Source organism: Papio anubis, chromosome 4 (assembly GCF_008728515.1).
Source record: "Papio anubis isolate 15944 chromosome 4, Panubis1.0, whole genome shotgun sequence".
Taxonomy (NCBI): Eukaryota; Metazoa; Chordata; class Mammalia; order Primates; family Cercopithecidae; genus Papio; species Papio anubis.
This window is the reverse complement of record NC_044979.1, coordinates 94,126,797-94,415,154: the sequence shown is the minus strand read 5'-3', so window position 1 is coordinate 94,415,154 and position 288,358 is coordinate 94,126,797. Positions and strand designations below refer to the sequence as shown.

At 40.2% G+C, this 288,358-nt stretch overlaps 1 protein-coding gene, 2 long non-coding RNA genes and 1 other non-coding gene across 4 annotated transcripts; 2 read left to right on the top strand and 2 right to left on the bottom strand.

Moving 5' to 3' along the window:
• The first annotated feature begins 77,035 nt into the window (after positions 1-77,035).
• Positions 77,036-80,769, top strand: LOC108585047. Its single transcript, XR_002521014.1, has 2 exons — positions 77,036-78,454; positions 79,485-80,769. It is a non-coding gene; the product is annotated as an uncharacterized LOC108585047 (long non-coding RNA).
• Positions 80,770-94,742: 13,973 nt separating this feature from the next.
• NPY (neuropeptide Y) lies at positions 94,743-102,444 on the bottom strand. Its single transcript, XM_003896193.2, has 4 exons — positions 102,337-102,444; positions 101,179-101,366; positions 97,037-97,117; positions 94,743-94,940 (listed from the first exon to the last, which is right to left on the bottom strand). The coding sequence occupies exons 2-4, from the start codon at positions 101,364-101,366 to the stop codon at positions 94,916-94,918; spliced, it is 294 nt and encodes a 97-aa protein (XP_003896242.1). The 5' UTR covers positions 102,337-102,444; the 3' UTR covers positions 94,743-94,915.
• Positions 102,445-124,856: 22,412 nt separating this feature from the next.
• LOC116274808 lies at positions 124,857-124,962 on the top strand. The gene has a single exon (XR_004183582.1). It is a non-coding gene; the product is annotated as a small nucleolar RNA U13 (small nucleolar RNA).
• Positions 124,963-154,776: 29,814 nt separating this feature from the next.
• Positions 154,777-285,143, bottom strand: LOC108585049. Its single transcript, XR_002521015.2, has 5 exons — positions 284,760-285,143; positions 271,586-271,876; positions 269,897-270,072; positions 187,959-188,167; positions 154,777-154,914 (listed from the first exon to the last, which is right to left on the bottom strand). It is a non-coding gene; the product is annotated as an uncharacterized LOC108585049 (long non-coding RNA).
• Positions 285,144-288,358: the final 3,215 nt, after the last annotated feature.

Sequence of the window (288,358 nt, the reverse complement as noted above, 5' to 3'; positions counted from 1 at the left end):
TTTTCTATTGAACCCCGGGTGTGTGGCTTATTAATTGTAGGAATACCTTCTAGATTAAGGACTTTATCCCTTTGTACTATCTGTTGCGTTTTTCCCATTGTATGCTATTTGTCTTTTGATTTTGTTCATGGCATTGTTTTTGGCCATGTGGAAATGCTTTGTTTTTACGTGTTAAACTTTCTCAGTGGTTTTTAAAATGACTTATGATTTGGGGTTACATTTGGCAAGGCATTTCCTACTTCAACATAATCTTCACTCCTTTTCTCAAATTCTTTTATGTTTCAGTTTGGAATTTATTTAGTGTATGAAAGTTGAGTCATACTTCAAAGTTATTCTCTTCCCAATGGCAATCCAATTGTCCTGATAGTGAATAATCTATCTTCTCTCCCCACTCCTTGATTTGAAATGGAGACGGACAGCTTCTTACCCCGAAAGGAACCCATGGTAATCTGTAAAATACAGCCCAACACTGCTCTTTTACACCTCAGGCAACAGGGGAATCTAGGCCTCTATGTGAGGCCTCAAGAAAGGCCAGTTCAGCTCATGTCCCCTCCTCACCCAGCAGGACCAGGTGGATGCCAGGCTGGCCTGTGCCCCTGTACATGAATACACTACAGACTTGTGCTCTTATATCTCATCATGGATGCTCTGGGCAGATAAGATTTCTGAATACCTTGCTTTTTTTTTTTTTTTTTTTTTCCTCCAAGGGTGAGTTTCTCCAGAGTGAGACCTTCTCTAGGTGTTCCACTAGAGGGTGCTTCAACTATACATATTTACATAGATGTAAACATGACCTATGTTGTTTGTGTGGGCTGCACACACACACGCCAAGCAGCTGCTTTTTCCTGAACCATCTATGACATGGGCATGCAATCTGATTTTTAATTCCCTCAACTCCTTCCACACATGATCAGATGACCTTCCCAAAGATCCCTCCTCTCCCAGGGAGCTGCCAGAACCCACGGGTGTGGGAAATGGAGATCTACTGGATGGAACCTCTTAGCAGTGGTAGGAAAGGAGGCTCACGGGTTCGGTTTCTGTTTTTGCTCTTTTTCTCTGGAGGAGACTTTTAGTGATGATTTGGGCCTTCAGGGATTCCTTTGAAATACAGGAGAGGGCCACAGCTCAATTAAAAGTCACCGGTAAGTGTCCAAAATTCGGGAGCCACATAGACAGTGGGATGGAGCTGTTATTAGGTTGATACTCCCAGAAGATGAATCAGGGTCCGTGGGGGCCATGGAGAGATGGGGTAAAGGGGTGAGAGTTGCTGAGTGAGTCAAGCAGGTGGGCACTAGCAATCATCTGGGAGAAGCTAAAGGATGTAGATTTTTCAGAGATTTCCCTTTTAGGAAGGGAATTGCAGTAGTAGTTTAGATGATTACTTTTTTCTAGAAACTCAAAGTGGAATAAACAAGAAACGTGGACTTGGGGGTATTGGTGAGAAGAGCATGATATATCACAGAAAATGATGAAAGGAGCCCAATAACTTCTCGGGGCTGAAGATAATAAGGTAGGCATCTTTAAGAGACAGTGAGCAGCAACTTTTGAACTTTGCTGCATATTAGAATCATCTGGAAGGGCTTTTTAAAGAAATCTTGATTGCTGGGACTCTGACTCATGCATAAGCATTCTTTTTTTAAGTTTCCCAGGTGATTCCAATGTGCAGTCAAGTTCAAGAAACAATAGCCTAGATCAGTGGTTCTCAAGCTCAAGTGAATATGAGAATCACCTGGAGAGCTTACTCGACCACAGCTTACTGGGCCACACCCAGAGTTTATGATCCAATAGGTCTTGGGTGGGTGCCCAAAACTGAGTGCTTGAAATATGGTTAGTCTGAATTGAGATGTGTGATAAGTTTGAAATACACACCAGATTTCAAAGACTTAGTACCAAAAAAATACACAAATTCTCTCAATATTTTTATATTGATTACATGTTAAAATGATAACATTGGGTTTAATGGGTTGAATAAGATATATTATGAAAGCTCATTTCACCTGTTTCTTTTAACTTTTTAAAATGTGGCCACTGGAATATTTAAAATAACATATGGGCTTGCATCATATTTCCATTGATCTGTGCTGATTTAGATTAACATTGCACAAAAGACAATTTTTAAATCACCTGCATAGGAGTTACCTGGAGTGCATGTTAAAAAGTTTTCCTAGTGATGGCCTACAGATTCAGAATGTCGTGGGGGCAGCAGGGGGACAGGGACAGTGTCAGGGAATCTGCATATTGAACAGCTCCTTGAGCTTGACCTGCTAAAGTTTCACATGCTGGCTTAGGTGAACAAAGAAAAGGAGGGGACAAATAAAATTTTTTCATTTAGGATTTGGTGCATTCATGACATGGTTCAAGGCCAATGAAGAATTCAGAATGAGATGACTGAGGATGCTACATCTTCATAAATGATGCCTAAGTGAGGGAGTAACTTGTCTGGGGTTAGTGGAATTGGAGAAGTAGGAATTTGGGACATCTTTCTCCTCGCTACTCAAAACGTGGTCTCTGGATCAACAGCATCAGCATCACCTTGGAGTTTACTAGAAATGCAAATCTTAGGCCTTGCCCCAAACCTACTGTCTTAGTCCATTTGCTTTGTTAGAAAAGAATACCTGATGCTGGGCAATTTGTAAAGAAAAGAGGTGTATTCGAGTCACAGTTTTGCAGGCTGTATAAGAAGCATGGCACTGGCACCTGCTTGGCTTCTGGTAGGGCCTCAGGCTGCTTCCACTCATGGCAGAAGGTGAAGAGGGGCTGCGTGCAGAGAGCACATGGGGAGTGGACCAAGAAAAGAGGAGGAGAGGCCAGGCTCTTTTCAACACCAATTCTCTCAGGAACCAAAGGTGAAAACTCAGTGCCTTCCTTGAGAATGGCACCAAGGCATTCACAAAAGATCTGCCATAAGACTCCAACAATAGGGATAGAATTTCAACATGAGACCTGGGGGGCCGAAAAATCCCATATTCAAACCATAGCACCTACTGACTCAGTTTGCATTTTAACAAGATACTAAGATGATTCAATTACACCTTACAAATTGTTTTACAACTGTATTTGGGCATATTTTACGTATGTAACTTACCCATTTCAAGTGTACAATTCAATAATTTTTGGTGAAATTACCAAACTGTACAACCATCACTATAAATCAGTTTTAAAACACTTTTATAAGATTACCCCAATAAGATCCCTCATACCCTTTACTGTCAATCTGGTTCCTTCCCATCTCTTTCCCAGGCAACCACTGATCCACTGTCTCTATAAATTTGCCTTTTTTTAGACAATTCGTATAAATGGAGCTATGCAATATGTGATCCCTGTGTCTTGCCTCTTTCATTTAATGTAATGCTTTTTGTGGTTTGTCCATGCTGTACAGATACCAGTACTTCATTTCTTTTTATTGCCAAATAACATTCCATTGTTATGATTATATCCCATTCTGAAGCAGGAAATCTCCCTGACTCCTTTGTGATGGGAACTGGAGTGCACAGGTGCTAGAACTAGCCACAGCTTGGGTGCCAACAGGGGCAGACTCCATTTGCTTGTTCTCGCTGTGTTGTTCCACCCCTGCAGGAGGGGGATTGCGGGTGAGTGGGTGCAGGAGTTGGGGTGAGCGCTTTTGGGCACCGGTGGGAACAAAACTCTGTGCAGCCCCTGGTAACACCTGGGGGGTGCCCGCAACCTCTGAAGCCCCAGAAAGAGTGTTACAGTCAGTGCTCTTTTAGCTTTGCTGTCCACAGATGGCTTCAGTGTTAACAGCTCAGTGGAGGGTCAGTCTGACAGCCTTTTGCACCTGCACCCTAGTTCTTTTCTGGCATCCAGGAGGAGTGAGGTTGCATGAACAAATTGGAGATGGTAAATGCCATGGATTTTATTGCTGACGAAAGTGGCTCTCAGCTGGAAGGGGAGCTGAAAAAGGGATGGAGTGAGAAGATAATCTTCCCCTGGAGTCCGGCTGTCCCCAGACTCCTAAGCAACGCCATCAAGCTGTCCCTCTGAAATCAAGCTGCTGCTCTTTGACATCCAACCATAGTCTGTGATGTTCTGCTGCTTTTCCTCTTCTCTTCTTTTCCTCTGCCAGTGGAGCCTGGGGTTTTTATGGGCACAGGATGGAGCAGGTTGGGCCATGGGTGGTTTTGGAAAAGGCAACATTCGAGTGGAAAAACTGGAATGTATGTTCCCACTTTGGGCCAAGGTTCCAGGTTTGAGGATGGCACCCTAGCCAGGGACCACCCTCTTCTGCCCAGAATTTCCCTGCCTTCTGTCCGTATCCATTCTGTTTATGTGTTCCTTAGTTGATTTGTGGTTTTTTCCCCCCAATTTTAGGACCATTGTGGGTAACACCTCAAAGAACATTTGTGTACAAGTCTTTTTGTGGCATATGTTTTTATTTCACTTGGGTAGATAAGAGTAGAATCACTGGGTCAAATGGTACCGCACACTAAGACCTGAGAAGCACTGTTCCAGACGTTTTCTGTGTGTGCCAGGATGTGATAACCCCTTGGGTAATGGAATGCTCATGGGCTTGTCCAGGTCTGAGTGAGGCTTGAGTCTGTTACTAGTAATTGTGTGATGTTGAACAAATAACTTTGTTTAGTTGGTGAAGTAGATTTATCGTCCCTACTGCATAAGGTTACTGTGAGATATAAAGCCATATGTAGACTTTGGAGCAAAAAGAATCTAGGTTGAAGGCTAATCTGGCTAACTTTTTATGGTTGGAGAAGTTACCAAACCCCCAAGGCCAGTTTCTTTGTCTATAAATGGGGATAATAATACATTTCTTGCTTGGCTTAAATAAAATAATGTGTTCACTATTTTAACAAAATAATCAATAAACATTGGCAACTATTACATAAAACACCTAGCTCAGATTGGGTGCTCAGGAAATGCTGGGTCAGTACCAGATGGTTTCTACATCTTGGATCTTTCCTGGGGAAAGAGATCAACTAAGTGGACACACACACACACACACACACACACACACACACACACACAGCCCGAGTTATTTTGCTTTGTGTGGTAGAATCAGGAGCTTCTCCTAAACAAAGTTAAACCTTCTTGATGAACTCACTTGTGATTTGTAAGCATTCAACTCCAAGTCCAGGATACATGTCTGTGATGCTGAGGTTTCAGTTCTGGAACATGTAAATGTACACTACTTGGTTACAGGCTCAGATTAGCTCAGGAGCTTCTTGAGCACCATGGCTTAAGGAAGGATTTACCAGGGAGTCCTGGGCTATATTAGCTTGACTTAGCAGAGCAGAAAAACAACCTGCTGCAGCCAGGGGGGTCACGGGTCAGTGAGCTTGACTGACCAGTTTTTCAGATAATTCTAGGACCAGCTTTCAAGGGGAAAGTGAATATTGTCAACACTTCAGTTAGCCCCTGTTATAACCTAGACATACACCACGCTGACATGCCCTCTTCCTCATTCTAATACAAAGACCTCTTGCAAAAAGACAGACATTTACACATGGGCACAGGATGCCTAATTATAAGAGCTTTTGTGCATAACCCTGTCCTTAGATGAGGTCTGATGCCCTTGACTCTCCTCATCCATTCCCTTTGCCCAGGTGGCTGCAGGCTAACATGACTACGTCCCTCTCTGTAGCAGGAAATGTCCTGCATCTCTGCTGGCCAACTGTGTCCACAGTCTGTTGTGTCTGTGAGGACCTGCTCAGTGAAGAAGTGAGGAGATCTCTTTCTTGCTGTCTCTAGAAGGCCACTGTATTAGCTTACTCAGGCTGCCACAACAAAATATCTCTGATTGCTTGGCTTAAATACCAGAAAGTTATTTTCTCCCTGTGGTGGAGGCTGGAAAGTCCAGGATTGAGGTCTGGTAGGGTTCAGTTTCTGGTGAAGGCACTCTTTCGGGTTTGCAGGGGCTGCATTCTTTCTTTGGCACGGCAGACACATCGCAGAGAGAGGAGTTTTCTGGTGCCTCTCCTTATAAGAACACTCATCCTATTAAATCACGGCCCCACTCTTATGACCTCATTTAATCTTAATTACCTCCTTATAGGCACTATCTCCAAATACAGTCACATCATGGGTTAGGGCTTCAACATAAGTGTTTTGGGGGAACACAATTTAGTTCACAGCAGCCACTTACCAGAAGGATGGTTTAGGAAGATCCCACTGTTTGGTGAATACAACTGTCTTCCCCGTTGGTGGAGGTGGGAAGATGTGAGAGCTGGAATGGGAAACATCTGCTATAAAGCTAATGCCAGCCAGTCTTGCGTTAGGCTTGAGAAACTAAGTCCTAAATCAATTGTGTTCACAGGGATAAAATGATTATCATTGCAAAAACGGAGGCTAAGAGTTGAAAAGTGGATATCATCTCACCTTAAGCATTAAAAATGGGGGAAAAAAGAAAAAGCCTTCTGACTCAGGCACCAATTGCTTAGCTTTAATTGTCTATGTGACTGCGATTGCAAAGCTGTCTCCCAGCATTTAGTAGAAGTATTAAAGCGTATTAGATCACTGCTGGGGCTTAATGACAACAGGAATCATCCCAATTCAGAAGGCAATTATTTATCTGGTGACCTTTTACAATGTGGCAAGTTTTCCTTCAGGATTTTTTACAGTGACAGATATTTCCAATAAACGTGGGTCTCTCCCCTCCCCCCAATCAATTGTTGGTATTTGAATGTCACGAAACTAAAAGCTGTGAAATTAAACCTGCTGTGCAAGTTACGAAAATGGGGAGACTGAAATGAGACTGTAGGTCCCTTTTATATAATATCAGTGCAACATTATGGTACAAATGCAGGGAAAATAGACTGTTGTGTTGATGGGAATATGTAGCATTCGGCATGGAGTCTTTGTCTGGAGGGGTTAATGTCAATTTCTTTAATTCAACACTGCCATGATTGCTGGGTCTCGCCAGAGGACTTTGTATTTGCTTTCCCAATTTCTATCCCAATCAGCTGTGACACTGCAGACAATTTCTTTTGTGATCTGCACAGCTCTAAGGTCAAGGGAACAGGGGCCTGGATCAACCCATCACAATACATGGACTTCTAAAGGTGCTTTTATGTATTGATCTGAAATGTCTCTGTGATTTCCAAGCACATGTGATTTAGTGGACTGTATTTATGTCACTGTGATCATTGATTGCTCTCAAAATCACTGGAAGGGAGGTTGCCATTCCCATCTTTGATTTACAATGGAGAATGCTGTGTTCATAGTGTTTTAAATATAGGTTTAATTTCTCGGGTGTGTTAATGGCCAACAGATCAGAAGACAACCGCTATTGAAAAGATAATTGTTACTCACAGTTCCCAAAAGGAGGAGGCATGCTGCACCACACAGGGTCACACGGGGAAGCACCAGGGTGGATCAGGAGGCAGAGGGGGTTAGGGGAAGACTTGGGCAAGAGGCTTTAGCATGACTTCCCTGGAAAAGGAATGGGCGAGGCAGGGTAAGCAGGCTGAGGATCGACCATTTCAGCATTTCAGCAGGCTCTGGGGCACACAGGCTGTCCCCAGCCATCTGGTACCTGACCCTGGGGTGATGAGAGCTGGTGGATGATGGTCCAGAAGGTGACAGCCTGATAAAGCAGGTGGTTGGGGTGTGAGGTCTGGAATGGTTTGTTTGCATATCAAAAGTGCACTGGCAGATAAGTTCTTTATTATCTCTAGAAATTGGCTGTCTCCGGGAAGGGCAGTTTCTCCAGGGTCAGCAAGGCCCCAGGTGTCAAAGCATCAGAAACACATTGTTACTACACAGAGGAATGAGGTGCTGTGCATTAGGACTCAGGGCTAGTCTTGGGCTGAATGATACTTAGAAAGCAAAATATAGAGGTTTCTGGAACCTAACCACAGAATCATAGTTTCAAGCTGAAGAAGAGACCTCCAGATCATCCTGCCTTCTTATATGAATGAGGAAATTGGAGCTCAGAGAGGTCATGTGGCCTGACCAAGGTCACCAAGCATCATGACTTCTTTCTCCTCTGTCCAGTCCCTTTCCATACCATCCTGATTTGCCCACTACTTTTCAGTGTTATGACCCTGGTCCTGTCTCTCCCACATCCCTCCAATATACAGGCACACAGGGGAGGATTTCTCTTTTTTACCCAGTTTCCTAGACGTGAGCAGTGATTGTGTAACTGGCCCATTTTGGTTTGGGGCAGTGTCAGAGCAAAAGAAAGTGGTGTATTGGAAGAGGTCTCCATCAAACCAAGCTGGGAAGCTCTGCTTGAAAGAAAGGAGCCCTCTATTCTATTCATAAACAGACCATCCTTCTGATGAGAGAGTCTCAGTGTTCCCTTTTTGATAAATTTACCCTCAAGACCTTACATCTTTTTCATAACATGTCCTCAGGTCTGATATATTTCCTTTGGTTCTGTTACCGTAACCAGCCCCCGGTGTCTAGACATTTCTTTTTCTACCAAGGTAGGAGGGTATATTGACTTTTGCAATTTGTACTAAGTTTAGTTTTCAACAGAGTTTCAGATCTGCAGTATGAACAACTTTCCCTAGTTTGAGTTGTGTGGTCAGCGAGCAACTTGCTGTGATCCTCGACCTTGGATGCACATTAGAATTATCTAGGGACCCTTTAAAAATCCAATGCCAGGCCAGGCGCGGTGACTCACACCTATAATCCCAGCACTTCGGGAGGCCGTGGCAGGTGGATCACCTGAGGTCAGGAGTTTGAGACCAGCCTGACGAACAAGGTCAAACCCTGTCTCTACTAAAAATACAAAAATGAGCTGGGTGTGGTGGCAGGCGCCTGTAGTCCCAGCTACTCAGGAGGCTGAGGCAGGAGAATTGCTTGAATCTGGGAGGCTGAAGTTGCAGTGATCTGAGCTGAGATTGCGCTACTGCACTACAGGCCTGGGTGATGGAGCAAGACTCTGAAAAAAAAAAAAAAAAAAAAGAAAAATCCAATGCCAGATCCCCCTCCTCAGACATTCATACTTGATTGAGCTAGGGTGGGGCCCAGGAAGTGGGATATTTTTGATGTTCCCAAGTGATCCTACTGTGGAACCAGGAATACAAATCACTGAGCTAGAGGGAAACTGGCCAGCAGCGACAGGAAGGTGATGCCCTGGATTCATCTAAGAGGATCCACAGGCCTGAGATACAGAAACCACTGGCCAGATGGTCTTCTCATTTCACACAGGACACCCCTGTTCCTGCCCCCAGTCTGAACACACAACCTGATGACAGCACACTCTGCCTGAAAATCCTTCAATGCTTCTCTACTAACTGAAACTAAAGTAAAAAAATCTGCGGTGTCGGTGTTGTGGTTACTATTACTTATGTAGCAAACCACTCCCAAATGTCAGCCATTTTATCACGCTCATGGATTCTGTGAGTCAGGATTCAGACAGGACACAATGAGGACGGCTTGCCTGTGCTCCACACAGTCTGGAGTCTCTGCTGGAACCTGCCAAGTTGGGGGCAGCTTAATAGCTGGGAGCTGGAATCATCTGGAAGTGTCATCACTCACGTCTGGAGTTGATGCTGGCTGTCGGCTGGGATCTCAGCTGGGGCTGTTGACCTGAGCACCCACCTGCGGCCTCTCCTTGTAGCCTGGTGGCCTGAGTATCGGCACGGTGGCCTCAGGCTAGCTGGACTTCTCAGCTGGTGGTTCAGTGTTCCAAGAGTCAGAAAAGTGCCTTGTTGGACCCAGCCTCAGAAGTCACAAAGCATCACTTCCTTCTGCTGCATTTGTAAAGCAGTCATAAACCTGCTCAGATTCAAGTGGAGGGGATGTAACCCTGCCTCTAGATGGGGGAGGGTGGCAAGCTCCCACTGTGGAAGAGCACGTGGGATGGGAGCTATTATTGGAGACATCTTTAGGATTTTGCTTCGCTGCAATGGCTGTATCTCATTGTCTTATTCTTCACTCCAGTCCAGCTAATATGTTTACAGTTCCCAGAAGACACAATTCTCTTCCTTCTCAGGGAAGGTATTCATGCGGTGCTGGGTGCTCCCCGGTGCAGCTGGGCCTCTCTCTGTGTCTCTCAGATGGGCCTTCATCCCACTGCAGGCTGTTGGGGGATTCAGGGCTCCCTCTCCCTCACTATTCTGTAAGTTTCTTCAGGATAGAAGCTGTTTTCTTTTAATGTTCCCAACACTTAGCAGTGTTTGGCCTAAAGTGGGTGTTCAAAAAATAGTAACAAATGTAGTTCTATTATGGTGCACACACGCCTTTTAAAACTAAGATTTAAAAATTAGACTTGCCTCCTAGGCTTGCAACACTTCCGCAGTATTGAAGAGCTTAGGGAATCCCATGGGAACTGAGACTCACCAGTTTCTCCTGCTTTGCACTTGTCCCTCAGCCCTAGGTGGCCATTTACATCCCTTTCGGCTTCTCATTCCCATTACGAAAAGGCCTCCCTTGAGTATCAATAATAAATTTGTTAATGTTGCCGAAGTGCTCAGAAGATGGAAAGAGCTGTATGTAAGCTAAATATTATTATTAATAATGGTATGAGATTGATTATTCATTTCCGCAGCACTTCTCCTATTTGGTCTGTGCAAAATTGGAAATTGGTTGTGTTAAATTGGCTTACCTGCTCCATTTGGCCCTGTCAAGAAAATCAATGATACACACATGAATATTCTTCCATGTACATAGCCATTTTCAAAGTTAGATGATCATCAATATTTATTGTAAGCAGTTATGGAAAAAAATGGATGAATATTTAACACATGAGAGCATTTAGGTATTATTAAATGTGCCTGGCCAAGCAAATTTTGAAGCTATATTTGGGCTTTAACTTACAACAGAAAATCCATATTATTAATTAGATACATGGTCATGTTTGAAAGGCCATCTCTGGAAAGGTCTTGGAATCTGAAGGCAGAGAACAACTTCTGAATGGCAAAAGCTACTCTATGCCCTTATGCCTAACCAAGATTTCCAGACAATTGCAGGATCGTGCCTTTAGACATTTCCTGGTTTTACTGGTGAGACAACATCCTAATGTGAGGTATGAGAAATTCCCAATTTGGAGACACATGTGCTTCATGGGTCCTGGATTCCCGTATCACAAGTGATAGCGAACTTTGCAAGAAGGGACGTTGCTCGCTGAATGGTTTGAAGGAATAGGCTCTGATTCCAGAAGCATCAGAAAGACGATGGAGCAGGTGCTGTGGGAAGAGCATGGGAGTATTAGTAGGAAGTGAGAAAAATGTGGGTTCTAATCCAGTCTCAGCTGTGTGGCCTTGGGAAATGACTTTTTCTCTATGGACCTTGGTTTTCCTCATAAGTAAAATGAACTACGAGATCTTTAAAGTCCTTTCTGGAGCTAACTCTTAAAAACTTTATAGACGTTGTATTGAACTCAGTGTATGAAGCACCCGCATTTGTTTTGCCCTACCCGATAACCCTCCCCCAAAACCCACACAGTGAAGAACCCCAGACATTGAGCTCTGATTTGGTCTTTAGACAGGAGTCAGAGTGGCTGTAGCTTCCAGGCCTGACCCAACGGGGCCCAGAGACTTTGGCTCCTGACAATACTTCTGGACTCAGATGGAGCCCCATGACACAGGGTAAAAGTTAGAAAAATTTTTCTGTGAAGAGCCAGCTAGTAACTATTTTAGATGGTCCTTGTTGCAACTACTCCACTATGCCCATGAAAGCAGTAACAGAGACTACCTAAGCAAATAGCTGTGGCTGTGTTCCAATAAAACTCTATGGAAACAAGTTTGAATTGCATACAATTTTCCCATGTCACAAAATATTGTACGTCTTTTTATTTTTTCCCAATTGTTTGAAAATATACAGGCATTCTTAGTTCAAGGACACACAAAATCAGGAGGACTGCCCATGGTATAACTGGGGAAGGGTCCACCTGTGGTCTTCAGGGTGAGGGAGGTGAGATGACACATCCTATAGGGGTGCATAATCCATGAAGTGAAAGCAGCGCCCACCTCTGCCAGCTCATTAATTCCACACTAGAGGTGGCAGCACAGAGGAGCACACTCTACTAGGGGGTGGAGAGTGTTCTGAGTTCTTCAGTTTCCTGCCCCGTAGGAGTCCACCCACAGCATATCCCCTACGAGGCAGCAGAGACAGGATGAGCCATGTGAGGGTTCTCTGCATTAGGGTTCTCCAGAGAAATAGAATCAATAAGAGATATATAATACATACTCCTGTGTGTGTGTGTGTATCAATATCTGTGTAGGTGTGTGTGTATATATATAGATCTGTGTGTGTATATATATATAAAGATCTCTCTCTCTCTCTAAATATATAGAGACATATATAGATATACATATCCCTGCTTGTGTCTCTCAGCTAATGAATGGCATTGCTTCCTATTCCACTGAGAAAATGGAAGCACTCTGAGAGAACTTGTAAACATTCCCAGCACCACATCTACCTGCCTAACAAAAAAATTATATATATACAAAATTATATATATATATATATTTAGAGAAAGAGAGAGAGAGGAGAGATTTATTATAAGGACTGGCTCACATAATTATGGAAGCTGAGAAGTTCCAAGATCGCTGTTGGCAAGCTGAAGACGCAGGAGAGCTGACTGTGTAAGTTCCAGGTGGAGGGCAGGAGAACACCAATGTCTCAGCTCAAAAGTCAGGCAGGTGGAATTCCTTCTTACTAAGATTTTTTGTTCTATTCAGGTGTTCGGTTGATTGGATGAGGCCCACCTAAGTTAGGGAGGGTAATCTACCTTTCTCAGTCTATGGATTCAAATGTTAATCTCATTTTCTCATCCAGAAACACTTTCATGCACACACCTAGAACAATGTTTGACCAAATGTCTGGGCAACCCATGACCCAGTCAAGTTGACACATGAATTGATCATCCCACCCTCCTGATAGCACTTGGCTCCTCCACGTGGATCTGCTAACTTTTGGTCAGGCCTAGCACAAACCTGACCAAAATGGGCTCCCTGGCAACCACACTACGTTCTCCTAGGGCAATCACTTTCCCTCTCTCCTAAATGACCATTGCACTTATTTTCATCTCTCCTAAAACCTCCAAGCCTTGCTCCCTGCTTCTCTCTCTCAGTTAATGACATTGCTTTCTACTCCACTGAGAACATGGAAGTGCGTCTGAGAGAACTTGTAAAAGTTCCCAGCACCACATCTGCCTGCTTACCAAAATCTGCCCTGTGTGCGCTGCCTTCCTTTCCATTCCTGTAGAGGAATCCCCTTCTTTCTTTTTTTGAGGCAGGGTCTTGTTCTGCCACCCGGGCTGGAGTGCAGGGGTACAATCATGGTTCACTGCAGCCTCGACCTCCTGGGCTCAAGCGATCCTCCCAAATCAGTCTCCCTACAAACGCACACCGCTATACCTTGCTAATTTTTTGTATTTTTCTGTAGAGACAGGGTTTTGCCATGTTGCCCAGGCTATTCTTGAATTCCTGGGCTCAAGGGGCCCTCCTAAAGTGCTGGAATTATAGTCATGAGTCACTGCATCTAGCCTCCCCTTACTCCATGGAAGCAAGGAAATCAGTAGAAAACTGGTGCAGCTATGAAGCAGGGAGACAAGGGCTGCTCAAACCAGGTGATGGCCGGGAAATTGGTGAGAAATGGTCAGATTCTGGATATAATTTAAAGGCAGGGCCAATAGGGTTTGCTGATATATTAGGTGTGGAGATTTAAAAGACAGGATGCAATGATGATTCCAACGTTGTCGGCCTAAACAACTGGAAGGGTGGAGTTGCCATCAACTGAGATAGGAAAAACTGTCTGGAGAGTGTATGGATTTGTGTCCCCCCATATTCACATGTTGAAGTCCTAATCGTCAGGACCTCAGAATGTGTTCTTATTTGGAAATAAGATCATTGCAGATGTAATTAGTTAAGTTTTGAGGTCATACTGGAGTAGAGTGGGTCATTAATCCAATATGACTAGTGTCCTTTTAAAAGGGTGACATTTAGACACAGGAACACACAGGGAGAATGTCATGTATGTGAAGATGATGGCAGAGATTTACCAGCCAAGGAATTCCCAAATTGCCAGCAAACCACCAAGAGCTAGGAGGTGGAATCGATTCTTTCTCACAGCCGTCAGAAGGAGTCAACTCTGCTGACACCCTGATCTTGGACTTCTAGTCTCCAGAACCGTGAAACAAAAAGTTTCTGTAGTTTAGCCTACCCAGTTTGTGAAACTTTGTTACAGCAGCCCTAAGACACTACTATTGAGAGGTTTACGGGGAATGGAGGATAGGGTTTTGGTTTCAGCCCCATTAAATATGAGATGCTGATTGAATATCTGATGTCAAGTAGGCAGCTGGAGGTTAAAGTCAGAAGTTCAGGGGAGAGGCTCAGACTACACGTTTATTTTGTTGTTACCATACCCCTGGTATGTAAAGCCACGTGATGAATGAGATCTAGAGACCTAGATAGTGAAAGTAAACAAAAACGCTAAGAGGTCCAAAGACAAGTGCAATGTTAAGGCTGAAAAACCAAGAAAGACCCAGAAAATGAGACCGAGAAGGACCGGCCTGAGCAGGTAGGAAATGAGGAGTATGTGGTGTCCCAGAAGCTGTAGGAAGAAGGGTTTTAAGAAGGATGGAGAGAGAGGCTGTGTCCAGTGCTGCTGGAGAAGAAGAGGATAACTGAGAATTAACCACTGGAGTTAGCAACGCAGATGACCTAGTGATTTTAGTGGAGTGGTGGTGGTGAGGTCCTGATTGGAGTGGGTTTAAGAGAGGTTGGGAGGCAAGAAATTGGAGAGAATTATTTTCTATGAAAGGAAGCAAAGAAGGGCTGGGTGTGGTGGCTCATACCTGTAACCCCAGTACTCTGGGAGGTCAAGGCAGGGGGATGGAGCCCGGGAGCTGGAGACCAGTCCGGGCAATGTAGTGAAAGCGCATCTCTACAAAATGTACAAAGGAATTAGCCAGGCATGGTTGTCTGTGCCTGTGGTACCAGCTACTCAGGAAGCTGAGGTGAGAGGATTGCTTGAGCCTGGGAGGTTGAAGCTGCAGTGAGCCCTGGTCACACCACTACACTAAGCATAGGCAACAGAGCGAGACTTTATCTCAAAAAAAAAAAAAAAAAAAAAAAAATTTAAAAAAAATCAAGCAAACAAAAAGCAAAGAAATGGAGCAGTAGCTGGGGGCACAAGTGGGTTGAGAGGGAATGTGTATGTATGTGTGTATGTGTGTTCATATGTTTAATATTGGTGATATAGTTTGGATATTTTTCTTCGCCCAAATCTCATGTTGAATTGTAATCCCTGATGTTTGGAGGTGGGGCCTGGTGGGAGGTGTTAGGGTCATGGGTGTGGATCCTTCCTGGTGTGGTGCTGTCCTTGTGATAGTGAGTTCTCATGAGATCTGGTCATTTAAAAGTATGTGACACTTCCCCTCCCCACACTCGCTCTCTCATTCCTGCTTCTGCCATATGACATACCTGCTCCCCCTTCACCTTCCATCATGATCTTAAGCTTCCTGAGGCATCCCTAGAAGCCAAGCAGATGCCAGCGCCATACTTCTTATAAAGCTTGCAGAACTCTGAGCCAACTAATCCTCTTTTCTTTACAACCAGTGTCAGGTATTTCTTTATAGCAATGCAAGAAGAGCCCAATGCCACAGAGCAACAATCCTATATGTGAAGGGGAATAATCTAGAATAGAAAAGGAAAGTCATAATGCAAGTAAAAGAAGATAGAATTGCTGAGGTGATGTGCTTGAATAGATGAGAGGGATTGGGAATGAGGGCACAAGTGGAGTGTTGGCCATGGGCAGCCCTCGTCTCCCTCCTTCATTGCTGCAGCAATTTTTTACTGATTTCCTTGCTTCCATAGGAGTAAGGGGAGGCTGGGTGCGGTGGCTTATGCCTGTAATCCCAGCACTTTGGGATGTTCAGGAGGGTCCCTGGGGCCCAGGAATTCAAGAACAGCCTGGGCAACGTGGTGAAACCCTGTCTCTACAGAAAAATACAAACAATTGGCCTGATTTTCTTGCTTTTAACCTTGCCACCCACAGTCTAATCAGTAACTCTCACAAATACAGTAGCAAGAGTGATTCATTTAAAACATTAGTCAGATTATGTCATTCTTCTCAAAACCCTCCAAATGGTGTCACAACCACTTAAAGTAAGAGCCTGAATCCTTACAAGGCCCCACTGCCCGGCTCCCCATGGTCTCTCTGACCTGTGATCACTCTGCTCCAGTCACATTGATTACCTGGCTGTTCCTTTAAGGCATCAGGAATTCTCTTGTCTGGAATGTTTCTTCCTCATGGCTCACTCCTTCACCTCCTTCCTATGTCTTCCCAAATGCTCCCCTTCAGTGAAGCTTTCCCAAAACACCCTAAATAAAGTTGCAACTCTTCCCATATATATATATTTTTTTAATGGAGCTTGTGGCAAAAGTGAGGCAAGGAAAGTTTGTGCCTAAGATATCCTACTTTCAAGTGTAATTAATAATGCAAATTATTCCCCAACAGCACCAACCTGGTTTGTCTACGAACAACCAGAGGCAAGCAGGCACTTAGATCAGATAAATTTTTTAATGTCATAATTTTTCTTCCTTCTGGAGGAAGCAAGCTCGAAACTGCCAGAATGAGTGACCATGAGTTGACAGTGGCCAGTGTTGCAAGAGATTATAACTCTTGGTCAAGGGCAATGTAGATGGCTTTGCAAACTCATTCAACACTCACGGAATCCCAGACATTTTCAGTCTGGATAGTTTTGTAGCCAGGAAACTTGATACTTGGACTCAAAGGAAATTAAATTAATGTTTTTACACCCTGATTTCATAAATGTCCAAATTTTTATATGAATTTAACTGAGAAATTTGGAATGTTTCTTGCAACATGCATTTCATATACCCCTTAGCACTGTGAGGTTCCTTGAGACTCTAAATGTCCTGCCAACCAAGGAGAAAAAGAGGGCATCCCTTGCTCAAATTCTGCAGAACTTCTTACCCTGGATCCCTTGCACTCAGCCTTATTGCAGTCACTTCCCATTGTAGCTGCTCTTCTCCAATTGGTCTGCTGTGCTTTCCAGTGGGTGTCTCCTATTCTCAAGTCTGTCAGACACACTGATATTTCCTTCTTTCCCTCCTCCCCATGGCCTCCGCCCCACCTCCGACAGGCTGCAGTGTTTGTGACTGATGGAGGTTGGTCTTCACCCACTTGTGTTTTGGGGTTTGTGGTGGACTTTTCACTGGCTTTGTTGTACATGTTGTCCCCCTAGGCAACCAGCCTCTATCCCAAACCTCCCTCTTATAAATCTTATGGTAGGATTTATTATCCAAAGGATAATAATTTAAACCCAAAGAGGGTAAGGAGCTTGCCTGGGGCCTCACAGCTTGTGAGCAGTGGATCTGGGGTTGAATCCCAGTCTGTTTGACTCTGAAGTTTTTCTCATTACATTATTCAAAAATGACATCTCTTAATAGTGTGATTATTAACATACGCCATTTACTCTTCCGGGACAATTATCCTCCCTTCGGTTTTTCCCCCGAATCCCTAACTGTTCAGTGTCTTCTGTTGTGCTCCACCTACATTTGCTTTTTGGGAGAAACATACTCATTCCTGTGGTTTCATCAGTCACTTCTGTACAATGTTTCTATTTTCCCACTCTCCAAATATCTTTCCTTTAACACCGTATCCCAGCTGTTACACTGAATTCGGGACATGTTCATAGGGATGTGAATAGGACCCACCTTAGATTCAAGTCTAAAAAAACACAAAAACAAAAACAAGTGGTGCCTCTCCTGACCAGAACCTCCTCCCCAGGCTCTTCCGCTACATTTCGGCTCGCCTGCTTGATTTCACGCCATCTGCTCCATGAAGAGGGGCTTCTCAGTAGAGTTGTCACAAGCATTATGAAGTGTTAGCAGCAGCTGGTTAAGCATATTTATGCTACAGTAGAAACATGAGGGTTGGATACAACAGCACAACATGGACTATTTTGGCAAGGAAGAGTAATGGGCGACAGATGTGGTACATGATGTTTCTGTGGTAGAGACCAGCATGACCTGAGCATATCTCAAAGGCAGGATAAACCCAGCTCCTGTCATGTGGAAATGAACAGTAGAGCCTGGACAAAAGCAACTCTGGGAAATCTGGCTGGATAATCAACTCTGGGATGTGGGTAAAACCATTACTTTAGATGTGAGACACTCAGAAAGTCATTGAATTTCTGTGCCCCGGTTTTCTTATCTGCAATGCTGCAAATCCTAGCAAGTACCTCATAGCGTTGTAATGAGGATTAATTGAGATAACAGAAGGAAATCTTCTAGTTCAGTGACTAACACATAGTAAAAGAGCTCAATAAATATTAGGAATTATTATTATCATCTTCCTCACCATTATCTGTATGTTACGTAAAGTTGAACATGCCCACTGAAGTGTGGTATTTTAAAGGAAAGCTATGAAGCAACATAAAAGAAAAATAGATTTTATTCATTTATCCATTTACCCAAAAAATATTTATCAAGTGCTTCCCATGTGCTGGACATAGTCCCAGCATTAAAGATATCACAGTAAACCAAACAGAAGTGGTCCCTCATGGACACTTTGTTCTAGTGAAGGAAGACAGAAAATAAGCCAAGAAAAAAATAAATGACATATGCAAACAAAACCAAAAATATTAGAACGTGATATGCATTCTGCAAATAATTAAAACATATTTCTGGGACAATGACTGAGTGGATACTTTAATTCAGATGGTCTTGAATGATAAGCAAGAGACCGTCATGGGAAGGTCAGAGATACAGCATGCCAGACACAAGGCATAGCAGTGCAAAAGCTCTAAAGTGGGAAGTATTTTGGTATATCTGGGGAGGGGAAAGGAGGCCAGGGCAATCTCAGAGAAGTAGGCAGGCCAGGTAATATACGGCCTTATAAACAACAGCAAGGAGTTTGGAATTTATTCTGGGGCAACTCGAGTCATTGGTACTGGATTAGTTCTCTTACAGTAAACAACTGTATAACTCGAAAAATGTATGAAACAATGGCTTTCAGACATTGGATAAAAGGCAGAGCAAAACTGTGATCCTTGAGAGAAGAGAAGCACCTTGGCTTTCTGTGTGGATGCACTTTCTGGAACACAGTGTAGGGAAGTAGGGCACAGGCACAGCATAGCAGTCTCACTGAGATGAGTAGGCAGAGATCCATGTTTGGGGGTGCTAAGGCAGCTGCAATTTCATAAGGCAGAATGCCAGAAAGGAAGGAGTTATACACAGAAGAAATTCCAAAAATCTGCATAGGAGTTTTCCTCAGTCTTCGGCCAAATATTAAGATACACATGCAAAGGGTAAGGCTGATGGCTGGGCTGAGAGTAGCTTCTGGGGAGCTGTAAGCTGAACAGAGATTTCAAAGGTCAAACAGTGCTCTTTAGGACAGATTGAACACTGCACAAGAAAAAAAAATATAGAAACTGGCTAAACTAAACACACAAGAGAGAGGTAAACCAGAAAAAATGGAAGAGAACCTTACTGACTTGTAGGACATTGCCAAGCGGTCTCACATGTGTAATTGGAATTCCAGAAGGAGAAGAGAGATATTTGAATAAAAGATGCTCTAAAACTTTCCAGATTTAAAGAAACATATTAACTTGCACATTCAAACAGCTCAAAAAAAAAAAAAAAACTACAAGCAAGATAAATACAAAGAAAATCATACCTAAGCACATTACAGTCAAATTGCCATAAATAAAAAAGAGAAAATAGTAAAAGTACCAAAAAAAGACACATTGCATTTGAAGGAACAATGATAAGATTAACACATCTTCTTAATAAGAAACAAGGCAAGTTAGAAGATGGAACAACATCTTTGAAATACTGTAGGAAAAAAAAAAGTCAACCTAAGTTTTATATCCAGCAGATCTATCCTGCAAAAAATTAAGGCAAAATAAAGCAATTTTCTGATAAATAAAAGCTGAGAGAATTTGTCACTCTGGGAATTGTACTATGAGAAATGTTAAAGAACTTGGAAAGATGGAGGACTAGAAGAGGTGGGAGGGAGCTCAAAGGATATGAGATGAGACAGGAGATAGGAGGAAGAAAAGGGAATCATGATGTAGATGGTCTGAAACTTACCCTGGGGTTGCATCCTAATAAACCCATCCTAAGTTGAACATATTGCAAAACTAAATGCGTTTAATATACCTAACCTGCTGAACATGATAGCTTGGCCTAATCTACCTTAAACACGCTCAGAAAATAACATTAACCTACAACTGGGCAACATCATCTGCAACACAGCACACTGTGAAGTATCGGTTGTTGAGCTTTATGATTGTGTGACTGACTGGGAGCTGCAGCTCACTGCCACTGCCCAGAAACCAGAGAGAATATTCTACTGCATATTGCTATCCCAGGAAAAGTCCAAAATTCAAAATTTGAATATGGTTTCTGTTCAACATATTGCTTTTGCACCAGCATTAAGTCGAATAAATTGTAAGTTGAACCATTGTAAATTGAGGACCATCTGTAATGCCTTCATCAGATTGCTAAATCAAAATGTCCTTCAGGAAAACAAAGGAAAATGATACCAGACGGACACTCATACCTAGACAGAGAAATGAAGAGTACTGTTAATTATTAATATGTGAATAAGTATAAAAGACTTCTCTCTGGCCAGGTGCAGTGGCTCATACCTATAATCCCAACACTTTGGGAGGCTGAGGTGGGTGGATTGCTTGGGCTCAGGAGTTTGAGAGCAGCCTGGGCAACCTGGCAAAACCCTATCTCTACAAAAAATTCAAAAATTAGCTGGGTGTGGTGGCACGCACCTGTAGTCCCAGTTATTCGGGAGGCTGGGTGGAAGGATGGCTTGAACCTGGGAGGTGGAGGTTTCAGTGAGCTGAGATTGCACTACTGTGCTCCAGCCTGGGTGACAGAGCCAGATCCTTTCTCAAAAAAGGAAAAAGAAAAGACTTCTTTCCCTCACTTCTTAATCTCTTTAAGAAATAATTGTTTAAAGCAAAATGATAAAAATGTATCATGGAGTTTGTAACATGTAGGAGTAAAATGTATGTCAGTAACTGTACCAGGGACAGAAGAGGGCAAGTGAAAGTATACTGTTGTAGGTTTCTTATACATGAAGTAGTCTAATATTTTTTCAAGGTAGACTGCATTAAGTTAATAGAGCTTATTGTAATCTCAGAGGACCCAATAAAAAATTTTAAATGAAGCACAACTAAAATGTTAATAGAGGAAATAAAATAAAATAATAAAAAATAACACACAAAAAAAAGGCAGTAAAAAAGGATAAAAGGGACAAAACCCAGATATCATAAATGGAGAAAAAAATAAAAGAAGGTAGTCTTAATTCAATTGTATTACTAATTACATGAAGGCAGACATCTTCAGACTAGATAAAAGGGCAAAAGCCAGACACAAGCTATTTACAACACATATGCTTTAAATAAAAAGACACAAGTAAGTTAAACATATAAGAACTTAAGAAACATAAAACTAGTTGTAAGGAAGCAGAAACAGCTATATTAATATCAGACAAAGAGATTTTAAAGCAAAAGGTATCATTAGGGATAAAGGAGATATTTCATAATGATAGAAGAATGAACCCATTAAGAAGACATAATAATCCTAAACATGTATGCAACTCATAACAGAGTTTCAAAATACATGAAGCAAAAACTGACAGAAATAAAGGAAGAAATAAATGTACAATCACAACAGAAAATTTTTAAGATCCCTTTTTAGTAATTGATAGAACAAGTAGATAGGCATGATAAGAAGCCATTGGCAGGTTTTGGGCCAGGGCAAGCACAATCTTATTTGATTTATAAAGACCACTCTGTCTTCAAAGTGGAAAATGGATTGTACAGAAAACCAGGAAAAAGTTAAGAGGCTAATACAATAGACCAAGCAAGAATGTTACTGTCCTGAACTAAGGTGGCAGTGATGGCTCTGGGGAAAGTGGACAGATTTGAATATCCCCTGTTGAGATATCCACAACCAGCCAAATATAAGAGCCTTCTAGGCATATATTTGCTCAATCTTTGACTCTACTTCTCATGCAGTAAGTAAAGTTGGAATAAAGAACTAACTCTATTAGCCAGGTATGGGGATGTGTAGTCCCAGCTACTCAAGGCTGAGGCAGGAGAATCACTTGAGTCCAGGCGTTCGAGGCTGCAGTGAGGCATGATCGCGCCATGACACTCCAGCCTGGGTGACAGAGCAAGACCTTGCCTCCAAGAACAAACCAACCAACCAATCAACCAACCAACCAACCAACCAACCAACAAACTATAGTTACTCTGCAAACCCAAAGGCTAACATATTCCCAGTTACCCTAGGATAGTAAGTAAAAAGCAATCTAGTTTGAGGCAGATCTGGAGTGGAGTGGATACATTTGCTGATGATAAGATTGTCAAACCCTCATAGGAAAGAATTTATTCAATGTGAACACAGAGTCAAGATTATATTTGTAAGCTTGGTGCTTTCGAGAACATTTGAACTCTTGCTTGACCGGCTATTGGCGTATATATTTGTGGCAGAACGTTTCAGTGGGTACCCTTCCTGTAATTATTTGTGCTGAATCCAGCTGCCCATTTTGTCTTCATCGTGCTTTCAGGAAAGCAAGTGAGTGGGAAATGGACCCTCCAGTGTGGACAGCTGTGGACGTATTTGTTGGGTAGAGGTCCTTACTATTTCTGGTCATCAGCAGGTGCTCACAAAGGATTCCACTGTGCCTAAAATCCATTCCTGTTTACATAGGGAAAAAAAGCAGCCCTCCCAGACTGGGACCTGAATACAACCCTACTGTAATTTAACAGATATTTTCAAAACATTTTTCTGTAAATTGGGCTGTTATGTGTACTATGCTATGGTGATGAAATGGTGAAAAGCCAGAAAATTTCCCTGTTCTCATGTCTACTGTTGAATGAGAGGAAACAGACATTAAGTAGATCATCAGGTGAATAAGTGACAAGAATTGTGCTATGTGTGATGAGGGAAGGGTACTTGACAACATATAACACTACTGTGGGGATTGAGGGGGAAGAGTCCTTGAGGAAGTGACCTCTAATCAGAAGTTAGAGAAGAGAAGCTGGATGAGGATGGGAGGAAGAGCAATCCAAACAGAGAAAAGGCAAAGACCCACAGAGGGAAAAGGAGTAGGACATTTGAATGGTTTCAAGGAAGCCCATGAAGCTAGAGAGAAGAAACAGAGAGACAGAGAGAGAGAGAGTGAGAGAGAGAAAGGTTAAAGAGGCTGCAGAACTGGGTGGGGGCCAGATTACTAAGGGATTTTTTTCCTATGAGCAGTGGAGCAATGGGAATTCAATATAAGGCTTTATGCTTTAAGTAACACAGTGCAAGAAAGTCTCAAAGACTGATTTCTGGGAGCTTAGTTTATTGTTGCAGGACAGATTTTGAAATGCATTCATCCTGGGCTTTAAGATTCATGAAGAATCACCAGAGCACTGAAGTCCCAGGGTTACACTTGCTGAGGCTGAAGTCCAGGGGTGGGCTGTCATTGAAGCTTCAAGCTAGGAATGGTTTAGGGAAGGCCCAGACCTTGTATCTCGGAAGCAGAAGGAGCCACCTGGAAAATAGGCTGTACTGCCCATTAACAACAGCATCTCTTTCTTTGATCCAATTACTGAATTAGAAATGGGGGTGTTAAAGATGAATGGAAGTTTTTAACATTAATCACCATCTAATGATGGCAAAGCCTGGGAGATGTCAGATTTTATTCGATAAATTTATCCTAAAAGTTATATGTACACTGACAGTTGAGGAAATTAATGGTTTGACTTTATGGAGGACTGACAGGATAAACTGACTCTGACAGGCTAAATTAACACAAGGCTGTTACAGAATGTAAAATGCCAACTTCATATTTTGAATGTAATGCTTTAGAGGCTTTTAATACTGATTTCTAAGCCTTGCAGATATGTTTAAATAGATGAAAATTCAGGAGAGGACACTGTCTTGAAGAGACTACGCCACAGCAGAGTGATGAATAAATAATTTACAAGTGGCATCTTCAAGCATGCACATGTTTAAAATTCACAGATTTATTAATATAATCAAATATGGTAAAGCAAAATGAATCAATTTCAGGTTTGTGTTTGCAATTTTAGTGCATATGTAAATTCCTTGAGGGCAGAAATCTGTCTCATGCATCTCTGTATTCCCAGTACCTAGACAGTGAAGGCACACAGCTGCCACTCAACAAATGTTCGTTGCAAAACTGTGTGGCATATCAATCAGTATTAGTACTTGATACCAGGTAATTGGTAAACATTTATCATTTTCTAATTTATATAACATACAAATTATGTTTATGAACAAAAATGAATTGCAGGATTTCATGGAAAATATATTTTATTAAACTTCTTAATCTCTAGAATGATTTGGAAAAAGTGTTTTAATCAGAATGATGGAGTATCTTCCTGAGTCAACTACATTGAGCTAATTTAATTATTTTTATCAGTTTTTCTATATAAAAGAGATATATTATTTACATTTTTCCCTTTTTATTTTTTTCTAAATTATTTTCAGTGTGATCGATTCCTTTCTAAAGAGAAACTATCATAGCACAAATGTGATTCATTGATTGAGTTTATGTTCCTACCAAATTTTACTCTGTAATCGTTGCCATGCATTTCCTTTTGAGGCCGTTATTTCTTGGCCAATCCACCTGGCTTAAATTGGACAAGATAGGAACTTTGACAAAAGTAAGATTTTGACCACTATTTGGTCATAAATTTTACAATATGTGGCTTTAACTACTGTCAATTTTATTTTGTGTTGATTTTTCCTTCCAATAATTAATTATGTATTGAAGAAAATTCCATCGAAAAATTGTGAGAAATGTTGTGAAACGTAGAGATGTAGAAAGATCAGGCTTGGTGGGAGATGGGCATGGTTTGGATGAACAGGAGATAAGACAGGGAGATGGGAGAGAGAGACAGAGAAAGAGGTAAAGGGGCAGAAGACACGGAAATAATGCCTTCGTGAAATTAAGTCAAAAATATTTACCTTCATTAAAAGAAATGTTTATTATTAATGAGTTCTTGCTCTTGGCACCCTCAAATTTAATTTAGAATAAAGTTAAATGCACATTTTCACTAAGTACAGAATGACATTAATCTGCTAAGAAATTTTAGAAATGCTGAATTGCAACCTTCTTGCAAAATCTCATAATAGTTCTCTGTCTTGAATAAGGGACCTCTCTGAAGCTCATTTTCCAAACATAATACCTCAAGCACATTTCCGAGGTGAAAGATCCAGCCCTGAAATGCAGGAACCACTTCCTAAGCTTGGAGACACAGCCTGCGAGTGCTCATGCACCATTTTCTAATCTTATTCATTAAAATACTCGTTCCCTGAGAGACTGCTACGAAGCAGTACTTTTCCCATAGATTTTTGACCACAGACGCCTATGTATTAATAAAATGTTTATTTAAGTCACTTGTCCATTTTCAGAATGTATTATGTCTCTTTTTAATTAGCGTGTAAGTGTTCTTTATATTTGTGGATTTTAGTCTTTTGTTTATTACATGTGTTGCAAACATCTCTCAAGCTGTGATTCTCTTTTCACCCTCTTTATGGTATCCGTGGATGAATAGAATGTCTTAATTTTAATGTACTCAAATGTAGCCATTTTCTTTCATAGATTCTTGTTTAAAAAATACTTTCTAACCCTGAAGCTATATTCCTATAATATATTCTAAAAGCTTTATTGTTTTGCCTTTCACATTTAGGATTTTAATCTACGTAGAATCAATTTTGCATATATGTTATTTGGCAGAGGTCCAGTTTCATTTTTCTTCATAACCCAATTTTCCCAGGTCCATTTATTGAAAAGACCATCTTTTCTTTGCTGATTCTTACCAGTTTGTCATGCATGGTGTTCGTATTTAAGTCACACTTTTGTGTTCTTCATTCCTCTTGCATCTCAGACCTGTCATCTGTCCCTATCTTTCTGCCTGAGTAAATTTTTTATAATTTCTGTTGATGGAAAACAATGTTCGCTTTCGTTTGTCTAAAAATGTGTTTATCCCCACTATTCTAAGGTGGCAATTATTTTCTGTTAGGATATCATTCCAATGTATTTTGGCTTCCACTGTTGCTATTGAAAAAAAAACAACAACAGTGAGTCTAATTGTTGCTGCTTCTTTTTTTATTTTTTTCTTTTTTGAGACAGAGTCTCCTGTTGCCCAGGCTGGAGTGCAGTGGTGTAATCTCGGCTCACCGGAAGCTCCACCTCCCAGGTTCAGGCCATTCTCCTGCCTCAGCCTCCCGCGTAGCTGGGACGACAGGCATCTGCCACTATGCCCGGCTAATTTTTTGTATTTTTAGTAGAGACGGAGTGTCACTGTGTTAGCCAGGATGGTCTCGATCTCCTGACCTCGTGATCCACCCGCCTCGGCCACCGAAAGTGCTGGGATTACAGGCCTGAGCCACTGCGCCGGGCCCAATCCTTGCTTCTTTATAGATGACCTGTCCTGCCCCTTCCTCCTCGTACGGTGGCTGCTTTTTAAATATCTTCTCTTTGTTCCTGGGGATTCTTCAACAAAAAGTACATTTTTTTAAAGAGAAGTGGAGAGTTTTTATTCCCTCTTTCTTCCTCTTCTTTCTAGAGTGGAAAAGACAGCATATGTGCATATATGCTGGAGGAAAGGATCAGAGATGTTGAAGATATAGAAAAGAAGTTAATCATTGATGAAATGAGGTTCTTGAGGAAGAGGCAAAATATAGGGCCCAGAGCTCAGGTAGGAAGCAAAGATGCCGGCCGGGCACGGTGGCTCACGCCTGTAATCCCAGCACTTTGGGGAGGCCGAGGTGGGTGGATCACCCGAGGTCAGGAGTTTGAGACCAGCCTGGCCAATATGGCGAAACCCTGTCTCTACTAAAAATACAAAAATTAGCCAGGCGTGCTGGTGGGCGCCTGTAATCCCAGCTACTCCGGAGGCTGACGCAGGAGAATCACTTGAACCCGGGAGGTGGAGGGGGCAGTGAGCTGAGATTGGGCCATTGCACTCCAGCCTGGGTGACAAGAGAGAAACACCATCTCAAAAAGAAGAAGAGGAAAAAAGCAAAGATGCCTTTTGTATTCTTTGTATTCTTAATACTTGTTGCTGAGCAGTGAACAGAAAGTTATGGTGTTTTGCATGATGGATTCCAGCTTGTCTGTGAAGAAGAGGATGGATCTTTCATTATTTAATAACTGCATTAAGTGCCAGGAACACAGTTGTGAGAAAAGAAGCACATTCTTTGCCTTCATGAAGCTTATATTCCAAAGAGGGAAACTTACCCTGTATAAGCAAAAATAAATAAATTAATTAATTAAATTATCAATTGTGACAACGTGCTATGAAGGAAATATACAGTGTACTGTAATAAGGAACAGGATGACAGTATCTCTTTAAATAGGGTAGTTAAGGTTAATATCTCTGGATAGTGAGACCTAGAACTCAAGAAGCCAGGAATCTTGGAAGAACTTCCCATGAATAAGGAAGGGCAGGTACAAAAGCCTGAGCTGGGAAAGAACTTTGTACTTCTGGGCCTTTCAGAAGATCAGGGTGCTTAGGGTACAGTAAGCAAGAAAAAGAATGGGTAGGGCGAGGTTAAAGAGCTACCTGGAGAGAAAATCATGCCTGACTTTGTAGGCCATGATGAGAGGTTTCTGTCTGTGTCCAAGTTAAATGAATAATCATTAAAGGTTTTCTCAAGCACAAAAGTGATTTGATATGACTGTCCTTCCCCAAACTGCATCATTTCCTTACTGCCCTCATTCCACTCTGTCTCTGATAACCATAGTTATTAATCTAGTACATAAGCTTTCCTATACATACGCACACATATATATATACACACACACGTATATACACACATGTACACACATGTTTGTATATATTTGCTGCACTTTGATTTTTTTTTCATTCAATAGTACCTCATGGAAACTTCTCTATGTCAATTAGCATAGGTTATCATTCTTTCATTTTTAGCATATTATTTCATTTTTAGTATATGTGCTGCTGAAGCTAGCACACTCAATCTTTTTCTTGATGACTTCCATATATTGGGCATTCCACTTATGTTGTGATTATTGCTTCTAGTTTTGGCCGCTAAAAACAATGCTGGCACAGACAATCCTGTATGTATATCCTTACATATTCATGCTGATATTTCTGAAAGATATGTTCTCAGGAGCAGAATTGCTTGATCAACTTATGTACATATTTTTTACATTAAGATGTTTCCAGATTCTTTTTAAAAGTTCTTATTTGTTGAGATTGGTACCAAAAATATATGTGAGTATCCTTCCCCCATATCCCTCTATGTTGCTTTATCTTTTTCCTTTGTGATGAATGCAAGTATATGTATATACAGAGGCATATATACATACATATGTGTGCATATATATAAAGTTTAGTACTTTATAGTGAGTTAGCTTTTTTTTTTTTTTAACTAATCAAAAGAGCAGATCCACAGACAGTAGTAATATGAGATTTGGGTCAGAGGGGAGTCTAAAGGATTTTGCTGCCATTTAGGGAGTATCTCTTAAATAACATTTAGTTTCAACACCTAAAAAGTGGGTAGGAACTTGAATGAATAGTTGCTTCATAATGTCAATAAAGAATTGATGGCAGTAAAAGTACCTGCTAGATATGTGCTATTCAATACAGTAACCATTAGTCACATATGGCTGTTTAAATCTTAATTTTAATTGAAATTCAGTAAAATTAAAAATTCAATTCCTCAGTTACGCTAGCTTCATTTCAAATGTTCAGTGGACACATACACTTAGTGGTCACCATATTAAGCAGCACAGATGATTTCCATCATTGCAGAACGTTCTAGTGAAATGTGTTGTGCAATAAAGAACTATGAAATCATGTTACAGTGATACAACTATATATATATGTACATATAGCGTGTGTGTGTGTGTATATATATACACATACACATACTTTCAGTTCTGGGATACATGTGCAGAACATGCAGGTTTGTTACATAAGTGTACACGTGCCATGGTGACTTGCTACACTCATTAACCCATCATCTACGTTAGGTATTTGTCCTAACACTATTCCTCCCCTAGCCCTCCACCACCTGAAAGGCTCCAGTGTGTAATGTTCTCCTCCCTGTGTCCACGTGTTCTCATTGTCCAACTCCCACTTATGAGTGAGAACATGCAGTATTTGGTTTTCTGTTCCTGTGTTAGTTTGCTGAGAATGATGGTTTCCAGCTTCATCCATGTCCCTGCAAAGGACATGAACTCATTCTTTTTTATGGCTGCATAGTATTCCATGGTGTATATATGCCACATTTTCTTTATCCAGTCTATCATTGATGGGCATTTGGGTTGGTTCCAAGTCTTTGCTACTGTGAACAGTGACTCAATAAACATACATGTGCATGTGTCTTTATAGTAGAATGATTTATAATCCTTTGGGTATATAACCAGTTGGGATTGCTAGATCAAATGGTATTTCTAGTTCTAGATCCTCGAGGAATCACCACACTGTCTTCCACAATGGTTGAACTAATTTACACTCCCACCAACAGTGTAAAAGCATTGCTATTTCTCCACATCCTCTCCAGCATCTGTTGTTTCCTGACTTTTTAATGATTGCCATTCTAACCGGTATGAGATGGTATCTCATTGTGGTTTTGATTTGCATTTCTCTAATGATCAGTGATGATGAGCTTTTTTCATGTGTTTGTTGGCCGCATATGTCTTCTTTGCACACTTTTTGATGGGGTTGTTTTTTCTTGTATATTTGTGGAAGTTTTTTGTAGATTCTGGATATTAGCCCTTTGTCAGATGGATATAAGGCAAAAACATGCTTCCATTTTGCAGGTTTCCTGTTCACTCAGATGATAGTTTCTTTTGCTGTGCAGAAGCTCTTTAGTTTAATTAGATCCCATTTGTCAATTTTGGCTTTTGTTGCCATTGCTTTTGGTGTTTTAGTCATGAAGTCTTTGCCTATGCCAATGTCCTGAGTAGTATTGCCTAGGTTTTCTTCTAGGGTTTTTATGGTTTTGGGTCTTACATTTAAGTCTTTAATCCATCTTGAGTTAATTTTTGTATAAGGTGTAAGGAAGGGGTCCGGTTTCAGTTTTCCACATATGGCTAGCCAGTTTTCCCAACACCATTTATTGAATAGAGAATCCTTTCCCATTGCTGGTTTTTGTCAGGTTTGTCAAAGATCATATGGTTGTAGATGTATGGCATTATTTCTGAGGCCTCTATTCTGTTCCATTAGTCTATATATCTGTTTTGGTACCAGTACCATGCTGTTTTGGTTACTATAGCCTCATAGTGTAGTTTGAAGTCAGGTAGTGTGATGCCTCCAACTTTGTTCTTTTTGCCTAGAATTGTCTTGGCTATACAGGCTCTTTTTTGGTTCCATATGAAATTTAAAGCAGTTTTTTTCTAACTCTGTCAAGAAAGTAAATGGTAGCTTGATGGGGATAGCATCAAATCTATCAATTACTTTGGGCAGTATGGCCATTTTCATGATATTTATTCTTCCTATCCATGAGCATGGAATGTTTTTCCATTTGTTTGGGTCCTCTCTTATTTCCTTGAGCAGTGGTTTGTAGCTCTCTTTGAAGAGGTCCTTCACATCCCTTGTAAATTGTATTCCTAAGTATTTTATTCTCTTTATAGCAATTGTGAATGGGAGTTCACACATGATTTGGTTCTTTTTTTTGTCTGTTATTGGTGTGTAGGAATGCTTGTGATTTTTGCACATTGATTTTGTATCCCGAGACTTTGCTGAAGTTGCTTATCAACTTGAGGAGATTTTGGGCTGAGATAATGGGGTTTTGTAAATATGCAATCATGTCATCTGCAAAAAGACAATTTGACTTCCTCTCTTCCTATGTGAATAGCCTTTATTTCTTTCTCTTGCCTGATTGCCCCGGCCAGAACTTCTAATACTAGGTTGAATACGAGTGGTGAGAGAGGGCATCCTTGTCTTGTGCTGGTTTTCAAAGGGAATGCTTCCAGCTTTTGCCCATTCAGTATGATATTGGCTGTGGGTCTGTCATAAATAGCTCTTATTATTTTGAGATATGTTCCATTAATACCTAGTTTATTGAGTTTTTAGCATGAAGGGCTGTTGAATTTTGTTGAAGGCCTTTTCTGCATCTATTGAGATAATCATGTGGTTTTTGTCATTGTTTCTCTTTATGTGATGGATTACATTTATTGATTTACATATGTTGAAGCAGCCTTGCATCCCAGAGGTGAAGCTGACTTGATCGCGGTGGATAAGCTTTTTGACGTGCTGCTGGATTCAGTTTGCCAGTATTTTATTGAGAATATTTGCATCCATGTTCATCATGGATATTGGCCTGAAATTTTCTCTTTTTGTTGTGTCTCTGCCAGATTTTGTTATCAGGATGATGCTGGCTTCATAAAATGAGTTAGGGAGGAATCCCTCTTTTTCTATTGTTTGGAATAGTTTCAGAAGGAATGATACCAGCTCCTCTTTGTACCTCTGGTAGAATTCAGCTGTGAATCTGTCTGGTCCTGGGTTTTTTTGGTTGGTAGGCTATTAATTACTGCCTCAATTTCAGAATTTGTTACTGGTCTATTTAGGGATTCAGCTTCTTCCTGATATAGTCTTGGGAGGGTGTATGTGTCCAGGAATTTATCCATTTCTTCTAGATTTTCTAGTTTATTTATGTAGAGGTGTTTATAGTATTCTCTGATGGTAGTTTGTATTTCTGTGGGATCGGTGGTGATATACATCCCCTTTATCATTTTTTATTGTGTCTATTTGATTTCTTCTCTCTTTTCTTCTTTATTAGTCTGGCTAGTGGTCTGTCTATTTTGTTAATCTTTTCAAAAAAACCAGCTCCTGGATTCATTGATTTTTTAAATCAATGAATTTTAAAAATCTAGCTCCTTCAGTTCTGCACTGATCTTAGTTATTTCTTATCTTCTGCTAGCTTTTGAATTTGTTTGTTCTTGCTTCTCTAGTTCTTTTAATTGTGATGTTAGGATGCCAATTTTATATCTTTCCTGCTTTCTTCTGTGGGCATTTAGTGCTATAAATTTCCCTCTAAACACTGCTTTAGCTGTGTCCCACAGATTCTGGTATGTTGTGTCTATGTTCTCATTGTTTCAAAGAACTTATTTATTTCTGCCTTCATTTTGTTATTTATCCAGTAGTCATTCAGGAGCAGGTTGTTTAGTTTTCATGTAGTTGTGCAGTTTTGAATGAGTTTCTTAATCCTGAGTTCTAATTTGATTGCACTGTGGTCTGAGAGACTGTTTATTATGATTTCCGCTCTTTTGTGTTTGCTGAGGAGTGTTTTACTTCCAATTATGTGGTCAATTTTAGAATAAGTGTGATGTGGTGCTGAGAAGAATGTATATTCTGTTGATTTGGAGTGGAGAGTTCTGTAGATGTCTATTAGGTCCACTTGGTCCAGAGCTAAGTTCAAGTCCTGAATACCCTTGTTAATTTTCTGTCTTGTTGATCTGTCTAATATTAACACAGGGGTGTTAAAGGCTCCCACAATATTGTGTGGGAGTCTAAGTCTCTTTGTAGGTCTCTAAGAACTTGCTTTATGAATCTGGGTGCTCCTGTATTGGGTACATATATATTCAAGATAGGTAGCTCTTCTTGTTGCATTGATCTCTTTGCCATTGTGTAATGCCCTTTTTTTGTCTTTTTTAATCTTTGTTGGTTTAAAGTCTGTTTTATCAGACACTAGGATTTCAACCCCTGCTTTCCATTTGCTTGGTAAATATTCTTTCATCCCTTTATTTTGAGCCTACTGTGTCTTTGCATGTGAGATGGATCTCCTGAATATACCACACCAATGGGTCTTGACTCTTTATCTGTTGGGAGCCAAAAAGGCCAAAGGGATCGTGACCAACTCAGTATTCCACTGGAGGCTATATGATCAAACAGCAAACTGTTTATCATGAATGCAGGATGTGGGCAAACTTACACTGTGCCTGCCACCAGAAGGTTTGCTGAGGGTGGTCAGTCCCTGGCAGTGGACTCCTTGAGGTTATCTACTGGGATATCTAGAGCCTATTGTTCGAGGAATACCATCTTGCAAGCCTACTCTGGCCTGGGCAGCTGACCTCTTCTTCCACCTCTCTTCTCACTATCTCTTTTACCAATAAATTCGAAGGGCTGTGGAAAGTCTGGGCCCTTGTCCACTAGAGGCAAGGTGCCCCCTGACCCCTTCTTCCAGATATAGTCTTTTGTCTTTGTCTTTATTCCCACATTCACCCCCCTTTGTTCAGTCTCCCAGGGTCCATGCAGGTAACATTTATCCAATTTGTCAGTCTGTGTCTTTTAATTGGGGCATTTAGCCCATTTACATTTAAGGTTAATATTGTTATATGTGAATTTGATCCTGTCATTATGATGCTAGCTAGTTATTTTGCCCATTAGTTGATGCAGTTTCTTCATAGTGTCAATAGTCTTTACATTTTGGTATGTTTTTGCAGTGATTGGTACTGGTTTTTCCTTTCCATATTTAGTGCTTCCTTCAGGAACTGTTGTAAGGCCATCCTGGTGGTGACAAAATCTCTCAGCAGTTGCTTGTCTGTAAAGGATTTTATTTCTCCTTCACTTATGAAGCTTAGTTTGGCTGGATATGAAATTCTGGTTTGAAAATTATTTTCTTTAAGAATGTTGAATATTGGCCCCTACTCTCTTCTGGCTTGTAGGGTTTCTTCAGAGAGCTCCGCTGCTAGTTTGATGGGCTCCCCTTTGTGGGTAACCCATCCTTTCTCTCTGGCTGCCCTTGACGTTTTTTCCTTCATTTCAACCTTGGTGAATCTGACAATTATGTCTTTGGGCTGCTCTTCTCAAGGAGTATTTTTGTGGTGTTCTCTGTATTTCCTAAATTTGAATGTTGGCCTGTCTTGCTAGGTTGGGGAAATTCTCCTGGATAATATCCTGAAGAGTGTTTTCCAACTTGGTTCCTTTCTCCCTGTCACTTTCAGGTACACCAATGAAACATGGGTTCGGTCTCTTCATATTGTCCATATTTCTTGGAGGCTTTGTTTGTTCTTTTTCATTCTTTTTTCTCTAATCTTGTTTTCATGCTTTATTTCATTGAATTGATCTTCAATCTCTGATATCCTTTCTTCCACTTGATCGATTTGGCTATTGATACTTGTGTGCGCTTCACGAAGTTCTCACGCTGTGGTTTTCAGCTCCATCAGGTCATTTATGTTCTTCTCTAAACAGGTTATTCTAGTTAGCAATTCCTGTAACCATTTATCAAGGTTCTTAGTTTCCTTGCATTGGATTAGAACAGTATCCTTTAGCTCAGAGAAGTTTGTTATTACCCACCTTCCGAAGCCTACTTCTGTCAATTTGTCAAACTCATTCTCCATCCAGTTTTATTCCCTTGCTGGTGAGGAGTTGTGATCCTTTGGAAGAGAAGAGGCATTCTGGTTTTTGAAATTTTCAGCCTTTTAATGCTGGTTTTTCCTCATCTTTGTGGATTTATCTAGCTTTGGTCTTTGATGTCGGTGACTTTTGAATGGGGTTTTGGTGTGGACGTCCTTTTTGTTGATGTTGATGCTATTCCTTTCTGTTTGTTAGTTTTCCTTCTAACAGTCAGGCCTCTCAGCTGCTGGTCTGCTGGAGTTTGCTGGAGGTCCACTCCAGACCCTGTTTGCCTGGGTATCACCAGCGGAGGCTGCAGAACAGCAAAGACTGCTGCCTGTTCCTTCCTCTGGAAGCTTTGTCCCGGTGGGGCACCTGCCATGTGCCAGCAGAGTTCTTTTGTATGAGGTGTTTGTCAACCCCTGCTGGGAAGTGTCTCCTATGTCAGGAGGCATGGGGGTCAGCAACTCACTTAGCAGATCTTGAGCACTGTGCTTGGAGATCCGCTGTTCTCTTCAGAGCTGGCAGGCAGGAATGCTTAAGTATGCTGAAGCTTTGCCCACAACCACCCCTTCCCCCAGATGCTCTGTCCCAGAAAGTTGGGAGCTTTATCTATAAGCCCCTGACTGGGGCTGCTGCCTTTCTTTCAGAGATGCCCTGCTGGGACAGCGAGTTAGCTTTTTCACTGATTTGCTTACTCTTTGGTCTTTCTCTTCTATGAATTGTTTCTTCCTTCATTTTATTAACACATTATTTGCCTCCTTGTCATTTTGAAAGATCTCTCTACATGATAAGGTGTCAACTGATCTCTACATTGTAAATAAAGATTTTTCCAAGTTTTTAGTTTTGGTGATATTATGATATCTTTCACTGTAGTAAAATATTATTTTTATATAGTCAAACACAGTTGTTTCTAGCTTCTAGATTTTAGTCTGAGTTAAGAAGTCTTCTCTCAATCCATAAATTTTACATGAAGTATTTTTTATGTATTTACTTTGAAAGACCATTATTAATTTTTTAAAAGCATTTGTTATTAAATCACTTGTAAATTTTTTTAAAGAGATGCAGTCTCACTATGTTCTCCAGGCTAGAGTGTAGTGTAGTGGCTATTGATTGTCACAGTGCACTGCAGCCTGAAACTCCTGGGTGCCAATGATCCTCCTGCCTCAGCCTCCTGAGTAGCTGGGATTACAGGAGTGCACCACCACATCTGGCTTTGTTTTGTGTGTGTGTGTGTGTTTTGCTATTTTTAATACTTTTTTTTCCTGATCAGTAATTAGTTGTGCCAATAATTAGTTATTAATTAATACCCCTTTCCCTCTTACTGGATACATCATCTTTGTCATATGCTACATTTCCAAATATGCTGACATCCATTTCTGGATTCTTTATTGTGTTATGCTCATTTTTTTCCATCATGTTGCATTGATCTATTCGTATATTGATTTGATTTTGTCTCTACATTCTAAAATATCTTGTTCTGTTTTAAAGCATGTTCACATATCTACTGAGGCAAGTGCCCCCTTGGTACTGTTGTTATTCATACTCTTCATGACTATTCTTGGGCATTTTTCTTTCCATTCAAACTTGAAACCTCCTTCTTTTCTACTCCCAGCCCACCTCCCATCAAATAAAGGACACAATCCAACCAAACCAAAAAAGCCCACAAATAGCCCTCAAAACAAACAAAAAGAACCTGTTTGCATTCTAATTGAAATATTAGATTTATAAATTGATTTGGGAAAAAAAATGGCATTTTTAAAAACATCAATTTTCTTATCTTAGAACATGGCATATTTTCACTTTTATTTAGATCTTATTTTGTATTCTTCAATAAGCTTTTATAGTTTTAATCATCTAAGTCCTGGGCCTTTTTTAAAATTTATTTTAAAATGTTTAATGGTTTTTGTCATCCTGGTGAAATTATTCTCTTCCCTGTTTCCATTTCCAGGAGCTTATTGCTATGATTGAGACAATTTTGGAATATTTATGTTATTAGGCACTTTAACAAATGGTACTATGAACTCTGCTAAACTTTTCTTAAAGTTGCTTAGGAATGTGTTTAGAGCAAGCTGTGTTTGCCTGTGGAGGTGAGAGAATAATGGGTATGATGTTTGTTCAGTCCTGATTATACTGTGTACTGTCCTAAGCGATTATTTTGAGAAGTTTAAAACCCCAAGATGACTGGTGTGCTCCTGACCCAGGTCTGCTGGTTCCCCCATCTGTGCAGTCCCAGTAACAGGCTGAGCGCTTGACTTGTGCTTGTAAGGCTGGGCCTGCAAGGGGATGGTTCCACTTCCCAAGAGTCTTAGACGTCCTCACACCTACTGATGCTTCATTTGCAGCCGCACACTGGCTGGTGAAGGTTTGAGGGTGAGGAACCTTGTGCCTCCATTGCAGGATGTCACTGCTGCTGCTGCGGATCCTAGCGCCTCACTCTGTCACCAGGTTGGAGTGCAGTGGTGCCATGACAGCTCACTGCAACTTCGACCTCCCAGGCTCAACCAAACCTCCTGTCTCAGCCTCCCGAGTAGCTGGAAATACAGGCATGTGTCACCATGCCTGGCTAGTTTTAAAAAGAATTATTTTTGGTAGAGACGGTCTATTAGTCTGTTTTCATTCTGCTGAAAAAGACATACCTGAGATTGGGTAATTTATAAAGGAAAAGAGATTTAATGGACTCACAGTTTCAAGTGGTGGGGGAGGCCTCACAATCATAATGGAAGGCAAAAGACATGCCTTACATGGCAGCAGACAAGAGAGAAATGAGAGGGAAGTGAAAGTGGCAACCCCTCATAAAACTGTCAGATCTCATGAGACTTATTCACTACCACGAGAACAGTATGGGGAAAACTGCCCCCACGATGCAATTATCTCCCACTGGGTCCCTCCTACAACATGTGGGAATTACGGGAGCTACAATTCAAGATGAGATTTGGGTGGGGACACAGAGCCAAACCGTATCAGACCGTTTTCCCTATATTGCACAGGCTGGTGTCCAACTCCTGGGCTCAGGTGATTCTCCCGCCTTGGCCTTCCAAAGCGTAGGAATTACAGGCGTGAGCCACCCTTCAGTAACCTTGATTGCATTACCCACGTGTTGGTAGTCTCTGTTAATCTGTGCTTGCTTTAACCACTTGTCAGTACATGGCTGCACTAGATCACATAAGTTTTTCTTAAATACTGAGTTTTTTCATTACCTAGTCCTTTTTATCCCATTTAGTATTTTAAATCTTAAGTTACACATTGTGCAATTTTAACATTGCTACTTCTGCTTTCTCTTTGCTTCTGCCTGGCATCTCTACACCTGAGACTTTATTTTCAACCATTCCTTATAAATTGCTAAATATTTGTTGCCTATAATTTTATCCACTTTGTAATCAAATCTCATCATGTGTCTCCTAAATGAAATTTGAATCTGTTCACCTCTCTCCGTCTGCACCATTGCCACCCTAGCCTAATCTATCATCAGCACTTACTTAGACTACTGCAATGCAGCAGCCTCTTAACCGGCCCACTCTGTCCTTTTGGCCCCCACCTCTGCCACCAAATATCTCCTCCACAACGCAGAAAGAATGGCCACTTCAAAATGCAAACTTGATCACATTTTGACTCCTACCTTCTCTCCCCCAAGTCCTCACATTTTCAATGACTCCTCGCTGTATGAAACTCCTCCTCACGGCCCTGCCTGCCTCAGGCCCTGTTCACCTCCACAGCTCACTCTTACCCTCTGCTCCGGACACATTAACCTCCCTTAGGCTCTTGTCTGGCCCTGTCCACTCCCACCCAGGGCATTTGCACGGCTCATTCGTTCTGCCTGGAAAGCTCTTCCCTCCCCTCTGAGTAAATCCCTCCTCAGACATTGTGCCTTCAGGGAAGTCTGTGCAGACCCTCTAGTCAGAGCCCATCCTGGCCTGGGGCCCTCTCCCTGTAGCACATCACACAGCTGCCAAGTTCCAAATTTGGTATGAGTGTTAGAGGTCTGTCTTCCCCACTGGACTCTGCATCCTCCCAGGAGGACAGGGAGCATATGGGCTTCTGCTCACCCTTTGTCCCCTGCTGGTAGCATATTGCCCAGTAGAGGGTAGGTATTCCAAAACGATGTGTTGAGCAGGTACATGAATGATTAGCAGTCGCAGTAAACTTTTAATAACGCACATGGGATAGCTGAGAATCCTGGAACAATGACCACCTATCCATAGCTAGCTGGGGCTTCCCTCCTACACCAACTTACCTGCCTTTCCTAAACCAGGCAGCTGCAGGGGTGCTCAACAGGTGGGTGTATTCGAGCCTCGGGCTCTGGGGATCCTGAGGAGGAGAACCAGTGCAGGGGTTCCTCTTTCATGAGTTAGTCGAGAGCCTGGAGAGTAGCACCGGAGAGCCCCAAGATCGGGATCAGGATCAGGAATAGGTGGTTTCTGGAAAGAGCCTGACACACAGAATTCCATGCGTCACAGGCTCTGTGTGGGTGTGCCTGGACTGGCTGGCCACCAATACGTAGAGCAGGAGCTGAAAGGGTGGCAGAATCCTACCTGTTCGGGGCCTGGGTGTGAGGGGGGCCCTTCAGCCAGAGTGCCTTCCACGTCATGCCTCGTCAGGGGCCTTGGAGCCCTCTGTGGGCTGCACCATGACCCACAGAGACGAGAACACTTCTCTTACTGTACCATTTCAGAAATGCCACCATTGGAGAATTTCAACAACTTCAGTGAGCCCCAGTGAGCTGATAGAGAAAAAGAATTCATCCGAGAGACCCAGTAGCCAAAAAGAGCGTATTGATAAGCACAAAGACAGCCCATGCCCAGCAAACAGAGCTGAAGAAGGGGGACAGGACAATGTGAAGAAAAGCAACAATGAAAGTGTCAAGGAGGATTAAAGTGTAGCACTTTGTGGAGCTAATAGATAATGTTTTCCCCAATAAACAGTGGAGTAGATGCATTAAATGAGAGAGCAATCAATCTTGGGATAGAAACTAATGTCTAAGGTCACATAGAAGAAATATTTCACATCACAGAGCAAAAATATAAAGAAGTGGGAACCCTTTGGGAAAAAGAGAGTTAGAGAATTGACCCAGAAAATCTAGTGTCTTGGTAACAAAAGGAGATAAATAGATAGGAAAATGTAACGAACAAATACAGCTGAATTCTGCTACTATAGGTTAAGTTGACTCCAAAAAGTCAATTGTAAAAACTGTGAGGTGTGCATTACTGTGCGGTCAAGCAGTGTCCTGGGTGGACCTGTATGGCTTGCCAGCCTGGAATCTCTGGATGTCCAGCTGTGTGATCCAAAGTCATCCTGGGCCAGCTGTGGTTTGTACTCCCTGCTGACAGCTATGTGCCCCAGCTTAAATATCAACAGAGACATATCTGGGTGCTGTGGTTGGCTGGGGCCTCTAGATCAACAGAAGCATCTCAGAAATCATCCAGTTAGTTGGTGCTCATTTCATCAATCTGATGTGAGATTGGACCAGAGGAAAAATGATCCCACGTTCCAAGGCAAGGTTGCCTGCAGTTTTACTACCCGGCTGCCATGTCATCATCTACTCCATGCCTCTCCTCCTTTCTACCACATAGAGCATAAGCATTTTAGACCACTCCTGTTTGTGATGGGAGCTGGACAGATGACAGCAGCAATATGGATCTGCATTTTCATGGGTTTGTGCCATAATAAAAGAAGCATCCCTTGGCTGAAGAAAAATGTGCAGATTGAAAGCACTTACCAAGTTTCAAGCAAGGTCAGAGAAAAATGCCACTGATATAGGATAGTTTTGTAAAGCTCCTGAACTATATGATTTGAACAAAAGCTAACAAGCTCCTAAGCAAAAGTAATAAATAAATAACAAAAGAAAAATAATCAGATGGGCATTTGCAACACAAGAAGCTAGAAGATGTTAAATAATATCAACATTATGTAAAGTCAAAAGGACTAGGCTGGGCAAAGTAGCTCACACCTGTAATCCCAGCATTTTGGGAGGCCGAGGCAGGTGGATCACCTGAGGTCAGGAGTTCGAGACCAGCCTGACCAATGTGGTGAACTCTCCGTCTCTACTAAAAATACAAAAATTAGCTGGGTATGGTGGCGAGCGCCTGTAATCCCAGCTACTCAGGATGCTGAGGCAGGAGAATTGCTTGAAACCAGGAGGTGGAGGTTGCAGTGAGCCGAGATCGCGCCACTGCACTCCAGCCTGGGTGTCAGAGGGAGACCCTGTCTCAAAAAATAAAAAATAAGAACAATAAAGAAGACTAAAACTCAGAAATTATATTTGTAGCACAACAGCATTCTTTTTTCAGGGTTAAAGAAAGCTATTTTAAAGGGAGTAAAATTTAGATGTATCATCCACATATCACCTAATAAAAATACTCAAGAAAGGTTTTTAGCCTAAAACAAATGAGTAAGAAGAAACCTTAGGATAGAGGATGATGAAAAGAAGGGAAACAGTGGTTAGCCGCAGAAACTGTCAATTAGATTAAAAGTGGATTAAAAAAAGAAGCCTGACTTCTGTTCCACATAATATGGTAGATTAGATCTCTTGAAATCTTGTTATAAAACACCTGGAAATAGTGGATAAAATCTTTAAAACACCCTTTTAAATATGGTCTAAGTAGCAACAAAGTACAGGAACTCCTTCAATGGCTGGAATGAAATGAGTTCATAAATCCAGAACCAAGTGGACCCTGAAACCATCAGCTCCTCTGGGAGTTTCTGCCAAACCCTAAAGGCCTAGAGCTTCTTGTCTCCCCACATGCAGGGGAGGCAGGAGACCAAGCCCCTAGGTCTATGCAAGATGCAGAATGTGAGCAGAGATCCCTCATAAAATCCTGACCACAGAAGCCCAATGAAAGGGTAAACTGGAAAAATTCCACAGCTCAAAGGCAGAGAGGAGAGAAAAAACTCTGTCTCAGCGTTGACGCTGCGTAGAGGAAGAATACAAAGCTCCTTTGAGAACCGGGGACTCGAGGCTGACCAGCAAGTGGTTTCCTGCTTCAAATGCACACTCTTGGCATGGTTGAAAAAACTGCACAGTAAAAACTTCAAGCGGACTCATAGCACCAGGCGTTTGACAAAAGCAAACAGAAATACTTTAAGGAGAAACGCACCCTCAACAACTCCTCAGAGAATTCCCCCAGATTAAATTCCAATGAAGATAAATTTACAGTAGAAATACAAGCAAACAAGGCTCTGTGAGCCAAGTCAGCAGAAGCAATCCATAATGGAATCAAACCTAGACAATAAATATGTTGGAATTGCTGGAAATTTACCTGGATAACTCTCACAGATACAGCACAAAATAAAAAGAACAAGTTACGGAACATATGCAGTTTGATAGTCTATTTAAAGTTAAAGTAAAAAATGAGGAAAACTAAACTATACAACAAACATGTTTAATACGTTTGAAAACATAAGGAATATTTAAAAAATTAAAAATAAAACCCACATAAATAGAAGCTATTGAACAATTAAGAAAACATCAGGTCTAACTAGGTTTATAGATTAAAACTAGATTACAAAAATATGTATGAATAGATCATTTTCAATCTTATACACATGCTTTATGATAAAAGAAAAAGAGGGAATCTCCCCCACCAATTCATTCTAAGAGACTAGCACAACTTTGCTAATGAAAACTAGACAAGGACAAAGTGAGAAAGGAAAATTACAGTCCAATCTCTCTCCTGAACATAGATGCAATAATCTTTAGAAAAATATTAGCAAAGCAAACTCAGTCGTGTATGAAAAAGTAATCCATCTTGATCAAGTGAAGTTTATTCTGGAAATGCAAGGGTAATTTTACATTATAAAGCCTATTACTGCTCTTCATCATATTAACAAAATAAAAAAAAGTGATTATTCCAGTAGATAGTTGGTAACTGTTAAGTACAGAGTGTCACTCATAGCCTCTGCTATATGTATTTGTTAAGTAAAATTAATAGTCACAGAACAAATATTCAATAAAAATAATTTATAATTTTTTAAAAAACAAAACTTTAATAACTAGGACTATTATATAGAGTATCTATCAGAAATTTGTTTTCCATTTGACATTATTTAGTAAAACTGAGGACATATTTATCCTAACATCCAGAAATTCTACTCTCACATATATAATTCAGTATATATGTCAGGAGTATGTACGAGAATGCTCAAAGCAGCATTCTTGAAAACAAAAAGCTGGAAACAATTCAGGTGCTTAACAAATGAATTAATAAAGACATTTTGGTTCAGTCATACAACAAAATATTACATAGCAGTAAAAAATAAGTAAGCCATGTGTATCTGGACAACCGTCATAGACATAACACAAATGGATAGAAAAGTGTTGTGGACTGAATCGTGTTTCCCAAAACTTTACAGGAAATTTTAACCTCCAATACCTCAGAAGGTGACTGTATTTGGAGACATGGCCTTTAAAGAGCTGATAAAGGTGAAATGAGTTCATCTGTATTAGCCCTGAGCCCATATGCATATGATTACTGTCCTTTTTTTTTTTTTTTTTTGAGACAGTCTCGCTCTGTTGCCCAGGCTGGAGTGTAGTGGCACGATCTCGGCTCACTGCAACCTCCACCTCTGGGGTTCAAGCAATTCTCTTGCCTCCGCCTCCCAAATAGCTAGGATTACAGGCGCCTGCCACCGTGCCTGGCTGATTTTTGCATTTTTAGTAGAGACAGGGTTTCACCATGTTAGCCAGGCTGGTCTTGAACTCCCGACCTCAGGTGATCCACACACCTCGGCCTCCCAAAGTACTGGGATTACAGGCATGAGCCTCTGTGCCCAGTCGATTGCTGTGCTCATAAGAGGAGATGAGGACACAGACAACACACAGACCAAGGGGCAACCATGTGAGGGCACAGCGGGAAAACAGCCACCTGCAGGCCAAGGAGCGAGGCCTCAGAAGAAACAAACCTGCTGACACCTGAATCTTGAACTTCCAGCTTTCAGGCTGTGAGAAAATAAATTTTGGTTGTCCTTTCTATGACAAAACTCTTAAGAAAAGTAAGGGAACGAGAGAAGAATTCTGCCATCTCTTGAGCTCCATACATTGAAATATTCCTTTAATGAGTGTCTGGATGTTAGTTACTATCCCAAAACTGACTGCTCTCGCATTTAATGCATCTACTCTACTCTGTTGGGAAATCCTTATCTATTAGCTCCAGGAAGAGCTGCACTTTAATCTTCCTTGACACTCCCATTGTTACTTTTGTTCACATTGTTCTCGCCCTCCTTCTTCAGCTCTATTTGCTGGGCATGGGCTGTCTTTGTGACAATCAATATGCCCTTTTCGGCTACTGAGTCTCTCAGATGAATTCTTTTTATCAGCTCACTGGGGCTCATCAAAATTGTCGAAATTCTTTAATGGTGGCATTTCTGCAAGTGGTACTGTAAAAGAAAAAGACACAGTTTTGCAGTGCCTACTTTCTGCTGGGCAATATGCTACAAGCAGGGGACAAAGGGTGAGCAGAAGCCCATGTGCTCCCTGTCCTGGGAGGATACAGAGTCCACTGGGGAAGACAGACCTCTAACACCCACACCAATAATTGGAACTTGGCAGCTGTGTGATGTGCTACAGGGAGAGGGCCCCAAGCCAGGATGGGCTCTGACTAGGGGGTCTGCACAGACTTCCCTGAAGGCACAATGTCCGAGCAGGGATTTACTGGATGAGGTGGAGCCTTAATTAGTAGAAGAGGGGAGGGAAGAGCTTTCCAGGCAGAACGATTGAGCCGTGCAAATGCCCTGGGTGGGAGGGGACAGGGCCAGACAAGAGCCTAAGGGAGGTTAATGTGTCCGGAGCAGAAGGTGAGAGTGAGCTGCGGAGGTGAACAGGGCCTGAGGCAGGCAGGGCCATGTGGAGGAGTTTCATATTTGTCCTAAAACTAGCTTGGAGTCATTGAAAAATGTGAGGACTTTGGGGAGAGGAGGTAGAAGGTAAGATGCGATCAGGTTTACATTTTGAAGAGGCCATTCCATCTGCATTGTGGAGGAGATATTTTGTGGCAGAGGTGGGGGCCAAAGGGAGAAAGCGGGCTAGTTAAGAGTCTACTGCATTGCAGTAGTCCAAGTAAGTGGTGATGATAGATTGGGCTAGGGTGGCAAAGGTGCCCGAGGAAAAAGATGAACCGTTTAAAATTTATTTAAAAGCACTATTGGCAGAATTTCATTATGCATTGGATAATAATAATATTTAGCAGGTGCTGAATGCCTTTTTAAAAATAATGTGCTAGGTACCATTCTAAATACCTTACGTATATTATCTCATTGACTCTTCATAGTAGCCTTGTGAGGTAGGTTTTTTTATAAGACCAGTTTCACAGGTGTGAAAACCAAGGCAAGAGACTTTAAGACATTTACCCAGGCTGGAAAGTGGCTACCACATTTGCCATCAAATTGGATATAGGGACATGGTCCTGAGGGACGAGGGAGAGGCAGGTGTTAAGGGCGACTCTTGGTTCTGGTTTATGCAAACTGCGTGGACTCTAGGGCCATGTGCTGGGCTAAGAAGCCTTGGAAGAGGGCCAGTTTTGGGGAAGGAATTCAATTTTAGCTTAATTTTTGCCATGATGAATTTAAGATACATTTGAGATATTCAAGAGATGTCAAGGAGGCAGCTGAATATATAGGTCTGGAGCTCAAAGAAGAGATGCAGGCTAGGCATCTAAATATGTTAGTCATCAGCGTAGTCATTAGCATAATTGATGTTGTGGGCACTAATGAGATCATGGAGAATACAGAGTAAGAGGAAGAGAGTCTAGGATAGAGCTTGGAGGATCTTTAATATTTAACAGCTAGATGACAAGGACAAATCTAAAAAACAGAAGGCCCACACAGTTGGAGGAAAGCCAGAAGACTGATATGTCTGGACACCAAGGGACAAAAAATTCAAACAGGAGGAAATGGCTAATAGTGTTAAACGCTGCTAAGAGGTGAATTGAGATGAAGATGAATACATGGAGATGTCTGGATGTGTGGGAAATGGAGGGAGAATGGCAGAGAGCTAACAAAGAGACCAGCTAGGAGACTGTGGGTGTGGTCCAGGCACGGAGTGATGGTGGCTTGGTTAAGGGGTTATTGTTGTCACGGAGAGGAAAGCGTGTGTGTGTGTATATATGTAAAATATTTTTTACTATATATATGTATATGGTAGGCCAAACTTGCTGATGGATTGGAATCAAGGATAGTGCTATGATGCCATAGTTTCAATGTTTGTTCTCCTGAAGCTCATGTCTAAATCTGATCCAAATTCTGGAGTTGGAGCCTAATGGAAGGTGTTTGGATCATGGGGGTGAATCCCTCTTGAATGACTTGGTGCCCTTCTCATGCTAATGAGTCCTCACTCTATTAGTTCCTGTGAGAGCTGGTTTAGAAAGAGCCTGGACCTCCCCAACTCTTGCTTCAGCACTCACCATGTGATCTCCACACATACCCGTTCCCCTTCTCCTGCCATGACTGGAACCAGCCTGAGAGCATCCCAGACGCAGAGCCCAATCTTGAACTTTTCCAGACATCAGAATCGTGAGCCAAATGAACCTTTTTTACTTTATAAATTACCCAGCCTCAGATATCTCTTTATAGCAACACTAAAGGGAATAAGATAGTTTCTAGCTGTGAAGCTACTGCCTCTGGGTAAATGGTGTTGCCATTGACTATGATAGAAAAAGAGATGAGGAGGAATAGATTTAAGGGTAGAAATCAAGTCTGTTTAGGCCAGGCTGTGTTTGAGGTGTCTGTGGAAAATTCAATAGACAGATAAGTAGTTTTGGACGCAGAGAAGAGATCACAGGAAGAGTTACAGATTGTGGAAGCTTCACCCCTGAGAGAGCATTTAAAACATTGGGCTGGAATTCATCAATCCCAGAGAGAAGGAACATGGCTGTCTGCTGACAATCAGAGGCAAAGTAGTAGAGTAGGGGCTCGAGGAGAGTAGTAACAGTTTGTCAAGTGGGTAGAAGAATAAATTGATGAAGGACACCTAGGAAGACTTCAAGTCCTCTAACAACGCAAAGACTTCACTTTAGTAGCACCCGTATGCAGAGCTGTGTGACTTTCTCCCACCAGGCTCAGCAGTTTGACTTTGGGAGCTGAACTGGGGACTTTAGCCTTTTGAGCTCTAAGATTTTCCCTGGATTTTGGATTTGTTTACTTGATTTCCCATACTCCAAAGTGATGACTTCATCCTGCAGTGAATATAGTCGACCTGGATGAACCACGTGAACATCTGTAAGACCTATAACACTCCTGGATGCTCATATCTTCCTAACTCAGGGATACTGGCACAGGCGTGAGTCAACCTGAGCTCCTGGTGCCCACTGGACACCTTACCACCTAAGTCAGCTTCCCCAACCCTACCACCTAATCCAGTCATTCTCCCTCATAGTCATTTTCCCATGTTACCAGAGTCCTAATTCATGAATTTGTGGTTCATAGGGAAGCCTGCCTAAGTTGTGCCTTTCATTACCTCTCATCTAGACAGTGGCAAGAGTACCATGATTGGTTTTCCCGCTTCTAGTGCTTTCCCTCTCTGATTTGTCTTTTGGTTGCAGGATTAATCTTTTTGAAACATAGCTCTAATCCAGTTTCTCCCCAGCCCAAACACCTCTAATAGCTCTCTATTTATAGAACAGTAGTTTTTAGATTCTGAGCAGCGGTCCCAAGGAGTTCATAGAAAGGAGAGTGGGTGTGTGGTCCAGGAGGCCTGTGTCCCCCTTCTCCTACCTGGCTGGCTCTGAATTTGTATCTGTTTTACACATCAGCCTCTGGGGTATAATTATAGACTTTACAGAATTACAATTCATTAATTTTCAGAGAATAGAGAGCAAGGCCCTTCAAAATCTAAGCTCATTACCTTTTAGACTGTCTTTTCTGTACTCCTCTGTTCTAGCTAAAAGAAGCTGTTCTTAATACCTCCATGCATTTGCTCATGTTATGTCCTTCACTGAAACTTCCCTCCCATTCCCAAGTGTCCAAATCCAATCCATCTTTTAAGAATCAAAGGGTCCCTTCTCCATGAACTGTTCCTTGATTTCTTTCTGTTGGAATTCTCTCTCCTTCTTCTAGATTCTGAGAGCATTTTATTTGGTTCACTCTTATGGCTCTATCTTATGTTAGTATTTATTTGTTACACGTGTGAATGTAATCCCCACAACTGGTGCACAAATAGACTCACATCTCCTTCAACTACTAATGTTTATTAAGCACCTATTATGGGCCAAACACAATTTTGAGAGCTAATGAAACAGCAAGAAATAAAATAAAGCCTCTGCCCTTGTGAAACTTATATTCAAATAGGGGTAAGGGGTGATAAGCTGGTAAACATGTAATATGAGAGGGTGATTCGTTCTGTGGGTAAAAGCAAAGGAGGATGGAAAGAGAGAATGCTGGCAGGAGGGAGTGCTATGAGGTTGCGAGGGAAGACCACCAACAAGGTAATGTCTGAGCAGAGTCCCAACAGGTGAAACACTCGGGAAGAGCATTTCAGGCTCAGGGATCAGAGAGTGCAAAGGCCCTGAGGTGAGAGCATGTTTGAGAAACAGGAAAGAGGCCGCCTTGCCCGGTGCTGAGCGAGCAAGGTTAAGCTGATCAGAAATGAGGTCAGAGAGAGGGCAGTATACAAGGGATCCTGTAGACCAGTGAAAGGATTTTGGCTTTTACTCTTTTATTTATCCGATTAACTGAGCACTCACGTGTTTAAATTAGCAGAAAGTCAATTATCTCACCTTTGAGACCTCTTTTCCACCCCAAATGGTTAACACTTGAAGATTTATTTAAAAGAGGTTAGTTTTACTTCTGTGTGCCAGGAGAAAGGCAATTCTGGTCAGTCCATTACCATTGTGGCTTTAGTTGTTCCCACGTGGGATCATTATGGTACCCTTGTCATGCACAGCCAGGTGGATGCTTTTTTGCTGTTATGGCCACGCCTCAGCTGGTTCAAATCTCTGCCCGGGCCATAGTGGGCCCCTAAACTGGAGCTAAAGGATCACAGGTTTTGTATGTCATCTGCTCAGCCCTTGTAAGTAAGCCCTTGTTAGTAAGGCCTTGTTAGTAAAGCTTGGCTACCTTACCAACGGGCTGGACTTGGAGTGGCCTCTCACCATAGCTGCACACTGCAGTAGCTGCTACACTGCCCACACTAGCCGTAACCCTGGCAGAAGCTCAGCAGAACTTCTATCCAGTGCTGTAGCACCAAACACCTTTATGAGCCAAATTCAGCCATACGTGTTTAGCACAGAGGCGCACCGCTGTGAATGTTAAACTATATCTTCGGGTGACTTCACCTCTAGACGCAGAAGAAGAGGCTGGCATACTATTTAGATTCCATCTCACCAGGCATCTCCGGCTTATTCCTTCCATGTGACGCAGGAATTGTCTGCTTGACAATTGTGTAATTGACAGGAGGAATCTGTCTGATTTACCTAAGAAACCTCCCCAGCACCCAGTTCAGTAAATGGCACTAAGAAGGCATTTGTGGAATGAAATCTGCTATCTTTTAAATGACCAATTCAATCTTCTTCATTCATTATGAAGTGTTTAAAAATGGGCTACCAGTGAGGAAATGATTTTCCTGTTCCATTCCCACCAGCTGGTATTTGTGCACTGACTGGCGTACAACTGTGCTTTCACATTTTATTCAAACGGACTCTGCTATACCAGATGCTCTTGCATTTCTGCTGGCTGGTCAAGAGATGGCCTTGCAGATGGGCCAGGAGGCCAGGGAGGAAGAAGACCAAGGGGAGGCAGTGATGAACTTGTATTTTGCTAGGGGAAGAGCTATGAGTGAGAAGGGAGGGGAGGCAGCACACAGCAGGGTAGTGGAGCCATCTTCCCAAAAATGGCTCCTTCCAAGAACCTGCCCCCTAGAGACAAAGAGGCAGGGTGAGATAAGGGCTGGGAAAATCATCGTCACCTTTTGAGGATTTTGTTGTGCCATTTCATCTCTCTCTCTCTCTCTCTCTTTTTCTTTCTTTTTTACTGATACAAAATGTTATATGTTTATGGGGTACATGTGAGTATTTGTTACATGCATAGAATGTGTGATGATCAAGTCAGAGCATTTGGGGTGTCCATCACCTTGAGTATGTATCGTTTTTATGTGTTGGGAACATTTCAGGCCCTCTCTTCTCGCTACTTGGTAACATGTATTACATCGTTGCTCACTATAGTTATCCTACTCTGCTATCAAATATTGGGTTATTTCTTCTATCTAACTGTACATTTGTACCCACTAACCAACCTCTCTTTATCCTCCGCCCGCCCACTCACACACCCTTCCTAGCCTCTAGTATTTATCATTGTATTCTCCATCTCCATGCGATCATTTTTTTAAAGTTGCACGTAGTGAGAATTTGCAGTATTTGTCCTTCTGTGCCTGGTTTATTTCTCTTGACATAACAACCACCATTTCCATCCATGTTGCTGCAGATTGTATTTCATTCTTTTTTATGGTCAAATAGTATTCCATTGTGCATATATACCACCTTTTCTTTATCCATTTGTCCGTAGATGGACTTCTTGAATTCAATTAGCTGGAAAGTTTCCTAAATGGCCCCTTTTCCACCTCCCTCCAAAGAGTCAGGGAAAAGTGACTGTCAGAATTCAAAAGGAGACAGATCTCCAAGGAGAAAGCATTCTCTTCCACAGTCCTCTTGGGGCTGCAATTATTTCTTTTGAGAGCCCTGAAAACTTAGCTTTATCTACTGTGTGACCTTCTCTTTAAGCTGTACCTGGCGCTCCATTAATTAGCAAGTCTCAGAGTTAAACGCGACTCCGTCTTCATGCTCAGGCTTGTGATCCACAGTGAAGTCACAATGCTGAATCCAGTGCCTTCTCGCTATTTCCATGGCAACCAGTCACAGTCACCCTGGTGGAAGTTTGTGCCTTCATTCTAGACTCCTGGGAGAGAGAAGCAGGGTGAGGAGAGAGACAAGCTCTATTCAAATACAAATATCCTGAACAATAGCTCCACAAATGACTCTGTGAAGTAAATTGATTTGCAGAACACTTACTTAGATCTGACACAACTGCCTTCCTTCGTCACTCCCTGCCCGCTCATATTTCCGTACATCATTTACAGGGATCTTCTTTATTTGTGTCTTTAGATTAAGTCTCATTGTAGAAGTCTGCTTCTGGTAAAGAAGTCAGAGTTATGCTCATCTTCTTGACATTCAGCTTAATTTAAAATTAATCTCTTTTCTTAATTGTTCATGTCTTTTCACTATCAGCCCCTTCCTCCCCCTAGTAAAGCACACTGACTACACCAATTATTTGGCTCCTAGGACAGTAGTCAAGCAGAGACCACACCAGGGAGTGTGCATGTGATTCTAGTCTAACTTCCCAAGTTAGAGCCAGTCCAGAATCTGAGGATGGTTCTTGTCATCCCAGATACTGCAGGAAAATTGCCCTTTGGACATTTTCTGAGGTGCTGTTGTTGAATGTGAAGACCCCGGGGCACTCTGAATGAACTTTCTAAAATGTTTGGGTGGCTAAGTACGTGACTCCTGCTGTACAAATCTTTCTTGCTCTTAGCAATCAAGTTTTGACTCATGGCAATTGAGATGGAGCTTTCCGGGAAGTGGACACCTGATAGGAAAAACAAACCAACACTTGCCTTGTCATTCCATCATCAAGTTCAGATTGCTGCCTCCCTCCACTGAGTCATTGTGTGAGAAGGAGGAGTGTTTGAATTGGCATTTAGGGGATAGTTTCAGGATCATATTTCTCAGCCATTAGCTCCAATCTGTCACGGGGAGTGCAAAGCCCAGTTCCCAGTTGGCAGTGCTGAGACATCCCATACTCTCTTCTGTTTGTCATCCTTGTCTTTCTTCAACTCCTCTCCACACTATTTCTTTTTTCTTTTTCTTTTTTTTTTTTTTTTGAGACAGAGTCTCACTCTGTCGTTCAGGCTGGAGTGCAGTGGTGCAATCTCAGCTCACTGCACCCTCTGCCTCCCAGGTTCAAGCGATTCTCATGCCTTAGCCCCGCCAAGTAGCTGGGATTACAGGCGTGTACCACCACACCTGGCTAATTTTTATATTTTTAGTACAGATGGGGTTTCACCATGTTGGCCAGGCTGGTCTTGAACTCCTGAACTCCAGTGATCTGCTCGCCTCGGCCTCCACACTGTTTTTGTATGACTATGCATAAGTGATGAAGACACAGCTGTAGGGGTAGGACAATTGCTATGTCATTGATGAATGTAACCTCCATCCAGACAGGAAGATATCATATATGGTTAATGTCACTTTTGGCCACCATGACACACTGGGACTCGTTATCGGATTGTAATGATCAGAATTTCAGAATGTAGAAGAAGTGGCCTCGCCTTACTGTTAGTTCTTGCTGGTTCCTGAACTGATGAAATATATTGCCTTGATACAAGTTTGTCCAGAGCTGACTTATCCATTTGGTGCAATACACAGAGTGTCCAAGGCCCACAAAGTTATTAGGGGTCCATGAAGAGGTTTTAATTTGTTTTAAAGTCAGAAGAAAAAAAAATTCAATCCACCTTGAATTATGCTCATCTTTAAGCCTGTGTAGTCATGAAATACCATTTAAAATATTTTTTATGGGAGAAGGGGCCCATGATGGCAAAAGTGGCTAGAGTCCCCAAAAGTCATAGTGCAGCCCCTGTGTCTGTTATTTCTAGTTGTTAATCTATTTGAACAAATGACACGCATGATGATGACAGTTTAAGATGTTAGGCCGAGGCAGGCGGATCACCTGAGGTCAGAAGTTCAAGACCAGCCTGACCAACATAATGAAACCCCGTCTCCACTAAATACAAAAAAACCCCCGTCTCCACTAAATACAAAAAAAAACTCCGTCTCCACTAAATACAAAAAAAAAAAATTAGCCAGGCATGGTGGCACATGCCTGTAATCCCAGCTACTTGGGAGGCTGAGGCAGGAAAACAGCTTAAACCCAGGAGGTGGAGCTTGCAGTGAGCTGAGATCGTACCATTGCACGCCAGCCTGGGCAACAAGAGTGAAGCTCCATCTCAAAAAAAAAAAAAAAAAAAGTTAATGACACAGCATGCAACAGGAGTTTTTAGAACTAGCAGTCAGGATTGGGTGTTAAGCTACTTGTCCTTTTAAATGGTGTAGTGTAGTGTGTGTGTGTGTGTGTGTGTGTGTGTTTGATTCACTGAAGATTTTCTGTAAGTCTGCCTTCTCTTATCCCTGTCCCTGGTCAAGTATCTTTCTTCTAAAATCTTTCTGAAAATTTAAGAATTGTCCTTTATTGCTTGAGGCACTCAGGAAACTAACTCGGTCACTTCTCATTATGAAACAGTTCATGTTCCCAGTTCCTTGGAAAGGCTGGAAGGATGCTTCTGAAAGCTGGCTATTTTAGCCAGGAGCGTTAATCATGCTGATTCTGCTGTCAGCTGAGGTTATACCATCTGATCTTCCATTTCCCTTGTCACAATCATTTATGCTCTACCTCTTGACATGACACATAAGTCCTTTTTTATTCTATTACATATTAAATACTCCAGAATACATGAACAACTCTTTGTTATCTAGTAAAATAGAATATAACGTGGGTCCATCTTGATATCTTAAAAGCATCTAGCTACTGAAGTGCCTAAAAGACCTGCCAGGTACTTTTACCCGTAGGGCAATGAGGAAGCACAAATTCCACAGTGGCTATATAATAAGGTTGCAAGAACTTAAAACGTTAAATTGTGGGGTTTTGTTGTTGCTGTTGTTGTTTTGTTTTTTTGCCAGGGGAAGATTCTTGAAGATTGAGTTCACCCTGTATATGGAAGAAAGGAAACCAGTCTTCATTGACTACTTCTGTGTGCCAGCTTCTATGCTGAGTTCTTCGAGAGATTATCTTTGAGCCTCATAATCTACCTGTTGTCTTTATATTACAGGTAGGGGAGCCAGGAGACAGTTAACTACCCCGCTGTAAATCACACAGCTGATATTTAGTAGAAATAGGATTCAGACCCAGGTTCGTGTGATGCTCCTCCCTCTCTATACCCTGGATCAGCAAACTTGTTCAGTAAAGGGCCCAACAGCAGCTGCTTACACTGCCATTATAGCATGACAGCAGCCATAGACATGTTGTGAACAAACGGACAGGGGTGTGCGCTTGTAAAAGTTTATTTACAAATGTAGGTAAGAGCTAGACTTGGCCCATGGTGGCTACTTTGCCATGCTCTGCTTTTTGCTATAGGATTTCAACCCTTGCTGCCATTGGAATCACTGAGAAGCTTTGAAAACTCTTGGTACACAGGTCTCATCCCATATCAATTAAATTAGAATAATTTTTAAAGAAAGCTTCCTGGGTGATTCCTACAAGCAGCCACAGTTGAGAACCCCTGCTCTACAGCTCATTTATGAATCAAGGCAGCCAAGTTAGATGTACACACAGAGACGCACACACATAAAACCAATGAAATTTACAGCTAACCCTCTCCATGTATCCAAATCTTGTTCCATCAATAGCCAACCAAAATCCTACCTTCTTAATTACACCTTGCTTGTCTTGACCAGAAAAATTGAGACTTCCCTTATCTGATTTTTAATGACATTGTGTTGCAGACTTAGCCCTATTGCAACATATTTTGTATAGTTGAACGGTTATTCAAATCTTCTACTACTATTTAAATCTTCTACCATTATTTAGACATGTGGGCAAAACTTGTTGTCTCAAACAGTCTGCAAACTGTGGGTGTATAGCTTACTACACAAGATCTAGCTTAAGGCCAGCAACAAGGTAGTGCTTGTCGGCACAAGGAGCTTTCTTGAGAAGGACAGAAATGAAAATCTTGGGAGTTTGAAAATAGATTTGAATGTAGTTTGTTAGAATTCAGTAACTTTTGTGATCTCTCCCTTCTTACCCAATTTGCTCCCCCTTCCATCTTCCCCAACTTAGTTAATATCAACTCCATCCTTAAAGATCTTAGCATTGAGCCTGACCTTTCTCCTTTCTCTTACATCTATATCAAAATCAGAGAGCATAAATCAGCAGTTTTATCTTTACCATATTCACAAAATGTGATCATTATTTAACGTTTGCCCTGCTACTATCCTGGTCGAAATCATCATTTCTCACCTGGATTATTGCAAAACCTTCTAAAATGCTCTCCCTACTTCTGCCCTGGCACCCTATTTTCCCTATTCTCAGCACAGCATCCAGAATGATCTTGTTCAATAAAGTTTACTCTGCTCTTAATGTTCCAATGGCTTTTTATTTCACTCAAAGTGAAAACCAAAGTCCTGAAAAAATATGCCATTATTTATCTGACCTCATCTCCTACTACTCTCCCCGTTGCAGCTCTCCCAGTGTCAACACCGGTGGACTCCTTGCTAATCTTTGAACATGCCAGACATATTCCCACCCCAGGACCTTTGCACATGTTGTTTCTGATTGTCTGATTGCTCAACTCCTTGGTATCTATATGGTCACCTCCCTCACTTACTTCAAGTCTTTGTTCAAAGTCACCCAGTGGAGCCTTCATGACCTCTAACACTGAATCTCCTTTTCTCCTCGGATATACCCTACTTCTCTTTTGTGCTTTGTATCTCTCCATAATGCTTCTCGCCTTCTGACTTACTGTATAACTTACTCACTTGTTTTGTTGACTATCTCCCCTACTTTGAAGGTAAGCTCCATGAAGGCAGGATGCTTGCTTTTTTAAAACCTGGATCTAGTGCCTAGGGAAATGCCTAGCACATTACAAAGGGCATCTGTCATTGAGTAAAGGATAAGTTTTCAGCCTGCCAGGCAGTTTCCTTAGAACACATATGTTGGTGACATGGCTTTGCTGTGTCCCCACCCACATCTCACCTTGCACTGTAATAATCCCCATGTGTCAAGGGTGGGGCCAGGTGAAGATAATTGAATCATGGAAGTGGTTTCCCCCATGCTGTTCCCATGGTAGTGAATAAGCCTCATGAGATATGGTGGTTTTATAAATAGGAGTTCCCTGCCACAAGCTCTCTTGCCTGCTGCCGTATAAGATGTGCCTTTGCTTCTGCTTTGCCTTCCACCATAATTGTGAGGCCTCCCCAGCCATGTAGAACTGTGAGTCCATTAAATCTCTTTACTTTATAAACTACTCAGTCTCAGGTATGTCTTTATTAGCAGTGCGAGAACAGACTAATACAGTTACTATGATGGGCATCTCTGGTTCTGGTCCATCAGGCACCCATTCACTTCTCTTATGGTGATAGGATACTTTTATTCCATAAGAGACCCTGGTATTTGAATCAAGCAGTTTCCTCCCCAATTCCAGCTCCAAGCATGGGCCTGCATGATTCTGGCTTTGAATGCTCTGTCTCCTTGGCTATAGTTATTAGAGTTGTTGGCTTTGAATTGAGAATGTCCAACCTAGGCGAATCCAAATATTGCTTGTGACCTCTCTGAGAGAGATTTTAAAACATTATTTTCCCATTGGGGTTGCTAAATTGGTAGAATGAGGGGCTGGCGTCATTTTCACCATGTAGCAAGAGCCCATTCAAAAGACAGAGATAAATAGAATTTAAACACTATTGTTTGGACTTGACTCACACGTTTCTAAAACTAAATCTTCCCTGGATATTTCATCCGTGTTAACTCAATACATTGCGTTATTATTGAAGCTTGGATTTCTGTTACTTGAAACTAAAAGAGTCCTGGGGAAAAAAATCTGGTATGAAAAGACTAAATTTCATTGCTAAAAAACTTTTTATTTTTACTTTTTCCAAAGACTGATTACTCTAAGAAACTGAGACAATACAATAAAAATGGAATACATATGCAATTTATGAAGAGATGTTACAGAGGCTGCTTTTAATTGTTTGGTAGAAAATGGGTCTAATTTTTTATAATTAACTCAGTCAACATATTTAGTACTGTTAAATTTTTATTGAGCCTTAAATTAGCAAATTAATGCATGATATGAGTTAGATTCCAGAGTCCTAAATAAGGAAAGACATCAGGGACCTCCTTACGCTAGGTTAATTACAAAATAAATGGCAGAAAGGGCTTCAACTTTAATGCAGTCTCTCATCTTAGTATCTCTCTTGCATAGTGCCTGCCACATGGTTGATATTCAGTAAATTGTTGATGAGCAAATCAAAGAATAATTGAGTGATTGAAATAGCAAGTTGTTCTTAGCATTTTATTGGGTCATAGACCTGGATGAAAGTTCTTCCCAGAAAAATGTATACCTTCATGCACATCACACACACACACACACACACACACACATTTGCATGAAATGTCTGGATTTTGCAGTGTCCTTGAAGCACTCATAAACTTGGAAGGTGTCGCTAGATCCCAGGTTAAGAAGTGCTTTGAATGATCCCACTGCAATATATGGCCTAGGCAGTATTTCCATCTAGAATTTTATTACTGAGAAGGCGAAAAACCTTATTAAACATGGACTGTTGAAGCAGGTTATTGCATTGGTGATTCAATGGCTAAGTGGCTTTGGAATTAAATGTGGATTGCCTTGGCCAATACATGTATGTACAACCTCGGGTAACTTAGTTAACCTCTTTAGGTTTGCATCAATTTCCAAATATATAAAATGAAATTAATAAGCCAATCTCCTTCATGTGGCTAAATTAAATACTGCACATAGAACAATTAGCACAGTTCCTGTTATTCAATAAATGTTAGCTGCTGATGGTGTTAAAGCCATTTATAAAAGGCAATATTTTAAATAGAGTGAACTCATTTTGTCTAGCTCAGGTGGGAATATAGCCATCCAACAGGGAGATAACTATGGGCTCTTTCATGGCTTCTTTGGGTTTAATTATTTGTGACATGAAGTTATATTTTCTAATCATTATAAAAAGTTGATTTTATTGCCTATAGGATAAAAATGATAATCCCTCTGTCTAGTCATCAAGACCTTTATGTAAGTACCTTTATGTAAGTAGAAACCCATGGACCAGCTAAGGCTTAAAATTTAAAAATAAAGTTAGCTAAAAGTTGATAGAATTGGCCAGGTGCAGTGGCTCATGCCTGTAATCCCAGCACTTTGGGAGGCAGAAGCAAGCTGATCGCCTGAGGTAAGGAGTTCAAGACCAGCCTGGCCAACATGGTGAAACCACCTCTCTACTACAAATACAAAAATTAACCAGGTGTGCCGGCAGGCACCTGTAATCCCAGCTACTTGGGAGGCTGAAGAAGGAGATTCACATGAACCTGGGAGGCGGAGGTTGCAGTGAGCTGAGATCAGCTTGTGAAAGACCCAGCCAGGGTTACCATCACTCAATTTCTAGGCTTTCGCTTTCATGACTGTTGAGAGATTATATATTGATAATAAACTGGTTATGTTAATTGTTCAAAGCACAAGAACTTCTTCATCCTCTTGGACAAGTTTCCTAATTAAAAAAAAAGAGATGCTTTTACATCATTAAAAGGAGTATGTAAAACTTCATGATTAAACAATGAGGTAATTTCAACATACTCATTGGTCAGTTAGAAAACATCATTAATTATTTGCTCTTTGCTGCCCTTCTTTTCCATTATTGATTCATTCCCCATAATATTTGTAGAGAATCTGTTATGTGCCAGGAGCTCTTCCAGGTTTGGAGGGTCAAGAGATACTTGTACCTGGGGTCAAAAGAGTGTTATAATAGACTCGACTCTCCATTACTACTTCCATTCTATAAGCCAATCAGTACCTAATGATTTTCTTACAGGAGTGTTAATGATGGTAAAGAAGAAATGTCCCAATGTTAGGGCTCAGCACTGAAGCTAAGTGAGAATGACCTGCTCCTCATTCTCTCCACCTTATGTGGCCTTGCTCTAAATCAGGACTGTCAAACTCAAATGCCTTCAGAAGCCACAGAGTAGCTTAATGGAAGTGCTGGGTTTAGAAAGACAGAGTAAGCTGCACTTGGAGGGCTATGAGCATCGTCTAGAGACATTGATTCTGTTTTTAAAAACATGATGCTTGGTTGAGCAAACTCATTCAATTTCTAGATGCTCCTCTCGATGAAACCCCAAAGGGAGAGGCACTGAAACAGGCATGGGCAAAATTTTTCTGTCAAGGGCCAGGTCACAAAGATTTTTGGCTTTCCAGGCCATACAGTCTCTGTCACAACTACTCAACTCTGCTGTTGCAGCTCAAATGCAGCCCTAAGCATACATACACAAATGTGCATGGCTGCACTCCCATGAGATTTAGCCACCCATAGCTGGCCAACTTAGCATTCTGAGAGCCAAGCAGTTCTTTGCACATAGCAGGTGCACAGGAAACGTTGGTAGATTCCATGTAGCAGAAGGTGTATTCCTCATGACCAAGCTGGTGCTCAGAGCTCAACCCTCCTCTCCCCAGAAAAGGGCTGAAGATGAACATCTCTCACTTAGAAGAATTTCATTCTCTAGGCAAAATCCAGGGTTGGACCAGATGAGACCTGAAGTTCCTTCTATGTTTGAAAAACTTGAGGAAAAGACAGAAGGCAGAAAATAAAGTTCCTTGAAGGTATCCTCTGTCCCAGCTCCCAACTGCAAATTTAAGCAGATTCAGAAACTCCACATATCTGTGTTTTGCACAACATGTAAGACATAGTTATTTTACTGACTTGGAGGCTAGAGATGATTTTGCCTCCTGTGAAGACACCATCAAGCCACCTTGGGTTAAAAAGTGCAGGCACGGTGACTCATGCCTATAATCCCAGCACTTTGGGAGGCTGAGGTGGGTGGATCACCTGAGGTCAGGAGTTTGAGACCAGCCTGGCCAACATTGGTGAAACCCCATCTCTACCAAAATACAAAAATTAGCTGGGCATGGTGGTGGGCGCCTGTAATCCCAGTTACTTGGGAGGCTAAGGTACGAGAATCACTTGAACCCGGGAGGCAGAGGTTGCAATGAGCCGAGATTGCGCCACTGCACTCTGGCCTGGGTGACAGAGTGAGACTTTGCCTCAAAAAAAAAAAAGTACTGTGCCATGCCCTGTGTAATAGCTTAAACCACTTGAACTGTCAGCTGCTTCCCAAATATAATGTAAAATGATTCCCTGAGCAAATCACTCATCGTTACTTCTGACTTCCATCAAATAAAGTAAGTAGTTGTTACACCATCTAGACTCGTTCCTATTGCCAAATATCCACAACACAGCCTGATTATGGCTTTTTTTAGAGAGTTTAGATTTGTACAGAATAGAGAAATTGCCTCGTGTCCTTCTTAGGGAGAAAAAGACAACAGAGAAAAGCCAAATGAAAAGGCCCCAGAATCCTCTGATTACAGAAGCCAAAATAACTGAAAGGGGATTCATAGCAACTGTTATTACAAATAAGAGTCTGGGTCTGTTTTAGAAAGATGTTAAAAACAGAGAAGGTGGCCTAAGTGCTTTTTACACATTATGCTTCCTGTTTATTTTACTACATATAACACTCATGGAAATAAAAAAAAAAATCTCATAAGCAGGAGCAGCCTGGTCTGTTTGCTTGGCCAAGGACTCTTCAAAACTTATAGAAGGAGAAGGAATAGGAACAGCATTTGAGAGGGAAATGAGGTAGGAAGACTTGAAAGTACACTATTTTCATCCAGTCCATTCTCTGGGTTTTATAGTTGCTGGGTGAAAGGGTTAGGTGAGGATCTTCCTATTTTACGGGTGGGTTGTTCAGAGGAAATATGGTAGAAACAAGTGCTGCAATCATACTGCCTGGACTGAAAACCAATCCTTCACCCATATCCTTGGGCAAGGTACTGATGGGGTCTATGCCTCAGTCTCCTCATCTGTAAACTTGAAAGCAATGATAAAACATGTCACATAGAGTTCGTGTATGGATTAAATGATATACTATTCAGCAATCATGGAGCCTGGCATATGTAATAAGTGTTTAGTAAATGTCAACTGTGGTCCCGTGGCTGGAATTTTGTTGGTGAATAAGATGCATAATCGTTTCAAGAGACTTTTATTAATGTACATCTTGCTTTCCCACTTCTGGGGACAAAGATCCTTTAAAATTTTATACTTTAATTTGTGATACACATAAGGTTAATTTTTCTTTTTGGTCAACCAATAAGAAAACCCAGTAATACAAATTTATATTCTATTTCAAATTCTCATGACGCTACCAGGGTCAGAAATGTCATGTTTCAACAAGGTGGCTTAGACAGGAGATGACAATTTGATTAAAACTTTCACTAGAAAAATTGCCCTATAACTTTGGATCCCTAAAGCACAGGCAGAATAAGGCAGATGGTGACCGCCCTATAACGAATATAAATGACACAATTGTTTACTTGGTACAATTTAAATTCAGCCATTAAGCTTCATACAGTCGATTTTGGTAACTGATCCCCTTTAATCAAAGAGTAAGTGCCTTGAGGCCAAAAAAAACATTGTCTTGACATTGTGAGATCAATAAGCGCTGGGAGCCGCTAAACTGGAAGCTAGTGACAAGGCCCTGAGTATATTTTACAATGTAGATTTAAATTTCAGTACAAAGTCTATCACCATGGTTTAAAATATATGAAAGAAGTTAATATCAGCTTGTGAGAAATCATAAGTGTGATTTCATTTTATTCTTTTGTCTGGTTTCAGGATAAAATTTATCTGCTACATAATTCTTCTAAAAAGGTCAAATTGAATTAAGAGTAAGGTTTTAAAAATGCTTTGCTGAAACATCGGTCATTTAATTGTATCATTTCTACTAAAAGCTCTTGAATATGAGCACTCACTCAATTCTGTAAATTACTGAACCCAAGTGCTTTCGGCCCACGTGCGTCTTAAGTTTTTCATTTAGAGATGGGCATTGATTTTCAATATTGCACATCCCTCTCCAGGCACCTCGCCTGTGCAGGGGTGTGAGCACTGTTACTATTTCATACAACCATATGTGGCTTAGGCCCTGCCTAAGAGATTTCTGAATTTAAAATACTATTCTTTTCTTGTGGTGATGAGTGTGTTGAGAGACCAACCATCTTTACCTTCCTTCCGGGTCAAGGATAATGAATGGCAGGTCTTCTAACCTCCCCAAAATTAGATCATTAGGTTCTCAACTTTCCACTCTCGTGGCTGCTACAGTTACTCACATCTCTTTCAAAGAAGTTTTACCAAGCGCAGTAAGCAAGCACACCTAGAAGGCATTCCTCAGTACATCCCTGGTTTTAATTTTGTAGCTTCCTGTAATGGAGGACAAGCCCACTAACTCCTTACTTAAGGGTAGTTCTCTTCCTATCTAAGAGTTGCTGTCCAGGAGAGGCAATGGAGGAGCATTGATTTCTCCTTAGCATTTTTAAATATTAGGGCACTATAAAATCCCAGCTTCCTGTTGACCTTGTCTTCTCAGAACCTCATCAGGCACAAATGTAATGACGCATAGTACCTACAAATAATAGGTCCAGGCACCCGGTAATTCCCCAAGGTAGACATGTAGTTAAACTAACCTACCTGCCTGGATTGTAATAGACCCTCCATTGCTGAAATGGACTACTCTGAATCCCCCAAGATAACAGATTGTAATCAACCTCCTTTTGAAGAATTGTCCCCCTCTAAACATCTTAACTTTCTGATCTCAGGAATCAGAAATGTGCATATTTTTTTCCTTTTTTTTTTTTTTTTTTTTTTTGTCGGGGGCTGCGGGGTGGTTGGGTGGGGGATAGAGTCTTGCTCTGTCACCCAGTCTGGAGTACAGTGGCAGGATCTCAGCTCACTGCAACCTCTGCCTCCTGGATTCAAGCGATTTTCCTGCCTCAGCCTCCTGAGTAGCTGGGATTACAGACACACCATGCCCAGCTAATTTTTGTAGTTTTAGTAGAGACAGCATTTCACCATGTTGGTCAGGCTGATCTCAAACTCCTGACCTTGTAATCTGCCCGCCTAGGCCTCCCACGACTCTTTTGTAAAAAAAAAAAAAAAAAAAATGTGGTACCACTAAACAGACGTCATACCCATGTTTAAACAAATTCTGTTCTGAGGAACTGGAGAGAGAGTGAGAGAGAGAGAGAGAGAGACTAATATTTCCAGCGATTCCACTTACTGAGTGGAAGCCCTGGAGTCAGAAGGAGAGAGGAATGCCTACTATTCACTCAGTATTTTTGCTTTGTTCTCTAACAGTGGGAGCATCTTGCCACACTAAGCATGATTTTAGTATGTACAAGATGCATATTTTTCTTTTAACACGGCTACTAAAATTAAGCCAACCACTTCATTGATGATCTACTAAAGAGACTGCAATGTGTTCCACCACTGTAAGAAAAGCTAGTGTTGGGGATCTTACTGAGAGACTGAGATGGCTTCCAATGCAACTCTTTGCTAAAGGGTTTTAAAGGGTAATGATGACTGAGAGAATGTTCACTTTATACTGTCTTTAGAATGGAACTATTGGCTGGGTGTGGTGGCTCACGCCTGTAAACCTAGCACTTTGGGAGGCTGAGGCGAGTGGATTGCCTAAGCTCAGGAGTTCAAGACCAGCCTGGGCAACATGGTGAAACCCCATCTCTACGAAAATACAAAAAATTAGCTAGGTATGGTGGCATGCTCCTGTAGTCCCAGCTACTCGGGAGGCTGAGGCAGGAGAATTGCTTGAACCCGGGAGGTGGAGGTTGCAGTGAGCCTCGGTCTCGCCACCACTGCACTCTAGCCTGGGCGACAGAGCAAGACTCTGTCTCCAAAAAAAAAGAAAGGAAATAGAATGGAACTATTGTACAAGATGCTTCGCTCTCATGTTTTTCTCTGTAGCTAGTTTTCATAAGCTGAGCCTGAATGTATGCACTACTCACCTTATTCAAAGGATTTGTTTATTTACTTGGGCTCCAAATGGCACACTTCTCAGGAGTTGCGTTAGAGACGGAGAAACCAGATACTCCATATTAATAACATTATAATTTTTTTTTGTCTACAGATCTGGTTTTATCTTTAGGAGCATTTCCCTTGAGAGTTGAGGAAATTCATAACTGGTTGAACAGCTGTTGGCATTGATCAATGTACTCCTGGATGAACACGGCCCTGGTTTGTTTGGCATTCATATCCATGCCTTGGCTAAAAGTTTAGAGGGCACATTGATTTAATTTGTGGATGACAAGAGCCTGGAAAGGATAGCAAATTCATTGACAGATAGAATTAAGACCAAAAAGACTGACAGGCTGCAGCAATGGGACAAATCTAACAAGATGAATTTTATCAGCGATAGAGAGAAAATCCTGCACTTAGGTAAAATAAGCCAGGACTCAGGGCATATTCCAAGGAAATTATTCATATAAATCTTGAAGTCTGGGATAATTGAGTGCAGGTACCTAGTGTGCATGTGGTGGTGGTAGTGGTGAGATACGGTTTAGCAGAAGCAGGTGTGCAGAAGATTTGAGGGTTGATATGGCTGCCAAAATCCAGTGGGATCTTAGGTTGTAGAATTAGAAATAACAACAACAATTACCACGGTAATGGTGGGGATTGGGGCAGTGAAAAGAAAAGGTGGGAAGGGGGAGTTCAGGAATATCTTTCATTTTAGGAATATCCATCATTTAGTGTAATATGTCCTCTAGTACCTTCCTGAGAATAAATGGAAGGAAAATTCAAGACATTTGATTTCTGAAAAATGTCATTATTCAACCTTCACATTTGATTAGTAGGCTGAGTAGAAAATTTTAGGTTGGAAATACTTTCTTTTAGAATCTTAAAACTATTCTAGCCACTATTTTCTGGCTTCCATAATTGCTGTTGAGAAGCTCAATGGCATCCTTGATCCTTCGTACTGTGAAAGTTGTCAGAATCAAAATGGAGTCACTGGTGCTGAAAAAGCTTGACAAATAGAGCCAGGCTCATTTTCCTTTAAAACACTTTGTCTTCTTTTACTTCCCTAAATACACATAGAGCTGACTACAGCACACATATTCCCATTGCAGTGCTCTACTCCTAAATATCTTTTTCTTTTAGAGGTCTTCTCTCTGTTTCTTATTTAGGTTGATAGTACAAAACCTGTTTTTCTCTCTGGAAGTTTCTTCTCTTTGTTCTAAGAGTTTTGAAAACACAGTGGTGTGCTTCGTTCATTGTATTGGGCTCTCTAATGATTTCTGCAATATTGATACTCACATCCTTCAATTCGGAACATTTTTCTTGAATTATTTATTTGGAAATTTCTTTCCCCTCATTTTATCTTTCCATAATTACCAGAAAGCCTTCTAACCATGGAACAAATACTAACTCTTCTAATCTTCCTTGCAACCCTAATTTCTATTTCTTTAACTTTTTGCTCTATTTTGGGGAGAGATTCCAAGCCTTATTTTTCATATTTCACTTTCTAGGAGCTTCTTTTTTGTGTTCTCTGATCTTTTTATTTTAAATATTCTGTTATTATTTTATGAGTGCAATATCTGTTCTGTACCTGAGGATAGGTTTTGTTTTCAACTTTTTAAAAACTCTGCCTAATATCTGTTTCATCCCAGTTGCTTTTGATCACTTTCTCATATTAGAGATTTTCCTCAAATAGCTAATGATTTTGGGCTATTAGCTCATATGGAACATTGAGATATTGAGAAGCTAATTCAAAGCTCTCTTTATCTGACCTTACTATTGTGGTCTTCTTAGTAGGATGGTATAGCAGGGCTATTTCATTTGGGAAACAATTGATATCAGAATCTTTAGGTCTTGTCTTCAGGCTGATTATATTCCCCAGAGAGGACACTTCTAGTTGCTTCACTAATAAGAATACATTTGGCTTCCAGCATTATCCAAACTTAGAGGAGAAACAGAGTATTTAGTATGTAAACTTTTTCGTATATTGAATTCTTTTGTTTTCAATCTATACCTCTGCCCTCAATTGTTTCATTTCTCTCAGTCTAGAGAACCTCTGATTTACCCACTCCAGAAAATAAACTGTGAAACTTCATGGCTGGGGTTGGCAGTCACCTAGCTGCATCAAATTGGCGAGGGGGTCCAGGAGTCTAACTGCTTCTCAAACAGAAACTAAATCAATTCTGTTCTTTTCAGTTCCACTTTTCCTCCCATTCCCAGAGGCAGTTGACAACCCCAGCTCCTGAGCTTCCTGGGGTTCTGCAATGTATACCAGACGGCGTCTTGGCTTTCCTGCAACTTTCCGAAGTCTGCTAAGTTAGATGCCGTTTCACTGTGTCGCTGCTGTTTCTTCTCCTAGTCTCTTTGTGGGTTTATACCTGTCCATTTACTGTAATTTAGTGGAGTTTGGCAAGAAAACCGAAGTTAAATCTGTCTGTTTAAGAAGATCTGTGTACAGTTTTTATTGCAGCACTTTGTAAAGACAAAAAACTAAATACCACAAGAAGGCACTTCAGTTAAATAAATTTTGGAATTCACTGTGGTTCATCCCCTACCTTGGAGTACTAGACAGTCACTAGAATGAAGGTGTTATATCTATAACAGTTTATTTGAACGATTTCCATCATATGTTGTTAAGCTGAAAGCAAGGCCCAGATAAATGTATAAAATAGGATTCTACTTTTTATTTATTCATTTTTTTTGAGACAGAATATCTCTCTGTCACCCAGGCTGGAGTGCAGGGGTACAATCTCAGCTTACTGCAGCCTCTGACTCCTGGGTTCAAGTGACTCTCCTGCCTCAGCCTCCTGAGTAGCTGGGACCACAGGCACATGCCACCACACCCAGCTAATTTTTGTATTTTTAGTAGAGATGGGGTTTCACCATGTTGGCCAGGATGGTCTCGATCTTCTGACCTCGTGATCTGCCCACCTCAATCTCCCAAAATGCTGGGATTACAGGTGTCAGCCACAGCGCCCAGCCAGGAATCTACTTTTTAAAAACAAATGACAAAATTTCTATAAATGTTAATATATATTTATAATTTTAGGTTAAAATTGATTTCCCCGTTTGGGGCAGGTGGGGCTGGGGAGAGGCTGATGGAGTGAACACAGAAGAAAAATAAAAGAGTAGAAGAAAACAAACATGTTTATAATAAAAATATATGTACCATATCCTATTAATATAGTTTTGTCTATATATTTGCATAATATGTATAGAAAGATGTATAAATGCACAGTTACTGAAATAGTAACAGTGATTTACTCTGGATAATAGAATTATTTTTGCATTTTTCCTTACATATTTTTGTACTTATTTCTCTCTTTTTTTTTTTTTTTTTGCGGTGAACCCATGTTATCTTAATAACGTAGAAAAAGATCTTTAAAAATATAAGTTCAAAGTGACCAGAAGAGGCTGGGTGTGGTGGCTCACTCCTGTAATCTCAGCAGTTTGGGAAGCTGAGGCGGGCAGATCACCTGAGGTCAGGAGTTTGAGACCATCCTGACCAACATAGCGAAACCCTATCTCTACTAAAAACACAAAAATTCGTTGGGTATGGTGGTGCATGCCTGTAATCCCAGCTACTCAGGAAGCTGAGGTGGGAGAATCGTTTGAACCCGGGAGGCAGAGGTTGCAGTGAGCCGAGATCGTGCCACTGCACTTCAGCCTGGGCACAGAGTGAGAGTCCATCTCAAAAAATAAATAAATAAAAATTTTTAAAAAATAATAAACCAAAGTGACTAGAAGATACAATGATTTACAAATTGAAGTGGCAGAGTTTATTCCTGACATAGTGGATAAGGGCACAGCAACTGGAGTCAGAGTGATTTTATTTGAAATTCTGGCTGTAACATTAACAAGGCTATTTAGTGTGAGGCTTAAGAGCAAGGGTTGCCTGGAATTTGAATCCCAGCTCCACCGTTTACTGGGTGTGTGACTTTGGGCCAGCCGCTTAACCTTCTATACCTTAGTTTCCTCACCCAGAAAAATGAGGATAATGATACTACTTGCCTCATAAGATTGCAACAAAGATTAAAAGAGTTAACATTAGTTTAATGGTTAGAACAGTGCTATACACATGCTTGCTTTCCCCCTCTTTCTTTGCCTTGTTTAGTTTTCATTTATATTTTTTTTTGATATTTTGTATTATTTTACCTCTTCTTTTAGCATTTCAACTATATACATTTTTAAAAAACTTTTTCAGTGGTTGCCCTAGGGTTTATAATATAAACTTTTAATTCATCTAAGTCTACTTGCAAATAATACCATTGTGCCTTTTCACATATAGTGCCAGTATCTTATTTAAAATATTTTCAATTCCTTCCTCCCATCCACTGTGACATTTGTTCTGCTTATCAATATGCTCTAATCACTTAGTACATTATTACTACTATTGCTTTAAACAAAAAGTTATCTTTTAGATCAACCAATTCTCTGATGCTCTTCTTTTGTAGATCCAAGTTTTTGACCTATATCCTTTTCCTTCTGCATGAAGAACTTTTAATATTTCTTGCAGAACAAGTCTGCTGGTGAGAAATTCCCTCAGACTGTTTTTCCAAGAGAGTCTATTTCTCCTTCACTTTTGAAGGATAATTTCTCTGGATTTAGAATTCTAAATTGGCAGTTATCTTTTTTTCAGTGATTCAAAGATTTCACCCCATTTGACTTTCGCGTGGTTTCTGACAAGAATTCTGCTATAATTCTTACCCTTGTTTCCAGTGGCTCTTAAAACTGTGGCCCGAGCAGTTTCTCACTCTCCAGCTAGTCCACCGGCAATTTCCAACAAGTTGTCAAAGTTACCTCTTGCATGCTTTTGCCAGTCTGTGGCTCCCGTTGCTTCTGTTCCAGGTAAGCAGACCTCTGCTATACTCTCTGTCTCTCTAGATTTTATGGTGATAATTTGTCCTGTACAAGTGCAAGTCATTGATTTTCAGTTTATCCAGCTTTTTCTTGTTGTTAGGCTAGAAGTGGTGACTCCCAAGTTCTTATGTGTTGGAACTGAAACCAGAAGTCTACATACTTGTTTCTAAAACTGGGTTTCTTAAAAACTCTCTGGACCTCAGTTTCAACATTTGTAAACTGGATGTAACAATATCTGCCTTCTATGGTGATTGTGGGGAATAAAGGAGAAAATGTGAAGTGCTTAGCACATAATACCCAGCAATGACTGGATAATGGTACCCATCCTCTCCTCTCCCCTGTAATAAAATCACTAGAAGTGTGCAGACCAAAGTAGAAAGACCCCCAGGTAAGAACAAGGTAGAGAAGATTTAGTATCAGAAGGGTATATTTGGGGGAAAAAGGTCTTTACAATCTTTCCTGTCTCTGATTTTCCATAGTTTTCTCACTCCCATTTTCCAAACCTGGTCACTCTTAAGGAGACAGTTAATTAACAGAATATGCAAATTAAAGAGCAGTTATAACACTAATTAACATTTTCATCATAATAGCTAGTCCAGTTCTGTACATGTGTAAATCAAAACATCAGTGTCTCTGCTGCCTACAGAGCTTCACACTGGAAAATTGCAATTACTTTGCTATCAAAGCACAACTGAGAAGCGTGGAAATGGTGGCTTCTGAAAGCCACCTTCATCTAACACAGTGTCCAAATAGGCCGATACCATGCTCTGATAGATGAGCAATGACTTTGAGCTTCATCGTGGCCCATTCTTTTGTTGGCAAGCGCTGGATGGAATGATGACACAATAGCATCCCCTGCAGGACTGAGGTGACAACCCCAGAACTTGAGCGGCGACTTCTTTACCTCTTCCCCCTCCCTCTTTCAGTCCCAGGAAACTAAAGCTGTACCTTTTCAAAGTGTGGACAAATTGGATTTTGCTGTGCTTTGCTGGTTCATAGTCACAACTTGTTGAACAACTCCCCTGAGGACAAAGCAATTGGGTGGCTCCGAATGCTCAGGGAAAGAAGTTGTGTTGGCAAAGAAATTGCTGGCCGGGTGCAGTGGCTCACACCTGCAATCCCAGCATTTTAGGAGGCCGAGGTGGGTGGATCACGAGGTCAGGAGATTGGAACCATCCTGGCCAACATGGTGAAACCCTGTGTTTACTAAAAATACAAAAATTAGTCAGGTGTGGTGGTGCATGCCTGTAGTCTCAGCTACTTGGGAGGCTGAGGCAGGAGAATTGCTTGAACCAGGGAGGCAGAGGTTACAGTGAGCTGAGATCGCACCACTGCACTCCAGCCTGGCAACAGAGTGAGACTTCATCTAAAAAAAAAAAAAAAGAAATTACTGTGCCACCCGTAGGAGTTTCTATGCAGCAACATAAGCCATCTTCTCATGCATGCTTTGTGCAGCATTAGCTGAAGATGCACACTTGAATTTATGGGGCTTAGGATGGCTCTCTGTCCCTTTATTATAGATTACATACTGGAAAATCAGGATAGAGCTAGATACTCTAAAAAAAAAAAAAAACAAACCTACAAAATTTTGCCACTATTACCATTTCTTTGCAGGCTGTGATAGACTTGCTTTCTAAACGCTTCCTCCATCTATGCTTTCCAACATTCACTGAAGTTTTCACTCTCCTATGTTTATGTAAATGGGACAAAACTCTTGATTTTTCAGTTAATATAAGAAATCACACTAATGTATGGACTTCAAGTTCTTTTCCATTTACTTTCTGGTTTGACAGAGTGATACTTCCATTAATTATGCTAATTAAGAATTGTGAACCCCCAAAATATGAGACAGGTCTCAGTTAATTGAAAAAGTTTATTTGCCAAGGTTGAGGACATGCCCATGACACAGCCTCAGGAAGTTCTGATGACATGTGCCCAAGGTGGTTAGGACACAGCTTGGTTTTCTACATTTTAGGGAGACATGAGACATCAATCAATATACATAAGAAGTGCATCGGTTCAGTCTGGAAAGGTAGGACAACTTGAAGCAAAGTGGGGAAGACTGGAAGCTGAGGGGGGCTTCCAGGTCACAGATAGGTGAGAGAGGAACGGTTGCATCCTTTTGAGTTTCTGATTACCCTTTCCAAAGGAGGCAATCAGATTTGCATCTATCTCAGTGAGCAGAGGGGTGACCTTGAATAGAATGGGAGGCAGATTTGCCCTACAGAGTTTCCAGCTTGACTTTTCCCCTTAGCTTAGTGATTTGAGGGCCCCAAGATTTATTTTCCTTTCACAGAATACTGAGCTATCCATCACATTATTACCAGAACAATAAACTATCAAGTAAGATCAACACTCAGAATTACCTTTATTTAAAGATTATTGGTTCTTGTGAGAAATAACTTCCAACTCAGATGGTTCAAGGAATTACTCATAAAGGTATGAGTAGGGTTAAGGGAAGCTGGGGTACCCAGAGACCAATAACAGTAGGAAACCATCTCTATCTGTAGGGCTGGAGGGGTAAGGGGAGCCCAAGGAGAAGTGGATCCCTGAAGAAGGCTCCCATGTCACCTCTAGCCCTTTCCAGGGCAGGGGGCTGGTGCCATAATTAGAAACACAATTCCCATAATTCCCAAGTGAGGAAGGAAGTTGCTCATTCTCAGGCTCATGCTGCCCAGGGTGGAACCTGAGAGTTGCCCAGGGTGGAACCTGAGAGTGAAGACCTCCTTAGATTTTGCAAGAGTATTTTGTTTGCTTCCCCCCAAGTCTCAGCCCTCCTATTGGTCAAAGCCAGCCAGGCCCATGCACACAGGGCAGGGTGGGGTGGCAGTGGGGTGCTGGGTGATGCGTTCTGTGCAGTACAAGGCTTAGAAAAGAAGAGAATACATCTCAGGAGCAGGGAAAAATAATGGAAAATAACAAGCACTGTTATTTTGCACGCCATGGCAACAATTTCTAGTCTTAGGGCTTTTACAAGATTGCTTTGTTCATATTAGTTTTCAAGGACAGATTTTTGATAAAGGAAGAAAATAAGTTGGTAACAGTCATTCACACACAAAAGCAAGACTGATACTCGTCTGACTACTCTCAATTTCGTATTTTATCAAATTAGATTACTGGAACTAATTTTATGGGAAAAAGGTTCCTCTCCCTCTGTAGAAGGGGAGAAGACGGCATCTCTTTCATGTCTTTCTGAGGTTCCTTTTGTTAATTATGAAGGCGTGCATTTTTAGGGCTGGGCTCTGAAATTCCATTAGTTAGTAGTATAAACAAAACCAGCTAGCTGGTAGGGCTCTGTTTTATTGACAGAAATTGGCAAAAGGGCAAATGAAATTTTACTAATAATAGTGAAATAAGAGCATATAACCTTATTCTTCCATACACACTTGATACACACCTTTTTCTTCCTTCCTTTCTTTCTTTTCTTTCTTTCTTTCTTCTTTCTTTTCTTTCTTTCTTTTTTTTTTTTTTCAGAAAAACAACACTTTTAACATTTCATAGGAGTCACTCTATGTGTAATGACGAGGAAAGGGCAGCCCAGCACATTCAGGAGCAGAAGCCCGGTGGTGAGCTAAGTGTCCTCTCCACTGGACCACTCAGCCCGCAGACCCTCCTTGCTGTCTGAGGAGCCCATTCACAAGGACAGACTGCCATGGCCCCTGGGAGTCCTACCAGGCTGATTGAACGTCAAGTGATAAATCAGAGAATACCAAGCATCTACTGTGCAACTATTCTATGCATTTCATTGGACACAATTTTGAAATACAGAGATAACTCAAAAGGAAATGCTTTTAGAGCAAAGCTCTTTTGTATAAAATCAGCCTTGGTTCAGACATTGCTGCCGAGAATTTTAGTCTCTTCAGTTAGGGTGGCAAGAGCTAAGAAAAAAAAAAATCTGGAAGGTATTGAGTAGTTATCTATGTCAGGCACTGTTAGGTCTATTTTAAGTATTAGCTCACTTAAGGTTATCACAGCCCTGTAAAGCAGTCCCAACTTTTAGTCTTTTTTTTTTTTGAGAGGGTGACTTGCTCTGTTGCCCAAAGTGAAGTGCAGTGGTGCGACCTCCACTTCCCAGGTTCAAGTGATTCTCCTGCTTCAGCCTCTCCAGTAGGTGAGATTATGGGCACCTGCCACCACGCCCAGCTGATTTTTGTATTTTTGATGGAGATGGGGTTTCACCATGTTGGCCAGGCTGGTCTCAAATCCCTGACCTTAAATGCTCTGTCTGCCTTGGCCTCCCAAACCACTGCACCTGGCCTAATCTTTTTTTTTTTTTTTAAGATGTAGAAAAGAGGATCCCAGAGCTCCTGAGGGTAAAGCTGGAATAGGAATCCAGCCTCTCTGCCTCCAGTGCCCCTGGTCTTAACCAAGCCACAAGCCTCTTGGAGAAGATGAGGCTGCTCATCTGCCATCCAAAACCCATTTCGTTTGGGTTTTGTTTTGTTTTTGTTTTTGTCTGTTAGTTTGAGACAGGGTCTCACTTTGTCAGCCAAGCTGGAGTGCAGTGATGCCATCATAGTTCACTGTAGCCTGGAATTCAGGGGCTCAAGTGGTCTTCCTGCTTCAGCCTCCTGAGCAGCTGGGACTACCAGCACATGACACAGCACCTGCCTTTTTTTTTTTTTTTTTTTTTTTAAGAGACAGAGTCTCACTGTATTGACCAGGCTGGTCTCAAACTCCTGGCCTTGAACAGTCATCCCACCTTGGCCTCCCAAAGTGCTGCGATTACAGCCATGAGCTTTTTTTTTTTTTCTTAATTTAAAAAAGTATTTAGGAAAAGATATTTGTACACATAAATGTAAAGACCATTATTAAGGGATGTTGGGACAATGAAAAGCTTCTGTGCAAACTGTAAAGTTTCCCTCATTTTACTTCTAGTGGAAGTCAAACATACAACCTTTCCCATTTTGTCTGTGAAGCATCTGTTAAAAACAGAGAGAGAGAGAGACTGGAGGGAATAACTGTTGATGGAGGAACTCCTTTCAGGTGCTAGGGATTCAATTCAGGAATGAGCAGGATAGACATGATTCATCCACATGCAGCGTCTCTGAAAGTAGGAAGATGTTTCCAAAATACTAATGAAAAAAAGGCAGGTCACACAATGGTATGTACAGTATAAGCATGCTGGGATTTTAAAAAAGAAAAAACTGGGTGTTGGTTAATGGAGGCTTATTTATCAAGATGTTCTCTTTATGTGGTAAAATGGAGAGGATTTTAGCTTTATTCAAGTTGCTTATACATAATATCTAAATTCCCTAGAATATATTGATGATTATGAACTCTCAAGACAAGAACTGGGTCTCATTCTTCTTTGTAATTGCAGTGCCCAGACTGGTGCCAGGTACAAATGGGCACTCACTCAGAAGTGGTTATTGACCCAGAGAATGGTCTGCAATATTCAATGACCACAGGCTCAAATGGCACATTCCTCAGTCCCGTTTGATTGCAGCCAAGTTTTAGACAATATCAACTGCGTTTATCTTACTGACTGATTCTAGTGTGCTGGGAGGGTTAATTGTCACACCCAAGTAGAAACATAAGAGCAAATTCCTATCAGTACATGAGGCCCCCGATTGGGTTGAATCTTGATATGACTCAGGTTGGTAGCTAGAGTTTGGGGATCTTTGCCCTTCACACTGCAGTGACTGTTAAATTCTGCTGAGATGTGCTAGATATCCTGAAGAAGTGGAGATTGTGTTGGACTAATAGAAATGTTAATAGATTTTGTTGCATTGTTGAGTTCCTCAAATTATGCTATTAGGTATAAAACATTATTTAGAAATTGTTAAAATGCATAATTTTGGTCCATTGCTTTTCTATTATCCATACCCATAATTTGTATTATGGATTTGTTTTGTTCATGTGCAGGCTCTTTAGACCTTGGGAACAGGAAAGAACAAAGTGTTATGTATGCATTTGCTGGTATGTGAAGGGCTGTGAAATGTAGTGCTGGCTTCGACAGATAAGCCAGTCAATTTAAGTTATATTAAATGAACTCACTTTAAAATAGAGCTATAATTTCAGCCTGGTTGGAAATGGGCAGGGATGATAGGGTGAAATTTAAAGTCTATAACAATTTCTTTTTAGGGCATGATTTTCCAGATTTGGGTTGGGAGGCAACACATGATGATCTATTATAGTCAGTGCTTAGGGGGGTTAAAATAGAATCTCAGTCATTTACATCCATCCCAGACTTTCTCTTTCCCAAATCAGGTCTTACCTCATGTTCTTTTATATCTAATTCTTACAAGCTTTTATAAAGCTCTTTGTTTTTAAATTTTTTATTAACTTGTGATCTGCAAACAGAAAAAAAATGTACAAACAATAAGTGTACAGTTCAATTAATTAACTCAAAGCAAACACACGTATGTAACTACCACCCGGGTCAAAACATAGAACGTTACTGGTACTGCATGAGCCCCTCCGACCTCCTCACAATCACTGGCCCCTTTATTTCTCCCCAAAGATAACGACTCTTCTGACTTCTATACCACAGAATACTTTTGCCTCATTTTGAATATAAATTTATTCATCATGTGGTTATGTGTGGCTGTAGATCATTCATTTAATTGCTGAATAGTATGCTCCTATTGATGGGCATTTGACTTATTTTCAGTTTGGGGGCATTATGATCCTTCTGCTTTGAACAATTCTATTCTGATTTACATATGCACACTTTTCTGTTGGATATATATCTAGAAATAAAAGTGCAGGATCATATTGTATGTTTGTATTCAACATAACAGTGTGATACTAACCAGTTTTCCAAAGTGGTTAAGCTCTTTATACTTTGTCAGTAGTATATAAACATTCCCATAGTGCTACATTCCTACTAATACTTGGTCTTGTCCATATTTTTAATTTTAACTATTCTGGTGCGTTTGTTCTAGTATTTTGTTGTCAGTTGAATTTGCATTTTCTGGATAATTAAGGAGGTTGAACACCATTTAATATGTATATTGGCTACTTCTTGGAGTCTCCTGCCCATTTCTTCTGTTGGGTGATTTGCCTGGTTTATTGTTTTGTAGGATTCTTCATGTTCTGTATATGTTATTTGTGTTGCGTATAAGTCCTCTTACTATGTGGTTCCTCTTCACTCCTCATAGTCCTTTTTGATAAACCAAAGTTCTTAATTTTAATGTAGTTCCATTTATCAATATTTTCATTTGTTGTTATTGTTCTTTATGTCCTGTTAAAGACATCTTTGATTGCCCCAAATCAAGAAAGTATTTTTCAACATCAGCTTCTAAAAGCTGTATCAGTTCACCTTTTACATTTAGTTCTATGTGCTACTTGGAATTGATTTGAGAGTATGATGTGAGGTTGGATTTTGGAAGCTTTACCAGGCTTTGGAGCTCCCACAGTTAAACAGAACTTTGCTTTCTATCATTTACAATTTTCATTTTAAGCAGAACTTTGCTATCATTTAGAATTTTCATTTTATACCTGATAAATGAGAATTTTAGATGTATTTACAAAGATTTTTGAATCATATATGACTCTTATGTATTCATAAAAAGAAAAATATAAGCAATTAATTGGTTAGAGTGTGGATATCCACTGCCTGACCCTGTAATTCCCCTTCCATGCTTTTCAGTCCTGCTCTGTGCTCCAGGAGGCTGACCTGCATGGACCCTATGAAAAGGCTTCTGGCCTTTTGGTTTCTGGTTGGTTCAACCAGTGGAGAGCAACAGAGGGCAATCAGAGGATGGAAAGTCTGTAAAGGTGGGGTATTTATTCTCCCAGCTTCCTCCCTTCCAGGTCTTTTCCTTCTACCAAAGGCTACAGCTACCCCTCTATACAGTTACCTTCTTGCGGGTCTAATAAGTATTCCTTCTCCTTGACCCGTGAAGTGAAGGAGTAGTAACTGCTCCCTGCTCTGCTGGCCCAAAGGTACTCCACTCTCCTTTTCTGATTGTCTTAAACCCTTCACCCAGTGGCTGGATGGATCCAGCACGCTGCCGCCTTCCAGCATGTCCACAGTATTTCCATCTTCAATAACAGCAAAGCCTTATTTCAAGCAGCCAGCAGGGAAGCAACTGCCTACCATAAGAATATGGCGGGAAAGATACAGCAAGGCTCAGAATATTGACAACTAACAACAGCCCCACACTCATAATGTCCTTGAACATGTAGGACAACTTCTGATCCCAGAGTCACAGGGCAGATTCTGAGGAGTTGGTAAGTGCCATTAAACAGAATGAGTACATTTTCCCCATCACTAACAGTTCTCAAGCACCACACTTGAAAATTGCTCTAATCTCAGTCCAGAGACTGGCCCAGCTATATGGGTTTTAACAAACCTCCATGTGATCCTTATACATACTCAAGTTTATAAAGCACAGATATACACTATTTTGGAAGTTGGAGGATCTATGGTGATCTCCATATTTGCCACTGGATTATATTACTGGATATTAAAAATACATATTCATTTTTACACATCAGATGTTACAAAGATGTGTAAAGTTCATCATTTTCTCCTCTCCATTCCCACTCTTTGAAGGGAAGCAAATTTAATAGTGTGACATGAATTCATTCACACCAATCTATGTTTATTCACACATATACAAACATATATACTCCTAGCTGTGTTTTTTCCTTTTCATTCCTTCCATTTTTGTTGTTGATGTTTAAAAAATGAGATCACATCCCAATACACAATATTGCTTTGCAATCTGTCTTTTTCACTTAATGTATCATGGATATCCCTTCAGGTCAGCACATGTAGTTCTAACTTCTTTTCTTTAGAAGTTGTAGGATGTTCCAGAAAACGAATGCTACATGTTTTATCCAATCATTTTTCTATTAATTGACATTCAGTATGTTTTCTGTTTTTCACAGAGGCTAAATTAGAGGGCTCCCACTGTGAAAATAATTTTTTTGGCCTTGAATGTGAATCATAGACTGAATTTAAAACTAAAAAGCCTGATATTTGAGAGTATTTTTGTGCATAAACAAGGGCCTCGAAAGATACATAGCTCAGATTGCCTGAACTATTCAAGCAAGGCTTCTCTGTTTTCTTTTCTTTTCTTTTTCTTTTCTTTTCTTTTCTTTTTTTTTTTTGAGACAGAGTCTCGCTCTGTCACCCAGGCTGGAGTGCAATGATGCGATCTTGGCTCACTGCAACTTTGCCCCCCGGGTTCCAGTAATTCTCCTGCCTCAGCCTCCCAGGTAGCTGGGATTACAGGCACACACCACCATGCCTGGCTAATTTTTGTATTTTTAGTTGAGACAGGGTTTCACCATGTTGGCCAGGCTGGTCTGGAACTCCTGACCTCAAGTGATGTGCCCACCTTGGCTTCCCAAAGTGCTGGGATTACAGGCATCAGCCGCCACACCCAGCCCATCTATGTTTCAAGCATTCAGCAAACACTTGTCAGCTGTTTTCTAGGTGCAGGCTTTGTGCCAGTTGCTGGGGATGAGATCGTGAACAAGACAAACATGATCTTGATCCTCATGGAACTTGCTTCCTGTTGGAGTGACATGTAGGCACAAAAGGCAGCTGTAATGCAGTGTGATTGATGTCAACAGAGGTGCCAGGGAAGGTGCTATAGAGAAGGGGCACCTAACCAGCTCTAGGAGTATCCCAAAAGGTTTCCTGGAAGAGAAACCAAGTAAGCTATGACATGTCAATTGAATAGAAGTTAGTCGGATGAAGGAGGAGTGGTGTTCAAAATTGAGCATGGTGAATTTGGAGAATTTGTGAGTCGCATGAAGGAAGGAGAGATAAAGCTGGAGGAATAAAGAGGATCCTAGTCATGAAGCCACCACTTGAAGATTTCAACTTTTTCTTTTATTCACCACATCCCATGGGAATATGATTCTCACAGGAAATGCAGACTTGGCTGAAGACAGATTACGTGTTTCAAGGACCTGTGCACAGTTGTCAAGTGTAAGTTAAATTGTTTGGGGAAAGACAAAGAAAATGTGGGAACCATGTGTCTGTGAAGGGACTACATGAATGAGACAGAGGCTGTAGCAGCTGCCATCAGTAAAAGATGATGAAAGAGCTTTCTGGGAAGTCTTTTTTGTTTGTTTGTTTTGTAAAACCCTTAAGCCACCACTTTATGGACAACCACAGTAAAAGGGCTCTGGTGTTTCTCAAGACTTCTTAATTAGATCACTGTTTGTTGAATGAGACACTGCATTGAGCATGGGCCAGGAGGGTGACAGTTATATTTGAGTTACACGTCTGCTATATCATTAACCCTGATCACAAATCTTTTCAGTAGCCCGAAGGCCAAGTGCCAGGGCAGGAAGCCATGAAGTAACAAGGACTACACCTATAATCCAAGGAGTGTTCTTCCCATTTCATCCTCACTATCTCCTGTCCATGAGATAACATACCTCATGTGGGTATCTGCCCTCCTTCCACTCCCAGATGTCTATGACATGGCTGTATGCATGTCATACAGTGTGACTGTTTCCATGACAACACGTAGGACAGTTACACCCTCTCCCTCTTCTCATGTGTATCTCTAAAAAATTGGCCGGAGTCGTCTAATTCCATGCTGCACTTCTCAGAATTCTGAGTGCAGCCTCTTAAAAGGTCTTTCTTTCCTATTTTTAGCTAATATGTGTTCACAATAATGCATTCAAGCCTTATAGAAGGATGTACAGTATACTGTAGGAGGTCCAGTGCTCACTCCACCCCACCCTACTCTCAGAGGTAACCAATTTGATGTATATCTTTCTAGATTTTTTTCTACACATGTATACAATATACATCATGTATAACAAAACTGAGATTTTACTATACACTTCATAAGGTAATTGCTTTTCTTAAAACAGCATATCAAGGATATCTTTCCGTATCAGTACATGTATAACTTTTTCTTTTTAACTACTAGATCTAGTATACACGGACCATAATTTAATCCATCCTCTGTTAATGTACATGTGGTTTATTTTCAACTTTTTCTGTACACAGGTTTATGGAGATGTAGATATATCAATGTGTATGGATGTGATCTATTCTACAGGATAAGTTCCTTGTAATGAAATTAATGCCCCAAAGGAATACATTTTAAAACCTTTCCATACATTCTTGCCCAAACTACATATTTCCAGTAAATTTCTTTTATTTGTGTCTTGTGAGGACTTCCTCACGCCAATGTTATAGCAGATTTTCCCAAATTTTGTATTATAGTTTGCTTTTATAATGCTGATAATTTTTATGCAGGGATCAGCAAGTATCCTATCTTTGTAAATAAAGTGTTATTGGAAATAGCTATACCTATTGGTTTACATATTGTTGATAACTGCTTTTGTGCTACAACAGCCGAGGTAAATACTTGACAGAAATTATATTGCCCCCAAAGCTGAAAAGATTTACCATCTGATCCCTTCTAGAAGATGTTGTCCAACTAATGCTTAGAATTTATTTTATTGTTTATTTGTTTTTGTGAGGCAGGAACTTAACTTCATCTTCTCAGTTGACATAAAACCAATGTCATAAAATGACATAAAACCAATGAAAGGTTCCTCTTTTTCCTACTGATATAAAATAAGTCATCTAACAAATTCTGCTTCAGGCTGTATTCTGATTCAATGATTAATTGGTCTTTTTGTCAATCAGTGCCACGCATGTCATTTCTTCAGTTTTATAGTTTTTTCTCCAATAGTTTTATAGTTTAAGTGTTTATGTTTGGTAGATTAAGTCCTTAAAGACTTTTGTGTTTTTTCATTCTCTCTTTCAGATGAATTTTAGAATCTGCTTGTAAAGATCTCAATGGGGTTTGTAATCAGTATTTTATTTACTTTAATTTGAGAGAGAATTGAAATCTTTACAATATTTTATGACACTGACTGTATCCTCATGGCCTCACCCATACTAGATATTATTTTTTTCACCTTTGCCAATGGGCAGATAATAAGGGTTTTAATCTGATAATCTACATTGGATAAAGTAGGTATTTTTAGCTTAATGTTGATTTTTTTCTCAGCTTTTTCTTACTATATGTTAAAATGACATAACACTGCAATTAATAAAATATGTAAAACAAGAATTTTGCCACATTGCCAGTCATGCAGTTTCCTATCCTGCAAAAAGCAGTTTTAAGGATTGGTCAATTGAAGGACATCGATCCCTAAAACAAGATCTTTAGCAAACATCCTCCCTATTGACTCAACATTGCTGCTCCAAAAGGCTCCATCATTATTTCTGTTGCCTACATTAATTTTTAATCAGCAACATGTTGAGTGAACAAGTACAAATAATCCTCTCCTTATACAAGCAAGCCCCACGAAGGACAGCAGAGAGTGGCTTCATTCCCAACTTCTCTCTATCTCACTTGGAATAACTAGCCCTTCTTCCCTGCTCTCTTGAGCTTCCATCAGCCTCAGCATGGGGAGTGTCTCTGATTGGATTCCCCAATAAACAGCTTCTGGATGGAGATTTGAGGTCAGGAAGTTCCCTGGGGAGTGCTCTTGTGATTGGAGAGAGAAAAATTGAACTACTATACAATCACAGAAAAGGCCGCCACAGTCCTGTCTCACATTCTGGAGAATTGTCCCAAATTAGGACAAGGGGTCCAAATTAGGACTTGGTCTTTATACCTCTGCACTGAGGAGACTTGGGTGGGGGCTGCCACTAGAGAGGGGATTGACCTTGAGTGAACCAGCTGTCCTCAGCTGAGGGTAATTCCCAGAGGGAGACTCAGCCCCAGGACTTAGGGAAGTGAGTGCCTCACACCTGAAGAGGAAATCTGGACAGCACACCACAGCATCCACTACAGGGAGCTCTTCACCTTTCCTCCTGCTACTTAGCTTACCTGTGAGCTGAAAACTCAACAACTTTTGGGTGCATTGATTAGCTTTGGTACTTAGCCTTTCATGTAAATCTCTCGTGTCACATGCAGGTAACATTTTATTTCTCCTATAAGCCAAACAGCAAGGAAAAAAGGCTGCAGAATTATGTTTTTACCAAAATCTCAAAATATGTTATTAAAATAAATGGGGAAAATATAATCACTTTTTTTTTTTTTTTAAAGAAAACCTTATATAGTCAGTGAACTAGCATATTCTTTTGTCACTTTTTTTAAACATACAGCAAATGAAAACGTTTACAGATTACAAGGACATTTTGCAATAAATCAAATAATATATTGTAAAATGATTCCTGTGGTCTTCAGTAATAATAACAACATCAATAGCCATAATGGCTATCATTTGTATGGTGCTTTAGTGCTTACAGAATACTTTCAGATCACCAACTTGCTTGAGTCTTAAGAGAGGCAGAAATGATTATGAAGAATTGAGGCTTACAGAGGCCAGGTAACCCATGCCTCAGTCCAGCACCAGCAATAGCTCATGGCCGCAGCAGGTCTGGTTTGTCTCTGGAGTCCTCCTACCTCCCCTTCCTCAATCTTCTCCCCAGCTCCACTCTGCCCTCGCCCATGCTCATTCTCCGTTGTCCGACCTCAAACACCCAGACTCCCTAGCCAAGATCCCTCCCTGGGAAGGACCCATGTCCTGCTTTATCTGTGTCTATGCATTAAAATCTGCTCTCAGATGGCTGTCCCTGGGAAAGGGACTCATAAACTATTCACACCAAGCTATTAATGTTCAACAATGATGAATAAACTGCCCTCTATCCCCACCCAGGTATATGTTATCTGCATTTTAACAGGACCACACGGTGTTGAAGTATGAAGCAGGTGAATTAGAAAGATATTTTGGAGAGGGCCTTCCCACTTGCCCCCTCCTCACCCCATTCATGTTATTTTACTGCTCTACCTGTGAAGCATTAATCATACAGAGCACCGGACTTGGAGTCAAAAGAATTGAATTTGAGTCCCTGCTCTTGGACAGGTACTTAACTTTGCTGTCCTCAGCCTCCTTACCTCTGAAATATGAAGATTGGATTAATGTTTCACTTTGCAAGGTGACTGGAGTGATCAATGACACAAAAATCTCAGCATTACCTAAAACAGAAATTTTGTCAAAGCTCCGGGACTAGAGGAACTTGTACTGGAGATGGTGCAAGAATGAGACCAAGATCTCACTGCCCCATGGACCTCACACCACCAGCCACTGGGGTCCCAGGAGGCTCTCCTGAAACACGTGAGCTGCAAGGCTGAGCTGAGCTCTGCCATTAGCTGCTACTAGACACGTTGTCTTCCCTGTACTACCGCTGTTTTTACATGTTTTACTTTGGCTTGTCCTTGAGTATGTAACAGAGATGATGTCATTGAAATACCTCGTTAGGCATATCTCGTCTCAGCAATTTAGTTTTGAACGCCCCCTCCACCATTAATGCTGTTTTATGGTTCTAGGAAAGGAGAAGGTGATTACTGCCCAGAACAAAGAAGGTTGGAAAAAAGAGGAGATATGGTATAGAGGTATCAGGTGGAAAGGACAAGTAGAGGCCCTTTTGCCAGACAGAAAACAAAATATAGACATGATAAGACTATGGTTCAAATGCTGCTACTCTTTGGGGTTAGCTCAGTGTGTATGGGGAATGGAGGAGAAGTGAGAATATAGAAAACCCAGAAAAGGGGAAGGGATTTGTAGGATGCTGTTCTCCAACACAGGGGTCCAGAGTAGAAAAGAAATGGCACTATAGAATATTTGGCTGGATAGAAGGATAAGACAATTCCCTCTGCTTTCCTGTGTGTATGGAAGGGTAGGTAGCTCAGAGTGCTGGCTGGGACACATGTGCTCAGTTGAAGGGCACACTGTCCCTCTAGCTGAGGATTGAGAGTAGGTGTTCAACCTCTTAGATGGATGTGATTCACAGTCAGAGATCAGTGGACCAACAGCATAATGAGAGGCAACGTGAAGGCCCAGTTAGACAGGACACATTGTGTTTGGACCACCCTGAGAGAAGGGATCACAGTCAAGAGCACTTCAACAGTGGGTAGAGTGAGGGCAGAGGCTACTGCTGCCCAGACACGAGTGGCAATAAATTGCTGCTTCTTTGGGGGTAAGAAGTCCCTGGAGGGCAACGCTTAGGTCAAAAGTCCTTCCCCCAGCACCAGAATCTAAGTGCTTCTCCTTGCGCTTAGATTATATGTTGGAAAAAGGAAGGGAAACTTTTGAAGGAGAGAAACAATCCAGACATAGAGTTTGAAATTTAAATTGATTATATACCTAAAATGAGTCAGAGGAGATTGAGTTACATTTAATTGGTAAGTTTAACTCTTCTCACCACCAATGTGAAAGGTACCTTGCAAGAAAATTCAGTTCCACAAGGTTGGAATAAAAAAAGTTACTTTTTTCAATACATATAATAGATAGTGATCAAATCAGGGTAATTAGCATATCCATCATCTCAAACATTTATCATTCCTTTGTGTTAAGAACATTCGATATCCTCCTTCTAGCAATTTGAAACTCTATATTATTGTTAACTCTAGTCATCCTGCAGTGCTATAGACCATGACAACTTAATCCCAAGGAAAGTTGCTTTCAAAAAAATTTTTTTGAGATATGGTATGAACCACAAATAAATGTCTGTACTATAAATGAAATAAATGTCCACCTTTAACATTCCGGCAAATCCCAATCTTAGAAAATGTCATGTTAACAATGTAGAAGACAATTTTTAGTTCTCTAGTATAAGTTGTTCCTCTAGAGCAACTGCATTGTAATCTTTCAGGATGTAATTATTATTCATCATTCTATTATGAAAAACTATCCACCAAGGCTGCTAGGGACTGATACCAGAGACAAGGTTTGACAATTTCCAACAAGTTAATGATTTTTAAAGTTCCTTCTATCTCTTGATCCTTGTGGAACACTGACATCGATTTTGGCATTATGAAGAAGTGGCCTGGGAAGTGGCTGTCTTTCCCACTTACTGCCTCCCCTCACCCTTTAGTAGCTGAGATGTGGGAGGATGAATGCTACGTCAATGGGGAAACATTCTACAGTTATGCGTAGGTAAACAGTTACACCGAAGTCATTTCTCCTTGATAAGAACAGATGCAACAGGAATTTAAAGCCATGACCCCATTGAGATCTTTCAAAGATATTAATTGCCAACTTTGTTAGAGAGATCCCGTAATCTGGAACTCAGAGGCTGTAGGTCATCAATGTGGTAGGTGCTGTGAGTGACGGACAAGTCAGCGTTTTCATCTTTACTGGCCCTTTCTTTCCCTGTTGAATCCGTAGGACTCTAGATTTCTAAAGGCCAGGTTGATGCTGTAACTAAATTAGCTATTGAAATCCCTTTTTGTAAAACCATCCCTAATTAATGGCATGACAACATACTCACCTATTTGCTATGTCTTAGTGGAGGGAGAGAACAACAATTTAGTGAGCACTCACTATATGCCAGGTATTTTGTCAAGTATCTTATTCATTTCCTCATTTAATTCTAGCAGTTGTACAAGGTTGTATTCTTCATGTTTTCAGAAGCTGAAACTAAGGGAGAGAGAGAATGTGACTTGGCTGAGATCATCCGAGTAGTAAGTGATGGAGCAAGAATATAACTCCTGTTATAAGAAAGTTCCTATTCTTTCTTCTATTCCATACTTCTTTGATAGGAGCTGATTTTCTCACTATTCTGTGGTTTCCTTAACTGTTTATGGTATAAATTTATGTGCATCTTCCTTTCTCTTTGATGGCAGCCTTACTGATACATTTGCCTGAGTACAGTTGTGTAACTGTCTCGTGTACATGCAGGAGACACAAGGAACGACTGCCATTTTGTGGACACACAGGATAGTAATGAGTGGAGAATCCGTGACTGTGAGATCCAGTTGAGTAAAATTCAAGAACTAAGATGATGCAAACAAATTAGAAATGCTGAATAAAATATGCAATGTTGAAAGTGTAAAATAGAGCTCACAAAAATAATAACAGTACCAGAAATTAAAATTAAAACTAAAAACTCAAAGATCTAAGCAACTGTGCTCATGCTTCAGCCTGTCTAAGATAGTACCAGGAATAAGTTCAAGTAAACTAGAAACTTAGATTTTAATGCTTACATGAGGGTGATAAATTAGGCCTCCAGCCCAAGCGAAGTGGGAAGGTGGAACTGATCTTTCAGCATAAGTACAAATAGCCCTCAAATGGCGGTTTATTACACATATAACAAATAATGAAAGGATGGACTAGAAAAAACTATGTCCATGGCTTAGCTTGCCTGTCCATGCCTGTGCTGTAAAAGTGGGCAGGGTGTCTTCATAGGGAACTAAAACCCTAGTTGTACATCATGGTGGTTTGGGAGTTAGATTCTATTACCCCTATAATCCAAAAGTCACCAAGCCAAGAAATTAATATGAGACAGTTGGTGATTCCCCTGGCACACTTGGCAAATATAAACACAAAGCTGCTCTGAAGGAACACTCCCACAATCCAAGTTATATGGAGTTTCCACAGGGAAGCAGAACAAGCAAGATAGGTGGGTACACTTACTATACTGAGGTAGAAAGGGCTCAAGGACCTTCTGAAGAGAAATTCAGAAACTAGAAGAAAGATTCAAATAAATTATTCAATATGCAGCATAGATTTTAAAAAATAGATGGGAAATAGAGGTTAAAAGATTTGGAACATAGAATAAGAAAGTTTACTCAATAGAATTTAAAGAACAAAAGAATATGGAAAGTAAGGGAGAGACAACATTTAAAGAGGTGGCTGTGAGTAGATAAAAGGCATACATTCATATATTTAAAACCACAATAAATCCCTACAAGGATAGTAAAAAGAAATCCCACATCTGAACACATCATCATTCTGAAATTCAGGCCACCAAGACAAAAATAAATTCTTAAAATCAACCATAGAGGAAAAGATGAAAAGCAACCATAGTGGAAAGATAAAAAAGATAGAAAACCAGTTATGAATGACGATAGACTTCTCAAGATCAACAATGGAGGCTGGGAGTCATTGAAATACTAGCTTCAGCGTGTTAACAGAAAATTGGAGGTGTAGAACACTGTATGCAGCTAAAGTGTCATTCAAGAGTCAGGGTGAAAAACATATATTTGCAGAAATGACTAAAAAAGTTTAGCATTTAAAGACCTTATCTTGAAGACCTACTGGAGAATGTACTCCAGGAAGAAGGAATTTGAACCCAGAAAGAAGGAATACATTGAAAGAAGTAATAATGAACAACAAACAACAAAACATTGGTAAACATGTGTAAATATAAATAAACATTGACTATACATTCAAAAAATAATGCCCTTCTAGCTTGGGACGGCAAACAAACAAAATGTCTAGGATGGGTCATTGTTGTTGAACAGATTTTAATGTCCTTACTTTGTTTAGGTAGAAAATATAGTATCCAAACTAGCAGAGATATGAAGAGGAATTAGGAAATTTGATTTATTCAATAGAAGGCAAGAAAAAGAAAAAAAGAAGAAGAAAAAGCATGGCAAAGAGAAAGAACAAAATAAGGTGTAGAAATAGATCTATAGCTATTCAGTAATCATAATAAATGTAAATAGTCTAAATTTATTAGTTAAGAGAACTTTTTGTTTACATTTTTCAAATAGCTATATTGTTTTACACAAGATACAACTAGAACTTAGTGGCTCCTAAAGGTTGAAGGTGAATAGATAAAAGAAATAGGTAAATATCAATTTTTTTAAAGCTAGCATAGCTGTTATGAGTATTAGACACGCTAGACTTCTAGACTCATTTTTGAGACTAAGAAGGGTTGGTACATGATGATAAGGATCCCAGGTCTTTCTGACACCAAAGGCTACATCTTAGCAATTCTCGGTGCTGCCTCTCTCCCTTGTGACCGTAGTGCATGATGTCACACAATTATTTAAAATACCTGTGGGTAAAAAGATATAACTCAAGGAACACTGGTATATAGTCAGAGTGGACTGGGTTAAAGTTCCAGCCTCAGCAACCATCATGTTTGTTGTCTTGTTTCACTTCAGCTTTCTGTGCCTCAGTTTCCTCATCTGTAAAATGTGGCCAGTGTATCTCCCTCTCATGGTTTGAGTGATAATTAAAATAATTAAATAAAGGGCCAATTTATACTAGTTTCTAAATAAATGTTAGTTCCCTTAAACCCTATTTCTTATCACCAAAAAAAACCTGCAAAACTTACTTGTAACTTCAGAAGGCAAATAGCTATTTAGGATTTCAAGCAGAAAACATTTTTCTTATGAAGAGTTAATTATCCTTGAAATTAAATATTTATGCTTTCATAGAACCAATGTATTTATAATGTTACAATATGAAAGTGGCTGGTCTAGAAATTATAAGACGTTCTTAATGTCTTCACAGCTGATGTTTCTCCAACATGGGAATATTTTTACATTACCTTTTACAATTATCTAACTGGAATAATGTACTGTAAGGTCACTTAGGAAAATAGCATGCAGTTGAAAATTTATATTCAGGTGTGTAAATGCTGACTGCTGGTTGAGATGCTCACTTGCAAGCAGCTTGACACTCAAGCATGTTTTCCCTTAAAACAAGATCATAAAGGGCAGTTTGTTTCCCAAGTTGGGTGACCAACTTGTCCAGGTTTGCCTGAAACAGAGAGATTTCTCAGGATGTAAGACTTACAATGCTAAGCCTAGGACAGTCCTGGGACAACCAAAATGGTTGGTCACCTCACCAGGCCAACACCCCAAAACTGATCTGCCTGCCTCAGCCACTGCTGCTTCATCAGAACCCTGCTCTGCCAGGAACCAAAGTTCCTCCTGTTGTACAGCCGGGCACAAACTTGATCTCTGACAGTCACCTGAGCCCCTGGGGATAAATAGCTCTGGGGTCTGTGTGGGGAGAGAAAATAAGCATTTCCTCTCTGTTACATTTTATTCCTTAGACCCCAATGTGCCATATCCTATGCCTAGAAAACACAGCTTTCAAAAACATGTTATTTTTAGCTCTTATCATGTGCTCTCCTTTTACTGTTGCCCAAAATGAACCCCCCATGTTCAAGGTGGAGGTATACGCAGCAAAAGAGGATCAGATGCTGTCATATCCCCTCCACGGTCCTTATTCTCTCATTCCACCACCCACACATATCAACTCAGACAACAGATGCTCACTCTGAGATGCATGGTCCATCACCACTTCCCCAGACAGTCATTTCAGAATCCCAGTTGGAGCTTGATTAAGCACCGCACAGCCATTTTTCTAGTAATATGATGTTGTTAATAATAACCTTGACATCCACAAAAGTAAAGAGCAGGCTATTGAACAACTGCCATCCACCAAGGTCCAATTCAAATGACACTTCCCATTCCTCACATACACTGGTGGAAATTATTTCAGCCTCCCCTGTTCTCCCATAGCACTTACTTTATGCTTCTATTTAAACATTGATCATGATCTGCCTCGCATTACAGTTCCTTAAGCATGTGTCTATCTCCTTTATAAATTGTTAGGTCTTTAAGAGCGGGGAAGCTGTCTCACTCATCTTATATTACCCCTAGAACCCAGCAGAGTACCAGTCACAGAGAGACTATTCAATGAATATTTCAGAAATTGATAACATCCTTGGGACTCTAGAAACCCATTAGAGATCAGCTGGTTGCATTTTAACCTGATCAATAATCCAGTCTGTTAGAAAGAGTGACTATATTAAATATGTTCTGCCAACATTGCTTATTCTTGCGTTAAATTTCACAGACCAGTTAATTCAGTAGGCCGTTCTGGTTTGAAAAGACTTGGCAGTGACAGAAAAGACACAGGTATTAGAATAAATAAAATTCAAATTATTCTAGGCAACCTTTAATTGAAAACTTGTTTGAATGATGTTATTCTCTCTAATAGATAATTCCCAAATAGTAAGGTGTTATTTAGTGAGAAGAAAGGGTAAAATGTGACTTTTATATTCTATAGAAAGATTCTCATTTCAACTTAAATTGCTTCATAATACCATAGCAAAGCGGCCAAAATAATGAGTGAAGTCAAATTTCAGATAAATACACTGAACAAATCAAGTTTAAAATTCAATTAACTTCTGGAAAAGTAAAGAATTCTGAAATTAGGAATACATTGGGAATCAAAGGAATCCATGTCTTATAGATAAAACAGTTTGGAAAAAAAAAAACAAATTCTTTATGTTTAAATATCAAAATAGTTTACCCAAGGACATAAACAGTTATAAAATATATCCCCCAAATACAGCCAATACATTAGTATGCAATATAAGTGGTAACAATTGGTGAAAACTCCAAAATCATCACCAAATTCAAAGCCACAAAAAAATTATCAGTGACCCAAAAAACATTTCACAGAATTTTGGTACTTCAATATTCAAGACTTTTTGGAAAAAAAAATTTTTTAAGAACTTGATATTAAAGGTAATGCCAGGTAAATCAAACTTCTAAGATGACAGAAAAGAACTGTGTATTCAACCAGTAACTTTCAGAGATCCATGAAGCTATGGTTAAATAAACTCTCGTATTTTTATCAAGACCCTGCATAAATGCTACCTGTACCTCCTGAAAGAACCACAAAAAACCTTTGTGAGGCTGTTCAACAAACACTGCACTTGTTCTGGCTCCTCTGGGATCATTCTCAGTCTTTACAATCAACTTCAGACTGAACTAGCTCTCGTTGAGAACCTCCTATGTGTCAGGCAACAAGGGCAGTATCAACATATCCATACCACCCTTCCCATAATTGCAAAGCATTTGAATACTGCAGCATTAGAATGAGTTTAAATTGATAGCTATTACTTAGAACATTAAAAAAGAATGAGCCCCGATGACACATATGATTAATTATATGTTATTCCATTCTGATTTTAAAAAGAGAAAAAGATTCTGTGTGATTTCACACTGTGCTAATTTTTCTAATAGGCAGAAGAAAAGGCAATAATTTAGTTGTGACAATATTACACTCCTCCTACCCAGAACCATGATAAAAGAATATCCCACTGAAACACCTCATTCAAAAGGCTGTTTTCCTTTATGATGATAGAAAAGGTATTTGTTTAGTTTTGATGACATTGTAAATGATTCCAATGTATTGCATGGAGGAGAAAGGAACAATTTTCTCTTGTATACATATTAATATGTAACCATATAAGCATAATGTTTGTGTATTAGAAAGAGAGGAGATAATTAACTGCCATCATGTTTACCTTCCTGTCATCAGTAGCACATATGGGACCTGCACATAGCTGTGTTAAGTTGGTGCAAAAGAAATTGGTTTTGCTATTACTTTCAATGGCAAAAACCACAGTTACTTTTGCCCCCATCTACCAATATTGAGCAGTTGCATCTGCCATCTTTACTTCACCTAATGGGAAGCATCACATGATGGTGTGCAAACTCCAAGCCAGTGCTGTTTTTTCCTTCTCTCTAAATCTGTTTTTCTGTTCTGACCCTTGTCTAGGCAGGAGAAAGAGGGTGGAAGATAAAATATTCCAAAGAAATAGAGCGTCCTTGCCTTCCTGACCCTCGGTGTGGAACCACCCCTACAACGTTTATTCTCTGAATTTGTCAATTTGTCCGTAAGATTGTGGTTAAGAGATCTCAGGCTGAGAAGTCTAATCCTAATTTGGCTGAAAGAAAAATATTGGTAGAGAGGCCTCAGTATGCCCTGAAGTCAAGTCTGTAGAAAGAGCAGATGGGATGGTTTTCTGTTTTGTTTTGTTTTGTTTAATAAAAAAAAGAAAGAAAATAAGGAATGCCTGGGAAAAAAGAGTTCGGGATGACTGTGAGACTTGATTTTATCCCTTATGAGATTTTCCCCTTAGAACATAACCCAGTTGTCCAGGCCTACCACTATCAAATTCAAAGCATGGGAATCACAAATAATTAAAAAGTAATCAAAATATGCATTACTGTGTCATATCTGCATGTTCTCTACCTCCTATCTGGCATTCTTCATTGAGCAATTGCTGCTCATCCTTCAAACCTCAGCTCAACCATCAGTCAGTTGCCCCAGGAAGTCTGTTCTACTCCCGCACTCTCCCCAGCCTGGGGTGAGTGCCCTTCACTACCCCAGTAAAACCACAGTCCACTTCTTGTTCGGGAGGGAGATATTGCTACCCCTGAAATAGGAAATATCAATTTTGGACATACTGAATTTGTTTGTTTGTTTTCGAGACAGGGTCTCACTCTGTCACCCAGGCTGGGGTGCAATGGCGTGATCTTGGCTCACTGCAACCTTCGCCTCCTGGGTTCAAGCGATTCTGTTTCAGCCTCCTGAGTACCTGGGACTACAGGCACGTGCCACCATGCCCAGGTAATTTTTGTATTTTTAGTAGAGAGAGGGTTTCATCATGTTGGCCAGGCTGGTCTCGAACACCTGACCTCAGGTGATCTGCCTGCCTCAGCCTCCCACAGTGCTGGGATTACAGCCGTGAGCCACTGTGCCCTGCCAACATATTGAATTTGAAGGGTCTGTGGGATGTCCACATTTTAGCCTTAACCCATAGAGACCTCTGGCCTCTGTTCTTTCTCTTTTCCTGTCTCCCTCTGCATAGGAGACAGCTGCTATTCTGACTGATTCATTAGACCACATTGCCTTAACAGGCAGGGACACAGTTGAAAGGTAACGAGCAGTCACAAGTGGCCCTTCTCTTCTTCCATCTGCTGCTAGATGTGACAGGCTGGCCCTTCTGATCTATGTGGCTATTTGGGTAAGTGGATTTGGGAATCTTCCCCAGAAACCTTACTTTTCCTGTCACTCTTCACTAGGCTGCTGAGATTTGGTTTGGAAACACAGGTGCTCTAGAGGCTTCAGCTGCAGCCAGGCACCCTGACTCAGCTTACCAGGCAGCCTTACATTTGGGCCTCATTGGATGCTTGTTCACCTGGCTCTGTTTCCTAGTTGGCAATTGACTCTTCTATGTACAGCTCCTTGTCAGGAAACTGCAAACGGAAGCATGATGAATGGGAAGGTTCTAGCACTTAACTACTTCTCAAAGCTCTGACACATCTCTGCACTTCCAACAATGCACTGTAATTATTTGCCTACCTCATTAGATAGTAAATTCCCTGAGAAACTAATCTTTGTATCCTCAGTGCTTAGTACAAAGTCCAATAGATATTAGGTGATGAAAGTGAATGAATGAGTTTGGCCATTCTTAGACCTAGTTCTTCAGTCTAGCATCTGCCACTCTCAATCTGTTCCTGTCAAGTAGAGCTCTGAAGGTTCCCTTCACAAGCTGTGCTAATCCACACAGTTTAGCCCAGACCCAAAACCTCCTATTCTCAGCTCAATCCACATTCACTAGTAAGCATTTTTCAACTAGTCGGCCCACACTGATTTCCTTTTCTCAATACTTCTCACACAATTTGTATAGTATTTCATTACTCTCTAATTTGTCTTCAGGGTGGTACACCAGAGTTATGCTCTTAACTAGACCATGCACAACCTGGTCTCCACTTGCACTCACTTCTGGAAGACATTGTCAAGCAGGGCAAATTTTTTGAAAACTTTTTGCAAAGGTTTTGCAAAGTTTTTGAAAATAAAGAGGAGCTGCTCTCTAGTCCCAGTAACTTGAATGAGGTAGGATAAGTCACTTACTTCCTATAGGCCTTTCTGTGAAAACTGAGGCACTAACCATCTGCTTGACTATGTCTTGGGCGTTGCAGGAATCAGAATAAAAACATGATGACACCTGCAAAAACTTATGCACAAGTGATACCCATAGATGATGGATTAGAGCTAGGGTCAGAGGAGGCCTTAATAAGTGCCGATGGATTTACTTGATAATGATTATGTTGCTCATAGGGATCTCATTAATGAAGGCTAAATTGTTCTTACTATAACTCTAGTAAGCATTATTATTATTCTTATTTGCAATGACAGCTGAGTGATCCGGTGCCTTTAAACATTTTCTAAAACCTATTTAAACCTATTTCAAACCTACTCCCACCCTAAAATTGAAAATGTTTGAGAAATATTACTATAATCTCTTGAAATGCAGTTTTGCAACTTTTTAAAAGTTTGTTATCATTTTATTTCTGAAAGCTAATTCTGGTTCATTAGGGATTTAGAATTCAATACAGGAGTCATCAAATACTCCATTTTTGCCCACCTCTTTTCTATTACTTGTAACATTATCTTAACCTGAATTTTGATTCCCATAAAGGTATACGTGGAAATTTAGGCAGGAATAATTATCCCCATCTCATGGGTGAGAACTCAGCGGTGTAGTGAACTTGAAGCTCAGAGAGCTTGAAAGTCACTGAGTCAGGTTCATGGGGCCCACATGGTGTGAAGGTTAAGTCCTCCTTCTAATAAGATGAAGTGAAGAAGCAAAGGGATCAAGGTCTGGGTTAAGTGTAAGTAAAATGCGGGTTGTTTAATGCTAAATCTTCTAAGTATTTCGGTTTGATGAGGTAAGAGGTTAAAATTTTTGTTTAAAATAAAATTCCTGGATTCTCTCTGAATGGTTCATATGCATTATTCCTGTTTGTTCCACTCCATGTAATGAAGAGTTCTACAGTCATGCATCCACTATCGATAGGGGTACTTTCTGAGAAATGCATTGTTAGGTGATCTTGTTGTTGGGCAAACATCATAGAATGAATGTACTTACACAGACCTGGATGGTGTGGCTTTCTGTACTCCTAGGCTGTATGACATGGCCTATTGCCCCTAGGCTAAAAACCTATACAGCAAGTGACTGTACTGAATACTGTAGGCAATAGTGACATAATGGTAGGTGTGTGTCTATCTAAACATAGAAAAGTTACAGTAAAAATTCAGTATTGTAATCTTATGGGACACTACTATATGTGTGGGCCATCACTGACTAAAATGTTGTGAAGTGTATATGACTATATGCGTGGTAATGCGTACTCAGCCTATCTCTGCTGAAAGATGAATTTTTGAGTAACTTTCTCTGTGTATTACTAATTTGAATAAAGAAAATTCCCAGATACGCTAGGTTAATAATTTTGATGTTGTGTAATAAATTATTACTTATCTTTTTTTAGATTTTAAAAATGTTTCACAAATTGGTATTTAGTTCCAATAATAAAGAAATAAAAATAAAGAAAATTTTAGGGAAATTGTGGAACAGTTTTATCTTAGTTTCATTAAAGGAAATTACATTTTGTAGCAACACTGACTCCATTGCCTGAAAAAAGTTATAATTTTTTATGTGCAGAGAATATTGTATATTCTACAAGATTCCCTAGGTCATGATGAATATTGTTATTAATGCATTTTTTTGTAAAGTTTTAAGATGTCACATAAACGTATTTGTGCATATTTTTTACAGTGTGGTATGAAGTACCAGTATGGGATGAGACTCATTTTCTTTGATTTAGAAATGACATGTAAAAATATAATAACATTAATTTTAAAGTAAGCCTATGCAAATAGGTACTTGAAGGAGGAAGTTTAATAAGTTTCAGTTAAATTAATTGACATGCCCCATGTTGTATGAAAAGATAATCATCCCACTCATTGTATTTCTGACTCAAATTCTAAGAGTAGTGACCAAAATAGATGTGTAGACCTCAACGGTCTGATATGGTAGCCACTAGAGACTTAATGGCCATTTAAGTTAAAATTCATTAAAATTAAATAAAATTTAAAACTCATCTCTTTATTTGCACTAACTTACATTCAGGGGCTCAAAAGCCACATGTGGCTAGTGGCTGCCATATTAGACAGAGGGATAAAGGACATTTCACAGAAAGCTCTAGTTAGTCAGAAAGTCCTTCTGCTGACAGCACTGCTAACAAGGTTAGCAAGGGTTCCATGTGACTGGGGGGGAAAGCTCAGAAAAGTTTCTCAAATTAGCATTCCTTTGATCAATATCTTCAAATGCATCTATATGTTTTACACACATACACACACATACACACCCACACAGCTGATCTTGGTTATCATGAATAATCATATCATCATACCTTTCACAGCTGCTGTTTTAATATTAGTGAAACAAACTCTGAATCTGCTAGTTGAGGGAGACTATAATGACTAATTATTTTCATTAAACTTATTATTACAAAATAAAATTATTATAGTGATAGATATTAATATCTATCACTATAGATATAATAATATTATTAATATCTATCACTATTGTAATAGCTTTTTCATTGAGGAGGATACACTTTTGAATGCATGATACTTTATTTAAATGCACATATATACAATGATGACAAAGGAAAACTGCAGAATTCAGCACAATGGCTGCATGCATTGGTAGGATGGGTGGACTCTCATTTTACACGATGAAATATGGGCTGAAAATAGGAAAAGGCCAAAGAGCAAGTTTCATTTCCCATCACCACATTGAAGGGTCTTCAAGCCTGTAAAACATAAGAAGCAAAGCATGTAAGGGAAGCTGCCCAACTTCCTGAGTATTAGCAACGGTGAGACATTTAGCTCAGAAGTGAAAGATGACGGGAACTGTAGAAGTCTCCTGCTGGCATTCTAAACCAGAAGCCACGTGGAATATCAGAACGCGAGGCAGAGGCACAATGTGCACAGCCCCAGCTGAGCAGTTTTCCATGATGTTGACAGGAGTCTTGGGCAAACCTCAGAGGGAGCGTTTTAAAGGCTCTGTATGTATCAAAGGAGCCGAAGAACACAATCTTTTGAAAATCAAAATTACAGAAATCACATGAAGCTATAAGAGGAAAGTTATTGTTCTTCAACTCTAAATATGCTTCCTTTTCCTGCCAGCTTTATTATGTAATAAGATGCTACTTATTAGACTATGAGATCTTTTTAATAAAATAGCACTCATAGGCAACTTCAAGACTGTCAAATTTTGTCTTCTTCTAACTGCACATGATGGAGTCTGTCAATCAGGGTGCAATTAATTTTACTTCATGCACTAACTGGGCCACAAAACAAAGACAAAAACCAAGTAGGTCTGGGTTGTTATTTTTCTAACAGTAAGTAGATATAGCCTACCCTAAACATTTTACTGTGGCAAACATCATATGCATGTCAGTGAAACATAGAAAGACATTTACTGCTTAGTATTAAAAACAACCCTGGCCAGGCACTGTGGCTCACAACTGCAATCCTAGCACTCCAGCAGGCTGAGGAGGGAGGATCTCTTGAGGCCAGGAGCTCGAGGCTGCAGTGAGCTATGATTGCACCACTGCACTCCGGCCTGAGTGACAGAAGGAGACCTTGTCTCTGAATCATAATAATAATAATTTTTAATTAAAGAAGACAACGCTTACACATTTTCTACCTGTTTCCCTTGCATTCGCTATTTAAGTCTGGGCTGGTTCCTCCAGGGACAGGAGCACTGGAGTTTTATCTCAGTTCAAATCATTGTTCCCTTTAGAGAAACCAAATCTCACAACTCTGTATTAACACCCTTCGTTCTGGCTGGCCATTTCACAAGAGAACTGAGGGAGGTTAGAAGGGAAGGTGGGTGGCCCAGCGGGTCACCCTGCTGAGTCTCTAGGGAGAACTTGGAGAGCCACATGTCAGTCACACTCACTGAGTAAGTGTTCTAGTGACCTCTTCTGGGGAACTTTGTTCTTGACGTTGTAGAACTCTGGGTTTAAGGCAGCCAAGCTGCCGCAGACATGGGTGGACCCTGTGCACTATGATCTTACCATGGAAGCTGCCGCAGACATGGGTGGACCCTGTGCACTATGATCTTACCATGGTTAGAGACAGGAAGCAAGGACTGAAGAGCCAGGAGGTTATGAAGATGGAAGAGGACCCGGCTCCTCTTCAGCAGCACTCCTTGTCCAGGAGGCACCAGAAAATCTTAGCTCAATGTTTAACACTTAGACATTGGTGGGCACCTCTTTCCAAGACAGACCCAAACTGCAAGAAAGTCCTGAGACTACAGATAAACTCCTAAGAATACTGTCATTCAACGTGCATTCATTGAATGTAATAAATCACTACGTGACACAAGTTGAACTCAAATATGTCAAAAAGTAATCCGGAGCATCTAATTTACCTACAGCTTCATGTAAAACTGGGAAAGTTGGAGTAAAAACCATGGGGGACATTTTCTAGGACATCTGGATGCTCCACATATATAAAAACTACAGATCTTCCCAGCCAGAGATGGACAGTTGGTCATTTCAATTTAGAGCCAGGGACTCACTCTATGCTCCCCTGATTCCAACAATGTTAGAAATTCTATATAATTTCGAAGTTAAAAGTCAATTATTTTTAAAATTGTCAAAGGAGCACCAAATAACCTGGGCTAGAAAATATTATTCCACAGACGTTTAAAGATTTGACAGTGAGTACATGAAAAGAGAGGTCTCCTCTGCCTGCTTCTTCATCCTCATTTCTGCCGAAATCTCCCCTAGTGTAGAAGCCCCTGTCCCAATGCCTCCCACCAGGCGCCGTCTCTGACTTCCCTCCCCTGGACACCTTGAGCTCTGCAACAATGTCCCCATCACAAGCCTTGTCATACCGAGTTCTGGGAACATTTTCTGTGCTTTCTCTCATCAAGAGGTCTGAAATCAGTGTCTCTGGGCTAGATCGTTTGCCATACCTGGAAAAAAAAAAAGCCTTTTAAAGCAAGTTTGGAATAGGCATAAAAACCTTTAGGAAAAAGGAAGATAGTGTACTATTTGGGATATGAAAACTAAATATTATTGTCAGTTGTTCATCTGTAACAAGCAATCTAGGTGTATGAAGCATATATTATCAGAAACATTATCATAAATATTATTTGAAATTATTTATATATATATATATTTTTTTAAACTTTGCTCAAATACTCAATAAATAATCTAGGAGGTTATTTAAACCAAACCAAAATTCCTAGTCAAATTCCTGCCTTTTTAAACAACCATAAATAATATGTATAGAGATACATACTTTTATAACTAGGTGACAGGAAATTTGAAAACATGGAAGCATGATTGTAAATGTTTCCACAATTAGTTAATTGGCTATTGTTCTGATGATACACAGCAGTTTAAATCTTAACAAGGAGACCAGATGATATTTCAAAGACAGTGCTAGAAAAAAAATCAGCAGATTGCCGTGTAAGACCCACCTGTGTCTTTGAAGCTCGATTTTCTCGTTTGTAAAATACTCCCTGCTTAAATCAGAGTCTTTGTGAACATCCAGTGTGAAACGTGAGTCCCAGTGCTTTCAAAGTGACAAAGTGATACACACATGCAAATTACTGCTGTTGAAATGTATCCATTCTTCTGGTTACCAACAGACCCTGGGTCTCATATTTCTTATATTCATTCAAGGTGCCAAATGCTAAAGCCTCTCCTGATGTTGTGATTTTAGCCTCCCTGTAAGTCTAAAGGAATCTAACTGGTTCATGGAAATGTTCTTGTTTGTTTGTTTGTTTTCTCCTATAGCAGGATATGGGTGAGACAATACACGCAGGTAAGGTTTCGTTTATCTGCGAGGGTAGTATATGCTCCCCACTCCAGGACACTACAAAAGAGTCCGACAAGTCTATACCAAATTGCATCTTTTGAAGAGGCCATTTTTCCCTTTCTCAGAAAAGGTGTTGGACACCAGTCGCCACTTTGTTTAGAAATAAATTAGCCTGGTGTGGATTGGTTAATAGGTCTAACAGCTGAACATAGCTGACAGAGGATATATTCTAATTGCCAAGCAAAATTATATCTCAATTTTTTGGAAAGATTTTCTATTACTGTTCTTTTGCTGAGACTCAAGGGAAGCAAAAACAAAACAAGTCCCTGTCCCACTCCCATCATGTGTAAGATTTCCTCGAAGATTTTCTGGAGCTGCGATATTAGACTACAGGCATCTGCTTATACTATTTATTCTATCCATCCATTGGTTTTACTAATCGTAAAACTCTAGGGCAACTGTAACTCATTTATCTTCATCATGCTCCAGTGAGTAAAAGAACTGCCAACTGTTCTCTCCAATTTACCAGTAAAGAACCTAAATCTGAAATAGGAGGATTTGCACAGTCATAGTCTTGCATCCAGTTCAGCATTGTTCACTCTTCTTCCTTCTTTAATTAATTCTGGATCATCCTTCCTCTCTACAATGCTGTAACTTTCAAAGATTGAGTCCTTAAAGATTCTCAAACCTGGCTGCACATTAGAATCACCTGGGGAGTGTTAAAAACATACTCTAAAGCCCAGGCCCTATGCTAGAGGGTCTGATTTAATTGGTCAGGGGTGGATCCCAGCATCAGTGTACTTTAAAAGCTCCCCTGATGATTTTAATATGCAGCCAGAAAGGAGAAACACTAATCTAAGGCTGAGTTTCTCCGGGACTGGCTAGTCTTTGTAATGGGGGCTGTCCTGGGCATGGTAGGATATTTAGCAGCCTCCTTGGCATCTATACATCTAGATACCAGCAGCACCCACCTCCCGTTGTGAAAACCAAAAATGTCTCCAGACACTGCCAAATCACACCTGGGGAGCATAAAATCACCCTCAGGTGAGAACCACTGATTTAGGGGGCCATATAAGTAAATTGTAGGAGACCCACACTCTAGAATAAGTAATGCAGCTTCCAGAAGCAATGAGCCAGGGGTATATATACAGCAACAAGAATATAAGCACAAATTGAGTGTAGGGGGAACAGGGGTCAGGGCGGGGAGAAGAAAGATAATGATATCAGATTACATCTATAGTAAATTAAAGCACATCCACAAATGACCCTGTAATTTTCAGAAACACACATAGGAGTGGGTGTCTGTGGTGGGAAGGAGAAGATGGATGTATGTTAAGAGCCTCTGCTGGTTTCTAAGAAGGAGTTTACATGAAGGTGAGACAGGAAACTCTGCCTCAGAGACCAGCTCATTCCCATCTAAGCTGAATCTCTTGCCATGAAACCTAAGTCCCTTTCCTTTATGTTTTTTTTTTTCTCATCAAACATGTTGGAGATAACACCGCCTGTTGATGGTGGTGACAACATCCAAAGAAACTCAAAGGAGGCCCCCAATTCCATAATTCCTATAAAAATAGCTTTCATGAAATGTCCTTAGCTTCATGATTTGTGAAATGGAGATAATTATACTCCCTTCAAAGCTTTGAGGTAAAGACTGAATGAGATAATGCCTAGGAAAATATTTTAAAATGCTAGAGCTTTGTAAAATTGTAAAGCTTTAGAGCAATCATCTTTGGAAAACTGAGTTCTACTGTATATTATGCTATAACTAAATAACTAACAAAGGTTTTTCTAGAAAAAACAGTTAACATATTTTTGTTTGTACAAGTTCTCTTTGATCTGAATGACAGCATAGCATAGCAAGAATTTGAATCAATTAACTTTCTGGGAAGTATGGAATATAAAATATTATTGCTTTTTGCTAATTAAAATGATCAGATTTCAAGGGATCACAAACCAATACTATTTAATTCTGGCATTTTCATGTTTTTCAGATTCTATATAAATTGGAGCTTTTTCAAAAGTTTTAGGATGTTGAATACCTTTTTGATGAAACAGGAAAAAGCAAACTTGATTTTAGAAGTACAGATTCTCCCCCTTTTGGATCCTTTCCAACTACTCCCTGACTTGTAAACAGTAAAAATATGGACTAAATAAATAAATAAACCCCACAATACTTTAAACATATAATTTAAACATGTTAACTAACATTCATGCTTCTAAAGGGCTTATCCTTTAGATATGGTCAAATGATTAAAATAATTTAATCTTAGTAATTAAAATAAGATGTTAAATGATTTAGAGCTAAGATCAACTAATTTTGAAAACGAAATTTAAATCCTATGTAATTTGTAAAATAGTTTGGATTTGATTTTTCCCTTAATTGTCAATGTTGAGAGTGAAAATGTGGCATTTCATTTTGACTTTCTGAATGTCCAGAATAAAGTTTACAACTTCTCAGATTCCATGTAATCCGTGGATTCATCCTAAAGTTACTGGACCAATGTAAGTTTCTTCTTAATGAAATACCAAGTGGGCACTTTCTTTTCAGAATTCACCAGCTATAAAATAGGGAGAGTCTCTGCATTTTAGATAAACTGTTTTGAGGCTAAATCTCTAATTACTAGGACTAGGATTTTCAAGTATGAGACTGAGACTGCAAAAAAACACAGTACAGAAGAAAAGAAAATAGCTCTATTTGTCTTTTTCTAAATACTGTCATTCAATTAGCCCTAGGCAGGCTGGAAAGTCTAACAATGTCTGGGGCAACCCTGCAGTTTACTCCTTGGTTTGGTTTTCTTTGGTGGTCGTTCTGTTTTTCCTAGACACCTTGCTAGCCTTTCTCCCTACAGCATTTCTCTGGCGCATTCTTGCCCCTTTCACTGGGTACTTTCGAGATTTCTGGACAGGCCCCCACTGCTGTAAGAACCACAACAAACCACAAGAGGTGAGTGAGAGGAGATTGCCAGCCTACCAGCCTGGGGAACCTGAATCTGGGGATCACGACTCTGTGACTGTAGTTGCACAAAATGGAAGGTATCCATTTTGTGCGCAGTGTGCCCCGCACAAACATTTACCTAGAGCTGACTAAGAGCCTGATACTGTCCTGCCCTGGGATAGAGCGAAGGAAAAGAAACAATCCCTTCCCCTAACCAGGATCTCCTGGTGTGCAGGTACTGGCGCTCCTGGAGTCGGTCCCGCGGGCCCACCCACCTCTGCCTGGTGATGAGGTTGATGTAGTGTCGCAGCGCCGAGTAGTATCTGGCCATGTCCTCCGCTGGCGCGTCCTCGCCCGGGTTGTCCGGTTTGGAAGGGTACGCCTCGGCCAGCGCACCCAGGCACACGAGCAGGGACAGGGCGAGGGTCAGTCCGGACAGCCCCAGTCGCTTGCTACCTAGCATCTGCGGGCACAGAAGGCTCAACGGACGGGCTTGGGGATTCAGAGGACCCACGCGCAGCACCTCCCTCCTCTGCCTCCCGCGCTCCTCCTTCTGCTACCACCCGCGACCCCCAATCCGCTCTCGTCCCAGTCCCGCAGAGAGAACCCAGGCGTGGCTAGCACCACCTTGCGGACTCTGGGTGCCGTCTGGCCCGGACCTGCCCCTCTGCTCCACCTGAAAACTTCGCGCAACTTCGTTCCAAGTCTCGGGGACCAAGAAGCGTGCGGCGAGAGGTGCAAGGTGGGGGCCCCGCCAGTTTAGACACTTTCAAAATCAAATTGGAAGTTCCTCCTGCTGGATCACTTTTCTCCCCTCTTGCCCAAACTCTTGTCTGGGAGGAAAACTTTCTTCTCTGTTACTTTCGGTCTGCCTAGCTTCAGGGGATCAACGCTGACGGTAGAGATCACCTCAGGGTGATGACTGCGGTGGGGAAGGGGGAAAAGAATTGCTCCCTGGGCCAGAATTGCTCCCAAGAGATTTGGAGCCCAGGAATCCAGGCAGATGGCAGGGCGCGGGGCTCCCGAGCGCCAGGGATTCCTCACTCGATGGCGCTGCCAGGGAAACCTTCCTACCGCGCATCTCTTTCTGGGCCTCAAGTCAGCGACCCGCAGGGAGACCGCCAGCTGCCTTGGGATAGGGGTCCCGGGTTCTCCCTCCATATCTGCCAAAAGGTAACTCAGAAGAACCGCCCAGCGGGAAGGGCCCGGGAGAAGGGCGGTGGACAATCAGAGGGGAGCAGAGGGACAAGTGGAATTTAGCCGCCAAGAGGGCTGGTCCGCGTCGGGGCGCCGAGCCGGCATAGTCCCGGCTGGGGAACGGGGTGCGACCCTCCCGGCGCCCTAGAGCTCCACAGAGCCGGAGGCTGCGCCTCTAGCAAGTTCATGGGCGCCCCTTCGCTCCCACCCCTAGACAAACGGGTCGTAGCACTCACGGTGGCTGGCGCGCGGGCGTGGCTGGGCGGCAAGTTCTCTGCTGTCTGGCGCGCGTCTCCGAGGGGTGAGAGCCAGCGGATGGGGTGCAGAAAGCGGGTCGCAACCGGGCTTTTATGGAGCTTCCTCGCCGCAGCAGGAGGGGCCTCGGGCAATCACGTTTGGGTGACTCCTACCCGCCACTTCCCGCCCCCGAGTGGCGGGGGGAGGGGGCTGAAACCGCAGCCGCACGAGTGTTGGCTTAGGGAGCCACCCACACCCCAACCCTCCCGCCCCAGGCACTGCCCGAAGAAGCGGGGCCCGGGACAGCACGAGCGAGGCAGAGCGCTCCGAGCGCGCTGGACAACACCAAAGCCCAAGTGTCTGCCCTCGGGCAGTGCCCGATCCCTGCTTTTCTTCTTTCCTTCACGCCCCGTCTAGTCCTGCCAGAGATAGGAGCAGCCCAGACAATTCTTGTCGCCTGCCAACAGGACTTACCAAGCCACTGGGCGCCGGAGTAGGAAGCATCTGAATGCTCTTTGCGGTGGGACATCTCCAGGACCAGCGCGGCATCCTCACTGGGCACAGCTGCGCGCTTTTGGAGAGAGGCAACTGGGCGCACCGATTTTTCCTGCACTTAGAACAAGTCGGAGGCAGCTGCGGGAAGTCTCCAGCTAGAGGGTCGCAAAGCTGCGCCCCTCCCCCGACCCCTCGGCGCGGAGCTGAGAAGTGGTTTCATGGGCTTCAGCCCCTTCCCTCAGTTGGTTTTTCTAGGACATCAGCCTTCCTCAAGTACTCTCCCAGACGCAGTGAGCCAGGTTCGGTCTTGACATGAGTGTGGCGACTCAAAATTCCCCAAAGGGGGAACACGGTAAACCTTTTCCCCTAGTTTACTGAAAAAGAGCCACGCTTCCAGCTTCTAGAGACTCTTTTAAGCGCAATTTTTTAAATTTTTTTTTTTTTTTTTTTTTTGGTCCAAAGTGACAGTAGTTAAATGAGCAACAGTTTCTCTCTTATTTGCTAACCCTTGTATAGTCCTATGTACATTCAATTAACGTTAATTGAGAATGTGGGTTCTGATTAAGTTGAAACATGTTAAAAACGATGAACATTAATTTGCTCATCGCGTTAAACCTGTTGAATGAATATGCAAGATACAGAAATTGTTATTACAAAATCAAGATTTTATGCAGTGGACTGAGATCTTAAAGTTCCGTGAATGAATGCTCCTGGATCTTTCTAAATAAAATGGCATTTTATTTCTAAATAAAATGAAAGTCTGAATCTTTCTAAATAAAATGGCATGTTGGGAAATTAAAGCATTAAGTTACATGTTACTTTAATGCTAAAAGGACAAGTGATTCTGTTAAGCTGACACTTAGTTTTGTGCTGTTCCAACAGCATTGAATTAAATATCAAAAACTGTGAAGCAAACAATCCTTTGTGTGTATGTGTTTGTGGGATCAAACTATAATTTTGGAGACCAACATCATTTCACTTGACAACTGCTTCTCTTTCTGTATTACACAAACACATGCTGGAAACACAAATATCAAGGCTTTCAGAGTTGCTCCGGGTGCTTACATGACAGAGCCTTTGGTAAAAGTGCAAAACATCTTCTAACTTAGAACCCTTCCTAGATAAAAGGAAAGTTACAGTCCACTTTTCAATAAAATAATCTTATTTTAGAGTGTATCACAGATTCATATCAATTAAAATCTGAACTTAAAAGGTATCATTGAATTTGGGAGAAATTACTTCTAGGGAGGCCCACACCACTGTTGAGAGAACACTGTGGAGGCTTGATTAATTTAGCTTAAGATAATGTCGTTGATACTCAAGAATAAGAACTTATTCTCAGGGTTAAGGATTTAGAGAATAAAAAATAGGGGGTGGTATGCCCTACATGTGTGTTTACATCCTTATCTCCTTTCTCTCCAGTCCTCATCCCCTGCCCAAAATACAAACAAAATCAACTGTTTGCAACTCAACCCTGCATATTCTCCTAGCTCCTGAGCCATTTCTCTCCTTTGTTTCAAAGTCATTTATTTGTAACAGCTTTGTTAAGATATCATTGAGATACTATGGAGCTTGTTGAGATTCAAAAGGAGGTGAATCAGTGGAGACTAGAAAAGGTAATGATCAAGAGAAGTCAAATAACTTGTAAAGGTCCATGTGGTTTGCAATTAGGAGGTCTTACTGATAGCAAGTTCATAGCTTGATTCCGGTAGAACCCGGACCACATGAAACCCAGTGGTTTCATGACCAAACCTAAGGTAAAGAAGCAGAGGCAATAAATAGATATCACTGAATATATACAAAGCTACAAATGTGTAAAATATTCAATTGGATATATTCTTACACATATGCATACATGTTATATGCTCAGGAAGCCATCATTGCAACCAAGAAAATGAAGATATACATCACTTCCCCAAATTTCCACACGTACCTTTATAATTCCTTCCTTTTGCCTCTTCCTCACCCCTCCTCCATTGATCTGCTTTCTATCACTAGAGATTTGTTTGCATTTTCTAGAATTGCACATAAATATAATTCCACAGTAGGTACTCTTTGTCTGACTTCTTTCACTTAGCATCATTATTTTTGAATCCACTCATATTGTTACATGTAGCAATAGTTTCTTCTTTTTTATTGCTGGGCAGTATTTCATTATATGATATACTTCAAAATTTTTAATCAATTCTACTGCTCATGGATTTTTGGTTATTTTCACTTGAAACTTTTATGAATAAAGCTGCCTTGACATTCATATTCAAGTCTTTTTATGAACATAAACCTTTAATTCTCTTGGAAAATACTTAAAACCAGAATGGCTGAGTGAGATGGTGAGTGTATATTGGTCCATAGTTTGTTGGTGATCTGTTTTTGCTTCTGTTTTGCTCAGTTTTTCCTTAATATTTTATTTTGGATACTCTCTATTGCAATGTCTTTGAGTTCACTAATCTTTTTTTCTGTAATATCTGATTCCTGCCAATGCTATCCAGTGTATTTTGCACCTTTACCTGGTAGCTTTCATCTCTAGAATTTCAACTTGAATCTTTTTTTTTTAATTACAGGACAATATAAAGCAATGAATCTTTTTTATATCTTCCATATCTAAACATGTCCACTCTTCTCTCTAGCTTCTTGAATATACATTAATAATAACTTTTGTACTACTAACATCTGTGTCATTTTTGTGTACTTTGGGTTGATTGATTTTTCTCCACATTATGGCTTATATTTTTCTTCTTCTTTGTATGCCTGATAATTTTTGATAGGATGTCAGATATTGTGGATTTTACCTTGTTATTTGTTTTTTTGTATTCCTATGACTGTTCTTGAGCTTGTTCTAAGACAATTAAAAATTTAGAGACAGTTTATCCATTCAGTTCTTGCATGTGAGTTTTGTTAGGTGGGACTATAGCTGGTTTTAAACTAGGTTTACCCTTTCCACACTTTGAGGCAAAAATCCTTCTTTTTACTTTAACTGGTAACTGACTTCCCCTCAACATATACACCTCAAATTTCACAGCTCTCCCCTCTGGCTGTTGAGAGAGACACTATTCCCAGCCCTTGGTCAGCATCAGACCTTTTTGTGTTGTTCTTTTCCTGGTCTCAGGTGGTTTGTTCCTGTGTATAATCTGATCAAAAATCAACTAAATCTTCAAGGGGGACACGCTTCAGACTTCCAGAGTATTCTTTCTCTTACCTGATACTCTTCCTGTGGATACTAGCTGCCCTGGCTCCCTACACTTCCATCTCCAGCTCCATCTCCAGCTCCTTGGCCAGGATGATTCAATTCCTTCCTTCTGCACTGTAGCCTGGATGACTCCTTCAGGTAGTGTATTAGTCCATTCTCATGCTGCTATAAAGAAATACCCAAGACTGGGTAATTTATAAAGGAAAGAGGTTTAATTGACTCACAGTTCTGTATGGCTGGAGAGCCCCCAGGAAACTTACAATTATGGTGGAAGGGGAATCTAACATGTCCTTCTTCATATGGCAGCTGGAGAGAGAAGTGGCGAGCAAAGGGGAAAAAACATCTTATAAAACCATAAGATCTTATGAGAATTCACTCACTATCATGAGAACAGCAGCCTGTAGGTAACCGCCCCCATGATTCAATTGTCTCCCACTAGGTCCCTCCCACAACACATGGGGATTATGGAAACTACAATTCAAGATGGGATTTGGGTGGGAACACAGCCAAACCATATCAGGCAGTGATCTGGGACCATTGTATGGCTCCTATCATTTGTTTTTTGTCTCTAAGATATTACTGTCCTTTACTGATATCCAATGTTTTAAGTGTTGTTTCCTATACTTTTGTCTAGTGTTTTAGTTGTTTAAGCAGGGAGGGTAAATCCAGTTCCCGTTTCTTCATCTTGGCCAGAAGAGCAAGTCTCATAGCAAGGCTTCTTTAAAAAGATGTTTCTATTCATTGTCTCTAGTTCTTCACCTTAGGTGTAGTCATGAAACCACTGTGATCTAGGTTCTATCTGAATCAAGTTATAAACCTGCTATCAGTAAGACCTCCTAATTGCAAACCACATGGATATTTATCAGATATTTGACATCTCTTGACCATTACTTTCTCTTGTCTCCTCTGATTCACCTCCTTTTTCTCTGAATGTACCACCATCTCCTTTGCTGACTCACCCTTCTGTACCCCTAGTCTTAGCCCTAACCTTTCCACTCCACTCATACTGACCAATCAAGCTCATCTACTCCTACAGCTTATGATCCTGAAATCTCTCCCTCCAACTCAGATTTCATACTTGGAAACTAGGGTGATATGTCTAGCTCAGAAAAACTCCATCAAGGGCCTCAAATTTAGATTATCAAAGTGGAGCTTCCACTAACATGAATGTCTAATTAAATATCACATGAAGTCTAAAATGTTGTCAAAATTCTTCCATTGAACTATAAAGCCCCACATATTTTGGGCCCTACATACCTCCTAGGCTCATCTAACATAATTTTCTCCTTCATTCCCTGTATTTCTGTCCATTGGCCTCCTTTCTGCTCCTTAAATATGCCAATCAGCATTCCTATTTGGACCTTCATTGTGCTGTGTCTGCTCTCTGAGATATTCTCTCTCCCTACTCTTTACCTGGCCAACACCTACACATCCTTCTGGGTTTACCTTGCAATACTACTTTTCTGAGTGTTCTTTAGGTCCGTTCCAAGATGGCCGAATAGGAACAGTTCCGGTCTGCAGCTCCAAGCTGATCGACACAAAAGTCAGGTGATTTCTGCATTTCCAACTGAGGTACCTGGTTCATCTCACTGGGACTGGTCGGACCGGACAGTGGGTGCAGCCCACAGAGGGCAAGTCAAAGCAGGGCAGGGCATCCGCTCACCCGGGAAGTGCAAGGGGTCGGAGATTTCCCTTTCTTAGCCAAGGGAAGCCGTGACAGACTGTACCGGGAAAATCGGGACACTGCCACCTAAATACTATGCTGTTCCAATGGTCTTAGCAAACAGCACACCAGGAGATTATATCCTATGCCTGGTTTGGTGGGTCCCATGCCCATGAAGCCTTGCTCACTGCTAGCACAGCAGTCTGACATCAAACTGCAAGGCAGCAAGCCTGGCTGGGGAGGGGCATCTGCCATTGCTGAGGCTTGAGTAGGTAAACAAAGCTACCAGGAAGTTCAAACTGGGTGGAGCCCACCACAGCTCAATGAGGCCCACCTGCCTGGGGGCAGGGCATAGCTGAACAAAAGGCAGCAGAAATTTCTGCAGACTTAAATGTACCTGTCTGTCAGCTCAGAAGAGAGCAGTGGTTCTCCCAGCATGGTGTTTGAGCTCTGAGAATGGACAGACTGCCTCCTCAAGTGGGTCCCTGACCCCCATGTAGCCTAACTTGGAGACACCTCCCAGTAGGGAACGACTGACACCTCATACAGCTGGGTGCCCCTCTGAGACGAAGCTTCCAGAGGAAGGATCAGGCAGCAATATTTGCTGTTCTGCAATATTTGCTGTTCTGCAGCCTCTGCTGGTGAAACTCAGGCAAACAGGGTCTGGAGTGAACCTCCAGCTAACTCCAACAGACCTGCAGCTGAGGGACCTGACTGTTAGAAGGAAAACTAACAAATAGAAAGGAAGAGCATCAACATCAACAAAAAGGACATCCACACCAAAACCTCATCTGTAGGTCACCACCACCAAAGACCAAAGGTAGATAAAACCACAAAGATGAGGAGAAACTAGAGCAGAAGAGCTAAAAATTCTAAATATCAGTGCACCCCTTCTCCTCCAAAGGATTGAAGCTCCTCACCAGCAATGGAACAAAGCTGGACAGAGAATGAATTTGACAAGCTGACAGAAGTAGGCTTCAGAAGGTCGGTAATAATAAATTTTTCTGAGCTAAAGGAGAATGTTCAAACCCATCGCAAGGAAGCTAAAAACCTTGAAAAAAGATTAGATGAATGGCTAAATAAAATAAACAGTGTAGGGAAGACCTTAAATGACCTGATGGAGCTGAGAACCATGGCAAGAGGACTATGTGATGCATGCACAAGCTTCAGTAGCTGATTTGATCAAGTCGAAGAAAGGGTATCTGTGACTGAAGATCAAATTAATGAAATGAAGCAAGAAGAGAAGTTTAGAGAAAACAGAATAAAAAGAAATGAACAAAGCCTCCAATAAATACGGGACTATGTGAAAAGACCAAATCTACATTTGATTGGTGTACCTGAAAGTGACAGGGAGAATGGAGCCAAGCTGGAAAACACTCTGCAGGATATTATCCAGGAGAACTTCCCCAACCAAGCAAGGCAGGCCAACATTCAAATTCAGTAAATACAGAGAACGCCACAAAGATACTCCTCGAGAAGAGCAACACCAAGACACATAATTGTCAGATTCATCAAGGTTGAAATGAAGAAAAAAATGTTAAGGGCAGTCAGAGAGAAAGGTCAGGTTACCCACAAAGGGAAGCCCATCAGACTAACAGCAGAACTCTCGGCAGAAACTCTACAAGCCAGAAGAGAGTGAGGACCAATATTCAACATTCTTAAAGAAAAGAATTTTCAACCCAGAATTTCACAATCAGCCAAACTAAGCTTCATAAATGAAGGGGAAATAAAATCCTTTACAGACAAGTAAATGCTGAGAGATTTTGTAACCACCAGGCCTGTCTCCTAAAGAAAGCACTAAACATGGAAAGGAACAACCGGTACCAGCCACTGCAAAGACATGGCAAATTGTAAAGACCATTGATGCTAGGAAGAAACCGCATCAACTAACAGGCAAAATAACCAGCTAAAATCATAATGACAGGATCAAAGTCACGTGTAACAATATCAAGCTTAAATGTAAATGGGCTAAATGCCCCAATTAAAAGACACAGACTGGTAAATTGGATAAAGAATTAAGACCCATCAGTGTGCTGTATTCAGGAGACCCATCTCACATGTAGAGACACACATAGGCTCAAAATAAAGGGATGGAGGAAGGTCTACCAAGCAAATGGAAAGGAAAAAAAAAAAAAAAAAAAAGCAAGGGTTGCAATCCTAATCTCTGATAAAACAGACTTTAAACCAACAAAGATCAAAAGACACAAAGAATGGCATTACATAATGGTAAAGGGATCAATTCAACAAAAAGAGCTAACTATCCTAAATATATATGCACCCAATTCATGAGAACCCAGATTCATAAAGCAAGTCCTTAGAGGCCTACAAAGAGACTTAAACTCCCACACAATAATAATGGGAGACTTTAATACCCCACTGTCAATATTAGACAAATCAACAAGACAAGTTAACAAGGATATCCAGAACTTGAACTCAGCTCTGCACCAAGCAGACCTAATAGACATCTACAGAACTCTCCACCCCAAATCAATAGAATATACACTCTTCTCAGCACCACACCACACTTATTCCAAAACTGACCACATAGTTGGAAGTAAAGCACTCCTCAGCAAATGTAAAAGAACAGAAATCACAACAAACTATCTCTCAGACCACAGTGCAATCAAATTTGAACTCAAGATTAAGAAACTCACTCAAAATGGCACACCTACATGGAAACTAAACAACCTGCTTCTGAATGACTACTGGGTAAATAACGAAATGAAGGCAGAAATAAAGCTGTTCTTAGAAACCAATGAGAACAAAGACACAATGTACCAGAATCTCTGGGACACATTTAAAGCAGTGTGTAGAGGGGAATTTATAGCACTAAATGCCCACAAGAGAAAGCAGGAAAGATCTAAAATCGACGCCGTAACATCACAATTAAAAGAACTAGAGAAGCAAGAGCAAACAAATTCGAATGCTAGCAGAAGGCAAGAAATAACTAAGATCAGAGCAGAACAGAAGGAGATAAAGACATAGGAAAGTCTTCAAAAAATCAATGAATCCAGGAGCTGGTTTTTTGAAAAGATCAACAAAATTGATAGACCACTAGCAAGATTAATAAAGAAGAAAAGAGAGAAGAATCAAATAGACACAATAAAAAATGATAAAGGGGATATCACCACTGATCCCACAGAAATACAAACTGCCATCAGAGGATACTATAAACACCTCTATGCAAATAAACTAGAAAATCTAGAAGAAATGGATAAATTCCTGGACACATACACCCTCCTAAGACTACACCAGGAAGAAGTTGAATCCCTGAATAGACCAATAACAAGTTCTGAAATTGAGGCAGTAATTAATAGCTTACCAACCCAAAAAAGCCCAGGACCAGACAGATTCACACTGGAATTCTACCAGAGGTAAAAAGAGGAGCTGGTACCATTCCTTCTGAAACTATTCCAATCAATAGAAAAAGATGGAATCCTCCCTAACTCATTTTATGAGGCGAGCATCATCCTGATACCAAAGCCTGACAGAGACACAACAAAAAAAGAGAATTTTAGACCAATATCCCTGATAAACATCGATGAGAAAATCCTCAATAAAATACTGGCAAACCAAATCCAGCAGCACATCAAAAAGCTTATCCACCAAGATCAAGTTGGCTCCAACCCTGGGATGCAAGGCTAGTTCAGCATATGCAAATCAATAAACATAATCCATCACATAAACAGAGCCAACAATGAAAACCACATAACTATCTCAGTAGATGCAGGAAAGGCCTTCAACAAAATTCAACAGCCCTTCATACTAAAAACTCTCAATAAACCAGGTATTGATGGAATGTATCTTAAAATAATAAGAGCTATTTATGATAAACCCACAGCCAGTATCATACTGAATGGGTGAAAACTGGAAACATTCCCTTTGAAAAGTGGCACAAGACAGGGATGCCCTCTCTCACCACTTCTATTCAACATAGTGTTGGAAGTTCTGGCCAGGGCAATTAGGCAAGAGAAAGAAATAAAGGGTATTCAATTAAGAAATGAAGAAGTCAAATTGTCCCTGTTTGCAGATGACATGATTGTACATTTAGAAAGCCCCATTGTCTCAGCACAAAATCTCCTTAAGCTGATAAGCAACTTCAGCAAAGTCTCAGGATACAAAATCAATGTGCAAAAATCACAAGCATTCTTATACACCAATAACAGACAAACAGACAGCCAAATCATGAGTGAACTCCCATTCACAATTGCTACAAAGAGAATAAAATACCTAGGAATCCAACTGACAAGGGATGTGAAGGATCTCTTCAAGGAGAACTACAAACTGCTGCTCAACTAAATAAAAGAGGACACAAACAAATGGAAGAACATTCCATGCTCATGGGTAGGAAGAATCAATATCGTGAATAGATATTGATTTATAACAATCAATATCATTATAAAGTTAATTTATAGATTTAATGCCAACCCCATCAAGCCACCAATGATTTTCTTCACAGAACTGGGAAAAACTACTTTAAAGTTCATATGGAACCAAAAAAGAGCACGCATTGCCAAGACAATCCTAAACAAAAAGAACAAAGCTGGAGGCATCACACTACCTGACTTCAAACTATACTACAAGGCTATAGTAACCAAAACAGCATGGTACTGGTACCAAAACAGAGAGATAGACCAATGGAACAGAACAGAGCCCTCAGCAATAATACCACACATCTACAACCATCTGATCTTTGACAAACCTGACAAAAACAAGAAATGGGGAAAGGACTCCCTATTTAATAAATGGTGCTGGGAAAACTGGCCAGCTATATGTAGAAAGCTGAAACTAGATCCCTTCCTTACACCTTATACAAAAATTAATTCAAGATGGATTACAGACTTAAATGTTAGACCTAAAGCCATAAAAACCCTAGAAGAATACCTAGGCAATACCATGCAGGACGTAGGCATGGGCAAGGACTTCATGACTAAAACACCAAAAGCAATGGCAACAAAAGTCAAAATTGACAAATGGGATGTAATTAAACTAAAGAGCTTCTATACAGCAAAAGAAACTACCATCAAAGTGAACAGGCAACCTACAGAATGGGAGAAAATTTTTGCAATCTACCCGTCTGACAAAGGGCTAATATCCAGAACCTACAAAGAACTCAAACAAATTTACAGGAAAAAAACAAACAACCGCATTAAAAAGTGGGCAAAGGATATGAACAGACACTTCTCAAAAGAAGACATTTATGCAGCCAACAGACACATGAAGAAATGCTTGTCATCACTGGCCATCAGAGAAATGCAAATCAAAACCACAATGAGATACCATCTCATGCCAGTTAGAATGGCAATCATTAAAAAGTCAGGAAACTACAGGTGCTGGAGAGGATGTGGAGAAATAGGAACACTTTTACACTGTTGGTGGGACTGTAAACTAGTTCAACCATTGTGGAAGACAGTGTGGCAATTCCTCAGGGATCTAGAACTAGAAATACTATTTGACCCAGCCATCCCATTACTGGGTATATACCCAAAGGATTATAAATCATGCTACTGTAAAGACACATGCATACATATGTTTATTGAGGCACTATTCACAATAGCAGACTTGGAACCAACTGAAATGTCCATCAATAATAGACTGGATAAAGAAAATATAGCACATATACACCATGGAATACTATCCAGCCATAAAAAAAAAAAATGAGTTCATGTCCTTTGTAGGGACATGGATGAAGCTGGAAAACATCATTCTGAGCAAACTATCGCAAGGACAGAAAACGAAACACCACGTGTTCTCACTCATAGGTGGGAATTGAACAATGAGAACACTTGGATACGGGGCAGAGAATATTACACACCGAGGCCTGTCGTGGAATGGGGGTTTGGGGGAGGGATAACATTAGGAGAAATACCTCATGTAAATGATGAGTTAATGGGTGCAGCAAACCAGCATGGCACATGTATATATATGTAACAAACCTGCACATTGTGCACATGTACCCTAGAACTTAAAGTATAATAAAAAAAAAAAAAAAGAAAGAAAGAAATATCACTTTTCTATGGAGGATTTTCCTGGTCTTCCAGCCTGGATTAGTTCCTCTATTATATGCTCTTACAGGACCTAAATTTCTTATTAGTTACATATACCTACAGTTCAATCTTATATGGACTCTTTATTTATTGTATTACTATTTGTTTAATATCTATAAATTTTGTTATCTTAACTTAATAGAAGGGACGATGCATCTCTATTCTGATTCCCAGCACTCAATAGATACTATAGTTTGGTTTGTTTGACCCCTCCAATCTTATATTGAAATTTGATCCCCAATGTTGGAGATGAGGCCTAATGGGAAGTGATTGGGTCACAGGGGTTTGAATGGCTTTGTGTTGTCTTTGTAGTAATGGATGAGTTCTTGCTTTATTAGTTCCTGTGAGAGCTGGTTGTTTAAAAGAGCCTAGTACCTCCCTCCTCTCTCTCTTGCTTGCTCTCTCTTGCCATGTGATTTCTGCACACACCAGCTCCCCTTCACCTTCTGCCATGAGTGGAAGCAGCCTGAGGCTCTCATCAGAAACAGGTACTAGTGCCATGCTTCTTGCACAGCCCGCAGAACCATGAGCCAAATAAACCTCTTTTCTTTATAAATTACCTTGTATTCTTTTATAGCAACACAAATAAATTGACAATAGATTTCCCATAAATATGTATTGATCAAAATAAATATCTTTATGCAACTGAAGTTTATAACTGAGTTTTAGAAAGGCCTGATGTAACTCAGAACAGGGATTGGCAAACTGTAACCTATGGGCCACTTCCCTACCACCTGTTTTTGTAAACAACGTTTTGTGAGAACACAGCCATACCTATTCATTTACATATTGCTTATGGCTGCTTTCTTGGTGCAATGACAAACTTGAGAAGTTACAACAGACACTGTATGACTCACAACATCTAAAGTATTTACTCTCTGGCTCTTTATAGAAACTATGCAGAACATTGATTTAGAATTTAAATATTTTACATAAACCATAGGTTAGTGAACATAATAGACAACTTGAGGGTCCTGAGCATGTTAAACTACTTCCTGCCCGGGGCCCTTCCTCATTTTATTTTCTCTGCCAGCAAACTCCCACTTATCCTTCACATTTACTTTATATGTCATTTCTCCATGATCCCTCAATTTAGGTTAGGTTCCTCTCCAACTCCCTCATTGTATGATCCCACAATATCTTATACTTTACCTTTAAAGATCCTTTAAAGAACTTTATCTTTAAAGATAGCTCTATTTAGGTATATAGTCAAAGTGTTATTTTTAGTTTGATGTGTCTAACATTTCATAATTGTAAGCTTCCTGAGAGCAAGGATACACGTTTTATTTTGCTAACCATTAAAATCCCCATATTTGGAATAACAGACTTGTATACTTGGAAGATACTTGACTCTTAGTAGGTGCTCAATAAAAACGTGTTAAATGACCCTGAGACTTGGCGTGTCATTATATGTATAACTTGTAGCTGAAGTTTGTTAGGATTTTAGGGGTCCAATAAACAACAACTACCCACCACCCCCACCACCACCATGGCACCATGGAAACTGATCAATAGTCAGAAGTCAGTTATAGAGATCAATATATGAGGTTTGTCACTAGTAAACTATATATTGCAAGATATACCTTTAGCTCTGCTTGCTTTTTAAGAAACAAACTTAGTTTTTCAACATTTATTTTACTTCTAGCAAGCCACATAAGGCAATTTTGCATGCTTTGTTTCCTTTCTAGAGTTATTTTTCATTTTAATGGTGTCCTTTAACATATGCATGTGTTCAAACACTGCTTATTGCTTATCTCACATATCAATATTTTCTTTCAGGTGTTTGTCTCAAAAGAATTTAAAAGAATAGCCACTCTGTAAAGTTAGAAAGGAGTAATAACATTAATATGCTTCTCTTCTTTAATACCTTTTTTTTCCCCGTGGATCACACAGATGGCAAATAACAAGAAATCAAACAGCATCCTCTTGAGATGGGAACTTTCTTAGTGGAACTGGAATTATGAAAATAAGACAGAGAAAAGGCACAATTAGTTTAGATGTGAGAGAAGCAAGGGATGATAAGGACGCAACATTTATATTTTCTAGTAACCTAGAAGACCACATATTATCCATTATATAAAAATTAAATTTAAGAATGATAAAGGATTATAATCTAATAGTTTAATTTTAAGAAATAATCTGAGGATTATTTTCTCTTAGAGAGTTTATGCTATGTACATTTATATCATGTAGTTTTTAAAATTATTTTAAAATTTGTTAATGCATACACATAATTTCTTTTGATTAATTTTTTGAATTTTCATTTGAAATTTTTTTTTTTTGAGACGGAGTCTTGCTCTGTTGCCCAGGCTAGAGTGCAGTGATCCTGTGGCATGATCTCAGCTCACTGCAACTTCCGCCTCCCGGGTTCAGGCCATTCTCCTGCCTCAGCCTCCCGAGTAGCTGAGACTACAGGTGCCCACCACCATGCCCGGCTAATTTTTGTATTTTTAGTAGAGATGGGGTTTCACCGTGTTAGCCAGGATGGTCTCAAACTCCTGACCTCGTGATCCGCTGGCCTCGGCCTCCCAGAGTGCTGGGATTACAGGCGTGAGCCACCACGCCCGGCCGAAATGTTTTTTAAAGATGCAACTTGAAAAGTCTTGCTCCTATTCCTGTCAGCGTTTCTCTCATTTTCCTGCCTCCCACTGGGGTAATTTTTTAATTAACTTTTTGCATGTCTTTCCCAACTTTCTTTATGCAAATAAAAGCAAAAATGAATATATGTTCTTATATTTCTCCTCTTCTTATAAACAAATGCAACATGCTATACACATTGCTTGGCATCTTGATTTTATTATTTAATACTCTATCTTGGACATCTTTCCATTTTAGAACTGAAAGCCATCTTTGATCTTTATTAAAAACAATTTTTGACAGAAACTATTTCTTTGTATAGATGTATTGTAATTTTTTTTACCAGTCCTCTATAATGTGCACTTTGTTTCCAGTCTTTTGTTATTAAAAATAATGAAACTAATAACTTCATAAATTTGTCATTTTTTAGATGTACAGGTATAGTTGCAGGAAAGTTTCTCCAAAGTGGGATTGTGAGGCTGGATACCATGGCTCACATCTGTAATCCCAGCACTTTGAGAGGCTGAAGCAGGAGGATCACTTGAGCTCAGGAGTTCAAGACCAATCTGAGCTCGCGAACATGGCAAAACCCTGCCTCTACTAAAAATACAAAAAAATTAGCTGGGTATAGTGTCACAAGCCTGTAGTCTCAGCTAGTTGGGGGGCTGAAGTGGGAGGATCGCTTTAGTCTGGGAGGTTGAGCTCCCAGTGAGCCATCTTCACTCCATTTCACTCCAGCCCAGGTAAGTGGGAAAGAAAAAAAACAAAGTGGGATTCTGGGTTCAACAGACATTTGTAAATCTTATACATAGTTGCCAAATTGCTGTACATAGGGGATTTAAAAAGTCCCACACTCACTAACAATCTAAAAGATGTCATTTTCCCACAGCCTGAACCAAGTATAGTCACATTTTGGATTCTGACAATATGACAATTAAAAAAGGGGGAAGGGGAAAAGGTATTTTGAATTACCTTAAGCTTCATTTCTTTTATTATAAATGAGATTAAGCATTTTTTCATGTATTTACAAGCCATTTTTTACCTTTCTGTAAAATTTTTCTATTATATATATTATTAGATATTATATAAGAATATCTAAAATATTCTTTGACCTTTTTTCTGGGTTGTTGATCTTTTTAAAATCAATTATATTCATTCTTTTAATAAATATTTTGAGAGCTTACTGTGGCCAGGAACTGTTCCAAGTACTTGGAATATATTTAAAAACAAAATACATACTAGGTTTAGAGTTTAAACAGAAAATGAATAATAGACAGAATTTTACAAGTAAATGACTTGGTTTGTGAGACAGTGATGAGTGCTATGCAGAAAGTCACAAAGACCTGAAGAAGGTGAAGGAGTGAGCCACATAAATCACTGGGGCAGAGCATCTGAGACCATATAAAACCTGACATGATGACTCTAAGGAGGGCATGACCAGAGTGGTAGCAGGGAAGGGGTGAAAAATGGCTGGATTCCAGATATATTTTAAAAGTAGAGCAAACAACGTGCAAGAAAGAAGGAAGAGAGCCAAGGATGACTGCAGATTTTTTGGCCAGAGTAACTGAAAGAATGGGGTTGCGTCCAACAGTAATGGGGAGTAGGTTTGGGGTTGGCATTGGGAGCTCAGTTGAAGATATGTCAAGATTTGGATGTCTATTAGACCCTGAGATGTCAGTTGTATGTCTGAATCTGGAGTTAAGGAGAGAGATCAGGCCTTGATAAATAAATTCAGGAGTTGTTTGCCTTTTGATGACATTTAAAGGTGTGACAATAGATAAGATAACCAAGGAATTGAGTGCAGAAAGAAGCAAGAAGGCGTCCACATCAAGTCCTGCAGTGAGCTGACACTGAGAGGTCACTAGGTGAGAAAGGAAGAGCAAAGTAGCCTGAGAATGAGAGACCGGAGAGGTAGAGGAAAATCAAAATAGTTTGAAGTTTGGTATTCTAGACGTCATGTGCAAACATTTTTTCAAGAAAGAGGAAATGAACTCCTGCATCAATTGCTGAAAAGTAAAATCAAATTGACCACTGGCTAAAATTGACCTCCGGCTTGAGCAATGTGGGAGTCTTGACAAAAAACAGTTTCAGTAGAGTGGCAGAAGGAAAGACACTAGATAGGATTTAAGAGAGAAAAAGAAGATATTGGAGACAATTCAGGGCGTTTCACCGCAAAGGAAAGCAGTAAAAGGGACAGTAACTGGTGAGGGAAATGACATCAAGAGATGTGTCTTTTAAGATGGGGAAAAAGGGAGCATGTTGGTCTGCTGGATGGAATGATCAGGAAGAAAGAAAAAGTGGCACTGAGGGATACAGCTTCTAGAAGGTTTTATATATTTGAGAGTTTATCCTTTTGTGAAACGAGTTGCAAAAATTAATTTGTGGTTTGTCACTCATCTTTTGACTTTGTTTAATGTGTTGTTTTTGCCTTAGAGAAGTTTTAAATTTAAAGTTGAATGTGTCAATCTTTTCTTGTGTGCTTCTGAATTTTAGTTCTTAGTTTATTTAAAGGGCCTTCCACACTCTACAGCAGAGGTTTGTGAAATAGGGCTAAGGACCAAATCTAGTCTCTCACCTGTTTTTGCAAATAAAGTTTTTTTGGAACACAGCCACACTCATTTGTTATGGTTGCTTTTGCACTACAATGGCATAATTGAGTAGTTGTGACTTTAAAATTGTGGTAAATACATACTACATAAAGTTTTCAGTATAACAATGAATGATGAGAAAATACTATATTTTGGGTGGAACTATGTATAACCACTAAATAGAATAGTAGACAACATTTCTTATTTAATACTATATATTTTCGAGCAGTTTATGTTGTGGCGAAAGATGTTTGGAGAGGGTGGTAGCCCACAAATTTAAAATATTTACAACATTTGACACTTTATGAAAAATATTTGCCAATCCCTGCTCTATGGTAAAACGTAAATTTGTTCATGTTTTTTTCTTGTGCTTATTTTATGTTTAATTTATTTTTTCTTTCCTTTTTTCTTTTGCTTTCTTTTTCTTTTTTTTTTTTACATAAAAACTTAGATTCTGTCCTGATATAGTGAATAAATTAAGGTTTCAAGGTTTTTTCCTCTATATTGGCAATTAGTTTTCAATGCCGTTTACTGAGAAGTCTATAATTCCTCTGTCCCCCATCCCCGCCTGCCCACGACTGCCAGCTTTGGGATGCCGCCTTTAGCATATACAGTAATAAATTCCTATGTGTGTTGATTTCTGGATTTTCTGTTTTATTCCATTGGTCTTTCTGCCTATACAGGTATAAGAACCACACTACTTTAGTAATATGGGTTAATATGTAGTTAAGGCTTGTTCCACATCTGCCATCACTGCTCTCTCTTTTTTTTTCCTGTGTTTTTGATTTTCTAGTAATTTTTCATTAAGCTGAATATATTTTTAATATTTCATCATCTTCTTTTATGTTACTTTTTTGGTTTGTTTTTAGTAGTCTTGTGTTTCCTTTGTTTTCTATCCTTTAAGATCTAGGATCATTTTTTTATTTCTTATTTTGGCAATTGGAAAACATATAATCTGTTTTATTTCCTCTAGTATTTCTCTTAACAAATTTGAGTAAGTTTAACTGAACAGTGGTTATTTTGTCTGTCCACCTAGTCGCTACTCCTGCCTTTTTTTTTTTTTTTCTTTTTTTTTGAGACAGAGTCTCACTCTGTTGCCCAGGCTTGAGTGCTTGGCTTGGCCCATTGCAAACTCAGCCTCCTGAGTAAGCGGGATTACAGGCACCCACCACCAAACCAAGTTGATTTTTGTATTTTTAGTAGAGACAGGGTTTCACCATGTTGGCCAGGCTGGTCTCGAACTCCTGACCTCAAGTGATCCACCCACCTCAGCCTCCCAAAGTGCTGGGATTACAGGTGTGGGCTACTGCACCTGGCCCCTGCCTTCTTCTTTGTCAATAGATCCCTGACATCTGTATTTCCAGCCAAGGGGCTGAATTATGGTAACTCTCTCACCTTTGCCAACGATTGGTTTACGGTTGAATTTCTGACCTGTTTCTGGCCATTGAAATATTAGGGTAAGTCAGCTGGGGGCTTCTAAAAAAGGGTTTTCTCTCTGTCAAGGAAGAGGCATGTCCTTTGCCATAATTCCCTCTCTTCCTACTTTGGAGATGATACTTAGGAGGTGATGCTCAGAGCTGTGGTAGCCATCCTGTGGTCATGAGGAGCAAGATTGAAAGTACGCTGTGGCTGGCAGAATGCAAAGACCAAAAGGGCTTAGGTGCCTGACAAAATCTGAGCTGCCTAACCAGTCTTGGGACTTACAGCCTTTAGATGTCTCATTAAGTAATAAATGACCATATGGTTTAAACCACTGGTAGCTGGGTTTTCTGCTACTTGCAGCCAAAAGCTTTCCTAATTAACAAGCTACTTCTCATTCTTGACTTTTTTCCTCTATTACTTTCGTTATTTTTTTAATTTTCAAGTTATTTATTTTTTAATAAAAGAAATCTCTACTTGGGCCTTACTTTTACCTTTCTGTTTATAATAGATTTTCCTTTGTTTTCTTACCATGCTATCTGGGCTCCCACTGACTCTTTATCTCAGAGATAAGAGCTAACTTAGGCCTTCCGTATTCAAGAGTTGTGTTATATTTGCTTTTCTGTTGTCTGAGATGGTAGCAAGGATGGGACTGAGTGAGGTCTGGTAGAAAGTGTGGAACCAGGGCTATAGGTATCACAGTTGGGGAATTTTTACTCTGCTTTCCCTATAAGTTAGTTAAAAATCCTGTACTGAGGTTTACTCTGCAGAGTTGGAGCTATTTCTAATCCTGTGATAAAAGCCGGTGGCTTTCAGGTTGTTCACCAGGTCCCACGTGAACTCAGAGCCTTTTCTTATCTCAAAGACAAGCTGCCTTCAGTGATTCTTTTCCCCTCTCCTCTCCCTACTTGCTTCTCCTGCTCCCTTCTGGGATTTAGGTAGGAAAATTATGAAAAAAAAAGGATGAATAAAGAGTTTGTCCCTATTGTCCCTTTTCTGCTTGCATATTGTGTTTCATTTTCCCAGCTAGTGAAACAAACCAATCCTAATTCTTCGTAGTTCTTCTTGTCTCTAATAAATGAATATCTACTTTTCCCTCTTGGTATAGAGAGGCAATCATTTAAAGGGATTCTGAATCTTTTCTTTTCAGCTTCTTCTCCAACTACCATTCCTCACAGTTAGCCTACTTCCTTCCAAATTAAAGGGTATCAGTGAGCTTTTTCAGTCATTGTTTCTTCATATTTTTGTCCATTGTACTGCTTCCAGAGGAGTCCAGCATAAGCTACAGTCAATTTCCAGAATCTTCTTTCTGTAGGTGATATTTTTAAACCCTTATAGTATGATGATACTCCTTCCTTAGTTTGAAAGCTCCTAACATTTTTCCCCCTTTGGCTATCCTTACTTATTTTGTGCGTTTTGTTAGATTTGGAAGCAGGGAAATTTCTTGATTCTGTATTTTCTTTCCCAGAGAACCTGTGAAATTGAAAGAGTTTATTGATAGCACTGCTTCTATTGCTATGTATTTTTAGCAGTATCTAGAAGTACAAGAGAACTGTGGCAATTACCAAGATTATTTGGACCAAAATTACCTCAAAATCTACCTGATACATCCATATAATTGCAGGAAACAATATATTTTTTAGATTTGAATGTATTCTGATAGTAGCTGCAATTCTCTCCTCCACTTTGCATGTGCAGGCACAAACTGAGGATTCTGAAATAGCACCCATCGTGCTGAGATGAGACTGGCTTTGTGTTATTCTGACCAGTTACAGTTTGTCTTCCATTATTATTAGCACGTGTCCCATACTTCTAGTTTCACCAACCCATGCAACAGCAGAATCCTTATTTTACTGAGAATAAAACATTAAAGGTGACTGTGGGAATGACAAGTTCATTTTGCCACATTGAAGGCAGACTTTCTAGGAAGATATTGACTTCCTATTGTGTAGATGACACAAATGCTGCAGAGAGCAACCTGCACCTCAGGTGATAGAACTGACGAGCCTGTAGGCTTATTAAAGAGTCTTGTCTTCTCTTCTGGTAAGTTGGATTTGAAGAAGGGTCAGGCTCTGATATGAGGATGTATCATTTCAATTTTAAAGACTGGTGTGGATAGTGTGGACTGGATGTCCTTCAAGATCTACTGGAAGGCCTTTCTAGACTCCTAGGACTCCAGACACCATCACTTTCCCAACCTCACTTGCTGATAGAATTCAGATGTGATTTAGATCAGATCCAGTTGCTTGAGACTTTGATTCAAAATTGAATTATAACACTAATGAAATGTCCCATTTTTTTCATGTATACTATTAAGCGTTAATAAAAAGTTTTTAACAACTCTGAGTTATGAAGGGCGTAAGTTATATAAGGAGAGAAACAGGCTGTGAGCATCCTCTTCCTAGACCAAACTGAGGCAGAGGCAGTGTGGCCTGGAGCTGGTGGCCCTGGTGGAAGGTTCCAGATTCTGTGACTTCCTGACTGAGGGAGGAGCGGCAGTGTTCTTGGCAGCCTGGTTCTGTGGTGAGGTTTCCAGAGTTGTTTCTGGAAGCTCAACCTAAAGCCTGCATCTTTGCCACCCACTCCTGCAGACTCTACCCTTTAATAAGTCTCTTTCTGCTTCAAGTAACTAGAATAGATTTTTGAGGCCAGAAACTAAGATCTCCGAGCAACAACAGGACCATGGGAGAAACACTGTTAGGTTGGTTCTCTTGAGTCTCAGAGATGGAAAACACAGGCCTGTATGAGGCATTACCCCTCATCCAACTGCTTTCAGGGGCCCATTTTAACTGCCGGAGCGAGGAAAATGGTCCTGTGGAGATCTAGGGCATTATTCTCAGAGATGTGTGCTGTTGGAAGGACAGCTGGCACCTGGAAGCATGAAGGAGAGTGCAGAGTCCAAGCACTCCCACTAAATCTTCCTTCTCCAAGGCTGCTCACTTCACAGCAAGAGTGTCACGACAGTTAGGATGGCTTGGCTGGAAGTAATAGAAAACTCTCTCCCCACATAAGAAGCCCAAAGATAGGGCATCTCTATCATAAGTTAATTCAGCTGTTCAATTATGTCATCAAGGCAGAGGTTCTCTCCACCATTCTGCTCTGTCATCAAGACATGATGGCTTTGACTCAGAGATTAGCTCCCTGAGGGATTGTTAAATGTTTGTCCCTAGATTTGGTTTCATTCAGATACACCAACATTTGTTTGAAGAAAGGTTTGCATTTTTTATTGATATATAATAGTTATACAGACTTTGGGGGCACATGTGATATTCTGATACCTGTATATGATGTACAGTGGTAAAATTTGAGTAATTTGGATATCCATCACCTCAAATATATATCTTTTCCCTGTGTTGGAAACATTACAAATCTTTTCCTCTAGCCATTTTGGTGTATACAATAAATTATTAACTATAGTTTCCCTTCCTACTATTGAACACTAGAACTAACTCCTTCTAACTGTATTTTTGTACCAAAATGTGCAGTTTTCTGTGTGATTGTTCTTTTCTTTTTTTTTTTTAAACAAATGCTAGAATTTTGTGTGGATGCTCTTAGTGCCCACTTCCTCCTTCCTTCCTGGTTTTGAGCTTCTGCCTAACCCGTTCTCTAACAAGGGGAATGGGGGGAGATCAGGAGTTGAATTCAATCAGGCAGAATTTATCCTGGATTGCGAGATGGATTCGCTTCTCCCTGAGAGTAAACCCAAATAAAAAAATTTGCTGTGACAGCAAAGAAGAATAGGAGGATGGCTGTTAGGCAACCAACAGGGTTACTTCCCAGGATATAGTTTGTGTGGGTTTCGTTTTGTGTTTTAAACTTAATATTTTTTCCTTTTCTTTTTTTTTTTTTTAGTGAAAAAGTAACATGCTCATAAATAGAAACAAAGTAACCAGTACAAAAGGCTTACAGTAAAAAAAAAAAAAGACTCTACTCACCCTTATGCCATAACTTACACAAAAATTATGAAATATCACTAAGAGAAAATTTTAAAATGCTAAGCAAAGGAAGGGAAATAACATATTTATGGGTTGAAAGTACTGATATTGAAAAGATTCTACCCAAATTGATTATAGATTCAACACAATGCCAGTTAAGACCCAGCAAAGTTTTTCTAAGAAGTCAACAATTTGTTTCTAGCATTTGTGTGAAAATGCAAAGGGCATAATATCCAAGATAACCTTAAGAAGAAAAAAACTGGAGACTATACATACAGGACACTGTGGCTTATTATAAAGTTCCAGTCATTAAGACAGTGTAGAGTGCATAGTAGGAAATATAAAAACATATCCATTCATATCCAATGACTCAAATACGACTTAGTTTCTGTATAGAGTGGGGAAGAATGGTCTTTAAAAATAAATGATACTAATTCAATTGGATATCTGCATAGAAGGTATAGGTAGTATTTTTCTCCATTTGCTTAGAACTTCTAAATTTTATTTTAACCATATTTCATATTTTTTGTATATACTTTTTTCCAGATTAATAAAATTCTTTTCTATTTCTAATTTGCTAAGACATTTTATCACAAATAGATTTTGAAATCCTTTTGTAGTTCATAAGTGTGACGATTGGGTTTTTTCACGCTCATGTGTGAGATATGCCTTCTTTAAATGTTCTTACACCATCAGCACATTATCCATCTGACAAGAAAAAAAATAGATTTTTGACTCACATCAAATACTTTTTTGCATCTATTGACATAATCATGTGATTTTCTATTTCACTTTGTTAATGTGTCTAATTACATTGCTTTGTTCTCAGACTTTAACACTTTAGCATTCCTGGAATAAAAGCCACGTAGTCATGATGTAGTAACCATTTTATATATCACTGGATTTAATTTACTGTTTTTACAAAAATTCTTATATATATTTCATGAAAGAACTTGGCAAGTAATTTCCTTTTGAGTAATGTTCTTTCCAGAATTTAATATCAAAGTTTTGCTGGCATCATAAAATATGTTGGGAAGTGTTTCTTCTTTTTCTTTTATCTTAAAGAATTTTAGGAAGAATCCGTTAGTGAAGTCATCTGGGCTGAGGAAATTGTTTCGTGGAAAAGTATTAATTTATAGGTTCAATTACTTTACTAGATAAAGAGCGATTTAAGTTTTGGATTTCTGTTCATCAATTTTGGTGAGGTCTATTTTTATAGGAACTTTCTTATTTTCCCTACATTTCCAAATTTATTGGCATAAAGTAGTTCCTCATATCTTTTTTTTTTTTTTTTTTGAGATGGGGTCTGGCTGTGTTGCCCAGGCTGGAGTGCAGTGGTGTGATTTCAGCTCCCTGTAACCTCCACCTCCTAGGCTCAAGCAATCCTCCCACCGCAGCCTCCTGAGTAGCTAGTTCCACAGGCACACACCACTACATCCAGCTAATTATTTATTTATTTATTTTTTTGTATTTTTAGTAGAGGCGAGGTTTCACCATGTTGCCTAGGCTGATCTCAAACTCCTGAGCTCAAGAAATTCTCCTGCCTCAGCCTCCCAAACTGCTGGGATTACACGTGTGAGCCACTGCACCTAGCCTCACTCTTATTTTTTAATATCTCTATTGTCTGTAGTGATGTACACCTTTTCATTCTGACATTGATAATTTGTGACTTGTCTCTTTTTTATCTGTCCTTGTAGATGTCCATTAATCTTACTAATCTTTTCAAATGATAAACTTTTAGCTTTTTATATTTCTGTATTTCATGCTCATTTTCTATTCATTAATTTCTTCTCATTTTTAAAATTGACTTTCATCTACTTTGGGTTTAATTTGCTGTTCTTTTTCTAATTTCTTGATAATACTTAGCTAATTGCCATTTCAACTTTTCTTCTTTCTAAAATATGCATTTACTGCATAAATCCCCTCCCCAAATGCAACTTTAGCTACATCCCATGAGTTTCAATATAATGAATTTTCATTATTAGTCAAGTGAAAATATTTTCTAATTTTTATTGGAATTTCTCATTTAACCTATTCACTATTATTATTATTGTATAATTTCCAAATAGTATTTTCTAGTTTTTTTTTAAGTTTAATTGTATCCTGATCATAAAACATACTGTGTATGATTTCAGTCCTTTGAGATTTTCTGAAAGTTGCTTTATGGTCCAACATAATATCAGTGTTAGTAAACGGTCCATGCACTTAGGAAGAATGTGTATTCAATTGTTAATTGTGTTGTTCAAATCTACATACATATTTCCTTTTTTCCCCCCTACCTGTTCTATTAGGTATTCAGAGAAGTGTCTTATCAACTTGCATTTTGGTAATAGATTTGCTTTTTGGTAATAGATTTGATTTTGGTAATAGATTCATTTCCTTTTTTTTTTTGTTTCCATCAATTTTTGCTTTTATGTATTTTAAAGCCATAATATCAAGTGCATGTATTTTTAAGTTATTATATCTTGTTGGTGGATTAGCCATTTTATATATAAGAAACACCCCTCTTACTCTCTAGTGACGCTTCTTGCCTTAGATTCTACTTTGTATATTGATGTAATCATACTAGTTTTAGGGGGCTAAAGTTTGTGTGGTGTATTAAGCTGGTGTCCCTGAGAAGCAGACTTTGAATACAGAAGGTGAGAAGTAAACCTAGGAACACTGGTAATGTCACCTGAGTAGACACGGAAGGGAAGGAAGCTGACACTGGATGCACTAGTGAGCTGTTGGCTGTGGACAGCTGGGGCTCGCTTCCCCTCTTGGAAGTCTCCTCTAGGCTCCTCAGTGGCTTTGCTGGCAGACTGCATGGAAACGCCTTGGAATTTCTCCACCTGAAGGTGAGCAAGCTGGAGTATTTACTGCCAGCTCACATCCTCACTAGACAAAGGCTGCTCCTAAGGGCATCAGCTCCTCAGAATTTCTACTCTGTCCCATTTTCCACCAGCCTGTATTCCCCATCAGCCTGCTTCCAGGGTTAAAGAATGTCCTCAGGTGAGACCCAGTGCTACATGCCACTGAAAGACATCTGGAAAGTCATAGCGAATGCCAAGGGCATTCACAGTGTCTTCTACTCATGGAATCTATTTCCCCGTTCTTTCACTTTCAAACTTTTTTGTGTCCTTATATTAAAAATGTGTCTCTCATAAGCAGCCTACAACTGTTTCACCCCCACCCAGAGTGACCATCTTTGTCTTTAAATTTAGCCAATTTGTCCATTTACATGTAATGTGATTACTAACGAATTTGGTTTTATAATTGTCATGTTCCGTTTGTTTTCTATTTCTCATCATGTTTTATGTTCATTTTTTAAAATTTCTTGCCTTTGTTTGGATAATTCAATTTTAAAATTATGTTATTCTCTTCTTCTGCTGTTACTATATTCTTTTCCTATTGGTTTGGTTTTTTTCCCTAGAGATTCTTTACTAAATACAGTCAAATACAAATTATACTTTTACCATCTCCTCCTGGATAATACATGAACCTCAGAACTGAGATCTGGAGCATTTACTAGGTTGGCAAATGGACATCTTTGGCAGGTCCTGGACTCCATTTTTTTTTATTTTCTAAGGACTGTGAGGCAGTCTTCCAAACACCCTCTGCTCTGCTTCTCAGTGGCTTTCCATTTAGCTTCTTCATCTCTTGCCCTCTGCAGCAAAATATTTGCCAATTCATTCATAGGGAAACCAGTTGGTTTTGGGCTATTCTCCTGCATCTCCTCTTTCACCAGAATCTTAACCACTCAAATCCTTGGCAACCCCCAGCTCCAAATTTTTTATTATTTTTTATTTTTTATTTTATTTTTTTGAGACAAGGTCTTGCTCTATCACCTAGGCTGGAGTGCAGTGGTAGGATCTCAGCTCACTGCAACTTCTACCTCCCAGGTTCAAGTAATTCTTGTGCCTCAGCCTCCTAAGTAGCTGGGCTACTCAGCCACCATGCGTGGCCACCATGTCTGGCTAATTTTTGTATTTTTAGTAGAGATGGGGTTTCACCATGTTGACCAAGCTGGACTCGAACTTCTGACCTCAGATGATCTGTCCACTTCAGCCTTCCAAAGTGCTGGGATTACAGGCGTGAGCCACTGCACCAGGCCCCCAAATCCAACGTTTGTCTCCTCAGTTCTTGAGAGTCCCCAAAGTTCTGCAGGTTTCTCTGTTCCTTAACAGCTGCCTTCTGCATTGACTTTCACTATCTTGCCAGCACTAAGAATCAGCAAGTGCCCCAGAAGCGAAAGCAACTTCCAGGATATCTGCCTACTTGGGCTGTCCCCTTTCCCTTGCTTGCCTTAGCAGCTATTCAAATGCCTTCAACAATGTTTTATGTGTATCATCCAGCTTTTCTGGTTGTTTTGATGGTGGGGACAGTCTGTTAGAAGCTACTCTAGCATAACCAGAAGTGAAAATTCTTCTAAAATGTATTTACTCTGTCATTTTTTTGATGGACAGTTAGTTTTTTCCCTAGTCTCCACCTATTACAAAAATTGTAGCAAGAAATAAGTTTGGACATCTGTCTTTGCTGATGTGTGCATGTGGCTGTTGAATTCCTGCAAAAGGAGTTTCTTGGTCAAAGAAAAGCATGAGTATGAAATGTTGATAGCTCTTACCAAATTTTCCTCCCAAGAGATGCATCAAAATGTGTGAGAGAGTGTGTTTCCCCAAAGAGGGTGTGTGCTTTTATAGAAGAGGTACAGGAGTTTCTTCAGAGGTACCTGAAGATAGGAGGATGAATGTGTCTGCTTAAATTCTTGGTCCCCCCATCTGGCCTCAGGACAAAATGGAAGGGATCCCCTTTCCAAAGAGAAAAATCCATGTCTGTGCTCAAAGTATCTTTGCTCCATAATAGAACCCAAGGGAAGTAAAAACTAACTGAGCCACAAGGAAGATCAAGTTAATACATGGACCCGTAATGAGGATGGAGAATTCCTACTGTTTCTATCAAACTCATAGGGGTTATGGGAAGCCTCTTTTATAGACCTTTAAAATGCTGATGAGCTCACCAGAAGTTCTTTTCCAAATATCCATGGTTTTGTTTCAGTGTTAGTTCAAGAAAGTTATTTTCATTTTGAAACAACTTTAAAGTTCAAATTTTGAAATACAGAATTTCCCCTTACATGTCTAATGGTTTTGCACTATTGAGAAGTAATGACTTAGGTTTTTATAAATGTATTTGGGTATCTTAAGGATGGGTCAATTTGTTAGCTTTCTGGGAATGTCAAAGCATAATATTGATAACTCTTTATTACCCTTATTCTTATTTGATAAGTTAAGGTAGTACATGATTTTGCATTTGGAAGCATTTATTTCATTGTTCAAAGACTCGTTTTATTTTCTTCTTCTTTTTTTTTATTTTTTATTTTTATTTATTTATTTATTTTTTGAGATGGAGTCTCGCTCTTGTCACCCAGGCTGGAGTGCAATAGCATAATCTTGGCTCACTGCAACCTCCACCTCCTGAGTTCAAGCTATTCTCCCTCAGCCTCCTGAGTAGCTGGGATTACAGGCACCCACCACCATGCCCGGCTAATTTTTGTACTTTTAGTAGAGACGGGGTTTTGCAGTGTTGGCCAGGCTGGTCTTGAACTCCTGACCTCAGGGGATCCACCCGCCTCAGCCTCCCAAAGTGCTGGGATTACAGGCATGAGCCCACCGTGCGCGGTGCAAAGACTCTTTTTCAATTCAAATTCTTTTTTTTTTTTTTCTCCCTCTCTCATTGGGTCCTGGGGGAGTTAATTTAAAACCACCTACATGAGATGGCGTTCAGGAATAATTACATCAAGCACATACTGTGTGCACCTTCAGCTATTTTTACCAAATCTTCAGAGCATCCTCTCTGACTGGGAAACACACTGCAGTCTACTCATGAGAATATTATTCTTTAAATTTCAATGCTACAGCAGTACTGTCTGGTAAGCTAATCGTCTCCAGCGGGATGAAATAAGGCCAAGAAACCAAAGCTCTCCAGCCTCTTCTAAGTTTGCTTCTGATGCATGCCTCTCATCCTTGCTTCCTCCAGCAGGCCCCAAGCTGCCTCCAGGTTCCACTGTGCCAATATTCTTAGAGCAGTCTGGTTTGCTGACATGTTTTTGCCTTAGTATTCCATTTCTCACATCCTCTTATGGCCATTTTATTTTACTCTTAAGAGGGGAACTAAGATAGGTGGCCTGAAGTACAGTAGTAACTTCCTTGAATCACGCTGTCCTGTCTAATGTCAATGAGATAACTAAGGCACATCCAGAGATCGCATTCTGGGCCTTTAAAAGCACTGCATATAAACTCAGTATTTCGTCTAGACAGTTTTCTTATCTTTTTCAACTGGCCTTCTTTGCTGACTCATGTCAGCTTTGAGCTCAGATTAGCCTGTGAACTTTACCTGGCTGAAATTCAGTTTGGCCTGACTTTGCTATTCTTGATTCCACTTTTGATTCAGACTGAAATATAAGATAAGGCTATGTTCAATACAAGCACCTTACAATCTGATGAACATGGACTTACTCAAGGAAGAGATTGATCTGCCTCATGTGAGAAGAAGTCTGGGTTGAAGTAGATTAGGGCTGGAACAGTAGCTCAAGGATGCTATCTGGGAACTGAGCATTTTTTCTTCCTGCTCTACCACCCTGAGGATGACTGATGTACCTCCAGCATCAAGCTCAAATTCTAGTCAAGATGAAAGAAGCAGCAGAAGACGCCCAGCCAACTTGAGATTGTTTCATTCATCAGATCTACCATTGTCTCTCCTAGCTGCAAAAAAATCTGGGAAGGTAAGTTTTAGCTTTCTAGTGTCTACAGCAGAAGAAAGCACGGAATGGGATGTGAGTGGATTTTAAATGATCGCGTTTACAGTGTCTATCTAGTAGGTTTGGGTTCTTTTGGCATCTTGTCCTACTCATTCCAGGTTTCATCTTCAAGATTCATCATTGGGAAACCACACCTACCACTTCCCCTTCTGCTGTAAAGACAGGGCAATGAAAGCCAAGATATAAATAGTCTGTCATTTACTTAGAATTTTTTTTCTTTAATGTTGGGAAAGCACAATGGCCAGATGTCAGAAAACCTGCATTTTAGAATTAGATTATTTATCCAAAACTGTCTTGTTTTGAGCAAATCACTTAAAGTCTCCGAGTCATCGTTTTCATAAAATGGAAGAGTTGGACCAGAATCTTCTGTCCTTCCCTCTTGCCTAGGATCTCAAATGTCTATCATTATAACACTCCCTTGTTACCACAGGGACTCAAAGAGGCCAGGCCCAGAGAAGAGGTCCCACCCTGCTGCCCATCATGCTCATCTCCCCCTATCTTCTAGTCATCTCTTAGAACCTCCCAGAACTTGGACAGAGAGAACTAAGGGGACTAATATGAATTTAAAACTATGTTTTTCATTGTCCTTATTGACTTTTGGCTTTAAAATATGAACTATTTTCAACTTTGTTGGTAGAACCACAGTTCCCCCTTCAGGTAGTGGTGGCTTCTCTGGAATCATAGGAGTGACTTAGAGATCAAGCCATTGAAATGGTGTCATCTACCAGCTTTTATTCACTGCTTGGCCTAACATGGCCCAGGGAGCTGCCTTAGAACCAGTCTCCCATCTTGTTGATATAGCAAGTTTTCTCCAGGCCTGTGCCTATAACCTTAGCACCTACTGAGTCTGTGAAATACTTCCAAAACTTGCTTAACTGTCTAGAATCCTGGAATATTGCTGAAGATGGAAGGAAGTATCTGAGTATGCAAATGTATGCAACTACTATAAATCCTCTAAATAACTTAGAACACATTTGGGGGCTAGGATTTGTGATTAATTTTCAGATATTTTCTACAACTATTGTCATTGGTTTCTTCTCTCAACTTCTTTTCAACTCAGACATCTTTTGCTTGGCAACTGGTTTACCTTATCGTGGGTATAAAGTAGTTAGATATGTACATTGTGTTTAGTGCAACATTAGTCAAAGGCTTGGACTCTCTCTTCATGTCATGATTATCCTATAAAATGTTCGAACTCTCTCTTCTAGTGGGTTCTCCATGGGAGAAGGGGGAAGGGGTGCAAGGGAGATTGTTGGGGGATTGACCAGAGAGTATGTCTCCAAACTGTATGCTCAGTGGGCAACAAGCTGACCATGGATACTGCAGCCAGGGAGCGGGGTGTCCTCCACAGCCATGTCTCTGGGGTAAGATTGGAGCTTAGTCAGCTCTCTGGGTCTCTTGGAATCACCTTTAATGTTCTTCCAATCTCCTCAAAATGGGGTAGTTCTACCTCTTCCTCACGGGAACATTATTCTTCACCTAGAATCTTCTGAGGCATAAAGGGAGAAGCTGGATATCTCTGAAACTGTACATCTGAGAATTTTAGTCTCATGCTGCCTTTATTTCTGTTTCAGATGGAGAAAGGATGAGATCCTAGCAGAGGTTCTTAAGGAGTTTGTGGATAGAATTTGGGATGTCTATAAACTTGAATTTTAAAAATACATCTTTCTTTTCACTATCCTTTAACTAAAATTTAATATTTAATCATGAAAGTGGGCAACAACCACAGCACTGTTAGCAGTACCTGTGATTTTGATACCAATAGGAATCATAGTAAGTTTATGTCATGTTAAAGTTATTGCAGAAACTAGAAAATAGCAGTATATCCACAAGTTTAAAAATGTGGTGATTAGTGGCCCCCACCACTAGATTTTATTTATTGCATTAATGAAGGAGTATATATTTTATAATGGCACATTAAATATAGTCTGATAATATTAAAAATATTTTAATATTACTGTTTTTCTTTGATTTTTGTTATGCATTTTACAATTTTTTTTGAGGAGGGATTTTAGCAGATTACCAAAGAGGGTCATGGCACAAAAAGTTTTCAGGACACCCACCATAGGGACACAAATTTATAGAATACACAAAGGACAGAGACGGAGGGAAAACATACTTTAAAATGTAAACAGATTATCCTGCTAACTACAGTACAAAAGAACTAAATGTAAGCCCATGTGCAAAAGTTATTTCAATCTAATGTATATTTCTCCTAACTTGATTAGCCTCTGGGTACAAATGGGGCAATGTTAATGGTGAAAGCCACATTTCCCTTGTATCTACCACCTACTCTAGTATCTCCTACTTTTACCCAAATCTCAATTTTTATGAGAATTTCTGAAAGTGTTTTTCTTTCTTCCTTTCTTACTGTCTTTCTTTGTGGTTTGATGGTTTTCTGTAGCGGTATGCTTTAAATCCTTTCTAATTTTGTTTTGTACTTCTAAAGATTTTTGTAGGCCAGGCACTGTGACTCATGCCTGTAATTCCAGCACTTTGGGATAACCAGGCGGGTGGATCGCCTGAGGTCAGGAGTTCAAGACCAGCTTGGCCAACATGGTGAAACCCATCTCTACTAAAAATACAAAAATTAGTCAGGCATCATAGTGGGTGCCTGTAATCCCAGCTACCCAGGAGACTGAGGCAGAAGGATCGCTTGAACCCAGGAGGTGGAGGTTGCAGTGAACTGAGATCATGCCACTGCACTCCAGCCTGGGTGACAGAGCAAGACTCTGTCTAAAAAATAAAAATACTAAGATTTTTGCTTTGTGATTACCATGAAGCTTACATAGAACACCTTATATTTAGTCTATTTCAAACTGATGACAGCTTAACTTTGATTGCATACAACAACTCTATACTTTTACTCCTCTATCTCACATTTTGTTTTTGATGTCAGCTTACTATCAACTTAACAATAACATAGTCACTTAACACATATTTCATATGTTACATGTATTATATACTGTATTCTTACCAATAAAGTAAGGTAGAGAAAAGAAAATGTCATTAAGAAAATCATAAAGAGGAAAAAATATATTTACTATTTATTAAGTGGAAGTGGATCATCATAAAGGTCTTCATCCTTTTTGTCTTCCTGTTGAGTAGTGCAAAGAGAAGGAGGAAGAGAATACGTGGGTCTTGCTGTCTCAGGAGTGGCAGAAGTGGAAGAAGTGGAAGTGAAAAGTGGAGCAGGAGAGGCAGGCAAACTGGGTAACTTTTACTGAAAAAATTCATGTATAAGTGGACCTGATCAGTTTAAACCCATGCTATTCATGGGTCAATTGTGTTATTTATCTTCTGGCCTGAAGAATTTCTGCTGAGAAATCTGCTGATAATCATATTGGCACTACTTTCTATGTGGTGTATTTCTTATCTTTTGATACTCTTAGAATTTTTCTTTGTCTTTGAATCACAATAGTTTGATTATTATTAATATGTGTTTTGGTGAATTCCTCTTTTGGTTGAATTTGATTGTAGACTTCTAAGCTTCCTGAACCTAAATGTTGGCATCTATCTCTAAATAAGGAAAGTTTCGACCATTATTTCTTTAAATATACTTCCTGGCCCTTTTCCTCTTTCTTCTCCTTTTGCAACTACATTATGCAAAGGTTTGGTCTCTTGTTGGTGTTCCATAATTCCCACAAGATTTCTTTATTTTTTTTCATTCCTTTGTCTTACTGCTTCTCTGACTGGATAATTTCAAAAGTTTTGTCTTCCAGCTCACTAATTCTTTTTTCTGCTTGATCAAGTCTGCATGTAAAGCTTTCTATCAAATTTTTCAGTTCAGTCATTATATTCTTTATCTCTAGATTTCTATTTTTTTATTATTTCTACTTCTTTGTTAAACTTCTCACTTTGTTTATGTATTGTTTTCCAAATTTTATTTAATTTTCTATCCATATGTTTTTGTAGTTCACTGAGCATCTTTAAGAGGAGTATTCTGAATTCCTTGTCAGTTATTTCATAGATCTCCATTTCTTTAGGGTATATTAGTGGAATGTTACTAGTTTATTCTGGAGGTGTCACAATTCCCTGATCATTCATGATCTTGTGTACCTGCATTTTTGCATTTAAGAAGATGGTCCCCTGTTCTGACCTTTGCAGATGTTCTTTAGTAGAGATAGAGCTTCACTATTTAATCTGCGATTTTGAAGGAGCAACTAGTGATGACCCTAAGCAGGTAGAGCTTGTCGTAGGTGTTGGCTGGGCCACTGCCTTTGCTCTGATGTGAAATGGAGCTTTTGGATGGGCTCTACTGTCTGGCAAAACCACTGGCTGGGCCTGCTATGAGGTGGAGCTATTGGTAATGGCAATGGCTTCTAATCAGGTCACAAGATGTAGTCCCTACTGGGTAATTCAACTATTTGGGATTTCTAGTTGGGCAGGGATGCTGACTGGGCTCTGAGGTTAGGTGGAGTCACTGGTTGGGATGAAGAGGACCAGAGGCTAGGCTCCTTAGAAATGCACAATTGAGGATTGCCTCTCTGTCAGAGTGGAACCAAGGCGTGGGCTTTCAGCTGAGTGGAACTGTTGCTTGACTTCCCATGTCAAGCAGGTTGAACCGTTATGCTTTGTCCAAAATAGGCAAAGACCAGCATCTCCCTACTTGGTACGGGTTGGTAGTGTGGGCTCTGAGGTTGGCAGTGGAGACTAGCTATCTACGGACTCAAGTTAGGTTGAACTTTCCACCATGCTTCTGAAGGCAACCAACTCAGCTTTGCAGGTGGGTTGTGAAGTTGGCTGATATCTCCAATAGGGTGCTACAGCTAGCAGAACATAGAAGTACCACCAAGATCTGCATGCTGGTCACTACAACCTCTGCCTCATTTCTTTGTTTCTATGTGACCCCAGGTGGTCTAGCCATGCCATTACCCTCAGTGTTCCCTGTGAAGTGAGGTGAGATTGGAGTGGGCTTCCTGGAATGCTAGGGAAGCTGGATAACTGTCTCTGAGTCTCTTTTCTTCCAGTAGAAACTGTGGGCCCAGGGAAATCCTCTCTGTCTAGCATTGGGCTGAATTGAGGGAGAGGTAGCACAGCTGTAATGAGGCTGTTCTCCTTACCCTTTTAATTTAACTCCATTCAGTTCTGTGGACCACATTGGTGTCTCAGGTTTGTTCCTTGCATTGGGGTTTTCAAAAAGTTGTTCTGGTCTTTGGATAGTTGTTAGTTGAATTTTCTGTGGGGAGAAGTGGAGCCTACAAATTCCTATTCCACCATCTTGCAGCTATCTCTGAGCATGCACTGTGGAGCCCCACGCAGAGGCTGACTCTTTGCTGTGAAACCCAATGACAAATATGCAAGGTTTTCTTTATCATTGTCTCCCACTCTGTGTTGATTTTTCACCATAGAAAGAACAGAGCAAGGCCTCTAACAACTCAACTGCATGAGACCACAAAGAGGAAAGTAGAAAGAAGCAAAAATATAAACTATATGATTACCAAAAAAGGAGGCATTAGGACAGGAGGCGACCTGCTCAGTATTATGGGGACAACTTTACTGGAACCTAAGACTTTGAAGAAGAGATCTTTTCTGCTTGAGCATTAAAATATGTGTACCTGAGTGAATCCCAGCAAAGGGTCATGCTGCTCAGATAATCTCTTCTCTGGTAGCCACATTGCTTGAATCATTTACCTTCCAGGAATCTAATTGCAAAAGTGATCATTCTCATTCTCATTTATTATTGATACCCCAACTGTGGGAAAGACATTGTGATTGGTGCTTCTACAGGAGTAGGGCCATTTAAGAAAAAACGGTAATGTTTAAAGCACAGTAGGAAGAAAGAGGTACCCAGAATAAACATTTTCTTAAAGCAGTAATCCAGCTGGTGGTATAATACCTGTTGCAGATATTTCTCTGCCTGTTTACAATCCCACCATCTACACATTGATTAGCATTATGGGCAATACACAAAGGAATAATAACAATTACTTGAGGCCTGCTGTGAATTAAGCATTGTACTTGAACTCATCTAATTCTAACAATAGCACTATGAGGTAGACATTATTACTCCCTATTTTACTGAAAAGGAAACAGAGACTCTAGAAGTTGTCCAAGTTCACATAGTAAGGGATAGGGCAAGAGCTCAATCTGAGAGCCTTAAGCAGAAGTGACCGATTGGACCTTCTGGTTATAATTTGTGAAAATAGGACTACGTATCTACACCCATATATACATATACAGAGTGGTGTACTCAATATAAAATTATTAAGTCAATACAAGGTCCAAATGGATAGTGAAGAAAATATATGCAAGACTACTGAGAGAGAGAATGTGTGTGTGCGTGTTCTTGTTTCTGAGGCAGTCACCAGGAATGGGAGATTTAAACTCGGCTTTGAATAGTAAAGAAGTTTGGGATGGATGGGGCGAATAGTGTGGGTCAAATCACAGGAGTGGAAAAGTACCAGTTTTGAGCAAGACTAGCAATTTGGTTGGGGCAAGGGTTCATACAGCAAGTAATGGGAAATTAAGCTGGAAAAGGAGACCAGCTGTGAGAGAAATGGCTATCAGTCCGCAGTGATTAGACTTTATACTGCTAGAAAGGAGATATGAAATGATTAAGCAATGTTTCAGAAAGATTGACCACACAGTCACACGACAGAGTATGGGAAAGGAAACAGATTAGATTTATGGAGCCCAGGAAGAGGGTGACAACAGTCATCCAGGTGTGGAGTGAAAGAGGATTCAGGTGGTGGCTGGGCCACAAAAAGATGAAATGGATGAAGAGGCATTTGGAAGGAAAAATCAAGAAGATAGGGCAACTGCTCATAATAATATTTTTAAAATAGCTAATGCATTCATTCATTTCCACAAATATTACTTAAGTGTCTTCTTTGTGCCAGGCACAGTTATGGGCCCTGGGTGTATTGCAATGAACATAACAGGCAAGACTATTTCCCTTATGGAATTTATATTACGATCGAGGAGGAACATGATAAACAAACATGTGAAATACAACTTCAGGTGGATAATTTATGCAATGAAAATACATAAAACAGGATTAAGGGGCAAGATAGCAAGACACCCTCTGGGTGTCTCTGAAGATGCAATATTGGAACAGAAATCTAAATGAAGTGGGTGAGTAGACCATGTGAATATCTCTGAGGAAAGTATTCCAGGCAGAGAAGTCAGGAAGTGCAAAGACCCCCAGGCAGCTACATTCAGCCTGTGATCAGAACAGCATGCCACTGCAACCAGTGCAGAGTAAGGTGGAAGTGAAAGTGAGGTTGAGGAGGCAACAGGGGTGGAATGCTGATGGGCTTTAATGGCCATGGAGAGGACGTTGCAGTCTATTCCAAACGAAATAGAAACAGAAGGGTTTTGAAAAGGGGCATGGCATGATCTGATTTACAATTTTAAAGGCTCACTCTGGTGACTTCATGGAGACCCGATGATGGTGGAATGAGAGTAGATGCAGAGACCACTTAGAAGGTTATTACAATAATCCAAGTGAAAGTTGCTAGTGGCTTGGATTAGTGAAAGACAAGGCAGTAGGAAGCATGGGATTTGGGATGTGTTTTGAAGGCAGAATGAGCAGAGCTTGCTGATGGACTGTATACAGCACATGGAATAAAGAACCAGAGAAACCAAGAAGGTACTTCTGTGAGGCTTTGTGCTCTCAGATTCTTAAAGTCTACCTTGGAGTAGAGTTAATCTTGGTTATTTGATTCTTTGCTTTTTCTATATTCCATTCATCCATCAATAAGTATAGTAGACTCTACCTCAAAACACATCCTGGATCTGTTGAGTTGTCATCACATTCCCCACAAGCACACTGCTCCATACACCATTGCAATGCCCCTTAGCTAGCCTCCCTGCTTCTCCTCTTGCCCCTCCCCTGACAAACAATTCTCCACATCTGCCCAATTTGATTGGCCTCTGCTAAAACCCTGTTAGTGAATTATTGGAATGAGTATTTAGAATAAAACCCAAAAAATTCAGCCTCAGATTACAAAATCTTACATAATTGGTGCCTGAGGACTTAGCTGACTTCATCTCATTCCTCTCCTCCCCTTGCCTTTTCACTGTGGTCACTTTCAGTTTCTTAAGCACACCAAGCCTTTGCTCTCCACAGTCCTCGTATCTTCAAAGCCTAATTCTGCATATTACTCAGCTCTCATCTTTAATATTATCCCCTTGGACAACCTTCTGGATCACTTAAGTTATTGTTTGACTTCTGAAGAGTCTAATTCCCTTCCTCTTGAATTTGAGCTGGCCTTAGTGCCTTGCTTGACCCATAGGATGCAGCGGAAGTGACATTCTGAGATTTCTGAAGCTAGGTTCCTTGCAACTTCTGCTTGAGCTTGGAACACTCCCACGGGGAGTCCTGAGCTGCCATCTAAGAAGTCTGACTAACCTGACAGTGCTGTGCTGGAGAGACTGTGGGTGGGCACTCCAGTCAACAACCCCAGCCACCCACGCAGGTACCAGACACCCAGAAAAGACCAGCCATCAGCCAAATACCACTCAGATTAACACCACGTGGAGCAGAAGAATTGCCTGGCTGAGTCTTCACCAAATTCCTCATGCACAGAATTATGAGAGAATAAAATGACTGTTGTTTTAATCCATTAAGTTTTGGGAGTTTGTTATATAGCAATAGATAAATAGAACACTGTCTATCACAATATTTTCCTTATTTGCCTAAGATTGATCATTATTTGATATTTTTCTTGTTCATCTAGTTACTCTATGAGTCAGCTATCTATCTAATCTGATCTATCTATCTATCTATCTATCTATCTATCTATCTATCTATCTATCATCTATTTACCTCCACTAGAGCTGTCTACCATCTATTTACCTCCATCTCTTTACCCTCCTCTAACTATATCTATCTATCTATCTATCTATCTATCTATCTATCTATCTATCTATCTATCCTCTATCATCTATTACCTATTTATCTATCCTCTATCATCTATTATCTATCTATCATCTCTATCTATCTATCTATCTATCTATCTATCTATCTATCTATCTATCATCTATTTACCTCCCACTGTTTGTCTGCCATCTATTTTACCTCCCGTCTCTTTGCCTCACTCTATCCTAGCTCTATCTATCTGTCTATCCTCTTTATCATCTGTATCTATCTATCCTCTATCTATCATCTATTTATTATCTATCTATCTATCTATCTATCTAATCTATCATCTATTTACCTCCACTAGAGCTATCTACCATCCTAATTTGCCTCCATCTCTTTGTCCTCTATCTGTCTATCTGTCTATCTATCTATCTGTCTGTCTATCTGTCTATCGTCTGGTATCTGTCTGCCTGTCTATCCAGTCGTGTTGCACTCACTGGAATATCGGCTTCTTGAGGCAGAGCTGGCTCCTGTCTTGTTTGTTGTTTTAAAAATCTTAACACCTAAATCAGCACTTGTACACAGTTATGTGCTCCATAAGCCCTGTCAAACAAAAGATTTTCTGCATTTCTGAATATCCTAAGGGCAATGAGTACAACACACACACAAATGCAGAGAAGAAAACCTGGGTAATCTCAAAATACAATCCTTCGGGTTCACAGATTATACAATATAAGGATAGTACTATATTAATAAATCAATCAATAATTCATTAACTAGCAAATTAAAGGGAAAAAGTCCGACATGATTAGACACCAAAAAGACATTTAATTAATTTCAGAAACCATTCTTGGTTTTTAAAAAAACAGTAAAATAATAAGAAGAAAACTATAGTACTTAAAATTGATGAAGATCATTTACCAAAAAGACGTAGTAAACATCATATTGAGGCAGTGCAAGGCTTAGTGCATAGATAATGTTGAGACAATGTCTGCTGTCCCCTATTAGTGGGTCTGGCATTTCTCATCCAAAGTGTCAACAATCTGATCCTGCGTCATAAAGTTGTGTTTTTCCAGTTGTGACCAGTATGTAATTTGTTACATTCTATTCTGGCAACATGTAAATATCCAATTCTCCATTCATCTTTCCCCTATTTGCTTTAGCATCTGCAGATGATCTTAACCTGAGTCTTCTTTTTAAATGGGTTGAAAAATGGCAATTTTCTAATTTTATCATTTTCCCACATTTATTGGCTGCCATTCTTCTCTACAAAGAGCTATCCCTTACCAACGGGCTACTCGGTTATCCTAATGTAGACTTTTTCTGGAAAAGCAGGATAAATACTTAATTCTTGCTGCTTAATAACCAGTTTTGAAATGAAGAAATGGGTTTAATAACCACCTCCAGTGGTGACCCATGAGGCTTCTTTTCTCTTTCTTGCATTTGTCTTTTTCTTTTCAATGTGGCGTTCTCTGTTTGGTTCCATCTATCTACCTACCTATCATTACCTATATAGGAAAAGCAGGTCTCTGAGCTGATCTGACACTCCCAGGTGAGTCTCAACGTTCTTACTGACTGATCTAACACAGGTAAGTCATGTTGCTCTCCTGTTGGACATGAACAATCTCACAGAACATCCACTACAGACAGTCACGGTGCAACCCACAAAATACCAATGTTCCCCTGTCTTGGCTAATATGAGTGACTGCTCCTTACCAATTATGGCTTTATCCTCACTCTAATCTGACATGCCTGTAGATAAGATTTATTATGATATTCAATCATAGAATTGCTTCTGCTTTCTGACAACACCCAATTTAGAACAAACCTTCCTTAGGCCCCCTCCTCCAAAAAATACCCAGCCAAAGCCTGAATTCCCAGGTTCTTCCTAACACCTTCTTACCGAGATGTTTCCTTCTCCCCTCCTCCAATCTCCATGCCCCCATCAGCCCCAGTTCCCTGTGATATGCATTCTCCTTTGCTGCAATAAATAAGAAGTCATCTAACTTGTTCAAGTACAGCTGTTTCTGGTGGTCTTTTGCTGAAAAGAATTAAGAATTTTATATTATATGATATATATACCTTCATATATATGATACAAATGAAGGCCTGTGTGTGTGTGTGTATGCTCAAATCCATTATAATAATTATTATTATTATTGGCGCTTATATTCTTCCAAGTTTATCAGTGGGAGACCCCCTTCAAACTTGCTTATGTGACTCCTTGGCACAGCACCATTAGTCTCTGAAAGCATCTTTGGGTTTTGGCATGCAAAGATGTCCCAGGCTCATCTTATGTATTCCTTGCCCCAGACCTGGACAAAATGTAAAACAGCCAATGATTTCAGATGTGGAAAGTCAAAATACTTCATAGCTTGTTGGTTGAAGTTGAATTTTTGTAGTTCAATGTTTTGGGAAAATAGTTTAAAAGTGTTTTTAAATATTTAAAGTATTCATACTTATTGACTCAGCAATTCCATTTTGGGGGAATCCAACAGGAAGAAATACAAATGGGAAAATGGAAAATATAGTAATGTGTCCATAAGGATGTTAACTGCAACACTGATTATGTTGACGGAAGAGTAGAAACTGAATATCCACCCAAGGCAAATGAGGGAATAAGTTACAGAATATCCAGAGTGTGGAATATTATGCACTCTTTTATAAGAATGAATTAGAACTACAGCTGGAAAATAGCTATGAAATACTGATAAACAAAAGAAACATGTTACAGTGTGGTATATATAGCATGGTCTAATTTGGAGGATAAAGCCTATACTTATATTTTATTTAATCATGAAGGAAGAATTTTAACACCCTGTTAACTAAAAGGAGTAGAAATGAATACAAACCATATCTGATTTTAGTGTAAAGTGTATTTTTTTTAAATGAAATAATAAGGAAGGGCTGGGCACAGTGGCTCACGCATGTAATCCCAGCACTTTGGGAGGCTAAGGCGAGTGGATCCCGAGGTCAGGAGATCAAGATCATCCTGGTTAACATGGTGAAAACCCGTCTCTACTAAAAATACAAAAAATTAGCTGGGCATGGTGGCACATGCCTGTAGTCCCAGCTACTTGGGAGGCTGAAGCAGGAGAATCGCTTGAACCAGGAGGCGGAGGTTGCAGTGAGCCGAGATCACGCCACCGCACTCCAGCCTGAGCAAGAGAGTGAGATTCCGATTCAAAAAAAAAAAAAGGAAAAATAAGTAAGATAAGTAAGCAACAACCCAACTAAAAAATGGAATTTGATTTAAACAGTTTTTAATTTATAGGCAAACCATAAGACAAAAGATAGACATTTTAGGGAGAGAGTTAGCCAGTGCTTATACACAACAGTTTCTTTACAAGTGCCTAGATTTCTCCCAGGAGAATGCCATCCAAACCCCCCTTGTAAAATATCCTGTCTGCCATATGGAGTTCCAGGTCCTATATATTAAGAACAGAAGTGACGATTTGGATGCAGCTCCTTATACTTCTTTATCCACTGTTACAAAGATAAAAGCACTCAACTACTTAATTGATGGGGAGAGAAAGTTCACCTTGAAGCATCATGGACTGTCCTGTAACTAAAGTTTGCATTTGGCATATACATACATACGGAAATTTTATGAGACTGGGGACAAAACAACTCTGGGAAAAGTACCTGAAGTCATTATATTTTGGTGATTTAAAAATAAATTAACAGAGCTTTTCAAAGATATGGGCATTAAAGCCAAATGGAAAATAAAGCTGAAATGAGAAAAAAGTTCATCCCTACCACCACAGAAGGACTTTCTGCCAAAGTAATTTCCGTTTTCCGGGTGAGTGGGTTTGCATTCTAGCTACACTAATGCAATAGTTCTATGTATGAGTAATTTTAGAGCTCCACTCAGCAATTCCAACTCCACTGATAAAGCCTTCTTGTGGCTGAAATAGTATGTTTACCCTTATCAAAAATGCATTTCCATATGAGAGTAAATTGTGACAAACATAATAAAACATTGCTACTAACAATGCTGTAAACAAACCCTGATTCTGCTCATGACCATGAGAGCTTTCAGTAATCACACACATAGTACATGGTTTAAGTATAATTTTCTGATGGCACAATAGCCCCAAGCAATTTTTTTGTTTGTTGTTTTTAAGGCATGGGATATTATCTAAAAAGTACCCATTGTCTGCAAGCCTAATGTTATAGGAACAGGAAGGCTAATAATTCTCCTCTTTCTTTGAATACATTTCTCATTTATCTTACTGGGGTTTCAAAAGAGCCCAGAAGAGGCGACCCTCCCCTGTGTAATCACATAACTTGGTTTTAAGGTCTGGTGCTTTGGGCACCAATTTGTCACTAGCTCCTGCTTAAATGCCCTGAATAATTTAGATACCTGGGGGTGATGGGAGAGATGGTAAGTGCTGAATCTTGTTCCCAAGCAAAAATACCCAAGTTTTAAGTTTTAGCTGAGAGCAGAACTATAATGTCTTCTTTTAGTGACTATGGAGTTGGTTGTGCTACTTGCCTTCCCTTACATTAACCTAAATTTTGACTCTTTGAGAGTATCCTTGAGTCAAATGAGTTTTATCTTCTAGCAAAAAAAAAAAAAAAAAGAGGTTATTTCACTTTCTTTAATATTTAGAGAGGGCACACTGCTCTCCCTTCTCTTGTTACCCATTTTTTCTCTAGGAAGGGTTGATGATATCAGTGGTCTATGTACTCCAGTTCCCTTCTCTGCTTAATGTAAACCTCCCTCTCTTGCTTCCATTCATTGGAGGAAACCTCTATGTCTCGGTGTATAGCTGGTCAACACTTCATACTACATTTTCTATTGAACCTACCAAATGAGACTTACCATTCTAGGTTAAAAAAAAATCTTCTTTTCCATTTAAAATGATTTTTAATATAACCACACTTCATATGAAAAACCTCACAGACTAGCACAATGTCAAGCACTTAGTAGATCATTAATATTTGTTAAATGAAATATTCTTAATCATGAATTTGTCTCATACGTTGAAAGTTTGGGGTGATGTTGCCAGCTGTGAATAAAGATGTGATAGTGTGATAAAGATTTACAAGGAGTCGAAGGAACATGCCAATGCCACCATCAATGGGCAACTTATCAGCACCTGAATCACTTTCCTATTGGACAGAGATCTATTCTATGCAGAAATTGGTCCTTACAGTTTCCAACTAAAGGCAATGGAAAGAAATGTGCATTTAAGATAATATCTCCCACTAGATTTTAGGATTGACTCTATGACATGAACTCATTTGAGTATCGAGAAAATAATCAGGCAATAACTGTTCACCTCTAGGAGTGGCTAAAAATATATTCAGTTCATATAGAAAAGAGCATTAATTTCATTTATTTTATTGTGAGAATACTTCTATAGATCATGACTGGCTGATAAAGTATTTTTGCTGATTAAATCTTGTAATTAGTTACATATGTGCTTGCAAATAGTAACAGGAACAGCAAATAACATTATTTGCATTTACATACATGCTTGCAAATAATAACAGGAACAGCAAGTAATATTGTTTGTACTTACCTATATGCTTGCAGATAATCACAGGAACAGCAAGCAACATTATTTGTAAAGGTCCAAGCATGTTACATAATTCAGTGTGAATATCATATTTGATACAATATGAACAAGATAAGTTAGAACAAAATCCAGATGTTTTAACTAAAAATGCAAATTGCTGCAGTATTCAAGTTCAAATTTTCAAAATGCTCCAGGAGTTGGACAAACTCTCAGAGTCTTGATTCCTAAATCATAAAAAGAAACTCATGAACTTCCACCGAGCACAGGTTGAACTTTCCTCTTAATATCCTTCCCAATTTAGTCAGACCTTCCTGCACTTCCCAGATGTGCCCGATAGTGGGATTATATGGATTGCCCTTTCTATCTGTCCTTAAAACATGGAGATTTCTGCTTCCTTTATTTGTTACTTTTTATTTGAAATAATTTGTCACTGAAAATTGCAAAAATATTACAAAGAATGCTGCAATCCTTTGTAATAGTTTTACAATTTTCAATGATTCTTGAAATTGATTCTTCAACACAGATTCTCCAAGTGTTGACAATTTTCAAATTTGCTTTTGTTTCCCTCTCTCTCTTTCTTTCTCTCTCTCTATATAATTATATTTATATGCACATATTTGTATATTTTGTATACATACACTTTTAATAAACATTTGAAACTAAGTTACAGGCATGCTTTCCCTTTACTTGTAAATACTTCAAAGTATATTTTTCTAAAGACAAGAACATTCTTTTATACAATCACAGTATAAATTATCAGCATCAGGAAATTATCATTGATTCTACATTATTCTTTCACCTACAATACTTATTTAAATTTAGCCATTTTCCCCCCACTAATATCCTTTATAGAAAAAGGTGGGAAAATCCAGTTCAAGATCAAACATTGCTTTGATGTCATGTCTCTTTAGACTGCTTTAATCCTTCATGAACTGAATGTTTTTGATGTGCACCTGTCAGTCTTTTGCGGAATGTCTCTTAATTTGAGTTTGTCTGCTGTTTCCTTGTGGTTAGATTTAGACTGTGCATTTTTGGTAGGAAAGCCACAGTAACAATATTGTGTCCTAAGGGCATTCAAGCAGGAGGTACATGAGGTGTCTTTGCCCCATTACTGATGTTAACTTTAATTACCTCTTGCTGGGTGAGGTGTCAGAGCCCTGGCATCAGAAAGTGGTCCCCTCGCAGGTTGGTAAGAAGAATTTACAGACAACAGTATAGGTTTGAAAAAGAAAAGTTTTATTAGAAAGGAAGAACGCTGCAGAAGAGTGCAGTGAGGTGCTTCAGCGAGACAGGACTGAGTGCGCTACAGCGGATTTTCCTTAGGGGTATTTATGAACCCTAAAGCGGTAGCTTAAGGGTAATTTGGACCATGTTAGCCACATAGGTCATAATAAATGATGACATTTGTAGACATTGGTGCCTTAATGTCAGCCAGGGATGCACAAGGAATTTCTATATGCTTGCATTCCAGAGATATATAGAAATTCTAGTTACTTATAAATTTTTGGGAAAGAAACCTGGAACCAGATGCTTGCTTTAGATAGTAGGAAAGTCCAATTACTTCTGAATTCCTCCGATAAAGAGTTTTGCCTCTGGATGTTCTGCTGGATGGCCACCAGGTGATCTTTGCTCTCCTCATTTTCTCCCTGACAAATATCTTGGTTGAATCTTTCCCGCTTTATATTCCCCCATGCTCATGCCTACCTGCTGCCTATTGCGGTCTCAAGGAAGGGAAAATGACACAGTGAAGAGGGGCATCGGGTCTGTCTGGCTACTTCCTGCTGAAAGGGGGCATAGAGAGGATAAGTTGTTTTTTTCCCTTTCTTGCTCTCTGTCATGAAGGGAATGAAAGATCATGAAAAACTTGCTCATGGGGAAAGACTGGATTCCAGCAAGAGTCCCCACGTAAATGGGAGTTGCTGTTGCAGGCCGGTATTGGGATTGCCTAGTCATCTGTAGGTGGAATCCTTGTAATCTGGGAGATATAAACTTAATGAGAGTGTTAAAGAGGCAGGACCAAATATTAAAAGAATAATAATGAAGAATAAAGGTCTAAGGAATGGGAGAAGCCAAGTGATTTCTGGAAACCAATCAGTAAAGGCTTTGGCACAGTTTTGGTTGCTTTGGGAAAGTGTGTGTAGCCATTTGGCTTATTTGAACATTTATGTTCAAATTAGTGATACAGGAGCTAGAAAGAAATTATTTAGGCAGATAGTGAGAGCAACAGAGTCCTCCGCAGAATTTCTCTTTTAACAAAAGGCAGCCCCCAGAATCATTTCTTTTCTAACAAAGAGCAGCCTGAAAACTCGAGCTGCAGACATAGATAAGCAAGCTGGAAGCTTGCACGGGTGAATGCCAGCAGCTGTGCCAATAGAAAAGGGCTACCTGAGAGTCAGGCATGTTCGACATGGGGGCTCCATCTTCCCTTTCCTTTGTCACCACGTGTACAGTAAAGCAGCAGGCAACATGGCACCAGCCAGGTAGAGAATCCATCTGCATATTACAAGATTGGGGTGGGGGTGGCCAGATTCTTGAATGCTATGCAAATGGCATGCCCGGTCCAACCAATCTTTTACACCCTACGTAAATCAGACACTACCTCCTCAAGCTCATCTGTAAAACTTTCTGCATTTCACCACGGAAGTGGCAACCCACTTCTCCAGGACCCTTCTCTCTGCAGGAGATAACTTTTCTCTTTCTTTCACTTATTAAACCTCCACTTTTAACTTTACTCTTTGTGTGTCCACATCCTTGATTTCCTCGGCATGAGTCAACAAACCTTGGGTATTACCCCAGACAAATGACGCTACTTTAGTTTCCACTTTTCCAGACACGTTAATGTAGGTGCAACAGGTTTTGTTGACAACAGCACAGACTCCTCCTTGTTCAGCTAAGAAGTATTCCAGAGCTGGTCTATTATCAAAAGCCATTCCTGCTAGTGAGTCCAAAGGCTTTTCTAGCACCAATAGACTTGCACCAGTTTTTGCTAAGGCTATTTCAAGGGAGGTGGTAAGTTCCCATAGTATGATTTCATAGTAGCTAAAACCTCCCTAAGGGTTGAGAGTTGTGATATCTCCTTTAGGTATCGTCTGCCAGGTTTTTCTACAGAAAAGCAGTGGCTTTTTCTCTTAGAATTAATAAGTAATTTGTGGGAAGTTATTCTGAGACCACATAAACATCCAGTATATCATCAAATTACCACTCATTGATGATTTTTTTCTTCTTAAGCTTTTTCTTGCATCTCACAGTTTTCTCAAGGTAAACTGACAATATCCTTCTTTTCTTTATATAAAACATTTTGTAATGGTTTGGGCAATTCTATTGCAATTGAATTTTTAAATTTTTATTCATCAAGTGTCCACTTGTGAGAATTTGTTAGAAAAATTTTAAACTCTCTATTCCTCTCTTTATGTGTAGAATTACAGCAGATAATTTTAATGCAATAAAGCTAGTTCTGTAATTCAGCAAAACTGTTTAAAGACTCATTGATTAAAACGCACTGCCAGTAAATACATAAGAAGGCATCAATTTGATAAATCTCAAAATGGGCTTCCAGGGAAGAGGTGAAAGTGAGAAAACTTGGCATATTTAAATTAAGATGCACTTTTAAGTTAAGATACATGTTCCTCCAGCAAAACAGCTAGCCAAAGCTCTCAATTTGAAATTAAATGTTGATGACTAATTGCTTTCCACATTCTATTTCCTCAAAGTTGCTAGAGTGAATGTTTCTTTGTTTCACAAATACTTATTTGAATAATAGAGATTTGTATTTTATTCTGCATAATCTTTCCATCTCTCAGGATGTTCTTTCCCTGCCTTTAACTCTGGGAATGTAAAATTCATTCACGGGTGGCAAATAGAGAAGAGCTGTAGAAGAAATTATGGAACTCCTACTGGGATGAAGCATGAAATTATTCACCCGAACCAGAAATACATTAATTCAGCTCTGTCGGGATTACCTAAAACTACTTGTGGCTGTACGTTCGCTAAGGATCCCAGTAGGGTGTCGCTTTAAGAGCCTTTAGCAGTCAAGAAAATATATCATCTCAATGACTTCAGCAGAAGGTCTTTAATAAGGTGGTCCATTCTTGTATAGCTCCACTAGATCAGCAAAAAGCACTATATACCTGTAGCACACTAGCCCCCAACCTTGATCTACATTGTAACCACATGACTCCCATTCTGAGAATCTACTGGTATTGATCTGAGTCTAATGGCCTGGCATTCAAGGCTTTTAAAAGCTCCCCAGGACATTCTAGTGGGCAGCCAAGGCTGGGAATCACTTCTGTAGAAGGTTTTTATTTCCCCCTTAAGGCCTAAGGAATAAAATTCTAGTCTCCCTATTTATGCAGATTTCTGTGAATTACTATACTTTCCAGATCCCCCACTAGTGTATTTCTATACAGAGGGTGAATAAAAAAAACAATTTTTATAAGCTGTTTTGTACACTGGGGGTTGCTAAAAACTTCACAGACTAATGGACTAAAAAATATCTTACTTGGCTTAAGTTTCACCTAACAGAGTAATGAATTAGAAATATCTTATTCTCCTCATTCAGTTCCACCATACCTGTCACATCATTACCTTCTCTTCACGTTTGTTTCTATCACTATGATGCTTTCAGATATTGGCAGCTAAATGAGCTGGTTCTGGGGTTGTTATAATTATTTTAGTAGTGTTTATCGAGTGCCTCCTAGCTACCAAATGCTTTATGCATAACTTCTAAAATTTTATTTTAAGCAGAAATTTATCAGCTTGAAATAAGAGAAAGCCAGGATTAGAACCTGGGTCTGAAAGGTTCCAACATCATTGCTGTGTCTACTGATGAAGACCCTGTAGAAGAAATTTCCCCTCTGTTGATTAGTCCAACACACAGCCCATTCCTTCTCTTGGCAATTGTTATTGGCTTAGAGGTTATCATATATTATAGGATCTCCTGGGAAAAAAACTCCGCTATATTCCACGGTTGAAAGACAGGTTAATGCTGTCTTTCTCCTGAAAAACATGGTAAGGAAGCATGGAGCCTTGATTTCTGCTGGCTGCCATTTTATGACATGTGGGGAAAACAAAAACAAAAACAAAATCAAGAAAACCCCGAATTTAAAGGCAATGCTGAGAACAATGTAAGTCTCCAAAAAGTCAGCAGCGGGGTCAACATTATCCACGGGCAGCTGCTTACATAAGTGATTTCATGGGCACTGGAAGGATTTCCCAAAACAACTCCTTTCTGCTCTTAGGTGCCTGGAATTCCCTTAAAGGAGAGACTCTGATTAGGTATTTAAAATGAAGACTTAATATGCAGACAGCTTGGAACAAGGTAACTCACTGACTCATATCCAGTGGTTGACACAATAATATTTTCTGGGAGCAGATTTGGAGGTGAACACACAGAGATGCAGATGGCAGAAAGGAAATCTGAAGGAGGTAGAGAAAGGGATGCTGAAAAGGAAGGTGGTGGTTGGCAGGAGGCTGGATGGTTCTAGGACTAGCGCCAGGAGAGGTCATGGAATTTCTTTCCCCAGCAATATATTCTGGCTGAAATGTCTTCCATATCCTCCTGTTTGAACAAATGCAGGTAGCTTAAAGGATTGCTCAGGGATGTTTTTTCTTTTTTGGTGTACATTTCTATGAATTTTAACACATGTATAGATTCATGTGAACACTGCCATAATCAGGATAAAGAACAGCTCCACCACCTCAATAAAGCATCTCATGCTACATTTTCTGGTCATCACCTTCCCCACCTATAATACCTGGAAACCTCTGATATGTCTTCCAGCACTTTATTTTGAGACCATCAAATAAATAGAATAATACAATCGTAAATTTTTGAGACTAGCTTCCTTTTACTAAGCATAGTGTTATACAGGCTGTCGTGTATCAATAGTTTGTTCCTTTTTACTGCTGAGTACCATTTCATTGTACGTATCTACCATGACCTGTTTATTCATCCATTAGTTGAAGAACATTTGGATGCTGGAAGTGGATATCTTTGTCTTGTTCCTAATTTAGGGGCATTCAGTCTTTCAGCATGGAGTAGGATGTTAGCTGTAGGGTTTTTGTAGACACACTTTAGAGTTGAGGAAGTTCTCTTTTATTCTTAGTTTGCTGAAAGTTTTTGCCATGAATACATGTTCAAGTTTGCCAAATGCTTTTTCTGCTTAAATTAATATGATCATGTGTTTTTTTTCTTCTTCATACTGATAGTTTGACAGATTCCATTGATTCATTTTTGATGAACAAACCTTATATCCTTGAGAAAAATTGCCCTTGCCATGGTGTATTGTTCCTTTTAATGTTCCTGGATTTGAATTTGTTGATGAATGTTGCTGAAATATTTTGTTGATGATGTTCGTGTCTATGTTCATGAGGGATACTGGTCTGAGCTTTTATTGTACTATCTTTGCCCAGTTTTGGTACCAAGGTAATGCTGGCTTCATAAAATGAGTTGTGAAATGTTCTCTCTTCTTTTGTTTTCTGGAAGAAAATGTGCAGAATTAATGTTATTTCTTCTTTAAATGTTTGATAGAATTTGCCCACCAAACCATCTGGGCCTGGAAATTACTTTTTCAGGAGGCCTTTTTCTAAAAATTTATTTGTAGATAAATTATTTTTTATTTTATGTTATCTATTTTTAGATAAAAGTACAGATATAGTACTATTTAGGTTATCTATTTCATCAAAGATGAGTTTTGATAGTTTGTAGTGTTTGAGGAAATACCTCATTAAATCTAAGTTGCCAGATTTGTGTGTGTGGAGTTGCCTGTCGTATTGCTTGCTATCTTTTCTTTTTTTTGAGACGGAGTCTCGCTCTGTCGCCCAGGCTGGAGAGCAGTGGCCCGATCTCAGCTCACTGCAAGCTCCGCCTCCCGGGTTTACGCCATTCTCCTGCCTCAGCCTCCCGAGTAGCTGGGACTACAGGCGCCCGCCTCCTCGCTCGGCTAGTTTTTTGTATTTTTTAGTAGAGACGGGGTTTCACCGCGTTAGCCAGGGTAGTCTCCATCTCCTGACCTCGTGATCCACCCCTCTCGGCCTCCCAAAGTGCTGGGATTACAGGCTTGAGCCACCGCGATCGGCCGCTTGCTATCCTTTTAATGTCCCTGGGGCTTGTCGTGATTTCCTCTCTTTCATTTACGATCATGGTAATTTGTTTCTTTATTGTCTCTTTTCTCTTTCTTTCTCTCTTTTTTCTTTCAGTCTTGCTAAAAACTTACCATTTTTATTGCTGTTTCCAAAAAACTAAGCTTTTGTCTCACTAGTTTTGCTTTTCTGTTTTCAACTTAATTTACTTCTGCTATTTATTTTTTCTTCTGTTTGCTTAGTTTTATTTTGATTTATTTTCTACTTTCTTAAGGAGAAATTTCCATTGTTGATTTGAGACTTTTTTCTTTTCTAATGTAAGCATTTAATGGCTTACATTTTCTGCTAAGCACTTATTTCCCAGAGTCCTCAGATTACTCCTCATTGCCTTCTTTCCAAGCTTTGTCGCTGCATTCAGCAGGAGACACAAGGTGTGGTATGCTTCCTCTGTCTGACCCAGAACTGGCTAATCTTTGAAAATACAATTTTTCTAGGAATTTTATGCCAAAGAAAATTCCTCTATTTCCAAGCACACACAGCGGCAAGATAAAGGTATGGCATTTTTCTGGTGGTTTGCCAGAAGGGCATGCTTAAAGCTAATGGCTACCATGAGAAACTTTTTTTTCATGATTAGTGCTTAGTTTTTGAACAATTTATTATTAATTATTCCTCCAAACTTCTGTTACAGAGGATATATTATTAACCTCTCTTTAGAGAAGAAAGCCAATGCCCTCACAAGAGACATCTTTTGGCCGAAGTGTCTAAAGGCTCAGTCAAGCCCCCAATTCAGATGGCACAGGAGAAAAAAAAATTGATCCTCTGTAGACATTCCTATGGCCTACCTAGTTTGTTCTCTAATCCATTTGGCTTGACCTAGAAGTAGCAAGTCAATTCCAATGAATTGAGTTAGGGAATCTCATTGCACTATTTGTTTTCCAGTGTTTGCAAAGGAAAAAAGTCAGGGAATGAGCCAGGATTATGCTTTGGAATCCTGAGGCCACAGGCTACTGCTCTTTATTCTCCTTTGTCAATGATACAAGGATACCTTGTTATCACTCTTTCTCCACCCCAGCCACATATATTTTAATATTTAGTATTTGCATTGGCTAGGAAAGCATCATTTCTGCTGCTAATCTATCTGTGTAGTCATGGTCAAGATTTTCTTTATTAATTCATATAGAAATCAATATAGGCTGGTGCACTGGCTCAGGCTTGTAATCCCAGAACTTTGGGAGGTGGAGGCAGGTGGATCACTTGAGCTCAGGAGTTTGAGACCAGCCTGGGCAACATGGTGAAGCCCTGTCTCTACTAAAAATATAAAAATTAGCTGGGCATGGTGGCTCATGCCTGTGGTCCCAGTTACTCGGGAGGCTGAGGCGGGAGAATCTCTTGAGCCAAGGAGGTAGAAGCTGCAGTAAGCTGTGATCATGCCACTGCACTGCAGCCTGGGCAACAGAATGAGACCCCGTCTCAAAACAAAATCATTATAAACAGTGCACAATCACTCAGGTGAATGTGGGAGGCCCCAGCCTATATACAATGGCCCCTGAAATCCCACATTTTGTCACAATGGTATAGGCTGAGCCTTTCCATTAGTGAAGGCAGACTAAAGAACCCCCTTCAAAAGCAGAAATCAAGATATTTTCCATTCATTATTGCAACTCCATAATTTGATCTTTGGTTGTAATAATAAGAGTCGAGCTTTGAGGCTGGTTTCTGAACATTTGGATAAGCAAATTAAAATAAACCTAGCAACTGAACAGCTCTTTTCTGCCACTGAGCAGCTTATAGAGGATCACCATATGTGTTTTATACCTAGAATACCAATTTTTAAAAAATTTAACCCAGAAAAAAATTTGAACCCAGAAAAAATGAATTAAGCCCTAAAATAATTCTCAACCTCATCCAAATTTTCTTTGGTGATTTATAAGAATCCCCTGAAATCCTACAGCATCTTCACCACAACCGCCAATCATATCTGGGCAACAGATGTGCAGAAGTGACAGTTAGCAGAGAATTCTGGTTAACAGAATGTCAGCTATTCAAGAGTTCACTTAGGTACCAGGAAGAATTTATTTAAATATTGATGTGGATGACAACCTCTTCCTCTGAAAGACACATGCACTCACTGACCTGCCTGAAACTCCTCTCCTGTGCCTGTAGTCAGCTTCCGGCAGCATCTTGGCCACAGATTGTCACCATCTGGATCATAATACAGGAAAAACATGATGCTTAGTAAAACTGAGATGAAGGTGATATCAGGAGCTGTCAGCATCATAATATATACATACTGGGAAGAAACTTGAACTTGCCTTTTGCAAAGAAGCTCTGATTTCCTCAGCGATGAGTCCAGGCTTCCTGTACCAGTTGCTCAGACAGCATCACGTTTTCTTGTTTTCTTGTCATCCAGACGTGACTTGCTGAGGGCCTGAGGTATCTTGAATTTTATTTATCTCCTAAATGATAGAAGGAAGTAGAGAAGTGTGTAATTACTAGTTGCTCATACTCACCGGAATCCTTGTGAGAGGATCCCACCATGCCTATTCATTGGCCACAGCATTCCCTGCTTAGATGTTTTCCAGCCTTTTCTTTTCCTGTGACCATAGGTTTTTCTGTTACAGCATGATACACTAGATCTGACTGGGCTGCTTCTAGTCCCACAGACAAGCCAAAGGTTCTTCTCTTCCTGTTGGAGGTTCTAATTCTACAGACTCTGTCCTCTCTGGCTCCCTTCATCTTGGGAAAAAACACACACATGAACCAAGACAGCTTCCACATCATTAAGTTTTATGTGATTGGTAACCAAAAATTTACCAGTCACAGACAGATAGACTAATTAGTTTATGGAAACACAAGGAGAGTCAAGACAGGCCATATGTAATTTTCTATGTAGATGTGTGTAGTTATTCCTTGTATCTTTTCCTAAGCACCCTCTTCCTGCTTGGGATGTTAGATCCAGCCTATGCTGCTGTTACAGATCTTTCAGCCAAAATTCCTTGGCACAGGTTTTGATGGTCAGTTTTATTGATTCAGAAACTTTTTTTTTTTTTAACTTCAGTGTATATTCATGTCTGGAAGAGGGACTCACTTAAGCTAAACTAACAACAGATTTATAAACTAGGTTATCTATGTATTATTAATTTACAGGCAGATTCAGACGTAGCTAAAAAGCCACATCTGATAACCAGTAAGTGGCAATCCCTTAACTAAGGTTTAGACTTGTTGGAGAAAAGTTGAGATGGAGCAGAAGGTTATTTGGTGACGTGCTATCTGAATAATCAAAATTAGATGACCCTAAGACAGTGGTTTCTACCAGGGGTGGTTTTGGCTCCAAGGAGGCATTTGGCAATGTCTGCAAACATCTTTGATTGTCATAATTGGAAAGGAGGGTGCTATTGGCATCTGCTGGGTAGAGGCCAGGGACGCTGCTCAGCATCCTCTGATACACAGCACAGGCCCCTGCAAAAAAGAATTATTCACCCACAACTATGAATCGTGCTGAGGTTGAGAAAGCCTGCCGTAAAAGAGAGCTCTACCTGGGTCTCACACTCCTTTTGTCATCTTCTCCTTCTCTGCATGGAGGCGAAACACAGCAAAGCATAACAAACAAAACTCCTCAATAAATCAAATCAAATCATTAACTTCCCTATGGAGCCAACAAAATGCTAGCTATTAAATGTCCCAGTCGTTCCACAGAATTAGCTGTGAATGCTTTCTGGCACATTTATTCCTCCTCTGAGTGAGAGGTGACGGCATCATTTAAGAATACGTATTTCTTTTCAGGCATCATATGCATGAGAGGAGGAAAGCGTGCTGGGAGGAAACATCTTAGGGTTCTGATCAAGTCACAAAAGGGCAAAAAGCACACACTCCAGGCTGGGTGAATGCAGAGAGAACTGTCCACAAGGAAAGATTAAATAATTACTGTTAAATAGCTCATCAAAGCTTTGGGGGTGGGGGTAAAAAGATAAGCTTCTTTAAGGAGAGCCCTGCTGCAAACAAGAAATGCAAGCTTCTCCTGAAAGCTTTTGGATTGGGGTGAGTAGGGAGGGATTAGGATAGAGGTCAGGGCCTGGGGAGTCAGAGCTGCAGGTTGTGGAGACAGCCAGAGAGCCACGGTGAGAACAGGAGGAGGATTTTTGGGATTTGGGGTGGTAGAGGAGCTGGAGCTAACATAGGCCCCTGCCCTTTGGCGATTACTGTGGTCCTGCCAGTGACCTCCCCCAACAGGGCTCCGTACCCCAAAGTTTCAGGTCCTTTATAAGAGTCAGGCAAGTTGATCCCAAATGATACAACGCAGCAAAGCAGCACTGGCTCCCCAGGCATAGTGACCAGACCCAGAGGAGACACACGGAGAAACAGGGGTTGCCCCAGGGCAGGCAATACTGACGTTAGTGGAAAGCTGGAGGTCTGGGGCTGCAGGCAGGCGTAGAGCTGGGTGGCTTCCGATGAGACTCGGGCCTGCCAGGGGGAGGCTGTGGGACTCTGAGCTCCATCTCCATTTCCATAAAATGAGGAAGTTAGATTAAACCATAGATCAGATTTTTCCCCACTCTGAAGTGTCTGGTTTTATCATTCATATCTACTGCATACTGTTCATCAGCTGGTGCCTACAGTTTTAACCTCAACTTCCTTTCACTAGCTTTGCTCTGTCCTCAAGTTAATGGTTAAATCTGAAAAACATTTTTTTTTATTAAAAGGTAATTGTTTTGAAAAAATAATAATGCAGTTTTGAGGGAGCCTTTGTCTGAGTTTGGCCTCCCCTAGAACCCAAGCTAGAGATAAGGATTGAATATAAGCACTTCTTGTGACATGATCCTAGGAAACACCACTAGGCATAGGGAAGTGAGACAGGGGAGGGACAGGAAGAAAATGAAGCGTGTTTTGTGGAGTCAGTCAGGCCATACTGGAGCTTATCTGCTTTGAGGCCACTAACTTCTTTTTACAGGCTGAAATGTCCTTGGGCGGAGAGTCACAAGTGTTCATGGTTAGCAGCCTTTGGTGTACAGAGGTGAGTGCCACATGATATGGATGACTCACTCAGAGCATCTGCTGCAAGACCTGCAGGCAGGAGTGAGTTGGGAGCCCAGTGGCTCTGTTCTCATGGACAGTGTAGCTTGGTCCTGAGACTGAAATGAAAGGCAGGTTATCTCAGAGCTACAGGCTGCTCTTGGGGTCATGGAGATCAGGACTGAGAAAGCTAACCCCAAAAGAAGGCAAGGAAGAGCAAGAGCTCCCAGGGAAAGGAGGCCAGAGGGTGTGAGGCCCTCTCTATGTGCAGGTGGCAGGGGGATATAGGGTGAGCAAAAGCAGCAGAAGCTTCACTTCTAGAGTTCCCTGAAGCAGTAGGAGGGTAATCTCCACCTAGGAGAAATTTCTCATTGATGTGTCCTGGCCACAAGATGGGAAGTGAAGGTCTTTCTCTTACAAAGAGCAATGCAAGTAAACAATTCAAAGGTGTTCAAGGCAGTTACCTTTAGTCTGCAGCTCCCAAAGCCTTGAGGGCATTGGATTATTGAATGAGGTCTGAGAATTCACACAGACCCTAAGCATTGCCCTATCTATTGAATAAATGTAATGCCTGGCACTTATATGTACTATAATGTTTCAAATACAAATTCTTTTAAAAGTATGACTGATTATACAATAGTCTTTAGTCATGTATTTTTTTAAATTAATCAATAACAATACATGCATACATGGGGTTATAAAATTACTATGACTTTTAGAAGAAACTGCAGTTATGGAACTTTACACACATATCATTTCATCTGACCCTCACAAAAACCCTCTGAGGCAAGCATTATAGTATCTCCATTTTGCAGAGGTTAACTAAGGCTCAGAGAAGTTAGGTGACTTACTTGAAGTCACGAAGCTAGAAATTGGAGGATCCAACTTAAGACCTGTTGTGCTGCCTCTGCACTGCACACTTCCAGTGTAAATTCATGTACAAATAAGTACACATGTACAAAATAATCTAAAAGAAAAAGATAATCAAAATAACCAAAAAACTGAGAGTTGAACTACCATTTGGCCCAGCAATCCAATTATTGGATATACACTCTCAGGAAAATGAATCATTCTACCAAAAGGACACATGAACCCGTATGTTCACTGCAATGCTATTCACAATAGCAAAAACATGGAATCAACCCAGGTGGCCATCAACAGTGGCCTCGGTATTTACAATGTGGTACGTGTATACCATGGAATACTACATAGCCATAAAGAAGAATGAAATCACATCTTATGCAGCAACATGGATGCAGCTGGATGCCCTTTTCCTAAGTAAACTTATAAACACAAAACCAAATACCATATGTTCTCACTTATAAGTGAGAGCTAAACATTGGGTACACATGTACATAAAGAGGGGAACAATAGACAAGGGGGACTGCTCTAGAAAGGTGGGGCAAAGGCTGAAAAACTGCCTGTTGGGTACCGTGCTCACTATGTTGATTATGGGCTCAATCATACCCTGAACCTTAGCATCACACAATATACCTTCGTAACAAACCTGCACATGTGCCCCCGAATTCTAAAATAAGAGTTGAAAAAGAAAAAAAAACCACAAAGTTTTAAATGTGTCTTTAAAGGATTTTAAAGGAATCTCTTAAGTGAATCAGGAAAACGGAATTAATGCAGTGATTCTCAACTGGGGGCAATTTTGTTTCCAGGGGACATTTGGCCATGTGTGGAGACATTTTTATTGTTGTCACAACTGAGGGATGCTACTGGCGTTCAGTGAATAGAGATCAGGGATGCTGCTAAATGTCCCACGAGGCACAGGACAGCCCCCCACGACAAAGAATTCTCTGGCCAAAATATCAATAGCACCAATTTTGGTTTGATTCTTTAAGCGGAACTCCTAAAGGCCAGGCCAGGGCACCTGAGCCTTTCTGTTACTCTGACTCCCTTATTTGGGTAAAACCAAAATAAGGCCCCGATGCCGTGGCTGTGCTCATGGAGCGCATCAGGCACTCTCCCTGTGTGCTGTCTGCCGGCCCTGGAGGTGGCTTCTACACCAAGAACAAGCTGCTTTCATCAGTGGCCTTTTGGGTAATATATTTTTTAAATGTTTACCAAGTAACTGGAAGGTAAAAAATTAGAGAATAATTGAGAAAATATCCGTCCATGTCCATTTGTTCTTGGAAATCATGACCAGTATTAGAGTCACAAAGAGCAAGGTTGGCGTTCCAAGTACCGGTATATAATGAGGGACAGGAAGCACCTGCCTCACTGGCCACCGCATGTTGTTCTGTACATTGTGCTTGCCAAGACCAGGTCTGTCATCAATATCCTTTTAGGTACTGTGGCATGGGTCTTGCCCCTAAAAGTTGTAGTCTCACCATTTCATCTCCTTAAAATCACCTTATCGACATATATTTTAATGCCCACTTCACTTATGGCATCATATTAGAGGGTTTGGTTTTTTCTCTAATTGATCCTTATTAATTTTCAAAGTTCTGGCAGGAAATATATAAGAACTGAGACAAATCTATTACCTTGAAAATCATTCATCTATTCACTCATTAATTCATTCCCTATTCATTGAGCCCTTTACTACACTAAGTAGGATTGCTGGGTCCTATAGTATACACACATCAGGTTCTGTGTAAGCTTACAGTTACAAAAACAAAGACAGCAGCTCACTATCTAGGTAGCTGAGATAGAATTACTTTTAACACTGCTAACTGGGAGTGTTGGCTCATGCCTGTAATCCCAGCACTTTGGGAGGCTGAGGTGGGCAGATCACCTGAGGTCAAGAGTTCAAGACCAGCCTGGCCAACACTGTGAAACCCCGTCTCTACCAAAAATGCAAAAAATTAGCAGGGCATGGTGGCAGCTGCCTGTAATCCCAGCTACTCAGGAGGCCGAGGCAGGAGAATAGCTTGAACCCAGGAGGTGGAGGTTGCCATGAGCCAAGTTCACACCATTGCACTGCAGCCTGGGTGAAAAACAACAACAACAACAACAACAACAAAACAAAAGAAAAAAGAAAAAACTGCCACATAACTTATGATTTAACAATTGCATTTTGCTAGCTAAAGAAATGTGCACACATATGTGGAAAGATGCAGCTACAAATGTTTACTGTAGTATGATTGGGCTAAAAAAAATTGGAAACAACCCAAATATTCATCAATATAATAATTGCTAAATAAAATGTGGTATATGCACACTGTGGAATTTTATATAGCTGTTAATAGAAAGGATCTACTTCCATAGATAACAATACAGACAGGCCTCTAAGACACAGAGTCTTGGAGAGAAGGACCCTAGAGATACACACCAAACTCAGAGCAGTGGTTAACCCTGGACACGTGGGAGGGGAAGGAACATGAATGAAGAACTGTGGTCAAAAAAGAGTTTAACCTATTTTTTTTCCCAATGTCATTTATTGAAGAGCTATCCTTTCTCCATTGTGTGTTCCTGGCACCCTTGTTGAAGATCAGTTGGCTGTAAATGTGTGGGTTTATTTCTGGTCTCTTTATTCTGTTCCATTGGTCCATATGTCTGTTTTTATGCCAGTACCATACTGTTTTGATTACTGTAGCTTTGCAATATATTTTGAAATCAGGGTGTGTGATGCCTCTAGCTTTGTTCTTCTTGCTGAAGATTATTTTGGCTACTTGGGGACTTCTGTGGTTCCACATGAATTTTAGGATTACTTTTTCTATTTCTATGAAAAATCCCATTTGAATTTTGATAGGAATTACATTGAAACTGTAGATTGATTTGGGTAGTGATATAGTTTGGATATATGTCCCCTCCAAATTTCAAATTTCATGTTGAAATTGGATCTGTAATGGAGGTAGGGCCCGGTGAGAGGTGTTTACGTCATGGGGGTGGATCCCTCATGACTAGCCTGGTGCTATCCTTGGGGTAATGAGTGACTTCTCACTCCATTAGTTCCTGTGAGATCTTGTTAAAAAGACACTGGCACTTCCTTCTCTCTCACTGCCTCTCTTGTCACGTCATATGCTGACTCCCCTTCCCTTTCTGCTATGATTGGAAGCTTCTTGAGGTCCTCACCAGGAGCAGATGTTGATGCCATGCTTCTAGTATAGCCTGCAGAACGATGAGCCAAATAAATCTCTTTTCTTTATAAATTAACCAGCCTCAGGTATTTATTTATAGGAATTCAAGCAGACTAAGGCAGGTAGTTTGATACTTTAAAAATACTAATTCTGGCAATCCATAAATATGGGACATCTTTCAATTTATTTGGTCTTCTTCAATTTCTCTCATCAATGTTTTACAGGTTTCAGTGTACAGATCTTTCACGTCCTTGGTTAAGTTTACTCTAGGTATTTTTTTTTCTTTTTGATGCTACTATAAATGAGATTGTTTACTTAATCTTTTTTGGATAGTTCATTGTTAGTGTATAGAAATGCAACTGGTTACAAAAATTACATTTGTGTTGATTTTGTGTCCTGCAGCCTTACGAATACTTTCATTTTTAAAGAGGATAGTATGTATTGCATATGCATTTTGCATTTAAAACTAGTAAAAGCCAAAAATCATTGCAAATATAAGGCAAAGCAGTAGTATAAAGAATGGAAAGCTCTGCTGTACTTGGGTGCATTAAGGAAGACTTCAGAGAAAAAGAGGTCTATGAATTGGGATTTTAAAAGGCTAGCAGGAGTCTGACAGGCTGAGGTGGAAGAGAGGGGCATTATTACATACTAGGGCAGCAGCAAAGATACAGAGATGTAACCATGCTTAGGGCATTTCCACATAACTGGCCCATTCAGTGGAGAGGAATGGATTGGGGCAAAGGAATGTGACCCTGAGGGAAAAATATACATCTGGGAGTAAGACTGCACTGGAAACAGTGATTTTATCTATATCTTGCTGAGGAGTTTTTGAGCTTACTCCTGTAAGCAATGGAAAGCCTGCAAATGAGAGGTGACATAACCAGATGTTGAATTTGGAAAGAACGAGTGATTTTTCTGTCCTGAGGCTGCAGAGGACAGATGTGCTCATTACCCAGCCAATTTATAGCATCACATCAGACTATCACATGTCTATATTGGTGTTCCTTACATTGCTTAGCATATATGGATTATTATTTTTATAAAGATTTCCAAGCATAAAGGAAAATGTGAAGTATTTTTGCTATTAAAAGTAACGGCAAAAGCCACAGTTGCTTTTGCACCAACCTAATATAATAATAAAACATATGCCTAATATACAGATTTCAGTAATTTTTAATTAAAAGGATACCATACATATGGAAGAGTGCACAAATCTAAAGAGTGAGCTTGATGTGCATTCACAAAGCAAACACACCAAATAAACCACAATAGAAATCACGATGTGAAACATTACCAGCATTACAGAAGGCTCTTTCATGACCCTCCTAGAAATCGCACTCCCAAAAAGTAACCACTATTCCAACTTCCTCTGGAATTGATTTTTGAGTATAATATGAGGTAAGAATTAAGGTTTTTTCACGGATATTGCTATCGAATTGGTCCAGCTCCGGTTATTGAAAAGACTGTCACCACTCCCAACCCCTGCATGTCAGTGTCACCTGTGTTGTCGAGCAGGTGACTCTGTGTGTGTAAGTCAGTTTCCGGACTCTACTTGGTTCCACTGTCCATTTGTATATCCTTGTGCCAATGCTTTACTGTTGTAATACGCATAACTTTATAGTAATTCTTGATAGCATTGTGAGTTATTCAACTCTGTTTTTCAAGATCAGCAGTGCTTAGCAAGAGAAACAAGTTTGACCAGTAAATAAATAAATAAATAAAAATTATCAGTGCTATTCTTAACCTATTGCATTTCTGTGTAAATTGTAAAATCAGATTGTGAGCTGCCCCAAAGGCTACTTGAAGTTTTATTTGAATTGCATTGAATTTATGGATCAATTTGGAGGGCAATTGGTATCTTTATAATTTAAAGTCTTCTAATCCATGAACTTTGTATATGACCACAACTATTTTAGGACTTCTTAAACTTCTCTCAGTAAACATTTGGTAGCTTCCTGTTCAAGAGATCCTTTGTTAGATGTGTTTCTATGTCTTATTTTTTATGCTAATGTAAATGCTATTATATTTCCATTTTTATTTTATAATTGTTTGCTGCTAGTATATAGAAATGTAGTTGATTTTTAAATATTTACCTTTAAGCCATTTTAGCTAAATATGTGTATTAATCCTAATAGATTATCTGAACATAATCAGGTTGTATGCAAATAATGACAGACATTTATTATTTTCAATTTTTATATCCTTTATTTTTTCATGCTTTATTATACTGCATAATACCGCTAATACAATGTTAAATAGAAGTGATAATAACGGACATCCTTGCTCTGTTCTGATCTCATAGTGAAAATCTTCAATATTTCAACATTTAGTATATTGGCTGTAGGATTTCTGTATCATACTAAGGAAGTTTCTATTTCACTTTAGTTTAATGTTTTTATTTTATTAGTGAATGTTGAGTATTATAAAATACTTTTGGGGCATCTATTGAAGTGATCATATGATTTTTCTCTTTCATTCTACTAATAGTAGAATTGGCTTGTCTAGGTCTCAGTTTCTCCATCTGTAAGATGAGTAGATTGGGTCAGATGATCTGAGTTCTTCCTCTAATATTTCAGGGTGCATGAATTTTCGCTGTCATTAAAACATTCCTTGGTACCACCAGGGTTCTTCTTGTACTGGCCTTCAGAGAAGGCTCCCCAGAGTGTTCTAGAGTGACCTCCAGGAGGTCAGAGACTTGAAGCACTATCAACTTCCCAGCACCTGCAGATATGTTATGAGCAAATCTCTACCCAACTTATTGGCCCACTTTGACCCTTTCAATAGAGAAGAGAAATGACCAACTAGAAGGTCCAATCCAAGTCCCCTAGTGTGGGTACTTCCAATCAATCTTATTCCATCTTAACTCAAGGCTGGAGGGATGAGGATTCCTGAAGTGGGAGCTCAACACCTTGTTCTGTGAGGAGAAAAGAAGAAACTCTTTTTTGTTGTTTTTTTGTGTGTGTGTGGTGGTTGTTTTTTTAATTTAAATTTGTATTTTAGGTTCCGGGGTACATGTGCAGGATGTGCAGGTTGGTTCCATAAGTTACTGTGCCATGGTGGTTTGCTGCATCTATCAACTCATTACCTAAGTATTCAGGCCTGCATGCATTAACTGTTTTTCCTAATGCTCTCCCTCCCCACACCCCACCCCTCGACAGGCCCCTGTGTGTGATATTCCCCTCCCTGTGTCCATGTATTCTCATTGTTCAGCTCCCACTTAGAAGTGAGTACATGCGATGTTTGGTTATCTGTTCCTGTGTTAGTCTGCTGAGGATGATGACTTCGAGCTCCATCCATGTCCCTGCAAAGGACGTGATCTCATTCCTTTTTATGGCTGCATAGTGCTCCATGGTGTATATGTACCACATTTTCTTTATCCAGTCTATCATTGATGGGCATTTGAGTTGATTCCATGGCTTTCCTATTGTGAATAGAGCTGCAGTGAACATACATGTGCATGTATCTTTGTAACAGAATGATTTATATTCCTTTGAGTGTATACCCAGTAATGGGATTGCTGGGTTAAATGGTATTTCTGGGTCTAGATCTTTGAGGAATCATCACCCTGTCTTCCACAATGATTGAACTAATTTACATTCTCGCCAACAGTGTAAAAGCATTCCTGTCTCTCCACAATCTTGCCAACATCTGTTGTTTCTTGACAAAAAGAAGAAACTCTTAAAGATGAGAACCTTAATGAAGAAAACTTGAGAGAAGGGTAAGTTTAAGAGTCCATGTATTGGAACTAGGTAGAGGTAGCAATTGTACAGCACTGTAAATACACTAATGACCATTATAACTATTATAAAGTGTGGATTATACACTTTGTAATAGTTACAATGGTGGTGGGGTGATGGGGAAGTCTAGTACACAGCACTTAAATGCTGTCTGTACAAAATAATGTTAATTCTGATGTTCTCCATTCATGCTCCACTAAACTTTTGAAAAAAGAGTTTAGACTTGGGCTGATAGAATAAAATTAAGTCCAAAGTGTGAAAACTTTAAGTAAACAGTTTGGGATCAACACAAGGAACACTGTTTCACCAGTCTGAAATGTCCAAAGATGAAACAGGCTCTCCTGTGGTCAGTGAGTTGCATGTTGGTGGATTCAAACTCAATGCACTTGGAATTGAAAATTGGCTGGTGGGCTGAGGTGACTCTAAGGCTTTGCTAACTCCAACTCTGACTCATGCTCCTTCTCATTTGAAAATCATCCAGGCCTTTCACCTTCCTCATAAATAATTTCTTTAAGGCCAGGTGTGGTGGCTCATGCCTGTAATCCCAGCACTTTGGGAGGCCGAGGCGGGTGGATCACGAGGTCAGGAGATTGAGACCATCCTCGCTAACACAGTGAAAGCCTGTCTCTACTAAAAATACAAAAAATTAGCCCAGCATGGTGGTGGGCGCCTGTAGCCACAGCTGCTTGGGAGGCTGAGGCAGGAGAATGGCGTGAACCTGGGAGGCGGAGCTTGCAGTGAGCTGAGATTGGGCCACTGCACTCCAGCCTGGGTGACAGAGCGAGACTCCATCTCAAATAAAAACAAAAAGTTTCTTTAAATTGGTAAGAGTTCATTGCAGAGTCAGGAAATCTAACTATTCAAAGGGTATTGCCATTAGATGACAGTGAGTCCAACTTCCCAAGGGTTAGAAGGTTTTGGGTCATTTCTCTGTTGTGAGAGTATTATAAGTCTAGGTTTGAAAATAGTATCAGAAATAGCAAACGGAACAATTATTTTCAATAAGAATGATGATTGCTATGTATTCCAGTTGTTTTTGCTGCAAACAGCCCCAAATTTAGTATAAAATGGCAACCATGGATTCTGTGGGTCAGGAATTCAGGAAAGGCATGACAGATGGTTTGTTCCTGCTCCATGATGTCTGGGGCCTCAGCTAAAGTCTTGGTGGTCTGGGGGTGACTCCAAGGCCAGGGGCTGGACTCACCCGGAGGCTTCTTTATCCACATGTCTGGGGCCTGGGCAGGGGCTTGGCAGGAGTGCCTACAGATGGGCTCTCCATGTGGCCTGGGCTTCCTCACCCAGTGGGATCTTCAGGGTAATTGGGCTCCAAAAGTCAGTGTCACAGCAGAAAGGGAGGAAGCTACATCTCTTCTTGTGACAGGTCTCAGATGTCACACAGCACCACTCGGGCTGCGTTCTACTGGTTATGTGTGAGTCGCAAGCTCACTCAGATTCAAGGGGGAGGAGACCTGAACCTCTTCCCCTCTAGGAGCATGTGGGATGGGAGAGATTTTCACAACCACCCCTGGAAGCTAGAATCGGCCACACTGTTGACATCTTTCTATAATATCACCAACAAGTCCTTCATATCGCCCAAAGCTCTACCTTCTCTTCTTCCCACCATTCTGAAACCTCGTGCCTTCCTGCCCTCCTTATTACAGACAGAAGGGGTTTGCAAGTTATTTCCCTTTTCTCTTTTTTATCTATTATCCCTTTAACTAATTTCACCACAAGGCACCTTACTATTTTACCTTCTTTTGTATTACTTCCATTTCTCCTCCTTTCTCTTTTTTTGTTCCATTAACGAGTGAAGGGGAAAAACTCTCAAGTCTTAAATGGAATGATAAAGATCTGCTAGAGACACATGAAGGAAAAGAAAGTTGGATGTTTTGACATTTGCTTAGACAGAATGAGGAACCAGAGCCATGAGTCCTTCAAAGTGATAAGGAGGCCTTTTTTAGAATCCCTCAAGTCCTTCTCTGCCTTTCTAGGTATGCCAGATTTCCCTCAAGAGTAAGGTTTTAAGATACATGAAAAACTTGATTTTATCATATTTTATTTCAGTTGTATTACAGCTTAAATAAGCTTTTGTGGTTTGGCCTGGGAATGTAGTACGTATTCCAAGTTTTTAACTAGCGACTAACAAGTGAGCTTAAAAACCCAAGACCTTGCAAGCTGGGAGTGGCCTGTGTAATGGTTCTGAGGCTCCTAGCCTTAGATAGCAATTTACTACTCCCTCAAGCACCTTGGCCAGCTGGAATCCAGGACAAGGGAGGCAATCCTGAGATCAGACAAGCCAGCTGCACTCTGCTAACTGCTGTGCGCAGCCACGGTCTCAGAACTGTCTTCTGCCTCCACAGCCCCTGTGCTTTCTAGTCCACTGACTGCCCTTGTGGCCTGGGGCTGCAGGGGAAACTGAAAAGGTAGATGTTCCATCTTGTCGCCCTGCCCTAATGAAATTTCACTTTTCAAAGCCCGTTCTGGAACAAACTACAAACCCCATCAGAATTCTAAGCATTCATGTTCTGATTAGGGGCTAAAGAGGGTAGACCTCTATTACTAAATCCAAAGGAAACTCTGCACTTCAACCAGGGTTCATCCAGAAGCAGCGAAATGATTGACTTGGGGCAAGGTTAAAGTGTGGAATAAATCCCACGATAGGAACTTGCAAATACTTGCTCGGTTAAACATAGTGCTTATCGGACCTAACCTGAAGGCAACTCTGACTCTCACTGTCAAGATTACCCATTCATGCAAAAGTGGCTCTTGTAAGAAGAAAACAATTGTTCCTGGCATATTACCACAGGAAACTATCTTTCATTTGCCAGTGCAATGAAAGTATGGAATAATCAGATACATTTCTTCAAGAAATACACAGGGTCTTGAACTTTTCCTTGTAGGGGTACAAGGAAAAATAGAATATTAAAATCTTCTTTAACAGAGCTCCCACTTACGGCCACTCTGATCACTAGGTTAGTGCTGGCTCGGCCTCTAGTCCCAGAGAAGCCAAGAATTAGTGCATCGATATTTCTCATCTTCATACTGCACAGTGAAGTCAGTAATTGATCTTGTCTGCTTCTTCATTAGTAAATCGCCCCCATCCCCTCATTCTGTGTGTCCATTGCACATCCTTGTTCTCCCGGGACCACACATTTCCGTGTGTTGCAGGTACTTCCAAAAACAGTCTCCTATAGAGACCTACTGCTCCGGTAGTTTCTTATCAAAGGCCCATTTGTACAGGGGAATAATTTTCTAGTTGGAAAGCAGTAGACACAACTTGCATTTATTTTTAAAGAAAAAAATTTGTCAGCGCTAACGGGCTAGAGTCTCCTGCTGGGATGTTAGGCTACTGAATTATTCTCCTCCAAGCGATTTGTAGACTAAAAATTGAGAAATTAGAGAAATAAGGGCACATACGCCTATGTAATTAAACTGCCCATTTTGCCTTTCTTCAGTAAAGCAGTTTCCAAGGATGTTAATTGGCCGGTGAGTTTCCCTGTGCCTGGTAAATCTTGATAAGTTGTACATTTAAAAAGAACTGTTTCCACCTTTAAACTGTCAGGGGGCTTTTTTTTTTCTTTAAGCAGATTTAGCACTTTGAAGAGTTAATTACAAATCTAAGAAACATTTCTGTAAGATGTGCCTCTTGGCATATTGGATGCTAATGGCCCCTTCCTGTCATTAAATGATAAAAATTTTCTGTTAGATATATATATATTTTTTTCTCTCTCTTTTTTTTTTTTTTTGCTTTGCCTATGGCTGTGGGGAGGGAGCTTTCCTGAGAGCAGCCACCAGATTGCTGCTTTGTTTCTGGCGAGACATTCATTTCCTCGGCATTTTGCTTTATGAGGAAACTCTATTTGATTCCTGTGTCTGCAGTTCTCCCAGTCTAGTGTCTGCCATTCATCACTCCAGTTAGCCTGATGTCACCACAGATACATTGTCCTTTTTATGATGATTGTGGGAGAAATGAACATTTGTGTCCTTGGCTTCTCTGTGTCTTTATCGGCCCTGACACATTCCTTTTGATAGTTAATTGTCCCTTTTCTCCCTACTTTTATTTCCAAGAAAGAAAATACACGTATACTTTACTTTAGAAAAAAAAAAAGAGACATGGCAAACTGGAAGAGAGAAATTGTGTTTTGTGCAGTTTTTAAACAAGCAGCAATGGTAACTGGCAACAGTCCTTTTAATATTTTTTACATTGACAGTTGACAGCAATCATTTATCTGTCCCAGATTTTCTGGGACAGTCTCAATTGCAAATATTTTGGCCGCTATTATCTCTTCAGACAAATGCATTTAAATAAGAAAGATTAAAAAAAAAAAAAAAAACTCCTTTGTTGATGAATATATCCTGAAGTTTAAGTTCAAGAAACATAATCACGATGAGCATCTGAGTAAGCACAGATAGAGTTTACTGTTAAAATTAAATGGCGCACACGCAAATCTAACATATTTTAAAGGGGTGTGTGTGTGTGTGTGTGTGTGTGTGTGTGTGTGTGATTTCACTGCCGATAGAGGCAAATAATAAGCAGGTCAATAAATAAGTATAATTAAATGCATTGTCAAATTAAAAAAGGAAAAATGCAAGGCTTTGGAACAAACCAGATGTGGGTAGGAGTCCTGGGAGCCTCGGTTGGAATCTTGACTCTATCATCTAGAAACAAATTCCCACCAAACATGTCTGAACCTCAGCCATATTAAATGAAAACAATAATATTCATCTGAAAGGGTGGTTGTTAGGGCCAAAAGAGCAAAGGTTTATAAAGTTCTTCGTGCAGTGCCTAGCGTATAGAATTGCCCAAAATAAAAAGAGGCACATTCATAATAGAATTTTTAGGAGTAAAATAGCTATGTTATAGTTAAAACAAGACTTTCTGGAGGGGGCAGGAAGGAGGAAGCAGTGAGGAAGGAGAATCTGCAGCGTTCTGGCAGGAAAGTACTTCTTTCTTCACTGCGCCTTGTCTTAAATCAAGTGAACCCAGGCTCCCGTCTCTGCCCAGAGCTGCAGCCTAATAGCCTAGGAGTGGATGAGCTGGGCACTAGAGTGGCCCCAGGACTTCCCTTGGATGTCCCTTGTCAAAGAAGCCATGTTGTCTGTGTCCCTCTGGGACATAAATCCATCATTAGAGCATCTTTGAGAAACTCCGTGCTCTTCCAGCCCATTTTTCCTGTTGAGCCAGGGCTAGGGCAGGACAGGCTGCCTACCGAGTCTTCTTTCCTCCTCTTCATTCCAGGGCCCCCTGCATGAGTGAGGAGCAACTCACTGCTCACCACCCCATCACAGCTGCTTGAAACTGCCACTTCCAGAGTCATTTGAGTGCACTTGGAAACCTGGCAGCAGTTGTTGGTCAATTGCTCTTTAGAGTAGATTCCAGAAGTGGGTTCTGAGCCAGCTGTAAGTGGAAATGGATCTGGTAACCAGTGGCTCTCAAAACCCAGGTGCATTAGTCTCATCAGGTGGGTTTGTTAGAAATGCAGCTTCTTGGACCCTCTCCTTGGTGATTCTGAGGCAGCAGCTATTTCTATAACGTCAAGGAATGAGCTTCTTAATGCATCTATTATGTCTTTAGTGTGTACCCAACCCAGTGCTAAGTGCTTCGCATACATGATCCATTTTTGTTTCTCCTCAGTCCTGTGAGGTAGCTATCATTGACACCAGCTAGGCAGCTCAGGAAATCGAGGTTTGGAGAGGTTAAGTTACCTACTTAAGGTCACTCAGTTGGCCAAACTCTGTAGGCCAGCGATGCTGAAGCCCCGTGTCACAGGTCACTCTTGTCCACTGGCTCCCCACCAGCTCCCCAAATCTTCTCCATGTGAACTCCACTGAATTTATTTTGGATCTGAATGGACCAAATGTATGGTTCTAACTTTATGAAACAAAAAACCAAAAACTTAAACATCACTTTCTAACGGTCCTTCTAGGTAATCCAGGGCCCTAAAAGGTCCCATGTTATCTTGTAAAAGAATCATTACTAGGCATAAAAGAAGATCCACTTCTCCAATGTTCTTTCCACTCTCCAGTAAAAGAGTTTATTGAGGATTTCTTTGTACTGTCTTTTGTCTCTGAAATAAAGATGTAACAGGCCATCATTTCTGTAATCCTTTTAGGTGTTTATTTTTCTACATTTTGATGGCAGCAATATTTCTTCAATATGCTTTTTCACCCTGTTTGTCTAAAGTGGATGTGAAACAGTTTGAAGTGATCAGCTTTATTATTATTCTGATGTTTCCATTGTTTTCCATTTAATAAGAAACATGTAACCACAGGCTCACAGGCTACTCTTTGATTTCTACAACTTTTCCAAAAGTATTATCATTTTGCTTTCAGATAGCACTCCAAAAACTAAATATTATTGTATCAACCATTCTACTTAGCATGGTTTTTGGGTATTAGAATTGAGCCCCAAGATTGAAGTCCCTTGTTAATTTCACTAGCAACACATATGTGCATTCGCTTAGTATAACACAACTAGAGGGACTCAGCATGGAGAAGAGATTGCGGTTTTCAGTTACGAAGACCATGGGGAGGGTAAGAATAATTTTGAGGAGCTGTTAGGAGAATCTTTTGGATGTTTTGTTTTCTAAAATCAAGAAGATGTGGAAGCAGCAGACTCCCCCTCCTCTTATCTAGAAGCTGTGCCTGTAATTTAAAAAAATATTAAATTGGGAAGCAGTTGATGAGCTATTTTCTAGTCTAGATAAGCAGCAAATATATGCTAATCCTAAAAGAGAGGCCATTTTTGGTGGGGAGCAGACTGGAGCTTTGTTCTAGAAACTATTTCTCAGTTATTAAAGCCAGAATGGCCTTGTTGAACCTCAGTTTCAACAAATTATATCTCATTCTGCCTAAGCAGAGCCACTACATATGACTGTGTTGGGCGCTCAGGGCCTTGGGGTACCTGGCTGAGGCTGAGTGAGGTTGAGTCATCCCACAGCCTGTCCTCTACAGGTTGAACCCACCCAAAGGTGCCATATGCCACCAAGGCGTGCATCTGTGGGCTTGGCCACCCAGGTAGAGCCTGGGTAACCTAAGGTGTACCTTCTCCTCTTTCCTGCTTACCTCACATGGTAAATGTGTCTGTTGTTACTAACAATAAAAAGGAATCAGGAACAGGGATTGTCTCCAGGAATGAGCCAAAGTATGGAGTTTCTTATAGAAAATATTATTCATCTTTAATTTGTGTAGTTGATTTTCAGATCGTCATAAATAAATATTAAATGTTTATAAAAATGCAAATAATTCCTCATGGTTTAAAAATTGAACTTCAAACTTCTCACAAATTAAATATAAACAATTAATAGAGTGGTGTCTTGGGGTAAGGGTAAAGCAGAGTCTTTTGGGCTTTTTTAATAAAAAAATAGAATGTAAAATTTTAAAAAGAGGCAAGAGTGATGACAAGGGAAAATACATAGTGATAATGAAAAACAGTGCTTAGCTTGTAAATGCTACAGAAAAACCCAAAAATTCAAGGCAGAGTGTTACAGAAAGCAAACTTGAAGCTGCACTGTAGAGATGCAGTGATAGATATGAACAGAATCTCTGTCCACTCAAATGGATAACTGCACAGATAGATTTACACATCCACACCTTTGGAGGTTCTGCTACAGTCTCTCAAGCAGTGCAGTTTTTCTGGGGACATCTGGCAATGTCTAGAGACATTTTTGGTTGTCACTACCTGGGGGTGGCTACTGGCATTGAGTGGGGTGGAGTTCAGGGGATGCTGCAAAACATCCTACATTGTTCAATACACCACAACACCCCCACTCGTGACAAAGAATATCCAGTCCAAAATGTCAACAGTGCTGAGGTCATCGGGAAACCCTGCTCCTTTAGGATTGCATCCAATCCCGAGCAACAGAAAAGTCCTATTGCTGCAGTGACTTAAATAATTAAGAAGTGTGTCTCAATAAGTAGTATAGTGTATGCTAGGTCAGAGCTTATGATGCAGTCAGCGATGTCGTCAAAGGCCCAGGAGCCCTGGAAGAACTCTTAGAAGATGCACATTTCAACTGGGCACATTACCAAAATCAAACTGAGCTCGCTAGTAGGAAAAGAGAGTCATATGGATATTGTATAGGCCAATGGCAGGGTTAGTCACAGATACGCTTTCCCTTTGCTATGATGCCTTTGCCTCTAGCCTGCCTTAACTGCCCAGCAAAGCTCTATCCAGCCACTTTCTACCCAAATTAGGCTCTTCATTGGAGTCTTCCAGGCTATTCCCAGGCCACACTGATTTCCCTGAGCCAGATTTCAGTCTTTGGGGACAAGGAGAACCTCAGGGCCAGAAAGGAGGCCCTAAGGGAGAGAAATAGAGCTTTCACCACAGGAGCAGTAGCCAATAAATTGGACTTGTTTCTCTGCAGGGAGATGGAAAGGTTACAGTAAGATGGCATGGACATCTGTGAACAGAATAAAGAGATGCCAGTGAGGAAAAGTAAATTCAGATTTTTTTTTTAGTTGGGCAAGGTTAATTACTAAAAGTAAAACCTCAAGTAAAATCAATAGCAAATTCAAAAATATAATGTAAGGATTTTATAAAGGGTTTCTGGCAACCATTACATAACAAATGGTGGGAAAGAAAACAAAAAGTAAAGTCAAACAGCTTGCCTATTATTACTAATAGGCAATGATATTAATAAATAGCTTGCTTATTATTATTACAATACTGCTAACAATAAAGGTGGCAAAAATCATAACCATAAGGTGAAGCCTTTGAGTCAGTCTCCAGTCCACCGGAGCCCATTGCAAAGAAGTATGCCGAGATGTCATCTGAGCTTGGGAGGAGGGTACGGTGATATTTTACTGATTAGTAATTGGTAGAATCTTCCAAGGATGTGGAAGGGGAAATGGTGCTGAGTGAGACATATACCTTCCTAGCCAGGACCTTGTCCATAAATCCAGATAAACAGGTTGGCCACGGAGACATTGGTCATGAAAAAGTGGGTCATACAGTGGCCTCCTTATGACAATGTGTGGACTCTCCCTGAAATTACCACAGAAGTTCCCAAGACTTGGCTTTTCCTGACAGTCCAGAGAAAGTTGATGAGATTTTTATCTTAAGGTTTCTTTACATCATCCTTGCACTGATCGTTCATACATTTGTTGGTGGCTTCCAGCAACAGCTGCTTCCAAAGGACCCCATCATCCTAAAAGGGCTCATTATGCCAGCCTAATGAACCAGTCCTCTAAATCAGAAGCCCTTTGATCTGTTTAAAAATGAAACCTTGGCAGTCCCAAATAAAAAACAAAAAAAACAAAAAACCTTCCACTAAGCAATTCTTAGAAGACTGCTTAGTAGGGGATAGATCAGGATTTATCGAACTCTAAAATGATCTCCCTAATAATTTGGTACTGTTTTATTTCTTTTTCTTTTACACTTCTGTTCTGATTTCCCTTGAAACAATATCTCTCAGAAAACCCTATAAGACTGAAAGATTTATCCTATTTTTAAACACTTGGTCTCTCCCTGAGAACTGCACTCTGTTGGTAAGGAATGCTGCTTAATTCTATGTTCTAAAGAGCCCCTCAATAACAGTGGAAGCTCTCAGTAAATACTTAGTAATCAATTTCAGTTACATTTGCTCAGAATGATCAAAATGGCATGGCTGTACTATTGCACATGCATTAAGTGAGATTAGAGTGATATGTTTTAAACCTATTTTCAAACCTATTTAGAGTTTCCTTGCCAGTGTGTTTGATATAACAGGGCATGTATTTTGAAAGAGGCTGAAGGAGAAAAAGGGATCTGTGCATAATGACCATAAGCATATCCTCTGGTTGCTTTCCTGTCTCAGGGGCATGTAGGATGTACTTGAAAGGTCACTGATTAGTCCAGTTCCATATCAGTAAACAGTGTTTTGAAACAGACACAGGAAAATAATAGCCAATGGAGTTTTACCAATATAATAAAGTAAAAAGCAGGGAAACATGGTTTATAGATTATTTTCTCCAGCAGGATGCTTTCAAATATGACAGAATGGCACCTTAATAGCACACTGTGGGCATATTTCACCGGTCTTTGATCAGATTTGATATCTAGATTGGATTTTTATTCCGCATTAAAATGTAGATTGATCTGGTAAAATCTGATACAAAATTGCCTAGAACGAACAGCACAGGAAAGCATGTTAAGCTGAAGACAGTGTAAAGAGTCTTGCTCAATGGGTTTGGGAAATCCAGCCCATAGACTTGCCTATCATTCATGACTGCCTTGGTAGCTCATCTAAATTTGGATGTGTCTATGCACCGCTACCCCTACTTTTTTGCTCTTTTTTCCATCTTGCACCCAACTGACATGAGTCAAAGGCCTTCAGTGTATCCCTTGGCAAATTCAGGTGGTTTTCCACCCAATAGCCACTCTATCCTGCTAACCAAACTGTGATGTTGTTAGGTGTCAGCTGACCATGTGTCTCAGAGACACCTGGATTTCACCCACCATCCCCTCCTCCTCTCACCCAGAGGAAGATTCTTGACAGGTATAAGCCCATCACGGGTAGCTGCAGTCTCCTTCACTTTGGTTGGTTTAAGTATGAGCATGCGGCACAATTCTGGTAAGTGAAATATGAGATGAAGCCTGTGGGGAGTGCCTAAAAATATTCCCCTTGCTTTTAAAAAGTTCACAAAACCCATCCTTGTCTTTTTTGGACATTGATGTCTATATCAATGGGAGCATCCATCTTGGAGCCATGAGAGCTGCCGGCCGATGGAGGAAAGCCAACACACTGAGGTAGCAGAGCAGAAGGAAGAAAAGAAATGGAATCCTTTATTACACCATTGAGATGCTGAGTTCACCCAACCTGCCCACTAAAGGTAACCACTATCCTGATGTAGTAGACACTGTGATGTACCACAGATCCCTTCTTCAGGACAAAGGCATTCATTTCCTCAGCTACCAGAAATATTCATTCTCCAGAAATCACCATTGGGTGTTGCTTTACTCCAAACAGGTCCTCTCCTTAGGGGAAACCTGTATCCAGTAATTGATTTGTATGGGGTACGAAGGCCTAACCACTTTGCTTCAACAGGGGAATAACTCTAAAGACCATCCCTCCTCTAGAGTTTTTTGTGGAACATCTAAGGCCTTGTGATTGCATTGCAGTTTAACTTTCTCTTCTGTCCGGTACTGCTTCTCTTATGTCTTTACATGTTGTCAATAAATCTTCGGCATGCAGAACTCCATCTGAGTCAATTTCCAGTCTAAACCAGCATAAGAGAGTTAATTTTTAAAGTAATCACTCCTTTGCTTTTTAAAAATGACTTTGCCACCTAAAATCACATGCATCCTTAAACGCTATGTATTATAACATGTGCCTGGTCGCTTCCCCGAGAGGACTTTACAAAAATAGAGTCATACACCATGCGTATTTTTGGTGTTTGCCTTTTCCACTCAACATTATGTTTGTGAGATCTCATGATTTACTGTATATACTTACATTTTATTTTATTGTGTTATAATACTGTAGAAATTTACCATAAACTATTTTTACCTTACACTATTGATGGGCATTTGGGCTGTTTACAGTTTGGGAGCTATGATAAACAATGTTGCTATGAAGATTCCAGTACATTTCTCCAATACACATTTGCATTCATTTTTGTGGGGTATATATCTAAGAGTGGAATTGCTGGATCAAAGAGTTTGCATAGGTGCCGTTGTAGAATTCTGTCAACATTTTTAAAAAGTGGTTGTGTGTACCAATTTTTTCTCTAATAAAGTGTGAGGGTTGTTGCTCCATATTCCAGCCAATACTTGGTTTTGAGGGCTCCAATTTTAATCTTTATAATGGATATGTAGAGACATCTGTGGTCTAATTTGATTTTCCTTATTGCTAATGGGGTTGAGACATTTTCACATCTTTACTGACCATTTGGATATCTTCTTTAGAGAAGTATCTGTTCACATCTCTTGTGTATATCTTCACTAAGCTGTTTGTCTTTTTCTTATTGAGCTTTAGTGTTCTTTACATATTCTGGATATAAATCATTTGTTGGTTATAGATGTTACAAAAGTCACAGGTTTCAGTGGCTTCATTTTTCACTCTCTTAATCACGTACTGTATTTTAATGAAAAGAAGTTCTTAATTTCAGTGTAGTCAAAATTATTAATCTATTCCTTATAGTTTGTAGTGCTCTTTGGGTTCTGATTAAGAAATATTTGTCTCTCCAATATCATGAAGCTGTTTTTCTATGTTACTTTATAGTTGTTTTATTGCTTTATCTTTTATACATAAATATGTCTGTAGCATACTGATAATTGTTTCTTGTGTACAATCTGAAATTATTTTTTTTCCACACAGATATTTAAATATCCCAGCACCATTCCCTTAAAAGGCCATCTGTTTCCACTGATCTCAGCAACACTTTTCTGAGAAATCAAGTGTCCATATACGCACAGGTCTGATTCTGGGCTTTTTATTCTGTCCTAATTAATCTATTTATTTATCCTTTCATTGGCACAAAATTGTGTTAACTATTATAACTCTGTAATATTGATACCTCCAATTTCCTACCATCCATGCATCTTTGGGAGTTATGGTTTTATCCCCAGTCCTCCACCAAAACCTCTCCATCAAAAACACTCTGCAAAATCTCTCTGCTCAAGTCTCTGATGACTTCTGTGATGCCAAAACAAATGGCCCATTCTTGGTCCTCATCTTATTCCACCTCTCAAAAGCACTTCACACATTTTCTTCACTAGGATTCAAGGAAATCACACTCATGATTTTCTTCCTAAATACCTGGCCATGTCTTCTGAGTCCCCTTTGCTGAATCATTCTCCTCACCCTAATCTCTAAATGTTCGAATCTCCTAGAGCTCAATCTTGAACTTCTCTATTTACACTCCCCCTTAGGTCATCTCTTCCCATCCCATGGCTTCAATTCCATCTATGAAATTGATATGGAATGATAGCATGCACATTTATATCACTAGCCCCAACCTTTCTTTCAACTTCCTCATTGATATCTCCATTTGGATGCCAAGTAAATGCCTCAAACTTAAAATGTCCAAGACAAAATTACTGCCTTCCATCTTCTTCCTCAATCTAATCCTTCCTAGTGTTCCTCATCTCAGTAAATGGCACCATTCAACTAGTTTGTCAATTCAAGCCCCAAACTTTATTGTCATCCTTGATAGCAGATACATTCTGAATTTAATCACCTTTGCCACCTCCATGAGTGTCACTCTGGTTTACATGAATCACTTAAGAATGGCCAGAGTTGGAGAAATCTTAAGCTTAAACCAAGGATCAGAAAACTAGGGTCCCCAGACTAAATCTGGCCTCCATCTAGTTTGGAAAATAAAATTTTATTGAATCACAGCCATTCTCATTCTTTTGTGTATGGTCTATGGCTGCTTTTGTGCTACAACAGCAAAGTCATCATTGTGATAGAGACTATCGGGCCCATCAAGCCTAAAATATTTGCTACCTAGCCATTCACAGAAAAATTTTCCTGACCCCCAACTTTAGGGGGTCATTACTAGGCTCATGTAAGGATATCCAGAGACATGTGGTCAAAGATTGATGCAGGGGCCAAATGATATCATGAAGGAGAAAAGATCTTTCTAGTTTTCTATTCTGCCATTCTTGTCTTATTGCCTTACAGTAACAAACTGACTACTGCACCTCCAGGTATTATGTTCAAATTCCATATAAGAATAAGGGGATAGGCTAAGGAGAAAAGGGAGGAAAAAAAAATAGTGTCAACCATATCTGTCACCTTTCTTACCAAAAAAGCAGAGCTCTCCCTAAAGCTTTCTCAGCAGATTATCTCTTATATCTCACTGGCAGGAGCCATGTTACATGGCCACCTACAGCTGCAAGGGGAATCAGGAAACCAAGCACCTGACTTTTCAGCTTGTCTAGTAGATGAAGGAAAGGGAGAGGAAATGGAGAATTGGTGCTGGGTGAGCCATGGCGCAGTGTGTGCATATGAACCCATTGTTATTTCTCTCCTTGTCTACCTAACTGGTCTCCCTGTTTACATGCCCGTCCTTCGCTTACAGGCCTGCCCTTCACAGTCTATTAATCACACCAAAACCAGGCTGACGGTTCTCAAAAACAAATCACATTTTGTCACTTTTTCCTCAGAATCCTCCAGTTGCTCCTATCACACTTAGAGTAAAATCCAAAACTTTCCAGGATCCGAACTCTGATGGTTCTCCAGTCTTCTTCCTGCCTCTCCCTCCCTGTTTCACTCTTATCCAGCCACACTGGCCTTTAGAGCGTTTTTTAAACATACAAACCGTCCTGCCTCAGGGGCCCTGCTTGGGCATATGTTGCACCCACATTGTCACATGACTTTCTCTGTCACTATGTCCTAGTTTCTGATCAAATGCCACCTCCTTGGAGAGGGCTTTCTTGCCATCTAAAACAGCACCCATATCACTTTTCTCTCCTTGCTTGCTTTATTTTTGTTCTTAGCACTAATAAGAACCTAACATTATAATTGATGTTTATTTGCTTAGTTGCATATAGAATATAAGTAATTACTGTATTTATTTCATTACTGTATTCCCAGACCCTAGGAGTAGGCCTTGGCACAGAGTAGGATAAATAATCATTAAATGAATGAGTGGATTCCCATTACTACCAGTTGGTCTGTGTTTAAAGCTCATTTTTCCTGATGTTCACAAGGAAATAGTATGATCTGAAAGCCTGGAATCTTATTTTATTCCTTCTTTTCTCTGGGTAATCCTGAGGATGTCCATCAGTCTCTCAGAGTCTCAGTTACATCATCTGAAAACCAGGGTTGGGGACAAAAGTTGCTCTTCAAGTAAGTGCCAGTCATCCTCAATTCATCAAAAGGATCCCTGTCCAAACAGCAAAAGGGTCCCTATCAAACCAGAATGTCGGCAAAAAGATCTCGATCTAATCAGAGACAGGGCAAAGAGTCTCTTCCATAAGATCCATCCAAAAGATGCCAGATACCTCCTTCTACCCAAGAGCTTGGCTTTCCTCTGCTCTCTCTTTTGAGGCTTGTCTCTTTCACAGAGATTTTAATATATGGCACAGAAACAAGGTAATGAATCCTTGCTCTTTCAAAGCACCTTTCATTCACCCATCAGTATAAACAGCCAGAGCATGATCGATTGTAAGCAATGGAATTATCCTCTCCTTTCATGGTTGAGCTTTTGTTGCTGCATTGTGTCTTGGCTATTGTACAGTCTACGTTCTATGTCCTATGTGCTATATAACCTGAATTTCTGAATCTTCTTATAAATACAAAGCCATGCTGTGATTCTGGGAAAGGTTAAGGAAGAATAGGCAGCCCACTGAAATATGGCAAGTCAACACTGTGAGACCTTTGGAGGTGATCAGGTAGGGAGAGATCTCTGGGGACTATGTCTGACTGTCACCTGCCCTGAGAGGAGGAAAAGGCCAGAACATGGCATGGTCCCCTCCACTTAGGTCAGCGAGAGTGGGCAAAGCCCAAACCCTGCAGGAAGACTGAGGTTCAAACAGCCAGAAAAGGAAGAAAAAACTGACTGGTGTGGGGAACTAGGGCCACTTCCTCTAACTTCTTTTGTGTAAACCTCCTGGAAAATGATGCTGCCATGAGTGGCCAGTTAGAACTGACTCAATTCAAATGAGTAAGTGAAAAACTTCCTAAATTTCTGATTCATACTATTGATGGTTAATAGATAGATTATGGGAGGTGGTTTCTCCCTCCCTCCACCAGAAACTGGCCAGAAAACTTGCTTCTCATCAATGTGTGAGCAGTGGTCAAGGTATTTGTCATGGTGTAATGCATCACAGAATGGCTTTTATGGCATTACAACAAATGGAGGCAGAGATCAGCAAGGCTCAAGAGATTTGTTGTCACATTAGAGTTGACCTGAAAACCTTCGAAGTCATGTATTTGTGATACAATTCACCCTAGCACTTTTCAAGGCACAATATTCACAGTATATCCTATTAAAACACACACTCAGAGACCCACTGTTATAACTATATGCTTCATTCATTCATTCATTCATTCAATATGTACTGATCACTGTCATCAATACTTTCTACAGTGAGTTCTAACATCTCCCAGACTTTAATATCATCTTTGAAAACGTTGCTTTTTCCGTAACAAGAAGTGTATTCACTTAACATACAAGTAGATTCCTTATTCTGTTATACAATTCACACATTGTCACACAAGAATAATATATTATCCTGGAGCTGAACCTGACTTTATCTGTATCAAGGGTGATTGGTCAGCCATTTGTCTTGTTATTTCCAAGTCAAAATTAATATTTGTGTGCCAATGGAATTCCTTATCCTTGCGATATTTTTCAATATGTGACTAGCAAATAGATGCTAAACGTACCCAGAGCAGGCATCTTATATTCTGCTTTATGCAAAGCACTGAGATTCAATTCACAAAATGTTTGAAGTTGAAAGGAACCTTAGAGTCATGACCTTTCATTCTACAGATGATTGACAGCCAGGTAGAGTGGCTGGTTCAAGGTCACCAGCCAATAAGTGGTTAGATTAGGACCCTTTCACCTTTACACCCAATTTTCTGGTGTTTTACACCACATTGCCTTTGGATTTGATGTAGAAGAAACACTTTTTCCAAGTCTGGATGGATAAAAATGTGACATTAAAAATATTACCTTAAACTTTAAGTGGGGGAACTCCATAACCTAATGTATTTGAATTCTCATTAGGAAGAGATTTTATTCAAAACCATCCAGCAATGGTCTATTACTTTATGGGCATTCTATATTTCTCTGTGTTCTATAAATTATTCCCAAAAGTTAAAATGATCAAAAACTAATTACCAGAGGTTCAAGCTGCTTATTCACATAAAGTTATCAAGTATTTAAATGTCAAAAATGTAAATTAGAAAGACAGTGTTCTTTTTATGTGGTTTGTAGTTTATAAATATTTGATAGACATTTCCATATCTGCAAATAATCTAAAGTTATCTGTAAACCTTGCAGTTGAGAAGAAAGAAAATAGCACCTCTTGGAAATGGCTCAGGAATGTAGCCTCAAAGTCCACAGATATGCATCTGGGTGCAAGAAAAAGAGCATGAACATAGAGGAAAAGTCTCCACCAGATCCAAATTTGAGTTTTAGAAGATTTCTACCTTTTCATTGAATGTGGACATAAATGAATATTAGTAATGTGAAAGCTTTTGAAAGAAGAAGATGCTATGGGAAGCTCTCTTCAAGGGGTGCCTCATCCCTGCAATGGGCAAATGCCAAAAATTTATAATGTGCAAGTGGAACCCGTATGAAGTCCACAGATATCTGGGTTGAGCTACAAAGCATGAGACTTTCAAAACCCAGAGCTTCTATTACTGGACAAGTGAGAAAAACCAGCTGCACTTTTGCATTCTAGGGGTAGACGGAGGAAGAGAAGCACTGAGTGTCTTTCATCACACTCGCACACGGTATCTTCTCCCTTTGACAGCTTGGCAGACAAGTTCACCAATTTGGATGCACCAGATTCGAGCAACTCAAATCTAAAGTCAATCAGCCTTGTTTTGTTAGTCTCTGAAATAAGCTTTTAAAAAGTGTCCTTTCTGTAACTCCTGAACACAAAACTGTTCTCATTCTCCTGTGTAAATTGCTCTCTATGACAACACCCCTCCTATGCACAGCTCTTTAGGCTCAGACAAGCTTCTTTTTCACTTGCACTCAAATCCAGAACTTTTAAAACAGGTTTCTCCCGCCCTGGTTCATAAGGCTTTCCTCATTTTACACAACTGTCAAAAGCAACAGAGGCCAGAGTGGTGGGAGGCAGCCACGGTAGGTGTATTGATAAAAGATGCCAGCGTCCTAGCTCCAACTGTGACACCCCTTTTCAATACGTAAACTTCTCACCACGCTGAAATGTTCATTATGCCATTCAGAAGTAGAGGTCTAGTGGGACAATTTGCTGTAAAGCGCCTCCGTGATTATAAAGAGAAAATCAGTCACTTATTCTGCGGGGATTGTTCATAAGACTGACAGACATGCTCAGTGTAGAGCCGGGAGTCTGCACCTGGTCAGGAAACTGCAAGATGGGACAACGGTTTCTCTGTTGCTAATAATTATGCCTTGGGTTTAATCACCAACTTCATGCCTGACAAAATGGAAGCCAAAGACGGGGGAAATGATGAAGCAATAGGTATTTAAATCATGGAACATTTTTCATTCAATTAGTATGGTGATGAGGCACGCCGTTTGTTAGGGATTCTAGCTGATGCTGACAGTATTCAATTTAAGGTTAGTTGAAATGACGGCAGCAGAGTTGGAGAAGTGACATACAACAATGAATATGTCAGTTCCCTATAGGCTGGAGATAGACTTTTGATGGCTTGAATCATAGCTCAGAAAGCTAAAATTGAAAAAGAGAAAGTAATTTGCTGCCTGATATTCACAGTACTTTCTCTTCATTTTAGTGAAAGCAAAGAATGGGGTTACAAAAAGACAGCCTAGAGGAAGGAAACAGATGACTCTAGTCTGTAAATTCCATTTGCATATCATTAATCAATTTAGGCAGCTGGATGGTCTGGGCCTATTACTTAGAATACTATGTTAACCCAGCCCACTTTGTGCTAGTCTAATTGCTCCATTGTACAGATAATGCCACAGGAAGTGATAACGTCGCTGCTCTGGCTTTGAAGCTGTCAACTTGACTTTTTTTTTTTCTTTGACAAATTTCACAATGATACTCAATCACTTCTCTCCCTGGGAGGTTGCTTCTTGATGTCATACTTTTAAAATCAAAATTGCTTATGATGTGATCTTCTACTTTTTCCTTCTCTCCTTTCCACGATTGGAAAACCCCATCCATTCCGAGAATCACTAATCTTCATTAATTGCATAAATGGCATGTGAAATCTCTGCCAGGAGGTCTACTTTGATGCCCACCCTGCCATGAATACTAATGTATAGGCTTTTCCCAATGACTCAGGAAAAACTCAAGAGGCAAAGTCTATTGAGACACCATGTTTATTGCCACAAAGTGGCAATAGAAAAAAAATAATTAATTGAACAATTGGGAGTTTAGCTATTCAGTTCATTATCTCAAAGTGAAAGAGATGATAAAGATAGGATTAACTCTAGCAGGATGGGGATAAAAGGACCAACTTCAGTCACCTCTTAGCCACAAATATGTAATCCATGCTGTGGAGTTTTCTGGGGCAAAATTTTAAATGCAAGTGTTTCTCTTAGCTAAGGGTACATAGATATCCTCTGCTATTATGTATCTATTGGTGTGTGCTCTGAGAATACTAAAGAGTAATTTTAGTATTAGCCCAGGTACTTGATGACTGTGTATTATACATGCCTCTGTTCTCATTCCTATGCCTGATGGATGGGATGGACAAGGAGCTGGTTTTGAGGACCGAGGTTCTGCCATAACTAGTCATGTGATCTTGGGCAACCATCTGTGGGCTTCAGTTTTCTTGTGGGTAAAATTAAATAAAAACGTGAATCACTCAAGTTCCTTCTTGTTCTTATATTGCATGTTTTTATCCTTTTAAGTCAACGTGTCTTGAACTACTGATGGGCCAGATACTGTGCCATGTGCCTCCCAGGCATTCTCTCGTTTGCTGAATCTTCTCAGCAAATCTTCTCAAATGCTGAATCTTCTTCCAGCAGCCCTCAGAAGCAGGTACAATTATTCATCCCATTCACAGGTGAGAACACCGAGGCCTAGAGAGAGAAAAGCCAAGCTCTGCATCTCATGCCCAGACATATGCCTGCCATGTGCCTCCCTGTAACAGGTCTCAGGTGTTACTTTTTCCTTCCTCCTTTCTTTCTCTGCCTTTTTTCTTTAGTATTAAAATTATTGTTTTTATGGAAATACTATTTGCTAATTGTTAAAAAAAATCAATAAATACACAACAGCATGAATAACAAAACAAAACTAATCCACATCACCACCATCCAGGAAAAGCGTACTAATATTAGGTAAGCATCATTCCAGATACCTTGCGATGTACATGCACACCCAGCTGGAGCTGGCTAGACACACAGACACAATGGGCCAATTATTTCTAGAAATAAAGTGTGTAAAATCTTTTACTTGATTCTAAGAATGAAAAAGAGGAAACTGAAGAATCTGAGTCTCTGCAGGAGATATTATTTTCTTAAGAAGCTCTTTAGGGTTAAGAAAATAAGTTTATGAAAAACAGTTACAGATGGACAAGGTCTCACTCTCTCACCTAGGCTGGAGTGCAGTGGCACAATCAAGACTCAGTACAGCCTCAACCTCCCTGGCTCAAGTGATCTCCCCACCTCACCCTGCCAAGTAGCTGGGACTACGGGCACGTGCCACCATGCCCAGCTAATTTTTTTTTTTTTGTATTTTAGTGGAGACAGGGTTTGGCCACATTGCCCAGGCTGGTCTTGAACTTCTGGGCTCAAGCAATCCACCCACCTTGGCCTCCCAAAGTGCTGGGATTACAGGTGTGAACCACTGTGTCTGGCCTATATACTTCATATTTCAATTTCAGACACCATTAACTAATTCTCTGCTATGAAAGGTGAGGAAAGTAGCCCTAGTTCCCATGTTCTGACACCTTCTGATTTTCATTAGTTATATTACTTTTTTTTTTTTTTACTCAATAATAATAAGATTTTTAACATTTACATTCTATGCTATACTCATAATTCTCAGGATTTGGAAGTAACTTCATAACTCCAGGATTTGTAGCTTGCGTTCTCAGTTTTAATGGATTTATTGCTTACTTGTCTTTTTATCACACAGCTTCTTCATTCCTGAGTACTTTCCTTCTGATTCATGTCTTAGTTGACTGGAGTCTGTCAAGTGGATTTTTCAAGGAGGACTCAGAAACACTGAATCTCTAAATTCTCATGTGCTTGGGAATATCTGCTTGATGCTCTTATGTATGTACAAACACTTGCCTAGATTTATTATTCCTGGGTCATTGTTTTCCCTTGGAATTTTGTAGACATTGCTACATCGTCCCCAGATATTGGGACTATGGGGAAGTGTGAGGCCAGCACCATTTTTCCCCCTTATGGGCAACTTATTATTTTCCTTAGGCCTGATATCTAAAGAATTTTTCCTTTATCCTTGACGGTAATAACTTAACGCCATAATGCCTCCATGTCGAATAATTTTCATCAATTTGTCCTGGGGGAAATGTAGGGATTGTTTTATTCTGCAGATCTAGTTCTTTGAGGCAGGGTAAGCGTATGCGTCCATGACATGATTTGGAGGATAATAGATAGGTTCCCCCCATATGAAAGTGTCCTCCCATAGCCTTCTTACTAGCAAACCACTCTGTCTAAAACTTATATCTTGTTCACCGTCATTTCCCTAGTGCTTGGCCGTATCTGGCACACAATGGACACGCAAAAAATATCTGGTGAAATAGAACACAGGATAAATGGAAACAAGGAAGGTGGGGGAGAGGCTAGAATGAGGAAGGGCACTGGAAGGAGGGGCGAAAATTTCACTCTCTTGCCTTGCTGTGTCAAAGCAGTAATCCTTTAAACAGTCCTACTCGATTTTAATCCACTCAGGAAAATCATGGGTGGGGCGAACCACTGTTGACGAGGTGTTGTGTCTACCCATTAGTGTGGGGGTGATGGTAAAAAAGTTTAAACCCACTGGTTGGGGTAAGAAGCACTTGAACCCTTTCATCTTGGACACTGATCTCCCAACTGCACTCCTGCTTGAGTGTTTTCCTGATCCAATTCATCTTTCCCACTGCCTTAACAGTAATTTTTCTAAAACAAACAAGTAAAAATAAGTATTCACACAGACAATCTGTAGTCTTAGATTCTTGAATATTTCCCTACTGATTTTTCTCCAGGAAGAAGCAAAGTAGTCCAAGTTCTTTGGAGTAAGACGCTCTCAAATGCCTGGGAACACTGATCTCCTAATTTGTCTTCCTGCTTTGAGTGTCCTCTGAGGCTAAAGTTCCTGGCTCAGTCTCCAACAATGGTAAGTACAAAATCAACGTTACTTCCTGACCTCTCTCCCTCTCTGTGTATTGGTCAATCACTACCTGATCATATTGTACTGAAATTAATTCTCGGAATGTCTGTCTTCCCCTAGACTATGAGCCTCTCTGGGCAAGATCCATGTCTTACTTATTTTTGTGTCTGCAGTTTAGTTCCTGGTTCATGGTAGGTTCTCAATAAATGTTTGTTGGAATGAGTTGATCTCTTGGAGCCAGTGCCCCAGAAAGATATATAAGTACTACTTTTATCCTTTCCATTGTGTGTCCACCTTCTCTCCAATCCTAGATCACCGAAAGTGAAGTGGAAGTGATGAGAGTAGCAATTCGTAGTATCAAAACAACTTCTTGTAGGGCACAGAAAGCCCAGCACTGTCTTGTATGGGAGACTCGTGGTTCTGCCACTATCTTGCTGGGTGACCTGAGATAACTTATTTTCTCTCTGGGTCTGATTCCTCACAGGTCATTTCCACTCCTGACCCTGAGGAATGCCACTGGAGATGATCTCACAACTAAGAGAGGGGGAGAGGTCAGGAACTAACATTTATTTTGTAGTTACCATTATGGTATGGTTTGCAACATGGCTCTGTAACCCTCAGGGTCCCTGCCAGATATCTTCATCTATTCCCTTATTCTCCTCAGGTCCCTGGCCCTCCCCTTTCCTCTGTGCTCTCAGCAGTTGACCTTGTCTTTTCCTTTACTGAGAGTAGAGGCACCTCTTACAAATACTCTGGCCTCTGCCTGGACTGACTGGGCTAAATTGTCTCCAAAGATGGCCACCAACCATTCCTCCCACCTGTCTGCATGCAGGCTGCTCCTCCTGTCAGAAGATGGAGACTGCTTCCTTGCCCTTGAATCCAAGCTGGCTCATGACTTCCCTCAACCAACAGGAAATGGCAGAAGTGATGCTCTGAGGCTTCTGGGTCTAGACTTCAAGAGGTGCTGCAACTTTCCTTTTTCCCTCTTGGGATCCATCCTACCACATAGAGAAGTTTGGGTTGACAACTAAATGTGAGAGAGAGACAGACAGAGAGAAGAGGGAGAGTTAATTCAGCTAGACCTTAGTCATTCCAGCCTTCCTAGCTGAAGCACTAGCATATGAGAGAAGCCACCTTCTAACCTATCAGAGCCCCCAATTTTACTGACCTCAGTCAACACCATGTGGAATAGAACTACCCCAGGGAGCCCAATCAACCCATACAATCATGAGAAATTAAAAACTGATGTTTTAGCCTCCTGAGTTTTAAGGTAGTTTGGTATATAAAAACACTGGAATTTTGACCCACCTTCACCTCCAATGCCAACCTGGTAAACCTGAATACATCTTTCAAAATTTGGCTCAAGTGTCAACTCTTTCATGAACACTCTGTATCCTTTTCTTGCTCATTCCAGCCTTATTTTCTCTTCTCCTTCCCCAAATTCCGTAGTACTTTGTATTACAAACTATGTGCTTATAACCCCCAAAGGGTCTGGGCATCTAGAAGGCATAGGTTTGGTTTAATTCATTTTTGCCTCTGCCTAGCCTGACACCTGGCACATTTAGATATTTAGTCACTGTTTGCTGAATTAATGGATGGATGAAGAGGAAAATTTAACAAATGATATCTACAGGCACATCTGGCTCCAAAATTGAATCATGTCATCTAGCAATGCTCAGGACAGTTAAGATAAGCAATTTCTCATACCACGCTAAAGTGGAAGGATGACAGACAGCATACTACACAGAAGAGTTGAGGTGTCCAGGAGATTAAATCCCCTGCTTGAACTTATTGTTTGAATAAAGACAAATTAATTAATATCCATGCATTGAGTCCAGTCTACAAAAATGTATGACTTAATTGCCCCTTCAAAGAGTCACAAGCAGCCAAAACTTATTAAAAGCACTGCACTAGGCACCACTGTTTCATTTTACAGATGAGGTAAGTTAGGCCAGAAAGGCCTCAAGTCTCACAGTTGAAAGAAGGTGGAGATGAGACTCCACCACAGGCTTGTCTGACACTCAAGCCAAGCACAGTTTTGCCTAGTCCAGGACAAAAACGCAAAAGTGGGAGGGAGCCAGAATGATCCTTCAGTCATAGAACCAGGCAGGTGATAATGAAGGCTATGTCTTTTGGCAAACCTCATTATCGAATAACAGCAAAGACCTAAACACAACCTCAGCTATGGTCTAGAACACATCATCTTCACCGAGAGCACTGCAATGCTTTCTTAGTGTCGATGTACTCCTAGGCCTTCTTTCATTTCCATGCTACTTTCAGAATTAACTTCCCCAATACAAATATGATCCAGTTATGCCGCTACCATAAATCCACAGCATAATGTTGCTTCCAACCACACCTGGACATTCTTTTCTTGTGTTATCTCCAATCATTCATAAACACAGGTGATAGAGTTTGAATATTTGTCCCCTCCAAATTTCTTATTGAAACATGATCCCCAAGGTTGGAGGTGGGGCCCAGTAGAAGATGTTTGGATCATGGGAGGATCCTTCATGAATGGCTTTGTGCCCTCCCCTGTGGTAATGAGTGAGTTCTCACTCCATTCATTCAAGAGCTGTTTTTTTAAAAGAAGGTGGCACCCCTCCTTCTCTTGCTTGCTCCTTCTCTCACTATGTGACCCATCAGTTACCCTTGGCAAAAGCTTCCTGAGGCCCTTACCAAAAGCAGATGCTGGTGCCATGCTTCATATATACAGCCTGCAGAACCATGAGCCAAACAAATGTCTTTTCTATATAAATTACTCAGCCTCAGGTATTCCATTATAGCAACACAAATGGACTGACACAATAAATGAATGGATGACCTACTGTCTCTGGCACGGGTGTGGGTTATTCTCAAGGCTCCATGCATTTTTACATGCTGTGGCCTCTTCCCAGACTGCCCTTCTCTCCCCATAGACATTTAAGCATCCTTTTAGGCTCAGTTCAAACCTCGCCTCCTCTGCAAAACCTTCTTATTCTCCCAAGCAATATTGCCTGCTCTCTGCACCCATACTTCATTTGCTACTTAGTTGTCACCTATGCATGTTTATGTATCTCTCCTCAAATCTCAAGGTCATTTTTGTATTTTTCTTAATCTGGCTTTCACCCTGAGCACCTAGCACAGTTTCTAACACAGCCTAGACCTGGTATAAATTCTTTCTGAATACAGGAGTACATTTTCTTTCTTCACTCACATTCCTGGCTTGCTGGAAGAATACAGAATCTACAAATCTTCTTGCTTGTCTTCTCCTTGCAGTGGAAAGTGCAGTCAAGTTTTTAATAATAATCTTTCTCAAAAACTTTCGTTTCCTTGGAAAGAGATGTTTCAAATCCCAAGGCCATTCCCTACTGCAAATGTCTAACACGCCGTTTGTGAAGCTGGAACAAATGGATTATATCCCTTTGATTTTCTGGCATAAATTCCACCATGTGGTACAGACTTCCTGTTTCTGCCATTTGTTGTCATGACAGCTCCAGTAGGAAACAGCCTTGTGCCTTTGGGCTTGTATAAGTTTCCATCTTTGTCTGCAAGGCGATACCTGCTCAATGTAGTTCACAGCAGGGACTTAAGAAATTTGAGGGTTTTCAGCATCTTCCATTTTTCCCTTCCTCTGAAAGGTGCATTTGGTTAATTAAATCATGAAATTCAAAGATTTGAACACATTCAGAATTCAGTAATGAGGTACATGACACACTATGCCATTGTACAACCTGTTTCAAAAGGGATTTCTGCCTTTAAGCTTCATGGATAATTCTTGTGTCACATTACCAGCCTCAGGTAGGCACATTTAAGGATTACCAAATAAATGTTTGATGACATGAAATTAGAAATTCCTGCTACAACCTTGTGCAGCTCCACTGGCAGGGGGGACAGGACAACAGAGGATGCCTCCTAACAGGGTAAACTACCCTATGATTATAATAGTCATAAAGAGTGTGCAGGGGGCAGCCAAGAGAACTTCCCAGAGCCCAGGCTCCTTGTGACCTTCACCCCTAGCAGAGGTCGGGCACCAGGTGCAGACTGTAAATGCTCAGCAATGTAAGCACAGAGCCTTCTTACAACATGTTTGTTTGCTCTTCGGTATCACGAGTCCTGTGCTAGGCTCTAGAGCAAGGACGATAGATAATCAGGATGAGTCTTCAAGTAATGAACAGATTATTAAAACTCAGAGGGTGATTTCTACTGACACCCAGGGTTTGCTTTCTATACCAAGAGAGATAAAATGATATCTTTAAATAAGTTATTATTATAATCCATTCTCTCCCAAACCAATAGGCTCATTTCCCCAGGCACTTTGTCATTAAACTATTCACAGTATGCTCATAGTTACTAATATCATAGCTTACTCTGCTAATATTAAATTATTTGACAACATAAGCCAGAGTTTACTCTGGATTAGCTCCACAGAAAATGAATGTAGAGGCCAGTAAGCCAACCAAATCACTGATCCTTCAATCCAAAGGAGGAAATGTCCTATTAACTTAACAAACACATGAATTAGCCTACCTAGAGTATAGCATATTAGCTGTAAGCTGATGGTTTGAAATCATTCAAGATGTGGGACAGTATCGTATACACAAAGCACAGGCTTTAGAGAAAGACTTGGATGTCAGCCCTGATATGTAACCTTGGGTCAGGGAAGGGGGTAATTCAAAGCTCTATGACTCAGTTCTCTTTTATGTAAACAAAGCATGTTAATAATAGCTACCTCCTTGGGTCATTGCAAGTATTCAAGGAGGAAACTATGCAAACCACATAGTCTAGGGCCTGGCATGTCATAAACACTTGATAAATGAAATGTCTGATTATGGTCATAGAAAGAGAGGAAATATATAGAATAAGACCTTGTTTAAAACATCAGGATGAATAGAAAGTACAACATGAAATGGCAGAAAAATTTCCAAATCCATCATTAATCAACAAGGAAATGAGTTTCAATTGCAGCTAAGATGGAATAGCAGGGACCAGATTTACCAACGCATCTGAAACAACCAAAAACCTTGACAAAATAAAAGAAACAATGTTTTTTAAGACACAGGATACTGCTAATGAAAGTAATCCCCAGGAGATGGGAAACAAATGAAGAGAGCCCTAAGATTACCTCAGCTTACCACCTTCAGCCAAGCAGAGCCTGACAGACTCCTTGAATTTAGGAGAACAAGTTGGGAGTCAGGGGAAATAAAGGCAGCTAGAGTTTGCAGGGCAGAGTACTAGAGATAAGTGAGCTGTACAAAATGAGAATTCCAGGGATCTACAGAGGGTCCTTCTTGAATATTCAGGAGAACACTGATCAGTATGTACATATGAGGAAATGACTCAAAGCTAGGGAGATAAAATTACCCTAAAGGATTAGAAAGAACATTACCTATGGCTCACACTAGGCCAAGAATAGTGTTTGTTTCTACCAGCCAATTGGAAAAGCTCATAATCCACAGGGCACTGAATGTAGTACGCTGAACAGCCAGGACCATGTCTCAGTCATGAGAAAAATCAGTCCTGAATTAAATGCTGCCTCACCTAAAAATTTTTAAAGCAAGACTAAAAAGGATCAAGCTGTTTTCAAGTAACTGAACTGCATGCGAAAACAAAGCTCAATAATATTTATATGAATGCAAAAATATACCAGCATCCAACAAAGTAAAATTCATGATATCTGGCATCCAATCAAAAATGTTCAGATATGTGAAGAAGCAGAAAAATATTATTTATAAGATGAAAAATATATCAAAATGGACCCGTAACTGACACAGATATTAGAATTAGCAATGAATTAGCAAAAAACATTTATTATAACTATATTCAATATATAAAAAGTACTTCATAGAGACATGGAAAATATAAGAAAACTCCAAAAAGAATTTCTAGTGATGAAAACTACAATATCTGAGATTTTTAAATATGCTGGATTAGCTTAACATTAGATTAAACATTTCAACAGAAAGATTCATGAACTTTAAGACATAGCAACAGAAATTATTCCAAATAAAACAGAAAAAAAAGTTGAGTTTTTAATTTGTTTGTTCATTTTTTAAGAAACGAGAAGAGCACCAGTGATCTAAGGGACAATTTCAAGAAGCCAAATATAAGTGCAATTAGATTCCCCAATGGAGAAGAGCAAGGAGGGCAATAAAGAAAATATATTTAAAGAAATAAAAGCAGAATTTTTTCAAGTTCATAAAAACTATAAAACCTTAGATTCAAGGCTACCAATGAACCCCAAGCATAAGAAACAAAGAAAATTTCAAGTAACATCATAACCAAATTGCTCAAAACCAGAGATAAAGAGAAATTTTAGAATTAGCCAGAGGAAAAAAGACACATTAAGAACAGAGAAACAAAACTGAAGATGATATCACATTTCTCGTTGGAAACAATATAAATGAGAAGTTATTGAGGCAACATCTTGAAACTACTGACAGTACAAAACAAACAAAACAAACTCCCAACATGTCTGTACTTAGCAAGAATGTCTTTTTTAAATGAAGGCAAATAAGACTTTTTCAGACATACAAAGTCTGAAAGAATTAATCTCCAGCAGCCCTGCACTACAAGAAATGTTAAAGAAAGTCCTGTAGCAGAAAGAAAATGATACAAGATGGATCTATAGATCTATGCAAAGAAATAAAGAACCTTAAAAATGGTTAATACATGGGTAAGTATGTATCTTTTATTATTTAAAATTCTTTAAAAGATAATTTATTATTCAAATAAAAATAACTACAATATGTTGTGGAATTTATGTCATGTGCAAAATAAATATATAGTAACTGCACAAAAACTAGAAAGTGTGGGCAGGCACAGTGGCTCACGCCTGTAATCCCAGCACTTTGGGAGTCCAAGGTGGGCAGATCACCTGAGGTTGGGAGTTCAAGACCAGCCTGACCAACATGGATAAACCCCGTCTCTACTAAAAATACAAAATTAACCGGGCGTGGTGGTGCATGCCTGTAATCCCAGCTACTTGGGAGGCTGAAGCAGGAGAATCACTTGAACTCAGGAAGTGGAGGTTGCGGTGAGCCAAGATTGCGCCATTGCACTCCAGCCTGGGCAATAAGAGTGAAACTCCATCTAAACAAAAAAAAAAAAAAAAGAAAAAGAAAAGAAAAAAGGAAAAACTAGAAGGGGTAAAACCTAATTACAGAAGTATACTATTATAGCATTCTTCCACTCTATATGAAGTAGTGTAATAATTTGAAGATTGACTGTGATAAGCTAATGATGAACAGCATAAACCCTAAAGCAACCTAAGAGTTATAACTAATAAGCCAACAAAGTAGACGAAAAAAAATTAATAAAAGGTACTCAATTCAAAGGAAGTCATAAGGAGGAGAAAGAAAACAAAGGACAAATGGGACAAATAGAAAACAATAGCAAAGTGATAGATTTAAGTCTAACTATATCAATATCTACATTACATATAAATTATCAAAATACTCCAAATAAAAGACACAGATTGTTGAACTAGATAACAAAGCAAGACTACTATATGCTGCCTACAAGAAATGCACTTTAAATGTGAAGATACAAAATAGATTTAAAAATGCAAGGTTGGGAAAATGTGCTATACTAGTCAAAAGAAATGTGAAGTGACTATTAATATTAGACAAGGTAGACTTCAGAGCAAAGCATATTACCAGAGACAAGGTAGGTCATTTTATCATCATAAACAGGCTAATTCATCAAAAGAACATAACAATTCTTAACATCTATGTACTTAATAATGGATCTTCAAAATGCATGGAGTAAACTGATGGAAACACAATGAGCAACAGAAAAATCCACAGTTAAAGCTAAATAAATTTCAGTACTTAATTGACATGTATAGGATGTTCTACCCCAAAACAACAAAACACACATTCTTTTCCATTGTACAAGGCACATTATCAAGATATACTATAAAACAACTATCAATAAATTTAAAGGCATTAAATTTATATGCAGTATGTTCTCTGACCAAATAAAGTTAAACTGTAACTTAATAACAACAAGTATAAATCAATTAATCTTTCCAATTAAAACGTAAGTATTGTCATATTTGATATGTGTTGCATGCACATACACACACAAATATGGCTATATACTGTTGCAAGTGACAAACCTAAAACATAAAGGCTCAGAAAAGTTGAAAATCAAAAAATTGAAAGTATATATGAGGTTAAAAAGATCTTATGGCTCCTTACAAAAATAATAGATACTTTGATGTAAACATTAGCGGGATAAATAAATTCACTACATAAGGAAATGATTTTTAGTTCACCAAAAAGATAACACAGTTTTAAACTTCATGCAACCAAAAAGAAAATATAGAAACATAATACCATTTACATCAATACCAAAAAATAAAATATTTAGGAATAAATCTAACAAAATGTATATAATTTCTGTATGAGGATAGTTTTAAAACTCTAAGATATACAAAGATGGAGAGATATTTCACACTCATAGATAGGAAGATTCAGTATTAAGATTCAGTTATTTCCAACTTAATCTAACATTCAATGTAATTTAAGTCAAAATCCTAACAAGTTGTTTTGTGAATACTGAAAAACTGATTCTAAAGATTATATGGAAAGGCAAAAGACCCAGAATAGTCAATACAATACTGAAGGAGAAGAACAAAGTTCCCCTGACTGGAGAACTGACACCACTAATTTCAAGACTTACCATAAAGCTATATCAATTAAAAGAGTGTGATATTGGTGAAAGAATAGACAAACAGATCAATGGAACAGAACTGAGAGTTCAGAAATAGAACCACACAAATACATGAAACAGATCTTAACCAAGGAGTAAAGGCAATTCAATGGAGGAAGATAGTCTTTTCGACAAATGGTGCCAGAATAACTGGATAGTCATATGTTAAAAAAAATTACTCTAGACACTGACCTTCCATCTTTCACAAAAGGTAATTGAAAATGGACTACAGACCTGAATTTAAAATGCAAAATTTAAAAACTTCTAAAAAATAACATAGGAAAAGAATCTTGGATTTGGTGGTAGGTTTTTAGATACAGTGCCACAAGCAAAATCCATGAAAGAAAAAATTGTTAAGTTAGACTCCCTTAAAATTAAAACTGCTCTGCAAAAGACACTGTTAAGAAAATGAAAAGATATACTGCAGAGTTGGAAAAAATATTTACCAAATACCTATCTGATAAAGGATTTGTATCCAAAACATACACAGAATGCTTAAAACTCAACAATAAGAAAATGAACAACCCAATTTTTAAAAGGGCAAAAGATCTATACAGATACCTTATCAAAGAAGATATACACATGACAATTAGCATATGAAAAGATGCTCAAAATCATATAGTTATTAGGAATTGCAAATGTAAGCAACAAGATACCATTACACATTTATTAGAATGGATAAAATTCAAAACATACTGACATACCATATGCTCTCAAGAATGTGGAGCAACAGAAATTCTCATTTATTGCTGGTGGAATATAAAATGATACAATCACTTTGAAAGACAGTTTGGTAGTTTCTTATAATACTAAACATAGTGTTACAGTATGACCCAGTAATTATACTCCTAGGTGTTTACCCAAATAAGCTGAAAAGTTATGCCCACATGAAAACCTGCACACAAATATTTTTTGCAGCTTTGTTCATAAATACCAAAACTGGAAGCAACCAAGCTCTCTTTGTAGGTAAACGAATAAAAAAGATGTGGTACATCCATAAAATGGAATACTATTCAGCGATAAAAAGAAATGTGCATCAAGCCACAAAAAAAGACATGAAGAAATCTGAATGCGTTCTTTCTGGTAGAAGGAGCCAGTCTAAAAGGCTACATGCTCTGTGATTCAAACTATATAATAACATTCTGTTAAAAACAAAACAATAGACTTTGCCAAAAGAAAAGAAAAAAAAAAAAGCAGTTGCTAGCTAGGGATTTGGAGGAAGAAAGTATGAGTAGTGGAGCCCAGGGAATTTTTAGGACAGTGAAATTATTGTGTATGATACTGTAATGGTGGATATATGACATTCCACATTTGTCAAAAACCCATAGAGCATTACAAGGCAAAGAGTGAATCCTAATGTAATCTATAGACTTCAGTCAATATAATGTATCAATATTAGTTCATCAATTGTAACAAATGCAAAATGTTAGTAATAGGAAGAGTTGTGAGCATGGGAGACAGAGGCCATATGAAAACTGTCTGTGTTACCTGCTCAACTTTCAGTAAACCTAAAACTTCTCTTAAAAATAAGGTCCATTAATTTAGAAAATACAGCTTCAACTTACAGAAATAAAAATTTCCATATATATAAATAAAATAGATAAATCAACAAATATACTGAAGAATTCTAGCATATTTCTGACAATAATTGATAGATTATGTTGACAAAAATAAGTATATCCTATATTTGACCTACACAATTAACATTTGTTTTGTGGGACATATATCAAACATAACACTTAACAATAGGAGAATTCACACTCTTTTTAAACACTGACACATTTATAAAAATTGATCTCACAGTAATCCATAAAGCAAATCTCAATTTCAAGATATTGATATCGTTAGGGTCATTTTAAGCTGGAAATCAATAATCAAAATATATCTTTAAAAGCCCATGCACTTGGAAATTTGAAAGCATATTTCTAAGCAAATCTTAGGTCAAAGAAAAAATAAAAATGGAAATTATAATGTCAAAACTTACCGGATACAACTAAAGCATCAGTTAGAAGATAAATTATGGTATTAAACATTTACATTAGAAAAGATTAAAGGCCGGAAATTAAAGAACTAAGTATCCAACTTAAACATGTTAAAAAGAGAAGAAGTACTAAAGAAGCAAGAAGAGGGAAATAAGGACAGAAGTACTCAACTGGAAAAGAAAGATAACATAGAGAATAAAGTTAAAAGTTAGTACTTTCTAAAAGGCTAATTAAATTAGCACCCCCCTGCCAATATAGATTAAGAAAAAAAAAATGACAGAAGCAAAAGAAGAAATGAAAGGACATTATAGACACTTACGATTTATTAGAGAAAATTATAAACACCTTTATGGCAATAAAATTGAAAACACATGAAATAAACAAGTTCCTAGAAAGTGTCTTGCTAAATTTGACCAAAGAAAAAAGAGAAAATCTAAATAATCTGATACCTATTAAAGTAATTAAACCAATAGTTTGAAATCTTCCTACAAATATCAGGATAGTGATTATATTCAGGGATGGGAAGTGAGAAATGCATGAAGGATAGAATATAGAGGATTTCACAGGTAAAGGAAGACAAGAAATAACCAAACTCAGAGCTGAACTGAAGGAAATTGAGATACAAAAAACCATACAAATGATCAACAAATCCTGAAGTTGGGTATTTGAAAGTATAAAGTAGAGAGACTGCTAATTAATTAAAAAAGAAAGAAGATTCAAATAAACGCAATCGGAAATGACAAAGGAGACATTACCATCAACCACACAGAAATACAAAAACAAACAAAAAAACCCTCAAAGACTGCTACAAACAACCCTATGCACACAAGCCAGAAAACCTAGAGGAAATGGATAAATTCCTGGAAACATGCAACCTCCCAAGATTGAACCAGGAAGAAATTGAATCCCTAAACAGACCAACAAAGAGTTCCAAAATCAAATCAGTAATAAAAAGCCTACCAACCAGACAAAGCCCAGAATCTGATGAATTCATAGCTGAATTATACCAGATGCAAAAGAAGAGCTGGTACTATTTCTACTGAAGCTATTCCAAAAAATTGAGGAGGAGGAACTCCTCCTTAACTCATTCTATGGGGCCAGCATCATACTGACACACATACTCTTTAATATAGTTTGCCATCTTTGCTTTGGTATTGTTTGTATTTTCTTTTCTTTTTTTTTTTCTTTTTTGAGACAGAGTCTCACTCTGTCGCCCAGGCTGGAGTGCAGTGGCATGATCTTGGCTCACTGCAACCTCCTCCTCTTGCGTTCAAGCAATTCGCTGCCTCAGCCTCCTGAATAGCTGGGATTGCAGGCGCCCACCACCACGCCCGGCTAATTTTTTTGTATTTTTAGTAGAGACAGGGTTTCACCATCTTGGCCAGGTTGGTACTGAACTCCTGACCTCGTGATCCACCCACTTCGGCCTCCCAAAGTGCTGGGGTTACAGGCGTGAGCCTGGCATTTGTATTTTCTATGTACAAGTTTTTTTTAAACCTGTTAGATTTGGGTTAGGATTGCATTGAATCTATGGATTTACTTAGGGGTAACTGACAGCTTAACAACATTGAGTCTTGGGACCTATGAACAGATTATTTGTCCTTTGAGTTGGTTCTACTTTAACTCGGTGATATCTTGTAGTTCTCCTTTTATAGATCTTTCACATCTTTTAAAAAATGTACCCCTAAGTATTTGATATTTTTGATGATACTGTAAATGGTATTTTTTATTTGAATTTCAAGTTGTTTATTGCTAGTATATAGATGTAGAATTGATTTTTGTATATTGACCTTGTATCCTGGAACTTGACTAACTTATTATTTCTATAATAGTTCTAGAAGTGTTTTTACAGATCCCATTGCATTTCTATATTAGCAATTACACTGTCTGTGAATAACAACAGGCTTACTTTTCTTTCCATAATAGATGACTTTCCTTTTTCTTTGTTGCACCAGAAAGAACCTTCAATATAATGCTGAATAGAAGTGGTAAGAATAGACAGATATATTTGTATTAGTCTTGATCTTCAAGGGAAAGTATTCAGTCTTCCATCATTAGGTATAATGTTGCTGTACATTGCTTGTAGATGCCCTTTCTTAGGTTGAGGGAGTTCCCTCTATTCCAAGTTGGCTGAGAGATTTTATAAGTAATATATGCTGGATTTTGTTAAGTGTTTTCTTTGTATCTCTTGAGATAATCATGTGTGTTTTATTTTTTATTTGGTTAATATGGTGAAAAAGTTGATTTTCAAATGTTGAATGAGCATGGCATTCCTGAGATAAATCTCCCTTAATCATGATGTATATTATACCTTTCTTAGATTGTTGAATTCACTTTGCTAAATTTGCTTATCATTTTCAGTCCTACGTTTACTACATTACATTACTGTAATTTATCTGTATTTGCTGTCAGCTTAAAGCTGGATCTACACAATTATTTTGGAAGTATATCTAAGTCTTTCATTTTCTGAATTGTTCTTTTTTTCTCCCTTAAATATGTAGCAGAATTCACCAGTAAAGCAGAATTCACCAGTAAAGGCCTGGAGTCTTCTTTGTGAGAATATTTTAAACTACAAATTCAATTGTAATGGACACAAGCTAATCAGTTTATCTATTTTTTCTTAAGAAGTCTCTAGTAATATGAGTCTTTCAGGATATTTATCCATTTCATCTAAATTATTAAATTTGCTAGCATAAAATTGTTTATAATACTCCCATATTATCCTTTTAGTATCTATAGAATCTGGAGTCATGTCACCTCTTTTATGCCCTATATTAGTAATTTGTGTCTTCTCCATTCTTCCTGATTAGTAGAACTAAAGGTTTCCTAATTTTATTAATCTTGTTCATTTTTGGTTTCTTGGATTTTCTCTCCTCTATCTTACTGATTTCTTTCTTACTCTTTATTATTTTCTTTTTCTTTCTTACTCTAGGCTGAATTTCCCCTTCTTTTCTAATTTCTTAAAGTTGCAGTTGAAGTCATTGATTTTAAGATCTTTCTTCTTTTCTAATAAAGATGTTTAGTGCTATAAATTTTCTTTCTGCTACAGCTTCAGTGTTATCCCACAACTTTTATGTATGTTTTTTCACTTTTATTCAGCTTAAAGTAGCTTCTAATTTTCTTTTAGATTTCTTTTTAAATCTACAGGTTATCTAGAAGCATGCTACTTAGTTCTAAATATTTGCAGATTTTATCTTTTTTTCTATTATTGATTTCTGATTTAATTCCATTGTGGTTCAGAAAACATATTTTCTGTGATTTAAATCCTTTTAAATGTAGTGAGACTTGTTTTTAATAAACTTGTGGATGCTTTATTATATGATTGAGAGGGACATTAACTCGATGTTTTAAATATTTATTGGGGAAGCTTTTTAATTATGTTGTTTAAATCTTCTATATTTTTACTAAATATTTTTTGTCTGATTGCTTTATTTTTTTTATTTTATTTATTTATTTATTTTTTGAGACAGGGTCTTCCTCTGTCACCCAGGCTGGAGTGCAGTAGTGGTGCTATCTCCCAGGCTCAATTGCTCAATTGATCCTTCCACCTCATCCTCTCATGTAGCTGGGACTATAGGCATGTACCAAAACACCCTGGTAATTTTTTTTTTTTTTTTTTTTTTTGGCGGGGACAGGGTCTCACCATGTTCACCATGTTGCCCCGACTGGTTTCGAACTCATGGGCTCAAGCAATTTGCCTGCCTTGGCCTCCCAAAGCGCTGGGATTACAGGCATGAGCCACCGCGCCCAGTCTGATGGCTTTATTTTTGATAGGGTTATGTTAAATTATCCACTATGATTGTGAATTTGTCTGCATATTTTTATAATTCTGTTAGTTTTTCTTTATATGTATTAAAGCCTTGTTAATGCATACAAATTCACAGTTGTTATATCTTCTAAGAAAAACTATCTCATAATGCAGTGTGCTTCTTTATCACTAGTGATGATTTTGCTTTTAATTCTGCTTTATATGATATTAATATTGCTATACCAATTTCTCTATTTGTTAGTAGTTGCCTGTTACATCTTTTTCAGTTGCTCCAGGTAGTTTTGTTTATGGTATGTCTTCGATAAACAGCATTCGTTTGTTTGTTTTAATCAAATATGACCATCTTCTTCTTTAGCTAGCCTGAAGTTGACCCATATACAATTATTGTGACAATTGATAGAGTTGGGTTAATTTATCCACTTTTGTGCTGCGTTTTCATTGTATAATCTTCCTGTCACCACCTCCCCCAACCTCATTTTTGCTTCTTTTTTTCTCCCTTACATTCTTTCTCTTGGATTGATAAAATTATCTTTATTCTTTGTATTTCTCTTCTAATGGTTTGGAAGCTATAGATTACATTTCTATTATCTTGGTGGTTACTTTCAACATAAATATAAAATGATATATTTCCTGACAAAGTCTAAAGAAATTTAATATCCTCATCTTTCTAAACAAAGTGATGATCTTAGTTGCCATTGGCCCATTGAATTCCATCTCTTCTATCCTCCTTGTATTTACTGTCTAAATTTTATTCCCAACTCTTTTAAGCAAACAAAAATGTTAATCTTGAATTGTCAGTAATTAATTTAACAACATCTTTTTATCTATTACTTTGTTCATTAATGCTTCTTACATCCCATATCATTCTGGTTTTTTTGGACGGAGTCTCGCTCTGTCGCCAGGCTGCGTGCGGTGGCCGGATCTCAGATCACTGCAAGCTCCGCCTCCCCAGGGTTCCAGCCATTCTCCTGCCTCCAGCCTCCCCGATGGCTACAGGTTTTACGGAAGAGCCAGCCACCGCGTCCGGCCTAATTTTCATGTATTTTAGTAGGAGGCAGAGTTTCACCCGTGTTAGCCGTGGTCTCCATCTCTGACCTCGTGATCGGCCCACCTCGGCCCCCGCAAAGTGCTGCAATTACAGGCAGGAGCCACCGGGCCCAGCCGGTTTTCTTTTTTTTGAAAGAACCACTGAAGAACATTCTGACCCAGAACATTTTTTAGTAGTGCTTTCAATAGGAGTTTGTAGGTGGGTTGAATTTTGGAAGTGGGAAGAACAATATGGAGTCTCTCAATCCATCTGTTATTTCACTTAACGTCTTCTTAATATTTTTCCCTCTTTATTTCTTTATGCTTCTTGTTTGGTAAATTCTTAAACACTATTTTCGAATTCAGTACTTCTCTGATTTTTTCAGTCAGATTTTATCCCATTTATTGAGTTTTCATCTCTATTATTATACACATTTTTTAGTTTCAGGTTTTAGAATTAGTTCTTTATATCCATTTATCTTTGACTCCTTTCTACCCACTTTTAAATTTCACAAACATTTTAATGGTTATTCTTTTTTCTTTTATTTCTGAATACATTACACATACTTATTTTAAATTCATTTTGAGAATGTTTAATTTTTATTTTTTCAAGAATTAATTCTCCACACTTTATTGACTTGCTTTCTTAAAGTGGGTTTTCTTTATGTGCTTTATTATTTCCCCTCTCTCATCATGCACTCTTTTCTCGTGGCTTTGCAGCACCTCCACCCAACTCCTGGCACTCCAATGATAGAACAGGCCTTATGTCAATAGCCAAAGGCTTCCATTCTTGAGGCAATTTCACAAATTCAGCTATTGAATCAGCAGGTGCCCTGACATAGTTTCTGTCTCCAGGGCCTTCTCTGCTTCTTCTGGCAACATTGGCTACACAGCTACTTAGCTTCACTTGTATTGACTCTTTTAAACAAACAAAAAGCTTTCTTTTAATTGCCAGTATTAAATTAGATATATACAAGCTATAGCCCAGTCGTGTCTTCTTTTCAGTTTCTTTTCATGGTAAGAAAGCCCACCTCCTTGCTTCCGTCACTCTTACTATCTAGTAGGGCTTAAGGTGCTGTTGGTCCTGTCTACCCCATAGAAATCCAAGTTCCAGCCAACTCTGAGCATTTCTAGATTCAAAATCCAGTGGGTTGGTGGCCTTAGCCTACACTTAAGGCTAGAAGCTTCTGTTTTGACCTGTGTTTACACAGATGTTTGTTTTTGAGCATGGCTATCTTTGGAGTATGTGCATGTGTATGCGCACATGCACGTGCACTGTATTTGGAGCAGTTTAAAACTTGAACTCATATTACCATCTTGAAAAGAAGCAAAGAGCAGAGTCTCTCAATTAAAATGGCTTCATTCTGTTTTGACATTTATAAAAGTCTTAGGTATCTCATTTTTGTACATAAATCCTTTGATACTATTTGAAATTTCAAAATACTATAAATGAAACTATGACTGCCTTGACAGGGAGGTTAAATTCTTTCCACAGATTTTTTAAAACTGCACATCCCACGCCACCCCTACTCTTCCCACTTCCTAGGTATACTTTCCCAGGTTCAAAATCACTGTCCTAAAAGGAAACGTGCCGTCTAATCAGATAAGCTTCAGAAAACTAAGAGAGTAGGAGAGCTAACAATCAGGGAGCCCATGTGACTACGGGCAGACAGGGGTGCCTGGAGAAAACAACCTGACCTGCCCACACAGGTCAGGTCAGAAACCAGGAGAGGCAGCTGATGGGCCTGCACAGTCTATAACTAGGTCTCGCTTACTCTGGTCAATTTGTTCTCAAATTCTAACCATGGGAATAAACATTACTTTCGGTGAAAACACTCTTTTTATTTCACAAAAAAAATTCATGACAACATTTACAGAAATCAAAATAAAAGAACATCAAAAGTCATTTATTTACCTAGTAGGTAAATAGATGAAGAATAAGAACAGGCGGTTCTCATAAGAGGAAATAAAAATTGATCTAACATACACACATGTGTTATCCTTTATCTTAATCAAAGAAATAAAAATTAATGTACCATTTTGTATCTGGGAACAATTTTTAAAAACAATACTGAAGTATAAGGTTGCTATTAAACTTGTGTATTCATACTTACTGCTACACTGGAAATTGGCACAATTCTTTGGAAAAATAATATAGCAATATGTATTGGGAGCTATAAAAACGGTTTTTATCTTTTAGCCAGTAATCCGAACTGCTAGGAATTTATCTTAAGAAAACATCAAAAGGAAAAATTGTTCACACAGCATTATTTACAAAAGTGTAATAAATGTTGAAGAGGACAAACAGGCAGTAAGTTCCCCCAACAGTTTTAACAGCTTTATTAATTATGCTTTATTAAAGCATAATTGATGGGCAATAAAGTGCACATAAAGTGTTTAATATGTTAAGTTTTGACCTATGTGTACATCCAAGAAAATGTCACCACAATCAAATGAACATAATCATCCTCCCACATTTTTAATTGAGCAGAAAACAGAGCCAGATACTTGCTAAATGAGGCTACCCCAGCCATCACCCACACCCACTGCCAGGCACCAGCAGACCACCCAGGGACAGGAACTGGAATCACGGGGAGTACAGTGCTCCTGCTGAGGAGGTTTGCCCTCCCCTCTTTCTTATGGTTTGCAAGAAACTGGGACTCCAAAAAACAGAGATTAAAGGTGCCTTTAGGCAAGAGGAGCCCAGCATCCACCAGCTGACTGGGTAGGTACCAGGCTTCAGTCTCTGCAGGCCCACTTTGAGGATGGCTACCTGGCTGAAGATTTCCGAGCGTGGGAACTTGCTAGGGCAGCTCACACCAGCAGCAAGAAGGGATCATGGTGTAACTGTTCTTGGGTAAAAGATGGCACTCCAGCCTGCAGCCCCCTGTGGCCCTTGCAGGGTATGGAGGAGAAACTAGTGGCTTTCTCGGCTCACATGAGGGAGCTGAGGAGTAAAGAGGCAGGCAGAAACTATGGTGCCCCTGGCCAAGGGAAGTTATGTCCTACGGAGATAGAGAGTTGAGGGTGTGTGTCAGCAGCATGGCTTAAAAGGGATGCCACTGTTCCTTTCTGAGAAGGTCCTCAGTGACAAAGGGACCAGAAACACATGCCCAGAAATCACATGAGACAAAGACAATGTCAGCAGAACACAACGACAGCCAACCAGAGTGACCAGTAGGAAGCTCACGGCCACTGCCCACCACTGACAGGTGACAGTAGGTAGCTCAACCGTCCCCATTCGTTTTTTTAATTTTTATTTTTTTTTTGTTTTAAGACACAGAATCTTGCCCAGGCTGGAGCGCAGTGGTGTGATCATAGCTCACTGCAGCCTCAAACTCCTGGGCTCAAGTAATCCTCCCACCTCAGCATTCTAAGTGGCTGGGACTATAGGTGTGTGCTACTATATCTGGCTAATTTTTATTTTTTTTATTTTTCAGAGATAGGGGTCTCACTGTGTTGCCCAGGCTGGTCTATAATTTCTGCCCTCAAGCAGTCCTCCTGCTGTAGCTTCCTAAAGCACTGGGATTATAGGTGTGACCCACAGCTTCCCTTTTTACTCCAATTTCTCCTCCTCCCTACCCAATTCCCTGGTGATAGAGGAGTAAAAGTCAAAACATATTCCCTCCCAACTACAGGTTTCAAAGACCATGATTCAGCTAGAGAGAGAAGGGAAAAGAGAAGATGAGATTGAATCTGAAACTGGACCAGATAGAACTTTTAATAATAAGATATGACTTTAAAGCTATGGGATCAGCCCAAGATGTCACTGAAGGACAAGCAAGGGAGGTGGTAATTGGAAGAAAATAGATTGCTTATGCCTGTACTTCACTGAGTTTAGGAAAATCATTATACCAGAGACAATCACAAAATTAAAAAGAAAGTGTAGCATATCAACTCAATCCATTATACGACATGTAAAAATATAATTATCAAGCACTATGTAGAAAAATGGAGTGTATTTACATACTATCATCCTAAATAATAACAATAACTTCAAAACAGACCAAAATGTGTAACAATGCACAACTATTAAAACAGGTATGTATTGGGAGGCTGAGACAGGCAGATCACGAGGTCAGGAGATCGAGACCATCCTGACTAACACGGTGAAATCCCATCTCTACTAAAAAATATAAAAAATTAGCCAGGATGGTGGCGGGCACCTGTAATCCCAGCTACTCGGGAGGCTGAGTGAGGCAGGAGAATGGCGTAAAAACCCGGGAGGCGGAGCTTGCAGTGAGCTGAGACAGTGCCACTGCACTCCAGCCTGGGCAACAGAGCCAGACTCCATCTCAAAAAAAAAAAAAAAAAACCAGGTATGTATGGACAAAATCTTAAAGAGGGTAAGAAAAATAAAGGTGATTTTGTTAATGTGGTATGATTATTGTTTTTAAATTACTTGTAAGTTTTCACATTTTTTTATAATACAGAAAAGTGGAAAAGTCTACCACCCTCCTGTCTTACTATTAAGAAAAGTATTTTTATTTTCCATGTTCTTTTCTTTTTTTGTTTTAATCCAGTACCATTTATGGAAACATCGCCCTTTCCCCACTGCACTGTGAACTTCATCATAAATTAAATGACTGTTTAAGTGTTGGGTTTGTTTCTGGACTTGCCAACAGATTCCACTGGACGATTTCTCATTTCTTGTGAGAATAGCAAGCTGTTTTAAATTATTATATCCTTATAATAATTCTGGACATTAGGGGCTCAAGTTTCATTGTTATTGTTTTTTTTCTTCCTCTTCTTTCACCTCCTTTTCCTTCTTCTTCAGTTGCCACATCTATTTTGTTATTTAGACTTCACATCATTTCTAGAATCAGCTTGTGAATTGCAACAAACAACTACTGTTATTTAGGTTGGATTTCAACAAATCTGTGCATCAATTTGGAGAGAACTGACATCTTTCCAATATTAACTCTTCTAATATATGATTTCCCATATTATTTTCTCTTTGATGCCCTGACAAATAGTATTGAGCACTTATCTGCCAAGTTGAGGCTGTGCCAGATGTTGTGGACACAGCCCGGAGCAGAGCTGGTGGCCTCGCTGCCCTAACATGTACAAACCTGCAGGGATGCAAGGTGCCCAGGCTGTGCAAAGCCATGGCAGCTACATGGAGTCCAGAGAGAGCACCTGGAGGCCTGGAGCTTCCAAAAGAAAATGGTAAGCATGGGGAGACAGAAAGGATGCCTGGAGGGTGGTCCAGGGAGGAGATTGAGGGAAGAATGCTCCAGGCAGGGGCAGAGCTTATAAGATAAGTTTGCAAGGGCTGGAGCATGTAGTAGGAGTTGAAGCTGCAGGCTGGGGGAGCAGGGATGCAGACACAGAAGCCGGGTCAGGCCTTACAAATCTTGGTGAGAAACACTGATTTTAAGATAAAAGCATTTTAAGATAAAATATAGATTTTAAGATAAAAGCTAAATATAGATTTTAAGATAAAATTTTAAGCTACATATTATTTTAAGATAATATATAAAAGCATATATATACACAGATACAATGCACACACATGTATAACACTCATAATGCTTTTGCAGCTGAATTTCTTAATTTCTATAAACTAGGACACATGTTTGAATTTGGAACTCTCCAGTCTTCTATAATATTTCCAATTCTACATGCTTATGTTCTTAGAGTTTGCACTACTCTGAGACACAAGACAAGTATTTGGAAGATGCAGAATTTTACTGGAGGTCTCATGGCAGGCTTTGGGCCCACTGGTCCCATCCATGGCATTTTGTCCCCTCCACATTCCAGCTGAGGGCTGGACTTCCCTGGGGCCATTCTCAGGGGTCACATAACCTGCCCGTACATTAAAGGTTGGTACAGAAACTTGGGACACCTCCAGTTATTAATTCAGATTCATCTGAATTTCAACGGATTCCCATCCATCCACAGACTACTCAGGGCCACCCAGAGGCCTGGGTTTCCACCAGTTTCTCACAAGAGAGAAAGATGAAGGAAAAGGTATGAATGCGGATTTCACTGTTGACAGGTTGTCTTTCATGTGTGGGTCCTGGCGTTTATGAGGCAATGATGAGACACCTAGAAAGAAACACACCTCTGAAACATGACAGTTCAGTCCCAAAGGCCATTAATAGAGGGCCAGCTCATGAACACAGCTGCAGAAACGGAGCAGAGCCAGCCTCGCAGCCCCGTGCGCCGAAGCCCCCGCTGCAGTATTCCATCTACTCTAGCGCCCGTGCAAATTGAAAACCTAAAATATTCACTCCCCACAGCCACTGGCTTTGAAGAATCTCTTTTGTCTCCATGAAATAGCTCCAGGAGACAGAACCCAGAGGAAAACTTTTTGAAGTGAATTTTTTCCTTATAATTGTATTTAAATTTGAATATTTTTTGTAGAAATAATAAAGTTATCCACTAATTGTTCACGTGACACAAAACAATCTCATTTTAATTATGGCTAGTTGTTATGTAGTTTAAATACAATTACAAAGTTACTGAGTTTAGACTGTTCCTCCGGGTTTTCTGACACAATCACATCTCTGTCTTTTTTAAATTTATTTTTATTTTTATTTATTTTATTTTTTTAAGGGACAGGGTCTTGCCCTGTCTCCCAGGCTGGAGTATGGTACCATGATCGTAGCTCACTACAGCCTCAAACTCCTGCACTTAAGCAATCCTCTCAAGTAGCTGGGACTACAGGCACATGCCCCTACGCCTGGCTATTTTTAAAATTTTTTGTAGAGATGGGGTCTCATTATGTTGCCCAGGCCAGCCTTGAACTCCTGGCCTCAAACAATCCTCTTTTCTCAACCTCCCAAAGTGCTGGGATTACAGGCATGAGCCAGCATGTCCGGCCTGTGTCTTTTTTTTTTTTTAATTTATAAAAATAACGCATGTTCATTGCAAGTTATTTATGTATTGTGCATATATGCATATATACACACAAGCACATATATAAGTATATATGTATATACATCCATATTTATGCACGCATAAATATATACATCTATATGTGTGTGTGTGTGTGTATATATATATATATATAATCTGAGGAATCAACTAAGCACCAGAAAGACTCAGTTTTACTCCCTGCTGGGCCTGCCTGGAAGCCAGCTATCCCCACTGGTAGGGAGCAGAGCCAGCCATCAGCATCAGCTCATGAAGCTCCCAATCCTCGTGAGAACTCTCCTGCACCTGTGCCCTTCAGCTCTTCTGCTACTTCTGCCTAGTGGGCTCAGAAACATCAGATCACCCCAAGAGCAAGTGCTGGAAAGAAGCGGCTCGGGGTGTCCTATTGGCCCTAGTTTGCCTGGGATTTTCCAGTTTTAGAAAGTCTTGCATCCTGGGCCTCCCAATAGAGGGCAGAGAGACCACACCCCACCTTCCCTTCCCAGCACCAGATCTGAGTTCCAGGAGGTGCGAACATTCAAGGCTAAATCAGGTGGGAAGTTTGCCCATCACAAAGGATTGATGTTCTGTTTTTGTACTGAATGAAAACTGTTTGCAACTTAACGTAATTGTTACCAGTTACCTAAAATGAGCAGAGAAACCAGAGTCCTGATATCATTTTTATACACAGGAAGTGATGGTGGGGACAAAAAATTGTATTTTAATTTTATATATATATATACACACACACACACACACACACACAATTTTATAACAGAATTTTTAAAAATCTTTTAGAAACAAAGTTTCGTTCTGTTGCCTAGGCTGGACTACAGTGGTGCTATCATAGTTCACCATAACCTCGAACTCCTGGGCTTAAGTGATCCTCCCATCTCAGCCTTCCAGGTAGCTAGGTCTACGTGTGTACCACCATAGCTGGATAATTTTTCTCTTTTTGTAGAGATAGGGTCTCGTTATGTTGCCAGGCTGGTCTTGAACTCCTGGCCTCTAGCAATCCTCTTGCCTTGGACTCCTGAAGTGCTGGGATTGCAGGCATGAGCCACCATGCCCGGCCAACAGTATATTTTAAACAGTACTGGCTGATGCTTGCTTTCCTTACAGCACATCTATCTCTAAATTTAGATATCCTGTATATTTTAAAAATTATAATGTATTCATTTAATTTGATATCCTGCACTTTAAGATAAATCCACATGTAAGAATGTGCAGAGATCCTATACAAGTTTGTGTCGATGAGTACACATTTAGTGGAATATTCCACTAAATTCTAAGGTCCAACAGCATCAGCATCACCTGGTAATTTGTTAAAAGTGCAGGACCTGAAGCCCACCCAGACCTACTGAACTGGAATCTTCATTTTAATAAGCTCCCCAAGTGACTGATTTGCACAGTAAGGAATGAAAAGCCCAGATCAGCAACATTGTTTTTAATTGTTGACAATGACACCATTGTATGATAGGGCCACGAGGCTAGAGTTTAGTCATTTGATTCTAACTAGTGTTAGGAGAATTTATCCATCTAGATGGCCAGGAGCCATTTACTAGGAAACCTTGTTGCAGTCAATCTCATTGTCTTGGGTGATAGAGACAATTCCTGCTGGGCTGAGGTTGTAGGAAAATTGAAGTCTGGGTGTAAGGCTACACTGGAGAAGCATCTCACAAATAACTGTTCTCAGAATGGTTTTTAAAAAAATGTTTACTATGTTGTGATAACAGATGCTTCCAAACAAAGGGAACAGGAAGTTGGTGCCTTGTCTGTCTGCCATTCAAGAGGACTGAATACGTTCCATTAAATTCGCCTGCAAACTTTCCTGAAGAGCCCAGCAAGCAGCGATGAAAATTACAGAGTGGCTCCCAGGCACTTTAGTGGGTAATCAGCTGAAATTGAGCTGTTTTCCATATTCTTTGCTGATAAAGCAAAAGGAACCTTTAAAACAAACAACTCCAAGTCACCACACATCCTACAAGCTGAAAGGGCCCATGTGGTCCACACAGATGCTCCAGCCACACACCAAGCCCTGATGCAGAGTAATTGGTTCCCACAGCTATCAGAGGTGAGAGCCAGCCGACTGCCTGTGCCTTCACAAATGGCCAGGCTGAGCTAGAGGGTTTATGGGTCCAGGGCCAATCATTGGGATGAATTAGCTGTCAGGAAGTAAAAGCAGCTCTAGGGAAATGGCTAGGTCTGTCTAAAATATCTCTGATTTTTTCACACCAGGTGCAGTTTATCCTTGAATGTTGCTCGCTCATGCTGTCCAGGAGAAAAGGACTCTGGGTTAAAGTATAGGATTCAGGACTCTAGGTCTAAATTGGCCCAGATGTTAAATGCCCAAGATTATCGACCAAAGTAGAAAAGAGATGTAGGGATTAGTGATTCAGGAAAAGCTATTTCCTCTAAGATTTTCATGGTTCTGAATGGAGCATCTGGGGAGAAAATTCATTTGGGGGTTGCAAAGAGGCCAAGAGAAGGGAAAATGGAAAGGAAGCTCATGTGACACATGGTGGGACATGCAGGGAGGGGCGATGGACCCAGGCTTGATTCAGATGCCAATTTGCCATGCCCTGGCTATGTGTAAGCCAAAAATGTACCTGAGACAGGCTTCAATCAATTTATTTTGCAAGGTTAAGGATCATGACCCATGGCCTTAGGAGGTCCCGAGAACATGTGCCCAAAGTGGTTGGGTTACAGCTTGGTTTTGTATTTTTAGGGAGACATAAGACATCAATCAATATGTGTGAGGTGTACATTGGTTTGACCTGGAAAGGTGAGACAACTTGCAGCACGGGCTTACAGGTCATAGGTGAATTCAAAGATTTTCTGATTGGCAATTGGCTGAAAGAGTTAAGTTATTATCTAAAAGCTGGAATCAATAGAAAGGAGTGTCTGGGTTAAGATAAGGGGTTGTGGAGATCAAAGTTCTTATTATGTAGATAAGGCTCACAGAAGGCCGCCCTTAGAAGCAATAGATGGCAAATGTTTCCTATTCAGACCTTTAAAAGGTCCTAGACTCAGCCAGGTGAGGTGGCTCACGCCTGTAATCCCAGCACTTTGGGAGACCGAGGCGGGCGGATCACCTGAGGTCGGGAGTTCGAGACCAGCCTGACCAACATAGAGAAACCCCATCTCTACTAAAAATACAAAATTAGCTGGGTGTGGCGGTACATGCCTGTAATCCCAGCTAGGCAGAGGTTGCAGTGAGCCAAGATGGCACCACTGCACTCCAGCCTGGGCAATAAGAGTGAAACTCTGTCTCAAAACAAAACAAAACAAAACAAAACACGGTGCTAGACTCTCAGCTAATCTCTTCAGGATCAGAAAAGGACCTTGAAAGAATGTAAATTCCGCCCCCTGCCTTCCCACAAGAGACAGCTTTGCAGCGCCATTTCAAAATACGTCAGTGAGATATATTTTGGGGTAAAATATTTCCATTTCCTTCAGGGCCTGCTATCGGTCATATGATGTTATACCAGACTCAGGTTGAAATTGTTATTGTATTACTACAAAGAGTCTGTTTTGTCAGTTTTAAGCTCTCTGTTTTAATGTTAATGCTGGTTTGTTGTATCTAAACTCCAAAAGGGAGCGAGTATAATGAAGCATGTCTGACCCCTACTTGCCATATAGCCTGGACTAGTTTTTTAGGTTTCTTTGGAATCCCGTTGTCTGAGAAGGGGGCCCATTCAATTACTTAGGGGGCTTGGAATTTTCTTTGTGGTTGACATTCATAACTTTCATTGTGGCTTAAACTCTCTGACCCTTAATTTCTATGAAATAATATAAAATCTCACAGGTAAGATACTGTAGATGAAATCACCTGGGACATAGTAGTTATTTGATACATTTTCTTTTCCTTCTTTCATCCCCTGAAAATGAACCAAATCTCACACCCTTTCTTCTCTTTACTCAACCCAAACATCATGTGAAATGAATGTGAAGGTTCACAAAGAGCACATGTCACTTTTAGAAAAGCTAAACTCAATATTTTTAGTACCACTTATAAACGATAAATTTTTATTCAAAATATTTACTTGCTATATAAACAGCTACCAGTTTAATTTCAATGGGAAAAACTATTCTTAGCATATATTTGATGAGCAAAATGTGGACAAAAAGAAAGTCCTATTGACTAGGTCCTGGAGAAAATGAACACTCTTGTATACATTCAATGGGTGTGTAAGTTAATAGGAATGTTTCTTTTTTCTATTAAGTATGATGTTTGCTATAGGTTTCTATTAACATTTTTTAAATTAAGGAAGCTTTATTCTATTCCTAGTTTGTCAAGAACTGTTGTTGGTAGCAGGTGTTAAAATTTTATCAGTACTCTTTCAGTATCTATGGAAATGATCATATGACTTCTATATTTTAACACAGCAATGTAATGAATTATAATATCAGATCCTTGATATTAAAATATCCTTGCATTTCAAGGATAATACATGCTTTGTCATAATGTATTATCATTTCATTTTATTGCTAGTTTCTACTTTAAAATATGATTTATTATCTTTTGTGTCTTTGTTCATAAATGTTTCATATTCTTTTAAAAAATGTATATAAATAGTAATTATTTGCAACTTGTGTTTCAATATAATTTATTTTAAAAATGATTTCTTGTCTTCTTTAGGAATAGGGCTTATATTTTCAGCTTCCTCTATGGTTATTAGTCTGTAGTTTTTCTATTTCTTTGAATCTATTTTAATTATCTATGTTTTCATAGAAAATCATGTATATCTTATTGAAACATAGTGGTATAAACTTGCACGTAGTTTTGTCATTTTTAAAAGGTCTTTTTGGTGTTCATATTCATTTTTAATGCTATTTATTTGTGTCATCCATCTTAATCTGTTTTATCTGATCATTTCAAAGTATCAGATTTTGGTTCTGTTGTTCAAATACACTTTTTATGTTCTGTTTTATTTATTTTATGTTTTATCTTTAAGCTGAAGACTTAGGTTATTTACTTTCAGTTTTTATTAGTTTCTGATAAATACTTTCATGCCTATAAATTTTGCATGGGATGCCATTTTTCCCACACACCACAGCTTTTAATATGTAGTGATGTCAGTGCTGTTTATTTTTTAAATGTTATAATTATTAAATGTATGCTATATCCAAAATATAAAAGATGTTTAAAGGTTTCAAGATAGACTATTTTTGACCACTCTTCTCAAATTGTTTTATTGATTATTTGGCAACCTATTTTGTATTTATTTTAAGTTTGTTTGTTTTTTTTTTTTTTTTTTTGACTGAGTCTCGCTCTGTTGCCCAGGCTGGAGTACAATGGCATGATCTCAGCTCACTGCAACCTCTGCCTCCCAGGTTCAAGCTATTCTCCAGCCTCAGCCTCCTGAGTAGCTGGGACTACAGGCGCACGCCACCATGCTCAGCTAATTTTTGTATTTTTGGTAGAGATGGGGTTTCACCGTGTTGGCCAGGATGGTCTCTCTCTTGACCTCCTGATCCGCCCACCTCGGCCTCCCAAAGTGGTGGGATTAAAGGCGTGAGCCACTGCACCTGGCCTAATAAGTATTCTTTTTAAAGCACAAATCTGATCCTGTTTCTCTCATGCTTTGGTGGCCTCACTACCCTCAGGATAAAATTTAAATTCTCTCGCAGGGCATCTTCACAGTCCTTCACTCTCTCAGCCTCACTCACACCTCAGTATCCTTGTTTATTATTCCTGCTGACTCCTCCCAGTCCCACCCATTCAACTTTACCCTCCAACCCTTCCACCACTGATTTCATTGAATCACAACTGCATACACTTCAGCTACTTAGAATTCTATGTTATTTCATAAATGGGCTGTGATGTTCTCTCTTGCTTCAGGAATGTAGCTTGTTTGTTTTCTCTGTGGAAAACATTTTTCTCATTTGTACTCCATTACTGAATAGTTCCTACTTATCCTTCAGGTCTGAAAATGCATGTCAATTTCTCCAGAAAGTTCCCTGCCAAGGTTAAGGAGCCTCTGTGTATTACTCTGTTCTCCCACTGCTGTAAAGATACTACCTGAGGCTGGGTAATTTATAAAGGAAAAAGGTTTAACTGATTCACAGTTCTGCATGGATCAGGAAACTTACAATCATGCCGGAAGGCAAAGGAGAAGCAAGCACCTTCTTCACAAGGTGGCAGGAGAGAGCAAAAGTGCAGGGGAAATGCCAGACACTACCAAACAACCAGATCTCATGAGAACTCCCTCACTATCACAAGAACAGCATTAGGGAACCACCTCTATAATCCAGTTACCTTCCACCAGGTCCTTCCTGATAGCAGCAGGAGGCAGACAAATTCCTAGGCAGATAGGGGAAGGTCCCTCGGGAAAACCAACCTTCAAGCCAAAGACAACCTGAAGCCTGAAAACCAGGCTTCAAGTTCCGGGTAGAATCCACAACCTGGAGTGAGAACTTCATTGATGCCTTTCAGCCAATCAAATGGTGTTTTTTCCAAGCTCACCCATGGACCAATCAGCACATACTTCCTCCCACCCATGGACCAATCAGCATGCACTAGCTCCATTCTGAGCCCATAAAAACCCTGGGACTCAGTCACACATAGGGACTACTGCCTGCTAATAGGAGCCACCCACTTTGGGTCTTCTCTCCATTGAGAGCTGTTCTGTCACTCAGTAAAACTCTTCTCTGCCTTGCTCACCCTCCAGTTTTCCACCTAAATTCTTACTGGATGCAGGACAAGAACTCGGAACCTGCTGAATGGTGGGTGCAAAAAGGGCTGTAACACTTTTCTGGCTGGCTCACTGAGCTGCGAGTAGGAGCCAAAAGGGCTGTAACACATTTCTAGCTGGCTCACCAAGATGTGGGTGGTGACACACTCCTGTTTCCCAGACTGTGGATGTGAAGAGCAGTGACCTTTCTGGAGGCCCAGACCTCAGGATTCCCCTAGACTCAGCTGTAACACTATAGCCCTCCCACCTTCTGTTGCCATTGGGTGGCCACCCCATGTGACAAGAAGGGGCAGTGGCGCTGGGTCAGCCCAGGAGCCACAGGCCAGAGCAAGGTGGTGGGACTGAACAAACGGAAAACATTCCGCCACCATTTGCCCAGCTGTGGGCAGCAGGAATGAGAGCTGTAGCACACTGCCGTCCACCCCTTGGGGCTCCACAGTTGCTGGCATCTCTGAGTTTTTGGGTGCCATTGCATCCACCATCCAGAAGTGGGTGCCTGCAGCAGAAGCCACTTGTGGTATGCCTGGTCCAGCCACAGCCACCTGTGCCGGCTTCTAGAGCTGCCCACCCTGCCACAGCAGCCACCATGCCTGGCTGTGCATAGTGGCTGGACCCCACACTTTCTTGCTCATACATCCCTTACCACTGCATCCCTGGCTCACCCTTGGCGGGTGTGGAATCTGGGCCAGTAGCACGAGCCAGGCATAGCCTGCTGGGCCAAGTAAGTGGAACCAGCCACAGAGGTTGCTGGCTGGTGAGGCAACACCCAAAGGATCCTGTGACACTCCCTTGACACATGGGGATTACAATCTGAGATAAGATTTTGGTGGGGATATACAGCCAAATCATATAATTTCACATCTGGACCCTCCCAAATCTCATATTCTTTTCACATTTCAAACCCATTCATGCCTTCCAAACATCCCCTCAAAGTTTTAACTCATTCCAGCATTTACTCAAAAGTCCGAGTCCAAAGTCTCATCTGAGACAAGGCAAGTCCCTTCAGCCTATGAGCCTGTAAAATCAAAAGCTAGTTAGTTACTTACAAGATACAATGGGGGTACAGGCATTGGGTAAATGTTCCTGTTCCAAATGGGAGAAACTGGCCAAAATGAAGGGGCCACAGGCCCCGTGCAAGTCTAAAATCCAACAGGGCAGCCATTAAATCTTAAATCTCCAAAATGATTTCCTTTGACTTCATGTCTCACATCCAGGGCATACTGATGCAAGAGGTGGGCTCCCAAGGCCTTGGACAGCTCTCCCCTTGTGGCTTTGCAGGGTACAGCACCTGCAGCTGCTTTCACAGGCTGGCATTGGGTGCCTGTGGCTTTTCCTGGCATATGGTCCAAACTGTTGGTGGATCTTCCGTTCTGGGGTCTGGAGGATGGTGGCCCTATTCTCACAGATCCCTAGGCAGTGCCCCAATGGGGACTCTCTGTTGGGGTTCCAATCCCACATTTCCCCTCTGCATTGCCCTAGTAGAGGCTCTCCATGACGGCTCCACCCTTGCATCACACTTCTGCCTGGACATTCAGGAGTTACTATACATCCTCTGAAATCTAGGTTGAGGCTCCCAAAACTCAGCTCTTGTCTTCTGTGCACCCACAGGCCCAACACCACATGAAAGTCACCAAGGTCTGGAGCTTGCACTCTCTGAAGCAATGGCCTGAGCCGTACATTGGCCCCTTTTAGCAGTGGATGAAGTCGGAGCAGCTGGAATGCAGGGTGCCATATCCTGAGGCTGCACAGAGCAACAGGACCCTGGGCCTGGCCCACCAATTTTCCCTTCTAGGCCTCTGGGCCTTTAATGGGAGGGGCTGCTGTGAAGGTCTCTGATATGCCCTGGAGACATTTTCTCCATTGTCTTGGCTATTAACTTTCAGCTCCTTATTATTTATGCAAATTTCTGCAACTGGCTTGAATTCCTCCCCAGAAAATGGGTTTTTGTTTTTTACCACATGATCAGGCTGCAAATTTTCCAAACTTCTATTCTCTTCTTCCCTTTTAGACATAAGTTACAATATCAAACCATCTCTTTGTGAACACATATAATGGAACGCTTTCAGAATAAGCGTTCTTATTTCAGAATAAGGTCACATCTTGAATGCCTTGCTGCTTAGAAATGTCTTCCATCAGATACCCTAAATCATCTCTCTCAAGTTCAAAGTTCCACAGATCTCTAGGGCAGGGGCAAAATGCTGCCAGCCTCTTTGCTAAAGCATAGGAAGAATGTCCTTTTCTCTAATTCCCAATATGTTCCTCATCTCCATCCAAGACCACCTCAGTCTGGACTTCATTGTCCATATCACTATCAGGATTTTGGTCAAAACCATTCAACAAATCTCTAGGAAGTTCCAAACCTTTCCATACCTTCCTGTCTTCTTTTGAGCCCTCCAAACTGTTCCAACCTCTGTCTGTTATCCAGTTCCAAAGTCACTTCCACATTTTCTTATTACCTGTACCCAACTCCTACTACCAATTTTCTGTGTTAGTCCGTTGTCACACTGCTATAAAGATACTATCTGAGAATGGGTAATTTATAAAGGAAGGAGGTTTAATTGACTCACAGTTCCACATGGCTCAGGAAACTTACAATCATGGTGGAAGGCAAAGGAGAAGCAAGCACTTTCTTCAAAAGATGGCAGGAGAGAGAGAGAGCATGCAAGGGAAATGCCAGACACTTATTAGCAACAAGATCTCGCGAGAACTCCCTCATTATCATGAGAACAGCATGGGGGAAACTGCCCCCATGATCCAATCACCTTCCATCATTTCCCTCCCTCAGCAAGTGGGGATTGCAATTTAAGCTAAGATTTTGGTGGGGACACGGAACGAAACCATAGTAGTCTGCTAGTCTCAACGTAACACATTCTACATCACCTCCCCTATTACATTGCAATGGTCCATTTACCTGTTTGTATCTTCTACTAAAAATGTGAGCAACTTATGGGCAAAAGACTATGTCTTGTTCACTCCACTGTTTACACAATTTACACATATTCTTCATAGAAACCAGAGAAAATAGTTATTTAAAGATGCTTTTTGCCTGTGGAGGTCATATATATGAATATAAAATGCATATAGGGAATGGCCATTCTCTGAAAACTGGCCTTGGGGACATAGCTCTAAGCCAATGGGAGTGCAGAATGTGTTGTGGCTTCTCTCCAGACCCCCAGAGCTTCAATCTCTGTCAATTCTAAAGGCACTTGTGGGCTCTATGCATGTGGCACTCCTTGTCTGTTTCTCGAACCCCCAAGTGAAGTAGTACTCACAAACACAGCTGCTGCTTCTTTAGACATTGTTGATCTCTCATTCTCTATGAAGCTGTGAATAAATCAAAGACTTGTCTTGCTGTGTGCTACAGAATCACCAATGCAACATAATAAAGCTTAAGTGGGCAGCATCAAGGCCACTGGAAAATATTCTTGAGCCTGCTCACCTCTATTACACTCCAACTCATCCTATGAAACCATATAAAAATTCTAACACATTAACATTCCTAGTTTATGCCCACAATTCTCAGAACTCTCACTTGGGGCCTTTGGCTAATGCACAATTGTTTGAACAATAAAAATTGATTTTTTTAGTTCACAATAGAGTTTTGTGTGAGCAAGTGCATGTGTTTTTCATTCAAACATAAATAGCCCCACTTGGTTGTGAATGAAATCAGTGTTTATTGTACTAATAGTTCACAAAACGAATTAAACATACCTAGAGTTGAACAAGCTTTATTCCTGCCTTCAACCACAATGTCTCTCCTTTCTCAACCTCTATCTCAAAAGGATACTTAAAAATAAATTCTGGAATCATAAGAAATAAGAGTGAGCAATATAGGTGTATCTATTGTGACCTTAGTAAACATGAATAATACCTCGTTAGACATTAAATCACCAGTCTTTATTTCTCTGCCTGTGAACTGGTTTCATATTACACTCAATACTTCTACGGGAAGTTATAGGAAAGGGAATGCTGCATCTGGTACCTTTGTTTTCTTTCTTGAAAACCTCAACCTTCTCAATAATAGAGGTCCCCTTCCAGCTGTGATATCTTATGACTAATCTTTACAGTTTATAATTGTAATGTTCCTCATGTATTACATGATTCCTGTGTGCCAGGTGCGCTCATTCTCCTAACAACTCCACTGAGTAGTTATTGTCCCCATTCTAAGGAAGCGGGACCCGAGTCTTAACCAGGTGAAGTTCTGTGTCCAAAGTCACAGCTGCTAAATGGAGAAGCCTGGGCTGGGCTAGCATCCAGTACTTTGTCTTTCAGCAAAATGACTACCAAGAGCAAACCACAAAAATCATCCCCAGCACTGTTGGATTGTTTTTCATTTAAAAAAAAATGCATAAACAAATAAGCTGCTAGATTATTTTTTCAAGTTCCTATTTGTCTTAGACTCCATGTTTCTTGAGCATTTAACCCTACTCTCAGGTAAATGTTCAAGAAAAAGCTGCCTTGGCCAGGATCCCGACATCCTACACAAAATAGGATCATGGGGAACTGGGTGTTGGGAGAGGCCTTGGTGTGAACCTTAAGGTAGGAAAGTTGGAGAAATTCAAAGATCAGGAATGTGGAGTACAGGGTTTCAGGCATAAAGGTTGAACAGAGACACCATTCCCACTGTCTCCCATTCCCCAAACACAAATCTCTCGAGGCCGCAAAGCACTGATATGTTGTCATGACAAGTTACACCTCTGAAAATCACAAAGTACAATAAATTTGTCTTGCGTGAATTTTCTACTCATGTCTTCATCAGTAATGCAGTTGGCCACCAAAAGAATGGAGAACATTGAGCCATGACTAGATAGTGAGGAGATGCTAGTAAAATAGTAGCAAAGCATATAATTCCCCAGTCAAATGGAAGTAAAAATAGTAATTAAGTCCAACTAAGTTAACACAAAACATGTTTCTAATGTGCATATTGATCAGTAATACAGACCCTGTCTTAGTATCCAAGGCTGAAGGTAGGGTTAAAAAAAAAAAAAAAAACAAAACTGGAGTATGTTCTTTCTTTCCAAGTCTTTGCTTTTCCATGCCTCAAAGCAAGAGAGGGGTGCACTCCCTTCCACTCAGTGGGTGGGAAGGCAAGTATAGCTGATAGGTTTCCAGGTCACTCCTTAGCAACATTAATGGGATGAAATATTTTCTCACCCAAGATCACGGTAAGTGTCCAAATCTGAAGGGCAGCCAGATGCAGTGGGTAGTTCCAGCTACTCAGGAGGCTGAGGCAGGATGATTGGTTGAGGCCAGGAGTTCAAGGCTGTAGTGCACTATGATTGCACCTGTGAATAGCCACTGCACTCCAGCCTGAGCAACATAGTGAGACTTTGTCTCAAAAAAATCAAAACAAAACAAAAAAATCTGAAGGGCAAGAATTGCTGACTGGGAAGACCAGGCATAAGTTGCCAAAAGCTGAGACTAGGGGATGATGGGGATGGAGGCATCGCTAAGGGATAGGGCCAGAAGCTGGCATGGGGTCCTATGGAGTTGATCATCTGTGAACTAAGATTAAAGAGTTTGGGAGTCAACAAGGAGGGTCTGGGTCATCCTCAAAAACAGTATCTGCTCTTTGAGACCCCAAAGCACCAACAACTAGACAGAGCAAAGGGAAGAGGCAACATCAGAGGACCCGTGGAATCAATGCTGGAGGGACTCAGGATCCATCATCATGATAGGTGACATTTAGTGTGTACTTACTTCCTGTCACCTTGTGCTACATGCTCCAAAAGCATCGTCTCATTTAAGCATTGTAAACCCTATAAAGGGAAGCTGACCACAGAGCCCAGGCTTTGAACCACTCCACTTTACTGCTATCTGAAGAACTTCATGCCTCCCTGAGTCCCGGACACATCCTTCTTAAATGGTAGCTCACAGACTGTTCTGAACAAAAGAAGTGACTAATTCTTGAATCTCCTTTAGCTATTACAGCAAATCATTGTACAGATGCTGTACTCTGCAGAGGCGCCAGCACTCTAATTGTCCCGTGGAAGGATAATCAATGCCAGCTGCCAGCTAGAGAAATGCAAAATCTCCACTGAGGAACCGAGAGCCCCTGCTGAGACTGACTGGAAGTGAGTTCAAGGAAATCTTTTTAGTGTTCAAAATAAGTTCAGACCAGGTGCAGTGGCTCATGCCTGTAATCTCAGCACTTTGGGAGGCCGAGGCGGGTGGATCACCTAAGGTCAGGAGTTGGAGACTAGCCTGATCCACACGGAGAAACCCCGTCTCTACCAAAAATACAAAATTAGCCAGGTGTGGTGGCACATGCCTGTAATCTCAGCTACTCGGGAGGCTGAGGCAGGAGAATTGCTTGAACCCAGTAGGCAGAGGTTGTGCTGGGCTAAGATCGTGCTATTGCACTCCAGCCTGTGCAACAAGAGTGAAACTCCGTCTCAATAAATAAATAAATTAATTAATTAATTAATTAATTCAAATCAGAAAGCATGGAAGGGTGGAGTCAAAATCCAAGATGAGCATTTGTTGCAGTGTCCTCAAAATACCCCATCTTCCAGATTAAGGACACCCTGGAAAGGTAACAAATATGCTCATGTGTTCTTAGGAATCTGATCTCCTACAGAGAAAAGTTTTTCTCAGTCAGGAGCTTCTTGCTTCATTTGTTCACTAGCATCTCTCACTTTTCAGCATTGTTCTTGTTCTCTCTCCCCTTTTTCTGAAGATTTTCTACCACCCCAAAACTTGTTCTCCAGCATTCCCCAAGGTCCAAGAAAGTACCCAGGATGCTAGCCTGCATTCCAGTTCTTCCAAAATAAAACTCCTGTGAGCCACTATTTTAGATTGGATTCCCTAGAAACAGAGCCTGAGACAAGGATTCTTGTAGATGTAACTTATTGAAGAAGGAGGGTTCTCAAAAGAGAAATGAGACAAGCAGGATGAGGCAGAGAAAGGGGCTAAGCAAGTGTGCCATCTTGGCAGGACCCTGGCTACAGCCTGGTCTCATGAGAATGCTGGAAAAGAACGTACCACAGAGCCCATCCCTCTGTGGGGAAAGGGGACCAGCCTTTTGTCCTCCATATCAGTCAGTTGTTGGCTGTGCCCTAAGGGGTAGTGTATGGGAAGGGGCATAACCCCCCCAGGTAGGCAGCCTGTATGTGCTAGGAAAGGGATGGCTCTGGCTTGACTGCTTTCCATTTTCATAGTTGTATTCATCTTGTACTTTGTTCCCAGATGGGATTTCATACTTTAGATTGCCCACTTCGGGCTGTTATCTAAAGAGAGTGAAAATCTTGCTTCAGTGGCTCAAGAATATAGCATTTCTCAGTAATCTGTCAAACTATTTACTTGGGTTATGTTTGGGGTGGTTTTTTTTAAATCTATTTTTAAAATTGTAGGGAGAGCCACCAAGTCTCTCCTGACTTGCAGCATTGCACAACACATGAAAGTCTCTTTGTAATCCCTTTTGCATTTTGAATTACGTCTGTCCCCTCACAAGGTGTCATTTGTTCTGCCTCCTCTAGTTCTGACACCAATGTAAATGAAATCTATTTATGGAGATGGCAGAGAGATAGCAGCCATGCAATCTTTACCTTTCCTTATTTGCTACAGGAATGAAGCCGATTGTCATCCAGTCCGCAGATGGCACATGCTTCAAGCTCAGAGGATGAAAGGACTGAGGGATATTTCAACATTGATTTAGAGGCAGGAAGGAAAGGGCAATGAGTTATCTGGGTCCAAGAAGATATCCCAAGAAAAACGGAGTTACTTGGATGTTTGGTTTAAGAGGCAGAAGTCAAGTATCAAGTTGAACTAACTCATCATGTAGCCCCCAGCAGAACAGAATAGCTTAGAGCCTAAGCTCTGAAGTCTGAGTCTCAGGGAGTCTGAGAGTTCTGAGTCCAAATCCTGGCCTCTCCACTCTTAAGGCTGTATGTGATTCATGGTGTGATCCTGGGAAAACTACTCAGTCTCTAAAACTCATTCCTCTTCTGGGAAATGGTGATAAAAGTACATACTTCTCCGGGGTAATCCAAGAATTAAGTGAGAACATAAATCTGTGCAGCTTAGCAAAACCCTTGGTACCTGGTAACTCTATTTGTTCTTTTCGTTGCAAAAACAGTAAATTGCTCATGTGGGTTAAGCATTAAACATGGAAATGTAAAATTAGGCTACACAGCTCATAAAGCCCAAGAGGAGGATTATCATCAGGCCTCAGGAAGAGACTAGAGCCTCTGTGTTAGTTCAATTCCTCCTGATGCAGATGCCAAGATGGGATTACCTGTATAAGAGTTTAATTGGAGGAACTAACCATAAAGGGAGTAGGGGAAGGAGCTGGGGAAGACAAAAAGAGCCTGCAGATCATGGTGCAGGTCTGACTCCTGTGGAGGAGAGAGGGAAGGAAGCAGGGTTGGGCAAGGAAGAACCCTGGACTGCACCTCAGCTGGAGAACATCCCAGGCAGGCCCACAAGACACCTTAGAACCAAAGTTTCTGGGTTGAAGAGTCCCGTGTCTTGCAGGAATGGACCTGTAACTCATCCTGCTCTGCAAGGTTATTATTGGGGAGTAGCCCACTGGGGAGCTTTGGAACTGATGTGGTGGTGGGTCCAGCTAGTCAAAAAGTAACTGGCTCTCCCTCTGAGCCCCAATTCCTATTTTACGGGACAAGAGGCTAATTGGCCACATTTGGGTCATGTTCATTGCTGACCAGGGAGGGCAGGGTCATAGATATTCATTATCACGGATTGGAGTGGTGGAGTAATTTCCAGAAAAGTGACAGAAAATGCAGAGACTAGTACCAACAGACAACTCAACAGGAAAATATTCAATAAAAAGTGCCAATATTACTCATGGTGTCACTTTAAAATAGTTCCCAGCATAGACAGTGTGACATTATGAAATTGACAACTAGTATAAACATCAACCCTGTAAGCATTCAACTGCCCTAACAGAAGTCCCACACTTTCAATACGGCCAGCCGGCAATACATCAGAAACACCACCCTTTAGAGGAGACAACTGCGTGTGCTTCAGCAATCCATCTAGCAATCAGTGCCCAAGACCTTATTAATTAGCAAAGAGAATGTCAGAAATAGGCTTTTATTATGAAAACAGTGACTTGCTAACTAGCAATGATAAATGCTAAAAATGGGCTTTAACTGATAAAAATTACAGGTATTTAAAATATATGGATTGGCCGAAATCCTTAGAGACATATCTCTTTATTGCTTGCATAGGATATAAGAGCCCAGTTATGCGGTCACCTGCACCCTTAGGAATGGTGCTTTAGTTCTCATCCCTAAATGGTCCTGTGCCCAGCCTCTGATTGGGAAGATTCTGGTTTTCTGAGTGGTCCAGGACTTTACTGACTTCACAGAACAGGATGTGAACTGATGAGTGCTTGCTGATGTATGTTCTGTTCCATAAATAACTGTCCATGTGGCAGGATTTGGTCTCACTTCCACATCACACAATAGTCAGCTTTTGGAAAAGCCTTAGGCCCTACCCACCTCATGGTTTCTTTGGCATCTGTTTTTATCATCCCCAAAAGAACTTTAGGTTTGGAATGTGACTAGACTGAGTTAGATCAGGTTGCAATGGTAATGAGAAAGCCATTAAGTCACTGGTTCTTCCATGAAGCTCCCAAATCCCTGTGTCCCATCTGAAAAGAGTTTGGGTGCTCTAAATGTAAACACTTCAGCTGTCACTCTGCTTGGTGATGTAAGAGGTTTTTTGTTTGTTTTTCAAATACATGACTCTCCTCCCCAGATTGTATTAGATGAGAATGTTCTACCCTTCATGTCCTGCCCATAATACACGCTCACCACAATTTCTTGAATAAATGAATGAATGTCTGAAAAAATGTGCAACATCATTCTACCCTCCTGTGCAGTTCTAAGGAGTAGGCAAATTCCCTGTGGTTTTGTAGCCCTCTCCAGCTTAGGCTGACCTTGTTTCCACCTTCTTCCCTCTCCCAGAGGCCCTCTCCTGACCTAGGTCAGCACCGCACTCCCTTCATATTAGCAGAACCGACAGAGCTAGTGCCTCACACAGAAAAATATGTGACCTTTCAAAATCTAACAATAGCATAACAATAATAGTCAATCTCCAGAGTCCCCCAACTTTCTTCCCAACTACCGTGACATTGTATTAAGGTGGCAACCACAACAGAAAAAAGGAAAAGGATGTTGGACTGGAAAAAACTATACAGTATGTATCCTACCTTGCAAATATGGAGATGGCAGCCCCTATCCCCCAACACAGGACTTGGCTCAGCACAGGACTTGCCTTGTTCAGCACAGGACTTGGCTTCACTTAACATAACACTAAACACTCACTAAGTTTTCCATTATTCATTTGCCAGTTTGTAGCTTTTTCTGGTCTCCTTGATTCTCATCCCTGAATTGCATGTTTTTAAATCCATGTTAGCATCACTACAGAGGATCTAAAAACCAAGAAAAAGGAATGGAAGGAGAAAGGTGTGTTAAGTCAATGTAGCCTTAAATCGAGGTAGTGTTTGGGCCTGCAGAGGAAGCTCAACTGAGAGCTGGTGATGGGGAGTGGACTTCCAATCAATTGCATTGGGCCTGTTTCCCATTATAGCAAATAATCGAGAGCTGTCTGTAGAGGCATCAAAATTTCTGCTTCAGCATGGTCCAGCATAGTGGCAATGATGAGGGCAGACATAGTCACTGTTCACTATCTTTGACATAGTTCAGACATTAAATATCTCAATTTTTTAGCTATAAAATGAGAATTAGAATAATTCTTTTAATTAACTTCCGGGATTGTTATAAAATAAAAGCATGAACACAGACACCTTTGTTAATCATACACACAGGGGCATCGCACTAAGGGATGATCATTAGAATTATTTTTCCTCAATAATACCTACCATCAACATGTGAATCATTCTCCAAGTCTGTGGGCTAGCTAAGGAGTAGTAACTAGTTTCCTTTAAATATACATGGAAAAGATTTTTATCCATACCACCCACTCAGGAGAAAAAGTCTCTAAAAACATCAGGCCAAATGAAAACTTCACTTCTGAGGATTATATTTAAATGCATAAACTAGTGCAGGAAATAGACAATCACCTTTGCTTCAAAACAAGAAAGGTTTCCAGCGTCTCTATAGGTTTTCGTCCTTACCTATCTTATCTTACCTTCTCTTAGTTTTCTAGGGTCAGAAATCAACTTTCTTTTTTAATCCCACAGTCTTTAGACTTGAGCCTGCTGTTTTAGGTGTGCCATTGTATCCCGCCATGTGCAGTACAAAGCGTGGGAAGGGGATAGAACGTTCTTTCTCATCAGATGCCACACATTCAGAAAGAGAAGTTAAAACCCTTCATTTCTCCCACTAATGACTGAATTGTTATCCTAAAAATGTATATGTTGAAGTCTTATGTGATGGTATTTTGAGATGGGGTCTTTGGGTCATGAGGGTTGATAAAAGAAAACCTTCAGCTGAATTAAGTTTAAATTTAATTGAGCAATGAAAAAACTTGCATATCGGGCAGTCCCCAGAATCACAGCAGATTCACAGAGACTCCAGCGCAGCCATGTGATGGAAGAGGATTTATAGACAAAAAAAGGGAAATGACATACAGAAATGGGGAGTGAGGTACAGAATGGCTGGATTGGTTACACTCGGCATTTGCCTTATTTGAACACAGTTTGAACACTCGGCAGTATATGAATGGTTGAAGTATGGCTGCTGGGATTGCCCAAGACTCACTTATTGTTACAGGCTCATACTCCTAAATTAGGTTTTCAATCTTGTCTGCCTATTAAGCTAGGTTGCAATTTGTCCACAAGGACTCAAATATAGAAGTATGGAGTCCTTCTCAGGCCATATTTAGTTCACTTTAAATACACCGCTCACTTTAACTCTGGAGGGTGGAGCCCTCAAGATGGACTGTTAGTGCCCTTGTAAGAAGAGACCAAAGAGTTTGCATTTGGGTGCTGGCTCTCTTGCTCTCTCTCCCTTACGCTGTCTTTCCCTCTCTCCCATGTGAGGATATGGTGAAAAGCAGCTGTCTACGAGCCAGAGTCCTCACCATTAACCAAATCACCCAGTACCTTGATATTACACTTCTAACCTCCAGACTGTAAGAAAATAAATTTCTGCTGTTGAAGTCACCCAGTCTAAGGTATGTTGTTATAGAAACCCAAGCTGACTGAGACACGCTCAAGCAGTAAAACAACAGGTGGATTTCACAGTAAAAGGTAAACTATAAACAAAAAATGTTCTTGCAACAAAGGACAATTTTGGGTGAGTGCAAATTACTCTGCTTTCAGCCAGAGAAGCCAGTCCAGGGTGTGGCCCCAGGAAGGTCCTCGTACACCCCTTGTCTGGCTCTGTAAGCCAAGTGGGAGCATTGTAACAAGCTGAGAGAAAGGAACGTTAGGACCCTCAAATCTTCTTAGGATCCAAACTTTAATAAGTATCAATTGTTCCTTTCTCATGTGTATTAGTCCTGGTGAGTTAGATTATGCTGCAAAAACAAACAAGCCTCCAATTTTATTTCCACTTATGCTACATGCTCACTGAGGACAGCTGGGGACTGTGCTCTGTGTCCCCACTTTAGGACCCAACCTGGCAGTCCCTATGTGGAACACTGCCCATTGCTGTGAAAGAAGTACAATGAAAACTTGGCAAATGATGCATTGGCTCTGAAAACCTCCACCTCAAAGTGGCACACATCACTTCTGCTCACATTTTGTTACCAGAAGTGAGTCGCATGCCTACACTTAACTCAAGGGGGAAGGGAAGGCAACTCTACCATGTGCCAACTGGAGAACTGGAAATATTTAGTGAGCAGTTTATTGTCTACTACATAGTGCTTAGAGGTGAAGAGAGCATCAAGAGAGGGGTTTTTAATTGTTTTTTCTTTTCCTAATTACTTTCTTCCTATATCTTCCAGATATCCCCACCAGTCAAAATAATTTGCCTCCTAGAAGTATTTAAAATTCTGATATTTCAGATTTTTCAGGACTCAAGAGGTCCTATTTTCTTTTAATGCCCAAATGACACTAGACCCAGCCCCCATTCTACTTGACCTCAGGAGGTGCCACCTCTCACAGGAACTCTGCCCCAGGCGTGTCATTGCATAGCCCCAGTTCATGCTTTCCGATCATCTGGCTCTTGAGCACTGCTCCAGATTGGGGAGAAGTAGAAGGGATGGGACTTATGAAGTAAAACATTCCAGAAAAGTGGCATTGAGTAAGAAGAACATTTAGGAAGAAAATCACTGATCCATAATAGTTTTTTAGGAATGCAGAGAAAAAATCAAGGATATATAAAATTATCTTAAACCAAGGAGGAGAGGTAGTAGCATTGAATGTGGATGAGACTGTACTTAGCATTTGCATTTTGTATCCATCAAGATGCAATGGATTGGGAGTTCTGGTTCCTGCTTAGGATGTTGAAAGCTGGAAAGAGCTTTGATAACACACCAGCAACAAGAAAAATCCAGATAATAGAAAATCACAATTTGTAAAACTCATCAGAGAGCTGAGGCCACAGGCAAACAAGTCTAAGGAAAGACAGGTATCTCCAGGAAGAGATGAAATGTGGGCACAAACTCACTTGTGGCAGAACATGGAAGGGAGGAAAGCCAAGCACCATACAAGTGAGAAGAACTCAGTTGAAAATTTTCATGAATTGCTACAGGCTAATGCTAGCGTCAAAGAAGAGAAACCCTGGGAACTGCAGACACAAGGGGACTTTGCAGGTTGTTCAAGCACAGAGAAGGGCAGGATGGGAGATGTGAGAGGGCTTCCTCTGGTAGTGAATATCACCCCTTCCAGAACCCTTCTCCCCTATGAAACAAAAGACTTTAGCTCCCTGGAGTAAGGGGAGTAAACCTGTAGCCTCCAGGGCACAGAAGAAGATCCACAGTGTCTGAAGGAAGGAGAAAGAAAGAAAAACATCTATCCTGGGGAAGGATTGGGAAACTATCATAGCACAGAATGTTAGAGAGCTCCTACAATTGAGGAAGGAGAAGGATGACTGAAAAGCCCTGCCTGTGAAACCCACAGGCGCAGGGCTGTCCGATTCTGAGACAGGGCCATGATAATGGAAAATGTACTCCCACCTCCCACCCCGAGGTTAGCAAACACAGAGTAATAAGAAACAGTAAGTTAATGCTGTGTGAAGAGCAAGAGCACAGAGAGAGACTACTTTCTGGAGTAGGCAGACAGAAATATTGAGAAAAGCCCTCCAGCAACCCAGTCCTCATCCTAAGTGTAATGTAATGCTATTACAGTAGAAGACGGGGGTGAACTGACAGCAACCACAGCAACAAAAAAGCCCAAATCCAGCTCAACTCCAGATCAATTCATCTTCATTCCCAGCCGCCCCCCACCAAACACATTTTAGTGGCCAATCAGAAGAGCCATGTTCATTTCTAGGCATAAATACATTTACTTCAGTTTCTAACATCTCACAAAGTATCCACATTCAATCCAAAATTAAGAGATACACATGAAAGGAAAGGAAGAAAAACATTACCCTAAAACCAAAATTAGACAAAAACATTGCAAAGTAAGAAAACTACAGGCCAATATCCTTCGTTAATGTCGATGCATTAATCAACATTAATGCATAGAAAATGCATAATGTCGATGCATAGAAAATGATAGCAAATAAAATTCAGCAATAATAAAAAAAAATCATGAAACAGTTGGCATCATCCTAGAAATACAAGGCTGGTTCAACATTCAAAAATCAAATATAATGCCTGATATCACCTGACTAAAGAAGAAGAACCAAATGATCAGATCAATAGGCGCAGAAAAATCATTTGACAGAATTCAACATCTTTTCATGACAAAAACTCTCAGCAAACTAAGAATAGAACCACACCCCCCAAAAAAGGCATCTACAAAAAATCTACAGGTATCATCATATTTAACGGTTGAAAGACTGAATGTTTTTCCCCCAAAATGGGACAAGAAAGACATATCTACTCATTACTCTTATTTAATATTGTCTATATTCTAGCCCAGGCAATAAGAGAAGAAAAATAAATAAAAGACAAATAGAATGGGAAAGAAGAAATAAAACAATCTCTATTAACAGACAATATGTTTGTCTTTGTAGAAAAACCCAAACAATCTACCAAAAGAAGCTTCTGGAACTAACTAACTAATGTACACAAAAAGCTCATAGAACTAATGAGTAAAATTAGTAGAATACAAAACCAATAAAAAACAGTCAATCATATTACCTATACAGGCAGTGAACAATTGGAATTTAGAATTTTTTTTTAAAAAAAACCATTTACAATAGCACAAAAAATGAAGCACGTAGGTATGAATTCAAAAAAATATACATAGTATCTGTATACTGAGAACATTGATGAAAGACCTCTGATGAAATACATCAAAGAAGATCTAAATAAATGGAAAGATCCACCATATTCATGGATAGGAAGATTGAATATTGTTGAAAAGTCAGTTCTCTCTAACTGATTCAAGGCAATCTCAGTCAAAAAGTTCTTGCTTAGATATCAAGTCAATCCTAAAATTTACATGGAAAGACAAAGTAACTAGACTAACAAAAGCAATTATTAAAATGAAGAACAAAGTTCAAGAACTCATGCTACTCAATTTCAAAATTTACTGTAAAAGCTACTGTAATCAAGACAGTGTACACTTGACAAAAGGATAGACACATTAATAGAAAGACCAGAAACGGAACCACACAAACACAATTAACTTATTTTTGACAAAGTTTAGAAGCTCACTCAATGAAGAAAGAATAGAATTTAATTTTTTTTTTTTTTTTTTAGATGGAGTCTCTCTCTGTCACCCAGACCAGAGTGCAGTGGTGCAATCTCGGCTCACTGCAACCTCCGACTCCTGGGTTCAAGTGATTCTCCTGTCTCAGCCTCGTGAGTAGCTGGCACTACAGGCATGTGCCACCAAACCTGGCTAATTTTTATATTTTTAGTAGAGATGGGGTTTCACCACATTGGCCAGGCTGGTCTCGGACTCCTGATCTCGTGATCTCCCTGCCTTGGTCTCCCAAAGTGCTAGGATTATAGGTGTGAGTCACACCACACCTGGCCAGAATAGACTTTTCAATAAATGGTACTGGATTAATTGGACATCCATAGGCAAAAAACGAAAAACTTGAACCTTAACAACTCAAACCACCTCACACCTTATACTAAAATTGACTCAAAATGAATCACAGAACTAAATGTAAAACTTAAAACTATAACACTTCTAGAAGAAATAATAGGTAAAAATATGTAGTACTTCGAGTTTGCTGACGACTTTTTCAATATGACATAACAAGCATGATAGATTTAAAAAAGTGATTGTTTGCGATTTCTCAGAATTAAACAGTGTGGATGAGACACTTAAAAGAATGAAAAGACAAGCCATAGACTTGGAGGAAGATATCTGAAAATCACACCTCTGATAAAGAACTTGTATCTAGAACATATAAAGAATTCTCAAAACAAAGAAGTCTCAAAACACTAGGACAACAACCCAATTTTACAAGGGGGTGGCAATATTTACATAACCATAGAAGGTATAAAAATAGCAAATAAGCATATGAAAAAGTACTCACATATTAGTTATTAGAGAAAAGCAAATTAAAACCACAATGACTACTACCACATACTTATTAGAAGGGCTACTATAAATTTTTTAAATGACAGTATCAAGTTTTAGTGAAGTGGCCACTGCAACTCTTGTTCATCGCTGGTGGGAATGCAAAATCATACGGCTACCGGGGAAGAAAAAGAGTTTGGCAGTTTCTTGTAAAGATAAACATATTCACCGAGTCTCACATTCCTCGGTATTTGCCCAAGAGAAGTGGAACTTATGTCCACATAATAACTTACACATGAATGTTTACAGCAGTTTTATTGATAATCACCAGAAACTAGAAACATCTCAAATATCTTTTAACTGATGAGTAGATGAACAAACTGCTGTACATCCACACTATTCAGCAACGGAAAGGAATGTACTATGCATACCCACAATAGCATGGGTTAATCTCAGCTGCATTATGCTGCATAAAAGAAGCCAGGTTCAAAACGCTACAGGCTGTGTGACATCCTTCTCCTTCCTCAATGGTAGGAGCTCGCCAAACTCAAATTACTACATATTTTTACCTATTATTTCTTCTAGAAGTTTTATTTAAAAAAAAAAAAACTATATGGCATTTTTTAAAAAGCAAAACTATATGGACAAAAAAATCAGATTAGTGAATGCCAGGGGTTAGAGATAGAGTTAGAGGTGGTCTACAAAAAAAGTTGAGCAGGAGAAATTTTTGGAGCAATAGAACTGTTCTATATCTTGATTGTGGTAGTCATTACATGACTATAAGCATTTGTCAAACTCATTGCACTGTACTCTAACAAGATTTATTTTACTGCATGAAGTTAGACCTCAACAAACCTGATTTTTTAATGCCATGAATTGAGATTTAGAGTAATAGCATCTTTGACTTGCATATCTGATAGGAGACAAGAGGAGAGGATGTTTTTTGGGGGGGAGTTGTTGCAGTTTAAGCACTGGAGGCCAATTCATAAATTTCTTTTCTTTCCTTAAAAGAGAATTCAGGCAACCATGCTTTTCAAGGCAACATCTCCACAACAACCACTGAATGTTACCTTTCCTTACACTATTTTGAAAGATGTGCTACTTTAGAAATAAGCAAGCCACCCTCTATAATAGCAATCATTTTTAAAAACTGACTTGTTATTTTTATTTTGTTTTTGATTTTTCATTGACACATAATAATTATACATATTTATGACACATAATAATTATACATATTACAGTGTGATGTTTTGACACATGTATACTTCGTGTAATGATCAAACCATGGTATTTAGCATATTCATCACCTCAAACATTTATAATTTCTTTGGATTCTATATAATTTCTTGGACATAATTTGTAACAAATAGTACAGCTTTTCTCAAGGAAATTATATGATTGAGATTAAAATTCACTCAGGTATCCATGGCCATAACAAAGCAAAGATGATACTTTTTATGATGAAAACATCAATTAGGAAATATTAAGTTTCCAAGGGAAATTATATTAGCTGACTTCCTGTGCTGTATTTCTGTCATACAGAGCAGAGGTCCCCAACCCCTGGGTCACAGACAACCTGTTAGGGACCAGGCTGCACAGCAGGAGGTGAGCGGCGGGCAAGCCAATGAAGCTTCATCTGTATTTACAGCCACTATCCATTACCGTCTGAGCTCCATCTCCTGTCAGATCACATAGATTCTCATAGGAGTGCAAACCCTACTGTGAACTGCACATGTGAGATCTAGGCTACATGCTCCTTATGAGAATCTAATGCCTGATCATCTGTCACTGTCTCCCACCAGTCCTAGATAGGACCGTCTAGTTGCAGGAAAACAAACTCAGGGCTTCCATTGATTCTATATTATGATGAGTTGTATATTTCATTATATATTGTAATGTAATAATAATAGAAATAAAGTGCATACTAAATGTAATGCACTTGAATCATCCCCAGACCATTCTCACCCCCCACACCCCAGTCCATGGAAAAACTGTCTTCCATGAAACCAGTCTCTGGTGCTAAAAAGATTGGGGACTGCTGATATAGAGAAAGACTTAGAGAATTTCCTTAAAAACTGAACACTCTTTAAATGCATAAAGTTTTAAACATTTATTCACTTGTGAAAGTGAAGTGGCCATTTTAAAGATGAATTCTCCATTTCGGCTTCCATGTGAGGACAGGTTACAGCAGATACTCTATTTGCCCATATAGCTCCTGCGTGTGAATTAGAAAGAGAAGCCCTTTCCTTCACGCAAACATAGTTGACCCTGGGATACCCCAATCGGCCTGCGGAGAGGGGACTGAGCTTTCAGATTCAGGCCCCCCCGACTCAGCTGGGGGCCCTTTGGCATGACACAGTTATACATGTTAGTCCTGTTGCCACTACAGAAATGGAAATCTTCAGTTTGGAAAGAAGAAAACTGAGTCAATAACATAATGAATACAATCATATGAGTGGGTGAGAGATGGCCTCAGATCAGTTCTGGTCCTTCAACAGTAGAATCAAGAATCAAGCCATGTTCCTTGACGCCTCAGAGAGATCTTTTTCAGAAAAATTTTTAAAAAGCATTATCCTAATCACACAACAGGTATATCAAGAGCTGGTTCTGGCAGGAAAGAGAATTTGGATCTAGATGAAATGAAATTATGGATGATCCAGAAAAACTAAAGAAGTTTAAGATACAGACATTATGTGTGACTGAGACATTTTCCATTATTTGATAACCCAAATATTCTCTCTTGTCTCTAAAAATCTTGCAATTTAGCTATAGTTCTGTTTGGTTGAGTGAGCTCACACTGCCCCCTGTAAATTAGTGTGAATGTCTTTCCCATAGTGAAAAGAATGTTTTTTCTTTCACTCATAATCAATGGTTCAAAGTAGACAGCTGGGTTCTGGCTAGGTATTGCTTATTAACCACATGTGTAGATGATTGCAGCCGCCCACTTGTAATCACTTGCAAACCTCTAAGTTATCTATTGTGGAAGACAAAGGGAACCATGGGAACTTCACAGAAGGAGCTGACAGTCTCCCTCAGGTCCTGGACTCGTGTGCTATTCAGTCTGATCTCAGAGCAGAGCAGTTCCAACCTCCTAGAGCCACTTACCAGATGTTTCCGATGGGATTGGGGACCCTGGGCCAGTAAACAATTGCTTCACCAAGAGTCTTCTTCGGAGCCACTGCATGAGGAGTAAGAGACTGGATGCAGAAGCCAGGCCGCCTGGTTTGAATTCTGACTGCCATCGTGAGATTTGGGTGAAGTCATATCAAATCGTTTGTGTTCAGTTTCCTAATTTTAAAATGGAGGTATATAGTGCCTACGTCAAAAGACTGTTAGAAGGATTAAATGGGAAACAATGCTTTTACACTCTTTATAAAGTGCTGTTTGCGTAAGGCAGGAGGACAATTTGGTGTTGGGAAAGAACACACAACTTGGCAAAGAATCTGAGTTAGTGCCAAGACAGGAGCACTTATTAGCTTTGTGGTCTTGATCAAATTATTTACATTCTCTGAGACTTGGTGTCTTCATCTGCAAATGAATATACACCTTTATTTCCTACCTGTGGCACTGCAGCGTCAAATAAGAGAGTGTATATAAAAATATTGTCACCTGAAATCACCTTATAAAAGTCATCAAAGTTTGATTTTCAGAAAATTGAAAATGAATCACACACATATAAAATGGATGTGCGTCAGAGACTGTATTTAATTCATTAATTAATGAAGCAATCACTATTAGTAAGTCTGGTCCGAAGAGCACTTGAGGAGCAGAGTATTTATAGATAATTTAATAAATAGATGTCAGAAGAAAATTGCTGGGTTAGTTACAAAACTGGCAAAGATATACAGTGCAATAAGTCATAACCTTTGGGATTATCTTTTCTACCAGGTAGATGTCATTTGTATTTCCAGTGGACAAAAAATATGCAAGTTAACACAGTATCTGGGATATAATCAAATAGTTAAGCAAACACTAGTTCATTCCCCTAGATAATTAAACCTTGAATGAGCCTCTCAGCAATGACATTGACAAGACATGCAAGTCATCTTTTTGCTTTATTTCTGAATTCTGGATAATCATTCATAACTTCATTATTAATCAGAGCACTCCCAAGCTGGACAGACCCTTAGAAATCACATAGTCCAGGGATATTTGACACTGGGTGAATGTTAGGATTGCCTAATGTTAGTTTCTGTGCTGTATAACAAATTAACAGAAACATAGTCAACAATACTCATTGATTATCTCGCAGTTCTGTAGGTCAGAAGCCTAGGCATGGCCTGCAGGAGTTCTCTACTCAGGATCTCAGAAGGTTGAAATGAAGATCTTGGCCAGAACACTGGCACACGGAGGCTTGATTAAGAGGGATCAAGCTCCCTCAGATGGCTGGAATGATTCATTTTCTTGTGATGGTTGAATTCGTGGCACCTTGTTTCCTCGAAGCCAGCAATGAAGAGAGAGTTTCTGCTGCCTTAAGTCTCTGACTTCGTGGAAGGTTCAAATCTTCTTGGAAAGCTTACACTCATCGCACCCACCCAGGATAATCTCCTTTTTTATTAGCCCAAAGGCAACCGATTAGGGACCTTAGTTATAGCGGCAAAACACCTTGATTTTTGCCATATAATATAATGAGAATGATATTCCATAACCTTTGCCATATTCTATTTGTTAGAAGCAGATCACAGGTTCTATACACACTCAGTGGGAGGGGATTCCACAGGGTGTGACTCATCAAGGGTCACCCTAGAGTGTGTCCTCCACACCTGGAGAGTTTAATAATACCTGGACCCCTGGAAGAAATTCTGATTCAAATGGTCTATGGTAGGAACCTAGGTGGTGTTCTGTAAAAAGCTCTCTCAGCTGATTCTAAAGTGGCAGGTAGTGGGAACCCCTCATCTGGTCCTTTGCTCTCAAGTCACCAGACTCCCACGCCCTAGTGGCCTTGCATTCTGTGACCTCAGGCAGAGTGGCTCATAAACACTTTTTAAAAACTAGCTGATGGTGATTTCAGCAAGATCAGATTCTTCGAAAGAGAACTGTGACTCTCTAGGCCACCCTGTGATTTCAGCAAGATCAGATTCTTCGAAAGAGAACTGTGTCTGCAAGCCACCCTGTGGATCCTGGAAACATGCCCAGTGAGAACCTTCAGTTCTTGGTCCAGCTCAGTGCTCCATTCCTTTTGCTGCAGTCTCCCCACTGTGCCAGATGTGGTGAAAACCTGCAGCAAGCCATGATGAAGTGTGTCTGTCACAGTGTACAAGCCATGATGAGGTGTGTCTGCCATGGTACACAAGCCATGATAAGTCGTGTCTGTCGTGATGGGCAAAGCAAGGTTGTTCACTAAGGAGAGATGCTGGAAATACCACAGAAACACAACACATCCATGCGGGCAGGGCAGGTGGCTGATTAAATGTAATCAACACACCTTCATAGTTCATAGCTGACTCCTTGTCTGTAATAGCAGACCTCACAGTGGTTTCGTAATTGGCATGGGATGGCCAGTCGTTTCATCTCTTTTGTTTTGGGCACCAAGCAGATCATGTGGAATCTGCCAAATTAAGAAGGTGAGAAGTCATTGCCCTCTTGGGGAACCCTGGCCAGTGCCATTTGCACAAATGCCTCTACGCCAACCTCCCCAGCCTGGCCTCTCAGCCATGATTCGCATTCATATTCAGGAAGATTCTGTGAAACAGAAATGGGAAAAATAGCAAAGAATTTTGCAGCTTACTTTAAACATACACATACACACACAAAGTCAGTGTGCTCTCTCTAGACAAATCTCTATGGAGAGGCCTCTTAAAGCGGGTTATTGATTTTCTAGGAAAAGACTCTACATCTTGTGTTTGCATTACCAATATCTCCAACTGAAGCTGACCAGGCTGCCTCCCCTCCTCCACAGAGGATGAGACCACATGTATCCAGTGTCTCTCACATTCAATACACACACGCGCGCACACACACACACACCCCTACCTTAGAGATTTGGCATTTATCATTGTGAAGAACTGTCCTACAAAATACAGAGGTTTTGAATACCTGTGATCCACACTCCCTAAATGCTAGTAGTAGCCCCAGTTGCTCTAAAACCTTCTGAGGTTCTCCAATGTCCCCCCAGAGAGGCTGTGCCACCCCAGAATGAAAACCACCAGCTGGATCCGTGTTGGGAATTTGCCCTCACTCTTCAGGGCAGTGGTTTTCAAACTTGAGTGCACAATGGAATCACCTAGGAAGATTTCAAAACCCCTTATCCCCGGGCACCACCAGCAGAGAGTAAGCTGGGTCTTTAGTTTTTTAAGCATTGAAAGGTTAAAAACTGCCGCAGATGATCCTAATGTGTAGCTGACGTCAACCTTCCCCATGGGTCTAGGACTCCGCGATGGCTGACGGGCCAGCATCTCTTCTGCCTGGTGTGCAGGCTGGCACAGCTCGAGCCAGCAGCTGCCTCGGAGTCAGGACCAACGTTCCGCTCAGTTCCCCAGTGTTCCCACACTGGATCTGACATCCACTTGGCTATTCTGCACCATGCCCCCTGCCTGACGAGTGATTTATGGATCAGCGAGAAGCTAACTGCTAAATGAAGCAGCCCCCAGCTCGTCCTCTCCAGGAGACACCGTAAAAAGGGAAATGGAAAGCCATGTATACACTGCTTGGGCAGAGAGATAGAGAAGCTCAGATCTCTGGCTTGGGAGCAGGAGTCCTGCCGACTGCCCGGGGCCTTCTGGAAAGGAGTCATCACCAACAATGTACTGGTGCCAGTTAAACGTCTCTAGGTAGACCTGCTTAATTATGGTGACATTTAGCAACCCCACACTGGGTTATTTAATGAATATCTCCTCCTTCATGACTCCTAGGAGAATTCAGTCCTCTGTTCTCATTTATCTGGCTGGAATTTCCTGGGAAGCTAGTTTAGTAGGGCAAAAAAGATAAGTATTTGCCTCAGAAAAATATGTTTTGTTTTGTTTAAATCTTATGAACTAATGGTCTTTTTGCTGTTGTTATTGTTGTTTTAGGAAGTAGAAAAGCTTGGATTCTAAGGCAGTGAGCCAGCCTTTCAAGAAAACAGCTGAGAAAGCACACCTCTGGTTTGCTGCTAGCTCCAACTTCTTTCTTATTTTTAATCCATGCCAGAAATGCCAGAAAACAAGGTTGCAAGGGACACTCTGAATCTGCCAAGTTCCATGATGTTCTGTGGCTCCTACCGTGGCTGATTTCAATCTACCAACATTCAAACAGCTGGCTGTTTTATCCATTCCATCCTCAAACACGGACAGTTTTAAGTTCTCTAAGAGTCCCCATTTACATCTCCTGAAGCTGCCAGGATTTAAACACCAGAAACGCATGCTACAAACGGTTGGTGGTGTATCTGACAACAACTTGGGAAGACAGATGGTGAGAGACTCTAAGAGACCCTGGGAAACCTGGAAATAGAGAAAAGCCACATCGTTGCAGAGGAGAGACTCAAAGATAGGCATGGAGAGGGACGTATGGCTGCCATCACACAGAGCAGGGCACTAAGCTTCCAAAGGGCTTCCGGTTTCATTAGCCCTTTTCTTCTCATTAGAAGAAATCTAGGAAGTGTGAATAACACATTTAAACATCATTTAAAAGTGATCCAGGATCCAGGTGTGGTGGCTCACGCCTGTAATCCCAGCACTTTGGTAGGCTGAGGTAGGCGGATCACTTGAGGTCAGGAGTTCGAGACCAGCCTGGCCAACATGGTGAAACCCTGTCTCTACTAAAAATACAAAAAAACAAAAAAACAAAAAAAACCCAAAACCTGAGCATGGTGGCGAGCACCTGCAATCCCAGCTACTCGGGAGGCTGAGGCAGGAGAATGGCTTGAACCCAGGATGCAGAGGCTGCAGTGAGCTGAGACTGTGCCATTGCACTCCAGCCTGGGCAACAAGAGCTAAATGCCTTCTCAAAAAAAAATTTTTTTTAAATGATCCAGGAAAGGAAGTACTAAGCTGACGAGTTACTGTGGGGTCCAGAATGGTGCTTAAGTCCCTGGGCAATGTGGCACAACCATGGGGCTACCCCACTGAGCCACGTGAATGCAAGGACCACCTGCCGATGAGGTTCTGGACAGCCCAAGGAAGTATGGTATGGCTTGTGTGTGCAGACACCAGCTGGTGCTATCTCTAAAGGTCTGCTGCATTGCTATTCAGATAACACTCTCTTTATAAAACAAGCTCCAAAGAATAAAAAGACAAGGGAAGATCGCACACTATTGCTTTTAGCAATGAACATGAGTTCCATAGTAGTGGGCATTGACCTTTATAACGAGCAGATGTAGATAATAATACCAAAAGATGACATGGACTGTTCACCAGGCACTGTTTACACACTTTTCATATATTGACATTCACTTCTCAGGACCACTCTAAGAGGTAGGTGCTATTAAGCCCATTTTACAGCTGAGGAAACTGAGGCACAGACCACATCAATAACTTGCCTAAGCTCACATGCTAGTAAGCAACAGAGGGATACTGAAGCCTGGCGGCGTGGCTCAGAGTCACGAGGGCTGCGCTGTGTATGAGATCTCCCCTCTTCAGCACTTTGCGCTGGCTCCTGTACCTTCTGGGCAAAGGCACATTTCCTGATTTTCCTTTTTGACCACAAGGTCCTCCAGGACATAGACCCAGAGTGTCTGGTTCTCACAGAGTCCCCAGAGAAGCCAGTTCTTGACTTGTAGTAGGGTCTTGCAAGGCAGAGGTACTGTGTGGTTCAAACTTCTGGGCACTGATTCTGCTTCATCCTCTCAGAGGAGGAAGGATCCTTGCTGACCCTGAGTTTACACAAGAATCAGAAAGAGTAATATTTGTAATAGTCACTGAAATGAAAGCAAATAGACTACTAGTGTGAGTTATTTGCAGTGAGGCTACAAGGGCAGAGACATGGCAAGGAAAAAGGTTTCTAGATCAGTTTAGACCATGGCAGACCGTGTCCTTGCAAACAGTGTTCCATTACTGACTCTGGGGCCAGAGGATGCTCTACTGAGACCTGCTGCTTCTGCTCCCCACTGCATGGCTGTCTTCCTTCTGGAAAAAATGTGTTTGTAACATTGACTAATTAAGTTAGGGACTTTAAACTTACAAACCCCTCCTAAGACATTGAAGTCATAATAAGCATCTGTTGGTGGAGGAATGAAGGAATGAATGAATGGTTTCCCTCAGCTGCCTGCTACTGTTGGAGAAATTCACTGCCAGTGGACCACAATGGGGAGAAGGACTTCCAGATGCCTTTCCTACAGCTCCCAAGTCTCCCAGCCTTGAAACACTGAATCCTCAAGACTGTTCCCTCTGTCCAATGCCCTGTGCGTATGGGGCAGAATCGTTGCAAGAGTCCAGCATGCGGCTGAGCCTCAGGGTTTCAGGCTTCGGGTTCTTGGTTCATTGTCCCAGAGTCACACTCTCCCCCAGACCAGAAGAGGAACTCAGCCTCCTCCTCGCATCCTGCCTATGCTGCATCCATCTAGGAAAGTCAGATTTGAAAGAATTTTGACTCACTTCTGAGGATTCTTTTTTTTTTTTTTTTTTTTTTTTTTTTGAGATGGAGTCTCCCTTTGTCACCCAGGCTGGAGTGCAGTGGCACCATCTCGGCTCACTGCAAGCTCTGCCTCCCGGGTTCACATCATTCTCCTGCCTCAGCCTCCCGAGTAGCTGGGACTACAGGTGCCCACCACGCCCGGCTAATTGTTTTTATTTTTAGTAGAGATGGGGTTTCACTGTGTTAGCCAGAATAGTCTCGATCTCCTGACCTTGTGATCTGCCTGCCTCGGCCTCCCAAAGTGCTGGGATTACAGGGAGGATTCATTTTTTTATGTGAGTTGCATTTAAAATCAAAACAATATTTTTCCCTCTTTTCTATACTTTCTCTCTTTCGTCCTGGTCTTATTTTGTTTTTCCTTCAAAAAGTAGAAATAACATATAAGCCTTTTACAATAATGTGTTATTGAAAACCTCAAATATTTCATGGACATGTTTTGAATAACTAAGAGGTATTACTGTACATTCAAATGCTTCCCTGACATGCTGTAACAAAAGGGGCCTTGGAATGTCTACATATGAAATTATCACTGTAGTTTTCCTACAGTTTGACTGAACTATTTCGTGCCTCTATATCAAAGAATCTCATTACCCCCAGATGCACCCTATCAGTGTTTCAAACAAGTGGCATTTCACCTAGTTTAGAATTTGCAGCTGCTAACATGCACAGATAGTCCAGAGCTCAGCCCTGACTGGCGTTGTGTACAGAAAATAAGTTGTATGCAACTTACAAGAAACATAGATGCATTTCTTGAATGTGTCCAGTGACTAATGGTACAAGAAATGCCCACAGGGCTATGCTCAATCTAAGGAAAACTTTTTAATTATAGAAGAGATTTTCAATAGCTCACATCTTGGGAAGGTCCACTGGGTCTAGGAATAGAAAGTTACTGGACTATCAAGGATAAGTCATTCCACTCTAGGCTGAGATCCTTTGTATTCACAGAAGAGAAAATATGCATATGACTAGAATTCACAGAGTGGCTTGATTAAGGGAGAAGGGCTTGGGATGTGATAGCGGGGGGTCCTGAGGGCTGGAGACTTGCTCTGCTCATGTCTGACTGGTGACCTCAGGTCAGTTGCTGGGCATCAGAAGCTCAGCTTTCCATCTGTGACATGACAGAGACCAGCACAGTGCTTGGCATATCACAGACACTGAATTAATGATTGCTGAGTTAAGGAAGGAAGGAAAGATTCTCAAGCACTGTTGCAAACTCAGATTTCAAATAACACATGCCTTCTCACCTTTCTCATCTTCTAAAGCCCCTAGGTCCTAATCTGACCTCCCATGAGAAGGGGTCAGGCACTTGCCTGGGAAAAATAGCTATACGTGGTTCACTGATGAGCTGGGGAAGGAAGAAGCATCTCTGAGCACAACCCAGTTACAGAAGAGTAAGTTATGGGTTCACAGCCTCTCCTGCCCCAATTAGCATGGCATGGTTTGATGCCTCTTTAAGTCTCTTCCAAATCCTTTCTGCTTTATCCCAGGTTAGGCAGTACTTCCCCAGCCCTAAACTTCAGGCTCGTCTGTCCTTCCTGCCCTCTCTCCCATTTCTGTGTCATGGCCAGAGCTCTTTCTTAAGAGGCCTTGGTCAGTAGAAAACCAATGCCTTTGCTCTCCAGCATTCATGTGTATGCTTGTGAAGGAGAAGCAGCCCTCCCTACAACCACTCGACTCACCGGCCTTCATTCAGAAGCACCCCATGAGTGCCTGTTCCCAGGCAATCAGCCCAGGAGAAAGAGACAGCATGTATCCTCTGCTTTTATCCCTTTGCTCTTCCTCCTTCCTCTGCACCCTTTGGGACCCCTTGGTTCCTCCAAGATCGATTCACACATCTTCCTCTTAACATGATGAGACAGGGACAAAAATGAGGAGTGTCTGAAAATTCAGAGGGCATTCTCCCCTCTGTCCATCCCCCAGCTCATACTTCATTGCACACACTGGGGTCATGCATAGTGGAAGAAGATTCATTTTGAAAAGGAAAAGAAAAAATGTTGAAATAAAAGAAGAAAAACTAAAAACATCTAGAAATCCTGGGTAACATGGACAGAGAAAAGAAGAGTCATGCAGGATTTGGGAAGTTTGGGCTTAACAGTCAAGAGAATGGAAAGCAGAGATTCAGGAATTAGCTGCATTCTGCATAGAATCAATTGAGAAGGGGTTAGAGAGAGGATTTTAAGAGTTTGCTGCATTAGGGACATACTTCCTTCAGAGACCAAGTAAAGATTTGAATCATGGATTGTGACTTTATGATAGCTTCACTATGTGTCTTTGAATATGATCCAGTGCCAAAATTCATCACAGATGGACTCACTTGTATTTTAGGGACAGTTACTCACTCTAAGGAGGCCTTCTCCTCAGGCCGGTTTCCTGCATGTTCCTTCCCTGTCCTTGACCTCTACAAGTCCTCATCTGCTGATCCATGTTCTCCTCCCCCAAAATACAAACTTAAATCACTTATTCTTGCCCTAGGCACACTAGAATTTTGCAAAAGTCCTCATTATTTGGAAAATAAATAAATAAAAAGTTTCACTTTCAGAAACTCTTTTCCTCCAAACTGATCCCAAAGTCCTACACTAGTAACCAGCTTCAAGGTTGTAGCCAGGAAAGGGGAGATGGTAAAAAGTAGGGGAGGAATGCTGAAGCCCACAGTGGAGAGGGGAGGTGGCTGGATGACTTGGTAAGATTTCCCCAATGCCAACATCAGTACGCTTAAATAAGAGCATTCCAAAGGCTTGCTTTGTCTTAAAATTGGGATTAGCAAGGGCACATGTCACTCCGTAAAAGCCTAGTTTTCCTGGAAGGCACCAGAAGTATAGAGGATTGGAAAACATGCAAGGATGTGGCATTCCACATTCTCCTAAGGCCTATTTTAGAGCATTAAACTCTCTTCCAATTCTTAACCAGCAATGTCAATTAAATGGATAACTTGAAGACAGCCAAAACCACACAATTTCCATCAAAAGGCAATTCACTGCTTTCATAACAGTGGGGATGGCTACTGGTAGTTAGAAAGGCAGAAGTGGCTCATCTATCTCTGGGAATAATTTATATGACTTGGATGACATTTAATTTAACACAGGTCACCCAAAAGGATGGTGATTTAATGCCCCAGCTTTTTTTTTTCAGTGCTGCGTTGTTGTCATTAGGTGAGTTTCACCTCATACTTCCTTGTTCTTAGTTGCAGAGAAATCTGTTTGAAAGAAATAATTGCAAACTATCACTTTTCCAACTGTGGGCAGGGAATAAAACCCCCAAGGTGAAACATCTGACCTTGAAACTCAGAGTGACTAAGCCTCTGTGCTCGTAGCAAGGGGAATGAAGGTAGATTTGTGAATTGAAACAACAAAGTAGACTCCAGCTTCCCTAGGAGATGGAGACCCGGAAGATGGACTTTTCTATTGTTGCCTGCCATGTCCAGGCCTCATATGCAAATAATATCCTCTCTGCAATTTTGTGAGAAAAAAAAAAAACTGCTGTGGCAGTGACCCTGAAAAAGCACCTCATCATCAATCCCCATTGGTTCCGGGAAATGGCCAAGCCACAGAAAACCTTCCTTCCTCTTTTGAAATGTCCCCAACCTACTAGCTTGTCCCCTTACAGCCAAACTTGACTGTCAAATGTACCTGAAGGCCAACTAGAGAGTGTTCGCTGCCTTCAAAAATCACACCCTAATAGAACAGTTGCCAATCAGACACAGCCTCGGTGTTTCCTCCTTTTTACCCTAAAAACCTCACTTTCCTTTGAACACCCTTGAACCCCTGCTGAAATGAAAGGACAGGGGATGGGTGCCCCTGCCACAAGTTTATGAAAAATCAGCCTTGGCTAATTCTTGCCTCAGACTGAGTTTTTCTTTGATACCCATAAGAGAAACAGTGCCACTCCCTGAGCACCAATTAATAACAGGGAGTTGGTGAGATATGGGATTGCACAAAGGCCCATGGGAAACTGGAATTTGGACTCAGGTCTGTCTGCCTCCAAGGCCATGCATTGTTCCACACTCCATACTCCACACTTCCCACCTCTCTGGTTTGAACAACACTTATTTCTGCAATCCAGAAAGTGAGAGAGAGGAAGTCCAGAGGGAGGTAGCCCTGGGGCTCAGATAAGCAAAAGGCCAACCAAACCTTAACTCAAAGGGGCTTGGGACCATGTTTATCTCACTGGTGACCACAGCCACCAATGCCAAGCACATGGGCCACTCTCTCTCTCTCTTTCCGTCTCTCTCTCCCCTCTGTGCATACCTTGGATTGGCTGTTGTCATCACTGAAGCTGCACTTGATGGACATTATAACTTAATTTCACTCACAAAGCAATATTGAATTATGAGACTGAGAAACACAAGGCAGGGTTTGGTCTGTCCAAAGCAGAGCCTTGCAGGTCCTTGAGTTCAGGCTGAGTCCTGACCACTCCAGAGATGGGCCCAGAAATTATCAGCACTTCTCATAGGACTCCCTTGTGGATCTTGCTGAAATGCTGATTCTGGGTCTGAGGGTCTGGGCTTGGGATTGAGATTCTGCATGTCTGACAGAGTACCCAGGTGAAGTCAATGCTGCTGGTCCCAGGTATCAGGCAGTTATTCTCAACCCTTCTTGCATTTTATAATCAACAGGGAGCATATTATAATCAACAGGGAGCTTTTAAAATAATACTAAAGCCAGGCCCCAGGCCCAAAGATTCTGATTTAATTGGTTGTGAGTGGGACTTGAGCATGGACACCAATATTCTAGAATCCCCTCAGCAGCCAGGCATGAGAACCACCACACAAGAACCTCCAGGTAATTAATTCTGGCAGTCCCACTCTCAGGTGTGAAAGGATGGGATAGCTGTACTTGAAAATGAAAAGCTTCAATAATGACAACCTTTTCTTAGTTTAAGGTGGCCTTTCTTCCCAGTAACTCCACTCATTATAAACACTTGTGCATTTGTGACAACATGTAAAAACGTATGTTTCCTCATAAGGAAGCTGGGTTCTCTCCATGGTCCCAGCAGCTATTGAGACTCAGCTGTAAGGTTTAGTGTGCCAAGGAAGATGGGGATGGGAGCTGCCTAAATCAGGGGAAGTTCATTGCACAGGGAAGGAAAGTGAGGCTCTGCTGGGAAGAGAGTAGGGGAGTGGCCCACCAGACAGGAAGGATGGGGAAAGCCCTACTATTGGTAAAAAGAGCAGTTCAGAGGAGAGCCAGCGGGAGCTGGGATAGGAAATAGCCTGCCCCTGATGTGTCCACTGGAAAGACCAGAAGCTGACCCCAGGGTGAACTTTGACAGCAGACACCAGCAGGATACCCAGTGACCAAGGAGACAAATGGCATCCCCACAGAGGAAGAGAAACCCAGCGACCACGCAGAAACCCACACAGACCAACTTCCTTCCCCTAAAGCTCCTGCCTACACCCAGACACCATTTTGGCTGAGAGACGCCAGGGTAGAGAAGCCCAAAAGGCTGATGTAGATCATTTGCTCAATGGAGATGTTCAAACCAAAGAAGTCTAGGATCTTTAAATGGCAAATTTACATTTCCCTGACCATGGCCCGCCACTGGCAGGAAGAAGGGAGGCTTGGTCCCAGAACAGCTGCAGGAACTAAAGGCTTTTGCTGGTCTTCCTGGCATGACTGAGTTCTCCTGCGTGAGTTGTTGATCCTGATATAGCTAAGGCGTTCTCAGCACAGAAGATCTGATTTTTTTTTTCTTTAAAAATAGCCTAAAGGAGAAAAGAACACAGAATGATCCACCTTTTCTCTATGAAACCTTAAAAGACACAAGAGAGAGGTCTTTCTAGTAAGAAAAACACGATTGTTGTTGTACCTGCTGAGTACTGCATCAAATTAAAAACCCATATCACAGTGCTCCTTTAAATCTGGCCAGGTAGAGAAAGTGTTTCTCAGCAATCTCCAAAACTGGTAAGAAAGAGGTTGTTATGTCAGTTAATCACCACATCAAGAGTCCTCCTAAGGAAGTCTTTTTCAGACTTTCCATAGCTCCTTAGGCCCCTATGTGGCATTTGCCCCCTGCCTCCTCCCCTGTGTACTTGCTCCACCTCCTTCTAGGCCTCTAAGCCATCCCAAGATGGGGTCATTTGAGGGGATTTCACAGTCTCTTTAGTATACACTGGGAGGCTGTGTTAACAGGCCATCAGCCTAAGCAGTAGAAATCTTCATTTAACGTGTTCTCTTGTAGTAAGCATGTCCTTTTATTTTCTGTATTTTTGATGTTTTGACATCTGAGGCCTTGCTGACCCTAGACTAGCCAACTCTAGACCACAACCACCTCCTATCTGGGGTTCTTGCACTGGACTGCAAATCATAAACAGCACCTTCCTGCCCTGCCCAAAGCAGAAGGGGTTAAAATCATCTCACTTCCATGACTCTGCAAGTCCTCTGCTGTTCCCTTTCTCCCATCCAAGTACTAGCCAGGCCCTACCCTGCTTAGCTTCTGAGATTAGAGGAGATGGGGCATGTTTGGGGCAGCATGGCTGTGATAATATCCCCTTACTAACGCTCCTGCAGTAACGTCCTTACTCATCACATGTCTGGCCAACCTAAAGCTTAAATCTGGCTACATGGCATTTTTACGTGGTGCTTTACCATTTACAAGGCACTTTTGCTCCCATCATCTTATTGGATTCTCCCAGCCACCCTGTGGGGTCAGTGGGAATTAACTTTCTGATAAAATCCCTCTCTGCTCAACCGATTCCTGAATATTAAAAGAAATTTCAGCAACATTTCATTACTGCAACATACTGAATACCAATGGCATTCAAAATCTTTTGAGGCCATTTCTACCAATCTTAGAAAATTTCACTCTATTCAGCCAAATGGGCTCTGTTCAATAGGAGCTGAATTCTGACATGAAACTTGGAACAGGGAAACTTATTCTAATACCATTTGCATCCATAAAACTTAGGTCAAGATCACATGCAAAAAACATCCATATTCTACACATCCATTCATCACTAAGGAAAAAACTCAGATGCAGAAGTTTCAAGAAATAGATGTGGGAAAATGTATTCAGAATCCTACTACAGCTAGAGCCATAATTAGAAGTCTTGTGCTTGCCAGCTCTGAAGTTCTAATCTTTAAGACGGTGCAGATATTCGGGAAAACTAATAAATCCTTTTTAGTGCTATGCTTCCCTGTAGAACACATGAAAATGGGAGTTTTAAAAATTACAAATTGGATGACGACTTACAGATCAACTTTGCTTTGTACAGTAGATTCTTTTTTAAATGTGTAAGCTGACTGAACTTTTGTGAGTCAGGTTGCATTTTATGTAAAAGAATCCAGAAAAGGAAGTGGTTGCTATTTAAGGAGATCATATATATATATATGATTTCAGTTCTTATATATACATCTATATATGTAATACACATAATCACCTTAAAGTTATCTTCTAATTTATATATTTTGTAAATCTGTAATTTTACATATCAGATTTGCTTGAAGTGGGATACATATGGATTTAATTTACAAAACAATTCATCTAAACTCCTGTATTAGAATATGATTTTGTAAATGTCTGCTGGTGGCTGCACTTAGTAAGGATCTATATCCTTTTCTAGTTCCAATTTTGATACAAACTAGTTGTGTGACTTTAGACAAATTACTTGTTATGTCCGGTTTCTTCTTCTGTAAAATGAGAAGTTTAGATTAAGTTATTTTTCATTTTCTGATTTTCTATATACACTCATTTGTTCAACTTTAATACTTGACACATATCAGAATGTTAATACATATTAAGATGAATTTTCTAAGAACAATTTTTACATTTTTCCCTGTAGCTTTAATGCTATTAAATTCAAGCCTGCTTAATACTTCCACCAGGTAATGATTTTGCAAGATGTTTTATGTATTCAGCCTTGTTTACTCCTGTGAAGCAAGGAATATTACTTGAAAATAATAACTGTGTACTGCTCTCCAATGGAGAATCATTACATTTATGACCTTGAGTTTCTATTGAATTTCTCTCTGTGTTTATTATCCCATACTCAGCCAAAGACCATATGTTCTTCTCAAGACAGCTACTATTACTGTCAGAGATATGCTTATAAGACTTATTTTTGTCATTATTTACTTTTTAATGATATTTATACTCTGGCCATAAATGAGAGAAGACAGATGCCTCATTTCCCCATCCTTGGCAGTCAAAAAGGAGTATATTCAGAGTCAAACAAACAATGTAGCACATACTTACTTCTCTGCTTCAAAACAGAGTGCTAAAATCAGAGTTGCTGTGTATGGTTGCTCAGGCTGTACACTGTACAATTCTCAGGAACATCATTCATACCATTTGCATGCATTGTGCAAGCTACAACCTGCTGAGCCATATACTGAGACTCCTGCTGCAATATATGTAGGAGTTGGGCCAGTCAGCATATTTCCAAGCAGAAAAGGCAATTCTAATAGTGTGTGCAGTACCATGGGGTTTACACTAGAAAGGCTATAACCAGAGATAAGACAAATCAAACAGAGTCAACCACCCAGTGTCCATAGCGGACATATATTTCTCTTTACTACTAAATTCCTATAACCTAAGAATACAGTTGCTGTCTCTATTTTCTCATTTCCTTCAAAACTCCCTCCAGTACAGCTTCTGTCGACCTAACTTACTGAAATTGTGCTCTTCCAGGTCGTCAGTGGAACAATATTGACTAAATTTCTCAGTTCTCTCTCTAGCTGGCCACCCTCCTTTTTGTGTCGTTTCTTGCTGAATGGTTTCTTCCTTTGGATTCAGTGATAGATGATGGAGGTCCCATCAGAAGGGCCCTCTGAATGGATAAAATCTGTGTTTGTTAGAAAAGTTGCCAACTATGTGCCAGGTGAGAGAAAGAAATCACCTGGCTGTTCCTAAAGGGGGCCTCCCTTAGAGGGGCTGGGGGAAAGAGTGTCCATGGTGGGAGAGGTGTGGGTGATCAGGGAGGCAAGAAGGAGTCAGTACTCTGACCCGGGCCTCTGATTCCCGCTCTGGCCCTGCCAGTGGCTTGATATATAACCTGGGGGATCTCCTCACTAGTGGGAGAGCATGCAGGATCCAGCTTTCTGGGACTTGAGCATTCTGTGAATGAATGTGATTCTAGAAACTCACTTCTCAAACAATGGCTGAGAGAGCATTTACACAAAGACCAGGACTAGCCCAGGAGACAAGGACCAGCCTCCAGCAGTTGTGGTCTGAGTCCTGGGTACAGGATGGCTTTCCCAGCATCATGGGGCCTCCCCTCTGCATAGGTGGGAATTTCACTCCACCCTGAGCTTCAGCCACAGAACAAGCCTAACACCCCTTGCCCGCAGTGTTTCTGAACCAGCTGGGACACTCATCCACAGTGGCTCAAACCTCCACAGCCTGCCATTCCTAAGTCATCAGGATCTGAAGAACTTGAACCACTGGAACGTCACCCAGGTTCTGCTATTTGGACACAACTCTCCAAGATGACTTTGTACTTATTCACAGTCAGAAAAGTGAGACAAGACTGAGCCAGACTGAGCCTTCCCCAGCCCTAAAACTTGTAAGTACTAGGGAACCCTGAACACTAACAAGTTAAATACTTGAAAGGAGATGGTCAGAACTTTGGGAACTCTATTTTGAAAAGACAGCGATGTGGAGAGGATCTCAGATATTTGTACTCTAGGGAAAAACAGCACGTATTAGTTATTCCAAATTGTAGGGGCACCCAGTTATAATGTTCAACTCTGGCACTCCTTCTCCTTCCCCTTTACTCATTCTTCTGCCCTTTCACTGTCTTTTCTTCCTCATAATCCCATCCCAGACACCCTCTAAGACATAGGCCAGGCTGCACTTCTTTGCCCTTTGCTATTCTCTCTCTAACCTCTTTTTCTTACAGATTCCCTGTACTTCCATAACTTCAACCATTCCCTAGGGCAATAGCTGGGAAAAACCCAACCAAGAAGGAGCAATCCTGAAGATGTCCTTGCACGGCAAACCCAAACCAAAGTAAACTCTCAGGCCAAAGATCACAGTCCAAGATAAACCCATAGACCTAGAAGAGAGAAGAGATCTCCTCTGTGAATAACTGAACCCGATAGACTCAAAAAGGCCAGAAATGTAAAGACCACACAGCCAGAGAAACGACAACGATTCTGTTCACTTGCATGACAGGATAAGCCTTAGTATTAAAGCAGGGACAGGCATGGGGTTGTACTTGAGAGTAATCCTCAAAGAAAGTCTCCACTCAGATAAAACAACTTTCCAAGTTTTAGACATTAAAGACAAATTAATACTCCTCCAAATCACAAAGAATAAATAAGGGATAATGTTTAAAATAAAGAGAAGAACAACAATATCAAACTTTGCCTTGAGTGAGGCGAGGAGGAGGCTTGGGGAGAATGTGCACAAACCAGAAAGCAGGTGTGATCACAGTGCTCGCCAGCCGCTGGCACTCCTCTCTGAAAGGAGCATATTCTAAGACCTGATGACTGAAATAATTTGACAAGTTCTTACTCTACAAAGATTGCTATAAGAAGCAATGGAAAATTGAAAACAGAAGAAAGGCTATCCAGAGAAACAGAACCAATTATATATATACATATACGTATGTACGTATATGTAAACATACATATACACAGAGTGATCATTGGCATCACAGCCATTCAAAGTGGAGAAATGCACCAGAGTATAGACCGAGGTCAAAATTAATAATATGAAGCAAATGAAGGCGATTCAAAAAGTGAGTAAAGAGATTACGGGGGTTAACAATTCAATAAATAATGTTGTAATAGACAAATGAGAAGACTTTACTCATAACTAAAGGTATTTGCAAGTATACTCAAGAAACTTTCATGAAAAGGACAATATTCTGGCATGTAATGTGTATTTAATAAAAACAAAAAGTCAAAAATTCAGCTTGCCACATTGTCAGTTCATAGTGCAATAAAATTGAAAATTCTTAGGAATAAAATGTGCCTTATTCCATGAACATTAAAAAAAGAGGAAGGAAAGTTCTTAAATGGTACTGAGTCTTGGAAGAAATCCACAACTCCTGGCACAAAATGTTTTAACGCAAAAATACAAATAAACTACATTAATATTTGTGGAACACTGTGACGCCAATAGAGAACTTATTGCTCTAAATGTCTACAATCTTTTTTTAAGGGGAAACTATGTTAAATTTAAAAATTGTTAAATGGGGTTGAAAAAGCAAACCAGAATAAACAAGGAAAGAATAATGAAATTAAAAATCAACAAAATTGAGAAATAGAAACAATAAACTGTATCAATAGAACCTGTACTTAGTGCTTCAAAAATATAACTAATTCAAATATATTTCTAGTTCCTGCAAAGATGATGATTAGCTGCTTCCCCAACTTTTCCAAAGAAAACTTGTAGTATAAGGAATAATGAAAAGAAATAAACATAGAAATGGGGACAGAGGAGGCTAAAGACTATTTTTAAGTTGGTTTGAATGGGACGTGCTGGAGCCTGGGGTCAGGGGCTACTTCCTATCTGTGAGAAGGTGAAGGAGGGAGGAGCTGCTCCTGTCCTGTTCTGTCCTCCTCCGTGCTACAAAAATCACAGCCTCAAGGCAGAAGGAGTACAGATGTCTACTGGGGTGAAATCAAGGTGTACTCAAAGCCCTGCTGAAGAGAGGACAGGCATAAAATGTATAAGAAAAAATAAAGAGCCAAGAATAGTTAAGGCATTTCCAAAGAAGAAAAACAAAGGAAATGTGCTCTACCAGATATTAGAATTTGTTAGGAAGGGGCAATAGTTCATCAGTATAGCACTGATACAGGGATAGACAAACTGATCAATAACATAGAACAGAGCACCCAAAAATGGGATTCTTGCATACACAGAAATCTGATGGATAATAGAGGTGGCTTTGCAGACCAGTGGGAAGTGTAGGAAATGACTGTTTAATAAGTGGATCTGGGAGGAGTGGTCATCCACATGGAAAAACAAATGAAATATAACCCTTTCTTCACACCATACCAAAAAATCAGTTCAGGTAGATTCAGTGCTTAATGTTAAAAGCAAAGTTTTAAACTTAGTAGATAAGGTAAGTAGGTAAGCAGATAAGATATGGCCTCAAAATAGGAAAGAACACACACAAAAATACCATGAAGAAATCTACTGATAAATTCGATTATATTAAAATTAGAAATACTCATTTAGCAATATATACCTTAATGAAAGTGAAAATACAAATTACAGACTATATATAAGCAATCTAAAGGCCCATCAACAGGAGAGTAGATACGTAAAGTATGAAATATTCACATAATAGAATATTATATATCTGCCAACATGAATAAACTGTAGCAGTAAGCAACAATATGGATGAATCTTTGGAACACAACTGGAGTGAAAAAAGAAAATCTTAGAAAATTAAGTAATTATGTTACCCTTTCCTGGCCTTACAATCTATGCTCAATTATTTGCAATTTGACAAAAACTCCATTCCAAATATATCTCAATTCCCTCCTGATCCCTTCACTTAAGCCAATTGAATTAAGTACTTGTAGCACCAGGTTCTTAAGAAAGAGGCCTATTTCTCAGAGTTTCTTGGAAAGTATTGGTGCCGCTCATCTGTCTGTTATACTCCCTCCCTTGGGTCCAGGCTTTCTTGCTGGCACAGAAATGGTGGTAGGGACACTTCCTGGGTCATGACAGCATCCCACTTCAAGAGCTTATTTGGAGAGAGCTAAAATGTCAAGACAAACCAAACATCCACTGTTTTTCCTGCTCTCTTTGATTTTGCTGCGTCAGAAGTGAACCTCACTTCTCCAGGGCTTTATTTTTGCCTAGGGCTGGTTACTTGTATGAGGACCCCAGGGCTTCATTGATTTAGTGTAGCAAAATGTAGCAAGCTAGAAACCATTCATTTTGGCAGTCAGCAATTATAGGTGAGTACAAAGTGACCTTTGCTTTTACCTTTCCAAAGCGCCTTTAGTACAACAATCCTGCTCAGCCCTTGATCTCTTTCTTTACTTCCCTGTGACAGCACCATGCTCTTCCTGCAGGCTTTGCATTTGCTGTTCCCCTGCCTAAAACAGTCTTCCTCCCTGTTTCCTTGTTACCTGGCCAACTCCTACTTGATTTTCCATTTTCAGATTAGACATTCCTTTCCTGGGGGAGTCTTTCCTTGACTCCTCACAGCTGAGTTAGGAAACTGCTTGGTGTTCCTCCATACCCTCTACTTATGAACATCCTAACACTGTTCTGCAGTTCTGCATCCTCACCTGCATGGCACAGTAGACTGAAAGATCCTTGAGGGCTGGAACTGCCCTGAAGATGTCACCTTTCTTCATATCACCAGTGCCTAGCACAGAGCTGGGTGCAGAGGAGGGACACAGTAAATCTTTGTTGGAAAAAAAATGGTATGAATCCAGTATTACTCACAATATACTGAAGTAGATTCCTGCTGAGTTTAAAGACTTCAGCAATTAAGAATGAAAATAAAATTGGAGAAAGCATATGGAATCTCTGTAGAGAGGAGAAACTCTTCTCCATACTGAAAATATTGAAGTTGTCATCAGAGAAAAGATGGATATTTGTATAAATATAAAAAATGAAAACAAAATATGGTAAAATCTATTTAAATAAGTAGAAATGCAACAGAATGGGGGAAATGTGATAAATGTAACTAAGGTTTTGCATTCAGTATACATAATTGGTACATATATGTAAGGCCTTATTCTATAATCAGAAAAGGGAAATACATGCAAAAAATCGCAGGCTATAAAAAATGCACTGCCTCAGTAACAATTCAAGAATGCACATTTTAAAAGCTTAGAGGTGACATTAAATTCCTGTTAAAATAAATAAAAATAATAAGCCCCAGTGTTCACCATGCTGTGGAAAAATACAATGATTACTGTTGACATTATAAGTTGCTTCACTCTGGAGAGCAATCCAGCAATATGAAAAACAGAACCAGGAGATGTTTACACGCAACACTTTACAGTTGTACTTTGGGGGGTACATCATGAGGAGTTAACCTAAAAGACAGCTAAAGGTAAGTTGTGTCAAGAAGTTCCTAGCAGGGCTGTTTATAGATTCTGAAAACTGGAAACAATCCAAGTGCCAACTGATAAAATTAGGGGATATAAATGTAATGGGGATCTGTCAGGGTCACATTAATCTGATAAGCTTAGGGACTGTGTAAGGAAAAAAGAAAAAGACAAAATCCAAAACATGTACATACTAGATTGCAGCCTCATAAAGGTCAGAAGGTAATTCAGAGATATTACATTCTGTTGAGCTTTTAATCTTCCCTGATTCCTTTGTGAATAAAATTTCTTCCCCTTTCTTGCCCCTTTTATAAAGAAAGTTAAAAAAAAATCTGACTATACAAGCATTTTAATTGGTATGTAATGTACATACAGTTTATCACTGGCTATTATGATTACAATCGTTACTATTTAATGCACCAAGGCCAAAACTGTTTTATTAAGTAAAAGTTAACTAATTAAAAGAAAGGGCACAGAGTGGCTGCAAAAACACACATTTCAGCTTCCGTGTACCAGAAAATTCTCTCCCAGCCACACTGCACACACACATCCTAGGGGGCGCCCTTCTCCTGCAACCTCCCCTTGCTCTTCATTTCTGCTGCTCATTTATAATTATGCAAGATTAGTTCAAATTGGTATGGATTATGCCTTGATGTCTTTAAAGATACTTTAAAAGTCTAAAAAGGCAAAGCCAAGAATAATTCAGAGTAAGAGGGAGAACTGCACAGACTCACTAAGGAAGCAAAGGGGTATGAGGAAAATGGCTGCCCCAGAGTCTGGTTCACCTCTAGAACCAGCTTAGTCCTAAGGGTTCCTCACCTCAGACAAGCTCCTCAGTCTCTCTGGACTTTAGTTTCCTCAGGTTTCATAATGTCCAGTTGGACTACATGACTTCTCTGGTCTTTTCCTTAAATTTTATCCTTCTTAGAGAATGTGGGAAGTGTGGTCTGTCATTTGCTTGACTCATGGTCAAGGAAACATCATTTCTCTAAACTGTGTTCCTACCTTTTTATCCTTTTTGCAATTCATGAGGTGATTTTTAAACTTATTGTCTCCATTTCCTCCTGAATCTGTTGATATGACATTATTTTTGGCCATCGTGTTTTCTTTCGTTCGAGTCCTCTGAACCATTTTTTAAAAATAAGCTTTATTTTTAGAATAATTTTAGATTTACAGATTATGAAGCACCTTGTGACAATAAAGAGTTATTTTAATACTTATGTCAAACATACAAAATACTCATAATTTTGACTAAAATAGTTACTTTGTAAAAGCTAAAATATTTCTACATTTTCTTTTACTAGAAAAATAATGGAGATAAAACAGCTGCTAATTAGGAATATACCATCTTGATTCATAACCAGTTTCTGGGCATAGTTAAGCAGCTAAAATGTTTCTTTTCTTTTCTTTTTTGTTTCAATAGCATTTCTCTCCTTTAATGACACAGGAAAATGGCATAAAATTAAGCTGTTAGAAATCCCATTATGTATAAATGTAATGTCAAATATTTAAATAGAAACAAATATTAAAATGTGAGTGATGAAATTAATTCTTAAAAAATGTTAACTTCTGTGAAAGAAGAGCAAATTATTCACCAGTCATATTTCTATTAGATGTTCTCATAGGCTCTTGCTGCATTATAGGAATTTCTGGAGCCAGCCATTTTGCATAGATCACATTTCTTAGAACTATTAGGGAGTGACACCTTAAAGAAATAGCTTAAAACTTAGGGACTGACACTGGAGACATAAAGGTAAAAAAAAAAAAAAAAGAAAAAGAACTCAATGACATTTTACATACCTTCAATTAATAACAGTGAGCCTGCATTACTAATTTCCATGTACTATTCCTCACTCGCTAAAAACTTTCCTACTTATTTTTCCTAGAGTTTCAATAGGATGTTTATAAATTCATTTTTCTTTGTTGTAGAAATTTGCACAATAATGGGCCTTATGACTCAGAGTTCCTAAATCCTGCTTCTGGGAAATTGCCATTTTCCCAAGGGCCCAGAATAACTTGGCTATTTTATAAGAAAAAAAGTTTTAAATAACCTCTATTCAGCCTACTTGTTGGATATCTCTAAATTCCCTCTTCAACAATGCACATTAACTTCATCCATCATAACCTCATATCAAAGCATCTACTGCCCCATCTCCCTTCCTTTTACACACAGCTCACCCCTATCTCTCCTCGATGTCTCCTGTGCAATTCCAAGGTCTGTGTCCATTTTCCTTGACTTATTACAAGGCTTCACTAAATTAACTTCCACCTCTTCTCTGCTGTCTCCTTTTACCAACTTTTTATATTCCTCGGTTTACTCTTTTTCTAATTATCCCCAATAAGAACATATCAGCTTCCTGCTTGCCTTTCTATCTTCCTGCTTTTCCTGACTGCCTTTCCAGACACTCCAATCCAAAAGCAATCATGTGGGCCAAGGAAGGCAGGCATCTGAAGCATCTGTGTGGAGGGCAGGGTGCGGCCATAGCCAACAGCAGGTGTTGGAGCCTAAATGGGATGAACAGGGCTCCTCCATTGAGGAGGAAGATGAACGGGTTGGGGGTCCTGAGGTGGTTTGATGAGGAGCACTGGAGCCTGAGCTGAGTAAGGTGGGGGCCCACATGGTGAAGGGGGTCAGTGGCAGCCCGGAGTTGGAGTTTAGAGCAGGAAAAAGGTCAGGACCACATCTGCATGGGGCAAGGGTGGGAGAAAGTGATGTCTACACGAGATGGAGTACATGCCAGGTTGGTTGATCCAACAACGAAATATATTATGGATAAATAGAGCCAAGTTTCTTGTTAAATAACGTGGTTACAAATGTGGTGTTGGATTGGAATTGGAAGTATTAGTATAAATGGATGGATCTCGGTATGGAGAGATATAGGAACAAATATAGATGTGTGTGTGTGTGTGTGTGTGTGCACGCACAGTAATGGGCAGGCCCAGTGTGCACATCTTGGTTTCCAAATACCATTCCCATTAAAAGGAACCAGTGCTACTTGAAGAGATGTCTGATTCCGGGGCTGGGCCAGGGGGCCAGGGAAAGAACAGGATGGGTCTGGAAAATTAAATTATGTCAGAAAGTAAGGAAGAACTCAAAGAATAATGGGTATGTGTCAAAGGGATACAGGAGCCAGATTGAAAGAGCGCCCACTGGCCAAATCTGGAACTGTGTGGAGCACCAAAATAAATAAGTAATATCAGTAGATTACAATTCATTGAATACAAGAGGACGCTGATAAATGAATGAATGAATGAGAAAGCTATTTCTTACAACAATATAATGCCAACTGATAACTGTAGAAATACTGATAGGATTAGAAAATCATTATATGATAATTATCATAGTAATAGTTGAGCCAAGAAACATATTGTTGCTGAAACTGATGAATACAAATTTGATGAGAAACAAGATATTTACATAATTTTAAAATTGTCCTATAATCTTCCAGAGTGTCAAGGTCATGATAGCCAAGAAAGACTAGAAATTGTCCTGGACTGAAGGAGATGAAAGAGACATGACAATTAACACAAAACATGATGTTGGGCTGGATTATTTGCTATGAAGGATGCTGTTAGGATAATTGGTGAAACTTCCATAGGTTTGAAGATACGATGATATTAATGAATCAATATTGATTTCTTGATTTTGATGGTTGTATTATGTCTATGTGGAAGAATGTTCTAGTACATAGCAAATATATGCTAAAATATTCCAAAGTCATGGTATCAGGTCTGCAACTTACAAATGATTCAAGGGGGAAATGTTCTCCATATGCTTCTTGCAAGATTTCTGTAGGTTTGAAATGACTTCAAAATTAAAAGAGAAAATATGAAAAAGAATATGCTGATTGGGGATCTTTGGTTGAAAGCAAGGAAACTGATAGTGAGAAACTTGAAAAATAGAGAAATATTTTTACTAGCAGAAGACTGGATAGCCAGAAGGAAGACCTGAATAAAAAGAGAGCCTCGGGAAGGACAGGCAGCAGGCAGCTCTGGGAATCTTAGCCACAGGCAGGCTGGGTCCATCCCATCCTGAGGGCCTCCTCTCAGCACCTCCACCTGGGTAGGCTTGAGCTCCAACCTTGGCTTGCCTCCTGAAGTTCAGGTTTGCAAGATGAGAAGTTCCACTGCTCTATTTGCCTCTCCCAGTTCCTGTTTCCCCTTGGTTTCACTATCTTGTCAGCCCTTCCATACTTTCAGGAAGCTTTTGTTTTCAGCAGGAGGGCTTGTCCAAATAATCTAGCTGACTGTATTCCCAAAAAGAGAAATCACTGCTTTCTTCTCCTCACAGCACTAACCACTTTCTAAAAATTCTGTATATTTGTTTCCTTTCTGTCTCCCCCAGCGGACTGACAACTTGCTCGCTATCATACCCTCTTCACAGGGTAGAAACTAGCAGGAGCACAGAGGACCTCCTCTATCAGACACCCTGCAAGCCTCCAAAGACTGACCCAGGTGCTTCCTCTTCACATTTCCCGAGACAGTAAGAATGCATCCATTCTTCCACACATCACTCTTGAAACCATCTTCAAGATCTGGCTTCCCTAGGCTGGGCTCACTGCCCCAGCCGCTGCCTTTCAGTTTCCATGCACTTCCATCTCCACCCAATACATGCTGGGAAGGGCTCTTCTTTCTTTGGAAAATTCCACTTTATCTTTAATACCCTGGTCAAACATTACCTGCTCTGCGAAGCTTTCCCCATCATCCTTAGCCAAGGCCCCGTAGCATCTTCTACCTATCTCTACTATTGTATTGAAAGTCTTCATTTATTTTTCTGGTCCCCCACTGTAATGTCATATTCATCATTGTGTTCCCAATACATAGACGACTTGCAAATGTTCACAACATCCTAGAGCTTCAGAGCAGATTGGTGCTCTCTGGGCAACCTCATCTTGAGTATTATTGACTCTCAAATTACCTAGGGGACTTATTAAAAATGCAGTTCCTGGCTTTGGCCCCAGGATATTGCAATTAATCCATTTTAAGTGAGGGCCCCCAAACCTGTATGTTGAACAAACATCCCTGGTGATTCTGGAAGAAATTTTGAGATGTGCCGTTCTAGACTATTTTAAATCTACAGCCCATTTCTCATCCACTCCGGCCTGGGTGGGCCACTCTGCAGGATTTGAGCCTCCGTTAAGCCAGGCAGATGTCCCTCACAGCTTCTCTTTGTCATACTGATGTTTTGATGCCTGTTGCCACTTTCTTAGTCAGATTTCCACAGCGGCTTACTAGTGGCTTCAATTTTGCTGAACTCTGCTTTAGGTGATTTTACATCCTGAATCAACTCATACTTGCTTTGACTTTTAGTTTCCAAACTTCATGGTTTCTATTACCAGGTCCAGATAAATCTGAGATTCCCCACTCTGCCCCCACTCCCCTTTGTGTGTAATTTCCTATCATAACCCATTAGACCTCCTGGGCCCTGCTAGCCACTCTGTCCAAAGTTTCCAAAGGCCCCTATCTAAACTTTTCCTCACATCCACAGTTCTTCCTCCTAAAACACTGTGACAAAAGTCAAGATAAATGGAAACTTTGAAGAAAAATCCACTTCCTTTTCAGTTGTAAAATTGACTTTTTAAATTTCACTGGATGCCGGTTTAAGGAACTGAAATATCTGAGTTCTCAGGCTTCATTAAGCGGTGTCCCTGTCATGTCCAGGGGAAAATCCCAAGGCTCTTCTGCTTCCTGGGCTGTGACACTTTTTATCTTCATCCCCCCATGAACCCCACTAAATTTGTTTTCTTATCTGCTTTCCTCAGGAACATAAGCAAGCTAGATCCGGCATGGTTAACCAGTATCAAGATAGTGCCAGCAGCACTTCATTCTCAGGCAGTTATTCTCAGGGTCCAGTGAATGTCGTAAGTGACATGATCTGACCTAAGTCATCATGTCTGGGCTACAGGATGCTAAGAAATTCTACTGATTATCATATGGGGATAATAAATGAGAGTTTCCAACTTGCAAAAAATTGGTTTGTATTGTTCCCAGAAACAAGCTGAAATGTCCACAGAAGCCAGAAGGATACGATAAATGTGTGAATTCTGTAGATCTAAGAAAATAAGACTTAGTATGGATTGTGGGGAAATGAGAGTAAATCTCTCATTAGAGATTTACATTAGAGAAAGGTATTCAGATTAGAGAAAAAACTGTGCTAGAAGTTCCTACAAAATAAAGTCTGCTGACCTGCCATCCTGCCATATTCATCTATATCCTTAAAAAATATATTTGATATGTTTTTAGTTAGAAATTTTAGTTAGAGTCTAGGTTAAGCTACAAATGAAAAGACTTTAAAATTCAGTGGGTCAAATATGACAGACATTTATTTTTATAACAGACTAGAAGTAGGTGGACAGTCCAGAGCTGTAGGCAGCTCTGCTCCATGAGTACTCTCAGGTATCAAAGCTGGTGGTACAGCTCAATCATCCTCCACGCAGGCTTCCACCTCTATCAGGGTTCATTCCAGCTGCCAAAGGCAAGAGAAAGGCATGTCCCAGAAGTTGTATACAATACTTCCACCTAATTACATGGAACACTACTAAAACCCATAGAGGGAGTTGTAATACTAACAGACAGAAAGGAATAATAGATACTGAGGGGTGGCAACAATTTCTGCCATCCTGTTTTTGAGTAAAAGCCAAGTGAATCCCAGGGACTTGCTGGCAAGACAACTGAATAGGAGCAGCTCCCATCTGCAGCACCCAGTGAGATCGACACAGAAGCTCAGGTACCCAGTTCATCTCAATGGGACTGGTTCGACAGTGGATGCAGCCCACGGAAGGCGAACTGAAGCAGGATGGGGTGTCGCCTCACCCAGGAAGGGCAAGGGGTCAGGGAATTTCCTGTTCCTAGCCAAGGGAAGCCTTGAGAGACTCCACCAGGAAGAACAGTACACTCTGGCCCAGATACTGAGCTTTTCTCATGGTCTTTGCAACCAGCAGACCAGGAAATTCTCTCTGGTCCCTGGCTCGGTGGGTCCCACCCCCATGGAGCCCAGCAAGTTAAGATCCACTGGCTTGAAATTCTCACTGCTAGCACAGCAGTCTGAGGTCAACCTGGGATGCTCAAGCTTGGTGTGGGGAGTAGGTGGTTTTACCCTCACAGTGTAAACAAAGTCACCAGGAAGTTCTAACTGGGCGGAGCCCACTGCAGCTCAGCAAGGCTGCTGCGGCCAGACTGCCTCTCTAGGCAGGGCATCTCTGAAAAGAAGGCAGCAGCCCCAGTCAGGAAATTATAGATAAAACCACCATCTCCCTGGGACAGAGCACCTGGGGGAAGGGGAAGCTGTGGGCGCAGCTTCAGCAGACTTAAATGTCCCTGCCTGACAGCTCTTAAGAGAGCAACAGATCTCCCAACACAGTGTTCAAGCTCTGATTAGGGACAGGCTGCCTCCTCAAGCGAGTCCCTGATCCCCGCGTATCCTCACTAGGAAATATCTCCCAGTAGGGGCCGACAGACACCTCATACAGGAGAGCTCTGTCTGGCATCTGGTGGGTGCCCTTCCATGACAAAGCTTCCAGAGGAAGGAACAGGCAGCAATCTTTGCTGTTCTGCAGCCTCTGCTGGTGACACCCAGGCAAACAGGGTCTGGAGTGGACCTCCAGCAAACTCCAGCAGACCTGCAGAAGAGTCAGGGACCTGACTGTTAGAAGGAAAACTAACAAACAGAAAGGAATAGTAGCAACATCAACAAAAAGGACGTCCACTCAGAGACCCCATCTGAAGGTCACCAACATCAAAGACCAACGGTAGATAAATCCACAAAGATAGGGAGAAGACAGCACAAAAAGGCTGAAAACTCCAAAAACTGAAACACCTCTTCTCCTCCAAAGGATCACAACTCCTTGCCAGCAAGGGAACAAAACTGGATGGTGAATGAGTTTGATGAATTGACAGAAGTAGGCTTCAGAAGTTGGGTAATAACAAACTCCTCTGAGCTAAAGGAACATGTTCTAACTCAATGCAAGGAAGCTAAGAACCTTGAAAAAAAGTTAAACAAATTGCTAACTAGAATAACCAGTTTAGAGAAGAACATAAATGACCTCATGGAGCTGAAAAACACAAGAACTTCGTGAAGCATACACAAGTATCAACAGCTAAATCCATCAAGCAGAAGAAAGGATATCGGAGATTGAAGATCAGCTCAATGAAATAGAGTGAGAAGACAAGATTAGAGAAAAAAGAGTGAAAAGAAACAAACAAAGCCTCGAAGAAATACGGGGCTATGTGAAAAGACCAAATCCACATTTGATTGGTGTACCTGAAAGTGACGGGGAGAACGGAACCAAGTTGGAAAACCTAAGTCTATCTCCAGTCTTAAAAATGCATTTATTGATAAATACATTCTGAATCAATCAGCTTTGGATTCTTGGCATTTAATTTTAACTCTATGTGAATGAAGAGAACTACTCACAAATTTACCTGAGCACCAGGAAAGGCAAGAATAATGTAAGGAAGGCTGGATAGTAATGAGCCTTAAGAGCCTCATTTGATAGGTGTAATAAAAGCAATCAATTACACTTATTACTAGTACATAACACACTGTGACAATAACTGCATAAAAAAAGGGTGCAATTCAGGCAAATGCAAGAGGCAGAAATCTTATTCTTTCTTATTTAAGCACTGCTCTTTTTAACCCATCTTATGATAGAAACCTAATGGATATACTTAAACCATAGAAGGCAACAAATTAGACCTCGATAAGAAATTTTTTAAAACAATGGCATGGTATAATGATATGGAGACAAAAGTGACTCCATCTTGGATGCTGATTCATTATGTTGGCTTCTCATTAGCCCCAGTCCCATGCATGCCTCCTGATCCCTACTTTATTTACTGTCCTTAGTATAAGAACATGTCAACCTTGATGTTATGGCACGAATCATAGTCTATGATGTACACAGCATTCTTGCCTGTTCTGAAGGGTCACCTTTAATTGTCCCTAAGAGAGCACATCCTCCTTTCCCTACAGCATATAAGCCCTGGGTCTGCGGAGTAACAGCACCAGGGTCTACTTGTCTTGCTGCTCATGAACTTCCATCCATAAGTTCCCCAAATAAATGACCCTTTAGTAACAAGCTAGATTTCTCTGCCTTATCCTTTGTTTCTCAGCTCTTTCGGCATTTGGGAGCCACTTTGCCACTCTCACGAAACAGATGGGTCTAAGAATGAACTGGCACAACTTTGATAGTGAGTTTTAGTGGTGGCTGTGGTTTCGATGGTTCCTGTGATTCCTAGACCACAGGAAAGGTTGATGGGCTACAAAACCACAGCATTCCTAAGATTCTTTTTATTTAATTTCTATTCCCTGGATTTACCTCCCTGGACATGTCTTTCATTTTCATGTACCCATGGTTATCCATGCTGTTGTCGCTGCCTGCAGAACCTCTGCTATACCTACCTCCTTCCCAAAAGCTTCCATGTCCCAGGCCTGGTAGTTACTTCTTCTGGGGTTTTCCCAGATTTTCCCTAGCAGTTAGTCACATTTTCCTCACTCTTCCCACAGTCATACTTATAGTAGATAGGATCAAAACTTACACTGGATTCCATTGATTTTGTGTTAGTATTTCCTTCAACAGTGTCCACTCATTAAGGGCAAGGCCTGTGTTTCCTTTACTCACCTCAGTGTTTCCCTCTTCCTAGGATAGTGCCCCATCCATAGCAGGTGCTTAACAATGTTACCAAGTTTGCAAACAGAAGTTTACATTTCTAGCTGCCCACTCTACTGAAAAATGTTCCTAGCTGCCCATTCGAACCCATCATCCACTGAACTTACCATACCTACCCAGGGAGCCAGGTATAAGGAGGTTCACCGCAGCATTGCTTATTGTTGTGAAAAGCTAACAAAACTTAATTTATCTATTACAAAGGTCCTGTTGATATGGACTGTTTAGTTCATTCCCTAGAATACTCTATAGCAGTTAAAATGAATAAATTGATCTGCATTTATCAATCAACAAGAATAAATCTCAAAAAAACCATTAAGTTTTAAAAACCAAGTTCTTTTTTTTTTTTTTTAAATATATATAATGCATTTGCAGTAATCAAACAGAAAATGTTTATTTTGTAATTCTAAAAACACTTAAAATAAGCCTTGGTATTTGAAAAGAGAGAATTGCTGAGGGCTACATGCATATACTAATACATATATTAACTCATATCACAAAACTGTGATCCTGGGCTTCAATATGTATTGACTTATATATAATGTTATTTCTCAGAGTTGGTATTTCTTCTTCTTATTTTTAAAATTTGTATTGGTAACATTAACATTTAGCAACCTTGTCTGTATTTTTAAAATGAGCATGTGCCAATTAGGTAAATACTATAAAACTTTTTTTTTTTTCTTTTTTTTTTTTAATTTATTTATTATTATTATACTTTAAGTTGTAGGGTACATGTGCATAACGTGCAGGTTTGTTACATATGTATACTTGTGCCATGTTGGTGTGCTGCACCCATCAACTCGTCAGCACCCATCAACTCGTCATTTACATCAGGTATAACTCCCAATGCAATCCCTCCCCCCTCCCCCCTCCCCATGATAGGCCCCGGTGTGTGATGTTCCCCTTCCTGAGTCCAAGTGATCTCATTGTTCAGTTCCCACCTATGAGTGAGAACATGCGGTGTTTGGTTTTCTGTTCTTGTGATAGTTTGCTAAGAATGATGGTTTCCAGCTGCATCCATGTCCCTACAAAGGACACAAACTCATCCTTTTTTATGGCTGCATAGTATTCCATGGTGTATATGTGCCACATTTTCTTAATCCAATCTGTCACTGATGGACATTTGGGTTGATTCCAAGTCTTTGCTATTGTGAATAGTGCTGCAATAAACATACGTGTGCATGTGTCTTTACAGCAGCATAATTTATAATCCTGGCCGGGCGCGGTGGCTCAAGCCTGTAATCCCAGCACTTTGGGAGGCCGAGACGGGCGGATCACGAGGTCAGGAGATCCAGACCATCCTGGCTAACACGGTGAAACCCCGTCTCTACTAAAAAATACAAAAATCTAGCCGGGCGAGGTGGCGGGCGCCTGTAGTCCCAGCCACTCGGGAGGCTGAGGCAGGAGAATGGCGTAACCCTGGGAGGCGGAGCTTGCAGTGAGCTGAGATCCGGCCACTGCACTCCAGCCTGGGCGACAGAGCGAGACTCCGCCTCAAAAATAATAATAATAATAATAATAATTTATAATCCTTTGGGTATATACCCAGTAATGGGATGGCTGGGTCATATGGTACATCTAGTTCTAGATCCTTGAGGAATCGCCATACTGTTTTCCATAATGGTTGAACTAGTTTACAATCCCACCAACAGTGTAAAAGCGTTCCTATTTCTCCACATCCTCTCCAACACCTGTTGTTTCCTGACTTTTTAATGATTGCCATTCTAACTGGTGTGAGATGGTATCTCATTGTGGTTTTGATTTGCATTTCTCTGATGGCCAGTGATGATGAGCATTTTTTCATGTGTCTGTTGGCTGTATGAATGTCTTCTTTTGAGAAATGCCTGTTCATATCCTTTGCCCACTTTTTGATGGGGTTGTTTGTTTTTTTCTTGTAAATTTGTTTGAGTTCTTTGTAGGTTCTGGATATTAGCCCTTTGTCAGATGAGTAGATTGCAAAAATTTTCTCCCATTCTGTAGGTTGCCTGTTCACTCTGATGGTAGTTTCTTTTGCTGTGCAGAAGCTCTTTAGTTTAATTAGATCCCATTTGTCAATTTTGGCTTTTGCTGCTTTTGCTTTTGGTGTTTTAGACATGAAGTCTTTGCCCATGCCTATGTCCTGAATGGTACTACCTAGGTTTTCCTCTAGGATTTTTATGGTATTAGGTCTAACATTTAAGTCTCTAATCCATCTTGAATTAATTTTCGTATAAGGAGTAAGGAAAGGATCCAGTTTCAGCTTTCTACTTATGGCTAGCCAATTTTCCCAGCACCATTTATTAAATAGGGAATCCTTTCCCCATTTCTTGAAAAACCAAGTTCTTGAACAATATGTAAGTATGATACCATTTGTGTAAATTACATGCATTATCTTTTCAATAAAACAGGTATTTTTTTCAAAAATAAATTTAGAAAATAAGAACATTTCCCTCAATGCCATTTTCCCTCCAGCTTCTGTGCTTTTCATAATTCACACCAGTATGAAGTTCAGGAATTGGAAGCAAAATTCCATAAACAGGAGAGACCAGAGCCCAGGAGGCTCTGTCCCACACAATTCTTAAATTTCTATCAAATAGGGAAGTTCAAATCTTAATCTAGATACCCCCAAGAAATCTCTAAGTAATTCTTCTTTGACTACATGTGAGATGAAGAAAAAACAACTGAAAAGGATGCTAATAGCCTTTGACCTCCAAAGAAAATTTAGAGGGCTCAAAGAAATGAAATTTAAATGTATGGATTTTAACACCTTGGCCATTAACAATGGATGCATCCATTGGTGAGTAGGAAAGAATCCCCATGACAGGAAGGAAGACTAGAAAATCTCCACTCCTAAGAGAGAGGGCTCAATGTCTGCTTCCCTTTGGTGCAGGAGGAAATCTGGATTTATAACTATTCTCCATTTGCCCCCACCTCTAAATCCATTCTCTCCTCTGTTCCAAGTTTGGAGAGGCTGGGTTCTATGTACTATTTCACCCAGTATCCTCCCTGCAGCCTGGCTTCTAGTTGAGTTTGTTCAGTGGAACCTATTAGCAAGACATGGAGGGTGGAAAGAGAAGTTGGGGTATCTCTTCCTCCTTTTCTACCCACTTTGGCGTCATAGTTCTGGTACTAGCTGTGTCCCTGTGCAGCTAAGGTCAGGCTGGGCTGCTCCTGAGACCTGGAATCTTTTGCTAGGTCTACCTGAAAAATCATACAGGCATTCCTTTCCCAGCACATTGCCAGGAGGAGAGGCACAGGGCCTTACTCCTAAAGGATTCAGACCCCTCTGCTCTCATACACTCCAGTCAGGTAGGACTGTCTTCTGGAAGGAAGAAATCTTTCTCCCTCCATGTTTCTGACCAAGATACATGATCCATGCCCTGAACCTCTCCCCACTTCATGGCTTAGTCTTTGAAAACAAAAGCCAGGATTTTTGCTTTCTGCCTTGCCACATGCCCCCGCCCCCCCGCCAAGTTAATGAGCACAGGGACAGGCCCCCGCTTGAATGGAGGGAAAAAAGAGGCAGGGGCAGAGAGGGCAGCAAGGACACAGATCACTCACTCAAAGCATCAGAGCGCCGTCGGTCAGACCCTCCACAGCTTATTTGGACCCTGTCTACCCTGCTCACTTCCACCCACATTTTAGCCAGTCTCAACCTCCCGACCTTGCCTCCACCATTCCACAGCTTTAGCAATGGGTGTATACACATTCTTTGCACAGGTCGCTTAACAAGACAGAAGCACTATTTACTAAGTTGCATGGCATTTCCAACATGTACCTCATTCCCAACTGGCACTCTGCTGGGCCCCAGACACCCCTGTGGGGGCCTCTCTAAGCCTCCTACGCAGACCTGTCTTAGAGAGGCTGGAGGTGCCCATGGAGGACAGACGGGCGGGGGGTCTTGCACAGAGTTTGGATCAAGAGCATAAGCTTTTCTGCAGGCAAGCCCTGCATCCAAACTCCAACTCTGCCAACCAGGAAAAGTGTGATTTCAGTCCTCTGTTCCCCCAGATATAAAATGTGCATAACAATAGTACTCACACCATAGGATTACTGCCATCATACATGAGAATGTACATAAAGCACCATGCCTGGAACTTGGGAAGGGCTCAGTAGAGGAATCTGTGCCTTCATCATTGTTAAGACTGTCCACTACATATGTCCCAAACTCCCTGGTGCTTCTGGAGCTCTGTTGGCCACTTTCTGCCCCTGCGGATCTGAAAAGACAGGCAGGTTACTTGTGAAAGGGACAAAGTAGGCAACACGGTTACTGTGGTGCAATCTAAGGAACCATGACCCCCACACTGTGGTCTTCCAGTGGCATATGGAGTGACAGGCCATTGGGCAAACTGGTACTGAGTGCCCAGTACATGCCAGTCATTGCATTAGATGCTAGGGACACAAGGACAGTGGTCTCTCCTCTTGAGGCACTAACATCTCATGGAGAAATAGACCTGTGACAAATCCTCCATTAAAAAAATAATGTGGGCACTTCATTAAAGTCAAGGGCAATATGATTGACAGGTCACAGTATTAAACATATTCCCATTTATCATTAAAATAGATTCTGGGACAAACTCTCCATACTATATGATGAGACCTTTGACAGAGGTGAGCCCCAAGCACAGACATGACAGAAACATTTCTAACCCCAACCCAGAGAGTCATGGAAGGACCTTAGAAAATGTTACACCTGAGAAGAGTCTGCAAGAAGGAGTTGAAGGTTACCAGGTGGGCTGGGGGTAAGGGAGGAGAGCGGGGAAGATGTGAAACAGTTACAGCTCAGCACAGGAAGTAGCAAGTGAAAATGGAAAAATGAGTAAAAGGCAGGGCCTAAGAGTCTCTTGGATCACAATAAAACTTTAGGCTTTATTCTGAATCTCCTAAAGATGTAAGGAGAGAAGTAAAATGGTTAAATTTTGATGAAAAAAATAATTCTGATGGTAGTGTGAGAAATGGATAGGAAGCAGGAAGCCTGGTGACAGGGAAGACATTCAGGAGGCGATTGCAATAACCCAGGTGAGAGATGAGGATGGCCCAAACTAAGGCAGTGGTGGTGACAAGAGAGGATGCATTAAAATAATTGTTATGATAGTGTTTATAATTCCATATATTATAAACAAAATTATGGTATGACTGTAAAGATTCCATATATATACCAATATACTTTATAAATTTGCAATATACCTATATATTATAAACATATACATTTATAATTTTATGCATTATTGCAAAATTATTATAATTTACAAAAATTATATAAGTATAATCATGTTTATAATTGTTATCGAGTGTTTTCTGTGTACTTGGCATTGTTCTAAGACCTCTATATGGGTTAAGTCTTCCAAACTTCACAACAGTCACTTTGTGGCAGGCACCATTATTATTCCCATCTTCAGATGAGGAAACTGACACAGAATCACGTGGAGAGTAAATTTGTAGAACCAAGATTCAGACTCAGACAATTCTCACTCTAAAGTCATAATCATTGCTGTGTGCTTCCAAGAGATTTTTAGAAAAAAAATACCAAATTGGTTATAGGCTTTAGGGGGAGAAATGAAGGATTTCTTCTAGTTGGTTAACTGGTGGGTAGTAGAGGAAAACATGTTCAGAGGATGAGGATGATGAGCTTGTTTTGGACAAGCTGACTCTGGTGCACCCATTGAACACATAAGGAGAGATGACGTCTAGAGTGCACACTGGCAGCTAGAGAGATACTGTCTTACTCACCTTTGAGATCTCAGCATCTAGCCTCTTAGAAGATTTTTAATAAATGTGTGTTCGATGGTTGCAAATTTGGAAGTCATCAACAGAAGCTACAAGAGTAGATGTGATCATGCAGGGAAAGAGATTAATGTAAGAAGAGAAGTCAGTCAATGATGGCATCTTAGAACCAACATATAAAGAGTAGGCAGAGGAAGATCAGCCACAGAGGTGCAAAGTCAGCACACGTTAAGTCCTCCATGTAAGCAATACTTCTCCCTTTTTATGACATGGTGCTGAGGTGGGAAGTGTGATGGACTGCAAAATAGAAAACAACAAACATTGATCAAAGTTAGCAATACCTAGTTATAATATGTATCTAACCTGTTATGAGAAAATGCCCAGCAAGACCTCTAGATAAAAGGATAACATGGATGATGAGGAACGTGGATGAGAGAGAAGGAAATGGTCTGGCTGGCCAACGTAAGCCCCGACCAGGTACTGCTTACCAGACTAGCATGGCTTTCACCTCACCTTTGGAAATGAACAATATTCATGCCACAAGCTTGTATTGTTCTAAGACATTTACAAAAGTACCCATATGTCTTTCCACCTCTCCATGAGTTCTGTCAGCAATAACTACTGATTATCTTATTTTACTAACGAGGCAAAAAGTCAACCCCTACATCACGGAAAGATACTGCTGTTGGAACCCAGTCACATAGCTCTGCTTGGGGATGAGCTATTTTGCTGTTTAAGAAACCCTCAAGGCTTTCTGTGTCAACTTGTACATCTTCACTGAACATAAAAAGATAAATTGTAAAAAGCCTGGCATTTATCCCCTATGTTGGGTGGAGGTATCAGGTGTGAACTAGTTCCTAATGCTTTGAACAGCAAAATGGTTAAAATGACTTTTCTCCTCCATTTTTTTTTTTATTTCATATAGTTTCCTCTACTGCCTCTCCTTAAGATTTTACCAGACCTGTGAAGCCAAGTCTCATTCTCAAATATTTTCCAGGATGGTCCCAGTGCCTCAGTTCTTATTGGCTAATCAAACAATTCATCCTTACGCCTGCTGTTGACCATTTGCCAACACTATGTGTACATTACTGGTAGAATTAAACCTACGTATGATCATAACTTTTCATTCATATAATATAAATATTTCATAATGCACATAGGACAGAAAATTCAAATATGCCAGGTACAAAACAAAGACTCCTAACGTTCTAAAGAAAAAAACAAAAATACATCATTTTATTAAAAATATAAAAGAGAATAAATGTTCATTGACGTTTAAGTTCAGTTTTCTAAGCTCAGACAACAGTTAGGTTGATAACTTTGATACAGATGAAAGAGGAGAACATGTTTTCTCTTCTCCCTGGAGAGGAAAATGCATTATCTGCTCTTCACAGCTTTCATGCACCTGACAGCTAAACTTAGCCTTGGGCCAGTGAACAACTCACTTGTTCAGTTAATGCCACAGCAATGAAGGAATCTTTTGCCATATCAGCTGCAAGTTTTTGTCAAGACATTAGACATTAGACAAGGATCCCAGTTTAGAAATGTCTGTGGACAGTGTCCCTCTCAGGAACACAGCTCTGAGTCCAGGGGCTCTGTAGTGGCTCTCACGTATCCTTCTCAGAGAGCATGTGGAGGAGCCAGAGTGAGGTTCCAGGATCCAAAGTTCCTGGGCCAGGCTGGGAAGAGCTCCCCCTGGAAGTGGCTATGGCTCCTCAGAACATTCAGGTAAGCGGGAGGGGCTGTGGCATGACCAGAACTGGGGAGGACCAGGGTATAAAGCCTTACTTAGGCAGCAACTTTATTAATTACACAGCTTCAATCACATCACTCAGCCTTTCTGAGCCTCCCTTCTTTACCCTCAAGTGGAAATGAGGATTCTGAACCACCGCCTCTCAGCTGTTTTGAGGAGTAAGTAATATCATCAAAGAATGTTTAGGAGGACATGAAATGACAGCTGAGATCACCACCCACTAGAACTTTTCAGTGCTGCTTTTCCCCTGCCGTCCTGGTCCTAAGGCCATTTCACATCCAAGCACAGCTTGCTCTAGAAGACTTTTCTCCCAGAAAAATTTCTGGGAACACACTGAGGTCAGGTAAAAGAGTATATATTGATATATGCTAATGTACATACATAGATAAGGGTTTTTGTTTTGTCTTTTTTTCTTACTTATTGCTTTTATTTTTGTTTTTTACTGATATGACCTCGAGTAGGTGATTTTTCACCCTTTTTGGTTTCTGATTCTATATTTGTAACATAAGCAATGTCTATTTGAATGTCTAATGGGATTCTCAAGCTTAATTGTCTGGAACCAAGCTCCCCAATCCAGCTCCTACCAATGTCAACAGCAATTCCATTCCCTTGTAGCTCAGCCAGTCACTTGGAGTCACCCTTGACTCGGCTCTCTTACATTTTACATACAATCCATTAGCAAATTCTGTTGGCTGTACCTCCAAAATGCCTCCAATCCAACCATACCCTGTAGTCTCACAGCCTTCTCTAGGCTGAGCGGCTATCAGCTCTCCCTGGTGAACTGAATCAGGGCTAAATGTTCTTTCTGCTTCCTTCTTGCTCTTCGCCCCCATCCCCAGTCTACTATCTGTCCAGGAGCCAGAGAGATTCTCCTAAAGCCTGTGCATGTCTGCCTAGTGTCCCTGAGGGCAAAGTCCTCATGTCTGACTAGGGCCCATGGGACAAAGCCTTCTGTATGCACATTTTATTTGAGACTGTGGTTCCAGGGAGCAGAAATGAAGGGCAGGCATTGCAACAGGAAAGAGGTGGGGTTGATACAAGAAAGTGTAACTTAAGCAAGTGATGCTTTGTCCCCAAGGGACCTCTTCATGAGCATTATTAATATGTCTCAGAGACATGCACCTGAGGGAAGAGAAGGGGAGCATTGGCGTCTATCCCCCAATGATCAAGGATTACTTCAAGAGCCTGTTGTACCTGTGTGAGTCTAAGGGGATGTCTCTTACTACAGGTTCAGAGGAGCTTCCAGGATAAGAGACTACACCAGTGGCACAAGCCTGCAGTGAAGCACTTGTGAAATTCAAGGTGGAAATGGTTGCAGCAATTGTGGCTGGAAAAAGAGGTAGGGCCAAGGCTATGAGGATTATTCCATACTCCTACTCTGCTCTCAACCACCTCACAGTTTCCCATCTTCCCCATGATAAAATCCAAAGCCGTCACCACTAACCACACCAGTCTCCTCACTGTGCCTTGAAGACCCACCAAACATGCCCCAACTCAAGGTTTCTGCTCTCACTCCCTTCTTGCCCCCACTTAAAATGTTCTGTTCAGATGCCACCTTATCAGTGAGGCCTTCCCTGGCATAATCTTTTATGGAAAATCCTAAGGAATCTATTCAAAAACTATTAAACAAGTTCAGGGTACATATATTCATAAATCATTTGTATTTCTATACACTAGCAATGCACCATTAAAAACTAAATTTAAAAAAAATCTCATGTACAATAACATCAAAACCAGTAACATATTTAAGAATAAGTTTAACAAAAGAAATGCAAGATCTGTACACTGAAAAGTATGAAACATCATTGAAAATATGACAAAATGCTGAAATAAATGGAAAGCTATCCAATATTTATGGATTGGAAGACTTCATATTGTTAATTGATCTAAAGATTTAAGATAATTTTAACAAAATCCCAGTTGCTTTATTGTTTTGCAAACATTGACAAGTTGATCCTAATATTCACATGGAACTGCAAGGGACCCAGAGTAACCAAAATAATCTTAGAAAAAAATGAACAAAATTGGAATACCTGTAATTCCTGATTTCAAAACTTACTACAAGGCTATAGTAATCAAGACAGTCTGATACTAGCATCAGGATAGAGATATAGCTCAATTAAATAGAATTGAGAACCAAAAACAAACTCACTGTATCTACGACCAATTGATTTCTTATAAGATTGCCAAGAAAATTCAATGAGGAAAGAACAGCCTTTGCAACAAATGGTGCTGGAACAACTAGATATACACATTTAAAAAAAATGAAATTGGGCCCCTACATCACACCATATATTAAAAATTAACTCAAAATGTAACAGCAAAACTCTTGAAACCCTTATAAGAAAACATAGGAATAAATCTTTATGATGGATTAAGCAATGGTTTCTTAGACAGTACCAAAAGCACTGGCAAAAGAAGAAAAAATCGGTAAATCTGAGTTTATGAAAATTAAAAACTTCAGTGCTTCCAAGTACACTATCAATAAAATGAAAAAGAGCTGATAGAATGGGAGACAATATTTGCAAATAATATTTCTGATAAGGAACTTGCATTCTGAATATATAAATAACACTTACAAATCAACAATAGAAAGACATATAACCCAATTTTTAAATGTGCCAAAGATTTAAATTGACATTTCTCCAAGAAGATAGACAAATGAGCAAAAAGCACATGAAAAACTACTCAACATCATCAGTCATTAGGGTAGCCAAATAAAACCACAATGAGATATCAGTTTACACCCACTAGGAGATCTATACTTTTTAAAAAACAGACAACAGCAAATGTTGGCAAGGGCATAGAGAAACTGAAACCTTCATGCCTTGCTGGTAGAAATGCACAAATGATACAGGACTTTAGAATAGTTTAAAAGTTCCTCAAAACGCTAACCATAGAGGTACCATATGACCCATCAATTCCACTCCTAGGTACGTACCTAGGAAACACATCCACACAAAAATTTGTGCACACATCTTCTTTTTTTTTTTTTTTGAGACGGAGTCTGGCTCTGTAGCCCAGGCTAGAGTGCAGTGGCCGGATCTCAGCTCACTGCAAGCTCCGCCTCCCGGGGTCACGCCATTCTCCGGCCTCAGCCTCCCGAGTAGCTGGGGCTACAGGCGCCCGCCACCTCGCCCGGCTAGTTTTTTTGTATTTCTTAGTAGAGACGGGGTTTCACCGTGTTAGCCAGGATGGTCTCGATCTCCTGACCTCGTGATCCACCTGTCTCGGCCTCCCAAAGTGCTGGGATTACAGGCTTGAGCCACCGCGCCCGGCCGCCGCACACATCTTCTTAAAACTTGTACACAAATGTTTGGCATTATTCATAATTACCAAAAGTGGAAACAACTCAAGTATCCATCATCAGATGAACTGATAAACAAAATGTGTTATAAACACATAATAGAGTGTTATTCAGACTTAAAGAGGAATGAAGTACTGACACAGGCTATGGATGAACCTTGAAAAGATCATGCTAAGTGAAAGAAGCCAGACAAAAAGGCTGTATTGTATAATTCCATTTATAAAAAATATTCAGACTAGAAACATCCATAGGAACAGAAGGATTAGTGGTTGCCCTGGGCTAGAGGGGACAAGGGATGGAAAGTGACTGCTAATGGGTAAAGGTCGCTTTTATTTTTTTTTGGAAGTGATGAAACTTCTAATATTAAATAGCAGTAATGCTTGAACGACTCTGTGAATGTACTAAAAACCACTGAATTGTACACTTTAAAAGGGTGAATTTTATACTGCATAAATTGTATTTCAATAAAGCTGTTATTTTTTAAAAATGGCAATAGCAAATACTTGCAAGGATACATAGAAACTGGGTCTCTCATATATTGCTGATGTGAATGTAAAATGCTACAGCTACCCTGAAAAATAAATGGATAGTTTCTTTGAAAAATAAACATACTCTTATTATGCCATCCAACAATCACCCACCTAAGCATTTATACCACAGAATGAAAACATATGCCCATACACAAACGCATACATGATTGTTCACAGCAGCTTTATTTGTAACAACCATAAATCGGAAACAGCCAAAATGTCCTATAAGGTATGAACAGTTAAACAAACTGTAGTATATATATACCACGAAGTACTACTGAACAATAAAAAGGAATGAATTATTGATACACACAACAATTTGAATGAATCTTAATGGCATTATGCTGAGTGAAAGAAAAGAAGCAGTTTCAAAAGGTCATATACTGAATATCCCAATTACCTTGATGTGATTGTTATACATTGTATGCAAGTATCAAAACATCATATGTATCCCCCAAAAACGCACCACTATTTTTTTTTTTTTTTTTTTTGAGACGGAGCCTTGCTCTGTCACCCAGGCTGGAGTGCAGTGGCACGATCTCGGCTCAGCCTCCTGGGTTCATGCCATCCTCCTGCCTCAGCCTCCTGAGTAGCTGGGACTACAGGCGCCGGCCACCATGCCGGGCTAATTTTTTGTATTTTTAGTAGAGATGGGGTTTCACCGTGTTAGCCAGGATGGTCTCGATCTTCTGACCTGGTGATTCGCCCGCCTCGGCCTCCCAAAGTGCTGGGATTACCGGAGTGAGCCACTGCGCCCAGCCAAAAATGCACCACTATTATACAATTTTTAAATGTAAAAAACTTTATATGCTATATAATACCAATTCTAGTGCATTCCTTTAAAGAAAATTACTGTTATATATTTAGGGAGTGCAAGTGCAGATTTCTTATGTGCATATATTGTACAGTGGTGAAGTCCGGGTATACAGCACATTCTTGAGATGACAAAATAGTAGAGACAGAGAACAAATTCGTGGTTGCCAGTGGTTATGGACTGGGGGTGTGGGGCATGTAAGGAGGTGGGTGTGGCAATAAAGGGGTAGCAACAGGAAGAGCTTTGTGGTGATGAGATAGTTCTGTATCTTAAATAAGGTGGTTACATAAATCTACACGTGTGATAAATTGACACAGAATTTTATACATGCATTATACCAATGTCAATTTTCTGGTTACGATATTGCACTAAAGTTATATAAGAAGTAACCATTGGGGGAAACCAGGTAGACCATGGGAACTCTGTACTAGCCTTATAACTTCTTCTGAATCTATAATTATTTCAAAATTAAAGCTTAATAACAAAAATTTACAAAACACTGTTCTGGAGAATCTTTGTAAAGTCCTTTCAAGCTCTATAATTGTTTTGGTGAAAAGAAAACCAATGTCCCATAAAATGAAAAATGGATAAATTGGACTTCAACAAAGTTAAAATCTTCATCTCCACAAAAGATCCTGCTAAGAGATACAGACTGGGAGATAATATTTGCAAATCATGTATCCAACAAAGGATTAATATCTACCATATGTACAAAACTATCAAAATTCAGTAGTAAAGAAACAATCCAATTAGAAAATGGGCAAAAGATATGCAGAAAAATTTCATCAAAGAGGATATACATATGGCAAATAAGCACATGAAAAGATAATCAACATCATTAGCCATTAGAGAAATGCAAATTAAAACTACAATGACATATCGCTACACACCTATGAGGATAACTAAAATAAAAAGTAGTGATAACACCAAATACTGGCAAGATGTGGAAAGACTGTATTACTCATACATTGCTGGTAGAAATGTAAAATAGTAAAGCCAGGCTGGAAAACAGTTTGGCAATTTCTGTTCAAAACTAAAGATAGACTTACCGTGCAAATCAGAAATTATACTCTTTAGCATATATCCCAGCAAAATCAAAACTTATTCTTTACACAGAAACTCATACATGAACCTTCACATGAGCTTTGTTCATGATATCCAAAACGTAGAAAGTATTCAATGTCTTTCAATGCATGAGTGATTAAGTACACTGTGGTACATACATACCATGTAAAACAATTCAGCAGTAAAAAGGAACAAACTATTGACAACATGCAGCAATATGAATGAAAGTCAAGAAAATTATGAGTGAAAAAAGACCATTTCAAAAGGATATATAGTGCATAATTACATTTATATAACACTCATGAAATAACATAATTATAGTGAGGGAGTACAGGGGAGTGGTTACCAGGGGTTAGAGTTTCAGGAGGGAGGGTGTGAAGGTAGCTACACAAGGAGGTCATAAGTGAGTCTTTTCTTTTTTTATTTGAGACGGAGTCTTGCTCTGTCACCCAGGCTGGAGTGCAGTGGTGCGATCTTGGCTCACTGCAAGCTCCGAATCCTGGGTTCACGCCATTCTCCTGCCTCAGTCTCCCAAGTAGCTGGGACTACAGGCACCCGCCACCATGCCCGGATAATTTTTTTGTATTTTTAGTAGAGACAGGGTTTCACCACATTAGCCAGGATGGTCTCCATCTCCTGACCTCATGATCTGCCTGCCTCGGCCTCCCAAAGTGCTGGGATTACAGGCATGAGCCACTGCGCGCAGCCACAAGTGAGTCTTATAATGACAGGACAGTCAACAATCTTGAGTGTGTGGTCAGGAAGAGGGCCAACTAGAGTTACCTAGTGCTTGTCCTTCCCACATAAAGGGGCCTATATTTCAACTAAGAGTGACCAAAGAAGTAAAGAGCACCAGGGGAATGGCAAAAGCTCTGTGGAGCACTGAAACCCAGGATAGCACCATAGAGAGGGGAGTGAGGCATCCTCCCTCTGCCACACTCTCTTTTCCTTCAGGATCAGCTTGGATCCAGGGGGAGCTTCTTCCTATGAGGAAAAGGTAAGTTACAGAACCCCAGCAGTCCCCACTGCTACCACAAATGCCAGCAATCCTTACTATAAGAGATCACCGCAGTCTTCACAGAATCTCAATTTAGAATGGAGAGTAGCTAGGAGTCCATGCAGCTACATTGCCTTACAGTAACAGCCCACCTTGGCCCACCCCCATGGCCAAAGCTGCTACTGCTCAGTGACATCTTGAAACTGGATCTACTATTAGAATGCATCTTGCCCTTGGGGCCAGTGGCAACTGACTCTCTCTATCTCTGAACCCTTACCATCATTCCACCACTCTCACACAAGTGCCTGTAGCACTACAAGCCCAACTGCCTGGAGCCTAGACCAGAGAGAATGACTCATGAGTCAGTAATAAATAGTCTACCAACCAAATAAAAGCCCAGGACCAGACGGATTCACAGCTGAATTCTACCACATGTACAAAGAAGAGCTGGTACCATTCCTGCTGAAACTATTCTAAGAATATGAGAAGGTGAGACTCCTCCCTAACTCATTCTATGAGGCCATCATCATCCTGATCCCAAACCTGTCAAAGATACAACAAAAAAAAGAAAACTTTAAGCCAATATCCTTGATAAGCATCGATGAAAAATCCTTGACAAAATACTTGGTAAACTGAATCCAGCAGCTGTCCAAAAGCTTATCCACCACAATCAAGTAGGCTTTATCCCTGGAATGCAAGATTGGTTTAACATAAGCAAATCAATAAATGTGATTCATCATATAAACAGAATTAAAGACAAAAACCACATGATTATCTCAATAGATCCAGAAAAGACTTTCAATAAAATTCAACATCCTTCATGTTTAAAAAAAACCCTCAATAAAGTAGGTATTAAAGAAACATACTTCAAAATAATAAGAGCCGTTTATGACAAACCCACAGCCAACATCATACTGAATGAGCAAAAGCTGGAAGCCTTCCCCTTGTAAACCGACACAAGACAAGGATGCCTTCTCTCACCACTCCTAATCAACATAGTGTTGGAAGTTTTGGCCAGGGCAATCAGGCAAAAGAAAGAAATAAAAGGCATCCAAATAGGTACAGAGGAAGTCAGACTATCCCTGTTTGCGGATGACATGATCCTACATCTAGAAAACCCCATAGTCTTGGCCCAAAAGCTTCTTAAGCTGATAAACAACTTCAGCAAAGTCTCAGGATACAAAATCAATGTGCAAAAATCATTAGCATTCCTATATACCAACAACAGTCAAGCCAAGAGCCAAATCAGAAAGGCAATCCCATTCACAATTGTTATGAAAAGAATAAAATACCTGGGAATACAGCTAACTAGGGAGGTGAAAGGTCTCTACAAGGAGAACTACAACATACTGCTCAAAGAAATCAAAGATGACAAAAATGAATGGAAAAACAGTCTATGCTCATGGATAGGAAGAATCAACATCGTAAAAATGGCCACACTGCCCAAAGCAAGTTATAGATTCAATGCTATTTCTATCAAACTACCATTGAGATTCTTCACAGAACTAGAAAAAACTATTTTAAAACTCATACAGAACCAAAAATGGTCCTGAATAGTGAAGGCAATCCTAAGAAAAAACAAAGGTGGAAGCATCATGCTACCTGACTTCAAACTATGCTATAGGGCTGCAGTAACCAAAACAGCATGGTACTGGTACAAAAACAGACACAGAGACCAATGGAACAGAAATAAGGCCACATACCTACAACCATCTGATCTTCCACAAACCTGACAAAAACAAGCAATGGGGAAAGGATACCCTATTCAACAAATGGTGCTGGGATAACTGGCTATCCACATGCAGAAGATTAAAACGACTCCTTCTTTATACCATATACAAAAATTAACTCAAGATGGATTAAAGACTTAAATATGAACCCAAAGCTATAAAAACCCTGGAAGACAGCCTAGGCAATACCATTCAGGATCTAGGCATGGGCAAAGATTTCATGACAAAGACACCAAAAGCAATCACAACAAAAGCAAAAGTTGACAAACAGGATCTAATTAAACTAAAGAGCTTTCTGCATACAGCAAAAGAAACTATCAACAGAGTGAGAAGACAACCTAGACAATGGGAGAAAATATTTGCAAACTATGCATCTGACCAAGGTTTAATATCCGGCATCTATAAGCAACTTAAACACATTTATAAGCAAAAAACAACCCCATTAAAAAGTTGGCCAAGGACATAAACAGACACTTTTCAAAAGAAGACATACATATGGCCAACAATCATATGAAATAAAGCTGAATATCACTGATCATTTGAGAAATGCAAATCAAAATCACAATGAGATGCCATCTCTCACCATTCAGAATGGCTATTATTAAAAAATCAAAAAATAACAGATGCTGGCAAAGTTGTGGAGAAAAAAGAATGCTTATACACTGTTAGGGGAAGTGTAAATTAGTTCAACCACTATGGAAGACAGTGTGGCAATTCCTCAAAGACCTAAAAACAGAACTACCATCTAATCCAGCAATCCCATTACTGGGCATATAGCCAAAAGAATATAAATCATTCTATTATAAAGACAGATGCACACATATGTTCATTGCAGCACTATTCACAAAAGCAAAGATGCAGTGTCAACCTAAATGCCTATTAGTGATAGACTGCATAAAGAAAATGTGGTACATATCTACCATGGAATACTATGTAGCCATAAAAAAGAATGAGATCATGTCCTTTGCAGGGACATGGATGGAGTCAGAGGCCATTATCCTTAGCAAACTAATGCAGGAACAGAAAACCAAATACCACATGTCCTCACTTACAAGTGGGAGCTAAATGATGAGAACACATTGACATAAAAAGGGGAACAACACACACTGGGGCCTATCGAAGGGTGGAGAGTGGGAGAAAGGAGAGAAGGACCAGGAAAAATAACTAATCAGTACTGGGCTTAATACCTGTGTGATGAAATAATCTGTACAACAAACCCCCATGACACAAGTTTACCTATGTAACAAACCCTCACATGTACCCTTGAACTTAAAATAAAAGTTGAAAAAAGAAAACTCTAAAGATGCCACCAAAAAACAGAACTATAAATGAATTCAGTAAAGCTGAAGGATACAAAATCAACATACAAAACTCAGTAGCATTTGTGTATACTAATAGCAAACCATTTGAAAAAGAGATCAAGAAAACAATTTCACAATAAAAACAAGATACTTAGGTATAAACTTAACCAAGAAGGTGAAAACTATAAAATGTTAATGAAAAAAACTGAATAAGAACAAATAAATGAAAGGGTATCACGTATTCCTGAATTAGAAGAACTTATGTTGCTAAAATGGCTATACTACCCAAAGTGATCATCAGATTTAATGCAATCTATATCAAAATACCAATGATGGCCAGGTGCAATGGCTCACGCCTGTAATCCCAACACTTTGGGAGGCTGAGGCGGGCGGATCACAAGGTCAGGAGATCGAGACTATCCTGGCTAACACGGTAAAACCCCATCTCTACTAAAAATACAAAAAAAAATTAGCTGGGTGTGGTGGCAGGCGCCTGTTAGACCCAGCTACTCGGGAGGCTGAGGCAGGAGAATGGCATGAACCTGGGAGGTGGAGCTTGCAGTGGGCTGAGATCATGCCACTGCACTCCAGCCTGGGCGACAGAGCAAGACTCCATCAAAAAAAAAAAAAAAAAACTGTTAGACAAACTAAAGTTTCTAATAATTAAAAAAAAAATTGCATGGCAATCAACTGCTTCATTAGCTCTGATATTGCATACATTTAAATATATGCATATCATTTCCTAGTTTAATTTAAACCAATTGTCTACAATTCAAATATACTTTCTCTGAATTCAAAAACTCTACAAATGGAAAGACCATTTCCCCCCAATAATATACACAGTGAATTAGTTAAAATGTCAGAAAAATGTTCTCCTTCCCTTAGCTCAAAGGAATGAAGTATTCACTTGGATTCACCTCCAACTTGGACAATTCAGGAAGAATTACTGAACTACAGATTGCATTATAGATAAAGTCTGGTAGAAAACTCAGAAGGACAAATGTGCCAAGATCACAGGGAACTCTTCAAAAGTGGGTACTTAACTGAGAAGAGAGATAGCGAGAAGGATAGGAAAAAAGTCGGAGCAGCAAAGTAACTAAGGATGATGCAATAGAAATGAAGATGTTTAGGTTCCAAGAGTGAATTACAAGCATAAATATAGAATTCTCTAAAAGGGCTATGAAAATGAATTATAAAAACAAGACTATTTGGAAGCATTACTATTTGTAAATATCCCCTGGGTATTCTAATTTCCTTCACATAAACATTAGCATAGATCTTCATAAATCAGGAGTCTGTGTTCTCATTATGTATTCAGCACAATTAATTTCATTCCATCTTCTCAAGCTGTCATTTCCTGATTAAGTTTTCCTATTCTTCTTTGGTTTTGATTCCTCTTCCTTAAACTAAGGGTTTTAAATCACCAACATTATATTCCCTGAGTGGAGAGAAAACCCTTTCACGGGTTTTTAAAGAAAGGCAATTCTCAACACAAACCTAATCACAGGGTCTTTGTACCCCATCTTGTTTCAGTTCAGATGACTAAAGCTCCAGAGACCATAATTTCATATTACAGCTCCTCGCAAGACAGAACAGGCCCCAGGAACATGAAACTGGAACTCACTTCCAAATCTTCACCACAAAGGTGAAGAACACAGCCACCTTTCTTCCCCAGGAAATTACCTTTCTTTCCATTAAATTTATTTCAAGAAAGTTAAGGCTCCTCCTCCTGCCCCTGTCTTCTCAGGGAAGTCACTCTTGGTAAACGCTAGGTAAGTTTCTGTTCCTACCTTTACTGTAACAATGAAAGAAATAGAGATTAATTTATGACAGCCCCTCCGACCCCCAGTAAAGTTCCCTCAAAGCTTGTATGAAAACCTTCCTTTCAAAAATATTCATAGCACTATTTGCCCCCTTATACATGTCACACAACTTTAGTATCCACTGAGCATCAAAATATAGAATGACCATTGGCATACGAGGGACATACCTCAATGTAATAAATGCCATCTATGACAAACCCACAGCCAACATAATACTGGAGCGGGAAAAGTTGAAAGCATTCCCTCTGAGAACTGGAACAAGACAAGGATGCCCACTCTCACCACTCTTCAACACAGTACTGGAAGTCCTAGCCAGAGCAATCAGACAAGAGAAAGAAATAAAGTGCATCCAAGTTGGTAAAGAGGAAGTCAAACTGTCACTGTTTGCTGACCACATGATCACTTACCTTGAAAACCCTGAAGACTCCTCCAAAAAGTTCCTAGAACTGACAAAAAATTCAGCAAAGTTTCTGGATACAAGATTAATGTACATAAATCAGTAGCCCTTCTATACACCAACAGCGATGAAATGGAGAATCAAATCAAGAACTCAACCCCTTTTACAATAGCTGCAAAAAAAAAAAAAAAGAAAATACTTAGGAATATACCTAATCACGGAGTCAAAGACCTCTACAAGGAAAACTACAAAACACTGCTGAAAGAAATCATAGATGACATAAACAAATGGAAACACATCCCATGTTCATGGAAGAGTACAATCAATATTGCGAAAACTACCATACTGCCAAAAGCAATCTACAGATTCAGGCAATCCCCATGAAAATACCACCATCATTCTTCACAGAATTAGAAAAAAAATTCTAAAATTCATATGGAACCAAAAAAGAGCCCACATAGCTAGAACAAGACTAAGGAAAAAAACATTTGGAGGCGTCACACTATGGGAATTCAAACTATACTATAAGGCCATAGTCACCAAAACACCGTGGTACTGGTATAAAGATAGTCCATAGACCAATGGAACAGAATAGAGAATCCAGAAATAAACCCAAATACTTAAAACCAACTGATCTTAGACAAAGCAAACAAATATGTAAAATGGGGAAAGGACACCCTTTTCAACAAATAGTGCTGGGATAATTGGCTAGCCACATGTAGGAGAATGAAGCTGGATCCTCATCTCTCACCTTAATCATCTCTCACAAAAATCAACTCAAGATGGTTTAAGATCTTAAATCTAAGACCTGAAACTATAAAAATTCTAGAAGATAACATTGGAAAAACTCTTCTAGACGTTGGCTTAGGCGAGGATTTCATGACCAAGAACTCAAAAGCAAATGCAATAAAAGCAAAGATAAATAGCAAGACTAAATTAAACTAAAGAGTTTTTGCAAGGCAAAAGGAACAGTCAGCAGAGTAAAAAGACAACCCACAGAGTGGGAGAAAATCTTCACAATCTATACATCTGACAAAGGACTAATATTCAGAATCTACAACAAACTCAAAAAATCAGTAAGAAAAAAAACCCATCAAAAAGTGGGCTAAGGACATGAATAGACAATTCTCAAAAGAAGATATACAAATGGACAAGAAATATATGAAAAAACACTCAACATCACTAATGATCAAGGAAATGCAAATCAAAACCACCATGCAATACCACCTCACTCCTGCAAGGATGGCCACGATCAAAAAAATCAAAAAACAGTAGATGTTGGTATGAATGTGGTGATCAGGGAACACTTCTACACTGCTGGTGGTAATGTAAACTAGTACAGCCACTATGGAAAACAGTGTGGAGATTCCTTAAGGAGCTAAAAGTAGAACTACCATTTGATCCAGCAATCCCACTACTGAGTATCTACCCAGAAGAAAAGAAGTCATTATACAAAAAAGATACTTGCACACACATGTTTATAGCAGCACAATTCACAACTACAAAATCGTGGAACCAACCCAATGCCCATCAATCAACAAGTGGATAAAGAAACTTGGTATGTGTATATGTGTGTGTGTGTGTGTGTGTGTGTGTGTGTGTGTGTGTATGATGGAATACTATTCAGCCATAAAAAGGAATGAATTAATGGCATTCGCAGCTACCTGGATGAGATTGGAGACTATTATTCCAAGTAAAGTAACTCAGGAATGGAAAACCAAACATCATATGTTCTCACTCATTAGCGGGAGCTAAGCTATGAGGATGCAAAGGCATAAGAATAACACAATGGACTTTGGTGATTCCGAGGGAAAGGGTGGGAAGGGGGTGAGGGATAAAAGACTATAAATAGGGTGCAGTGCATAATCCTCGGGTGATGGGTGCACCACAATCTCACAAATCACCACAAAAGAACTTACTCATGTAACCAAATACCACCTGTACCCCAATAACTTATGAAAAAAAATACACAATGACCAAAAAAGGGATTATAAATTCAATATATTTCTAAGTTAATTTGTATTTTATTCACCACAGCAGCACAAAATACTCATAAAATGCTGGTTACTTCATGCATGCATATTTACTTAGTTCACAGCAAATATGTGGTGTATATATGTGCTGACAGGTGTCTTACAATGATGTTTTATCCCATATCTAAGTTGGAAACCACTGCTCTGAGGAATGTTCCTGAAGGAGTGAGTTGAATACGATTCCCTGTTACAACAGCAACGTAGTCTGGGATTTTATCCTCGGTATAATCATGGATAATGCAAGGAAAATTAAAAATATCATTAAAAGATAAAAGCACATACAAGTGATTTAGAGGTTTCACTGAGATGCCCTGGGATGTTATTCATGAGAGCCAACCGAACTACCATAGGCAGATAGGTGCACCACACACAGGACTCTTAAGTCAAGGCAAATCTTTCCCAGTTCCTGGGGAGAATCTTATGTTACAATACCACGTTTAGTCTCACTCACTCTGTTTCTGTGTTTCTGTTTTTTATTTTTTTTTATGTTTTGTTTCTGAGTGAGTTTGCATTGGCCACCATTTTTTATGATTTTCACTGGAAACCTGGCTTTGCTTATATAGTCCAATAATCTGGTCTCTTGTGGGTGGCAGATGACATACAATCTGGTACCTGTTCAATGGAAGATGACAAGAAACTGGGTTGTCTCTTTGTGTTTGTTTGTTTGTTTGAGGATTATGACATCTTCTGGCTATCTCCCTGTGGTTTATCTGTTTGTGCACCACTATGAAAAAAGTCAATGAAGAAGAAAAAACAAATTGGTCCTGCTAGAATGGAGAGTAGATTGTAACTCAAGAAACAGCTAACTAGTGTGTCTTTGACTTGTCCTGTACCCCTGGTCTTCCTGTTACCCAGCTGCAACCAACCAGCAAATTTTGCTAACTTGTGCTGCAGTTGGGAAATGGAGGCTGCTGGTTCTCTTTATATCATTTGTGTAAATAAAAAGACCGTTGCCTTTAGTTCTAATGGAAGATAGTGTTGTGATTCCTTAAGGATCTAGAACCAGAAATTCCACTTGACCCAGTAATC

Coding starts and splice junctions, on each gene's coding strand:
- NPY (XM_003896193.2), bottom strand. CDS start 101,366: ATGCTAGGTAGCAAGCGACTGGGGCTGTCCGGACTGACCCTCGCCCTG. Junction 97,118..101,178: donor AACCTCATCACCAGGCAGAG/GTGGGTGGGCCC, acceptor TTTTTTTTCCAG/GTATGGCAAACGATCTAGCC. Junction 94,941..97,036: donor GAAAATGTTCCCAGAACTCG/GTATGACAAGGC, acceptor TATGTTTTACAG/GCTTGAAGACCCTTCAATGT.